The sequence below is a fragment of the Trichosurus vulpecula genome, chromosome 4, assembly GCF_011100635.1.
Source record: "Trichosurus vulpecula isolate mTriVul1 chromosome 4, mTriVul1.pri, whole genome shotgun sequence".
Taxonomy (NCBI): Eukaryota; Metazoa; Chordata; class Mammalia; order Diprotodontia; family Phalangeridae; genus Trichosurus; species Trichosurus vulpecula.
Genome location: NC_050576.1, coordinates 278,248,108 through 278,536,465, shown reverse-complemented (window position 1 = coordinate 278,536,465; position 288,358 = coordinate 278,248,108). Strand labels below are relative to the sequence as shown.

The following is a 288,358-nucleotide window of genomic DNA, read 5'->3' as shown; positions in this document are numbered from 1 at the left end:
GAAATGGAATTTGAACCCAGGTTCCTGACTTCAGACCCAGTGCTCTAGCCACTGTGACAACTACGTGCCTAGGTACCAGCAGCAACCAATTGAGACATAACAATGTTTTATATTCAGTCTTCTACCTTTGCAAAAGTAAGAGACATAAATGGGGACAAAGAGGGAGGGAAGGACAGTGGAAGTGAGGGAGAGAGACAAAGAGAGAGGAGAGAGAGAGAGAGAGAGAGAGAGAGAGAGAGAGAGAGAGAGAGAGAGAGAGAGAGAGAGAGGAGAGAGGGAGGGAAAGACAGAGACACAGAGACACAGAGACAGAGATGGAGACAGAGAAACAAAGACAGAGACAGACACAGAGATTCATAGGAGATTCATTCTCACATCTCTTCTCAAGGAAAAAGTGTGGTCATTATAATTCCCCAGTGCATGGTTTTGGTTAGTTTTGTTCTATCTATTTATACTGTTGCAGTCATTCTGAACATTGTTTTCCTGGTACTTCTTTGCGTCAGTCCCTATCAGTCTTCCTATGTTTCTATTTATCCTACATATTCATTTCTAATGATGTAGTAATATTCCATTCCATTCATATATCACAATCTGTCCAGCCACTATACAAACTGCTTTATTTTTTGTTTTTGCTACTACAAAAAAAAGTAGTAGCTATAAATATTTTTGGTGCTATGTACTTCTTACTCTTCTCATTTTACAGAAACTAGAATACAGAAAAGGGCAGTCATTGCCAGATGGATTGAGAATCCACGTGTGCTAAGTTTTAGTCTCAAGCTCCTTCTACCTTATGACGCATGCTTGGTTTTTGATAGATAGCTATTAAATTGAGCCTGTACAAAAGAAGGTTAAAAGAAAGACATGGGATTTGGGATTCATACTTAATCATAGCATTCTCAAACATCGGTCAGGGTGCTAACAGCCCAGCTCAGTGGAGTCTTCTTCCCTTTTCCCAACTAAACCCTCTTCTTGTTTCAACCCAGAAGGAGTTGTACCCACAATTAGGTCATGGTTTGGCTATCATTTGCTACAGAGACAGGTTGGTTATACGTATATCTTTTACCCAGATAGAGTCCAAGTATGTTTGCCTAATGGTGTTGCTTCAAAGAAAGGGTAAAAACTTCTCAACAATGACAGAACGAGTTCATCCTCCCCCACCCCCAAGGAAAATAGCCCTGCTGTCATTTCAAGAACAGAGAAACCTGTTTCCTATAATAGTCAGTGCTGTATTACCATTTCCTTTCCTCATCCTCAGGTCATTATCTGTCATTATCTGCTATTCAAGCCTTCCCTTTCTCTTTTCTTATAGGAGACAAAAATAAGGAATTTCTCTGTTCCTTGAAAGCCGGGCTATTGTTCAGTGTTATCCTTTGGTGCCCATTCAGTGTAGCCCTTGGATCTCCTAAGAAACCTTGTCATAGGGTCTTAAGCAAAACTTGGCAGCTGCTAATCTGTCTGCCACCATTGTCTTAACTTCTAGCCTCACTTTAGACAGATTATACTGATGCCACCTGGTACAGTACTGCCCTAAGGCATTTTCTTTGCCCCATTGTCCTTTCAGAAGTATTTGGTTCCCAAGCTCTTTGATGAGACTATTTCATCGGGCTTAAATGTTTATCTGGGTAAGGGCAGGGGTCCAGGGGTCAGGAGTGCACATTAGGGAAGGCATTGTTTGTGACATTCAATGAAGGCACCAGAAAATGATTGGTCAATTTCCCAGTGATTGGCCTTCTAGGCAGATTCAGTTGACTTGGCAGAGAGAAGGCAAACAAATTGAAATAAAGGAAGGGACAAAACTAAAAAAAAAAAAAGAAAAAGAAAAACAGCCCGAAACACAAGGTGTTTTCAAACTGAGCTCTCCCCTGTAAAAACAATTTCCTTTTCATGGTACAGTCAAGAAAAAAAAATAAATACACAAAACTCCTGCAGGAGATCACAGGTAAAGAAATGGATAAAGCTGATAAAGGTGCTTTATAATTAGGGTTACAGCTACCTGCCTATAGACAGAGAAGGCCTTTGAAGTAAACTGGGCATCATAAAAACAGAAAGAATCACAAAGCTTGAAAATTAGAAGTCATTTAGAACAGGCTCTTACCCTGATATCCATGGTCCTCTGAGAGATCCATGGATAGATTTCAGGAGGTCTGTGAACTTTGATAGGAAAAAAAGAATAACTTCTTCATGTAATGTAGTTGGTTTCTTCTGCAATTCTATGTATTTCATTGTAGGCATTTGAAAGTACTATTCTGAGAAAAGGTCTCAGATTGCAAAAGGGTCCATAGCACACATACTCAGAGAGACAGAGAGAGACAGAGAGAGAGAGAGAGAGAGAGAGAGAGAGAGAGAGAGAGAGAGAGAGAGAGAGAGAGAATGAGAGAAAAGAATAGTTTATTTAGAATATTGGAACTTCCCCCACCGTGGTAATTCTATACCAATCACCCCGACCCCATGCTTCACTCCCAAAAGCATCATGATATTGGGGCAAGTAGTCACATCTGGCTATTTCATTTACCACAGGTTTTTCATCAAGAAATGGATCCAGATGTTTCTAGAGAATTTGTATTGGACCTGAAAGAATCTGGATCCTTTAGGGAAAGTACTATTTTGCAGGATAGTAACCAAACTTCTTTCTCCAATCTATATAAAAGGGGTCAGACTTTCCCTGCCCTCCATGTGAGTTAAATCCATTGGAGGTACAAAATGTTGCTGCAATATATATGCTTCATTCCATGAGGCTTGAATTCTTTCCCTCTGCTTGCACCTGCAGACCACCCTTGAGACCAAAGGAACATTGGCATCCCCTTAGCATAAAGCAGTGGTTCCCAATACTTGCAGGTATCAAAAATGTTTTTAACATTAAAAAATTTCAAGGAACCCAGTATGATAATATTTTTACTATCAGGATTCATAGACTGAGAAAGTAGATAGTAAGAATCCATTATGAATCAATAACACTATTAAATGCACTTATATATTATTAATAATGGTGGAATCATCACATTAAAAACAGTAAAATAGAAATGAGAAATAGCATTTATTCAGTCTGTATAAGTCTGCTTATTTATTAATTTATATTTAGATTCATGAATAGTTCACAAAAACTCTATGGCCACTGTTGGGGTCCATGATTCACCAGCTGGGAAAGGTTCTATTAGATTACAATGCAGTGTGCTAGTTTATTAAAGATTGTACCCCACAGAAAATACTTATTCCCTTTGGAACCAAACTACATCACATTTCCCAAACCCTCAGGCAAAGAAGAAGCTTAGGAAGTCTATAACCTATTCCTCACTTGTAGAAAGAACCATCCTTCAGTACTAGCACTAACCCACACCGATGAAATTCAATCCTCCTTTGAAAGATGTTTCTAGAAAGGGATCCCATAACCACCCTGAGTAACCTATGCCAATGTTTAACAACTCCCACTGACAGGAGGTTATTTTTGTTTGGAGTTGAACCAGCCCAGTGGGTTTTTCCAGGGATGTTGGGTTTGCCAGGGTGACCAGAGAAGAAATGGAAATTGTCACATTGAACATTAGACATGTCTGGCTGCCTAAACCCACCACCCCCCAATACCCAGTCACCATGTTATAGCAAACCCTGACTGTAAATGGATAAACTGATTGGCAGCTATATGTCACATGTGCTTGCAAATACTGTGGCAAGCTCATTTGAAAAGTTTTACTGGAGCCTAACAACTCCTTGGTAGGCCTCTGTGTTTATATGTGTGTATGTGTGTGTGTGTGTGTCTGTCTGTCTGTCTGTCTTTGTCTCTGTCTCTCTCTGTATCTCTGTGTCTCTGTCTCCAACTCTCTGTCTCTGTCTGTCTCTCTTTGTCTCTCCCTCTCTGTCTCTCTCTCTGCCTTTCTTTCTCTCTGTGTCTCTGTCTGTCTCTCTGTCTCTGTGTCTCTGTCTCTCTGTCTCTCTCTGTCTCTCTGTCTCTGTCTCTCTCTGTCTCTGTCTCTCTCTCTCTCTCTCTCTCTCTCTCTCTCTCTCTCTCTCTCCCTCTCTCTTCTCTCATGTTATAGTTCAATCTCTTGGACCTAAATTACCACAAACCCCATTTTAGGGACCACAGCTGTTACCTAAAAAAATGGTGTGGGTCAAGGAAATTCCAAATTGCTTCTGTAGATACATCAGAAAATCCCAGACTAAGGAGTCTTAGAAGTAGCCTGAGGAATGAAAAATAAAGAAGATGGAGATAATTCTCTGATGATTAGGTAGCAGCTCTCAAATATCCCATCCATCCAGAATACTATTCAGCAATAACTTCTCTTATTGGATTTCACTAAACATGTACCTCAAGGTTGATTTTGAGCTAAGTTCATTTGGTTTTTACAATTTCAGTTTTCCAAACACTCATCCAAGTTCCATAAGTTACATTGCTTTCTATGTTCCTCCAATATATTATGCACTCACCTCAGAGATAGTATTTTCATTATTTACTACTGATCACATACAAGATGGTGAAAAGAATAGAGGGCCAGCCTTGGAGTCAGAAAGATCTAGTATCAAGTTCTCCTTCTTGACACTTGGGACAAGTGACAATGAGCAAGTCACATAATGCCTCAGTGCCCCTAAGCATCTTTCTAAGATCCTAAATTCCCAACATATACCAGTGGGGGGAATTTCTTACAACAGGAAAATCTCATGTCTTCATATGTGTATGTACATACACATATACATATATAATGTATAAATTTACATGCATATATATGATCACACTATATGAACCTAGCAAAAAGTAAAATATATATATATATATATATATATATTATGCAGGTAAATTTCATTCAATGCAACAAATCTAAATTCATTATAAAAGATCAGATTAAAGAATTTTGGCATTTAATAATTAGAAGAGTCTTTAACAGTTAGCTAGTTCAGCAGTTCCTAATTTGGGACTCATGGACTTTAAAAAACATATTTATTTACAAATGTATTTCAATGTAATTGGTTTCCTTTATAATTCTATGTATTTTATTGTATGTATTTAAAAACATCATTCTGAAAAGGGGCCCACAGGCTTCATCAATCTGACAAAGGGGTCTATGATACCAAAAAAGGGTTAAGAACCTCTGATCTAATCTAACACTTTAATTTAGCAAATGTGGACAAGTTTAGCAAATGGAAACAAAATTAATCAGCCAAGATCACAAAACTAGTTTAATGGCATAGATGAGATTAGAACCCAGTCATAATGATTCTCCAACTAAGGAACTTTTCACTGTACCCAATTAGCCTTATACAATTAATGCCACCTTTACTGGTTTCCCATTCAAGTAAAGCCAACAAGCATTGATTAAGCACCTCCTACTTAGAAGCATCGTACTCAGCACTGGTGATCCAAAGAAAGGCAAAGGACAAAAATAAAAAGAGTCCCTACCCTCAAAGAGTTCTCAGTCTATGGTGTTTGTAAACCAGAGGGAGAATGTTCAGGGAATATGGGGTAGGCTTTGAATCACCAACAATCATAATGAGAAGTATGATTTGATTGTCCTTAACATGCATGGCTCAAGTTGTAAGAACTAATGAAGTTATGTGACTTTGCAAGATCGTGGAAGAACGGAGGTAAGAATAACAATCCCCTTCTATCATCCCTCCGTGGTTCCACTATCTCTGGTTACATAGAGCTTTCAGCGCTATGCCAGTCTTTGCATAAATAACTTCCAGAAATCTTCTTGGTCAAGTTTCTCGAAGCAGTTTACAGCCTACCACTAGGCTAGAGACCCCAAGGGGCTGGACAAGTGGCTTAGGAGCTGGTCCAAAGTAGAGTCACACCAAAATGCAGAAGTGTGTTTTTAAGGTTATTTCTTCCTGTAGATTTAAACCTACCTATAAAAAGCATATGCAAAATGGGGATTAGGGGGTCTGGGTTCACAAAAAAAAGAAATGTATTAAGTCCCGTAAGTATGTGTATTTGCCTGTCCCTATATATGGACTGACTATAGCAGTGAGTGGAAGGCCTTGTACTTAGAATGACCTAGGTTCAAGTCTTGGCTTTGACATATGCTAGCTGTGTGACCATGAGCAAGTCACTTAAACTTGTAATGCCTCAGGCAAGTATCTAAGACCATATGTTTTAGAAGAGTTATTGATTTATATCAGTGGAGGAACCTTCACTGATGACTCAACATCTCTCTGTGTCTCTGTCTCTCTGTCTGTGTGTGTGTGTGTGTGTGTGTGTGTCTCTCTCTGGCTCTCTGTTTCTGTCTCTATCTATGCATATAGATAGATAGATAGATAGATAGATAGATAGATAGATAGATAGATAGATAGATTTAGATAGACAGAAAGACAGAGAGAGACAGAGAGACAGAGAGACAGAGAGAGACAGAGAGAGAGAGAGAGAGAGAGAGAGAGAGAGAGAGAGAGAGAGTTCATGTGTAACTAGAGCTAATTGGAGCAGCCTAATTAGAATGTACAAAGGTCTTAAGTCCCACTCCCATGATCTGAAAACAGAGAAAGTTTTTGTTTTTCTTTCCCTCTCAGGAAGAATTTGATGACCACTTCCAAATACTGGGACTTGGAAAGCCCTTTCTCTGTATCAAGGCTGACGAACCCCCTTCACTATAAATGTTGACTTGAAAGAATGGCTCTTTCGTCCAGCCACTGACTAGAATGTTACCATGTTACTTCATTTCTGGTCTGCATACTTACACAGCTAGGGAAAACCTTAGCAACCCTTATTTAGTCTCAAAGATCAGAATAGAGTAAGGTGGGGCTCTTTTTTTTTCTTTAATGTGTTCCATCAAAAAAAAAAGAAAAGAAAAAGAGTGGGGGAGAAGCTAATTATATCTGAACTGGAGAGTAACCGTGGCCCTATTAAATAGGTAGCAGTTATGGGCTATTGATCGCAGCTCCCAGGAAAAGCTTGTCATGTAGAGTCAGGGGGTTAATGTAATTACAAGAATGGGCAGCAGGATCAGCTGTAGTATAGAATAGGAGAATAACTAAAAACTGCTTTAGAGACACATAATGTTGTCAAAGCATAAATAATTCATCCCAACATTCGAGAAGAAATTACTCCTCCGTTCCAGCATATTATTCAGCCATTAAAATCTTGCCCTTCTAAAGACTTTTGATGTAGTCATATTATCAGTTCCCAGAGTCATTTTGAGGCATTCAGCTTTTATTAAGCTTTATATTGTGCTGTTTTCAAAGTATTAAAAGGATAAGAAATAGACTTTCAATTTATTGAATAACTGCATTGCCCCTCAGATAAGAGAGGAGGAACTGTATAGATTCCAGGAGTCAAGGACTGGACCAAGCTGGGGCTATAATATGCCATGGAATTCTTTTATTCCTCTAACCTGGAGAAAATTCTGTCTACTTCAGCTGCCTGGGTGTGTGTATGTGTGTGCCCTTTTACTGGAATCAAAGGAGAAAGAGATTTGCGAGAAATAGCAACACACCCAGGTGACTTCTCTGGTGGCCTCCTCCCTTGAGCTTTGTGTGAGCTCTGACTAGGGCCTCGGCTATCTGATTTGAAATTGAATACACTTTGCATTAAATTTATATGTTGTCTTCAAGCTGCATGTTTATGGCAATACTAGAACCTTACTCAATGCCTCATCCCATTATGGAAGTGGCACCTCATTATCAAAGACTGTGACAGGGAAGTATGAACTCTGGCAGGCCCTAGGAGGTTGAAGAAGCAGCTTCATGTATGAATCATAAGTCTCACACTGGCTGACCCCATTGTGTGGAATGCACTCTCTTCTTATGTCTACCTCTTAGAATCCCAGATTTCCTTCTAGATGTACTTTAAGAGCTACTATCTACCAGCTGCTAGTATACTCACTTTCCCAAACTACTCGGAATGCATTTTATTTCTGTTATGCATGTGTCTATATTATTTTATAACATTAGAATGTAAGCTCTTTGAATATTGTACACAGTAACAGCAGCATTGTGTGGTGACCAACTTTGACAGACTTAGCTCTTCTCACCAATTCAGTGACCTAAGACAATTCCAAAAGACACATGATGGGAAATGCTACCTACATCCAGAGAAAGAACTATGGCATCTGAATGCAGATCAAAGAATACTATTTTCCCTTTTTTTATTTTGTTTTGGTTTTTTTCTTTCTTGTGATTTTTCCCTTTTGTTCTGATTCTTATTTCATAACATGAGTAATGTGAAAATATGTTTAATATGATTGTACATGTAAAGCCTATATCAGATTGTTTGCCATCTTAGAGAGGGGGGAGGGAAGGGAGGGAAAAAAATTGGAACTCAAAATCTTATAAAAGTGAATGTTGAAAACTATCTTTACATGTAATTGGAAAAAAATAAAATACTATTGAGTGGGGGGCGGGGGAAAAGGAAGAAAAAAAATGTAAGCTCCTTTAAGGCAGGGACACTTTAATTTTTGTCTTTGTATATTCAGAGTTTAGTGCCTGGCACTTAGCAGGCCCTTCATAACCTAGCCCCCTCCTACCTTTCCAGTCTTCTTATACCTTTCTACTTGAAATGTTTTTTGGTCCAGTGACACAGGCTTCCAGGGTGTTCCACAAACAGAACTCTCCACCTCTAAGCTCTGGACATTCTCTCTGGCTGTTCCCCCACAGTTGGAACACTTTCCCTCCTCCACACTGACCTCCCTGGCTTCCTTTAAGACCCAACTAAAACCCCACCTTATACGGGAAGCCTTCTCTAACCCCTCTTAATTCCAGGGTTTTCCTTCTTTTAATTATTTCCTATTTATCCTGTATATAGCTTACTCCCTCTATATATTTGTTTGCACGATGTCTCCCCTGTTAGACTGTAAGCTCCTTGAGGGCAGGGGTTGTTTTTTGACTCTTTTTATATCCACAGCTTTTACCACAGTTTCTGGCACACAGTAGGACCTTAAAAATGTTGATTGATTGATAACAGATTTTGTGTTTGTATTCTGAAAACCAGATTAGTTTATCCCCAGCAGGCTGCCTACCAGGTGATGATTTTTTTTTTTTTTCCATTGAAACTCAGGAAGACCAAGTAGCAGAATAGCAGATCAAGATTTGGAGTTAGGAAGGCTTGAGTTTGAATCCTGCCTCAGGACTAGCTGTATGATACTGGACAAGTCACTTAAGCTTCTTTTTAATCAACTTAAGCTCTTTGCAAAGCTTAAAGCACTATATAAATGGAATCATCATTATTAGCCTCAGATTTGTTTTCTGTAAAATGGAGCTGTTAATATCTCCTAGCCTCCCAGGGTTATGGGGAAGATCAAATGTAAAAGCACCTGATAAGCCAGAATGTAGTTCACAATGCTAGCTATTAGCTTTTCTTATCTCCTAAGACCCAGAGGATCAAACCATGAATTTTGTTTATATTTTGGCTACAATGCCCTACCCACAATTGTTTCTCCATTACATGACTAATTCTGGATACCACATATACAAATTTGGGATTTGTATTTAAAGGACACAGATTCTGAGGCAATAAACCATATGACATAATAGAAAGAAGCCAAGCTCAAATCTCAACTGGGAAAATAGCTTAGCTGAATGACCATGGTCAAGTCATTAACCATCCCTGAGTCTTGAATCACTCCTCTGTGAAATAGAAATTAAAAAAAATAACAAAGTTTCATAATCTACTTCATGGGGTTGTTGTGATTTATAATCCTTGAAGTTCTTTATAAATGTGAATAATTACTATTATAACTGTACTTGTCTAGCAATGTGTGACATCCCAAATGCTGTGAATCATTTAAAAGTTTGCCTAATTAGATCTTACCATTTGATATAGCATTATTCATGACTCATTTCAGCTGAATTACCAGCAATGTTTTTTTTTTCCTTCTACAAATTTTCAAATCATTTAAATCAACATTTATGAAATATCAACTATATATTCCCCTGTCCTAGGCAGTGAGGACAAAGGTATAAAAATTAAAGTGCTCCTTCTGTCAAGGACTGTAGGGCAGATGTTACATATACACAGATCAATAAACACAAAGTATATGCCAAGTAAATGAAAACTGATTTCCAGAGGAAGAAAAATTATTAATTTATTAATATTTGTTAATTATAAATTCATATAAAGTAATTAATTTCAAGGAGTATCATGAAAGTTCTCACATAAGAAGTAGAACCTCCAAGGTATCTTTTGAAGGAAGCTAGGGAATCTGCCAGGCAGAGGTGAGGAGAAAAGCATTGTTTTTAATGTTTCCCTAAATTTTTTTCCTCTCTGTCACTATCTATTAAGCCACCATCACCCTTTCCAAATAGGAACCCTCTCTTGTAACAAATATACATAATTGAGTAAAACAAATCAACATATTAGCCATCTCTGAAAATGCATTTCTCATTCTATACCTCATTTTGTATAATGCCTTCTCTGCCAAGAGGTAGGAGGTATGTTTCATCATGAGTCTTGTGAGGTCATGATTGTTGGCTACCTTGGTCAGAGTTCTGACCTCTTTCAAAATTGCTTTCCTCTTCCTATCTAACAAAATCATGTTAATGCCTGATATTTTCAATGCGATTTTACCCCCAGGCCATGAAACTGACTTCCTCCTTCCAATTCCCATGAATTTACATTTTACCATTAACATCACATAATAAGAAGAAGTCCAAGGTACCAGGTAATACCTGGTGGAGGAACTATTAGCAGCTATCTCTTGTTCCCTGGCTGCTACCCCACTTGCACCAACTTGGGCTTAGCCTCCAGATATTAGAAGGAAAGGGGGTGAATGAAGATCAGAGAGACTGAGGGGTGGCACTCATCACCTATCCGACCTTTATATGTGTCCCAGGGAATACTCAGGCCAGGTGTACTCAGCTTCCCTTTGCATAGAAAAATAGGAAGCTAGTCTGGAGAACTTAGAGTAAAGCTAATTTGGGTCAATTCCTGAGGTGGGCAACCAAACTATTATAAGACGATTGTTGTCAACGGCCGCCATTGTTTTTCATTCCTTTCAAACTTAAAAAGAAATCCGTTTAGCTTTTCCTAAATTCAAGAGTTGGCTCCTAGATCGAAAGTATCTTAATAGAGCCCTAGGCATTTCTGTCGCCAAAAGTAGGAGCGATTTTTTTTTGTTACTGTTACAACTCCTTTGGATTGTCATCTAAAGCAGCAGAAAGAGAGCAACAACTGGCTTTCAAAGAACTTGTCAAAGGGGAAAAGGAGATTTGAGTTCTCAAACAGCTGTGTAAAAACAATAAAGGCCTTGGAATGAACAGGAGTTGGATTCTCTGACCCTGAGGTCAGAGACCAGGCTTACATCAACAGGTGAAAGGAAGCCCACCTCTGATTTCTTACATGGGAGAAAAGGGAGGGGTGGAAAAGAGCAAAAACACAGGAGCTAAGGGTGGTGTTGAAAGGGAGGGCAGGAAGGGAGAAAAATGATGGAGACACTTTAGCATGAGAACTGAAGAATTCCTCAGGACCTCAGAATGAACTGGTTCAAGGAATTCCACAATGAAGACTCTCCCTCCGCTTACTCTGTCCATGAACCTTTCCTACCACTTATAATCTCAGAGAGTTGTTTAGAGCCCTGATAGAGGTTAAGTGACATGCCCAAGGTCACGCAGCCAGTAGGTATCAGAGGCAGAACCAGTTCCTAAATTCCTGATTCCAAGGCCAGTACTCCATCCCTGTGGCCCTGCCACTTCTGAATGGAGAGAAGGTCACAATAGCAACAATCTATTTTTGAATAATAAAATTTACACAAGGTCGGCAAGGTACTTTCCTTACAATATCCCCAAAAGGGCAGTAGTTCAAATATCATTTCCCCCGCTTTCCAGATGATGAAACTGAGGCTGTGGCTGTGGCGGACTAAGTTGTTTACCAAAACAAAGCCAAGATTTTAATGCAAAGTTTCTGACTCAAAGACAGGATGCTTTCCAATATGCCTCCATCTATCCTTAAATCAGCCAGTCAACAAAAATATGTATTAGCATGTACACAGCGTTTTGCTGACTGAGCACTGAGGGATTATAAAGATAAATAACACAGAGGATTTGCCTCAGGACACAAACTATGCCCTAAATAGAGAGAGCAGATATGCACATAGAAAGGCATGGTATAATAGAAAGGTCATTGGGTCTGAAGTCAATGACCAGGCTTGGGCTCAAGCACTTAATACAGTAAAAACAGAAATGTCCTGGTAAATGTTTAACAACCATCTCTCTGGGGGGGAAACTATATGTTCAGATACATTTTTCAGTATAATTTGCATTATTAGCTTTTTTTCATCACTATCTCTGGTTGTCAAACTATAGGCAGCAGCCTATATTTGCCCATCAGCTAAGAATGTTGTTGCTGGGTTTTCTCTTCACAATTTTAAATACTAACATGTAACTGGAGATAAATATATATACATATATATATATGTTCCCTCCTTCAAAAAAAACTTAAAGTTTTATTGTATATAAGCATGTAAAATCCATTCTTAGCTTTGGCTTTGCCCTGATAAACACTTAACAAAACAATAAATGAGGCCCTGATTGTTTGCCAGTTTCTGAGGTACAAATGCTCACACTGAAATTTGACCAATCAGCTGGCTCTAGCACACTCATGCCACCATGTATATCACTTTCATCACCTAACCTCTCTGAATCTCAGGTCTATCATCTATAAAATGAAGAATTTGGACTAGATCATTCCTAAGGTCCTATTCAACTCTAACATGCTGTGATCAATGCTGGACTTGGACTTATCAAGCCCTAGGTCTGAATTCTGACTTAGGTCCTTACTGACCTAAGTGTGACTTTTGGCAAGGTCTTTATGCTCTTTCAATCTTTTTCTTCATCTGTAAAACAACCCCTATAGCACTCACCTTACTGGGTTCTTGTAAACTTTAATGTGCTATCAGATAAGCTACCCGTGTTAAGTGGTTTAAAGGGATAAAATCTAAGAGTGGAATTAAAAGACCCTCCATGGGTGATATCCACACACACTCAGCCAACAACATGTTAACAAAAAAAAATCAACCACAAGGCTGAGTCATGTAGAAATTTTGTGGAAATGGAGAATTTGATTTTGGCTCTTTGGGACCAAGTCCCTGCCAGGAGAAACTAGAGAAGGATTATCCTTAAGGATCTCAGACTTAGTAATTAATGTAGATTATGCAAGGAAATAATAGAAGCTTTATAATGTGCATCGCTATAAACTGGGAAAAAACAATTGTGTCTCCTACTGAATACCTAGCAAGACATGACCATGACCTAATGATTAGAATTACATATCCAAAATCCCTATCTCCCATGAACTGACAGAACAAATCCCCATGCTATACATACAGACCTCAAAATATCCTGAAGAACTCTCATAATTAACTGGATTGGAACCAGACCATTATCACAGCCTGAATTGTTATTCACACTGACTCAGCCATCACACTGGTCCATCAAAACTTAAGACAGTGATTTTTAATGTGGCCAATCCACATTTGTATGAAATCTTCTAAATGAGGGGGAACTCACCACATTCCAAGACAATACATTGATGGATAATTCTAATTGCTAGGGTTTTTTTTCTGACACCAAGCCTAAAATCTGACTCTTGGTTAAGCCCACTGGGACCAAACAGAATAAGTATAATTCCTCATCCATACAAAAGCCTTTCAAATATTTTGGCTCGTAAGATCCTAGATTTAAAACTGGAAGAGACCCAAGATGGCTATACCCTTCCTTTAGGACTTTTCTTCTCCAACCTAAACATCCCCAGTTTCTTCAACTTATCCTAATATACTTCTTTAAAATTTAAACTATAACACAAAAATAGACTATACTAAGAGAATTACCATGGAACTTGGGCTTCAACCCAGCTCGTCTCTTTGCTTATTTTACAAGGACTCAATTGAAAGATTTATATCGGTTTACTTACTTATCCAGAGCACTTCCCTAGGATAGATATAATTTCAAAGTGATTCTAATAGGAAAAAGAGGAAAAGAAGATACAACTAGCAGAAGCTGCTATGTGCTTATGACATGCTATTCCTCATCTGTGAAATGGGGGGTAAAGGGGTGGGGTAGTATTAATACAACAGCTAGGGAAGGTAGTGGTTAGAATGCTGGCCTTGGAGTAAGGAAAACTTGAGTTCAAATATGTCTCAGACATTTATTAGCTATGTGTGATCCTGGGCAAATCACTTGGCCTCTACCTCAGTCGCCTCATCTATAAAATGGGGGTAATTATAGAACTTACCTTACAAGATTGTCATGAGGGCCAAATGCAATAATATATGTAAAGTGCCTTGCCAACTTTAAAGCACTATGTAAATGCTAGCTATTATCATTATTATTATAATATGTATACTATCTGTCTCATGAGCAGCTAGGTGATACAGTGGGTAGAGTACAAATCTAGAGTCAGAAAGCCTCATCTACCTGAGCTGAAATGCAGCCCCAGACTCTTACTAGTTGTATGACCCTGAGCAAATAACTTAATCCTATTTGCCTCAGTTTCCTCATCTGTAAAATGAGCCTGGAGAAGGAAATGGCAAACCCACTCCAGTATCTTTGCCAAGAAGTCTCCAAGTGGGGTCATGGAGAGTCAGATACAACCAAAAAAAATGACACAACAACATCTCTTTCTTAGGATTATTTTATTTTAAAATTTAATTGGTGTTATGTAATTTTAAAATAATCTTCATTTATTAATATATCCCTCCTCCTACCCAACCAGTAAGGCATCCCTTGTAACAAAAAAAAAATGCTAAACTAACCAACACATCAACTGATTCAGATGGTACATGTGATGTTCCACATTCATGGTCCCCCACCTCTAAAAGAAAGGGAGATCCATTATGTCATCTTTCCTTCTGGGCAAAGCCTGGGGATTATTAGTACAAAGTGTTTAGTTCCACGGTTTGCTTTTCTTTTTGTCATTGCAGTTCTTTACATCATTCCCTTTATAGTCAGTTATTTGGGGGTGGGGTGGGGTGGAGGCTTTATAGACCAAAGATCTCTAAGTAGAGAGAATAAAGAATAAGAGACTAGACAATGACAGATATGGCTCTAAGACTAGACACTAGGGGATAAGAGACAAAGATCATAGCGTAGTCTCTCAAGATTCTCTAGCCAGCACAGTCATTACTATCTGAATGGAACAGAGGAGTTCCTGGAGGAAGGTTAAGCCTGTTTCCTTAACAAGTGACTCTCAATGCCTTTTCTGTGGAAGAAAGAGAACCCTGGGGGAGGTATACCTGAGCCATGGACATAGGATCAATCCTAAAACCTCAAATGAGTTTCTGATCATAATTTAGGTAGCCGTTAAACTGAAAGAACCACAGAGAGACAGTTTAAAAGTTCAGTTTAAATAAGAGTTCAGAAAAAGAGAGGATGTTAAATGAAGAGTTTTGGGAAGAGGTCAAAGAGCAAACCTAATCTCAGGCCAGATTTCTAGGTCATTTGGTAAAACCTGGAGGAGAAAGAAGACACAAAGGAAGCCTCAGATCATTGACACACATTGACTCCACAGCAGAGTGGAGAAAACCTGGATGAGGAGAAGTCTGGAGCTATTGGTTAAGAATAGCTGGGTACTCTTTTTCTGGGAGCAGATAGATTCTTAGCCATGAAACCACTTACAGAAGGAAGCCTGAGGTGCAGATGGCTTGGAAGACAGTACCTCCACAGAGGACTGGAGTGTGCAGAATGATAGAGGCTGTGAGAGCAGAATAAAAGAAGTCTAGCAGGTAAAGCTTCATGGTGTGTTTGGAAAGAAAAACAGATTTGAAATCAGAAGAAGACCTAGGTTCAAATCCTGATTCTGGCTTTCTAGTTATATGACCATGGTCAAGTCACTTACCTTTTGCTGAGCCTCAATTCTTTATCTATATAATAAGGGAGAAAATAGGACTCAATGAAAAAGACTGATGTTGGGAAAAGATTGAAGGCAAAAGGCAAAAGGAATGGAAGAGAATGTGATGGATAGTGTCATAGAAACAATGAACATGAAGTTGGACAGACTTCAAGAGATGGTGGAGGATAGAAGGGCCTGGCATACTATGGTCTACGGAGTCATGAAGAGTCAGATACAACTGCACAACTGCACAAAAGCATAGTAAGAGAGTCAAACTAAATGACCTCCAAGGGGCCTTCCAGCTCTAAACCTATAATCCTACAAAGGAGAGACTTACTATCCACAGTACACATTATACTCCCATCCCAATGAATGATGGAAGTGCCCCAAAGACCTATAACTTATCAATCCTAACAGGTACTGTTTCAAGATATTGTGTTAATATTGAAAATATCCAGAAGTGACAACCAGTTGGATAGGAGAACAATACCTCTTGGAGAGTAGATGTGTTAGCAACAAAATGACCTCAGTAGAAGACATAAAGCCATGGTTTGCAGAGGACCCTAAATGAGGAGACAGAAAGGAAGAAAAGAAGAAAGGAAGAGAGAAAAGAAGGAAGGAAGAAAAGGAAGGAAAGAAGGGAGAAAAGAATGAAGAGAGACCCCAAAATTGTGGTTTCATAGTAGGGATACACAATCTAAAACTAAATGTATGATCTGTTGTTGCTGTTTTCCAAACTAACTAATGTTGAAGCATATCTCCCATATCCTGGCAAAGAGATACTAGACTACTTCAATGGAATGAAAGTTGTTTTCAGATATGGCCAACAGATTGATTTTGCTGTGGTATAGGGCAGGGTTCTATTGGGATCAAGGAAATTATTGATAAATAATAGTGATATTTTTAAAAAGCATTGCTATAACATACACACACACACACACACACACACACACACACATATATATATATACACATTAAAGTATTTTTATCAGTGTAAGGGATGGAGTGCTGGGCTTGGAGCCAGGAAGACCCAGGTTCAGGTTCTCACTCTGTCTGGGTGTCTTCACCTCTCTGTGTTTCTGAAGACTCCCTGGGACTCATCTACTAATTTGTAGATGGGTTGAGAGCTGTTTGGTGAAACTCCTTCCACTAACACTCAAGTTTTCACCACTGGAAAAAAAATCCCAGCTATTTCCCATATCCCATATTCCACTGTCACCAAAATAATATGGGTGAGATGGTTGTTGGCTACTCGTCAACAGCAATCAATCAATGGTCTTGCCACAGCCCCGCTCCCAGCCCCTTTCAACATATGTCCATCCTTCAGATTGAATGTTCCCATGTGGCTGCCTTTGGCTGCTTCTTTTCTCCTAACACGCTTCAACATCTAGTCTTCCTAATGTTTATGAACATAATTCTATTGATCAAGGGTGTTCTTGATGTTCCCAAGATTTTTTTTAACTTTATAAAGAGGTTAGAGGGTAAAGAGGCTCACTGTGTAATAGACACTAAGTCTCACTCCTCCCATCCTACTCCTGAGCTCAGGAATGACCTTGCTTAGTGATTTTAGTTACAAATAAACGTTCTCCAGTGAGTCTTACAGAATCTTAAGATTTAGAACTGGGAGGAACCTTGGAGGCAGGGATATGCTAATAAATGTTTAATTATCAGTTCTCTTAAAAAAACACACACAATTATGCATAGGACACATTTTTAATAGCAAGCTATATGATTAACATTTTCTCCTTCAGTTTCTTAAGTTTAGACAACCAAAAAATAAATAAATCAAGCACTTATTTATAATATTTGCTGATTTCTAAGCAATTGGATTCCAGAAGCCTTTAAAAGTGTCTCTGAAACATTCCTGCAAGTTAGAAGTCCTCTAGTCCAATTTCCTTATTTTTCAAAGGAGAAAACTACAGTCTAGAGATAATGAATAAATTTGATCATCAAATCCTTGTGTGCACAGGGACTGACTGAGGTCACATAGGCTTGTCTTTGGAGTACATGGTCTGCCTTTGATTCACTGTGATCAGTGTTGCATTCATAAGTCAAGAATAGCTAAAGTACAAATTTTTTTCTTGTGATCAGAAACCAATATCATTTTATATCCCTAGCTTTGTGTCTAAAATACAAAGAGGGTGAATCCCAACATGAATAGCTTCTAGGGAGAAATAGCATGTGCTCATATTTCTGTGCCAAAATGGTTTTGTGTGCTCAAATTATCCTGAAATTAGGAAAGTCCAGTCTTCAGAAATCCCACAGCTATCATGAGACAGAGAGGAACGTTTCCTTGTTACATCTGGGTTGATGTGAAGCCCAGCAACAGCAGCAAACAAGAAGCTGGGTTGGTTAGCACACTCCAAGTTAGGCATTCCAAAAGAACTTTCTGGGCAGTTTTTCTGACCCCCTAGAAAACCTCTGGTATCCCTTGAACACTGGTTGAAAACCACCACTCCAAGCTACTATTCATGATAAGTTTCCTGCCTCTTATTAAATTTGTGGCAAGCTTTCTCCTCAAATAGGATAGTCATCTTGGGCACTGAAAAGCCTTCTTACTGTTAACAAAAAAAATATTTTGTTGGTGAAATCAGTAAGGAATATGATCATCTAGACTGCTAAGTAAAAGCAAAATGTCCCAATTTTTACCAGTCATGCCTGGTTCTCAGGAGAGATGCCTGTATGTTTTATGTTTAACTTTTTATATGAATTTACCTACTCTTCATCCTACAATCGCTCTAAATCCCTACTGAAGGGGCACAGTACTACAATATTCAATTGTATCCAAAGAATCCAATGAGTTCTATCATTTCAGAAGCCATGAAAAGACACAATAGAAAGCTCTCTGAAGGGCTCTCTCTTGGGGAAACTTTGTGTTGTCTTCTACTCAGTTCCCTTAGTGATTTTTCTAAAGCATAGGTGTGATCGTATCACTCCCTGCTCGATGAATTCCTTCTTACTTTCAGAAAAAAAAAAAAGCTATAAAGTATTCCGGCATTTAAAACTCGTCATAAGTTGGCCCCTTTCTACCTTCTCAGGTTTCTTACATGTTACTCGCCTCCACATATTCTACATTGGATATGACACGCCATGCTCCATCTCTGTCTTTGTACTGGCCATCACTCATGCCTATGATGTTCTGTTCCCTCACCCCTACCTCCAGTTTTCCTGGTTTCTTTTACCTTCTGAAGGATGCCTCTCTCAGCCCCACTGGCTGTTAGTACTTCCCCTCCCATATCACATTTCATCTACTCTTAGAATGCATATATCTTGTACGTGTGTACCTGATTGTTTACATGTTGTTTCTCCCATTAAAAAAAGTGCTATTAGAAGGAAGGAACATTTTTTTACCTTGTTTTGTATCCCCATCACTTAGCACCATGCCTGGCATGTAGTAAACACTTAATAAATGCTTGTTGATTAATTGACCATGACTTGAGGAAAAAGAAATTTATATTTGGTTTCAGTAGACTGATAGTTCCTTCATGGTATCAGTTGTGTGACTTAATATTTAGCCCTATCCTTTAAGGGATTTCCAACAATGCAGAGGGCCTTTACACCCTATATAACTCCTGTCTATGTGCCTTCTGTAAATTTTCCACAATGTTTGTACTCAGTGTGCCAGGGGGGCCTTCCACCATCACAGAGTATGTCCAGTACAGAATTCAAATGAGATGACTTCTTATAGAGGGTGAGATTCTTTAGATTCTCCTGTTTGCAAATGGCACTGTGAATTTAGGAGCAAACCCCAAAACACTCACAGTTGACTAAATAAAATCTACAATCATTCAAAAGAATTTAGCCTAACAATCCACATAGAAAAAACTAAGTGATTGAAGAATGTTGCCAAGAATACACTGTGCAGTTGTATGGATAATCTATCCATAAAACTGGTGCATAGACCTTGTAGAGACAGTATGGTTGGAGGATAAGTTAGAGATAAAACTCAATAGGAAGAAGAAGGCTACCTCTCTCTCTCTCTCTCTCTCTCTCTCTCTCTCTCTCTCTCTCTCTCTCTCTCTCTCTCCATATATAATATGCATGTATATATGCATACATGTATATGTATATGTGTATACATACATGTGTATAGACATATATATTTAACGGTCCAGGCTACTCAGTATCTTCAGTGAGAATTGTGTTAGGGACAAGGAACCAAGCTTTTACGTATTTCCTGAACCTAACGCAGAACATTGATCTTCCCACTTAGGTGGCAGAGTGGTTTAGTGCCCCCTTAACCAAAATTCTTCTCTCTAGACTTGCCAAGACCTAGGTGGAGATCAGTATCACTGCTTTGCCTGTGCTCCCAAGGGACTCCTGAGTGTTCTAGACTAGAGACTCTGAAATCAACAGTAGAGGTGAGATTCTGGCCAGGGAGTTAGAGAAAGAGAATAGAGCTATGATTTCCTTGGTATAGAGAACTCCCAGATGAGGAAATTCTCTCTTCTGATGCAGATTAGCATCTTTTCTGAAACTTATGAGTCTTAGAGAGTTGCTCAGTATACTGGGAATTTGATTTGTTCAGGGTCACACAGCCAATATGTGTCAACAAACAACAGCTTTCTATCAGCTTTGCTACACTGACTCTCAGGCTAGGGGTTGCTGTGTAAATTCAGTTTCACAGGTAGTCCAAACTCTTTAAGATGGCATTTAAAAAAAAAAAGAAGAGGAATGTTTTAATACCCCACCCCACCCCACCAAGAACCTTTCACCTTTTGAGCATGCTGGATTTACCGAAATTTATTTTAACATTTACTTGAATGGGTCATTTGTAAATTAGGAGTTTCTGTTCATTTGTTCAGTCAGTAGGCATTTTTTGTGTTTCCTATGTACCAGGCACTGTGCTTAGTGCAGGGAGCACAGAGACAAAAAAGAAACAGTCATTAAAATTGAGTAGTTTATTATTGCTTTCGCTGGTAGTATCTCCCAGGAGAAGTATCTAGGGAGAAAGAAAAATAGACTAATTCTCACTAGCAGTAGAAGGCCCCCTTATCCATATTATGCTCACTAGGTCCTTCTTCTGATTCCCCCAACATCATCTTAGCCTTTTGCTATTTCTTGTCTTAAGGAGTTCACCATCAGCTTCAAGCCAAGTCCTGGGAAAACTGAGAAACCACACTGTCCTGGTCTAATGAAATGGAGACATAGGGCTTACATATTTCTCTTCTATTAGCATTCAAGTATTTTAATGAACACCAGATTTCCCTATTTGTAACTTTTGGAGGATATTTGAGTTTGTCGTGGCCCATTTTCTTTTCAATTTTTTCCTCTAAAAACACATTTCCTTGATTAGTCACAACTGTAATTACATCTGTAAGGAGCCGGCTGTGTTTGGTTAATGGAACATGCTTTATAAACTCAGTGACAAAAATTAATTTCGTGTTCCTTTTGTGGGGGGCTTCTCACTTTTCTTTAGCAAGCTCAGAATGCCTTTAAACTGACCTTTAACCTGTGAGGTTGAACTCCTGAGGCCCTGAAACCCATAGAAATTTCTCTATCCATACATTGAAAAGAAAACTCTGGCACAGTCAGAGTAAGAGATATTCAAATTGCTCCCTCTAACCACAAAGACGAGCAAATCATCCCCAAACTGTAAAGTGGTTTAAAGACAGGGAATTGAAAACTAAATTTAAAACTGACATCTTGACAGTCTGGTGACCTAGTTTCAGGCCTAGAGCTGTAAAAGAAAGTGAAGGAAAAAGGAAGGGAAGCAGGAGGATGGGAGAGAAAAAAATAAGAGGGAAGAGGAGAAACGAGAAAAAGGGGGAGAGAGAGGAAGGAGGTGGGAAAAGGGAAGAGAAGAATGAGGGAAGAGAAAAGAAAGAATCATTGACTATAGAAGGAGCCTGAGTCAATTAGAAATTCATGATTTTTCAGTGCCACTACCAGCTTTCTGGACAGCCTTTCTTCTGTGATGTTTTCCCAAAAGGAAGCATCTGAATGAAACAAGGGAAAATTCAGGTATTTATCTGGCTATTTCCAAATATTCAGATGTGTGGCATCATTTGCAACAAATGTCTGCATGTTTGATGGAATTTTTATTCTGCCTTTATATCTCAAATACCTAGCATAGTAAGCAGATCCTTAACAAGTGTTTGTTAGATTGCAATGATTTTCTTTTAATTTTCTGTTTTCATCTGTTAGTTTGGTGCTATGTAAACATATCCTTGGCATCTCTATACTGAAATTGATATAATATGTAATGTAAGATTCCATGTATCTTTCAAAGGGAGCTAAGAATGTATGAACTAAAGTTTTAGGATTTCCTTTAGGCATTGAAAAAGCTTGGGGTAAAAATCATGGTATCCAAAGGAAGCTACATTAATGGGCCAGATTGTCACATAGCCTTTGCCTGATATTGTCATGGGTCCTTTCCATCTGGAACAAATAGAAAAAGACTCAGGAGAAGATGGAAGTGTGGTGACTATTACTCTGATATGCTTTACCCCATGCACATAACATCATATTTAAAAGCTGAAAGGGAAAGGGCATTGAATTAGGATAAAAAGCTTTGAGACTGCAATGGTTTTCCATTTAAAGGGACAATTCGGGAAACCTGAAAAGGTAAAATATGGCCCCATGTCAACTCTCATTATTGTGAATTAGAAAATAAAGTTCTGGTAAAGCAAACAAATCCATAGCCACCATGAATAATCAAATTCCCTTGAAAGATGATGCTTATGTAGAAAGGAAAAAAAGAAACCTTATTAGCTCATGATGAATGTGCATTTTAGAAACATTTCTCAGTATAAAGGGAGACCTCAGGGTGTTAGCACCAAAGGAGACTGGATATCTTGACTACTGATTAAGGCTGTAAGATGCTAGAGAAGGAGAAGAATGATCAATTTGAGGCAACAAAAAAATATATTTAACTTCCTTGGTTGTAGTCTCCATCTACGACCACAACATACATGGAGGAAATTGTCTAAGAAGTCACTAAACTTTTACTTTTTCATTAGCAGGCTCATTTCCAAAGACTATATATGCTAATTCCAATGTTTAGGTCTCTTGAAAATTTTACCTCCCAAGCAGTGGATATTCAGAAGACACATATGGAACTAACATGTTGAATGTAATATATACACTTTACAAACAAATAAAAATTGAGCTGTACATAATGAGATTTAGTTTTATATACAATACTCTTTTTCTGTTCTACTTTGTGAAGAGAAATATCCATCTTTGCTGGTGCTTCTCAAGTTCAGAATAATAATAACAATAAATACAGAGAAGGATCTTTCTAGTCCCCATCACCATATCCTTTTAACATAAACATAAGTCTCTTATAACCTGTTGCATTTTGAACATCATAAAACCAGCTTGCTTCATACCAAGGAAATGCAATCAGAAAATCCCTAGCAACTTACCTGATATGTACTTTAATAGTGTTAATGTACTGAGCGGAGAGATTAGAGAAACTCCTTTGGGACTGAACAGTAAAGTTCATTTGAAAGTATTGGAAAGCATATTCTGGGCCAGCAAGGTGGCACAATGGATAGAATGCCAGGCATAAAGAGGTGAAGGAACATCTTTGTGAATTCAAATCTGGCCTCAGATTCTCACTAGCTGTGTGACCCTGGGCAAGTCACTTAACCCTATTTATCTCAGTTTCCTCATCTGGAAAATGAGCTGGAGAAAGAAATGGCAAACCACTCCAGTATCTCTGCCAAGAAAATCCTAAATGGGGTCATGAAGAGTTATGCAAGACTGACCTTTGACCCAGAAATATTTAATTTGTTTTCCAAGGTGATTAGGGAAAAAAGAAAAGAACATATATGTTCCAAAATATTTATAGCAGCGCTCTTTGTGGTGGCAAAGAAACTGGGAATTGAGGGGATGCCCATCAATTGGGAAATGGTTAAACAAGTTATGGCATATGATTGTGATGGAATAACACTGTGGTATAAGACATGAAGAGCAGGTTGATTTTAGAAAAACATGGGAAGACTTGCATGAAGTAACAAAGAGTGAAATGAACAGAACCAAGAGGACACTGGATACAGTAACAGTGATAATGTTCAAAGAATAACTGGGAATAACTAAGCTATTTTGAGTATTATAAATATTCAAATCAAGTGCAAAGGACCTACCTTCCTCCAAAGAAAGAACTTTCTGGTTTTATACACACACACACACACACACACACACACACACGTGTGTGTGTGTGTGTGTGTGTGTGTGTGTGTGTGAAATGATGGCCTTCTCTAGTGCAGGATGGGGAGGGAGGAAAGGAAACAGCTTAGAATGTAAAACATAACAAAAACTAAATTTAATTTACTTTAAAAACAAAAAGAAAAAACCATTCCATATGGAGTCAGAGGGCCCAGGTTTGAATCCCAGTTCTGATATTTAGTACTTGTACGATTGGGAAATTCACTTGACCTCAGCTTCATCATCTGTAAAATGGATTAGTTACCTCCTGAAGTACCTTCTGGCTCTAAATATGTGATTGAGTCCCTATTTTTTTTTAATTGTACTGATTAGCCCATACTATCTCTTCTCCATTGTTACCATCTGATTCTCTTACTTTGATCCCCCCCATCAGTAATCTTCAATATCTTTCTAATCCTTTTGGTTTCAGCCTAATTGTTTCTGTGAGCCCTCATTGAAAGGCTCTATGTCCATTTGGTCTCAGCTCATTCAGCTATTCACTGTGTGGGAATTAAGTGCTTTTAAGGTCACACTCCATTTTGCCAAGAAATGGAATTTTCCCCCCAGGGTACAGGCAATGCTTCCTAAGGAGCAGAGCTGAGCCAAGCCTGCAAGATAATGCACCCCCAAATTATAGTATGTGAATAAGTTTGTTTACCTTAGGAAAATTTCCAGCTAATACAGGTCACTACCAATTATTTTGAGAATCCGAATTCCAAAATGAGATGAGGGAAGGAGTTTTTATTAGGAAGTAAACCCCACCATCGTCTCCTGGAAAACCTAGCCCAGTCAGTCTGGATTCACTCTATAGGCTGATACAGAAGAAGATGGGAAGAAAGCAGGACATGGGGATTTCAGCACAGACTTATCCTAAATAGGTCTGGGCTGCCTCTCATTATTGCTGTTAGTGACTTAATAAGCATTTATTAAGCACCTATTTTTTACAAGCATTTGCTAATTTCTGGAGATACAAAAAAATTCTTTGCTTTCAAGGAGCTTGAGGGTTAATGAGCTACACACCTGGCAAACAATCATGTTGCCCCTCCCTTGCACGGTTGTTATGAGGGTTAAATGAGATAACAATTCTAAAGTGCTTAGCGAAGTGCCTGGCATGTAGCAAACACTATGGAAAAGTTTGGTTTTATTGTAAATATTATTATTAAATATTAAATTAAGTATAGTAAATTATATATAAATAATGTATATAAAAGTAAATTATATAGAGATAAATTTAAAATATGATATATTAAATAATGAATAAAATAATGAATAATAATAAACAAGACATATGGGAAAAATTGGAAATAATCAATAGAGGAAAGATGCTGGCATTATGTGGAATCAGGAAGTCTTCTTGTAGAAGGAGGGATTTTAGCTGGGATTTGAAGGAAACCAGAGAGGCCAAGAGATAGAGATGAAGAGGGAGAGAATTCCAGGCATGGGGAACAGCCAGGGAAAATGCTAAGAGTCAGAAGATAAGAGCATCTTCTGTGAGGAAGAGCAAGGACAATGTCACTGGATCCCAGAGTACGTGGAGGAGAGTAAAGTGTGAGAAGATTCAAAAGATAGGAAGCTGCCAAGTTAGGAAGGGCTCAAAAGCCAAGGAGAGGATTTTATATTTAATCCTGGAAATAATAGGGAGCCCCTGGAGTTTATTGAATGGGGATCGGGGTGTAGAGTGACATGGACAGATTTATAATTTAGGAAGATGAATTGAACAGTGGAGAGGAGGGTGAATTAGAGAGAGGAGATACTTTAGGCAGAGAGATCAACTGGAGTATATAACAGGTCATTCATTCATTCTAAAAGAATTATGTCTAACCTTTTATATACTAAGGCAAGGATTCCTAGATTCTAAAGTGAGAGTCAGAGGGAAAAAGGAAAGCTGCCCAAATGCAGATTTGGGTTCAATATAAGAAAAATAAGGCAAAACAATTCCATGAATTCAGTGCTGTCCAAAAGAGGATACCACCATCAGCGGTGATTGCCCCATCATTAGAGGCCTTCATGTAAAGACTGGAGGACCACTTGCTGTGGGTGTAGTAGTGGGGATTTATATAACAGGTGAGACTAGATAATATCTGTTCTTGTTCTTGAGTCATTTTTTTCAATTGTTTCTGACAATTTGTAACTTCATTTGGGGTTTTCTTGGCAAAGATACTGGAGTGATTTGCTATTTCCTTCTCCAGCTCATTTCACAGATGAGGAAACTGAGGCAAGTAGGGTTCACTGACTTGCCCTGGGTCACACAACTTGTAAGTATCTGAGGCCAGATTTGGACTCAGGAAGATGAGTCTTCCTGACTCCAGGCCAGACACTATCCTCCAGATAATCTCTAAGGTTTCTTTCAATTCTGAGATTCTGTGATTTTCTGATCTTGTAAAATGAGGCTGAAAAACAGTCAGATAAAAATACAAGGCTGACACTTGGACCAATCATAGCACTCCCTAGGAATATAAATCTGGCACTATGCCTGAGAATGAAGCCAAGATGAAGAACAAATCTTGAGCAAGCAGAATTGAGATTGAGAAACAACCAGGCAGAGAGTCAGCAGGAAGTGAGGAGCATAGACCTGATTCATGGATGAGAGGTGTTTTGTTTTGTTTTGTTTTGTTTCATTTTGTTTTTTCCTGCTATACCATCTCTTACACATTTTGTTTAATTTCCAAGATGAGAATTATATTCAATTATATGGGTGAGAAAGGCAAAAATAGCACTAATTCATGTTTTCAGATTTTCTAATTCTTATATGCTTGACATTATTTGCTTATGTCTTTAATTGCTTATATCTTGGTCACTTTGCAGGAAAAAATTCTAGCACCTATATTTACAATATAAAACCAAGAATTTGAACTTTAGTTAATACCCACCAGTTATGCACCCAGCATGTGATTTTTTTTACCAGTGGTTAGCCAATAAACTCAGAAAAGTATCATTTTCTATATTCTATTTCATTTCTCTTTTTGCACATACTTTTAAAAATATAAAGAATGATCTATTTCACCTGCTGTCTTCTGCACGAGATGATGAAATTCATTCTAGATGAGGAAATATAGTTTATATGTTGTGATAATATTACACCACTTTCTGGAAAGGTAACATTTGTGACTCACAAGGAAATAACAGAAACCTGAACAAATGGCAATATTAATTATCCAGCCAGACAGTAAACACAAGAAACTGATCACCCTAGCTTCCCAGTGCCCAGCTCTGCCAACTTTGTAGATGCTGTTTCAGGTAAAGTGATTTGGCAGCACAGAAATTGTGTTCATAAGGATCTGGAATTTGAAGAGGAACGACTTAGGAGCATAGGGAAAATGAATGATGAGAAATGACAAAGTCTGTTCTCCATCCAGAAAGTAAAATGTCCAACTAACATAAAGTAGGAAAACTCACACTACAGTTGACAGAATCTAGATTCAGAAAGATTTTACAGGATAGTACATGGGACCAAATCTAGTGTGATGAAATGTAAAAGGAATAAATATAAAGTCTTGGCTTTACAAGGTAAACTTCAGAAGTAGAAGATAGGAGAAGTATGACTACACAGCGATTTGCCTGAAAAATATCTTTATTTTAAATAGTTTAATTTTAATTAATTAAACTTATTTTAATATGAGATGACAGTGTGATTCCAGTAGGGCCTAGAGTCAGGAAGACCTGAGTTCAAATCTAGCTTCAGACATTATTAACTGGGCAAATCACTTAACTTCTGTTTGCCTCAGTTTCCTTATCTGTAAATGGGAATATAATAGTGATTACCTCCCAGGGTTGTGAGGATCAGATGAGATAACAACTGTAAAGTGTTTAGCATGGAGCCTATCACATAGTAAGCACTATATGAATGGTAGATATTATTAACTATCCTTACTACTTGGTAAAGAAAAAAAAAGATGAATGAAATCTCAGGCTGCATCAGAGAGTCATAGTGCCCAGGACTAGGGAGGTGAGGTGATAAAACTGCTATATTCTCCTCTGGTTAGACCATACTAGCATTATTGTGTTCAGGTTTATATGCAATATTTCATAAGTGATGTTAATAAGCTAGACTTTGCAAAGGATTGTGACCAGGAGAATAAAAGGCTTGAGTTCATGCCATAAAAAGAATTAGTGTTGAAATGACTTATTCAAAGTTCCTTAAAGGGATTTTTACCCAGACCTTCTCACTCCCTTTAGGCTCAGTTAGTTTTGAGAAGTTTGAGATTATTTTCCCTCAGAATATAGTATTTATTCAATGTATCATATCTCTTTTTAATTTTTTTCATCATTTTCCTTCTATTCTTATCAGTGACACTTTAGGCTTATCTACAGGAGCACTAGAGTTTGTACCTCACTTTTTCCTTTTAGAATTTTTTTTACCTTTCATCTTTTTTTTCTCTTGTAGTCACAGTAGTTTACTTCTGGCTTACAGTCTCAATATTGGCTCTTCCCCACTGATTGATGTAGAATGATCTCCCCTGAAGAAATCTTGAGGCTGGGAGTCCTGTTCTCTTCACATTGGAAGATGGAAAGCTCTAGCATGTTCCTGTGCTGAGTAAAACCCTTGAGGAGATAACTGACCCCCCAATTAGGTGTCTGGTCATTGGTCATGGAAGTCACTTTCTCTCTTACCATCTCTGCCCTACAGTGTCTTCCTCCCAGCCATCCATTGTCTTTCCTTTTGTTTGTGTGTTTGCACAGAATCAATGTTTTCTGCTTCATGTGAGGTAGGATGGTGTCAGACTGAATCAACGTTAAGGGGAAATTGGGCACAATTTCCTGCAGCTGGACCCTGAAACACAAGCTTGTTAGGTTGGCTGCACTGATTGTACCCAGCACTGTGGGTGGAGTGGGTGAGCAGAAGCTCAAACTATTTAACTTCTCTGATCTTTTTTCATGAGGCTTTTACCTTGTGTTTCTATTTTATTATCACTAGAATTCGGCTTTAATTATGGATCTGCTACACCTCCTTTTTAGAGAGTTGGGAGAATTTTGAGAAAAAGAAATTGTTCTGTCATCTTTCTGATCCCATGACTGTAGAGTCTTTTAGCTAAACAGGAGCAGGCTAGTGGTTGTCAATGCCACCTAGTAGTTCAAATAATGATTGTTGTAGTATAGACATTTAACATATAATTGTTTGACTATTTATGCATGTATGTCTTGTACATTCCCGAAAGGCAATATATTTCCCTTTATCCTTCACAGAATTTAGTACAGTGTTTTATATACATAACACTTCATTATTTCAAAAATCTGTGATTTCTTCAAGGTGATATACCTCCCCCTCCTCAGATGCAGTTTATGACTTTATTTTCACAGAAAAATCTAAATATGAACTTCTCCACAGAACTGCCCTATATCCCGCAATCATCATCTAGAGACCAACTCTTGTGAAAAGTTTGTGAATTTAGTTAGGATTGTCTTTTGGCAATGGGCATATAGTTATCCCCTCCCCCCCAAAAAAATACTTGAAGCCTTTCTTGCTTATTAGGATCTGTCAGAGCTTGTATTATACCAGATAAGAACCCAAGCTCACATCAATACTACAATAATACATCAGTGACAGTCTCTTGTGGCAGCTACATATAATATTCCTTCAAAAATGAGTCAATGGATATTTTTTTTCTACAAGACCTATCATTGTATCAGTATAGAGAGCTCTCCCAGTGTTGAATTCCTTCTACCAATGAAGATTGGATTGTGCTCTGTAGTTTATAGCTTTTAGAGATGTCTGAGAGCATTGAGAGATTAAATAACTTGCCTATACAACCAGTATACAACCGAGGTTGGACCTTGTAATGTTAATGGAATATGAAAATCTTCCCCGTCCATTAATAGCCTATGTGACCACATGTGTCCCCTTTTTCTTGGAACAGGGCTGTGTTCCCAGGTCTAAAGGTATGTAGGTATTTCAATCATGGATGTCTTGTTGCTTTGAGCTCTGGCCCATCTCACAACTGTGATACATCCTGAGTCACATAGAGCCCACTGAGGGAGGAACTTGCCTAAGAGGAGCTCGCTTAGGGGAAGCTTGCTTGCAATAAGGCTTTCACACCTTTTGGTACTAAGCTAATTAGGTACTGAGTCAGAAGGGTTGTGATGCCTTCTGGCTCTGAGCCTATTAGCCAAAAGGGTATGTATGTGTGTGTGTGTGTGTGTACATATATACATATATATGTATGTGTGTGTATGTACATGTATATGTATATGTATATATGAGGTAAAATTTTGTTCTCTCATGAGAAGGACCTTTGGATTCCCTGGATGAGAATCTGAGTAGTCATTTGTTAAGAGCACCCCAACTACTCAGATGTTGGTGCTCCCTTGATCTGCTGGTGTACGTAGATGGTTGTATTACTTTGTTCAGACAATTGTAGCCCTGCCTGTTGATCTCTGTGCTAATTTCTCTGCTTGTATTTTCTCTGCCTGTATTTTCTCCATGTTCAGGGTACTGACCTTTCCTCTGAACTAGTGAATGTAATTAAAGTAGGAATGTTGACCCCTTTAAAGTTGCTTTCCTTTAAGAAAAGCAGATTAAAGAACCTGTGCTAGCAGGCCATCCTGGATGTGCCAGGGTGCTTGTTGTTACAGACCTCAACCTAGATCTTTCTGACTCTCAGGCCAGAAGTCTGTTAACCACATGATTCTGTCTCTTACTGATTACCAACTCTATGCATAAATGTTTCCTTAGCCATATCTTCATTATTGTTAATAATAATAATAGTAATTAAAATTATATTTATGTAGTGCTTTAAGGCTTAAAAAGTGTTTTATATACATTAATGTATTGATACTCTGGCTTAATATGGATTGTAATGAAACATGTTGAAAGAATAACTAAATGAACAAATTAAGTTGTATTAATTAATCATCTGTTTTGATTAAGGGAAAGCTAGGTACTTTAACATAAAAAGGAATAAAAGATAAAAAGTAGAAATTGCAGAATCTGGCTATCTTAGATTCTCAGAATTTAAAGAAAACTATGAGGCAGCATAGTCCAACATGTACCTAAAAGTTAATCCTGTCCAAAATATAATTAATAGGATTTTCTTGAAGATCCCCTATGAGAGAGAACCTACTACATCTTAAAGTAATCTCTTCCATTTTTAATCCCTCTATCAGGAAAATGTTCCTTACTTCAAGCCTAAATTCTCATCTTTACAACTTCCACTCATTACTCCGAGTCCTGCTTTCCTGGGTTAACCACAAGTCTACTCCCTTTCCCATGTGACATACTACTTACAGGAATCTATAATATTCCACTTAAATCATCTCATATTAAGTCTTATGTGCCTAGGAGCCCTGAAAATTTAGATGATATGTCTAGAGTGTATACACCCTTTCTCACTTGAATTACAGCTTTCTATTTACTATGCCATGTTATTTCTTATGTCATACCCATATATATCATATCAATGAATATAGAAATTATTAACAATATATAGCAGTCATTTATGTTAAAAATAAAAAAATAGGAATAGAAGATTATTTTAACACACATAACACTAAAATCTAGCATTAGCTGTAATGAAGAAACACTAAAAGATTTCCCAGTAAATACAGGAGTAAATTAAGGAAGTCACCTCTTCTGCTACTATTTAATATAGTTCTAGAAATGATAGTGATAGCAATAATGCAAGAGAAAAAAATTAAAGGCATAAACAACAGCAAAAAAGGGAGATGATATGATAGTTTACTTAGAAAACTCAAAAAAAATTAGAAAAAAACCCTCTTGAGGCAATTAACAGCTCCAGTCATATACACATATATCCACAAGAATGATCATAATTTCTATATAGCAATAACAAAATCCATAAAGAAATTATATAAAAGGAAATCCAATAAATATAGAATTTAAATGCTTATGATATCTGTAAATCAATATACCAAGACACAGTCAAGATGTAAATTATGCAATTAAACATTTTTGCAGAAAATACAGGCAACTTTAAATAATTGGAGGGATATTTAACCTTGTGATTTCATCATGCCTAAATTAATTTATGGATTGGGCCCTACAACAGCTTATAGTCTAAGCTATGGAACTGGACAGAGTAACAGGAAAATTCGGCTGGAAGAGGAAAAGACCTAAAATCTCAAGGGAAATATGAAGAAAAAATAAAGGTGTGAGAGTAGATCCAGATATAAAACAATACTTTAAAGCAGTCATCATCAACTTATTTTCTATTAGTTAAAAAATAGAAAAGTAAATCAATGCAACAGACAATAAAAAATGATCAGAATGAAAAGTTATGTAGTCTAATATATGTAGTCTAATTGATTTAAAAACCCCACAGAGTACTTGAAGAGGATTACCTTTTTGACAATTATTGAGAAAACTAGAGAACAGTTTGTTAGAATAGTATCTTATACTATATACAAGTTGTGAATGGACACACAACCTAAATATAAAAACTTGTATCATAAATGAAACCAGAGAAAACATAAGGGGGTACCTCTCACAATGATAGGTTTTGGGGTGAATTCGTAACTAAACAAGAAATAGATAGAAGAGATCATCATCATCATCATTCCAATTACATGAAATTGAGAAACTTTTTTTTTATTAATAATATCAATGCAGCTTGGATAAGAAAGGAAAACTGTTGATTGTTCAAAAAATCTTTATATAACATATCTATGATAAAAGTTTGATATTTATTCTAATATATAAGTTTATGTATACTTAAATGTATATATTATATAAAATCTATAGCTATTTATATATGTTATATATAGCTATTAAATAGCTCTCTATTTGTAGCTACACATATGTTTATGTATATATGCTATATAGCTAATATTTTGGGAACACCAATTACATGGAGAAATGAATAAATTTGTGAAAAAAATCATTAATTACTTAGTGTGTTTTAAATGAAATACTAAACACTGAAGATAAAAAAGATAAAAATAGAAAACTAATACAATCTCTGTTCTCAGTAAGTTGATATCCTAATTAAGGGAGTCAACACATATAGAAGGGTTTAGCTATTGGGCAGATAAAAAAGCTAAGTGGTCCTTAGGGTACAACATTAGGGCATGTAGAAGGTAAGTTCAAGAAGTTCTTAGAGAGAATTATCAGGCCATATGACAATCCCCAGGGTTCTGGAGAACATGGCAGCAGGGCAGAGTATATTGAGATAGGGGGCATAGCAGGGTAGGTGGTAATACAGCCTAGAGATCTATGATTTTATCAGAAGGATTGTTGTTGGTGACTCTGTGCTAATCTAAGTGGTTTAAACATCCATGCTTGACTCATACAGAAAAGAGATAGAAGGGCCCAGACCATAACCTTTGGAAAGGGAGAATATGGTCCCAAGTATCAGAGTGAAATAGAGGCTCTACATTATCTCTCAAGGGAATTCAGATAGGGTATCAACATCTAGCCAGAAGACAAAAAGTGAAAAGGGGTTTGACAGGAAATTTGTTCCTGCTTTTCTGGACCCTTTGGCATCAAATGAAATCTGATAGAAAGAAAGGGGTGAAAAAGGAAAGGGCACCCCACAGTACCTCCTCCTGCTGGGTACAAATATATAGACAAATATTTCAGACCAAGAGCAATTCCCCTAAGCATAAGTGGCCAAAATATGTGAACAAATACTTCTCAAAAGAATTGTAAACTAAGAATAGTAGCATGAAAGATTGTTCCAAACCACTAATAACAAGAGAAATACAAGCCAAAACAACTCTGTGGTTTCATTTCACACCCAATGGATTGGCAAAAATTATAAAAGACAGAAATAGTCAATGTTAGTGGAGCTACAGGAAGATATTTACACCAATACACTGTTGGTGGTTCCATAAATTGGTCCAAATCTTCTGGAATATAGTTTGAAAATACCCACAAAAACGTGGTTATAATGTACACACCCTTTCACCAAGTAGAGATACCACTGCTAGGTATATATACCAAGGACAGAAAGATAGGTGTTCTAACACCAAAATATTCATGGTAGCAATTTTGTGGTAGTAAAGACCTGGAAAAAAATGAACACCCATCAATAAAGAAATTGCTTAAAATATTACAAACATACCTATGTGTATATATCATATATATAAATATAAAATGGGATTTAATTTTACTACAAGGAATGATGAGATTGAGGAATTCAGAGAAAAATGGGAAGACATGATACTGAGAGAAGTAAACAAAAGAGAGAAGTGTAAACATAATGAAAACAATGTAAATAAAAAAGAACAATAAAATGAATGTTTTTTTTTAATTTTAATGATCAGATTTGTCCCAAAAATGGAGATGAGGAAATACATTTTTATTAGAGAGATTAGTGACTCTCCACACTGAATGACACATACAAATGTCAAACATATTTGATTCATGGGTTGGTTTTGTGTAACCATTTTTTCATCTTCTTTGTTACGATAAAAGACTCACAAGGTAGGGGGAGGGGTAGAAAATATTCCCAAATAGTTATGCCTTAAAAACAAAAGTATCAATAGAATTTTTAGATGAAAAAGTTCAATACTTTAAAACTTGGTTAAAAAAATAAGAAAAGGCTCTATATCCTGAGGAGTCCCATCTTTACCTTGGTGGTTTGGATGTACCCTGCCGGATGTGGAAATGGTAAGGATTATCCTGCTCTCTATAGTTTTGAAAGAGTCAGAGACATCCTTATACATCTCTCTGCCTTCCCTTATGCAATACCAAATTGCTGTTAGGAGTTAATGAGGATTTGTGCATTGACCCAATCAAAATGAGCTCTGAGTACCCACTTACTAGAGGCTAAACCTCGCCTTCTTTATGAACTTAGAGATATTTTAGTACACCCTAGTCATATGGCCTTAGCATAATGGAGATGATTCTCCACGACAGACAAAAATACTTGGATCCTGCAGACAGCTGGTTTTCATTCAGCCTAGGATCACTACACAAATAAACAGTACTTAGTAACAAGAAAGCAATGTGTACTAATATACCATCTACTAAGCAGTGATGAGTTCTCTACTCTCTTCCCTTCCTTGAAGTCCTTCAGACGGTTCAAAAGTGACCATGACCCAGGAGTTCTAGGAAATACTCACTGTGGTTTTTGTTTCCTTTCTCACAACTCCACCACTGCAGAGAACAAATAAATACTCATCCATTTTGGACTCACACGTCTACGAGGGCTAATTTTTTTAGATACTGTCATAGACACTTTGGAAAAACGCTAACCCTGGGACAAAGGGCCGACTCAGGATGTTTGTGGACTTGGGAGAAAACAGGAGCACTCATGGGCTAAGAGGCAGCCAGATGCCACAATGGATGGAGCTCTAAAAGCCTCAAATTCAAATCCAGCCTCAGATAATTACTGAAAGATCCATCCTCCACTCCCAAGGCAAAGTATTTAAACTCCCTGTGCCTCAGTTTCCCCATCTATAAAATTGGAATAATAGCATCTACCTCTCAGGGTGGTTGTGAGGATAAAATTGCATTTGTCAAGTGCTTTGTAAACCATAAAGTGCTGCATAAAAGCTAGATATTATTATTTATCTTCTCTACCCTCTCCTAGTTATCATTAGTATATTACAGAGCTGACTGAGCAGACTCTGACATGACTCATCAAGGAGAAGATTGCCACCCTCATTGTTCCCCAGCAACTCTCTCTCTGTAGCCTTGAATGTGGCAGCTTCCCTATATTCTCTCTCTCTCTCTCTCTCTCTCTCTCTCTCTCTCTCTCTCTCTCTCTCTCTCTCTCTCTTTCTCTTCCTTCCTTTCTTTCTCTGTGTCTCTCTCTCTCTCTCTTTCTTTCTTTCTCTCTCTCTCTCTCTGTGTCTTTCTCTCTGTTTCTGTCTCTCTCTCTGTATCTCTCTTTCTGTCTCTGTCTCTCTTTCTCTCTCTGTCTCTCTCCCACTCACTCTCTCATTACTCCACCTTTGTTTATGTCTCTACTGGGAGATTTCCCAAGACAAGCTTCTGTCTTGACTGGTTGTCATATTTAGTGAGTCATTTTAATGAGTGAATTTTATATCCAGCTTTATCTTCCAGATTTGGCATAGCTCATACTAGTTGGGGGGGGGGGGTAAAAGGTGGGAAATGTGTTGAACAAAATGTTTGGATTCTTTTACCTCTTCTATACCTAAGCTAATCTGAGCAGCAATTTCCTAATGACAGTCTAGAAGCAAGAAATAGTTAATACTACCTCAAAAGTATCATTTTTTGAGAGTGACATTCAATCTGTCAATAGATCAATCAGTCAAGATATGCTAAGCATCCATCTAACTGATTGGAATCTAAAAAGCAAAAATCCATAGTCTCATAACTATGTTTTGATCCTGAGCCTGTTCTATTCATCAGGGTCTGTTTTTAAAATTAGAATTTTAAGCTAATCTCATCATCTGTGGGGCAAGGTGGTAGGCTTCATTTCATAAATAAAATGATACAACATTACATATTACGGATGCAAAATCAGATGTGCCAAAGAGATAACACGGTCTGCCATCCATTATAGACATCCGCCGTTCATCTTTGTTCTAATCTGGAAGCTGTCTCTCATAAAGCACTCACATACAAGACAATTTAACTAGTAACAGATTGTACCTTATAATAGATTTTTTAAAATGACGTCTAGTTTTGCTAGGTATCAGGGAGTATGTTTTTAATTGGCCAAATTGAAAAAAGCTTCCGTAGAAATAATTAGGTACATCATCTTTTTATTATGACTACAGGGTGAAATAAAAATGCCTTTTAGGGAAAGCATGGGACATCTCTCACATTTGAACCTTGGCTCACTCATTGAAATTTGGATTGGAAATTTTAGTAGGATTGCACAGGATTGTATCAACACCACAATATTACACTTGTCATGGAGCCATATCTTAGTCCTAGTCTGTTTTTACCCTTTTTCTGGCCATATGCTCAAATGCAATCCATCACACAAGAACCATTGAAATATCCCACTTAGAGAAAAGGCAACCAAGTTTTCAGCATATATTTCTGGGTTATGGAGAAATAGGTACACCTTTGTACCTAAGTCCATATGTGCAGGTACGTATTTTAATATTAGCATTGTTTTGCTTTGCTTTGCTTTTCTCATGCAAGGCATAGGGTATTTGTAATATGACATAATGTACATAAAACTGGCCTGGAAATCAAGAGACCCAGATCCTAGTCCATAGATCTGACAATAATTAACAATAATAATAAACTGTGTGACCTTGGTCAAGTTGATTTTGTTTCCTTTAATTCAGTCCAATACATTTCAACATTTATTAAGCAGGTGCAAAGAGCTATGCCAGGTATTAGTTATACAAAAACAAAGCTTTCTCTATAAGCTTATACTCAAGGGAAAGCATGCTAGATTTGGAGTCAGGAAGAACTGAGTTTGATTCCTGCCTGGGGGGATTAGCTGTATTACCTTGGACAAGTCACTTAAATTCTATTGGTCTCAGTTTCCTCATTTGCAAAATTAAGAAGTTGGACTTAGTGACTTCTGTTCCCATATCTATGATCTTATCCTCTACTGGATCAAACAACATAATGATTTGAGTTAGAAGAGAGTTCTAATATCCAGGAGAGGAGGGTGGGAATCAGAGAGAGCTTCACAGAGGAGCTAGCATCTGGTTGACTCTTGAAGTATGAGAACACTGAGACACAAAGAGAGAAGAGCCAGGACAATCCAAGCAGAAGTTACGACTTGGATCGATAATAATATTATCAGACCTGCACCTTAGAAAGATTATTTTTGGTAGTTATGTGGAGGAAGGATTATAAACAAGACAGACCAATAGAAGGCCTTAACAGAAGTCTAGGAAAGAGGTGGCTATGTAAGTAAGGAAAGGGAGAATTTGTAAGAAATGTTATAGCCAAATTAACAAGAGGATATGTTATTGGCCTTGGGGAACGAGGAAGAGGAATGTCTGAAGAATGGCTCCAAGTTTACAAACCTGGGTGAATAGCAAGATGGTGGTGCTCTCATCAAGTAAGAAAGTTTGAAGGAAGAAAGAGGGGACATAATCAGTTGTGTTTTGAACACAATAAGCTTCTAATGCCAATGGGACATCAAGTGGGAATGTCTGTCATGCAAGTGATTATGTTGAGGGGATGATAAATATATAAGGGCTGGTTGGAGGTCATTTCAATAGAAAAGATAATTGAATTCATGGGAATCGATGAGGTTACTAAGAGAAAAGGTGTGGAGAGAAAGAACATAAGAGGACTGAGAGATACCCATGCTCAGAAAGAAAGAGATAGATAACCTAGCAAGGGAATGGAGAAGTAGATAGAACTAGAAGAGAACTCGGCATACCAGCTAACAGAGGAGACAGTTTTCAGGAGAAAAAATCAATAGTTTCAAAAGCCTCAGAAAAGTCAAGGAGAATGAAGACTGAGAAAAGGTCATTGGATTTAGCAGTAAAGAGATCATCAGTAATTTTGGAAAGAGCAATTTCAGTAGAGTAGAGTACAGTAGAGTGTTGGAAGCCAGATTGCAAGGAGTTGAGAAATTAGTGGGTGTGGAGGGAGAAGCAGTGAGTGTAGACAACTTTTTTTTTCTCAGTTTGGCTGTGAAGTGGAAGAAATCTATAGGAGGGTAGCTCTGTCTAGGAGATGATGTGGTCAAGTGAAAAACATATCCTCTCCCTTCTAACCATGCGTAGTGTCTGAATGGCTGTGGCTGTGGCATGACGAAAGCAATTAGTACACATATATATGTATGTATGTATTTATGTATACACATATATACACATACATGCATATGTTTGCATATTTGTTTATTTTCCCCCTCTTCTCCGGGGCCATGTAGCTGGACTCATTCCACATGTAAAAGGAAGAGAGATGCCAAAATGATACTAAAGAAATGTTAGGTAATATTCTGGATACCCCCTCCTGTAACTGAAAGGGATAATATCTTTAACTAGGAATAAAATCATAAAATCAAAAGTCAGTGATATCAGTACTCAACCTCCTTCTTGAGTTGTTAGTAGGTAAAAGGAGCATGGCTAGTTAACCTCAATGGAAGGAAGACTTTGCCTGACTTCAAGAACATGTAAGGGATGAAGCCAGAGAGTTGATATTCATTAGATGGAATGCCAGGGAATCACAATCCAACCAAACTTTGTGGCTGCACACTGGGATGATGTCACAGTAGATCTAAAATTAGAGGAAGGGATAGGAGAAAGCAGATAGGGAGTCATAGGGAATCATGAATCCTGGTATATTCCTGAACTCCCGCTGGTATACAGCTAAACTAGATCAGTCTAATGTTGTAGAAAGATCATGATCCAATCAGCAAAGAATGCTGGTGCTTCAACCTATACTCAGAACCTTTGTTTCTGGAGACTTCAGAGGATGGGGACTCAGAAATTTTATTCCATATGGAAGGAGCTGGCAGCCCACATTTGGAGCTGAAGCAAATGCAGCCCAGCTAGGCTGAAGTAGATCTCTATGCTGGCTACTGAAAGCCTTTGGAGAGAGGACAGGGAAATGTACTGACCAATAATTTTTCTACTTCTTTATAAATTTCTACCTCTGAAGAAGCAATTATACCTTTTTTGTATATGAGGAAGAGAATCTCTGTTAGTTGTTTCTATCTTGCTATTTGCATGGATTTACAACTTAATTAAATGCTTTGGATTTGTGGCTCTAACATGGTCTATACCAGGGGTCAGCAAACTATGACCCACAGGCCAAATTCCACTGGCCACCTATTTTTGTAAGTCCAGGAGAAAGTGGTTAATAATAGTTTCTTTGCTCACAGGTCTATGAAAACAGGCATTGGGCTGGATTTGGCCTGTCGGCCATAGTTTACTGAACCCTGGACTATTCTAAAGAATATCATCCTAGAATGTGGGCTCAGATTGTGATTTACATAATTAATTACCCTGGTAAGAAGAATCTTTAAAGCCATAGTTCTCAGGAAGCAATCAGGTCTCAGATTTTACATGAGGAAAGTTTTTAATTCAAAGAATCAGGTCTGGACCAGAAATCTATGATAAATATATTGTTGCTCCCAGACTACAATGCAGAATTTCAAAGAAAAGTAAAAATGACAGCGTAGCTTGTCTCAACTTTAATATACTCACTTTTATCTTGAAAACCAAGACTTTTATGCCAGATCTATACAGAAAACATGTCTGTTTTTTATACCATAGAAGAACTGAGGAAGGATAGTGTTTCAGAATGAAAGTAGCACTCTTTTCCTACTAGTAAGGGTTAATGAGAACAGAAGTTGTCCTCTCTGCAAGTAGTACTAGACTTTACAAGGGCTAGTCAAGCTCTCAGATGCAATTCTCCAGACCAGCTGGCTTTCATCCACAAATCATTTTCTTTGCTTCTCTTTCACTAGGCCCACAACCTCTTTCTTATTAGTTTCACTAGAAAAATCTCTGGAGATCAATACCTCCTTGAGACAGGCATATTGATACTGATTTCATGATCACACAAAACAGGTGCTATGACAGGATTTTTGATATAGTTTCCATGGGATACAAACTATTACTGGAGATGTACATTTAGATATGAAATTCTTCTTTCTCTAAACATACTTGGTGGAATTTCGGATGTTCCATTGGCCCCATGATCTCATCATTGTGGCCACTCCCTCTACTTGTGCAGACCCATGCTTTTCATCCTGCGCCATTCTTTTCTATCTTTAAACATTTTTATGTATCCATGAGCTCATCAATAGGAATATTTCTTCCAACCTACCCATACCTCCTCATCCTATACAACTCCATGGCCCTCTGTAAATAGTCCATAGGGATTCATGTAGTATACTGAAGATTCAATTAGAGCTACTGACTTTGCTTGCAAACCAATGGTACACACAGACTATCCATTGGTTATCTATCTTGTTGTCATTAAATAATAATTGTATTTATAACAGTGCCTCAAGATCTGCAAGGTGCTTTATAAATACTGTCTCATTTGACCCTCACAACAATCCTGTATGGTAGGTGCTGCTATTATTGAAATTTTATAGACAAGGAAACTAAGGCACCAAGCAATTATGTGACTTGCCCAGCGTCTCACAGCTAGTAAGTGTTGGAAGACGTATTTGAAGTCACGTCTTCCTGACTCCCAGACCAACAACTGCCTAGATAGCTAGCCCACCTCCTCCAGATGTAACCCTGCCTGTGCAGTTCTTCTTTGTTGATTTGGGCAGCTTATGTGTAATCACCATCTTTTTTCCCCCTTTGGGTGACCTGCAATTTGAAGTCTTCAGAAACTGTTATTCCATGCTACACAGCCAGATAACATCACTCTAAGAATACTGGTGTTAGAAGGACATGCCTTTGTTTCAGGAAAAAAGCTCGGGGTCATTAAAAGCCCTGCGTGATTTCCTCAAATTCATGTCCTTCCATAAATCCTCCATAGAGAATCTATCCAACATGCTAGAAGCCTTTCTTTAGTTCTTTAAATATTTCATGGATACGAGCACAGTGCTGGGGCTGTCCATCTGTTATCTCTCAGCCTTCTCTAACCCTACCTCACATACCCACTTTGCCTCGTAGTGAATTTCATAAGACTACCATTCACTTGAGCAAAAGGCACCATTCTTTCAAAGTATAAAATATTCATGTGCCTGTATTATTCCAACAGTGACTGAGGAGTCAGAATGTGGATTAGTGTGGTATAGTAGGGAAATGACTTAATTAGGAGAAGGAAATAGGAAATGGAATTTAATTCAGTCAATGATGTGTAAAAATTAAGAAGAAAAAAAGGCTACTATAACAAAATATGCATCAACCAGGAGAAGGGGAGAGAAAAGGGTGGGCGAGGAGAAAGTGTCTAGAAATGGAGTTGCCACTATGGAATATTAAGTATTTTTCTCTTTGACAAACATAGAGCATCTCTGTTTCTCATTTATTTTCCCATGGTATTCTGAGAAGTTGGGGGGGGGCCCTCGGGGGAAAGCTTAAAGGAGAATATAATAAAAGCTAGCATTTATGTAATACTTCATGCTTTATAAAGCGCCTTACATATTTGATCCATACAAGCATCTCGATTGGTAAATTCAGTTATTATCTCCAACTGACAGAAGAGGAAACAGGCTGAGAGATTAAATGACTTAAACGCCATAGTACTTGTGTCAGGATTTGAACTCAGGTCTGTCTGATTCAACCATAGCACACTATCTACTGTGCCACACAGCAGTGGGAAGAAATGTTGCTTTTCAGGGAAGATGGACTAGGTCAACTAACCAAACCAACCATTACTGTGCTGATTTCTATTGTCCTTTGACTACTTTAAAAATTCACTATTTTTTAATGAGACTCTTTTATATTTGATCTATTTTATTAGAGTGATAAAAAGCAAGTACTAGAGCAGTGGCCTTCAGATGACAGCAGGTTTTATGTGCTGTCTTATGAAATAAAGCTTTCCAGATGCCTCCACGGCTCTCAGCTGAACCTTTTTCTAGCTCTTCAATCTTTTTTTTTTTTTTTAAGGACGTTAGGTAGACAATGGATTATGCTCTAATCATTCGATTTTCTCTCAAAGATTGCAGGGCTAGATGTTGGTTTTTTTCTGTCTTGGCTGAAATTTGAAAACACTCGATGCAAGTTTTCTTTTACAGAGTCAGTCCCAAGGGATGCAATAAGAATCTTGCTGGGGATCAGAGAGGACTGGGGGGATTGTCCTGTATCAACCATTTTCATCCTTGTTCAATCTAAATGAAAGTCAGCTATCGACTAAAATGAGACTTCTTCTAAGTACTAATCCTTCTCTTTTATATATGGTTATATATCTACATATACACATATACATGTACGTGTGTGTGTGTGTGTGTGTGTGTGTGTGTGTGTGTGTGTGTAGAGAGAAAGAGAGAGAGAGAAAAAAAACATTAGCCCCCAATTAGTGTGAATAATGAATTCTGTGGAAATGGTTATGTTTTTTTTAAATTCATGGTTAACTAGCTAGAGCAATGCATGGAGTTCAGGTGTTGAAATCAGGAAGACTCATCTTCCTAAGTTCAAATCCGGCTTCAGACACTGACTAGCTATGTGACCCTGAGCAAGTCACTTTACCCTGTTTGCCTCAATTTCCTCATCTGTCAAATGAGCTGGAGAAGGAAATAGCAAACCGTTCTAGTGTCTTTGCCAAGAAAGCCCCAAATGGGGTCATGAAGAGTTGGACATGGCTGAAAAATACTGAATAACATATAAATTTGCGTGATTCAAAGTTATAATTCTATTAAACAAGGTCATTTGTTCCAGACCAATGGAAATATGGAATACAAATTCAAGTGAGACCACTTTATGAGATTCATTATTCACATTAACTGGGACTTAGCTGTGTATGCATATGTAAACATGTATATATGTATAAACATATAGATACATATACATATATACAGGGTGTCCAAAAATCTTTAAGCTATTAAAACTTAAAACTATACTAAGACTTTTAGAACACCATGAACCTATGTCTATCTATCTCTCTAGCTGTGAATGAATATATACATATGTGTGTATGTGTGTGTATGGATACATATATGCATTGTAAGTATATACAATTCTCTCTTCATTTTGCCACACTGCCTCTCTCCCATATAGCTTGCAGGATAGAATTAATTTACAGAAAAGAATGTCAGAGCTGAAAGGACCTTGTTATTCAGTCATTTCAGTAGTGTCCATCTCTTTGTGACCCCATTTGGAGTTTTCTTGGCAGAGATAATAGAGTGCTTTGCCATTTCTTTTCCCAGCTCATTTTACAGATGAGGAAACTGAGGCAAACAGGGTGAAGTGACTTGCCCAGGGTCACACAGTTAATGAGTATCTGAAGCTGGATTTGAACTCAGGTCTTCTTGACTCCAGTCCTGGCACTTTATCCACTGCACCTAGTTGCCTTGAAGGACAGTTGTCCAGTGACACTGGCCTCTTGGCTATTCCCAGAACCAGGGACTTCATCTCTCAGCTGCATTTCTCTGGCTGTCCTGGATGTTTGAAGCCCTCCCCATCCCCAGCTCTACCTCCTGACTCCCCTGTCTTCCTTCAGGTCCCACCTAAAACCCCATCTTCTACAGGAAGCTTCCCCAGCCCCTCTTAATTCCAGTGTCTTCCCATTGTTAATTATCTCCTATTTATCCTGCACATGGCTTGTTTGTATGTATTTATTGTCCCTCCCATTAGACTGTAAGCTCCTTGAGGCCTTGCTTTTTTTCCTATCCCTAGTGCTTGACAGAATGCCTGGCATATCGTAGACTCTTAATAAAAGTTTAGTAATTCATTGAGATAAAATCTGTAAAGCACTTTGCAATCCTCAAAATTAGTATTGATGGAAAAGGATGATGCTCTCCATAATCCACAGGTTAATTAGGGCAGACACAGGAGTTTAGAGACAGAGAACAATGGAGGGGTCACAAAAATCCAGTAGAGACTGCATGAGCCAGGAAGCATAGTAAGTTAAAAAAAAAAAAAAACAAAACAAAGCACCAAGGACAGATTGTTCCAAGGCTCTGAATCAAAGAGATAGTGCTAAACACGCACACACACACACACTCACTCTATGGAAATATTATTTATCATCTTTTAGGGAGATGATTGGGACATTGTCTTCACTAAAACTGTAGAAATAAAAAAAGAGAAGGATGATGATTTAAGACAAGTCAGACAAATCCTGTATGTGCTTTCTACCTTTTATTTTTGTCTTTCCAATAAAAAGAAAAATAAATCCCACCAACCCAGAAAAATGACTTTACTATATGAAATACATATTATGAACTAGAACACAGGTACTTTCATAGCCCTGAAAGATTTCTACAATGCAGAGTGTTTCTTATTAGAATTTCTCTTTTCCCTGTTTTTGTCAGTGATGTATATAATTAGCTCATTTGGCTTGATCTGGGTTGGGGGGGTGGGTTGGGGAAGGGGCCTGGCCTATCCTTTCATTGGTGTAAGGTACTCTCAATGCAGAAACTTCTTCCATCAATATGGGTCAGCAACCCTTTCTTTAGCTTCTATTTTTATAGGACAGCGAGTGGTAGACACTTACCCAGGATTAACCAGCTAATAGATTTCTCAGACTGGCAGTCTTGATTGAAGGCCTTCTCTACAAGAAACACTGTGATTTGATTATGGAAAAAAGAAATGGAGGCCTTCCTTCTTCAGAAAGAGAAAACCTGTAACTGAGTTCTCTTCTCTTGACCACAATTCAAAGACTAGGGAGAGTTTATAAATATTCCGCTGCCTGGTTCATCCAAGTGCTTCTAATCTGAGTCTGTGACAGGTGTTTGTTGTTTAAAATAAACAGTGAACCTGGGTCTTTTGCTTAGGATCCAAAATATGCCATCATTAAAGTACTAAATTGAATATCAAATAAATTAAGTCCAGAAACAACTTGGTCAGCTCCTGCCTGCCTCTGCTCCTGGGTCAGTAAACAGAGCCCAGAGTACATAGGGGCTAGGATCTGTTCTGCCGACATGGTGACTGGTGCCAAAGCCTTGCTTGGAAGTTTCAGTTCAAATCAGGAAGGCCATGAGGTAGGAGAGGTGACCAGGGATAGCCTCAGGAAAGGAGATCTGAGAAGCTTCAAGGAAGATGGTAATCCAAACCAATCTCCACCCCATCCCATCCCTACAAGTACCCAGTACATGAAATATAATGAGTCAGGAATAAATCATAGTTGGGCTTTTCTACAATGGGAAGCGGTCATGGTTCTAGAGCTGAAAGGGGCATGCAATAGAACAGCCTTTTTATTTTACAGATAATAAAACTGAGGCCCACTAACTCTGGATTCAGAGGTCTTGGCTTCATATCCATCCTCTGACACTTCTGCCTTTTAGGATCTTGACAAAGGTGACTTTTCCCCACTTCTGTACTTTAATGATCTCATTTGCAAAATGAGGAGTCTGGACTAGATAGTCTCTAATGGCTTATCTGGTTCTAGAACTATGATCCGATGAGATCTTAGGAACACTCCTTCAAAGGGAAGTGCATGGGGTATGCTGGAAAACATCTTAACAACAAAGTCTCTGAAAAGCAGAATACATTTTAAAATTTAATCTGCCTTAATGTTTTCTCCATCACTCTCTTAAGTCTGAACAATCAACAAAACAACAAATGGAGACCTGGTTTGTAGTACTTGCCAGTTTCTGAGGTGTAAATGTCCATCCTAAAAATTAAACAGTTAGCCCATCAGATCTGATTCCAGCGTATCCTTGGAAGACGGTGAAACTAATAGACAAGAAGATGTCAACAACAGATCACATCTACTTCCCTCTCCATAAGGTGAAGGGTGGTCATTTGGGAAAGAGAAGACGACATCTATTAGGAGAACATTGAACACCTGATGGGTGAGGAAGGAGAGGAATCAAAGGATTGTCAGTTTAGAGCTGGTTATCTCTTAAGGGATTATTGTTTGGGATAGAATGTTGGACTTTAAAGCTGGATTCAAATCCCACTTCAGATTTTTACTAGCTGTACGATCATGGGCCAGTCAATTAACCTCTCTGACTATCAGTGTCCTTATCTGTAAAATGGGAATGACATAGCACCCCAAGCATATGCTTGTTTTTGTTTGGTTGGTTGGTTTTTGTCTTTGAGGTTTAATTCCATCAGAGTTCAGCAGGTGGAAAACTCATTCTGTTAAAGCAGACTAGAACTTTCTCTACAAGTTAAAGAGTAACTGTCAGCATAGCCTGGAGGTACACAGAGATGAAGCAACTTACTTGACCAAAGTCCTACAACCAGTAGATGTTAGAGGTAACACCTAAACTCAATCTCCCTGACAGAGGCCAGTTCTCTTCCTCCTCCCGTTCGATGAGTCTTCCCCTCACCAAAAAAGAAAAAAAGTCCTCTTCCTTCTTGCCTCTTCAGCTTGCATCAAATGGGATAATGTATGTAATGTCCTTTGAAAACTTAAGGTGCTATATTTTAAGATGCGCCATCATGTGCCATTTCACAGAAGACAAAACTGAGACAATGGTGGGGTTGACTTGCCAAAATGATAAGAACCAGATAGGGTATTCCAATACAGATCCTTGAAATGCCCAATCTAGTACTATTACCATCACGCTGTCCTACTTTTCTTAAGGCTGACAAAGTCCAGAAACAGTGGTGAGCCTTCCATTGGTGAGAAGAAAGCCTCTGGAGACAAAGGGCCTACTTCATAGGTTTGCCTAAGGCAGGCCAGCCCTGAAGTAGGATGGACTTCAAGAGATTGCTCCATAAAGGGCCTACATTAAGCTAGAGGGAAATGGCCATTATCCTACTGCTGAATTATTTCCCTAGCACCTTGGGTTTCAGGCTTGCTGCACAACCATTCATTAATTATTCCCCAAGGCATTACGGGACGATCTAACTGATGAGGAGGCAGGTGCATCAAGATAGAGTAGGTTCCGAAGGCCTGCTCAGTACTTCAAAGAGAAGAACTAGGCCGGCTCAAAGCCTCTTTTCTCTCCTGTGTCCAAGTCCCCAAAGCCCTCCATGCCCCCAACATTGTTTCAGAGCAGAGCCAAAAGAGCCTGCCAGAGATGTGAAATTCACTCTTGTGCTTAAAGAAAATGGGTGAAGACTCTCAAAAAAAATGGCCTTCAGGAGCAGAATGGAGAGGAGAGCAAGACCAAGAAACACGTACCCCTCAGATAAACAGAGAAATCCTGAGCACAGTGCTCTCTAACTCCTGAAAGGCAAGAGGAATGAAATGAAAATTGCTTCAAGTGTGGACACGGGCCAAAGGATATTAAAAAAGTAATTTCCAAAGAAAAAATCCAGAATTCACTTTATGAAAAGATGCTCCAAATCACTAATAATTCAAGAAATGTAAATTAGAGCAAGTCTAAGATTCTACTTCATGCTCATCAGACTGGCAAGGATGACCCCTCCCACCCCCCCAAAAAGGAAAATGACAAGTGTTGGAGTGGCTGTGGGAAAACAGACATACTAATGCACCATTTGGGGAGTTCTGAATTGCCTCATCCATTCTGGAAAGCAATTTGGAACTCTGCCCCCAAGTTACTAAATTCTGTATATATCCTTGACCAAGTGATACCACTGGGCCTACACCCTGCAGAGATCAAAGAAAAAAAAAAGTAGGAAGGAAGGAAGGAGGGAAGGGAAGGGAAGGAGGCAGGGAAGGAAGGAAGGAAGGAGGGAGGGAGGAAGGAAGGAAAGAAAGAAAGAAAGAAAGGGAGACCTATGTGTGCAGGAATATTTATAGTAGTGCTTTTTGTAGTGACAAAGAACTAGAAACAAAGGAGGTGCCCATCAATTGGAAATTGGTTGAACAAATTATAGTATGTGAATCTACTCAAATAAGAGATTTGTTTTCTTTCTTTTTTAAGGGGGGAGGTAAGAGGTAGAGAAGGTAGATTTTTGTTGAAATTGAAAAATAAAATAAGTTCAAAAGAATCTGCACTGGGAAGCTTCTGTTCTCCATTTATACCTTGGAGACAGGGAAGGAGAGATGTTTTCTCCTCTCATGGGAAATTAGGTTCCTCAGCAACCTGACATCATACAAGGAGTGCCCTGGTAAAGAGTGTCTCTTAGAGAACATGGATCTCAGCAGACCAAGAATAATGATACCTTGGAAGTACATCTGGGAACACAAATTCCCTCACCTGGCCACCCTTCCCCATCTGCATTCTTCACATTAACATATCCATAGCAGAAGAAAAAGGTCCTCTTCCTCCTTTTTCCTTTGGGTTCTTCAAGGGTTGTTCCTCTCATCAAAATTTATGTAGTTCAGACTATAGGAGAAGACATACAATTAAGGGCTGAAATTCTAAACCTCCAATGGAGAGGGAACATGGTATAGTGGGAAAAGTGTACCCTGGGTTCAAATCACAGCTCTGTCATCTTCAGCCTGTTGTGTAATTGGACAAGTCAGTACTTTCTCCCAAGACTCATTTCTTCATCTATAAAGTGAGAAGCTTTAACTAAATCTCTAGAGTCCTTTCCTGCCCTAAGTCTAAAAATGTGTGCTACCATGTCTTATGTCCTATGACTCTGCTCCATGAATTCTAGTCTCCAGCCGGTGTACAATATGTTCTCCTCTCCCAAACAGGATATACATTTTTTTGCTACCCTGCTTTTCATCCGTCTTATTCCCTATACCAAAAATGAACTCTTTTCCTTTTTTTTTATTTTTTTAATCCCTACCTATTTTTATGAGTATAGGCTCCAGAGTCAAAAGTCCTGAGTTAAATCCCATTTTTAGCACTGCCTATGAGACTCCTTGGACTTCAGTTTCCTCATCTGTTAAGAACAAATGCAAGAAATGGTGTAAAATGTGAAACCTAGAGTGGAGATGACCCCTATTTGGCTCATTACTTCTATGGAAAAGTATCACTTGACGCTTTATAAAATGTTGTATGGTTACCAAAGCATAAACATTAAGAAATTATATTAGAGAAAAACATGTAGTTATTGTTAATACACTAAAGAATGCTTTTGTAAAAGGTGGAGTAGTTATAGAAACATTTGTTAGAATTATAAATAATGGAGATAGTGATTTGATAGAAGATAATTTTAATTTTGTTTGTATCAGTGTTTATTTTATTGAGGATTACCAAATGTATCATGTAATGTATATTCAATTCACTCTTACATTCTGTCGGGTTACTAGGTTTAGTGTACAAGAAGTAGCTATCTCAAGGCCCCATCAGGTAGCTGTTTTATTAACAATCCGGGCAAAAACCATAGATCAAATAACAAAATATGTATCTGGGGAGCATCGTAATGTAAAAGGGGGACAACTAAAATAATAGACTAATTTTCAGTATCCTTCACACACACACACACACACACACACAGACACACATTTCTCCTGTAGGGTTACCTGCCAGTGGAATATCCAGAAGTTCCATAAAAGCATGAAAAAGTCTGGTGGAGAAATAAAAGTTGGAAGCATCTGCCAGCATTCTTACCATTGTGACAAATCCCATATCTCCCTTACATTAAACAAACAAAACAATAATGATAAAAGAGGGGGGGACATAATTGTTAGCATGACTTAAAAAATGGATGGAAATATGAGGAAGCCAAGTAATTCCTTTTGTAGTTTAAAATCAATATACATAATTGGCAACAGAATCTTACTATGAACTATCTTTATACTGTAGATATAAAATACGTGGTATATGTATCATTTACATGATATAATTACATTCTGCATTTTACCTTTATTCGTTTGTAATTCTAATGTCCTTCTGTGGATATATACCTGATACTATGTATGCATGCATATACACACACATATGTATGTATGTATATATTATGTGTGTATGTATAGACACATTTACATATATATGTATATGCATACCCATTCAATTAAAGCTGAAATATGGAATGTAATTCGATGTGGATAAATTAAACAACAAAGCAGTAACTTCTGCAGTTAAATGATTTTTCAGTATTATTCAGTTCATCCAAAACTGGAAATAAAAGATCAAAACCACCAACACAAATACCCACCTTCCATAGAAATCCAGAATTGATCTACTAAGTAAACTAAATATATTCAGTCAACCAGGGTTGATTGAAATTGACTTGGCTTCAGCTATAGCTCCACCCACTTTCTAAACTAATTAAAAAAGCACACATACAATATACTCAGTCCAATACGCAAGATAAGTGAACTTCAGAACTAATCGACTGCAAAATTCAGCCAAGTATAGCAATAGCTCTTCCTCGGAGCTTCTCGAGGTAACATGCCAATCAGAAGAACAAAAGGTCAGGTAGCTGGGCCCCAAACAAGGGTAAGCAACGCCAGATGAGCATTCTGAGCAAGGTGGCTATTGATAGAGAAGGAAAATGAAAGCCAGGCTGAAGGCAGGATGATCACGAACTTGGTCATCCAAACATCTAAATCCACCTAAATTCCCAGTCCACAAGAGAGCAATGATGACCATAACATTGGAAGGGGGCAGCACAGAAGTCATTTCCGTTTTCTATAAATGTCCAGCCCAGAGAAGGCAGACTCATTTGAGAATACCATACCACTGGTCTTGTATCTCTTTCATCTGCTTTACTTTTTCAGGAATTACAAAAAAAGGTCTGTTTTCTCTTCCCATTTCCAACAGGATAAGATTGTTGTTGGTGGTAGTTGTTGTTGATTTCCCCCTTCTTCTACTTCATTTCCAATGTCCTGGAAGCCAAAAGCCTACTTTCTTAATAAAATACATTAAATTCTTAAAGTATCTGCTCTGTTAATAGCCATAGCTGAAAAATTCAAGGAAGTCCAAAGAAAAGGCATGTGAGTTTCCAAGGATCAGATACTCCCATCCTTTACCACTTAGCTAGAAAAACAATCAATGACTAATAGTGGAAATTGAGCAAGAATAGACTCTCAGCACATTTGCCCAAATACCTCTTTTTCTTACCTCACCCAGCTTCTATCCCTGAGTACTAATCGTCCTGATGTGGCAAAAAATTAAGTTAAATTAAATTAAAATAATACAATAAAAACCCACCTCTTTCAAAAGATGCAGGGAAAAAGTAACTTTATTGAAAGTACATATACATAAACATTTTTGTACTATACATGCGTGCTGCTATTATTCCAACAACAAATCTTCGACAACTATCTTATCAGTTTTAATTTGTAGTATTAAGCTGGTTTGTATGTGATAATACTGGTGTATTTGTTCTGTATTTGAGTTTTAGACTTGTGCCTTCAATAGGGGGTATTTGATCTCTGAGTTATCATAAGGATGACCACAATAATAATTTAATGCAATAATAGCTAACATTCATTAACTGTTTTAAAGCTTTCAGAGTATTTAGTGTTATTTCATGCTTACAACAACTCTGTGAGCTGGGTAATAGGAATATTGGAATGAACAGGACTAGGTTTGTTATTTCAGTGGATTTCCCAAATGGGTAAATTCCTTCTATCCAATGCAAATTGATGCCTTCTTTGTACCTTTGAGTCTTGGAGAGTTTCTAGGGCACTTTGAGGCCAAATGAGGGTCATACAGGTAGTGTATGTCAGAAATGGAACTTGGACGCAAGTTTCTTACTCCAAGGCCATCACTCTATCTACTATAACATGCTTATTACTCCATTTTACCGATGAGAAAACTAAGGCACAGAGGGACTAAGTGACTTCATATAGTCACAGGGTTTTAGAAGGAAAAGCACTTTGGAGACCTTCAAATGCTATGTAAATATATGTGATTATTAACCATGATGGTAAATATTTGAGTCATTTTATTGACTTTGAAATGTAGAATTGAACCCATTGAAGCATAAAAGATGGTGTTTTTATTCCCAATCTGAATTTTCTAAATGAAGTTTGGGTCTAGTTGATTTTGGTTTCTGAGTAACCTAGAGGATATCGATGTATAATTTGGAAGGTCACTATCAGGAAATGTTACCCTATCTTAATTAAGAAACTATATCTTAAGGGGCAGCTAGGAGGTACAACAAATAGAGCACAGCCCTGGAGTCAGGAGGACCTGAGTTCAAATCTGGCCTCAGAGGCTTGACATTTACTACCTATGTGACTCTTGGCAAGTCACTTAACCCCAATTGCCTTGGCAAAAAAAAATAGAGAGAAAAGAAACCATATGCTATCTAAAAAACAGGTACCCTGCTATCTTCAGCACCCTGGCCAATAGATGCTTTGGTATCAATTTGGGTGGGGGGGGAGGGGCAGGGCAAATGCTATTTATTATCCATGCTACTGTTCAAAGGAGTTTAGGTTTTCATAGGAGATCTTCCATCAGAACCAAACAACCCATAAAACAAGATGGTGGAAAGTATCTATATATTTCCTAATCACCTCTAAATATGACTGAAGTCCATTGCCATTGGGGGTGGGGGTTGGGGAGAATTACATTTTCCAGCTGCATTAAAACTTCAAAAAAAATCTTGACTATGTGGTAAATGGCAAGGTAATTCTATAATGGAATACACAGGCTAATGTCCAGGCAATAAGAAATTACCAGCCCAACAGTCCATGGGAAAATCCTAAGGTTTTGATAAATTACAGGTGAAAAATATTGGATGACTTTATAGGCTCTGAATCCTGAAATTGATGTGAATCCTGAAAGTTGATATGTGTTGTTCCAGGTCCATTTAAAACAAAAGAAAAGAAAACAAAGCAAAGTAAAATGGTGAGCATCTTCTGTTCTTGAAAAGTAAATCCTTGAGTTTCTTTGAAACTTTTTAGCCACTCATTGCTTCTTCTGGTAGATTTTGAAATTATGTTAATTGATAGAGGAAGGGGTGGGGGGGGAAACATTGGTAATGGAATAAAACAGAATGTTGCTTCTTAAAGCATCTGGTGCAATCTGAGCCATTTCAAAGTGCATCATATGAAATAAAGATCAGAATAAGCAATGCCAGACTGATTACAAACAACATGGGTCTCATTAGAATACGTCAGCCTGATTGCTAGGCGGTGATACACTGCAGATTCCCAGACTAGAATTGACTCCTATGTATTATGGGTAATGCACACAGTTTCTATGGAAGGATATCAAAGCAACCTTTCTCTCGTGGCTGACTTGTCCAGCCAAGCACAAAGCAGCAGACATGTTTTGCTATGCTGGTTTTAACCCAATACTTTTGGTCCTAACTGTGTTTTCTTTTAAGAGTTTGTCAAATTTTCTGTAGAACTGTTGTAAACCCCAAATTAAGTTCCGGGCTACTGCCAGAAATAAGATATGTCAGAGGCCTATTACCCGTTGGATTGAGAGGCAGTCGATGGCCCAAGGGCACTTCCTCAAAAGGGAAAGGGTAAAATAACGGAGGTCAGGGCCTGCAGTGTAGCTACAAGTCTTAATTAGGTTGTTGATTTAAGTGTACTATGCACTTTTTCATTGTCACAATCTATTTTGATTTTTCAACATGGTTAGAAAAATTCAAATCTCAGCCAGGGCTGCAACTTGTGCATATGTGGCCCAGCTTAGTGCTTAAAACATTGGCCAAGATATTAAGAACTAAAATTTTACACTGTGTCCAGAAGCACTATCTTCTGAATATATGGTCACTGGATCCAGGTGGCTCTGGAGGAGAAAGTGAAGCTGGTGACCTTGCACAGCCCTCCCTCACTCAAATCAAAGTCAACTGCAAGTCATGCCATCATTTCCCTGATGCTATGGTCCTCTTCAAAAACAAAGGACAAACACAACAATGCTCCAGGCACTGTGTTAAGTGCTGAGGATACAAAGAGAGAGAAAAAATAGACTCTGCTCTCAAGGAGCTCGCCATCTAATGGACCCTATTGTGTTAATCATCGTAGGTAAAATTCCACTCCCTTTCAAAATGGGAGCCTTGGATAAGTAGAGAAGAGCATTAATGAGGGGTCCCCCCACCCCATATCCTGAGATAAGTAGAAGTCAGCAGTCCTAAGTTTTAGTTCTGGCTTTGCCCCTGTCTGTGGGGTCTTAGAAGTCATATCAAATTTTCTCCATTTCCACCCTTGATAAATGAGGAGGTAAATGAAAGTCTTTTCAAAAACTAGATTATTTGAATTGGTTATACTATTACCAGGGCTGCTTCTCAGTGTGGTAGAAAGGGCTAAATTCAGAATCAGGAGACTTGGGTTTGGATCTGCGCTCTGACTCTTACTAGCTGTGTCATTTTGAACCAAAAAGTCCGTCTGTCTGAGCCTGAGTTTCTTCGTCTGTAAATATTTGTACTACCTACTTCACAAGGTGGTTGTGAGGAGTGCTTTGTAAACCTTAACATGTTGTAGAGATGTAAATTCATATAAGGATTTTTCTTCTGGTTCAACCCTATTATTTAATGGGTTTAAGGAATGCCTGCTGTGGAAACTCCCTCCAGTAGACAGATCAGATAACTCATTTTCCACTTCTCATCTTAGAAAATTGCTTGGGACACAAAGACATCCAATGACATGCTCAAAGTCACCCAGCCCATATATGTCAGAGGTGAAGACTTAACCCTAAGTCTTCCAGAGTTTCAGGTTGACCATCTAGTAACTATATCATGCTGTCTCTCTTATTATAACGTACATAAGAATATAACTTGCATTGATTTCAAACTTCAAAGTACATCTAAAAACAAACAAAACATTTAGAACTATTTTTCTTCCCAACTTTTTGTCCATTTGCTTGAAGAATAGAAAAAAAAAATTGTTCTCACAGCTACTAACACAGGGTAAGTCACTGTGTCACTTTCCTTTACATTGAGTAAGTCATTACCCCTTTGTGCTTCACTTTTTCCATCAATAAAATAGTACCAAGGCCATGTTTGCATTTACTAGGGTAGAACTGATTGTTACCAAAAAAAATCATCAAAGTTTAGAGATAAAAAGGACCATATCAGCCCAACCTTCACTTAAAACTCACAGAAAGTTAATTCCAGAGAGGAAAAGCAACTTGAGAATCCCAGAGCTAGTCTTAGATCTTGCAATTCAATTAGTTTGCGGCTCATTAAAATGGTTTCACCAATGTCAAGGGCAAGTTGGTTTCATTTCTAGTTTCACACGAATCATGAGCACCTGTGTAACTGAAGTGAGTCTGCACTTCCTTTTACTCCTGGCTGCTTTCTCTCATCACTTTCCTACTATACTCCTGCTTGTCGTGGTGCTAAGGCTTAGTCTTTCCTTTTTTTTTTTCTTTTCCAAGAGGTATAAGTCCACCTTTCTTGTGAAAAGAACACAATGAAGTAAAAAAGACTGACTAGTCCCAGCTCTAATATAAATTGTTTACGTTGTACAGTGAAAAGAACACTGTTTTGTAGTCAGAGGTCCAGAGTTTGAGTCATACCTCAGAGAACTCAGAGGACCTGGGTTCAAATGCTAGTTCTGCCACTTGTTGAAATGTATACTGAAAGAACAAAAGCAAGCAACTAAACTACTCGATTTTAATGACCAAGATTGTCCCTAAAGAAAAGATGAAAAAATTACCCCATTCCTCTCGTCTTCCTTCATCGGAGAGGACCATGGTGGACCATGGGGTTGGAACACTGTCAAACTCAGTTTGGATATTGTACTTCTTAGCTGGTTTTCATTAGTTTGCTGAGCTGCTTTTCCCCCCTTGTCTTTCTTTTTTGTACCTTTATTCGTTGCAAAACATGGTTCACTGAGTAGCCAAAGCAGATTAGGGAGAGGGTGATAGGCAGAAGTGAAGATATCAAAGTCAAAGGAATCAATAAAAATAATTTAAATGACAAGGTTGAACTACATGACCTCTAAGGTCTTTTGCATCTGGATGTCTATGATCCCATGACCTTCGTTCTTCCTTGTCTCTCACCGCTTGTCTCATATTGCTGCCTTTTTTTCTGTTTTAGTTGATTGACTCCTTGTCTCTGGGACTATCTCCTGGCTCTGCTTGGTTAATTATTAGCTTCTACCTATAGCACCTGAACATCCTCAGGGGAAAAATGGTCTGTGAGAAGACCTGTCTGAGGCCTTTATGCTTAAAGCATGGAAACAATAATTAGGAAAATCATCACCCCCTCATCTATGAGATATGGTATCTAGGTATCTGTGAAGCAACAAGCTATTTGGTGCTTTTAGTGAAAAGCAAAGAAGGAGAATTCAACCATAAATTAATTCTTACTAAACACAGTGAGGTAGGTACTTAATTTATGGTTGGGCCACCCATATTCTAGCAAGGATAATCAACACATAATCCCTGTAGTGTAAGTCTCACTAACTGGAAAATTATGTTGTGAAAATGAATGAACTGGTGCATGTTTCTGGGGCATATGTGACTTGACCAAGTGACCCACCAAAGCCCACTGATGAAACAGTTGAGCAAACTTGGCTGTGGGAGCTTGGGTGATTCTATTTAGCAAACATTGATTAAATGTCTCTTACATGTGAAAGCTAGATGGTTCAGTGGATAGAACATTGGGCTTGGAATCAGGAAGACTCATCTTTCTGAGTTCAAATGTGGCCTCAGACACTTATTGACTCTGTGACCCTGGGCAAGTCACTTAACCCTGTTTGCTTCAGTTTCCTCATCTGTAAAAATGACCTGGAGAAGGAAATGGCAAGCCACTTCAGTATCTGTGCCAAGAAAACCCCAAAATGGGGTCACAAGAGTTGTATATGACGGAACAACAAGAACAGATGAAGAGCTGTGCTAGGTCCTGTCGGGAAAGTAAAGATGAATAAAAGACACTGTCCTTGCCGTCAAGAAGTCCATAGTTTAATTATGGGAGATGGTATGTTGTACACACATAGCCATAACAACCATGAATGGAATTCTTTCTAGCCAACGTGATTAAGAAATACTTTATGGAAGGGGTGCATTTGAACTGCATCTGGAGTCAAAGATATTCTCAATGTTGAGAAGTTTCAAAACCAAAATTTCAAACCAATGTAATCAGCCTGTAAACCAGTTCTAACTTCAACTCTTATGCATCTTTGAGACCAGACACTTAGGTACTTTCTTCAACTAAACTGCCAAGCACTGAAACTCTACTGCAGAGAGAGCAACTCCAATGGGCTGGCCACATTGTTTGAATGCCAAATGTATGCTTGCCAAAAAAACTACTTTATGGAGAACTCACACTGGGCAAGCACTCACATGGCAGTCAGAAAAAACAATTCAAGGACACTGTCAAGGTCTCTCTGAAGAACTTTGGAATTGATTGAGTGACATGGGAGACACTGGCAGAAGACTGCCCAGCATGGCGTGCCCACATTAAAGAAGGTGCTGTGTTCTGTGAGCAAAGCAGAATTGAAGTAGGCCAAAAGAAATGCAAGATGTGCAAGTTTAGAGAATCCATTACCAGCATTTACATGGACTATTTGTGACTGACCTGTGGGTAGAGCATCCCAAGCTCCTACTGATCTGATCAGCCAGTCAGATGCACTATAACTTGACTCTGACATAGTGATGTCATTTTGTTCCTCTTCGAGAGCAAAGGACAACAACTAGACATCTTTGAGAAGTAACCAGTGTCTGAGGGAAATCTTAGGATCAAGAGTTAGAACTAGGAGGGAGCATGGAGGCCATCTGACCCAATTCCCCTATTTTCTGCATGAGGAAGTTCAGACATGACTTCTTGTGGTCACCCAGAGAGCAAGCATCAGAAGTAGGGTTTGACCTCCTAATTCCAGGACTTGCTCTCTCTTCACTATATACTACATTACCTCTCTAATTTGATGGATAGCTGCTGCGGAGCTATAGGTAACTGAGGACTGACTTACTATGATAAAATATGAGAGTCAGTGTCACTTGCTTTGGCACCAGGGTCTCTCTGGAGCCTCCTTTGGGAGGAGTGTGAGTGGGCACAAAGGCACTGTTTATAAGGAAACATTTATTTGTAAGTAAGGAGCTGATCTCAAGCTTAGAAAAATTCAGAGATCTGTAATACAAAAGTAAAGAATAAAATTTAAAACGTGTGAGAGAGCAAGGGACAATAAGAACACTATGTTTACAAGTATGAGGCAAGGGTCCATGTGGCTCAAAGTCTCTCACAGTGAGGAGGGATATGTTGTTTTCCCTATAATATCAGATTCAAGATTAGAGGTATCTGCCCATCGACCTCATCTCTACAAGATCTTCAGTGTTCTTCTTTGAATCTAATCTTCCATGAATTCCATGAATCTAATCAAATGAGATAATATATGCAAAGTCTCAGACCACACTCTAGCTATGTGACCCTGGCTAAGAGATTTAATGGCTTTTTTTCCTCAGTTTTCACATGCGTGAAATGGGGATAATAGAACTAATTATAATAACATGATAATAGTGCCTACCTCCCAGGGTTGTTGTGAATATCAAATGAGATAATATTTATAAAGCATTTTGCAAGCGTTAAAGAATTATATCAATGCTAGCTAGCATCTTCAAAGTACTTTGCAAAATTAATTAATGCTTACAAGTGCTTTGCAAACCTTAGTGGTTTTATCATTAACTCTTCTCAAATCTAGTGATGTTTTCCACCTAGATGTAAGTAACTCCATACTAATGGCTTTCCATGTAGAATAAAAGGATAGACTTGTCTAGTCCTGAGGAATTAGAGTGGACAGAGGGCTGGTTCTAGGCAAAATGCTGAAAGAAGTAAATCTTTTCTCTCTCTCTCTGTTCTGTTCCTTGGCTTCTGTCTTCATCCCTTCTCTCTTCTAAACTCCACCCTGGGCTCTTTGCTTCTTGTCAAATAATTTCTTTCTTAGGGCAAGACTGTCATACACACACACATACACACACACACACACACACACACACACACACACACACACCCCAAGGGCTCTCTGAATGTTGACAAGAAAACCAAAAGCCTCAGAGCTTAAAGAATTGGACCATTTTGTCAAATTGCAACCATTACTACTACTTGTGTGACCTCTAGAAAGTGGCTTGACATCTCTGGGCTTCAGGTTTCTCATCTCTAAAATAAAGGTGTTGGACTAGAAGGCCTTTCCATAATAATTTGGTGATCTCCAATAAAAAAGTGAGTTCCTTGAGGGCAGGGACTCTGATCTTTGGGTGACATTTCAGAGAGGTAGTAGAAGAGGTATTCTGGGAAAGGGTTGTTAACTTTGCCTACTCAAATAAAGATTCCTACTACTCACCATAAAGTGCCAATGCTAAGAGGAATCTGACCTCATTTAGAGCAATCACCTCATTTTACAGATAAGGACTGAGACCAGGAGAGGTAAGGTTCTTGTCCAAGGTCAAATAGTAGTAAATGGCAGGTTGAGGAACTAGAACTCAGGTCTTTTGACTCCTTAAAGCACTAGTTACTCTATCCATTTTTAAGAATGGCCTTGGATAGAACCCTTGGAGCAATCATCAGGAACAGGAATGAGACCTGCCATGAGATCCCTATTTCTAATCTCTTCCAGGTTAAGATTTGATGCTTTAAAAAGGCTCACTTCTCCCCTATGCCTTCTGACATTCTCCTTCTGATACTAACTTCTCTGATGATGCAGTTAGAATCATGATGACTGTCTTCAAATAAATGATAAATGATGTGGTATTGAAGTTTGAAAGACCTTGCTGCTCAAAACTACTGTGCCATCTGGGGATGCCTGGCTGTTCTATGTGGTATATGAGTCATATACACCAGAGGACAGCCCCTCTGCAAGGTGATGGCCTGGTGGAAGTCACCGGGTGGCAAGGATGCTGAGGCTTGGTGATCTAGCAAACTGAGGTCCATTCGCTATTTCCTTGTTTCTGAGGGTGGAGCTGAGGTGGATATGCATGCTCGTGTTATGTTAAGTTGGGGCTACTTCGAGCTTTTATACTTGAATCATGAGCCCATGACAAATGCAACACTATAGATTCAGAGGAAAAAATATTCACAGAAATATCTTAGTGCAAAAAAGCTGAAAAGAAGCAACTCTATTCCTTGTTGGTACAGCAACTACTTTATTATTTTCAAATGCAAACTTTTGCATTAAGTTTGCTATTCTACAATTTTACAAACTAGGTATAAAAGACCATAAATAAATGACATAAGTTATGTGTACCTAAAGTCCAAATAGGAAAACAAATGACAAATTAAAACAAAATAGAAAATCTATGTCTAACTCAGAGATCACTCAAACTTATGGACATTTATGAACCAAGCAATGGTCTGTTAAAAAAATTTTTAGCAGGAACTAAATTATAATATGCCTTATACATTCTAATTTTAACCACAGTCCTTGCATATTCCAATATACTTGCAGTGATACAAAAAAATAAATGCACTCTTTAGTTTTTAGTGTCGATGTTTGTTCTTGGTAGGAGAATGTTAAATGAAAATATTGCTTTCAACAGTCTCATTTCCTGGTGAGAATTTTTTTTTGTCTTCAAACATATACATGGATATAAGTGTGTATGCATTAATACACATCTCCATCACAAAATGAATACAGCAAGAGATCTCAAAGTATATTTACCAGCAGTGTCAAGAGCACAACCTTCCCCTAGCCCGCCTCTCCCTTGACCCCCAACATACTGGAGTTTGCTTAGTAGAATGTCCCACTGATAACCTCTTCAATAACAAGGGGTCAGCAGACAAACACTGGCATCATTTAATTTGGTCTGGGGTAAGGTGAGAGATTAATTAAAGCTGCCTTGTTCATGATTTGATGTTAATTTGCTATCTGAGCATGCTGCATTTGTGTGACAGCTCTCAGATCACAATTGATTCAACTCAATTAAAAAGAAGACATTTATTAAGTGCCTACTATGTGCAAAGCACTGTGCTGGGTTCTAGGGAGATACAAAGTAGAGCAAAAACAGGGTTGCTTATCCTGTTCTCTGCTTCTAGCACAGTAGATCTCTTTGGCCAATTATCTACCCCTCTCATTTTAGAGATCAGGAAATAAACTTATATTTGAGAGAGAGTCTGCTCAGAGCATCCTATGGTTTATAGTTTATACTATTATTTTCCAAGTATCTATTTATAGGCACTTCCCTTTAAAAAAATTTAAGGGACTAAGGAGGGGTATCACACCGGAAAATTAATTTTGACTCTCTAGTATAGTTTCTAGAGTACAGTCCCCCACACCCTGTCTGACTACAATCAAGGTTGGTTGATGGTGGGTATAGGTTCAGCATTTTGCCTCTTGTTAGTGGTGGTTTCTATCCTGATACATGATGCTATAGCAATCTTTGCAACCATCATGCATGGCAGTCGCTTAACTGAACCCACAGAATGGCAGTACATTGGCTGGAGTTTGGTATACATTTCCCGTCTAAGAACGAGTAATATTTGTCAACACTCAATCTTCACATTCTAGACCTCGGATTCTAGATGCTGGTGCCATTGTGAGGGCCATAGGAGTTTATGGTAGATTATTTCTCTTTACAAAAGTAACTTTCCATGAAAATTTGGAACTTGGAAGTGCTCGAAGCTACTCAGCGTGGACCCAAGAGTGTACCCTCAAGCATCACTGGCATGTAGTTTTCTGTGATGATGGGAGACAAGCTATTAATTACAGGACACAACCTTCTTAGCATCTGACGCTGATGTCAGAGTGCAGCTCTGACTATATATGAGAATTGCATATATTTGTTCACATTTAACAAGTCCATTTATGCAGGAAAATAGGCTTATGATCTTTTACATTTCAGGTAACCAGATACCGATCTCACCCCCTTCCCTCTTTCAATAAGTGTGATTCTGAGAATGACTTGAATCAGAATTAGCAACATTGATGGCTGCTCGAACACCTGAACAGACTTTTTTTTCATCAATTGTTCCGTAACTAAGGTGAAAGTGCCTCCTTCTTAGGCTGCAGGATTATTGATTAAGGTTAGCGTGGCAGCTACAAAATACACTTAGAGATACAGGAAACTTAACACTTCTGTGTCTTCTTGCTAGTATGAAAGACATAGTCTACAGACCTACCATCTCATGTAGTTTGTCAGCTTGGATGTGGTGGAAAGCAAGCACCCTAGGAGGGGCTTTCCAAAACATCCATGGGCAGTTCTAAGCATGAGATAATACATGTACATACATGCCTGTACTCACACTCATTCACGTGCGCACGCACACACACACACACACTCATCCCTATGTACACACATCAAAAGAGTCAGCTCATTATTTAGTCTAGAAAAAAAATATATTTATATCACTGCAATGGCACATCTCGTGTAAAATGTAACTTCAGCAATGCATATACTAGGCAGCTCCCATGAACTGGCTTTGTTCTGCGTGGTGGCACCTGATTTGGCGTCCATGTTAAGACCTGTAGTGTTGGGTCACTTGCCATCATCCAGATGCAGCAGTGACATACAGGGAAGAACTATGGAAATATGTATAAATAAAATCATAACAAGGAGAAAAACAGGGACTCTGCAGAGCTAGCGCTTCAGAACAGTACATTCCTCAAAGTGACAGCTGGAGAGAATAGATGCTGAGCCTAGGTTTGATGGTGGTGTTGGTTGTGGTGATGGTGTCTTCTTCCAACGTAAAGAAGGAAATCTGAAAGTCACATGCTTTAGCTTTTTAGGGACCAATGCTCTTTTTTGTCCAGTGTCTCTGCCCCATCCCAAACTGCTGCGGCTGAAGCAGGAGGCCCGTGGAATTTGGAACGATTCAAGTTTAAGTTTGGCTTCTTGAATTTTTTTTTCCCCATGGTCAATGTGATCAACGGGAAGGGCTGTGAGGCCAAAAAAAAAAAAAAAAATCCACTTTCCCTACAAACAGAAGAGAAGACAGGAACATATTAGACAAATGTTTTGGCAAAGTTTAGAGATAGACACAACTAACTTTGAGCCTTCTCTACAAAAAGATCTAGACAGAAAATATGATGTGGCGAGTCAGGCAGCAACCTCTAACATGAAATGGAAAAAAGGTCTTCAGGTTCTCATCTTAGCTTAGTCATGCAATCTTACCGAACCTTTCTTTCTATCTTGGTTTTTTCTTCTAAACAGTAGGAATAAAAATACTTAACTATCTCAGAATCCAACTAGATGATCTCTAGGGTCTTTCCCAATTTTAAAACCCTACATTCCATAACTCTTTGTGGAGAAGTGTTAAGCATCTAATTGCAGAACATGAAATAATCACATTAGATTTTCCCACTGTAAACTTCTTGATGTCAGGGGCTATATCTTATCTAAACATTATCTGCCTAAGCATGCAGCAAAGTGTTTATATATGGCAGGTACTCAGTAAATTTTTGTTGAACAATTGAATAAATGAATGCTTCTAATACGGTATAAAATCCCAAAGTATCACAGTATCGAATTTAGTTGACACCACCAATTCCAAGTGAGAAGAATTTATTATATTATATGTGTGTGTGTATTGATTCCCCAATAGATCGAAAATTCCTTGAGGGCAGTGACTAATTTTTTTTACTGTGTTTACTTGCATCTATAACCCATACCTAGAATGTACTAGATGCTGATGAAATCATTTTTTTGACTAATGACAAAGTACCAACAAATAAAAGATAACATATTAGACAATAAGATGGCTCTTCAAATGAATTGTGTGACACATAGTAGGGAGAGAGAGAGAGAGAGTGAGAGAGAGAGAGAGAGAGAGAGACAGAGAGAGAGAGAGACAGAGAGACAGAGAGAGTCGAGTCAAGGATGGTACCTGACTGGGAGGATAATCATATCTTTGACAATAGTTGAGAAGTTAGGAAGAAGGGAGGGCTTGGGGGGAAAAGATAATATGTTCAAGACTTTGTTTAATTGAATTTAAAATATGCTTGCTTATACAAAAAGAGCAAGTCCCTTTCTGTACTACACTACGTTAATGAACTTGATTTCACCCCTGTCTGGCACGTCTCAATAAAACACTCTGAATCACCAGTGAAAGATAGATGAATGATACTACAACCACCTTGGATTTACATAGCACCTTTCTTCTCAGGGGCTCAGGGTGTTTCACATAAGAATATTTCCTATATCTTTACAACATCCCTGTGAGCTAGCTAACATATCATTACTAGGCTATCATTATCCTTAATTTTCAGGTAGAGAGACAGAGCTACCAAAAATGCTAAGTGACTTTCCCAGGGTCGCACTCAGTGGATGAGGGGGACTGCTGGATTCTCAGGCTTAGGCTGTGTTTTGTCCCCTCCCTCCCATTGCCCACATTTCTATTGTTGCTATATATTTACTATGATGCCTGTAGAATGTCAGTGGGAAAGGTAGGCTAAAATACCTTTCTATATCCTTAGCCAGTAGCACATAGACAATTTGCAAAGGCTTTTTTTGTTGTTGTTCCTCACATTAAAGTTGTTAGAATAAGAAGGCAGCATTTCAAACAAATTCACTATAAAAATAGCTTCAACCTTGACCTTCATTTGCATCACCTACAAATCCCTTCTTTATAGAACTACTTACTGCTCATGAGAAAATTTTCTAATGCCAGGTTTCACAAGTGTAGAAATTTTGAAGAACATTTTGGAATCATCAGAAGTTTCTTTGTATCCCCAGGTCTTAGAATAGTGCTTGGCACATAGTGCTTAATGAGTACTTGTTTACTTGACTTAAATATCATGCAGCATAGTGGATAGATCTGGAATCAGGAAGACCTGAGTTCAAATCTGGCCTCAGATATTTACTAGCTGTGTGATCTTGAGCAAGTCACTTAACTTCTGTATGCCTCACCTTCCTCACCTGTAAAATGGGGATAATAATAGTACTGACCTCCCAGGGTTGTTGGGAGGATCAAATCAGATATCAAAACACTTTGTGAACCTTTGGGTGTTTTATAAATGTTATTATCATTATTATTATTATTTTATTGAAAATAGCACTGGATCTAGATTCAAATCTCACCTACTAGCTGGGAGACCCTGGGCAAACCACTTAATCTCTTAACCTCTCTGGACTTCAACCAGAAAATGAAGATAAAACTCATTTCACAGGCTGCTGTGGATATCAGCTGACATACTCTATGGTATAAATGTCAACTTAGCTAAAGTCAAAACAACTCCAAATTCTCCTGAATCTTCTAATATAAATCCTGGTGGTTGATTTTTTTGCTTGTTTTTTTTTTCTTTTTTTCCCCTTAAAAGATAACACCATGTCTTTGGAACTTGTTCACAGAAGGAGAAAATAAAATTCTCTATAGGTTTCCTGAAGGGAGTAGAAGGTCTGGTGACTCTGAACAAGTGAAAAACCAATGTACATTTGTCATATCTGCCCATGAATATCTAGGCCTCCTAGGCTTCAGTTGAAGAGGCACTAAAACATGAATCATTGGAACAGCTTTTTTTCAAAACAAATCTAAAATTCCTTCTGAACAGAAAAGATTTTACTACCAGTATTGCAAATGAGATTTGCACCCAACTGCCATCATTCAACAGCATCAAATTTAACATCACATACACTAAAGAAGTGGCTTTCAGGTTAAAGCCTAGAGGGAAATGTTGTTAAAATCAGACTGCCATTGTTTAGAGGTGATAGAAATGGCGTACATAAAGAAGTTGGATTTTCCCAGTTCAAAAAAAAAAAATCCAGGGTTTTGCTTTGGGGAATGAATGGAGCTCTTAGCAGCCAACAACTTGAAGAGGAATTTTCAAAACTATAGCTGAGGCGTGTGGAATGGAGCCCTTCGATGGAAGCCTTCAGGAATGAAAAGGGAAGAAGAAGGGGAGTATGTTGGTACAATCTCCGTAATGGGGCAAGTCAAGACCAGTTGTCCCAGATCCCCTAGTTGGGGCTTTCAGAATCGTTCCCTGTCTGGTCTTGTTTATTGCTCTTAGCATTAGTACATATGACAGGAAAGGAGTATTTTAAAAAAAGAGGTCCTTGAAATGTTTCTCTGGCAGTTATTCAGTCAATAAACATTTATGAAGTGCCTAGTATGTGTGAGAGTCAGAGTCAATAAACATTTATTAAGCACCTACTATGTGTCAGGCACTGTGCTAAGTGCTAGGGATTCAAAGAAAAGCAAAAGACAGTCCCAGTCTCTGCTCTCAAGGAGTTCATGTTCCAAGACCTCCAGGTTAGATGGAAGGAAAGGGGAGGCTCCTGAGATGTCACTCCATCAAACCAGAGAGGGGTGAACTGTTCCTCCTCTCCTTACTTTGGTGTAGTTTGTAGGATCAGAAATGTAGGCTACTCCTCTCCATTTCTCTTCCCAATATCTTACTTTCATGGACTGTCTGGGTTCCCCAAACCATAGGATCTACAAAATCCAAGACTAGCCCTAACCAGAGCTCTACCTTATTGACACAGAGTACATATTTGCCCACATCCTATGGTGTGTTCACCATTGTAGAGTCCTTCCTGGAGGAATATGTTGGACCAACTCCCCCAAGATCTGAAAAATGAATGCATGCAGAGGTGCTGCTGCCTATGGAAGGGTCTCAACTCCTCCATGAGTCTGAGTAGCCCATCCTTATAAAGCCTGTTTGCTTTCCTGTATAAGTTCTCCATGAACTTAATGCACATAACCATGTGCATCTACTCATTGTCAATACTTCTCTTTCATATGGCACATAGTAGGTTCTTAATAGTAGGCAGATAGATGGTTCAGTGGATAAAGTACCAAGTCTTGAAGTTGGGAAGACTCATTTTCATGAGTTCAAATCTGGCCTTGGACACTTATTAGCTGTGTGATCCTGGGCAAGTCACTTAACCCTGTTTGCCTCAGTTTTCTTATCTGTCAAATGAACTAGAGAGAGAAGTGGCAAAGCACACCAGTATTTTTGCCAAGAAAACTCCAAATGGGGTCACAAAGAGTCTGATGACTAAAACAACTCAACAACAACAACAATGGCTCTTAATGACTAATTATTGACGGATTATAGTCTTCTAAAATTCACGTTTTTAATTTTACCCAGAAGAAAAATCATCCCACTCACAAAAGTATTCTAGATTTTCTAAGCATCTGGGTCTGTTTATTCAGATAGACCTAGAACAGTATCATTTCTTATTTCACTAAAGGCTACTCTGACTCCCTGAACTATTTGTCAAGAAATATCTCTCAAATTTTGTAATGATGCAAGAAAAGCAACTAATTGACCTCTGACCCAACAATCACACTATACCAAAGAGATCAATGACAGAGGAGTAGATAGGTCCTTAATATAACAAAATACTAACAAAAAAAAAGCAGATTAATAATAGTGATCATTTGTGTAGCATTGTTGTATTGGAGCCTCACAACAACTCTGAGTCTGATGCTATTATCCTCATTTTACAGTAAGGAAACTGAGACAAGTTAAGTGACTCTCCCAGGGACACACAGTAAATGTCAGAGGGAGGATTTGAACTCAGGTTTTCCCTACTCTAAGTCCAAAGATCTATCCACTACATCGCCCAGTGACCACAAAAATGGATACCTATTGATCTTCTAAACAGCCTTGTTGCCTAGACCAGAGACCCTGGTTAGAATGTTTAAATCCCACCATCATGTCTAAAACTTCCACCTCTGGGCTCCTCTGCTTTCCGAATTGGAAACTGTCGCACCTGACCTACTATCTCAGCCAGGTTTCAGCCTTGCTCTGCTTCATTTCCCCAGTCCTCAACAGTCTTTTCAACAGACCCATCAGCCACGTTGCTGCCATTTGCATGCCCCTTCCCTGTCTCCTATCTCCAGTTCTTGAACCATTATCAAATCATTTTTTCCATTGTTCCCAGAAAGGGCCTATCTTTGTTCTCTATCATGGCCCTAAGTGTCCCTCCCAGGCCTGTATTCCCCTACCTCTATGCTGTATCTCCCTATTGGAATGCAAGCTTATCAAGTAATGTACTGTCTTGCTTTCTTGTATATGTAACCCTAGCCCTTAAAACAATATTTAGAAGACAGTAAAATCTTAATAAATGCTTTTTCATTCATTAATTCATTCTTAAGCAAAATAAATACCACGAATTCAAAGAGACATGCTAAGAAATGATTCAGAGTAAATGAAGCAATACTATAAAAATATGTCTACAATAAAGTAAATGAAAATATTAAAAGGCAGTTAAACATTTCAATTGCAAATTAAGTTAGTTCTAAAGTGAGTTTTATAGATCAGAGGTGGAGATGTAAAGAAGTAGGGAACTAGAGGTCTGGATTATTGTCTCATACTGTCAGACTTAAATGCTTTCTGGGGTGGGATTCTTTGTAACCAGGGCAGGTTCAATGACATGGGTATTTCCAATACTGGGAAATAACTGTGATTTTCTTTTAATGCAAATGGTAGCAATAGATAATAGAATATATATATATATATATATATATATATATATATATATATATATATATATATATATATATATATATATATGGAGAGAGACAGAGAGAGAGAGAGAAACAGAGAGAGAGAGAGAGAGAGAGAGAGAGAGAGAGAGAGAGTTGGATTGGCTTATTATAGAAGACTGGAAAATATTGGGGGGATGTTCTTTCTGGCTCAGCCAGAGTTATAGAAGGGCCATCAAAGGTAATCACTAGAATTTTGCATGAAGTGAGAGACTGAGAAAGGGCAAATTATTATCTTGCTTGAGCCCTGGGCAAGCTACTGGAGCTCAGAGTAGGGAGTACCTCTTCTTAGAAATATACGATTCCACTGTCTTACAAGGCACAGATTAAATAGCATGTTTATCAGGCAGTATTTCAAGTAAAGAGACACTCAACAGGGGTATACACTGGGGAGAAAAATGCATTGTTTGCTCTTTCACTGACCTTTTCGCTTTGTGGTTGCTTCTAAAAACAAGGGAAGTATGGAAGTTGCCAATCCAAGATTGTCAGAGGCAGCTGTCAGTAAGGTAGTTACAAAAATGTCCATAGCGTTCATAGGATAAGATATTATATGGCACAGAAACAACTAGAAAAGAAACAGACCTCATTTGTAGAGGTTTCGGTATGTTATGTTTTTCCCTGTTTTTTTTTTTCTTTCTTCCTTTCTTTTCCAGTAATCCACAAGGCAGCTTAAGCCTGGCCCCAGCCGAGCACCTATGGCGAGGCACTGAGCAGCCACATGGTATTTTTCACGGAGATTTTCCCTCAGTATCTATGATGCCCTGTAAGCCAAGATCAAGTCTGTAGAGGATATCCTGGGCAAATTCTTCATTCCAGTGAAAGATGCAGGAGTGTGATTTATCCCACAAATAAAATACTATGGATGTAATTCCAAGGGGAGAGGAGAAAGGCTGTGGGTAGAAGCCCAGCATCTGGCAACAAACACAACACCAAAAAACTTGGAGGTGATGTTATATTTATATAGGTACATGTATATTACACACTGTGGATCGACGGCAATATATTTTGAGAAACAATTTGTTCCAGGTCTGGTTTCAATGACACGTTGTCATTTCTATAGTGGAGGCCCACAGTTTCAGCAATTCCATCCACCAAGCAATGCTGCAGATTTTTATTTCAGAGGGCGAGAACGAAGTAAAAAAAGTGCAGGTCTTCAATTAAAGTGCATGGATGAGGTAAACTAATTGCAAGAGTTTTGAGTTTATTCAGTACTGGCTCAGACAGGAACCATCCTGCCGTGCATCTGTTGCATTTGGGTCCGCATTGCCTGGACGCTGTTCAAGATCTTGTTCTGGTGCGTGGCGGCCGTGATGCCGATTCTCGCCAGGTCACTGCATCGGGGGCAAAAGAGAGAAAAGAGGGCTCAGGTTCTCATTTCTGAGGCTGATGCAAACATATATTTGAATCAGGCACAATTAATATAGCACAACAAGGCAGGTGTAGAGAAATGTTTAATTAAGCAATTTAATGTAACAATGTAGATGCTTTGCAAAATTACGTTTGATCAAAATGAGAGGCATTCCATGTCATAATGAGCGAGATGAGTATGCAAGCTCCAAGCAAAATAAATAAATAAAATTAAATTAAATTTAAAAGACTGATTAAATCTAGATTTACCCTTTTTTGTTATATCGCTGAGTACTTACTCCTGGTTCATGTGCACCACAGCCTCGAGGGTGGTGTAACCGGCAGCTGTGAAGTTGTCCTTATACCGGTCCATTTTAATGGCTTGCAGCCAATCACCTACAGATACCACAGCAGAGAATTCAGGAGAGCTGGGATCCAACAAGGCAGTGTTGGGCCTGGAAATAGAATGAGAGGGGACAAATGGTTGGAATCAAAGGGATAACAAGACACAAAGTTCAAACTACCTAAAGATTACAAGTGTAAGAGGGAAGGGATAAAACCTCTGGATAACATGGTCTTTTTGTTCCTTTAAATGAGGGAGGAGAAAAGTCTGAACCTGTGATTTCAATTTCTGACGTGGAAACTGCCTACCCAAACTGAGCAGCCACTCGTGGTCTGTAACTTTAAGACTATAACTCACAGTCCAGATCTGTAACTTATACTCAGATGTTGCTCTAGATGAAATGTAATCATGAGATTTTTGCATGAAGTAAGAGACTGAGCAATGGGCAAATTGTTGCCTTGTTTGAGCTGTGGGCAAGCTACTGGGGCTCAAAGTGGGGGGTAACTCTACTTAGAAACCTATGATTTCACTGTCCTATAAGGCACAGATTAAATAGCATGTTTATTGGGCAGTATCAAAGTAAGGAAACATTTAATGAGTATAATATATGTTAAATCTGTAACTTGTAGTCTTAGAAAGATGCCCGGGGTACTAAGACTTTAAATGACTTTCCCTTGATCACCGGATCAAGTATTAATAAGAAGCAAGATTTGAACTTATATCTACTTGCCTTTGAGGCCACCCCACTATCCGTTGGATAATGCTACCTCTTCCAGATACCATAACTATGAAGTGTAATCTAAGGAATATGTGTGTGTGTGTGTGTAAATTTTTCCCTCTTACAAAGTCATAAGGTTATATGTTACCTGTCATATTTGTATTTTGTGTGTGTGTGGTTTTTTTTTAATTCAATTTTCAGGATTTACTGGATTTTCCAGTACATTGATGTTCATAGCTTTTATCATATTCTTTATCATAGCATTTACACCTTGGCTGTGCTTCTCTGGCCATATTCCACACAGAATGAGTTTGGCCCTCACCAGCATGACATATCATAGACTTGGGTTCAGCAACTATAGAAACCCCAGTGAAGTCTGAGTTGGGGTTGGGGAGGGGCCGAGGCAGAGGGCGGGAACCATGAGCCTGTAGCCTGCCAGACTTGAGAGAAGCACAGAAAACAGCAAGAGCTCAAGTCAAGCATGTTTCCAACCAGTTTTTCAGGCAAGCTCGGTTCATTGAAACAAACTTGGGACAGCAGGGAGTTAATCCCTCTTTTAATCAATCCATTCCTGAGCAGCACGTGTGCCAAGACTGGCGGGAATAATGGTCACTTTGATCATTGTTTGGGCTGTGGAATGTGCTTCTCATATTCCCTGGCTGGGGCTGCAAAATAATGATTTCAACAAATTCAATACACTTATTATTAGCTTATTTATTAGTTTATGTATATTTCATGCCAGGTGTTTTTTATAAGGTCACTGTCAAATGCTACCAAGGATCCAGACAGAATTCTTGGCATTCCTTATGGTATTAAGACATACTAGCATATTAATAGGACCTATTCGTCAGGGTGGTTGTGGTCTTCTTTTTGTTCATTGAATATTTACCTAATCCTACAGTCTCTATGTTGATAGTCATCTAGTATACTTTTACTTAGAACTAACTATAAAATCATATTGATGCTTGTGTATTTTTTCCTTGAAGACTCTTCAGTATTTCTGTGTGTGTATACATTTATCATATATAACTTATGATCTGTATGTTATGATCATAGTGGACTTAATTCAAAATGCTGAATATGGACAAAGGTTGATTTGCTTTGAATGATACCCCTAGTCTCAAATCCTTGTAGGGCAAAAATAAAACTGCATTTGGAGTCAAAGGCCTGGAGTTCGAATCCCAACTCTGCCACTCTGAGACTTTGAGCGAATCCCTCCAACTCTATGGCAAAGATGGGACCACTGAGGTCTAAATCTACATTTGTATGATCCCTCTCTCTTTTCTATGATAGAGTAAATCTGTCTATTGAAGAAGTCTTCAGTCTGGGGTCGCATAAACTTGTTTTTTTAAAATATATTGATGAATATATTTCAATATAATTTTCTCAGTAATCCTACATACTTTGTTTTGTGAATTTAAAAATATTACTTCTGAGATGGAACCACAGGCTTCCCTAAACTGCCAAAAGGATTCATGATGAAAAAAAAAGTTAAGAAGCCCTGGTCTATACCTTCCTCAATTCCACATCTTATAGGATCTATGAGTCAGTTTAGCATATGAAAAATATAATAGAGGGATGGGAAAGCTAATGGGGGGGATGGAAAAAACATACCCACTTTAGGGACCTTTTGGCTTTAGGGCAACAAAGAAAAAAACAACATGGCAAAATGAGAGAATGAACAATGCTCCCCTGGCAGAAGGGGCAGGAGTCCCTTGATATTATTATGCTCGTCTTCTGAAATAATTTAACCAAAAAAGTTGCATTTCACTTGTGAGCCAGCAAATGCTTTGTGAACCTCGTGGAGGAACTGAGATAATAATAGCCTCTTTGGTCAAATAGCCCATCTTTTCTTGAATGTACATGATAAATTATCATCCAGGAGTGCAACTGTTTAAAACTGAAAAATAGGTTTCCCCTGGTGCTATCCAGGAATGTCAGGAACAGAATTAGGAACAGCAACACCTTGTTTGTTACTTATCATTCCAAGAAAACATTCTGGGTAACCTGCCATATGTGCAGACATAACGGCTGTGATTGAAACATGGCCACTCTTCAGTGGCTATATCCCATCCACATTGTGGTCTCTCTTCTCCTGTCTTGGCCCCACTGACAGAGACCAAAAACAAGCTCAGGGATGACTGCTAATTGAATTTTGTCTTTTCCAAGGTGAGGTGACCACTGGCACGAAGACCGCTTGAACCGGGGATGTGAAAACTGGAGAGCACACTTCACAGAAATTCCTATCACCAGATCTTCTCTAATTTTGTCCCTAGCAAAAACCAGCTATCCAAAGTTTAAAATTAGTAAGCAAAGCGGGAAATAAGGATGAGCAAGGGAATTGTAAGCTTTCTTTCCTCCTCCTCCCTTCTAGTCCCCACTACTCATTTCCATAATAAAGCTACCTAGGGATGCAAAGGAGGCCTGACCATCCACTCTGTGCTTGCTATTCTGTATCTTATGCACTCAGGGCACTGTAGGGGGTTTATTCTAGAGAGATAGGGACATGACTGGTGATTCTACTGGTATCAGGAACTCCCAAGTGAGAAAACTCCCTTTACCAATGCAAGTCAGCATCTTCTGATCAACTCAGAGACTTCAAGAAAGTGTCAGACTCAAATTTAAAGAAATCCCTGTGGGCTGCAGATTGACTTAGAAAACTACAGATTAACATTACCTATGTGGTATTGTATTTTTACTTATAACATTCCCCATTGCCCAATTATATTTTAATCTAGTTTAGGCTGCACTTGGGAGTTCTGATGGAATGTGACATCTCCCTAAAGCTTTGAGAGGTCAAAGGACTTGTCCAGCGCAATGCCATCACTGTGTGTCAGAAGTGGGACTTGGGGGCATCTAGGTGACTCAGTGAGTAGAGCACCGGCCTTGGAGTAAGGAGGACCTGAGTTCAAATCTTGCCTCAGACACCTGACATACTTACTAGCTGAGTGACCTTGGGCAAGTCACGTAACCCCAATTGCCCTGCTTCCACCCTCCAAAAAAAGAAAAAAAAAGAAGTGAGACTTGAATCCAGGTTTCCCATGGCTTCAAGGACATCTTTCTAGACATTTTGGTGTGTGTGTGTGTGTGTGTGTGTGTGTGTGTGTGTGTGTGTGTGTATGTGTATATGTAAGGTTTAGGGTGTGAGAGGAAAGGGGTTGGGGCGAGAGATGCCAAACAACTGGGTAGGATTGGTTCCTCAGATGTATCGTGTGTGAATGTGTGTTTCTTTTTTGTATCTTTCTGATCTCATGAGTACAGGACAACAAGTTCCTTGGATTGAAAATATTAATCTTTGTATGCGCTGCTCTAAGACCATGCCAAATGTATGTGTGCATTGTTCATGGATGGGAAATGTAGCAGATACAGGTTCACAGGTTACATCACAGTCTTTATGTGGAAAGATTGTTTTTTTTTTGCTTGACAAAACACATTTCCTTTTTACCCTTTTTAAAAAATTAAATACTTTATTAACAACTTCATACAGAACATCAATTCAACTGACAAAATTGACTTAGGAACAATCCATACTTAATTAATTTCTACAGGTAAAGGAATCGTTACAAATTCTCATCACTCCCTCCCTGTAGGATTCTGATTGTCCATTCCTTCCCCTTCTTTTCTCTCATTTGGTTGTAAGTATTGTGTACTCTCTTCTTCTCCTCCTGCTTACCCCCTCCCCTTCTGCATTACATCTTTACAGATGAGTTTGTTTTTCTCACACTTGTCATTCTTAATTGCATTATAATAGCCCATTACAAGAATAGGCCACAATTGATTTAACTACTCTCCTATTGTTAGACATTTAAGAAGCTTTCAGCTTTATTTTATCTTTATTTACACACCACTATGAAGATCTTTAACCAGGTTGCCCTTTAATGGCACTGTTGGGTCTTTATGATGCTTTCAGGGCCTACTGTTTGCCCATTTTCTTTACCGATAATTTCTTTATCTTGCTCCCCTCATCCTTACCTTTCCTCTTCCCCCAAAATGTCTTATTCATGGGCAGTACAATTATTTTATATTTTTAACTACATTCTACAAGCTTCAGAGTATTGTCTTTTCCCCCTATATTATCTCAATGTCTATTCATTTTGGAAGCCAAATAGTAAGTACTAGAGGGCTAGAATTGCTTATCTGTCTTAGGATATGTAGTAACTTTTTTTCAGACTAACATTTCAATGTCTGTTATGTTGGAATCAGGAGAACAGTTTTTCCTTGCAAATCCAAGATCAGCCTCAGCTTTCTGTAAACAGTGACACATTTTTAGTTTCTAAATCATTTTTTTCCCTCCATCTCTTCTATACTGCCTCTAGGTAATTGTCCCTTTTCGGGAATTTGGCATCTTCACTTGGCATGGAACACCTTTCAAAACTGCACGCGATGTCCATTTTTCCTAAAATTTTCAAGACTAACTAGATTTACGTAACAGTTTCGTTGACTTTTTTTTTAAATCGTAATTATTCCTTTCAGCCCCCCAGGTGCTGAGCTCTTCAGCATTAACAAGGAATGCCAGCAAAAGCATTTCTCGAAAACAATCCCTCATTGAAGAAAAAGACTGCCCATACTGGGGATAGCCATGAAGCATCCACTAATAGGAAAACAGAATCCAAGTGAGGTGAGTTACTGCGTGCCTGTCACCTTCCATAGGTTCCCTCATCTATCACCATTACGTAAGCACCGCTGACCTGGAGCTCTCGGTACCCGTCCTCTTCAAGCTGTTGGGGTTGCGGATGAGTTTGTCCAACATGTTGACAATCTGTCCAAATTTAGGCCTATCACTTCTTTCCTTCTGCCAGCAGTCTAGCATCAGCTGGTGGAGAGCAATGGGGCAGTCCATCGGTGGAGGTAGCCGGTAGCCTTCCTCAATGGCTTTTATAACCTGTGCATGACAATACAAAGAAAGTCATAGGCTGCCAGACAAGCTGGCATATGGGCTCCCGATCCTGACCCTACTCTTATTCCTGGGCCTGGCTTGCCAACAAGCTGAAGGATTGGGAGCAGCTCCCAGTTCCATCTTGTTCACAGTGGCCAAATATGTCCCCTGTATCTCTGACCACAGAAAAGGAAGGTTGGGATTTGTCATGGGATGTTCCCAACTGGCAAGCATTCTCTATCTGAATACCTGAAGCAAGAGCACATAGAAATTTACCATTTTTAGAAAAACAAAGGTAGAAATAGGGAGAGGGCAGCTAGGTGGCACAGTGGATAGAGTGCTGGGCTTGGAACCAAGAAGACTTATCTTCCTGAAATCAAATCTGGCCTCAGACACTTACTAGTTGTTTGACCCTGGCCAAGTCACTTAACCCTTATACATATACATATATACATACATACATATATATATATATATATGTGTGTGTGTGTGTGTGTATGTATGTATGTATGTATGTATATCAGTTTCCTCATCTATAAAATGAGCTGGAGAAGGAAATGGAAAACCACTCCACTATCTTTGCCAAGAAAATCCCAAATGGGGTCAGCAACAGTCAGACACGACTGAAAGGACTGAATAACAACACTACCAAAGAAATAGGAACCTTGAGATATGATCTAGTCTGCCCTTTTACCCCTATAGACGTCTGACATAATCATACCCAAATATTACTAGGGAGGTGACATGAACTCTAACTTCTTTTTAAGGACCTCCCTCAGAAAGCAGTTCCAGTGTGTAATAACCCTCATTAAGACTTGAATCCCTCATGTTTCAGCTTAAGCCCATTTCCTCTTATTCTGCCAGAGCAGAGATTTTAAAAAGGATCTGGCTGATCACCAGCACCAGACAGGCCAGCAAAACAGTGATGGAGGTGAAATTTGTCTTTGGCATCTGTCTCCTTCCACCAGGGCCCCTGCTCTTTCATTCAGTATCCCCTCGAGTCTTCCAGGTACCTAGTTCATGACTCATTCCTACTCTCAGCTGGCTGTCCACAATCAGCCACTAAAGGTATTTACGGATAATCTTAGAAGGGGGTATTTATATTTTTTAAAGGATTCTCAAAGACCTTGGAGGGGGGAGGTGAGAGAAAGAGAGAGAGAGAGAGAGAGAGAGAGAGAGAGAGAGAGAGAGAGAGAGAGAGAGAGAGAGAGAGAGAAGGAAAGAATGCTGCATTAAGAGACAGAGGACACAGGTTCAAATCCCGGTTCTGACCTTAAGGAAATCACTTCTCTGGGTCTCAATTTTCTCATCTTTAAAATGAGAAGATTGTACCAGATGACTTGTAAGGGCCCTTTCAACTCTCAAGCAGTCATCCAGTGACTTTTAAAATGGAAAGAGAGATGGAATGACCAGTAGGACAGCGGCTTATTTTAAAGGAGAAAGCCCTTATCCCTGCCTCACCAAATCATACTCTATAAGGGGACCTTTTTCCATTTAATGAACCTGCCGATGTGCTATGTAAAAGCTCTTTTTTATACTATTATTGTCAGAATTCAGCCTTCACTTTTCCAAGTTCACAATCCTAATTCTTCTAACTTGTTCTCACAGGCACTGTTTTCCAAACACTTAACCACCTTCATGGTTCATTTCTGAATCCTTTCCACATTTCTAACATCTTACTTTGCAAGTATGGAACCCAGACACAGACAAAGCCCTCTGTTAGGTTGTGGCCAGTGCTGAGTGAAAAGAAAGGATAACTCAGAGTTTCTGCATCCTCTATCAGTAACCTACCAACCAACTCTTGTTTCATTTCTTTGGTCCTGGTAATGTCTTATAACCAAACATTCTAAGGGAGCTGCCATAGAGTTTACACACCAGCCATCATGGTGACCATAATGCTGATTCCTCAGCAATGTGACCCTTTGCTAAGAAAAGGTCATTTACACTTTCTGATACAAGCAGGCCTACGTCATGCCCACTAATGATAGTTTAACTCTGTTGTTGTATTTACCACTGCCCCCAAACCAATCCACTGTTCATTATGGCCAAGAGCTTTTTATTCTACAACCATGAAAAGCCAAGGCTGAATTTGTAGTGTTTGTTTTTCTTCCTCTTATATCTTTCCCTATAGTTGAACATGTTGAAACCTCATTGACCATTCCCATCAGCTTAAGAACTAAATTCCCATTAAAGACAAGGAAGTGAGAAGTGAGGAGTAAAGATTCTATCTGTTGGAAGACAGGCACAAAATTGGTAGGAATGTTAGCAGCTGTGGATCACAGTGAGCTGGGGGTGGGGAAGTGAGAGGATGAAAATGCATAATCTAGACTTCAGTAGGAGATCATATTGAAGGGTGAGGAAGGACAGTAATCTAGAACATAATCTTCTTCAGGGAAGGTACTGGTTTTATTTTGAATTTTTACCCATAATGCCTAGCATACGGGAGCATTTAAGAAACGATTGTTGAATTGGAATGGGCTCTTTTAGTACTTTTGAATTCTAGTTATATCCTTCTAGCTACTGGCCATGCCTCAGATCATGACTCAACTCCACATTTCAGGTGAAGGTTCTACACTCAACTAATGAAAAAGTACAGAACACTAGGGGGGTCTGGGACCAATGGTTGCCTACCACCATTTGTTATGTCAGACTTACACTAACCCTGGAGCCAGTTGGAAAACTACTTATGTCTCCTAGAGCACACTTTCTTAGTTTATTGATGACCGTGTCATGTAGCACAGAATCAGAAATCTTGCTAGCATTAAGACAGATTTACATCAATTTCTTTTTCTCAAAGTGCCAAAGTGCCAATAATTCTTGCTCATGAAGGCCATTCTTCAGTTGCATTTCCTGAGGTCAAGGTTTGTCCATATCTGTGCTGTCTGTTTCAAAATCACAAGAATTCACACTTGTTTTATACATTGTCTGGCCCAAAGCTACACACATGTAGATGTCCAGCTAATACTATAAGGATGACAATCTGTGTCTGTTGAAAACCTGCTGTTTCCTCTATATAATTTACAAAATTTAAAGGCTTAAAACAATGAAAAGCATATTCAAAATGATATAGAATAGGCAGGTCACAAAGTGAGACAAATCAGGCCTTCCCCAAAACTCCAAATTAGAAAGAATTAGCTAAATAGCTAAAGGCCTTTGTCAAAGCTACAAGTTTGAAAATAGACACAACAGGACAACGGACATCTGGAAATATTTTTAAAGGGTCTGCTCTTGTGGGAACGATACTCTGAGTCTCAGATGAAACTGAAGAAAGCTCAAAGAATCAAAATAAATATACAAATGCATGAGCTGCCCTTGGCTTGGATAGTTTACCTTTGGCTCTCTCTCTGAGCTTCCAACCTGAATCCTAATACTACAGGAAGCCACTTTCTGCTCTTTGCATAGAATAATTTTAGCAAACGATATATTATGCTACCCGTCACCACCACACAGTCTTTTCAAGGCTGTAATTATCTATCAGTTATGCTAGCTGCTGCCTTTCTTCCCATGTGCAGTGACTCTTCTTTTGCAATTTACAGATAATACCATGTCAACATTAACTACCCCATTTAATCGAGTTATTCAGATTCAGGGATCTTTTTTGACCCACAAAACAAGAAATGTATTAACTATTCTCTTAATCCAAAGCAATCTTTCACTGATAAAAAATCAAACACATCATCTTTCTTAAGCACATCTGGTTTTTAGATTAATTGTTAAGCCCCATGACCTCCTGTTGATTCAGGAGGGCAAGGGAGTCTTAGAGAGCCTTCACATGTGGAGGAAATTGAAAAGGATATCCTTATTTTTTTTATTGAAAGTACATTTTTGATGCCTTTTGTTATCATATCACAATCATGGGGGTAGAGGAGTCTTTTGGCTCCACTCCAGATTGAACTTCTCTTTTAACAAAGAAAAACAAATAAGCAAAAACACCCAATACAAAGACTACCTCTAATAATGCATAATATCCTTTTTTAAGAAAGGGTAGATTGAAATGGCAGCAAGATCTAACTTCTTGTCAACAGACTAACTTTTATAAAACAGGAGATTACACACATTCACACAATAACAACAACTTCCTAGAATGATTTTATTGGAATCCACTTTTCAGTAGCCTGATTGACATTTAGCATCTCTGGGCCTGTTTCTACATTTATATAATGGACTAATAAATAGTTATACTCCCTACTTCATAGAATTGGTGTGAGGAAAGCACTCTGTTAACTTCAAAGCACTGTATCAATGTGAATTGTTTTATTGTAATCCCTTTCCCCAAACAACTGAGCTCAAATTCCAGGTTTAATTTTTTTTTTAATATCTTCAAATCAATCTCCCAGGAAAGCAATTGGGACCCCGGTTGTTTCTGGCTTTTGGTCTTTTTCACCTGAGATGTTTGCACCAAGTTCTGTCCCCACAGAATCTTATTAGTATCATTATTGAGTGCTTTTCCTGCAATTGTAGGCACTGTGTGGATGCACTCCCTTATGAAATGGACTCAAAGTCCAGATGGCACAGTTAAAGGGATGTGCATAATTTACAAAGGGTCATTTAGTGAAGCTGTTTTTCAGTGTTCTCAAGGGGCAGCTTTCTGTTACTGAGATACTGGTGCAAGTTCTAATTACAACTTCACCAGAGTTAAAATATTAACCCCTTTTTCCCACTAACCCTAACTTTTTAGGAAATGTGTGTGAGGAATTGATGTTCACTTCACATTTGGGTATATTTAATTTTCCTATCCCCCAACCTTCCCCCCACAAAAGAATTTAATTTTGAAAGCTTATCAAGTGAAAGAGCTTGCTGATGCAGGTGATGCAATTTATTTCCTATATGCATAATATTGAATATAGAAGAATTTAGGTTCTCTGAAAGCAGGGAATGATTTTTGTTTGGTTGGGCTTTTTTGTTTCCTCTTAATCATCAGTAACTTACATATAGTAATAATTCTTGTTGGATTGGATGATCCTAACAATGCATTAGATTGATAGCCTTCATTGTTTCACAGGACACTATTCTACACCTTCCCCCACCCCCATTCCACACACCCCCCTCCCCCAACTTCTCCATCCCACAACACTTAAAATCTCATTCCAAACCCATTTGTTTCAGAACAGAGAACTTACATCCTGGTTGGACATATCCCAGTAGGGCCGCTCTCCATAAGACATCACTTCCCACATCACAATTCCATAGCTCCATACATCACTCGCAGATGTGAATTTACGATAAGCAATTGCTTCTGGTGCAGTCCACCGGATGGGAATCTTGCCACCCTATAAACATTGAACTATAAGTTATTTCCTAAGCACAACATTGACTCTGCAATTTCTGAATGACATCACTGTTTTTGAAGAGGACAGTAGAGTGTCTGGGACAGCTCCCAAAACAATTCCAGAAAGTAAGATAGCCTTGCTTGCTTCATCTAAGTTTTCAATGTTGAGAGAGGTAATTTCACCCATATGTTTCCTTTAGTCACAGGGACATGGATCAGTAAATTGTATCCAACCTCAGCTTAATAGTATGTCAGGGTGGTTTTGGTGGTGGTGGGTGTTACAAAAAGCAAGATGAATATGTCATCCACAACAGATAAAATGTAGAAGTGCATGTGCTCTTAGGAGATTGGGCCCTTCTCTTACTTTATTTTCTAGATGCATATTAATTTGGCAGCCTAAAGATCCCTGCTTTCAAGATTGCTTCGGCAATCATGAAATTGAGGCTAAACTGAAAATGGAGTATAAATACTGTCTCTTCTTCTTATACTATCATCATATGCCTTACTGAGCGCGAAAGGTATGTTCAAAGTAACCAGGAGAAGAAGTGGTAAGTAGGGTCTTAGAGACAGAAGAGAAGAAGCTAGCTAGAGTACTATATTAATTCATTTTTTCTACGAGCTGTCCAGCGTGGGAGAGGAGTAGGAAGGTGTGATTTCTTACTGAAGTTTTAAAAAAGGCAACTCTTCAAACCAAAGTAGAGAGCCATCTGTTAGAGTTTACGGGACGTTCTAACCGGTTATCTGATTCTCTTTTACCATAGTCATCTCATGCCAGAAATTTCTCTGTTTGTTTATGTTAATGTACAAGGTGTTTTTAATTGACTTTAAACTTTACTAGGGTACCATCTGGGGGAACTGATTCAAACTGAAGTAGTCCCATTTTAAGCTGTTCAGTGGAAAGAATCCAAAAGTTTCCTTTCCTTTATTATGGATACTAAAACAAGACTAGAGAGAGGGCAGCAAATGGCATTGTTTCTCTGCAGCTTCTTCTGAACAAGAACACCTAACACTAAAATTCTCTCTCTTCCTACAGGAACTACCACACTGATTTCTGCCTTTGCCTCCTAGAATGTTTGCTGTAACTGCTCGCCTTCAGATTATTAGAGAAAAAGGAGAGCTCTTCCCTGTTTTCTAAGTGAATGAACTCTAGATGCAAGACGGTACAGATTAGAATGGGCAATTACAGCCAGAGACACTGAATATTGAAATCAGGCTCCAGGCACAGATGGAAAATGGCAAATATTTAAAGGGGGTGGGGGTGGGGGGGAAGAAGGCTGGAAACTTTCTGCTTTGTGTTAATTTTAATGGTGCTGGTCTTAATGGTCAGTAAATTGTTTTATGAGCTGCTGTGTTTATTCCATTAGTATTTTATACTCAGATTGCTAAGGCAGGACAGCAGACTCATTAACTGCCAACTGATAACTCTTAACTGTGCTCAAATCCCTGCTTATCTTTCAACAGTAAAATGCAGACCATTAGCAAGTAGAAAAAAAAATCCCCATAATGAAAACATTTTATAAATGCATATTCTATACATTTCACATTTCTTAACTAACCAAGTGGAGAAAAAAATTTTAGAGGGGAAATATTTCTCAAAATATGAAGACTTTAAAAGATCAGAGAGGAACAAAATGGAGAAAATATTCCCAGAGTGTCGTAGATTTAGAGGTGGGTGACATCTGAGAGGCTGAGTAACCCAATTCCTTCATTTGACAAAAGAAGAAACCTCAACCCAGAAACGTTAAATGACTTGCCCAAAGCCACACAAAAAATAAGTAATAGAGCAAAGATCCAAATCCAGGTCCTATGACTCTAAATCTAACTGCACAATGCCATCTCCTTCCTCCTCTTCTTTATTCTCTAGTTGTTGCTATCTTTAGGTTAATTTGCTAATTAATTTAATTAAGATTACTCCTCATCCAAAAAAAATGGAGATAGAGTCCATTTTGCTTAGTTAGTAGTTCTAGTGAAAGTTAACACATCTGGGATCTCTTTTCTTTGAGGCAAAATCCTTCTGAGAAAGATACCTTTGAAAATAGAGTAATTCCGTTTAGAGAACAGTCCAGTGAATTGAGGACTGTTTCAGATCAATTATTAATTTTCCTGACACACAAAAGGGTGATAGGTTTTTGGAGGCCACAATTTTCATCATCGAATTTTCAGAACAAAAATCCACTGGTACAAGACTTACCCTGGTTGTGTAAGCTGCTTCAGGATCATCTTCAAGAACACGAGACATGCCAAAGTCAGATACTTTACAGACCAAGTTGCTATTGACCAAGATGTTCCGGGCAGCTAGATCTCTATGTACATAGCTCATATCAGAGAGGTATTTCATCCCAGAACCAATGCCACGAAGCATCCCAACCAACTGAATCACTGTAAATCTTCCATCATTCTTCTGCCCCGAAAGGGTGGGGGGAAGGAGGAAATGGGGAAAGCTTCATTAGCACTATACCAAAATAAATTATTGCCAAGTATTACCAAGCTACCACAAAACACAGCAAACACCAAATTCTTTCTTTGCATTTCTGACCAAAGACACTAATTCACTAGGTGAATATATCTTATAATCTAGGTACAAGCTTCTTGTGATAGATGGAATTTATCCAATTGTAATGAATCTATGGCACTGCCAAGCCCACTGAAAGGGGATAAATCAAGCAGAGAACTGACTAATCATGGATTATTTAATAGTCTCTTTAAAAAATCATTGATCTTGTATTTCCTTTCTTCTCCTATCCCCACCCACTCAAAGTCAATAAAGATAGTCAAACATAAGTCATACCTAGAATGGGGGGTGAGTTCATTTACCAAGTGCAAACAATCTTGAATATAATATCAAATAGTCACATACCCTAAGGAATGCATCCAAGGAGCCATTCTCCATGTACTCGGTTATGATCATTACAGGTTTACCTAGAGTTTTCAGAAAGAAAAACATAATTCCTTGATGAACACCATCGTTAATGAGATAAAAATGGGCTATGCATGATTTTACTGCCAAGACACCTGTCTTATGTGATCTAATTTAATTAAAACAAGCCAAGCTTATGCCTCAGCTGTGGGGAGCTGGGAATGAAATATTAAAAGGACGAGTAGGTTTAATCTCCATCTGGAAGGTTAACCCTTTGGGTGACTTGTTGACAAGGTCTTTAAAGTGGCCTCTGGTATCCAGGGATCATATGAATGGATAATTGCTCATTCAAGTAAGGGGGAAAGAGGGGAAAGATAAAGGGGTAGACCTTCTTCCCCCCTTCTTCCCCCACTTCCATAAACATCTTATGTGACCGCTAAAGAGTCAATGGATGAGAAGATTCTTTTCCTTATTACTTCAGAGATATCTTGAACTTTTAGCATGAATGAGTGGTTTAAACTTTTTCTTCACTTTTCTTAGAGCAGGCTCCCTACATTCCTCTTTTTTTCTCCTTTTCCTCCTTATATCTAGAGACTCTATCCATATGCTTAAAAAAATTAAAAAGTACCACCAGAGAAGAGATTCAATGAATTGTTTTATCCATAGGGGAGTTGAATGTAATAGCAACATGTTATTTCATTGTGATGAGTACAACAGAGAAAACCCATTGTTCCTAAGCACGGCAGAGGAAACAACATTGACTTTACTTGTTTGTTTTCCTTTCCTTTTTCAAAAAAGATTTTAGAGGAAAGTTATGCTTACTATGAACCTCCTCAGCTCTAGCAAAGGGCTCAAGATTTTAAATCTCTAGGAAAGCTCCGTTTGATTTTAAATGTGCATTGTCATAAGTAATTTTCATTTATATGCATATACATACATAGTGGGGGAGATTTCCCTCTCCCTATTTTTTTGGCTGGGGGAAAGGGGAAAAAAGCATGGGGTCACTAAAGATGCCCTAGAAGAGAGTAAAATGCTAGCTTGATAGAGCAAAAAATGTTCACAATTTGCTCGCTGCATTTACCATCAGTATCCATTTAGACAATCAGTCAGGGAAAATAGCTCTGGAATATTTCAACATTGAAAAGCTCCCATAATTATTCTGCACCAATAAATTTCTGTTCGTTCCAAAGTCTCACTTTGCTTGCAATTTCCAGAATGGGCTCTTAATTTCTGAAGTGAAACCTTTGGATGAGAGAATAAGACTATGGATGCCATAATGTGAGAAACTATAAAAGGCAGGAAAGAGGAAGAATCTTGGAGCCCAGCAAAGAGTTGAGTAAATACATCATCCTTCCCTTCTCCCTCACTTCACTGCATTAGAGTGGAAAGCCTACCTTTCTGTGGCTCCTCATATAAATGAGAACCTCTAACCCAAACTGCATATTTCCCAGGTTCCTTTACCCCTTGCTTCTTTGACCATGGTCTTTTGACAGGACAGATACATCTAAATGAGTTTTAATTAACCTGCCTCCATCAAAAGATACTTTATCAGCCAATAAGGATGGGGACCCTTCTTTCAGTGCATTAACCCATAATTCCATTACTCAGATACTACTTGAGTGGTAGGGAAGACAGAGAAATAGAAAGAGGCAGGATAGAGGAGGTGGCGAAGGGAATTTATGATCCTGCCATCAATAATAAAAGTTACTCAGCCGGCATCTGGTAATAGAGTCACACTCTTTCTTCCCACTTCTACACCTTCCCACTCTGCCAGACCAACTCCCATGGTAACTCCCTCATATATTTTTTGGGCTACATTTTATTTTTGTTTATTAAAGGCAAGCATTCTCCACAGCCTTTACAAGCTCTGTAAGAAAAATGAAGACAAATTTATTTCTATAAGAAGCACTGCTAACAAAGGAGTAAGAGCTCTAAGATAGCCCATTTGGGCTTACAGTAGACTCCTTCATCAGGAACTAGACAGACAGAAATCCAGTGGGGGGAGGAGGAGATGCCTATCCCATTTGCCTTGCTCACCCTCCCAACTACCACACACACCACCACCCCACCTCCAAACCACCACCTCATTTGGTGGAAATTTTAAATCATTTTAATTCAGTGACAAGTGCATTATGCAAATGCATCTAGTCATTTATAACAGTTACAGCTGTAATAGCTATGGGTTTTAGAGGCACAGTGGGATTTTAACACAAAGATCCCCTGTTACCTCTCTCCTTTACTGAGGTGCTATGAAATTCACTGTCTAAGGCTAAAAAATACCCCAAGCCAAACAGAGACTCCTTTTTACAGAATGAGACCTGCAGAAGTATTTAAACAGAATGTTATCTTTTAATTAAAGGACTGAGGGGCTCAGAATAGCCCTGTAGGCCACAGAAAAATATCTTCTCTGTTAAACTTATCTTAAAAAAGTAAAGTAAGATATTCAATGCTAATTGCATGCTCAACCATAAGAAGTATCATATTATGCTACATTTTATATATTTTCTATCATTTAAAAACATCCCTTGCATATGATAATGATAAAAATATATATCACATTTTCCTATGACAGAGAATGTGATTAACACAACGCATCTCACTTGATCTTTTAAGATTAGCTTTATGGAAAGACTCTAGCTCTGTCTAGATCCTTATAGATTGAGATCTTGATGGATATCAGTCATTTCAGTTACCTCTATTGCTCAAGAATTCCATTTGGGAGAAGGGAAAGAAGCAGGTAGCTCTTAAGATGCCTTTGGAGAGTATTAATAAAATGTCTTCTCATTTTTACATCTTGAAGCATATTTCGCCTCCCTCAGCCTCAAACAAAACACTCTGTGTATCTCATTAGTTTTATTTTCATAGTCTTTTTCATTTCTATCCAATATAGCAATTCCATTATCTTATACACTGGTCATTTTTTTTTAATCCTATATAAACCACATTTTAGGATTGTAGATTTAGCATGGGAACAGGTCATTTAGTCCAGCCCTTTCATTATACAGATGAGGGAACTGAGACCCACAGAAGTGAAGTGACCTTGGCAAAGCAAAGTCATACTAAGTGGCAGAGTGGGGGTTTGAACCAAGGTCCTATCATTCCAAATCCAGTCCCTTTTTCCCCGGCTAGACCGTGGTGCCTCCCTCATGAAGAAAAGTACTGGCTTCACTGAAAACATACTTCTGAGTTCACTCTGATCCTCGACTCATTGTAAGTGTAACGTGAGGGCACATTCACTACACACTGCCCTTGGAATAGGGCCATTACAAACAGTAACCGCTTCAGCTATACTGTCTTCATGCCACTTTATAAGCTGGGCTGAGCCAGCCTTACAGATGTATTTAGGCTTTGGCTTGGAAACTGCATCTGCTGAGCTCTGTCATATTTTAACTGAAGCATAGTTCACAGGCTCAGTGAATGCTAATGGACTAAGAAAGCAAGGTTCACCCAGGTGTTCCTGGGAATGGGAGCTGAGCTTCAGCAGCCATAAATCAGAAAGAGCAGACAAGTCTCTAAATATAATAAAGATTCCTTCAACTCAACCTGCTGCATCTGGCTTTGAAACTTCTAGCACAAGGTGCGGGTAAGATTTTGTTGTATTTATGTAAAAAGTGTGTAAATCTATTTGGCTCACCATCTGCTCTTGCCTGTCCTGTGACAATCACTTTGGCCTAGCAGATATTTGAACAATACCATGGAATACAAAAAAGAGTTGCAGTATTAATTTCCTGAAAATCACTCGCAAGCTGCCTTGGGGTAGGGTATCAGACGAAACCATAAACCCATTTAGAGCTGACTACAAGATTAATGACTTGTCCTGCACTGATTTCCTCCTATTAGCAATCAGTGGATCTCCTCCATCTGTCATTTTCCTAGAAAGAAAATGTGGATTTAATTTCCCAGTAATTCCCAGATTGGCTTGGAAAAGGAGTGACCTACTTACATTTGGTGACTACGCCTTCTAAGTGGATGATGTTTGGGTGGTCAAACTGTCCCATGATGCTGGCCTCACTCAGGAAATCCCTCCTTTGCTTGTCTGTATACCCAGCTTTAAGAGTTTTAATAGCAACACAGATCTCTCTCTTCCCAGGTACTTTGAGACGCCCACTGCACACTTCACCAAACTCACCTTTGGGAGAAAAAAAAAAGTATCCACTAGGATCCAGGGATTTATTTGTGATCACAACACCTCCCCCAGTCCCCAATCAAATTTTCTGCCACATCTCCCCACTGTATACCTAATTTTGTTTTTCAAATAAGAGTAACATTATTCATTATTCCTATCAAAATAGGAGTATTAAAAAGTTCCAATACTTACCCACACCTATGACTTTTTCAATCTTAATGCAGGATGCATCAATTTCTTTGGCAAACTCTCGAACAGCTTGGTTGGGATCTTCATATGTAAAAGGGTCAACATAGGTTCTTACACCTAAAAGGAAAAAAATGGCAGTTTGGTTTAAGGCTTTGACCATGCCCATCAGAAAAGTCTCGATATATTCTAAGCAAGAAAGAGAATACATGGCTAATATTGCTGTCTAGATTTCTATCCTGCGCTTGTATAGCTAGGGATAGAAATTTGTTATTTCCAAAAGGAGGACTTGTTTGTTGAAGACTGAAATTCTACTGCTAGGAGTATAGGAATGAAGAGAACAAAATTTAGAGAGAATCGATCAAATGGAAGAAGGAGCTTTCATGGAGAGATGTTTTATTTTTTTACTTGCCAATTGTTTAGGTGATTGAAAGATGGACCCCAACTGACGTAGAAATGGACAACTATAAATGGTTCACCCAACAGCATGGCCAATGACCCATAGAAATTACTTTTTCTTCCTGATTGTTTGAGATTTCCTTTCTTCCCCCACTCTCTTGTACCTGCAATCCTAGACTCTTCTCACCATGTTCTATGCTATTAGACACCACCCTATACAGTTAACTCCTTGGAAAAGGATTTTGGTGGAATAGTTGGTAGGGACAAGAGGAAAGAAGAAAGAAGGTAGGGTAGCCATTAGAGGAAAAATTTTCTAAGATGCTGCTGCCAGTCTACCAGCCCTCATTGACCTCTTGTTACCCCCTCCCTTTCCTTGATGCTTTGCCCACTCTCTGGAGACCCTAGGGCTACCATACCTGGCCCAGATCCTATGTTAAAATAAAAGGGATAGCTTAAGTATGTGTTTTCCTCATTTCTCCATGTTTAAGACAACCTTATATTACTGAGTTGACCATTCACTCAAGACTATGAAATTGCTTAGTTGTAGATGAAAGATTTCTGAAAATGATTAAATACATTTTGAAAAGTTCAGAATTCTATATCATTCTGACCCCATTGTTTGTCCAGGAATTCTTCCTTGGAAGATTTATTGTTTTTGTCTTACATCTTCAAACAGGAGTATACTTTGTTTTATACTTCAAGGATCTATCATGTTGTTGGCTGTGGGACATTTACCAACTGAACTCACAATCCCACTATAACTAAGTAGATCATTTTTAAGATTTGCTCTGGTAGAAGAAGGAGGAAGAGGAGGAGGAGGAGGAGGAGGAGGAGGAGGAGGAGGGAGAGAAGGAGGAGAAGGAAGAGAAGGAGAAGAAGGAGGAGGAGGAGAAGAAGGAGGAGGAGGAAGAGAAAGAGTAGGAGGAAGAGGACAAGAAGGAGGAAGAGGAGAAGGAGAAGGAGAAGGAGAAGGAGAAGGAGAAGGAGAAGGAGAAGGAGAAGGAGAAGGAGAAGGAGAAGGAGAAGAAGAAGAAGAAGAAGAAGAAGAAGAAGAAGAAGAAGAAGAAGAAGAAGAAGAAGAAGGTCATCACCCTGTAGTCAACTGAGTAGTTAGCCTCTCTGAAATGAGCTAGATTGGTCCTCTGAAAATAGAAATATATTGTGCTTCATACCATACTCAAAGCCTTTCCAGGTTGATAAGACCTATTCAAATGCTCCACTGAAATAACCCATGAGAACCCAGAATCCTATCCATGCCATGGTGAGGGATGGGATAAGGACTTTATTGAAGACCTTTGTGCTATATTCTATTGATATTTTTTATAACTGATACTCCACAAAAATGAATTGATGGCAAAATGTCTTCCTCTTTAAATTGCATATCAATTATCTCATCGTGACAGAGAGGTGACTTAAATTCTTGAAGGCTGCACCAGTGGACCCTAAGCTCTAGAAAGTCCTATTAAGACTGCACGCTATCATGCATGGGCTCAGACAGACTATGTGTCTGAGTAGCAGCTTTGTGAAGTTTGGAGAAGCTGTTCTCCAGAAAGTTCACCATTAGGTGATGATTTTTGCTGTTGCTGTTGTTCAGAGATAACCCCCCAACTAAAGCTTAAAAGAGTTGTGATCTGCTTCACTCACAACAGCACCTATACGAATGGAGTAGTAATGTCATGCCACCCAGCTGAAAAGAGGAGTCAACAAATATAATACCCTTTCAGGCTGGAAAGCAAAAAGAGGTAAAAAAAAATCAGGAGCGGTTTAAGGAATTTCCTGCTCTCCAAACGCTTTAGCCCTTAAAAAAAATAGAAATCTCATGCAGCTCTTATGATTTGATTTACTTGAAGTGAATTACTTTGAGTGGTAGGTCTCTCCAGATGAAGACCATTTACATTTCCTAGACATAAGGGATATGATATGAGCTTCCCAGGAGAGATCAAAAAAACTCAACCTCGAAGAGTTTTTCTTTTTCTTTTGTTTTTACCTTGATTCAAATGTTTCTCTTCATCTGCTTCCTGCTTTGCCTTACTGTATTTACTCCGTCTGTTAGGGAAAACAAACCAAACAAAATAAAATTTTAAAAAATTGGAATCTATTAGAATTTGAAATCAATGCCTTGCCTAAAAACGGGCTAATAGTGTGAATAAACCAAGCAAGTTCTTACCTAATGGAGCTTAATATTGGAGTCAGGTGATAATATCATTAACACCTAAAACAGGGAACTCTTGTTTTATCATTTTATAGTTAGGACCCAGCATTCCATTTCTCTGTGACAATAGCCATGCCGTGCCACTGAGTATCTTTCCCTTTACTTTGTAGAACAGTAATCAAATCAACCTTGCTATTTCTGGAAAGGACATGTCAACCAATTCCCCCATAGCTCTATTCACCATCTCTGTAATTTCCAAACCCAAAACACTGCTCCCTGGACACTCCCTTATATGAGTTGTCTTCCCATATCAAATGTAAGCAATCAAGGGCAAAGATTGTCTTTTTTTATCTGTAACCTCAGCACTGGGCACCATAACCAGAACATAGTAAATATTTAATTTTTTTATTATTTCATTCATGTATTATGAGTGATGTTACTATAGATCAAGGATGGAAACCAGGTTGGACAATAGAGATGAATAGCTTCTCAGAATTCTTTTCCCAGAAAAGCTACTGCTATTTTGCAAATAATAAAAAGACTACTGAGATGAAGTTAACTGTTCTTTACCACAGTGTCAGGTAAACATGTTTATTTCTATTTGAGAAAGTAAAGCTTTGCGGATATTTACCGTCATCCAAAGGATGTGATAAATTCTAAAATGTAAAATGGTTTTCTGGCCACAAGTTAGGTGATAGGTGAATTTGTTTTCTTGGGGATATAGCAGAGGTACGTTCAGTTTAAAAAGAATTTATTTTAACAAAAAAAAATCAGAAAAAAGAAAAATAGTTAATAGAATGGTTCTAAGAAAAATGTAAAAGACAGATCTGATTTCTACTTAGGTCTTGGTACTTCTGCTTCAGTCTGGCCAAGGGAAAGATAACTAAGGTAGGCATCTTTTCAAGGGAAAGGCTTATTAATCACAGCATTTCCAGCAGAGGAAAGATTGAATTGCACATGGCTCTGAGGAGAGTATATCAGCTAAAGTATATCAGTAGAAAACATCTATAGCTTAACTGTGTTGTAGGCATGGAGTGTTCCTCCATGCTTGTGTAATGGTCACATGTGCTCCCTATGTATCCACCCGTTCATGTAGGTATGTTGGCCACATATGTTCTCCATGTGGAGGATATACTCCTATCAATATTCACTGCTCACTGAATCAATAGGTATTTGGGAGAGATTAAGCTCAAGGTTTATTACATATATGTATATATATATACATATATATATATATATATATGTACATATATAAATTACTTTATTTACTTCATTATTTAGTTAAAATAAAATAGCTTCGTTATGAACTGTTTGCAATTTGGCTGACTGGTAAAAAGCAAAAACACATTGGTGAGTGCTCATTAGAGAATTCTACAAAGTACCCAAACAATAAATTAGCTGAGAGAGGTACTGAAAGGGGGGAGTCATCATGGTTATGAGGGAAAGGATTCTGTAGGCCACATTATCATTTATTACTAAAAAAATTATTGATGACTAAACCTAGGACTCTAGGACAATTTAAATAAAATTCCCTCTAATTTTCAATCCATAAGCCTACATATTTTATTGAGTTTGGGTCATAAACTCACAAAGTCCTGTTCTCCAGTGCGTCAATGTACATATCTGTGTTACTATATATTTTTTTTTAAAAAGTAACTCTTTGAATGTCCAGACCTACACTAAATCAGTCTTTACGGAAAACAAATCCCTTCATTTTTTTCAATGATGAAATTGATGACTAGAAGGGTGAAATAAATTACCCAGGGTCCATCAGTTAAATAATAATAAAGCTGGAACCAGAATCTAAGTCTCCTGATGTCAAGTCCAGTTGGTCTTTGATTGTCCTCAGCTTCCTAACTTATTGTGTGACTTTAAATAAGTGACTTCAACTCTCTGGGCTTTATTTGAAAAGAGATATATTTAAGCCAGATAATCTCTAAGGTTACTTCTGACACTAATGTTCTACAAATATCACATTGGTATACTTTCTAAGCATATGCCACTGCAATTGTATTCACAGGTTCTTAAAATCCATTGATTCATCAATGAAATTAAATAGCCTGGTGTACTCTGAAACACAGAACTTAGAGCAGGTACAAATCAAACCACTATGGATGGCAGCAGATATATGTATAGAGAGCTGCATATGGCCGTGAGTGCCTATGTGATTTTCATGTTACAGGAATGCCAAAAACTGTTACCTGAAACTACAAGGATATCTTTAAACCCATTCTAGATCTAAAACACTGATTCAAGCTGCTTTTCATCAAAAAAGACAAAAAAAAAGTTCAGGAGGGATTGCTTTTGTACCTAATTTTGATTTTCTGTAAATTAGCTTAGTCGAGTATCACACTTCTCTAGTTCCAGAAATCAAAGTCTAGTAAGTAATGTCAGTCCCTTAACTGCAGTAGTAGTTAAGGGGTGGTAACAGTGCCATCCCTGAATCAAACATGTTCCCCAAAGTAGAAAAGGCAAGAAGAGAAACGAAATTACAATACAATAATTGCAATATAATGATAAATACAACATAAAAAATAATAAATTACGATACTATTTAATTTGAAGTTCCACACCTGACCCCCTCATAAAATGAGTGGGATGGATATTTAAAAATGGACAGGGAAATTAATGTAAGTGAGTTGCAGTTAGTGGTAAACTTTTGTTATTAAAAACATCTTTAGGTCTGACTTTGGAGGGGAGAAAAACAGGATAAGGTCATGTTAAGTAAAAAGAAGAAATAAGAAACACAAGGATTATTGTTCAAACACTAATTGTAGCTTATTAACTTTTAATAATACCTTTAAAAACAAAAATGCCCTGCTTCCAATTCTAGTTTTGTCACCTGTTGACCTCTTCTCTTTGGTTCAGGGTAGAGAAACACCATGGTCAGTTATTGTCCAGGAAAGAAAGCCCCTAGGAAGCTCATTATTCAGTCAGTGGGCCATTGGGAAACACCCAGGCCTAAGAAGACCTGACATTAGAGGTTGCTTCACCTGAATGACAGAAGGAAGCCTTTGTGGGAATTTTGAATTTGGTAATTATAGGGATTTGGATGGTGCTGATTAAAAGGGGGGAGAGAGAATAAAGAGGGAACACAGAAGTTTTCAGAAACCGCAGGAGTCCAAGAAGAGAGAAAGCTACAGGTGAGCCTGAGAGAAAAAAAAATGATAAAGGCCTTCTCATAGGCTAAGGGATATTTGAAAAAAAAAAAAAGAGTATTTAACCAGCTTTGTTCAGAAAACAGCATGGGTTCCTAAGCACAGCCTTCTCAACCAGTGTCTTCTGGTTGGCATCTTGACTATTCCCCAAACCAGACAAAAAGAAAACAAATAGACAAATCCAGAGTTAGGCCTTATCTCATTAAGATACTAACTTCAATGCTCCAGGAGAAGGGTTTGATTGATGTAGTCCACTGTTCCAAAACTAATTAGTAAAAGGTAGGTAATTTATTCAATTCGAGTAGAGATTAAAAAGTAAAGCAATCTAATAACCAGAATGGCTCCTAGGGGACACTCTCAAGCTCCCTCTGTATTGTCGATGAGGATTCATAAAAGCCATCCTTTTCGTCTCCGCCTTTCGGTAGCCTCTGTTGCCCTTGTGCCAAATGTTTCTTACATTTTGAGATGGTTGGACTGCAAGAATATAATGGTAAGGAGCCGGGTGGAAATGTTCAGGCGGCACCATATGCCCTCTTTCATTGTATGAGTTTACACAACTTCATCAGTGCCAATTTAAGTTACCATTCATTCTTCTGTGAACATAATCTTCCAGAAGAGCCAAACAGAGCACCCGGGGAAGAAGCTGGCTGAATGGAAACAGGCCAGCATCCCATGAGCCATTTTATCCTCAATGGAGGAACTTAACCTTCAACAAAAGCAGGAGGCAGATTTTTGAAGTCTGACTTGGCTGTACATTTTACTGGTACATCAATTCATATGGAAAGTAGGCCCAGATTTGGAGACTTGGAGAGAGTGGCCTCAAAACACCCCAAAACTTTGCCTGCTATCACAACTGTTGAAACCTTATACTGTTAGATTTAAATTCTATTTAAGATTCAACTAGGAGTTGGGAAACCTGGCGTGGCACCTGTTCCTGCCATTAACTTTGAGAAATGAATTTTTAAACATTTATCGAGTGCTTACTATGAGCCTAGAAATGTGCTAAGATGTTAACTTAAGAAGGAGCATCCAAAGGAAAGCTAAATCTATGATCATAGACGATCAAAGATTTAGAACTAAAACGAACCCTAGAATGCTTCTAGTATTACAGTTGCTTCCATTTTAGAGATGAAGAAACTGAGGCTGAGAGAGATTAAGGGATGTGGTCCAGTAAGTAGCAGAACTGAGATTTGAACCTACATCCTCTGAGTCCAAATACAATACAGTAAGTAGTGCCAGTCCACCAATCAATCTGCAAGCATTCATTAAGCCCTAGTTTGGGTTTCTACTGTACCATGGGCCTAGAGATCATGAAAACTAAGTACCAGATGAAGGAATTGGGGATTTTTAGCCAGAGAAGAGAGAACACAATAGCTGTCAGAGAGAAAAAAGTCTGTCTCTGTATATGATAAAGCAATCAGAAGTGTTCTGCTTGGCCCCATGAGACACAGCTAGGAGTAAAGGGTGGTGGTTGCAAAGATGTGGATTTAGGCTAGCTGTAAGGAAAAAAAAATGACCATCAGAGAGGTCAAAAAATGGAATATGCTACACTACCTAGGGCAGTGTTGGTTTCCCCCTTATGTGAGAGTTCTTTGAAACAAAGGCCATGCTGTCCATCTGTCAAGTGGTAGATTGATGGACTGTATACTTAAAGCCAGGAAGACGAGGTTCCAAATCCTGTCTTATGACACTTCTTAACTATGTGAGCATATTTTGTTGTTATTGAGTCATTTCAGTTGTGTATGACTCTTCATGACCCCATTTAGGGTCTTCTTGGCAAAGATACTGAAGTGGTTTGACATTTTCTTCTCTAGTTCATTTTACAGATGAGTAAACTGAGGCAAACAGGGTTAAGTGACTTGCCCAGGGTCACAGAGATAGTAAGTGTCTGAGGTGGATTTGAACTCAGGAAGATGAGTCTTCATGACTTCAGGTTTGGCGCTTCATGCACTGCACCATCTAGCTGGTTTCATGGAGTTTTATTGAGGCTCAAACAAGATAAAGTACATTGTAAAGTAAATTGTAAGCTTTGAAAGGGTGATGGGTGGGCTGTGAGATGCTGCTGCTGTTGACAATGATGATGATGGTGGTGATTCTGTAGTAAAGAGGATTCTCATTCAGGTGTGGGTTAGATTAGATCTTTTCTTATATAAGGAGATATACCTGAAAGGCAGCCTGCTGGGGTAGATCAAGCACTGGATTTGGCGTTAGAAGGCCCGGATTCAACTTCTGACTGTGCCATTTACTGGTTTGTAACCTTGGGCACTTTCCCTCTTCAGCCTCGGTGTCCTCACTCATAAAGTGAGAGGGCTGGACTCCAGAGCGGCTTCCGGCTCTAAAAATCTGCTTCTAAGAAGCAGAGCACTTAGAGGAGTTGGGACGATCAGCAGAGGTGGCCATTCTAATTTCCCTGGCTTTGTTTCATCTGTTGCTTTCCAGGAGCCTCTGCCAAACTCTGGCTCATCATCCAAAGGCAGGATCCCAAAAGGTCTCCTCATCTCTTTCCCACCTTTCATTTTTACTCTCCCTAAAAGCCTAGGCTAGACTTTTGTCCCTGGTACCTGTCTCCTCTTTACCTGCTCTTGTCCAATTTAAGCATTACCAGCCTGAGATAAAGAAATAGACAGCCAGGGTGGGGAGAAGAATCGGCTGAGTGTGCAGTAGCCGCAGTGAGCCTGTCAACTACCTGGCTCCAGGCAGCCTTTCCTTTGACAGCTTTATGGCCAATACTAAAGAAGAATCAATATGAGGGCAAGGGGTTGACATTTCATTTTCTAAAAAGTGATCCATTGAGGGCCAATCACCAAGCAGTGTTTATCAGCCTTGGGAAGTGACATTTTTTTTTTCTTTTACGAGGGAGATGGGACAGGAATCATCTCTGGGAACTCAGCAGGCTCAATCCTCCAAGGTGGCGACTCATAATTAGAAATCCGATGCATCCAGCTATCAATCCTGCCTTAAATAATAAAGTAATCGATAAAACTGGAAAGGAAATTAAGTCATCGAGCTTGACGATGCTATTTTCTGTAGCCATGGCTTTTAATAAACCTGTCTCTCTACATTACATTTTCATATGTTCAGATTTCCTTTCTTTGGGCCAGCTCCTGAGCTAAAAGCCAAGCCTCAGAGAGAAATTATTACAACAAAGGACGAATTATTTATAATTACACAGATTTCGCTACTCTCTTTAAGACCACTTAAAAGTGAAGAAGAAGAAGAAGATGGAGGAGAAGAAGAAGATGAAGATGAGGAAGAAGAAGAAGAAGAAGAAGAAGAAGAAGAAGAAGAAGAAGAAGAAGAAGAAGAAGAAGAAGAAGAAGAAGAAGAAGAAGAAGAAGAAGAAGAAGAAGAAGAAATCAAGAGCAAAGTTGGAATTACCTTAAGACAGGGACTAGGTAATACCAGTGGCTATTTGCTTTTGAAATGGGACAGTCACTCAACCTTTGTAAAAGGTAAGAGGTTAGACTTACTTTTCATGAGATTATTTTCTTACTCAGCACCAAGACATCATAATGCTTTGTTTTCATTTGAAATCTGAGCTGCCAGGGTCACCTTGAGTCTTCTCAGACAGAAATGCCATGAGAAATAAACTAGGCTTCCAAATTCCCTGCCTCAGTAAACTAACATTTACGAGGCATGTTCAGAATGTCTCTTCTAAGGGAAATGTTTTAAGGGACTGATCAATGTCTGTACTGAAATAGCATTCCTTTTTTGGTAGGGATTTTAATCTTAGTTTAACAGAACTCTAGAGAGGACAGGGGGAACCTTCAAGGGTACATAGCATAAATCCATCCCTCATTTTACAGATGAAAAAACTGCGATTCAGACAGGAAAACTTGGGCAAAGCTACACAGGTAGCAAAGCAGAATCAAGATTTACATGGAATTGTTATCTTTCATATTTATATGGTACTTTGATCATGATAATCAATCAATTAATAAGCAATTATTAATCAAGTAGGTGGGCTTATCCCCATTTTACAGATGCAGAAACTTGGTGAAGTGTGGCCAAATGACTAGTCCAAAGTCACGAACTAGTATATAGCACATCCAGGACTTGAATGCGGGTCCTTTGACTCTAAACCTAATGCTTGGTCCACCACCACTACGGCAGGCTGCTTTTCAGGCACATCTTATTATGTACTCCTCACCAAAGAGAATTACCCTTAATGCAGAGATTTGCAGAGAGGAAGGAAAACTTTCTTAAATAACCCAAGTTACAGCCAATTTGTTCAATTGTTTTCAAGTCCAACTCTTTGTGACCTGGTACTCTAACCACTCGGCCACCTAGCTACTCTTCCAGCTAGTAAATCAATGCATGTAAAGTACTTTGTAAATATTAAAGCCTTATAGACATTTCGGTAATAGTCATTGCTATTATTATTATCACATGGCTGAATTAAGCTAATGTTACAGAATTCATTAAAAACAGAATGTGCCTAGATGCAGGCAGCATGGAATTCTGACCCAGCTCCTGGCAGACTGTCCTAATACCCTCATTCACTCGTTCAGTAACATATTCAATAAATACCACTGCTCTAGGCAATGGAACAAGATAATATTCACTAAGCCGAACTCTCTAAAATGATATTTCTTAAAATTCTGTGTAACTATAGGCAAGTCACTTTATCTTCTCTGAGCTTCAGATTCAACACCTGTAAAATGGGGTTAATATCACTTGTATCACCTGTACCTGTGAGAGTTGTCCTGAGTCTCAAATGAGATAACAATAGATTTTGCAAATTTTAAAGACCTGTATATGAACAAAAGCTGTCATTATTTATTTGTTTGTTCATTTATTCATGCATTCATTTATTCATCTCTTCATTTCTTCCTTCCTTCCTTTCTCCCTTTCTTCCTCTCTCTCTCTCTCTCTCTCAGGTTAGCATAGTACCTGGCACAGAGTAGGCTATTAATAAATGTTTCTCGATTAATTATTGATTGGCTTTTAATTTCCTTCTTTTGTCACATAGAATCATTGCAGGTGATATGCATCAACCATTAAATTCATTATCAACTATAGCATCAACCTTCAGCTGTAAGCAAGGTAACCATTTGTTACTGTTACTGTTATTATTTTTCCTTGAAGAGCTGCTAGGAGTCTGACCACAGCCTTAGGAGGGCAGAGGCCCCAACAACTGAAGATCAAAGGGACAAGGGAGGGAGTTTGTAATGCAAATGTACCTTTATGATGCTAATCCAAGAATGTAGCTTTGTGCAAAGGAGACAAAGGTTCTCTTAGAAAGTAGGAGGAGGGGCCCCAGGCTGGGAGCTTAAATCCTTACCTCCGGCTGATGACAAAGGCTGCTATCAGAATGACCACAAGCACAACACTGCCCGAAACAGACACCAAGAGGACCGTGGAGTTTGTCCCATCTCCAATGATTCGGGAAGGCACTGGAAAAAGAAAATAAGACAGTTTTCCCTAAGACCTGATGTGTTCAACTTCAGTAAGGGCGAGGGGGGCCCCTACTGGGACAAGAGGGCCTTTCTCCCCACCACAGCTTTCTGTTTAGAATCCTCTCCTAGCCCAGGGACTGGGAAGCTGTCCTAGCCTCTCTCAGTCCTTCATTAAACATTCCCTCAACACTTCCTTAATGAGATAGAAACCTATTCAGAAAGCTTAGAGAAGAACTCTATCTTGCTTCGAATTGTAGCCTGCTCCAACTCATGCCTCAGGAGAAAGACATAATTGGAGGCCCAGTGGTGAAGGAGGAATCTGGAATAGACCTGCCAGCGGGACTTTGAGGAAGTCACTTCACCTCCGGACCTTAATTTCCTCACATGACAATTTTCTTCAACTGGATTAAATGAGTCCTTCCACCTATGCATCTGGAATCAAAAAGGTTGTATCATCATCTAATGCATTGCTGCCCACCTTTTTTGCTGAAAGCAAGAGGCTGCATGCAACCAGTGAAAAGATGGCTGGTTCTAGAGAGAGAGAATCTGGGTTCAAATCTAGGCTCTGCCATTTACTACCTGTGTGAACTTGAGCCTTAACTTCCTTTGTCCCCAATTCCCTCCTCAGGGAAGCAAGAGGATTGGACTAGATGGCCTCTGCCATCTAGCTTTAGCTCTTTGATCATGTGACCAAATGCTCAATGTTGACTTCCATTCTTGCCAATATCCCAATGGACTCAATAAATACCCATTAAGTGCCTACAAGGAAAAAGTCAGGCTCTCAGGTTCAAAAGACAAAATACTCCCTGCCCATAAGAAATCTGACTACTACCTCCCATAAAAGGAACCTGCCCTAATCAGTAGACCTCCTCTTCCTCTGACTTCATAGTCTAGATTTTGCTGGGCATTTCTCTTGCAGTACTTTATTTTATAAGCTCTGGGTAAATGACACCAATCAACAAAAACAAGGTAAACCTCTCTAAAGGTGCCCTTGATCCTATCCTCTCCCAGCTTTCCCAGTAGATCCACCCCCAACCATTGTACCACTCTCTTACCTTCCCTCTCTCCCGGTCTACTGACTTATATACCAATAAACACTTTCATGGATGCCTATCCTTAAGAACTCTCATTCCATCTTACCAATCCTTGCTAGCTATCAAGAAAATCCCTGGTCAATCCATGGTGCCACCATAATGGAAGCTACAGTGTAGTATGAAGAGATGACAAATACATAAATACCTGTAATACAACATAATGCATCATAAATGCATAAAAAGGTACAAGAAGTGTTTTGTGAGGACCAAGATTGGGTTAGGTAATTATTGTCTGATCAAAGAAGGCTTCTTGGAAGAGGTGGCATTTGTGTTGTGCTTTAAAGGATAGATAAGAATTGAAAGTGGACTGGGTGGAGGTGGGGGAGAGGCAGGGCAGCTTTAGGAGAACATTCTATGAATGCTGGGAACAGAGTGAGGAATTTCTAGGAGACAATGAAGTACAGAAGACAGTGAGCAATCTAGATGGCCAAGTGAGGCATGGTATAGCAGAAGGGAATAGTAGAAGATAAACCTGGAAACAAATACCTTTAACAGAGAATTTGCGAATAACAAGATTTTCAAGTCACAGCCACTTATCTAAAACAATATTCAATAAAACAAATCCATGGATGAGTCTCTGGAGAGTGACTTGATTGATGTTCAGTTTAATGATTAAATGAAATAATACTTGTAAGGCCCTTTACTGACCTTAAAGTGTTTATAAATATGAGTTTATCAAGGTATAAAATGTTGTCATTACTAGGCCTTAATCTGTACTCCATAGGTAGAGAAAAGCACTTTGCAGACATGAATGCATCTCACAAACGTCAGCTATGATTCTTGTTATTGTCAGTAATATTTTTATCGCTCCAAGGAAAGTCTCAGAAGGATTCTGCTCCTGGTCAGGCCTTGGCTCCTCTTACCTGTGTTAGTTGTGACCTCAAAGGGTTCACTGAAGTCTCCATAACCTGCTGCTGTTCGGGCCCTCACATGGAATACATAGGAAGTCAAGGGGTTCAGACCTTTGATGTCAGTGTTCCTGGAGGCTGTCCTCACAATCCTGTAACTGCGTTCATTCTGATCCTACAAGAGAAGACATAGTTGATGAAAAGAAGAAGCTGATTAAAAACAAAAGCAAATTCGCTTGGAGATTGACAATATATGTAGATTGCATTTTTTTTAAGTTCCAAATGCACTTCATTTTTCTGAATGCTATTTTTTTTTCTTCTTGGCTCTCAACCAAACAGAAAAGACACAGGATAGTTAGGTATCAGTGATCACTTTTGACACAGAACGTTGGAAACTCCAGGTAAACATCCAGATCTTTGATTATAATCTCTTTTGACAATAACACTTAATGAAAACGGGTAGGCTCCCCCACCACCCCCAACAATACACGACAGAAATAAGTACATGAAGGACCCTGTCAAAGTCTTCTTTGTATTTTCTGACTAGGAAATGTCAAAAAAATGTTGTAATCTAGTTTGAATAAAAATCTTCTGTCCTTTTCTGCTTTTAATAGGCTGCAAATAAGCGATTATCTTTTTTTTTTAAAAAAAAAAAGAGAAAGAGAAGGTAATTATTCATTTTCTAGACAACCTTGCATGCAAATAGCTCTTTTCATAGTTCTTTTCTTGAAGAGAGACAAGTTATTTGTAAAAAAAAAAAAAATGTCTTTCTATAACTTAGAGAGGCTGAAGAATGTAATTTTCCCTCCCCTATTTTCTATTAAAAGCCATCAAACTCATACCATCATTCTGAACAGAAGCTATGCACTTAAACGGATGTTATTATTACTACTGTCTTATATATCTCACTCTTACATTACTGTCTTGGCTAGTGTCTTGAGCTTCTTAAGTGACACTTATTTACATGGTAAATACCCCTCACTCTATCTTAAGAACAAAATGTACAGTCATTCCGGGAGGTATTATATCATTCCTATTATTCAGAGTCATTATTTGAGCATATGAAGTTCATAACTGACCATGATTATTAAGAATCCAAATATATTCAGCCTTGGAAATATGCAAGTATCCGGGGCTAGTCTTACTATGAATTCAAAAGAAAATCTGACTTCCTCTTTTTAAATCATACCTTCTCATAATATTTGACTTCATACTCTAAGATGACTCCATTTGGTCGATCAGGTTCCAGCCAAGCCAATGCAACGCTATATCTCGTTATTTCTTTAGCCTGGATCAAAGCAATAGAAGACGGAGCTGCCAGAAACATTTAAAAGACAGAGGCAAAGAGTTTATTTTAACAATTTTCTTCATATCAATGATCATAATGGGTCAGTGTTATTCTTTATTTTCTTTTTACACATGTAGACCATCTTCATCCCTACTCCCTTACCCCATTCCATTTTACAAAAGAGGTCTTATTTTTAAAGAATTCATAAGTATTCTGGCTTCCTGGTCTTTACTCTAAAGAGGATCCCCAAAGTCAGAGCTTGGTAGTCCAAAGTGCTATGATGTTACACAGTGCCTATAGCCAATCCCTCATAAAAGGCCAAAGTTATAGAATACTGGCTTGTTTCTGACCTTTCGCAAAACACAAAAGCTTTTAGAAGAGCTTCTTTTAGCTCTATAAAACTGGATCATCGTCCTTCCCAAACACTAATGGGTGACATTTTATTGGTCTTAAACTTCATTAAAACAAAAGAAAAAAGAAAGAAAAGAAAATTCAGAGCTCTCTTAAGGGGATGGGAGTACGGGGGAGAGAATTCATATATCCAGTTCCCTGAAAAGGAAAACATGATTCCGTAGTGTAAACAGTTTGTATATTTTAACAATCCCAATTAATATGCCAAACACAGCACCCTTAACAGTTTGCACTGCGTAAAATCAGGAAAACATACAAACAATCCAATAATTAGTTTCTCTGGTTGTATATGGCATTTTCTAGCAGTTTCTCAGTGTTTGTTTGTTTGTTTTCCGGGGCTTGGAGAGTGGGGGTGGGATTAGGGAGGGAAGTTGGCAAGTGGACAATGCCTCCCTCCCTTGACCCATACAAGAACAGATTCAGTACTCTACTGAGGAAACGGATTGTTACAGATTTATGAGCCAGCCTGCCCAATTTCTGTTGTGTTGCTACTGTGTGGTCAAATCTCTAGCCAGCTGTTATCAAGCTCTGCCATGGCTGACAATAACTGGTACAAATGTAGGGTCTCCTGGGATAAAAGGGCACATTCATGAAATTTTTAATCTTATCTAACAAAGCTGTCCTGTAGAAGCAGAGATTAGAGGTCTTCCTAAATTGAATGTATTTTCTTTCTTTTACTTATTTTTTTTCTCTCAAACTGTAGAAATGTATGGGATTTTATAGACAAGATGAAAGCCAACTAAAAAAAAGAGCCAATACAATACAATTGCATCAGCCCCTCCTCCCCCACCATCACTGGTAACTTCCAAATACAAGATAAGACAGATAAATACAATTGTCACCCAAAATGGAAATGGAATAAAAAAAAAAAAGCTTCAAATCTGCTTGACCGTATCCGACAGCTCTCCTGATGAGAATGAAAACAACCAGCAGACACCACAGAGGAACAAAAGAAGGAGTCCCCAGCTGAAGCAAAGCCATGAGGGATCGTCTCCTTGATTTAATGTTTGACAGCTTGGCATCTCTGTTAGAGATGCCTCTGGAGCTGAGCTCCACACACACACACACACACACACACACACACACACACACACACACACACACACAGAGACACTAAATTGGTGTCTCTCTTTCTCCTCACCCACAATGCCACATACATGTAGATGAGATCTTTTAAGGAAACATATACAAGAGATCAGAGAGGACACAACATCCTCATTAAATGATGTGAGAGAAATACCCTTCAGATAAGCAATACCAAACTAGATGAGTAATCATTCCTGACATTTCCATAGCATTTTGAGGTTTACAAAAACATGGTATCCAAACTGGAGGGCACTAACCACTTTGAGCAGGGTCGTCTGGGTGTTCTATGCTAAAATTCTGCATGCGGATTGTTCTCTATGCCCTTTACCACTGAAGTGTAATTTGTCTAGTTGAATCATAACTGGCTAGTTCTAAGGCGAGGATCAGCTTTCTTTAAATTCCCTTCCCCCTTCCCTTTAAACCAAGTGTCCTCCAAATGATCACTGGCCTTGTAAGTTTTTGTTCTTTTCTAAGTATTTGGACAAAAGTAGGAAATACCCTTGGCTATTTTCCCTTTCTTCTTTCAACCTTAGTCAACAGGACTAGCCTATGTTTATGCAACATTTTAAGCTCAGTGAAGCCTTTCTTTGACCCTCACAACAACCCTCTGAGGTCAGCAATGGTATTGTCCCCATGCTATACATGAAAGTGAGACTCAGAAAAGGTGAACAACTTCTCCAGGATCACAGAGCTACTAAGTGTCAGAAGCAAGTTTCAAACCCAGGCCTTTCAGCTCCTTTCTAGTAGGGTCCATTTCTTTTACCATATCCCTGGTCTGGCACATAGTAGGAACTTATTAAATCTTGTTGATTGATTGGTTCATTAATACCAGGACTAGTATTCTATTGATTTCACTGGGCTGCCCTTAGCCAAAACCAAAGCTGGGCCTTGTTATTGTTCAGTTTAGTTGTATCCAACTGTTCGAGACCCTTGGACCATATTGTCCAGGGGGTTTTCCTGGAAAAGATACTGGAGTGGTTTCCCATTTCTTTCTCCATTTCTTTCTCATTGGGTCTTAGGATCATATATTTAGAGATTAAAGAGTCCTCTTAGGTCATGGAGGCCAACCTCCTAATTTTACAGATAAAGAACCACAGATGTAAATCTGGAAGGGACTGAATAGGTCATTTTGTCCAATTCCCTTCAATGTCACTCGAGAACCCATAAGTTAAGTGTCTTGGCCAAAGTCAGAAAACTAAGCGAATTTCACAGGTCCAGAATTTGAACTCGGGTCATCTGAATCCAAATCCAGCATTCTTTCCACTGTACCGCACTGCCCAAAGACTTGCCTAAGTAAGTAGCAAAAGTAGGATTCTAACAAAGGAATCACTAAAAATATAAGGAAACTAGAAACATGCTCATTGGAAATAGCAAGAACCCTCTCTACTGGATGGCACAGAGTATTCTTTGATAAATGGCACAGAGCAACTACCCCAATACGTGGTAGTCAGAAGAAGGCCCTCTCTGGCAATGAGAGATCTTTTCTGCCCAGGAATTAAATGGGTTCCTTTACAGGGCACACTGTATATATAAAACAAGGCTCTTTAAATTCTAATTCTTAGGCTTGGATAAAAGAGGAGGCTAGAAAAAGAGCATGAGGGAGGGAAAAATCATAAAATGAACTTCCTCCAGGAGATGGTCTGGGTGAGATAATGATAACCTGAAGAATGCAAGGGAAAATCTGCCTGCGGGTGCTGTGAGTGGCACTGATTAACTAGGAAGGTTTTTCTCTGACTAGGCTAGCCTGCGTCTGCTACATGCAGGAAATGAATATGATTTTTATTTTAGAACTTAGAGAAGCAGTATCATTGTGCTATTACTGCAAAAGGGAATATGTGATCACTGAGATGCCAGAATGGTGCCGGGCAGGAGTTAACAATATAATAATGTTAGAATAATGTAATATTTCTAGGCATTTCCCATATACTGGGGGAGAAAACTGGTTAGTAAAAACGCAGAGGTAAAGTCAACTCTCAGTACCCTATGTGAGCATTTATGAAGGTGATGAAGGGGGGAAATATGGGGAGAAATAAGTTTCAGGTAAAGAGGAGAGTGCTATGAGGTTTAAAAAAATGGAGGACCCAATGTCAGTGTTAGTATGGGGGGAAAAGGCCAAGGAAACTGAAACCCTGCAATTTTTCTCCAGAGATTGACTAGAGGGGATGAGAAGTACCTCAGAGGGCTCCTTACAAAACATAGTTAAATACATTTAAAATAGTTCTGTGGAACAGGCAACAGAAAATAAGGAATCAGGAAGGGTACATATGCAGCTACCCCTCACCAAAAAGGATGAATTCCAGCAGAATTTTGATTGCTATCTTAAAATGAAAGGGGCAATTCTTTTTCTTTTTCTTTAAAATTTTTCAGTACTTTTTGTTTTGACAGCCTCTACCCCTGGTTAGTAAAAATGTAAAGGTAAATCTAACTCTTGGTACCCTATGTGAGCATTTACGTAGGCGACAAAGGGGCAAATATAGGGGGAAATAAGTTTCAGGTAAAGAGGAGAGCGCTCTGAGGTTTGAAAAAATGGAGGACCCAATATCAATGTTAGAATGGGGGGACAGCCTCTACCCCTTCCGAAAAGAAAAGTACATCTCCCCAAATTAGTTTATCAAAGTTTGGCTCATGCATCAGCCTCTACAGGATACTTATTCTGGTTCCTCCAGGTGCTAGTGGCCTCTAGCTATGCTAGTACCATATGTTTTCAAGTAATCAAGCACTTATTGAGTACTTATCGAGTTCTAAGCACTGGGGATACAAAGTTAGGTCAACACACACACACACACACACACACACACACACACACACACACACACACACACACACGCACATGAGTCCCTGATCTTAAGCTCACAGTCTAACTGGAGAAACAATATGAAAATAATTATGTACAAGTTATCTATAGACAAGATAAATGGGAAATGACCAAAAGAGAGAAGATACTAGCTTGAAGAAATATTGGAAAAAGGTTCCCATAGAAGGTGAGAATTGGGGAAATCAGAGATGAATAGAAAAAGCATTCTAGGCATGATGGATAGCCAAGGGCAAATGCCTGGAGTAGAGACTGTGATACCTGTAAGAATCAGCAAAAAGGCCAGTAGCAATTGTATTTGCTCTGCGTATATATTTTTTTGTAGTACATGTTATACCTTCCCCTACCCACACCAACACCTTCTTTGTTCTTTGAGAATAAGGTTTATTTCATTTTTGTGTCCTTAGCACCTAATATAGTACCTGTCACATAAAAGCTTCCTAATGAATGTCTGTTAAATCAAACTGAACTGAATGTGTCCTTCTCTTTGGGGAGTATGGAATAACATCAACCCTTGCATTTGGCCAGAGTTTTATTGACCTCAAAAAGTTGACTTCATTTACACTGGCGCATTCATTATGTGCACTGCTCTTTGGGGCCCTGCTGCATCACTGTGGTTCACTTCATGGAAGTTCTCCCCCATTTCTTAGAATTCTTCATATCTGTCATTCCTTTATAGCACAGTAATATTCCATTATATTCATACACAGAAGCTTTTTTCTGCTAGTCTCCAATTATTGGATGTACTTTTCGTTTTTACCTTTAGATTGTCATGAATATGAACAACTGAATCTTTTAAATTAACAAGAACCTCCTTTGGATATAATCCAAGTAATGATACATTTGAAGGTATAAACAGTTTGGTAATTTTTCTTTTATAATTCCAAGTTGTTTTCCAAAATGGTTCAACCAGGTCAAAACTGCTCTAGTAATAAATGAATCTCACAGCCCCTCCACTGATGTTTTCTCATCTTTGCTAGCACGATGGGTATGTTGTAATTTTCTTGAAGTTATTTTGATTTACCTTTCTTTGATTATTAATAATTTTTCAAGTGTTTAAATATAATTTAGACTTGTTGAATTATTTTTTAAATAAACAATTGTTTATTTTTTTCTCCCTCTCACCTTCCCCTACATACACTTGGGGAAAAACAAAACAAAACAAAAACTCATTATATTATTTATTTTTTCAAAAAAAGGATTATATAGTTCATAAGTATCAGAGACAGGATTCAAAGATAAGTCTCTTGGCTCCAAATATAGTGCTATTTCCACTGTGCCATTAATAATAATGGGCTGTACACAGGTTATGTCCCAGAATAAAGTCCTCAAAGTTACCAAAAGCTCTAGCACTATAAGCATTTGAATCATATAACATTCTGATTTTAGAGTTTATAATTTGGATAATTTTTCCTCCAACCTCAAATCAACCTAACACTTTTAACATTGCACCTGAGAAAATGCTTTTACTTTCCCTCTGTAATCAATTTTTCTCATCATTTGAAGTATTGGCTTCTTCCCAGACCATTCATTCCTGCATAGTCTGCTACTAGACAGAAAAGTGATGTCACTGTTCATAAAACTAAACATCAAACTGTCCCATCTTGACTCAATGTCAACTGGATCGTAGCTGTCAATCAAGGATCGGCAAATTAATGGACTGTGGATGTGTTGATCATTTATTTCCAAACCAAAGTTTACTTAATTTATGGCTTCTAGGCTTGTGAGAGAATGAATGAATAATTCTTTTACCCTTCAGAAGGAGATAAGGAAAGCCATGCTGAGTAAGGTCCCGGGGTTCTTATAGGCTAAGACAGAATATACCCTTTTGACATCCTTGTCTGACTGGACTTCCCATGGGACAAAACTCTGTTTACCAAATGGGGGACAGGATGGGGAAGAGAATAGGACTATGCAACTAGGAAGCATTTACCAAAGATGAACTAAAGATGCAGTAGTGATATGGAAAAATGTATTTTGAAACGTTATTTAATTCAATTCAACAAACAGAGGTGTCAACAAGAATTATTCTAGACATAGGGGTTGTGGTAAGGCACAGTCCCTATCCTCATGGAATTTATGATCTAGTAGAAGGTTAAAGCAGATAAACCCATAAGAATAATACAAAATAATGCTTGAGAGGTATATTATTAGAGAGGTATGAAGAAAATGCCTTATAAACTCCGTATATAACATCCAGAAGTTGTTATATATACACACACATCATGTTTTTGTTGTTGTTGTTTTATTTTAACTTTTTAGTAAATTCTTTAAACCTTCAAATCTTGCATGGATCTGCCGAGAGGCATACAGACCTTCTTGCCACCTTCCATTTACTAGTTAAACAAAGAGAGGCTATCACCATAGTCCTAGGACTTTGGGGGTAGGAAGAGAGGTAAGTGGCAGGGAAACAACTACAAAAACCAGAGAAAAGCTTTAGTATTTAGGAAGAAAATGTATGTGGTATCATGGGAACCAAAATAGGCAAAGACTGACTTTGTGTAGTTCCTGACCAGTAATTTCCATTATAGTCCTCATTCGGAACTTTTAGTGCATTAAAAACAAAGAAACCAAAATTGTCCATCAAGTCTACCAGTGTACCAATCGTTACATGGACATTCAGTTGTTGCCAAAATTTCATTGTATCATTGAAGAGGAAAGATGCTTATTCTAATGTACAGCGGCGATAGGGCTAACATGGCAGATAGAAGGTGATAGAATAGGAATCTCGAATTTGCAACTGGCACATGGAGTTTTTACTGAGCCTTTGGGATTTATTTATGAATTCCCCAAGTTTGAGGTCGTGGTAATTATTTTAAGCAATGGCTAACGACACTTCTGTTCTCCAATATCTATTCCGGAGGGCAACTTTTCACATTGTTTCCAAATATCCATATTTTTTAAAGCCAAAACTTCATATTTCTTATTTAGTTGTCATTTAAAAAAACAAACAAACCTCAATCATTGTGCATTCAACAAATCTTTCCTGAGTGCCAGTAATGATACTTATGTGACTTTCGGTCCCCAACCAAAAGCCTCAGTTTCCTCATTTTACCAAACCATTTGCCATTTACCAAACTCTGACAATCTTCCCTCAACAATATATAATACTAAATATTATATTATTATATATTAAAACAAAGGAAATTTTAGGCAAAATAAGCTAACACAGAGATAGTCTGATAAAATTTGTACCTGTATCTTCCCACCTATAGGGATAGGGGGTGTGTGTTTTGGGAGAGTATATCTTATCAACCAAGTTTTACCATTGAAATGAAGAATTCAGCTGCCTATCATTAATACTATCCTGATTTATATCATAATAATTCTAATGTAATCATATAAGCATTAATATATAATTAATACCTTCAACCACATATTATTAGTGGTATTTTCATTTACATAATAATACTTTTAATGGCATTAGTATTTTAATTTATATAATAATAATTTTAATATTATTAGTATTTTCATTTACATTGTTATCTTTGTATATCTTTCTTTTTCTTGTTCTGCTTATTTCATTTGCCATCAGTATACACGGATTTTCTTCTACCATCCCTTAAAGTAGTTTTGTTTGCTTTCTTTCAAAAAACATGTTGTCTTACTTCCTATTTAGGCTACCTAAGGCAAGGTCAGTAATTTCAGAAGCATTTTGGTCCTGACTATTGTTTTCATCCACCAAGGGAACACTGATTTTACAAAGTAGCCTAGGGTGCTTACTAGTGTTCCCAGAGCTAATATGTGCCAGAGGCAGGATTTGAACCCCAGACTTCCTATCTCAAAGACAGAGTAGCCCTGTTTCTACTCAGTCATTCCATTTCTATATCAGCATATCCCTGGGTAATTTCTAGTAGTGGGACCATAAATTCTTCCCATGTTTTTGCCTTGCTCTGGCAAGAAGGATCCCCTGTAACCACAAACTCCAGAAATAAAAAGTACCCCCAGAATTATCTTTCTTTAAGAAGGAGAGCCAACCTGGACAATAACACTATAGTAGGAGGCAGGGCTCAAGATGATCTAGTCTAAATGACAAGGGGGACTCATTGGATTATTGATTATGCTGGGGTTTGGTTCTGGGTAAAAAGTCATTACTGGAAGGAGGGAAGGGCAGCAGGGACATAAAAAATGAAAACCTCCACATCTCCATGAATACTTGACCAAATTTAAATATTTGACCAAACGAAATACTCAACCAAAATGAGAGCCAGTTAAGTTTTGGCATTAGGATCAGGGTCATCTCTCCATTTGGAAGGGAGAACTAAGATTGTGTCCTCAATTTCTAAGGAAAAAGGGAAAGGGCAATCCAGCAGTAATTGTTGATCAAAAAACCACAAAGTTGAATGATTTGGTCTTTCCAGTGGAAATTCAGTTAAATAAACACTACCCAGTATAGCACTGGGTACTGAAAGATTCACATAATTCTAAAAAAGGACCCTTGAGTGAAGATTTTGTCTTTCATAATCAAAGAGGACCAAAATGACATCACTTAGAATCAATGTACAGTAAGTCTGACTGTGGCTGCTCAGACCAATATGAGCTTGGAAGGTTCTATCCCAGGTTGGGCACAAATAGTCCACATGAACATTTGGAATGGACCTTGGGTGAGGAATGGGGTGTTGGAAGGGGGAAGAATACCTTTAGAATGAGAATTCACATGACCAGTTGTTGCATTTGGTTTAAAGAGAATGGATTTCTTGTAATTCAGGATATGCAAACAGAGGTTTTCAGCATCTCATAGCATGTTCTGATAAATGGTAACAGCATAGATTATGTGGCAACATGGTAAGCCAGGGCCTGCCCTGACATACTTCATAAAGAAGGATTACAGACATCTGGATGTGAAATGAAGGTGGTTCTCTCTTTTATAAAAATGGTAAATTTAGCAATTAACACTACTAGGTCTATTTCTAAAGATGATTAGGGGAAAAGGAAAAGAACCTAAAAATGTTTGTAGCAGCTCTCTTTACAGTGGCAAAGCAATGGAAATTGCAGAGATGTCCATCAATTGGAGAATAGCTGAACAAGTTGTGGTATATGATTGTGAAGGAATACTAATGTGCTGTAAGAAACGATGAATTCAATAATCTTAGAAAAACATGGAAAGACTTGCATGAAATAACGAAAAATGAAACGAGCAGAACCAAGAGAACACTGCATACAGTAACAGTAATATTGTTTTAAGAATGAGCAAATAAGTCATTTTGACTATTATAAATGCTCAAATTAACTATAAAGGACGTATGAAGAAAGACACTATCTGTATCCAGAGAAAGAACTGATAAATAGAAGTATGTACAGAATAATTTTATATAGATGCATATATACATGTACATATATGTATACTCACACACCTATTTGTGTCTAATGGTAGCTATCTCTAGGATGGGGGGGAATAAATTTACATGGTAACTTTATTATATATTTAAAAAGAATAGCAAGTTGTACATAATAGATTTGTAGTTTTGTGTGCGATCATCTCTTTTTTTAATACTATGCTATGGAAATGCTTGTTTTATTCCACAAAAAAACAATTTTTTTTGAAATGGTAAATTTAGCTTTGTTTGGTTCAAAGATCAGAAGCCTACCTGCTTTAAAAAACAAAAACAAAACCAAACTCACTCTGCCTTAATATGACTGTAACATTATTCAAAGCTATCCATTCCCCCCAATAACTTGCTATTAAATACGTATTAGTGAATTTGCTGACAGTTTGATACTTAGGCATAAGAAATGGGTAGATAAAAGAAGGGAGGCATGTGGAGGTGGCATAGGGAGAAGAGGATTAACTACAAAACGTCATTCCCAGGCCAAGAAGCTTTCTCATGGACAACAAGCACAGCATTCAAAAGATACTTGAAAGAACAGCAACAGACTTGATGGCATTTCATTGCTGGCTCAAATTAGCAGGGTGAGGAGGGGTAGGGTCATGACTAGAAATAAACAGATGCCATGAGAGGTCTGTTACCCCTAGGCAACCAAGAATGAAAACAGTCCTTTATGAGACACCAAAAACTGAGCACCTGGTTGTCCATGGTTCACAATACCCAGTGTTTTGGGGAGGATGCCTTTATAACCACAGCACAGTTTATTTTCCTTTCCCTAGGATTTGAATTTAAATGGATCCTGTTTATTCAAAGAGTCTTTCACTAAGGGGTAAGAATATCCATAGTTTATACATTATCTCCTTTATTCTCAAATAGCATTTTTAAATTTAATTATATATTTATTATATAGCTATTATATATATATATATATATATATTTAATTATATATTTATATTTAATTGATAATGAGTTATTAGTTTGTTTTATTCCCTTTCTCCCAACTAAACACCATAGGTCTCTTTTGATCTTTGCACGTTTTTTAAATGATGTTCAGCATCGTCATCCAATGCTTCAGAGCATTAAAATATGTTTTTCAAAAGAAGGGATTTTACCTTGTAGGGGATATTAGGAGCCTTAATTCTGATAGTAATTGATTTTTCTTCCTCCAACCTTCCTACCCACCTATCCAACAAAGGAAGGATTCCTCTCAAGAGATCAGCAATGACAATGCCAAGAAGTCCAACCCTTCAATTTTTATGGTCTTTCATACCCTAAGCATTTTACCAAACTATGGTCTCAGCCATCTTACATACAGAGATAACTGAGAAATTTCAATCCTGGCTAATTCTCTGTCCTGCCTCACCTTACACCCTACCCCTCCCCTAAAACAACGGTCCGCATATGGACTTGCTGGGAAGGGGATGCAGCTTGGGGCAGGGCAGAGAATTAGCCAGCATTTAAATACCTCAGTTCAAACTCAGCACCTGTTCAGTTGAACCACCCTAGCTCCCTTTCCCCAAAGTCAGAAAGGAAATGTATTTTTACTTTAACGATAAGATAGAAAAATTGTTTCCTGAAAAATACAAGAAACATTCATTTTAAATCACTGGGCCTTGGTTTTATTACAGTTTTAGGGAAATCTCCTCTGGGGCAAGGTAAAGGGCCTGGTGAACGGAGTTTGTTGAAGGGGATTAGGAAAGAGTCTCACTTCTCCTGAAAATTTATATTGCACTGAATTTAACTGTCAATGATTTGGAGTGGTCTGAAATGTGAGTCAATTTGATTGAATAAGAAATGAAAATAGTTCTTCTGAATGAGTGATTTCATGCTTCTGGGTCCTAATGATAATAAATTTTATGAACAAAACTATGGGTGAACTGAGATGACCAATTTCTCTTAGAGGATGTCTGATTTGGTCTCAGTTGTATAAGTACAGTGTGAACTTTGGGCCAGGCAATTGATGGAGTCATGGAGACAGAAGGATCATTAATGGTCATCTCATCCAGGATTTGACAAATCTCAGGTACTGGGATGCAAATATTCTCAGACTATCCCTGGGCTCCTAAATTCGACAGTTGGATCCTAGCTCCAAAGCATATTTCCTGCACCCTGATCTGGTCTTCTTAACAGATGAGGAAACCGAAGTTAGAGATGTTAAAATGTCTCCCAAAAGTCACATAGCTGTCAAAGACCTGGATTAACATCCTCACTCTGCTACAGATCACCTGTACGACATTGGGCAAATCACTCACTGGGTCTACTTCTTTATTTTTCAAAATAGAGGAGTGGAGACTAGATATCTTCTTACTTCTCTTCTAACTGCAATTCTATTACCTTATAATGATGTGGGTTTATTGTTAGATTTAGAGCTAGAAGAGACCTTAAGAGATTAGACAGTCTAATCACCATTTTATAGATGAGGACACTATTAGGTCCATAGAAAGAAAGGGATTTTGTCAAATTCAACCAATAGGAGCAGAGAAAGAATTCATACACAGGTCTTCTGTCTCTAAATCTAGAGCTCTTTCATACTGCCTGCCTTTTGGGTTAGATTTCTGCCCATCTTTTAAAGCCCATCTCAAACACCCCTATAAAACCATCCCTGATTGCCTTCTATTTTCCAAATTTCTCACAAACTTCAACCCCTTCTCCCTGCTGGTCTTCACACAGAATCTTCTGTTTTTCTTATGTACTTATCCTTTATTAGTTTTATTACAATTATTTAATCCGTCATGTCCCCAGACTAGACCACAAACTTCAACAGAAGGGAGTACACTATATCAACATGTTCTCTCCATAGTACTAAATAGTTGTTGAATTAAAATAAAATTAATTAATTAATTAAATTATTAATAAAATTAAAATAGTTGCTGAATTAAATTGAATATAGCTGAATGGTGGGAAATTAGAAAAGAAAAACAAATCCTTTCTGATATCATTCATCTCAGCTCTACTCTAAGGAATACATATCAAATCCATTTGAAGATAAATCCAGACAAGCCAAATCTCTCCAAAAACTGAGCAAAGAATGTTCTGAAATGGATGTTCAAGTTGAAATAAATCACCATAATCTTTAAGAACTTTGGTAACTGAAAGGTATTCTGAAAGGATTTCAATGTGCATTTCAGATGCTTTTTTTGAAAGATACACCCATTATTGTCTCTATTTAACTATTGGGTAAAGATTGAAGTGTAAGTGACCATAAAGATCCAAGATTATTTTTTAACCAAATCTGGCATTAAAAGGTCCCTAACAATGATTCTTATATATGTCATTGGAAACAGCCACACAGCAACCAGCTTCCTCTGAAATAAAGAAAATGCCTCCCTTTCTCTCTCTCTTTCAAGTTTGAAAATGCTACATAGCACCCTCAGTCAATGAGGCTACACAGATATGTACAATTAGAAGCCAGTATTAAGATATGCCCCAGCATTACTACAAATCAACCTCCCCAAGCAGAGGCTCTATTTGGAATTAAATAACACCCATTATCGTGCACATAACTGGACTGTTCCTTCTGTTTGGTCTGAGTACTCCTTGTCTCATTTTCTGCTTACTTACTAAGAAATCTTACTTGCTAACAGAAACATGGCAGGATTCTATGCCTCTATTTCCTTTAAGAATGAATGCCAATCCAAGGCAAACAGGAAAACAAATCTTGCCATTGAGGGGAAGTACATAAAAATGGGACTGAGTAGTAGGACTATTTTAATAAAAGAAAATAATGATAAATGCTCTGAGTATAGAAATTAGGTCAGGAGAGGTGAAATCTGCTGATGGAGCCAAAACTTTTTCAGATATTATCTAGCTATAAATATGTAGCATTTTAGGATCACAGAATTAGGGCTGGAGGAAACCTAATAAGGTATCTAGTTCAACTCCCTTATTTTGCAAATTAAAAAACTGAGACCCAGAGATTGATTTGCCCAAGATCATTGTTGTTCAGTCGTGTCCAACACTGCACTGACCCCATTTGGGGTTTTCCTGGCAAAGGTGCTAGAGTGGTTTGACATTTCCTTCTCCAGCTCATTTTACAGATGAGGAAACTGAGGCAAACAGGGTTATGTGACTCTGCTTCAAACACATTGAAGTGGCAGTAATTACTGCCACTTCAATGTGTTTGAAGCAGATAGTGTTACTTCTACACCCTTCGAGTCAGCTTACCCTACTCCCTCAAACCTTCACAGGGTCCAGTTGGAAAAGCTCAACATAACCACATTTCTCAACTCTGAGATCCTCCAAAGTGCAGTTCAGTGGAAGGGGGAACCCTTCTCAAAATGAATATTTCAAATGGTGCCAGAGTTCTATTACGTTATCTTGTAGTATGGAGAATGAAGCCAGTGAGAAATGAACCCTTCTGCTGAGTAGATCAAAGCCTAAATATGTAGAAGGAGGGAAGCCTTCAGTAGCTCTGTTATAACTCCTCTCTTTCCAATAGATAGATCCATCATAGGCCTTGGGCATTCCAAATCTGAAAAAAAGGAAAACAATCCTACCAGGCCCTCCTTTTGTTACCCAACTGACTGCTAATTGACCTGCCTTGTCCGGAACCAATAAGACAATGCCTAAAGCATTTCACTTTCTGACACTCAGAGCATCGAGATCCATTCTCAATTAAAGATGTATTAATCACAGGGACTCTAAAAGCTTAGATAATATATACACAAGGAAATCTTTCTTCTTGCCTTTCACCTTCTATACTCAGAAATTTACATTTAAGGGCAAAAAATAAAAAATAAATCCTTAAGAGCCCACTTCAGAAACCAACCAATAAAAAGGTTCATTCATTAGTCTCTATCACGCTGTCGAAGATTTCTGACCCACAGTGGAACCTTTCAGACATTGGTAAGGCATTTGTCATCCTACTAAGGCAGCTTTAATTCTTCAACAAACACATCTGGGGAGGTTGTGTCATTTTGATTTTTAATGTGTGTTAAGGATGACCTGAGAATGGGATTGTTCCCACCACAGATGAACAACACACAGCAAAAAATTAAAAACTAAAAATTAAAGAGGATATCCTTGAGAAGCTCAAAAGGAAAAAGGACAATGAGAAATTTTATATTGGTGTTTTTGTCGGTTTGTTTTTCACTGAGACCAGATCATTTCTGGGTCTTGGTCTGCACAGCAAATAGAGTCTTTCTTTCAACACCACAAAGCAATATAGCTTAGGGTTGTTGTCATCTTTGCAATTTGCTGAGATTTTGTTTATTTTTAACAAAAACAGAATTTGAATTTTGAAACTCTAGATAGGCCATAACAAAAACAATCGAAGGTCTCTACTCTGTTTTGTTCTCCACTTTACACAGTAGTAATTATAGCAGAGTTTAAATTCCCCACCAAAGTAAGCCATCTGTAGGTCTTTATCTTAATAAGTGACCTCATCATCACATTTTTCAAAATGGGGAACAGGAATGACACTATCAAGTTGTCCATCTCTTTCTGTATGGTGTACAGAGAAAACATGGGGAGAGCTTTGAGTACCTAGCTCCAATGGAAAACAAAAACCTAAACTCCAACAGCTTTTCTGACCTCAGTAAAATGGAAAAACCCAGGTCCCCTAGGTTATTTAATAGGAACTCTTTTAAAATTGAATGCCTACTTTATATTTTACAGGTCGATGGCATATTTGTGAGAGCAGTTGGATATTTTGCAAGAAGTGCCATATTGTTCTTGGCTCAGGAAACCCACTTTCTCCTTTTATGAATGGCACCTGAATCCATCATTGTATCAATGAAGGTCTACCCTGTTCTAAGCTGAGATAATGGGGAGTCAATTAGTGTCACTTATAATGGGAACACCTGTCCACTAAGACCTGGCCTGAGACCAACTCCATTTACATAGCCACTAAGCAGCAGCCAGATGACAAGGGCTTGGGACACTTACTGATGCATTCTAGATTCAAGTAGGTGACCTAAAGAAAAACAAGGTCCAGAGTCCCATTATTTATTTTGTGAGCCATCCAATTCTCTTTCACTTATATGCACTTGGAAAGGAAGTCCTATTTTCCTAATGGTCACTTTAATAGGGCAATTTGGACATTCAAAACAACAAAATATCGTAACCAAAGAACTGAGAAATCCAGTTCCTTGTTGCTTTGTCAGCCCTAAGAAATCTTTGGATTTCTCTCTCTGAAATGTCTTTGAAGTTGAATTCACCTTTCTATTTCCTTATATTTGAAACACCCTGAACATGCTCATAGAACAGGAGAAAACAAAACCAGCAACTTCACTGACAAAGAATGCTTACAGTTCTGGATGGAAGGAAACAAGGGAGGACCAAGATAAGCCAAAGTAAACAATTACACAGCGCTGGCTTTGGAGCTGGTTTTTTTTCTTTTTTCTTTTACTACTCTGGGGGGAGTTTTTAGGCCAAAGTTCCTTAACCTTCTTTAGGACAACTACAAACTTGGCTTGAACGGCAACTATTCTGTGATCATGTGTAACAGATTCAATTCCAATTCTGGAAATACTTACTAAGTACCTAGAATGAGCAATAGTGAATTGTGCTAAGAACCGGGGAAACACAAGCCAATGAGACATGAAACTTATAAAGTAGAAGATGGCAAAATGTTGGGATAGATAGGATCAGAGAAGTTCCCTACAGTAAAGTTATCCCAATTTATCTGGAAAGCCATTCTAGGAATAAGGAACCAATTTTTTCAAGGGGCTGCTTCACTATTATCCTTCATTAAGGTACCTCTTTTCAAGGCTATCTCATGACCCATTTCAAAGGATAGGTTATTATTTCACTTTCTTTGCCCATATTTTCCTTATTTATCACATAGATAGAAGTCAGAAATAAGCTATAGGAAGAAGGGTATGGAGAACTTTTAGATTAAATTATAATATGGCATATTTGAAATAATCTTGCTTCCTGTACCAATGGCCACAGAGACAGGGAAAGCACAATACAGATTTGGTTGGGATTGGGGAAGGAGAAGAATAGAAAGTAGTCAGATTTGTACACATAGGAGATTAGTATGAAATTAAGTTGGACATTTACCAATAGAGAAATGGTCAAAGGATATGAAAAGGCAACTCTCAAAGAAAGAAATCTAAGTTGTAAATGCTCCAAATCACAAATAAGTAGGAGAAATGAATAAACAGCCATCAGCATGAAAATTCCTTTTTCAATGAGCTCAGAAAAAGTATCAGTAAAATGACAATAGTGGAACACAATTTGCCAAGTTTTCAAGAAGTTAAGCATGAAGGGGGAGAAGAGAGATGAGCTTGTTGCTGGACAGCCAGAAGGGTCAAGAGAAGAAGGTTTTTATAGAATCTGTGAGACCTCTACATGTTTATAGGTGGACAGGAAGGGGCCAAGAGCAAGGTTGGGATTTCAAGATGCACAGAAAAAAATGAGTGTTGGAGTGAGGTCTTGGAAGAGGTTCGAGGAAATGGAACCAAAGTTGCAGGGAGGTAAATGAACCTTAAGATTCTACTAAATTCTCCCCTGAGAGTGAAGGAAAAGAGAAGGTGATGCTGCTGAATAGGTTTAAAGAACAGACAAAGGAGCTGAGAGGATTCATGTGCCTGTAAAATGAGAGGGTCTAGAGTAGATGACCTCTAAGATACCATACAACTTGAAAAATTCTACCATTCTATTAATTTAAGGGGTGGGGGTGCCTTAAGTCTCATCTGGTTGAACTATCCAAAGTAGGAAATCTCTTACAATGTTCCATATTGTTTGTGGATTATACCAAACGCGTAATATGAAAATCTCTCCAAACTTTCCAGAAAAGTTTTTTTTTTCTTTTTCTTTAAGGTGGCATTTGGAACACTTTATGCATTATACTGGAAATTTGCATTAACACAACTTTTTATATTGGGAATTTCAGTGTGACAATGCTTCATCTTGTAAACCATCTGGATGTGCCAGAAAGATGTCAATATATCTTACCTATAAAGAGTCCCACAATTTGGGCTCCCTGAATGGCATTAGAGCATGGCTCCATTTCATTATCATCATTGTTCATGGAAGCTGTCTAGTTCGTGGCTTGATATGTGAAAAGCTCCCTCCAAATATAGTGATCTTGAAAGATAAACTCTTGAAGAAGGTTAAAGGGGAAATTTAAAGTCTTTCTCAGTCATCCTCCTCCTTGAACAATAAGCTTTTAAACATGTTTAAAGAGTCTTCTAGGTGAATGATCTGTTAAAATTCACAAACCCCTATTTTCAGATCTATATGAGTTCATTTATAGTTCATGTGTTTACAATAGATGCTATAAATACGATCATTGTTCCTTTTGTTTTCCATCACAAACCCCATGCGTTGAGATAAAATAGGGTAGTCTTATTTGGATACGATTTGATTCTGCATCAAGTTGTTTAACCGTATCATTTTTTCCCCTCAAACACAAATTTGAAAGAACACTTAAGCCTGTAACTGCACACTCCCTTATTCAACAGAAAAGAGCACCTGATGGTCCAGTCAACTACAGACTATTTGTGGTAGTCCATGCAAAACACTGTCTCCCATGCTTGGAGTATACTTCCTCCTCATGTTATCTCCCACAATTCCTACCCTGCTTCAAGGATCAGCCAAAGTGTCACTTCTGATGGCACACCTAGCTTGATTCCCCCAAATACTCGTGACTTCTCCCAAGGAAATTATTTTACGCTTGAACCACAACAACAATGATTATGACAACAGATAGCGTGTTTATAGCACTTTAATTTTTGCAAAGTGATTTATGTGTGATTTCATCTGACTGTCACAACAATACTGTGAGGTAGGTGTTATTATTATCTTGTTTTACAGATGAGGTAACTGAGGCTGAGAAAAGTTAAGAGACATGCTTATAGTCCCGCCAAAAGTAATTGCCTGAACAGGTTTTAAACCCAGGACTTCCTGACTCTTAACTCTAACACTACACCACCTAAATGCTCCAAAATATTGTCCACATTTTGCATTTACTTATCTCTGGGCATGTGGTTTTCCCTGATGGAATGTATGATTCCTAAGGGCAAAGACTATTTTTCATTTCTTCTGGCATCCTCAGCATCTTGTAGTACTTGTCACACTGAAGAAATAGATGTTTAATGAATGAATGAATTTAAGCTAAAACAATGATAAACTTTTAGAAATCTCCCTATCTCTCTGTCTCCTCTCAGTAAAGTTCTGTAAGATATGCACATATCCATGGAGGTTTGAGGAAAATCTATCTTCCAGTGAATTGTGAGCTAAGCAAGGGCCCTACCAACTAATCTTGCAAAGGCTTTCAATTTTCAAATGATAGAAAAGACATTATTTATCCTGGAAGCAGGAGGAACACTCGATTAAGCATGATTCTACTTGGATATTCAAAGTGTTTGGATTGTGGCTGTGAGTAGCCAAAGCTTTGGAAAAGAAAGTTAATAGATGATGGGCTTTGACCTGCCTTCACTGCTTACAAAAAAGAAAAAAAGAAAAAGAAAAGAAGAAAAAAAAGAAATCAGGATTGATTCATCAGGCAGACATAAAGCATGCAGCATGTTAACTAGAGAAATGCAATATTCCCAGGGATCCTCTATGAGCATGGCCTACTTCAATGTTCATTCCAATGAATGAATGTTAGCCAGTCTAATTGCTAATGCATGTATCTAACCTGTCTGGGGGCAGGTGTTTTCATTTAGTTCACACTCCTGAGTTTGGAGCTATGTATTCAAATCTAGGAATCATCTGCATATTTTTTTGCAATTTCATGCCACTAACTTTGAACTCATGGGGGAAAAAAAGGCTTCTAGACAATAAAATCATTCTCTGCCCTATCATTTGCCTTTGAAAAATACACATTTCTAAACATGAAGAATGTATCTGCATGTCTACAGGATTTCAAATAATCTCCCTATCCTGGGGTGTATACAAAAATAATAAAGGAATGATACAGATAAGATTTTTTATTTCTCTTTCACTTTTCCCACAAAATCCATTAAAGAGAGGTTTTTGAAAACTATCCGTCACATTTTATGCTACAGGCAAACAGCAAAATATGATGCGCAGGGGATCCTGAGCAAAGTTACTTTATGTGAGACCTAACTACTTTATCAGACTTCAATAAAATGACTATGGAATTTAACCAGGCTGTTTGGACGGACCAAAACAGCCTCCATAGTCTTCTTTCAGCATATGCTAATGTTAGCAAGGAACTTGTCCTACTCATTGGAAGCTAGAGGAAGCCACGGAAGGCCTGCCGTACTACTAGAACCTCCCTTATACGCTAATTCACAAGTAGGTCCAAATGGGAAGTGACATTTCCCAATGAAAGAGGCAGTGTTCACCAGGAAAATGACCACTCTAATGTCTGTTAGCATTTCTCATCTTTGATTATATTGGCCTACCAGTATCCTATAGAATCTTTTCTTTCTCTATGTCCTTCTTATATATTCGAAGGAGGACAATAAGTTGAGGAAAGAAGCACCAAAACAAGCAAGCATTTACATGGCAAAAATGCAACAACCAAACCAAAGCAAAATAATAATAATAATTATTATAATAACAATTTTGTACCTAGGAGAAAATAAACCCCTTTCTTCCACAGACAATTGGGGTAAATAACAGGCATGACACGCCAAATTGTGAAATAGTCCAGGAACTCTGAGATTCAGAAGCAGGCCATGTTTATTTGTGCTCCGTAGCCTGGCATTTTAATTAGTCACCATAGATTTAAAACGTCTCAGTGCACTCACAGGACCAGTGGTTCAGTGCTGTCTTTGTGTTTTTATATTGTAAAAAAAAAATCCTCTTTAAGGACATCAGCGGGGGGTTAATGGAAGCTTTGATAAAGTTTCCCTGAATCTTTTTATTGATGCTCAACTGCAGACTGGACCCTTGGTGTCTCTGGCCACTTTGGGGGATATAGTAATTAATTCAGTCAGTTGGAGTGACAAGGAGAAAATTTAGAAGCCCATCAAAAACCTGGGCTAGCCTTGTGTTCATTTCTCATCCCAGCCATGGTATGTATTTTTCAAAGCAATTGATGGCTTCTCCAGAGGGTGTACAAGCTGGTGGTGTTCAGGGTAACAAGCCAAGAAATGAAATATCAGACTCCAGACAGTCAGTGTTAAGAAAAATCTGGTGAGCGAATGTCCTCATGAGTGTGTGTTTTTTGTGTTTGTGGAGGAGTGAGGGGAGGGAAGGAAGGAGACAGGAATAATAGTGTGCTCAGCCTGGGGGATGCATAAGTAACCTTCATTTCTCACAGTGAAACATTCACATTTTCAGAAAAAAAAATGAGACCAAACTTTTATTTAAATGCCATAATTACCACTTGGCTCTCTCTGACATACTGCTTGTCTAAGCTGTTCATTCAAGCTTGAAGCTGGTTAATTTAGTAAGGCTCTTTGGAATGCTGGGATTTCTCCCTCCTTACCAAGGCGTAGAGTATCACCCACCTAGAATGCAAATTCATGGAACCTGGTAGGGCACCAGGCCGAAGCCACAAGAACATAGATACTGACTCGCCACTATCACAGTCTCCATTAATACTCACCACTAACAACAATGGTACTGGTACCGATATTCAATAGAAGTGAAATTCCTTTCATGATGAAACCAAATGCAAACTTCATCTCTTTTTGTTTTAATAGACATAAATGCATGGTTTAAAATACACATTTAACATTTGCTATCAACTCAGCCAGCAGTCTGTGTCTGAATACAGAGTTGTTAATGAGAAAATTACAGCTTGGCTACAATGCTCTCTATTCTGGGGTGCTTTCTCAGGCCTATAATCACATGTGCATTGAAAAGGAAACTTCAATTGGTCATCATTCCTTTCTGCTCCTTTGAGGTCTTGAAAGATCTCATCTCAACAGCTGAGACTAGGTGAACAGCAAAAAGACTTCTCAGCAAACATTCCACATCTACAAGGGCTATACAAGGATTTTTAGTCATTTCTCTTGAGTTTTACCTTCCTTATATTTCTGGCAATAGCTGCCCCCCCCGCCACCACCAAAAAAGATTCAGTGAATTAAAGGGCTATGTGTGAAAGGAAAATAGTTGATATTAATATACATATATACACATATAAACATACATACACACATGGGTAAGTGTGCATTCCTGTATATGTAATACAGGTATATACACAAATACACACATATACATGTGTACATGTATATGACATATGTGTATGTACACATGCATGTATAAGTGTGTATACATATATATCAGCCAGCATCAAGTATTTACAGCATCAAAAATGCATACTTGAATGAGCATTAGGCCATTGCCTATTAAGAGTCATACTCATGTCAAATTTTACTTCAATAACCAGCATAATTAGAAAAAAGAATCATGTCAATGTGATGACCAACCACAATTCCAAGGGATCAATGATGAAGCATAGAGAATAGGATGTATGTTTTTGTACATGGCAAATATGGGAATTTATTTAGCTTGACTATGTATATTTGTTACAAGAATTTTCTTTCTCTCACTTTTTTCTGAAATGGGAGGGGTAGTGGGAGAGAGAAAATAAATACTTTTTAATTGAAAAGGAGGATAAGGAGGAGGAGAGGAGGAGGAGAAGGAGGAAGAAAAGGAGGAGGAAGAGAAGAAGAAGAAGGAGAAGGAGAAGAAGAAGAAGGAGACGAAGAAGAAGGAGAAGAAGAAGAAGAAGAAGAAGGAGAAGAAGAAGAAGGAGAAGGAGAAGAAGCAGTAGCAGAAGAAGAAGAAGAAGAAGATGTAGAAGTAGAAGAAGGAGGAGAAGGAGAAGAAGAAGGAGGAAGAGAAGAAGAAGGAGGAGGAGGAGGAGGAGGAGGAGGAGGAGGAGAAGGAGGAGGAGGAGGAGGAGGAGAACAACAACAACAAACAGGGTCATCTTCAGAAAGCAAGCAGTATTTGCATTTTTAAAACTTCTGAACTTCAGAAGTCTCCCCTGAAAATCCATACTATACAGAATGTGCAATGAATCTGACAATTAATTCTTTATATCATTGTCCTGCCCTCTGTTTTTTGTTTGTTTTTCCCATTTCACAAAGTACCTCAAAACAAAAGCCCTCATGCCAAGTTTTATTTGTCATTTTCTCTTACTTAGTTGCATATTCAGGCTATTGACAAAACCAACCACTTTTACTTTTTTAACCTCCTGAATCCTTTCCTTCTTTGCTTCCTTTCCTTCCCTTAAGAACTGCCTTAGTCATAGTAAGAATGTTGAACTTGGAGTCAGGAGGACCTGAGTTCAAATGTGACTTCAGACACTTACTAGCCGTGTGATCCTGGGCAAATTACTTAACTCTGTTTGCCTCAGTTTCCTCATCGGTAAAATGAGCCAGAGAAGGAAATGGCAAACCACTCCAGTACCTTTGCCAAGAATACCCCAAGTGGGGTCACAAAAAAATCCGAAACGACTGAACAACATTAACCTAAGTTGAAACCATCAACAATCTTTATTTCTGTTAAATTCTTTGACCACAATAAATTGCTTAGAGTTACATTTTCATCTTTTGCCTCACCAGGTCACCCTGAATGATTCAACTCTTCTTCCATCTTCAGTCTTCTTAGTCTTGTCTTTATAACCCTGTCCCTGGTAATGTCACCACAGCCTTTGACATTTGTTGCAAGATGAGGAGAACCCTGGAATGTGTTTCCAGGCCAAGGAGGCCAAGGTTGCCAAGCTTTCTTTCTCATCTCACATGAAACCTTCCCTTACCATCTGGAAGACGTATCAATTTTCTTTAAGTGTAACTGCCAGGATCTCCTGTGCTCTACATCATCTCACTAAATGCACCCACACTTTTTCTTGCACTAATTTTTTAACACGGGAAAGCAAAGAGAAGGAGAAGGGAAAGGAGGGGAGAGAAAGGGAGAGAAAGGAGAAAATAATGACTTTGACTCAGAGTACTATGGCTTAAAAATTATCCAATTTAATAAGATAGTTTTTAGATAGGGAGTGAAATAATAGATGAGAAATTTTTTAAAAGATCATTTTAAAATTCTTGACAGAACAAAATCCCCTCTCTGCTCTTCACTCAATGAACTCACTTAAATCAGATTCTGTAAAATTCAATTACTTAAAGTCACTAATGCAAAAATGAGATCCAGAGGAGGAACTGAGTTGATTTGTGCCCACTCAACCAGCAACAGAACCTCTCCAGTGGGACCCACTCATACTGTCAGTCCAGGTTTTCCTTGCCCCAAAGTACAAAACATCTGTCTGTGGAATTCACTAGACTGAGAAGGTCCTAGAGGATGGTCAGCCACTGTTCTATATTATGAAGCCATACTTTAAGGCCAGCATATAGCTGAACTACCCAGTGAAGGGACATGGAGATATAGAACTAGGGGCAGTGACATTAAGACCCACCACTAGCTTCCATGGCAGCAGCTTTTAATGTTGCCAGTTCAGTTGGATGGTGAATAAAAATTGCCTTTATTTATATGACAACTCTTTCTTAGATAACACATCCTATATTCCTCTGACTCAGATGGCCCACTTAAGACTAAGTAAACTAAAGGTATTATGAAAAAGGATCAACACTCAGCCTCTGTTTGGTTTTAAATGTCAACCAGTTAATTCCTCCTTCCAAAGAAGGAAGAAAGGAAGGGAAGTTGTGGTCTTTTATGTTGAATATGAACTCAACATAACAAGATAAATAATAAAACATAAAGAAGTTTAGGTTGGCAATACTGGTTCCAAAGATGATGAAACACATCTCCATCTTTTTAGTATGGAGGTAGGAGACTGCAAGTGTCATTAAACACAAATACTATAACCACCGTTTTTGCTTATCTGTTTTTCTTTGTCATAAGGGAGCACTCCTGGTGTGAAAGACTGCAGACTAATATTTGAATATTCATGGTATTAAAAAAAAGTCATCAATAAAATTTTAAATAAAAGTTTGTATTGAGAGACATCTTCTAAGGTATCCACGATGGTCAGGACACACACACAGTTTTCACTAGGCTGGGGAGGTTGTAACTTTAGCAGAATGTGTGTGTGTATGTATGTATGTATGTGTGTATATATTTATATGTATATAAATGACATATATATATATGAAAGATGATATCTATACATATACATCATCAGTTACATGTAGAAAGAGCTCACTCATTTATTCATTCTGTTTTCTCACCTCACACTCACTTATCAATGCCATGAATCCTGGCTTTTGTCCTCATCGCTCAACTGAAACTATTTTCTCCAGAGTTACCAATGATGTATAAAATGTCAGATCTTATGGCCTTCACTCAGATATTATCCTTGACCTCTCTGTAGCATTTGACCATTATCACTGTCCCATCCTCTCTGTGGAGATATCCCTCGCAGCTCTAACCTGGATCCAATTGTCTTTTTTTCTCATACTCTCTCGGCGATTTCACCAGCTCCTGTGGGTTCAGTTATTAATTCTATACAAATGACTCCTCCATCAATCTAGCTAGACCTGGTCTTTCTCTCTCCTGAACTTTAATCCCACATAATCAACTTCTTAATGGAAATCTCTAATAGAAAGTCTTGGAAATGATACATCTCAAAACCTACATGTTGAAAACAGGATTCATTATCTTTCCCTTCAAATATTCCTTTCTTCCTAATTTCTGTATTTCTCTCGGGAGTACTACAATCATTCCTGACACCCCAGTTTGCAACCTCAGAGTCATTCGTTATTCCTCCTTCTGACTCACTCCTCACACCCAATCATTTTCCAAATCTTGTCATTTTACCTCCATGATACATCTCCCATCCAATAGCTGGTTTCCACTCATGCAACCACTAACTTAGTTCGGGCCTTCATCATGTCATGCCTTGCCTACAGCAGCAGCCTAATTGGCACCACTGCATTCCTAGACTTTCTCCTCTCCAATCGTTTCTTCATATAGTTGCCAAATGGAAATTCCTAAAGCACAGGTCTGATCATTTCATTCCTCTGATCAAGACGCTATGGTGAATCTTTCATGCTTTTAGGATAAAATACAAATCCCTCTGTTTGGTCGGCAAAGCACTTCACAAACTGGCACCAGCCTACATTCCATGGCAGCTTATTTCATATTACTCCCTGGAATGCACACCCTCCTTCCTGAGCCTCATAAAACCCCTAGTTTCTGTCAAAGCTTTGCTCAAATATCACCTCCTACAGGAAGGCTTTTCTGACTCCTGAGGTTTTGAGTGCCAAATCTTTGGAAATTACTGTATCAATTTTTAAAATTTAATTTTCCACATATGTGATTTTTTCCTCCAGAAAGAATATAAGCTCCTTGAGGTCAGGGACTGTTTGATCCCTCCACCTCCAGAACCTTGGATATAATAAGCTTGATGAGTTTTCTAATTGAATTCAGACCAGCTGTGAAAGGCAGTCTGAATTAGCACAAAAGTGTCCCTACAGAATGGTTTCAAAATGTCTCTTTACTGCTTTCAGGGACATATTTTAGACAGGCTAACTAAGCAGCCTAGTCAAGGTCCTAAGGGAATTTGCTTTAATGAAAAGATTGGAATGATTTGTAATTAGCATATAATTTTGTGTGTGTGTGTGTGTGTGTGTGTGTGTGTGTGTGTTTAAATGGGTGTTCTTAATGTGTTTGAGAAAGCTTAAAACATTCTGGAATTTAAACATTTACCCAGAATCTTCATCTGCTCTGTTAATTTGCACTAACTATGAAGGAAGAGTTTGTTAAGCAAAGGTAAACTACTCTGGTGATTTTGAATTGGTAAAATCTAAATTAAGGAGAGGTAATAAGGTTTTACTGGGATTTTCTGCAATTCTTTCTAAAACCAAAGGTTTTCTGGAAGGCCACATGGGAGGTCTCTTTATGGAAAGATTTACTTTTAATTTTGAACAGCCTCCCAATATTACCCTCTAAGAAAATTAAATAAGTATATACCATTTTATGCTATTCAGCAAACTTCCTGCCAGTACTGCTTTCTAGGGCAGGAGGGGGCATCTTGTTAGTGTCATGAGAAGTTCTTATCCACCTTCTCTTGCTTTTTAGAGAATGAAAAGCTACAGCATTATGGAAACTACCTTGCACAAATAATCACTTTGATTCAAGTTGGAAATTGTAGAGAGGTGGATTTTTGGCTCCATGTAAGGAAAAATTTCTTCTAACAATTAGCTATATGAAAGGGAAATGGCCTACCCCAAGAGATAATCCCCTCCTTTCATCCCCCCCAAAAAAAAAAACACAACAACATACATATCCCTTAGCAAAAGTCTTCAGGCAAAGGCCAGATGACCATTTCTCAAAGATGTTGTTCAGGTATGGGTTAGACCAGATGATCTCAATGATCCCATTGAACTCTGAGATTCTGTTAATTCTCTTATGCCAGCAAATCTAATTTATCCTTCGGGGTGTATGAAGAGAAGTCCATACCTAGCACATCCCAAAAGTCTTAGTTTATTGTTAAGTTATTAATGCTTAAAACTGCACTGTCTTTTGGGACAGCCAGTATCATTAGGCTTAAAAGATTATATAGAATTGGAAGCATCATGGAGATAATCTAGGCCAACCCCCTCTTTTCACAGATGAGGAAACTGAGGCCCAGGGAGATGAAATGGCTTCAAAGGTCACACACGTAACATGTGGCAGAGCCTGCTCTTCTGATCCCCCAAGTCCAGAGTTCTTTCCATTTCACTACTGAGTCCCTCCTAGTTATAAACATATGGAGAGTGAGACCAACACCTATCATTGCATCATTCAGCCAACCCATGAAACATTTATTGAGTGCTTACTATATACAAGAGTTCCAATGCAAGTACTAAAGGTGTCACATGTGACCATACTGTGCTGTTTTAGGGTCCTTTTTTGGTATACAGTTATTATGCTTTGGGGGATATGATTTATTCATTGATAGAGTTGCATCCACTTAATGAAGCATAATGTAATCCTAATTATTGGAATAGCCACTTCACTAGTGTCCCTGAAACTTCTTTCTTCCCTTCCACAACTCACCCACAGATTTACCAAAATAATCTTTTTAAGGCAAATATCTGACCATTCACACCCCTGATCAAAAATGAATAAAGGATTCTTATTATCCCCTGGGATAAAATGCAGATTCCTTCTCATAAAATATTTCCCCAATCTGGCTCCAACTTACATCTTTCCAATCTTTTTCATATCACTTCAATAGATGATGATGATGATTGATGGACAGTGATGATAACCAGCATTTATATAAGACCCCAAAATTGAAAAGTGCTTTGAATGCATGATTTTATTTGATCCTCCCAACAACCCTGTGAGATAGTTGCTAATATTATTGCTGTTTTACAGATGAGGAAACTGAGGCACAACAAGGATCAGTGGCTAGCACCACACAACTATTGTCTAAGGTGGAATTTGAACTTGAGTCTTCCTGACTTGAAGTCAAGCACACCATCCACCACACCAAGTTCTAGAGTTAGATGAGATCTCAGAAGTCATTTGATTCAGTCCCCTCTATTTACAGACGAAGAGAATGCAGCCCAGGAACGTCAATCATTCTACCTTCTATCCGACCTGCACTGCTAGCGATTGGTGAATGTCAGGCCACTGGACCCAGATGGCTCTGGAGGAGAAAGTGAGACAAGTGACCTTGAACAGCCCTCCTTGACTCAAATCCAAGTCAACTGCAAGCTATGTCATCATTTGCCTGGTGTCATGGTCCTCTTCAAGAAGGAAGGACAAACGCAACTGCTAGCGATTGCTCAAGCTAAGTCTTGTGCTTTCTGCCTCCCTTCCTTTGCACGGCAGGCACAGCTTCCTGATCTTTCTGTCAGAATCCCTATCTTCTCCAAGGCTCAGCTTGCATGCCACCTTTCCAATGATGTTTTCCCACATCCTTCCAGCGGCTAGCTCCCTGTATCACCTCAAATGCCTTTGCATTTATCTATGTAAATGCTGTTCACCTTCCTCTTTTGCATCTTTATAAAGGTTAAGCTAACCAGTTCTGAGTACAGGGGTTGCTGAAGAAGTCTACAGAAGGAAAGAAACCCCACAGGTCTATCTCTGGGTGGTTGAATGCCTTCATCCACATTTCCAGATGGGTCCTTGCTTCCCAAACCTGCCAATGAGAATTACTTCATCTGGCTTAAGTGGTGACTGAAATGATCCATCAAGAGACACATCTCAAACTCAGCTAACAAGTGGAACATAAAGCAGGATGTGCCTTTGAGAACAGTTTCAAAAAGTACAGAGTGTTGATTTGCCACAGGACAGATTCCCCACTGTGTATAATATTAGGCTCAGACCTCTCTGAATGACTTCGGTCTCCTATTATCATCAGATGCTTCTCCCAAACAAATATATCTACACTAATATTCTCTTAGATATAACACTTGGCTGCATTACTTGAAAGGTGAATCAAGCCCAAAAAATATAAACCCAACATTAGAGGTGCTTTTGTGATGACTCAGAATTCCTAAAATCCATTGCTCACATGAGCAAGTGGGTGTAAAATAATCAAAGACCCATCAACAAGCATTTATTAGAGCTTATCATGGCGGGGGGCAGGGGAGGACAACCTGGCATAGTGGCTACCAAGGTGGACTTGGAACCAGGAAGACCTGGGTTCAAGTCCTACTTATGATACATACTGGCTACAAGACTCTGGACAAACCTTTTAACCTCTCAGCACATTTCTAGGACTACAGGTTGTGACCTATATTGGTAGGAATTTCCTCACTAAGAAATTCTCTATACCAGTGAAATCACAAGTCTAGTCTTTATCAGTCTATCATTGTGGTATAACAGGTAGGCATCTGACCTTCAGAAATGGAAAGACCTGGGTTAAAGTCCTACCTTTGACATATACTACCTGCACAAATGTGAAACAGTCACCTGGGCTCTCAGTGCCTGCAGGCAGTTCTCTGAGACTCAGGTGGAAGAACAGGAATTACTATCCTCACTGCCAGACTTTAGCTAGAGTACTGGTATTATGTTCAATTCTAGGCGTCATAGTTTATTTAAGAAGAGCAGATATGTTACAGTAAGGATTCATTTCATGTATCAGTTGGACTAGAGAGCTGATGAAGTGCCTTCCAACTTTCAAATTCTGTGAGTTTTCTATGCCAATGATATCAAAGATCATATAGAGAGAGAGAGAGAGAGAGAGAGAGAGAAATACACACATATATTCAGAGACATGTGTGTGTGTGTGTATGTGTGTGTGTGTGTATCTCAGAAGCCCCTTTCCAATGTGCAGATTCAGAAAGGCTGTCTTTTGATAGGTAGCTAAAGCAGCAGTTTGTGATTCTACTTTGTAACTTGCTTCTCCAGAAGTCCACTGGGAGAATCACATCATTTAAATGTATATTTCACGCCAGAGTCCTTATAGCCTTTCTTTAGCCTCGTCTATCACTAGAGGATTCATTTTAGCTTTCCAGTTACTTCATTCTGATGTTATTTATGTCAGCCCCGCAGGACACTGTAGAAATAAACTATGTGGTGTGGAAATAGTTAGTTACTTTGTCCAAAAAAAGCTTATGTAAGAGTAAAAAGACCTGAATTCTGATCTCATCGTGTCACAAACTCACTATGTGACCCTAAGCAAGTCACTCTCTTAGGGTTACCACCAGTAGGACAGGAAGAAGATTCCTATTGGGCCTAAATGCCTTAGGAGAATCTAGAAACCACTCAGGGTCTAGAGGAAAGACTCTCAAGATTGAAGAAAGTCTTAGTACTATGCAGGTCCTAAAGTGAGTAGGTCTCATCTCTGTCCCAATAGTGACTCTTAGGTGTCATCAATGGCATTACTCTGGAGTCTTGGGGCAGGCACACCCAAAGTTCACCTAAAAAGGCCATACTACAAAGACACAGAAATTCTTGATCTAAGCTAAATGAATCCTGACACTCAAACATGCCAGATAAAAAAGACTTTAGAAAAATCACTTAAAGACAATTAGCAGGCAATATAAGGCTTCGCTGCTCTTAAGATGAGTGAAACACTTCAAAGTCTACCAGGAATATTTTATCAAATGTGAAAAATGCCAATATCTTAGCCCCCTAGTTATGAAAAATGAAACCCCTTCCCTTTTGTCATAGACATGCCTCCAATGTCATTTAATTTCCATTATAATAGTATCATCACTAGTCTGCTATTATGCTAAATCTTGATGTCAATTCTACCTTAGGGCTTATGTTTGAAATATTTTGCTATCAGAAGAAGAAATAAGTGCTTTTGAAATGTTTGGCCAAAAAAAAAAAGGTTGAAAAAAGATAACAAACTCCACATGAGATACATGTTGGACCGAGAAACAACAAATATAAAAGTTATTAAACTGACTGGAATAATTTTATCATACAACATTAATGCTAAGAAACCACTGAAACAGCAGATGGAAAATATAGTAATTGTAGATAATAGATTTATGGATTTGAGGGATTCAATCATAGGTATAAGTAAGTGGCAGCATCCTCACATTGTTGTGTTAAGCTCAAGAACTGACACCATCTAAGATAAGATAATGAGAAAAGGATGTGTGGGGGTGTGTGTGGAGGGGGGAGTCATGTTCTGAGCTAAGGATAGCAGATAGACTATCACAGTGCTGATACCTTTGAAATGTAAAAAGACCTACTAAGGATGGCTTTCATCTTATTGGGTGGAACCTCCATGGAGGACCTGTGGAAGATCATGGATGAGAATCATCTAGTAGATATGGATAAGTTTTGACATGTACTAGGGGAGAACATATCTACCCCAATGAAGGCAAGCACCTTTCCCTCTGAAGTTACCTTCTATGTACTTTGTATTATATGTAGTTATTGACATTTTGTCTCTTCCATTAGAATGTAACTCTTTTGCCTTTCTTTGTATCCCCAGAATGGAGTACAGAACCTGGCACATAGTAGGTGCTTAAAAAAATGTTTGTTGAATGAATGGATGAATGAATCAATGAGAAATGTTAAGTGTCTAATATGGGCAAAGAACTGTATTAAGTTCTTGGGGGTAGGGGAAGGTGGAGAATAGCCCCTGCCCTCAAGCATCTTCCATTTTACTGGAAGATACAACAAGAAATACAATATCATAATAACAAACAGTTTTACAGTATTTTAGAGTTTTCAAAGATGTTTCCCCATATAATTCCTATAATAATATTAATATGTGTCATATAAGATTCATATATATTTTTAATATATTGTGAAACTCATTAAGCTTCCCAACACCCTGGTAAGGTAAGTAGGATAGATGGTGTGTAGCCTGTCTTATAAAGACAAAACACAGAACAGTGTGTATAAAGGAATGTCAAATCTGAAAGAAGACTAAGAAGGAGGGGATTAGTAAAAGCTTCACATAGGAGGTGACCCCTGAGCCACAAAGAAGCCAGAGATTCTTAAGAGGTAGAAGTGAGAAGGCAGTGAATTCCAAGCACAGATCACAGCTTATATAAGCCACTGAGGCAGAAAACAGCAAGTTTTGTGGAGAGGACAATTATCATTTTATCATACAATACATGGCTGTGATTGAAAGAATAGGCATGGACCATGCAATATTAAATATTGAAGAAGTATAGATAAAAATTGCTTAACAAAAAAATGAAAATTTGTGATATGTTGAGGCACTTACATAATTCAAAAAAATATGAAATTTCCTGCACAACCTTTACTTCTCCTTTCCGTACTCTACTTTTATCAAGGGGAGTCCTTGAACTCCTTGAGGACAAGAATTGTTTTATTTTTATTTCTTTCTCTTAATGGTATCCTCCTAGTGGCAAGAGAAAGGAAGGAAGGAAGGCTCCAAGCACAGTGGGTAGACCCCGTGTAGCAAAATTGTGAGAGGGTATGAATAAGCATGGGCAGGCAAAAACAGATTCTGTTCTGCATCTTTAGAGGAAATATTCCTATCGATGAGATCATAGATCGATTGGAGAGATCATATTTAAATGGGTGGAGCAGTGAAGAAATATTTGTTGAATTGGATTGAATGAATGTGTAAGGTAAAGTTTCCATGATCTTCAGTCAACACACAACTAACATCACCAGGAAATGGCACTCATGGCGAACAAGGCATTATGACAACTAATGAGATCAGCTTTCCCATTCTAGCCTGCAAGGTGCAGCAATGCATCCCCCAGAGATGCACAGAAGAGAATGTGTTCTATTGGGCACTCCTGTTGGGATGTGAGGGGGAGCATCTCATTGCTTCTCAACCTGCAGATGGCATCTCCATGTGAAGCAATGTTACCCAGACTACTTATACTCTGTGGCTCAGAGAATCTGATGAAACAATATTTTAAGAACAAAAAAGAAGGGATTCTGCACTTGGAAAGGGCAAAAGAGGATAATTCAATTGAACTAAAATTCAGAAACTGCATTTTATAATAACAAATGTTAACTCTTGGGGCAGGGCTTGATCTGTTCATTCCCACTATCCATCGGCTCGTATATCTCCTTCCTTTTGCAGCCTTAAGGAGGCTGTCTTTACTTGGGGTTTCCATTTACTTTCCTCTCACTTTCTTAATTCTCTGCAACCTGGATCATTCAAATGAAACTGCTTTCTTCATAGATACCAGTGGTCTCTTAATCATGACATTTAATGGATTTTTTTGATTTTCATCCTTTTGACCTCTCTATAGCCTTTGACATTGTTGGTTACCCTTTTCCCATTGATGCTCTCTTCTCCTCAGATTTTTATGACACTACTCTCTCCTGGTTCCACTCATACTTGTTTGGTTGTTCTTTCTTGGTCTATTTTAATGTATCTTCATCTAAGTCACACCTGCTAATGGTGAGTGAACCCCAGCATTCTGTTCTGCTCAAGTAAGGTAATATTCATAAGAAGCACTTAGCACAATGCCTAGCACATAGTAGGTACTACATAAATGCCTATTTCCTTCCCCTTTCTGGGTCTTCTTCTCTCTATGTATTATGTCTCTCAGTTAAGTCATCAGCTTCCATATTGAATTCAGTCATCATTTCCATATTGATTATCAGGTCTACTTAGCAAGTCTCACTTCCAGTCTCTCATCTCCATCTACCTATCAGGCATTTTATACTGAATATCCCATAGACGTGTTAAGTGCAACATGTCCAAAACTGAACTCATTATCTTCCTCCCACCTAAGTATTTCCAACTTCCATATTACCATTTTCCCAATCACCCAGGTTCGGATATCATTCTCGACTCCTCTTTCTCACCACCAATCAGCTCAAATCCTTTAGATTTCACCTTCTCAACATTTCTTATATACACCTCTTTCTCTCCTCTGACACTGCCATCACTTTGGTTCAGGCCCTCATGATGTCATGCTTGGACTATTGCAATAGGTAGCCTCCTGATTGGCCTCTCTGCTCTAGATTTCTCCTCACGCCACTCCATCCTCCATTCAAGTATCAAATTAATCTTCCTAAAGACCAAATTTTACCATTCAATAAATTCCAGTAGATCCCTATTACATCCAAGATCATTTAAAGCCCTTCGTAACCTGGCCTTTTCTACTTTTCCAGTCTTCATATACTTTGCTCCTCTCTATGTACCTGGTGATCCAGTAACACTGGCCAACTTGCTACATGCCTCACACAAGACATCTCATTGGCCCACTGAAGGCCAGAGGATAAATGTCTTACCTAAATTTGCCCAGGTAGTAAATAACAGAGCTAGGATTTGAACTCTGTTCCCCCAATTGTTAATCCAACATTCTTTCCAAGGTTACAGGTTGCCTTCAATCACCAAGGGCTTCACAAAAGATGGAAATTACTTTATTTGGAGAAGATGGCAGGCCAGGGTCTGTGGCTATTGCAATTTTCTTTGTTACAACAAATATTACAATTAACCATATTTACTGTTAAGTTCATTTAGGGGATTCCCTCATACAGATATTGCTTTTGATGGGAACTAATTAGAAAGAAAATCATTTACATAACAGAGGAAAGAAGAGTTCTATGATGCTACCCATTGTGAGACAAAGAGATGTATAGATAAAACTGATGTAGGTTAACAAGAGTGAAAGTTTTCAGTTCTAAATAAAGGCAGGCTGACCAAAAGTCATCTGCTGGATTAATAACCATGGGTCCATATTAACTCATGTGGAGGGAAAAAAAATACAGTCAAAGAAGAAAATTATATGTTCATGAAAATTACATTTATAGCACTAGGTCTCAGTCTTATTGAGTTGAGAGGTCCTATAAAAGATTGTTCCTCCTCTCATTTCCATAAATAGGCTATACCTTATTGAATAAAAATTCACCATGGCCTCTGGTGAAATACCACTTGTAGATTTTTCATTAAACTCATAGGGTTCAACTTCATTTGTAAAACTTTAACATTGCCTATGGATAGAATGACACCACCTTCCATTCCCCATAATAAAAGTCAATTTGACACCAGAAGGCAGAGGATCCTACCTGCTTGGTTTGTCGTCACAGTAACTGAAACCGACTGGTCATGAGTCGGGCTATACCTGGACACTCCATTCACGGCCCAGATTTCGAAAGTATAGTTAGTATGTGCCAGGAGGTCTGTAATGGAGACTTTGGTGCTCTTGAGGCCATTCTGCTGGGGCGTATAATGGACCCCACTGCCGCAGGATCGACAACGGCTAGCATCGCCAGCACCGCATTTCTTACACACCACGTTGTAGGAAATGTCCTGGCGGCCTCCTGTGTTCTCAGGACTGCTCCATTCCAGGTTCACTGATGTTTCATTGACATTGGAAATCAAGTTGAGAGGAGCAGATGGTGGACCTGTGGAAACAATCAAATACAATGTCTGTTACACATGAAGACCTGAAGCTCCCCTTTAAGGATGTCTCAGAATCTGCTCATTTATGCGGAATGAGAGGGTCACACTTAACACATCAGTACATTAAGCATCCACAAAGTAAAGAGCTTCCTGAGGCTCAAAGACAGTGAATTAGCCATGATTGCATGGGAAGTGCTAGAATCTGGATTTGAATTCATATCTACACTGCAGTATGTTATCTAGGATGCCAAACTGTTTCTTTAGCAAAGCAAGCCAAGAGTAGGTACTTTAAAAGAATCATATGACAAAAGGTGCTTTGCTGAAGTTTCATTTTAATTCCTGGGATAAACTACCTTACGTCAGGCGTTCCTTTGGCATATGGGACAATCTTACATCAAACAGTCTCTTGTAACCATCCGTAACTTTACTTTGAAGTGGCAGAGAACCATAATACAGTTCCTTTATGTCTCAATTTTTATCATCTGGAAAATGGGTTTAATAATACAATCGTAGTTCCTGGGGCTGTTATGAGACCCAGTTAATTAGTGTTTGTAAACCACTCTTGCAGATAAAAATGTTACAAAAGTACAGGTTATCATCAATGTCATTATGAAAAAAAACAGCTGAATTTTGCAGATCTGCCATTGGCAGCAGAATGTGACAGGCTGGGAAGGGTTAAGCTGTTTAGGGGTAATTAAGAGAAACTGGTTTAACATAGGTGCAGGAGGCTCAGCTATTGGGAGATATCAGGCCAGAGCCTGACTGGGCTGGTTCCAGGCCCTCCTCTTTCCCTTCAAAATGGAAAGAACTCCATCATGTTCTTTATTAATTGACTCATTCCCAGTGACATCAAAGAGACTGCACAAATATGAGCTGAAGGGATGATATAGGTTCCATTCATTCTTGAGCATGTGGGATTAAATGATTGCCTTAATAGTGGTGGTTTTGAAGGAGAACTGTCAATTGCAAACACACTGTGATTAGGGAAGAACGAATGGGAATAAATATTCTTGCTTTCTGCAGAAGATAATAGGGGTTCTGTGCAGGGAAGCCCTGAAATCTCCCTGAACCTGAGTACAAAGGTAACTTTTAAGTCTGGGCTTATTTGAAGGGATCCATGAAATAAAGTTGTTGAGCTAGAGAAGGGACCTTGGAGATAATGTATTCTACCCCCTGGGTCTAACAATGTGGAAACTGAGACCCAGATCAATGAATGATTTGCTCAGGGCCATGTAGCCAATGAATAGCATAGCGAGAACTAAAGATTAGATTGTCTGATAACAGATCATAATTCTTCCTGCTACAACACAGTCACTTCCCAGGGTAAAGTAGTCACAATGATGCTGGGTGTTTATTCGATTTGGAAGGTTGAAAATCAGCTCTTCTCTTTCCCCACCAAGAGAATGGCCTTGAAGTATCAAGACTTATAGTTAAGCTCATCATTAGTAATTAAATCAACACTCATAGCAGGACGGGCAAGGCACCTTGAAACAATACTCAATTGGATATCAGAGGGCCTGAGTTCAAATCCTAGCTCTTCCACTTACCAACTACTTTCATGACCATGGGCAAATCATGTAACCTGTCTGGGACTCAATTTCCTTATCTGTAAAATGAGAGGGCTCTCCTTGACATTTATGCTTTTATGAACTGTGGGGACATAAGATTATTTCAAACCATTTGGAGGAAAGATGATGAAGATGATGAAATCCTGTGTGATTCTTCAGTCCCGCTCAAGCCCCCTCAAGTATACTGACTAATTGGTCATTCACTGTTCTGGAAAGGAGAACCCTGGCTTTCTCACCATAGCTTCTTGGAAATTCTTTGGAGATATTTTTTAAGCCCAGAGCTACCCTTTTTCATTAGTTCAAGAAGATTCTTGCTAGGAAGTTCCTCTGTTAATGAAGACCAGCACTTTCTCTTATAGCCTGAGAGAGTTGTCTAGGATATTGAGAAGTGATTTGCTCAGGACCATATAAGTCACTATATATTAAATGCCAAATTTGAATGTGGGTCTTTCTGAATTCCATATCTCTTCTCCGTTCACTAGGCCATGCTCCCTTTCCCACAAGTAAACCTTGTAGAATATTAAAAGGTCACCTACTTGTCAACTTATAGGGATAGGCTATGTATTATTTATTATTTGGTTCGTGGTGATGGATGGTAAAAGGATTTTAGTGGTAACATTTAATAATTCACTATTCTTGTCTCCTCATGCAGATTAATTGAGGACTTGAAAAAGATAATGTTCCCTACAAACTCTCCCTTGGGCCTATTTATTCTCTCCATCTCAACACCAGTATCTGTCTATTCTTTGGTAAATTTAATCAGGGGTGGGGGAAGACTTTGAATAGTCTATAGGGTGAGGTAGTGTGATAAAACAGAATGAACCTGAGGTTTAGAATCTAAAGACCAAAGTCTAAGGCTGGCTTCTGTCATTTAGCTCCTGGCTGATCTTGAACAAGTAAATTAGTCTCTCTGGTTTTCTCATCTGTAAAATGAAGGAGATGGATTAAATAACCTCTAAGACCCTTGCCAGTTCTAAATCTATAATCCTAGTAAGTCCATCCACATTTTCATCAGTAATAAATGCTAGTTAATGAAATTAGAATTCAGACCCCCCAAAAATCTTGATGGGAAAGAACGATGATGCTATGAAGTCGTCAGCAGGCAAATGGCAATCTCCCTCTCATTGGACCCCAAACCAAACATGCTTGTGTATTTTAATTATGTGAGTATGTATGTATGTGTGAGCACACATACATATATGTATGTGTATGCACACACGGAAGTCTTCAGCAAGCAAATGGCAATCTCTCATTTGGACCCCAAACCAAACACACGTGTGTGTTTATTGTGTATGCATGTACATATGTATGTTCACACATGTTTAGATATATATTTGTGAGTTGTCCTTTGTCATCTAAGATGATCAAAATCATATCACTATGTCAGGGTCAATGTACAGTGTGTCCAACTGTAGCTGATCAGACCAATTCCATCACACATCAGACACAAATAATCCATATCAATATTTGTAATACAGATGACTCTAAATGTGCACATCTCACATTTGTTTCGGTGTGTGTGGTACACACGCACATATACACATATACATATACATTTATTTAAACACATCTATCTATAAATATAGCTATCTGGAAGAGATAAAAATAATGGGGGAAGTTAAGTGACATGCCTAGGGTCACACAGGTAATAATCATCAAAAACAGAATTTGAATCCTGATCTTTTGATTCCAAAGCCAATACTCTATATCATATAAAGAACTCAAACTTCTTGTTGCTCACAAGGCTGTGCTTTCTCCTCCTCCATTTCTAAAAACAGGTCTACAGGGTTGTCTGTGGCTCTGTTTTCCTTCTGTTTATTTGTGTCAAACACTGGAATAATACTAAAGAGAGAGATAATAGTAAACCATGAAATTTCTGTGAAAGCTTGCGTGGCCCAACCTTTTGGCAGGTAAAGGGAGAAACAGAGAGCAAAGATGTTTTCCAAAGTACCAAATGCAGCCAATAGTGGCCATTACTGTGAGATGCACTGCTACCCTCTAGCATAAAAATATCATCATGCCTTCATCTCTAAAGGAGATTAGCTACTGGTTCCTATGCTGCAGTAACTTTCAGGTTAACTCAGAATGACTCTGAAATCCATTAAGCTTACTGCCAAGGTTCTGTGTCCATTTTCACGTGGGAAAATGTGCCACTGTGAATCAAAGGAGGCAGCAGCAAGAAGTCAGTCATTAGTATGTGGGACAGGGCAGTCATGGCAGTATGTCAACAGAAAAGAAATGGAGCAGAAACTAAGCAGGCAAATGGCAACGGGTCCCAGGGACAGAAGTAGCAGCCCTGGCCTGAAAGAGGGGATGCCAATGGATTACAAAATGGAGGGCTGGTGGGAAAACAAAACAAAACAAAAAAGCATGGGATGTTTCTTCCTGGCAATTGTTCCTAATGGAACCCCTAGGGCAGAGCTCAGAGAATTGGCAATAAGGAAATTTTCATGTTGGCAAAATCAATTTCTCCCCCAATAATAAGAAAATTCCATTTCAATTATTTTTTGCATGCTTCTTCTCTTCCTTCCCCCTCCCCCAAAATCCCCCTTTCTCAAGGAACAAAAGAAAATAGATATCACCTAAATGTAGAGAACCTGGACTTGACTCCTAACTGTGTGACCTTCAGCAAATCATATACCTCTCTGGAACCCAGTTTATCCATGTGTAAAATGAGGGAGTTGATTCAAATTAACTCTGCTGTCTAAGTCGTGTGTCTAAGTCATAACTTCTAGGTCTAGGTCATATGATTCTAACACCAAGAAATATAGAATTCCCCTCAATCTGGTCCCAACTGATTTACTTCATAGACCACCTTAAAATAATTATGGACAAAGGAAACATTTCCCTCAGGTGAAAGAAAATCATCTGGCAGCAAGGTGGCATTGGCTCCATATTTGCAAATGCCAAAGCATCAAAATGTCAGCATCAACACGAGGGGGCGGGGATGATCCCCTCAATGTTTGGACTTGATAAGCCAACTATCTGGAAACATTTGGATGTTTCACATCATGGAGATGCAGCCATTTCCTAGGAGTAGTCTTTGAAGTCTTACTGTCTGAAACTATCCCCATGTCTACAATGGGCAATGAGCTAGGGGTAAAGAGGGTGGGGCTTTGTAACATGCAATAAGGATCACCCACATCATAAGTATGTTTCCAATGTCAAAGAGTGAGTTTGTGGTAAAGAGTGATATTTCTTTGCTTTTTCATGAGTCTAGCAAACCATTCCAATAACATATTTATTATTCCTTTGTTAGAATTGTTCCAAACTCTGATTACTGGGAGGGGGGTAGCACCATATTTAGGATAGTTTATTTTGTGGTTAACCATGATTAGCCTGAAATATAAGATTTCCAGATATCCTTCCTAAATGGAATTATCCCATATTCTAGGGCCTTGTCCTTGGGATCATTCTACAGTAACTGGTGGCAGAGAATAAACTTCTTCAAAAACATGAAGGGTACTTGCCAAGCTAAACATCTGGCAATTCTGCCCAACAGTAAAGGAAGCCCAAATGTGGTTTCCCATTTTTTGAGGGTTAAAATGTAGGTGAACTCAAAGGCCCCTTCCAACTCTATGTCAGCATTGTTATCATCCTATAACTCAGTTGTATTTTCATCAGCAATTAATGTTATTAGTGTAGAGGAAGAATTTGGGTCTGAAAAGAATTTCACAGTCTGGAATGATGGGGCAAATCTAGAATGAAAAATCTAATGGATATAAATGTAAAGTCCTACATTAAGGTTCAAAAAATGGACTACTGCCCAAGTCCAGGATGTGGGGAAAAATCTTGCTTAATAAAGCAATTAACTTTGTCTTTAGGATATTTTGACAGATACACAATGTCCATAAAGTAATTTGTTTCGATCAATACTATTTTTAGTTTGGAACATCATATTTTAGGGTGGATATTGGCAAATAGGATGAAGAGTAGAATGGTTAGGAAACTCAGAACCACAGCTTATGAAAATAGTTGGAGTAACTGGGAATTCCTCATTGAGAGAAGATTTAAACAAGTCCTGAGAGCCATTTTTAAAATTTTGAAGGACTGTCATGAAGAAAGTAAGGATCAGATGTATTCTACTTGGCATCAGAAGGCAGAAAAATTATTAGGGAGGCATACTTCAGATAAAGAGAAAGAATTTTCTAACAAATACAGCTATCAAAGAAAGTGCTGCTTTAAAAGATTGTAAGTGGCCTCTCATTAGAAGTATTCAAGTGTAACTGGGGAAGTACCCCCTAGACTTATTGAAATGACTATTCCAGAAGCAGAATTGAACCTAGATGACTATTAAGGTCCCTTTCACCTCTGAGCCTCTAAGGTCCCAAATAGTATCAGACTTCCCTGTTACCAAGTTCTTGCACTATTCTGTCTTGAGTCCAAAATTCTGAAGATTCGGTAAAACCCCATGATTATGTTCACATTCTGAAAACCATGGGTAACTGTTACTGAAACTGAGGTTTTATTACCCATGTTTTTACATATTGTGTTTTTATGAGTAACATGCCTAATATTTTATGAGAAATTGCCTCGGTGTGGTGTGGAAATGATCCTGCGTTTTCAAATGCTTTACCAGCAAGAGTACAAGCTCTGGCAGGTCCTACTGAAGAAAAAAAAAGAAAGAAAGAAAGCCCTATGGTAGACCCTGTGCTAGTCAGTCTGAGGGCCCATCCAACTACATTTTAAGAAGGCTTTCTAAAAGGGGTTGGCATCAAGAAGTGATGATTTTTTTTTCATTCATGGCAGCTCATGAAATAGTCTACAAAGGTGTGGGAGGAGTCGTGATTAGCATAGATGGAAGGTGTATCCACATGGATGAAATCATGACTCTCAGAAGTAATAAACCCTGCCTTGTAAGGATGCTCCTTGGAAGCCTATGGGTGTGTGTTGGCTGAATATTAAATTAAAGTTTCTTTTGACTGTGGTAGGGACACTAGAAAGGAGGAGCAAATATTGTGACCACAAGACAAGTTCATTCTGGTCCATGGTCATTGGAGGACAGGAAATCCAGGGTACCAAACATAGTCTCTGTACAGTGAAAAGGACTTACGGAAAAGGACCACCAATTTCACTGTGCTAATATCATTTAAGCATCTTAATCTAATGGAATTACAGTGATATTAGTTATGTTACTAGCACTATAAGCCAAAAACATCTTGAATTTTTGTATTACAGTTATGGGATATGCTAGCTACCCCACCCAGCTTTCTCAATAAACCATGAACAATCAATCAACATTTCTTAAGTACCTACTATGTGCCAAGCACTGTGTTACATGCTAGGGATATAAAAAGAGGCAAAAGACAGTCCCTGCCCTCAGGGAGTTTACAATCTGATCATTTGCATAGAACTTTTATGTTGAGTTAGAGGAGCTAATATTCCATTAGAAGAAACATCATAGACACATTTAAGTATATACAATATAAATACAATATAATGGGGGGAGGAGAAAGAATTGGCAGCAAGGGTGATAAGAATAGGTCTCACGTAAGAGGCCACTTGAGCTGAATATTGAAAGAAGCTACAATTTCAGAGGCAGAGATGAAGATCGTGTTCATTCCAGGTATAGGAGATAACATAGACAAAGCACCACAAAGAAAGGAGGTGGTGTGTCATATGTGATAAACAGAAGGACCAAACTGGTTTTATCATAGCAGGTTGGAAGAGGACTAGGGGGTCTTCAGCCTGTCAAAGTAGGCTGGAAATAAGTTGTGAAGACCTTTAAATGCAAAATAATGAAGCCTGTATTTGATCCTAGAGGCAATATGGGGCCACTGGAGCAGACTGGATTGAGATGATCGATGAGGTTGATCATTGAGTGAGATGGAGGAGATGATCTGTAAAGTGCCCTCTAGTTCTCAATCCTATGATGTTATGGTTTGGATACAGGACTCAAGGTATCCCATGACTTCACAATTACTGATGGAAAATGGCTAAAACCACTTTAAGCAAAACCCCTATGTGCACCTTACTGCCAGCTGCTTTTTCTTGGTATCTCGAACAGAGATCCCCTCAACCCAACTGGGTTCTTCTCCAGTGACACCAGTGACAAACTGCATCTATGTGCTAATTATCACTAAAATGAAAAAAGAAAATTACAGAATGCCTAAGATACTAGGGGCCTGATTCATATTTTGTGTATTTCTCCATAAGAAAGGGGCACTACCTTTTTTCCATTATGAATAAATTTAATGAGCATCCATTCATTTCAGTGGTGTAAAATACTATTTCTGCATCACCCAGCAGGATCCTGGTGAAAGGTGCGACAATGGGTAATTATTATTTTCTGGTGGGATGTCACCTTGCATTCATTTGACATTAACTTGACAGTGTTAAATTCAAGGTAAGCTGTAGCCAATTTCTAATGCAGATGCAGGATTCCTATATGAGGAAAAGAAGTCTTTGTCATCTTTAACCAATCATGGGTTATCTTTGGTGGGGGAAGGAGGGAAAGGGGAGGAAGTGAGGGAAAGAGAACAAGTTCCTTGATTTGAGCAATGAGAATGAGAAAATGAATACAGGTGCTTTGTAAAATACAAAGTGAACTATGCCAAGCAATAAAGAAAATGCTAATAATTTCATAGTTCTCCCAGATCAGAGGTTAGGAAGCACATGTGCTGATGTATTTCTAACATCTGATGGCTGGGTGACCCAGCTTCACATTTGAAGGCCTCAAATTCCTCATTTCCTATGAAATAAGGATAGTGGCATCTCCCTGGGAAGGGTATTGGGTATTAGGCCGATCAAATGAGATAGCCTTGTACTATACACAGGGGTTTAAAGAACTTTAAGCTATTACTAATACTATCACTTGCTTACTTCTATCAAGGCAGCTAGATGGTCCAGTGGCTAGAGCTCAGGGCCAGGAGTGAGGAAGACTTGAGTTCAAATCTGGTTTCAGACACTTACTAGCTGTGTGACCCTAGGTCAGTTGCTTAACTCTGTTAGCCTCAGTTTCCTCATCTGTAAAATGAGCTGGAGAAGGTAATGACAAACCACTCCAGTATCTTTGCCAAGAAAACCCAAAATGGGGTCACAAAGAGTCAGATATTATTGAAATGACCAAACAACAAAGTACTGTTATCATTTTTGGCTTCCTCCCTATAGGACAAGTAAATGTCATAACCACATAAGCCCTACATGGATGGTAATATGGCCACTGAACAAAGATGCTTTACTATCAGGAAATTTAGATAGATTTTGTTATAAAAAACATCTAAAATTAATTTTTTGACACTGATCCATCTGTGAACCAGATCTGGAATGTCTGATAAATAGAACAGAACCTCTTGCTCAAAATAACTCCCCTTGTCCTCTAACCAGGTGGGATTCAACTAGGTCTTCCTGGGAGCAAAGCTAGAATTCTACACGTGGCATAAAATAGCAACATCTCAATAAAACAGCCATGGTAACGACAACCAGAGATGGGTTTTCTAAAAGGCCAAACATTCGTGTAGGCACAGAGTTCAATATATCATGCAGTACCAAAGATTCTCCCCTTCTGAGCTCTGGAATCAAGATTGAAGTGCAACCTTGTCAATCTGCAGAGGCCCAGGTACAGTAACAAGAGAGAGAGGGAGGAAGAGAAAGAGAGAGAGAGAGAGAGAGAGAGAGAGAGACAGAGAGACAGAGAGACAGAGAGAGACAGACACAGAGAGACAGAGACAGAGAGACAGAGAGACAGACACAGAGAGACAGACAGAGAGAGAGAGACAGAGAGAGAATTTAGAACTCATCTTGTTGGTGAGTAGGAATGTATAAATAAAATCCAAGTACTTCCACAAACAACTGATTTTCATTATTGCCAGATGTATCACCACCACTTCACTAGTATGTGTGGGAAGGCCTGGTAAAAAACATTTTTATAGAGTGGATTTTTTAAAAAAAGTTTGTAAACTGATGAGATAAAATTAAATCTATTCCAGGCTGCAATAAAAGGAATGTGACAAGTAGCAAAACATCCTGGATGGGATTCATGTGATGAGTGGCTTTCAGGGCTAGTAGACATCTTCAATGCTGAATGGATTTTTAATCATCATGCTAAAATTCAATGCCTGAGCCATAATATCAAAGCTGGTTGTAGACAGAAACAGCCCTCCTGCATAGATATGTAATTCTTAAAGAGAAAAGCATTGTTAAGCCCCTCAGTCACCCTGCCCAAATGCCAAGTCAATTGGTACAAGGTACATATCTTCTAAAGAAGTATCTTGGCCTGCTTCTCCCATTTCACAGGGCTTCATTAATCATGTACAATGGTCAATAATACTTCAGAGTCTTAGCTGTAAAACCCTTCAGATAAGCCTATGTTGTTAATCTCTCTCCAGCTGAAGAAAGGCAGGTTAAAACACAGAGTAAACACTTGGGATGTATAAGTTTTGACTATGAAATAAAGCCCTTGCTTTCCCCCCTGACAGTTGTATATGTTGCTGCTACTAATTGCTTTCCTCCAGTCCCTGTTTCTGTGGGTGAGTTTACATAAGGACTGCTGTTCTGGGAAGACCCCTTTTCTGCAAATGCATGGCCATTCCTAGACCTTTATCACTAAAGTTTCTGTGGTCTCTCAATGGTTCTGACCAAAGCTCAGCAGCCCATTATGAAAAATCAGTGCATCGCTCATTTGTTAGCCTCTTTTTGTAAAGTGCTATTTTCTTGAAGACCCAATTTGTTATAGAAATTTTACTATTTCTTTGTTATTCTTATATCTCTTCTATCCTAAAGACCTTTCTAAGAATGTTTTATCTTTTCTTTTCTAAATTAATTTCTTTATACTGAGAATACTAGTTTATTCATATATAGTTGGAATCATTTATACAATCAATTTATACAATACATTTATGCAATTTATACAACACAATCATCCAAGTCATTAGAGGGAAGCTTGTATATTGATACATATTTTTAAAAAAGCAAACATTTAAAATAGTTGTTCATACTTGTTTTTTTTTTAAATACACTTGAATATTGGTTTATCATTATAACAGCCAGCATCCATTTAACATTTTCAGGCAGTTTACCTAGCTCATTGGAGCTTTGCAACTACGCTAAGAAGCAGGTCCTACAGGTATTAATATTCCCATTTCATATATAGGGAAACTGAGATTCAAAGAAGTAAAATCACTTGTCCATAGCCACAGCAAATGTCAGAGGAAAGAGTTGAACCCAGGCTTGTCCTTACAGCAAGCAAGTACTTTTCTTACTAGTACTTTGAGTCTGAAGGAAGGAGAAATCATTACTGGACTGAAAAATCAGAGAAAGTTTCATAGTGATGGGAGGAACTTGAAGGAAAGGTAAAATTATCAAACTTTAAAGCTGGAAGGGGCCACAGGAGTTAGCTAGTCTAGTTCCTTCATTTTACAAAGGAGGAAAATGAGGCCCATAATAGTCAAATGACTTACCCAAAGTGACCCGGCTGTTAAGTAGCAAATCTGGGATTTCAACCCAGGTCTTCTGATGAGAATTCCAGCAATCCTTCTACAATACTAGAAGATTTCAAAAGACTTAAGGTGACCCCAAAAGCCAGATCACAAGGGACTGGGATATGAGTAGAAAGAAAGGAAATGGAGGCAATTAATGTAGCAACATGACTTTTCCTAAGACTTTGACTATGAAAAGAAAGAGAAATGTAGTACGATGATCTGAACGGATTGTAGTGTCATGGAAGGTTTTGGTTTTGTTCATATTGTTTTCTTTTTTCTATAAGGATGAGGGAATATTGGAAATGTTGGAGGAAATCAAAAAAGAAGCTCATAGATGGGAATAAATTAAATATTACAGGGGGTTGGGTGTGAATGAAGAGACTTCTGGAGAAAGGAAGGAGAGGATAAGAGGTGGCAGTGAGCATCATAAGGAGATGAGACTGTAGATGCTCAAAACAATGAGGTTTGATAATTGAACAAATACGAGAAATGGCAAAGAAGATTCTAAGTTTATGCATGTAGATGATTGGGGAAACTGTGGTGCTACCCCTGTGTGAAGCCAGGAAGAGAATAAGATTTCAAAGGAAAGATGTAAAATTCATCTGAGGATGTGTAGAGCTAGAGATGTCAGTGGGGTATCTAGACGGAGATATCTGGTAGGCAGCTAGAAATGTCAATTTGGAGATTGAGAGAGATAAAGGGCTAAAGATACAGATTTGTGAATCATGAGGCTGGGTGTCACAGCTCAGACAGTGAGAGTAGATGAGATCATCAAGGCAGGAGGTGTAGACAAAATAGAGAATACAAGGTAAAGCCCTAGAGGACAATCATATGGAGGAGGAAGTGGAATAGCCAGTTAAAAAGCTGTCAGATAAATATGGGGGCCAGCAGAATCTGATATGGGAGCCAAGGGAAGAGAATGGACAGGTTTAAGATCAGTGGACTGTCTGTCTCGTGAAAAAAGATGTTGAGAGTGAGGATTGAGAAAAGCACATTGGATATGGTTATTTGCTTGTCATTTGGGGACTATGAAGAGAGCAATTTCAGGAGAGTGAGAATGTAAGACAGATTGAAAGGGATATTGAAGAGTAAGCAGATGAAAAGATCAAGGAGACAGTGAGTCTAGAGTACTCTGTGAAGAATCATTAAGTTAAAAGGAGAAGAAAGAGTGAAGGCAAGTAGTAAGTTCCAAGAAAGATGGATGGTTTTTGTTTTGTTTTGGTTTGGTTCTATTGTTTTGGGGGTTTTTTTTGGTTTGTTTGTTTTTTAGGATAGGGAGACGTGAGCATTTATTAGTAGGCAAACAAGCCAACAATAATTCAATTAAGTCACACGAAAAGAATGAAATCATAGCACTTAGCCCCAACTGGACCCTGCTGTTCCTCATCCCATCCCTCTGTTCAACTACTCCAAGCTTTCTATCATTTACTCCATGCTGAATACATGTGACATTATTCCTCAGACCAGAGCCAGACTTCAGCCTCTGTATACAGCTCATGATTTCTAGGAAGGAAATCTAGCAAGTGTTTTTCTTTCAAAGGCTTTTTCTAATCTTGGAAGTCATGATCAAATGAGATAATATTTTTTAGAAGATCTTAGTTCAGTGCGTGGCACCAAGTAGGCACTATAGACATGCTTACTCTGTTCTCACCTTTACCCTATGTGAGAAAAGAGAAGATAGTATTGCTTCCTCCTTTCATTTCCATCTCAAGTTTCCATCCTTCACCATTGCTACTAGGTCCCAAGTGAAGCAATAGAGAAAAGTCAACAGGAGCTGAAAGCAAAGATGATGGTCAGCTTTTCCCCTGAGGATGATTCACAGGGAGGTGACTATGAAACTTTCAGGAACAGTGATGCAGAATCCAAAATATCATTGAGATAGGAAAGTGGTAACAATTTCAGTTGAAATTTAATTCTTCAGAGTTATAGAATTAAACCGACATTTGTCTTTTCCATGTTTGCCCCAAACCATGGCAGTACTTTTCACGCTTTCCTGTGAACCACCTCTGTGAGGACAAAGGCTCCCATGCGCACCCAGTGCAAAAGAAAACAATAATAACTGACGCATAGAGCTATTGAAGTTTTCAGTGAATTTTACAAACATCATCTCTTTTGACCTTCATGGCAATTCTGTAATGAAAGAAGGAACTTCAGGCATCATTATGCCCATTATACAGAGGAGAAAACCACAGCTCAGAGAGGTTATTTGATTTGCCAAAGGTCATACAGGGAACATTTGAAAGCAGGCTTTCTTGACTGCAAATCCAGCACACTATCCACTCCTTATTCCAGGAGAACTCCTCTGATAATTCACTTTGGAATTGAGATTGGCATTAGTTTTTCATGAGACATCAATGATTTTTTAAATTAAGTAGTAAATTGTTCATGGTAGAAACAATTTAACATCTCATAATCACTAAAAATGACAAGTAATCAGGCCAGTGGCCACACTTTGGGAACTACGGGGCTATTCTGTCAATCTCCTGTTATCCCGGGTTGTTAACAAGTGCAGCATGAATTTCACTTGTGCCACGGTCACTCTCTGCTGGTAAGTGGCCAATTGGAAGGAAGGCACTGGAGAGAAAAGGAGTGGAAATGGATAGGATTAATCTGATAACTGGACAGTCAACCCATTCATGATTGAAATCTAGTGAAAGAAACTTTGTAAAAATGCAATCACATTTGAGCATCCATCAGTATTACATGCATGGGAGAACTGGGGGTCATTTTTTATTATTTTAGCATTTGATGGGATTTGCAACATGATTAGTCCAAATAGGCCATTTGCCCAAAATGACTTAACCATGGAACAGTCTGTTCAGATGTCCATTTAAACAGAAATTATGACTTAGCATTAGTGGTTACTTCTGACTATGAAGGAAAATCTCTCACAATGGCATAGTTCTTAGTTGACTTTATGCTCAGCTACAACTTTTTGTTTTTTTCAGAGGATGTCTCACAAAGAATCATTCCACTATTTATTGATGATAATTAAGGTAATTAGAATTTTTAAAAATGGAAGAAGTGCATGCTGTAGAATAATAGAAAGAGCCTTGGACTTCATCCATAAGGCAATGGGTTCAACTCTAAGCTCTGCCATGCATGAACTCTGTGACCATGGACAAATCGCTGAGCCTCTCTTAAGTCTCAGGTTTCTCATCTGTAAAATGGGTATGATAATACTCATATCATCTAGCTCATGGAATCATTGTAAGAGAGGTGTTTTATAAGCTATGAGTATTAGTTCATATGGATGTGTGCTGTTGTTTGAAAAGAAAAACAGGAAGCATGGTGACATGGAAATAATATTATTATGTTGGGAATCCAAGGATGTGGATTTGATTCTTGGCTCTGCCCTTTACTATTGGTAGGATTTTGAGCAAATTCTATGTGCCTTTGTTTCCTTATCTATAGAGGGATGGGTTTGGACTAGATCAGTGGTGTCAAACTCAAACAGAAATGGGGGGCGGGGCACTAATCTGCGCATGAGGATCCTACAGGCTGCACACGGACAGTTTTTAAATGAAATGTTGTCTATGCTGCATTTTTACAAATGTCATTAGATATTTCTCAATTATATTTTAATTTGGTTCAGGCCACACTCAGGAGTGTTGCTGGGTACATATGGCCTGGGCCATGTGTTTGACACCTCTGGACTAAATGACCCTTCAGTGCCCCATTCCCCTCTAAAGCTATGCATTGATTTGGCCAAACAGCACAATGTACAGAGACTTGGGTTTGGAATTAAAAACCTAGATTTAGATAGTGGATTTGCTGCTCTGGATTCAAATCTGACCTCATTTGACTCCTCTGAGATTTAGTTTCTTCGGTTGTAAATATGAAGGGGTTAGACTAAATGGTTGCTAAGGTCCCTTCCAATTCTCTATTCATTCTCCTGGCTTATTGAAAGCTAAGTACTACCTTCTATTTGATAACTTGAATACCAAAGCCTCTTTACACATGCCTCTCCAAAACCAAGACTATTCCAAGAAAAATACTCTGCGGGGGGCGGGTTATTTAAATTATTATAGCAGATACACAGTTAAGGGCTGGTTTAAAAAGTAGATGCAAGTCAACTAAGATTAAAGCATTTTAAAAATTCCATTAAAAAAAAACTTCACTCTGACCTTGGAAACAAGTAAGGACGATGTTATTTTAATTTGCATTCAAATTTTAACAACACAGTCACACAGCACCAGTGGAATCCACATTGGGTTTCCACTGAAGATTGCTCATCATTTCATTATGGTTCATTATGTTGATAACTGTCAGAAAGCATTAGAAGCAAGGGCTTTGAGTAATAGGACTGAAATGGTAATTTAAAAACAATATACTTTCTGGAGGAAATACAGCAGTGCACTAAATTCAATTAGAAAAGGCGAATGTAAAGACAAACTAAGTGACATTTGTTGTCTGAAGTAGGGCCATTTCTATTTCTTGCTAACCTAAAACTGCAGAGACCTTTTTCCAAATTGGGCCCTTTCGTCATACACTGTGGTAAATTTGCCCTCGTTAGCCCCAAGCTCTTCCAGTACAAACTATCTTAAAAGCTGCAATTTTAGGAATATTTCGGGCTGTGTCTAAATATCAATCAATCACTCTTTGTTTGTTTGGCACAGCTGACTTGATTATTCAAGGCCATTGACTTGGAGACAGATTCATGAAGGCCCTTCAACTTGGCAATCTAAAATAATGATCTCTCATTTATAAAGTACCCCCAAGCACAATGCACTAATAAGTTCTAGCACAAGTTAAATAAAGAGCATCAAAGAATTGGAGAGGAAATTTCAAATGAAAAAAGTTTTTTAAATATCATTTTATAACTGAACGCCTCAGAAATAATCCTCAGGGAGGTCACCCAGCACAAGAGAAGGATAAGAGATGGACAACCCAATTATTTCGCTACTACACAAAATATAAAACAAAAACAAAAACCTAAAAGTTTCCAATACATTGGGTTGATCCTCAGTGTAAGATTTATAGAAAGACAGTGACAGGATTTACACAGTATGAGGAAGTGTGGGTGGGTTCCAATCTGTACTGGTGGAGGGAGCCCCCACAGAGAGGGATCACTGATCCATTAAAGTAAGAGTAACAAAGCTCAGAAGTAAGGTTAGCAAAATGATATAAAAAATGCCTATTTCCCAGTCACATAAAGAACTCCCTTTAAAGACTCACCTTTTGCCAATCCATCTTTAGAGCAAAAATTGAAATATAATGAGAGGTTGAACATTACATTGATATGACACTGTCTCTGCTTCCAGAGTTGGATAGAGGATGGGAGGAAGAAATTATTCTCTCACAGTCTGTGCTCAAGTAGATGTGTAATAAGTCAATCCTGTGGTTTCATGCACAAGCATGTAGGTGACATTTTCACCGCATGATAAGATTTCTAGTCTGCATTCCTGACTTAGATGAACAAGGTAAATATAAGGTGAAAAAAAAAAAGAGAAAGAGACCAAGAGTTGCAAGGACATCCATTTCATTGACATTCTCAAATATTTCTATGAAATGATTTATGAAACCAAGATTCCTGTACAGTCTTAGACTGTGCCCTGCTCCCCACATGGTGGTAGCTACCATGCTTATAAGGAAAATTCTCCCAAAATTCTTTTTCTGTGCCTTGACTGATCCTTGTGTTCAGACATGGGCATTTTACTCATTATTCATTGGATGAAGGGATCCAATTTGTTATTGTTGCTGTCATAGTTATTTTCCCAGACTATAGTGAATATTCTTCAATTCCACAGAAGGGAAACATACATTCTTTCCAGTATGGAGGAGTGAGAAGGGAATTTGAAAAGTCCTTCTAACATCACCAAAGAAATGCCATGTAAGCTATGTACATTAACTTCTTCCAGGCCAAGAGGCAGGAAAAATTACAATCATCGCATTACAGAAACTAGAAACAAATTCATTTCTTCCACTGCCATTCAATCAGAACAGCAGCTAAACTCTCCCAGAAAAAAATAATAATCTTTCATTTTCTTTAGAATATCCAGAAGGTCCTCTCATGAGAACACATTAAAGCATCTCCAAAACAGCCATAGATCAGTGTCATTAAGTCAATACAGCATTAATCGAATCAATAATCAAAAAAGCTGGAGCTTTTCACCCACAGTCCCGAGAAGATAACATTCCCTCATAATCCCCTAAAGAAAAGGGTGGAAGGAGTGAACTTTAGCCCATCCCAGGTGTTTCTTTCTAAATTAGCCAATGCTACTTTTATTCACCTGGTCTAATAGTTCTGCTAGTGAACAAAAACCTGATTTTACAAGCCAGTGGAGCAGAGTCTATCTTTCCCTAGAAGAATGGGCCTCTGCTAGTGTGTTTTATTTCTTCATTAGTGTGCCGTCACAATGAGTGCTCACTAAATGCAGGGCTGAATAAGAATGCCGGGGTTAAAGAGAGCATAATGAACAAAGAAGGGGCCTGATTACCATGGCTGTCAGCACAAGGGAATTGGGTTTGTCACCTGGCTTAACCAACTGGGAAGAACTGATTAGAGGCTGAAATCAGTTTGAAAAGATCCCTCCCTACATGTTGAAGTTTCCCTTCATCTCCATAGCCTGTCAAGAGAGACTGACAAAAGAGGCAGAATAGGGCAGTGGAAAGGACATTGGCCTAGGAGACAACCAACTTGGCTTCTGTCACTAACTAGCTGAATGGTCTTCGCTGGGCAAATTAGGCCATTTCTCTGGGCCTCAGTTTCCTTAGCTGTGAAAGATGGAGATTAATCGAAATTACCTAAAAAGTTCTAAAATTTATGTGTGTGTGTGTGTGTGTGTGTGTGTGTGTGTGTGTGTGTGTATGTGTGATTTCACTGACGTCAGAAATTCTCAGCAAGGGGATTCCTTCTACCAAAACAGATGAATCAGCAACTGCTTTGCATCCTATAGACTTAAAGAGATGTCCGGGACAAAAAGGTTTAGTTAAATTAATTAATTAATTTAATATTTAAATTTATTAATTTAAACTTAATGCTATAATTTCAATAATAATGAGTAGGAAACTTCATTCAGGAAGAATACTGGTGTAGGAGAGAGGTAGAGTGCATAGTGGATAGAGAACCAGCCTCAGAAGTAGAAAGACCTGGGTTAAAGGCTTGCCTTTGACATATACTAGCTGCATGACTCTGGACAAGTCACTTAACTATTAGTGTCCCAGGATACTCTCTAAGATTATAACTTATAGACATGTTTGCATGGATGAAAGGAGTTTTCACACTGGCAACTTCTCAGAGTTTGTTAAATTGCAGGCCTAGACAATAAGAACAAAAAAAAATGAAAAGGGGATACTTTGATAAACATCATATCCTTTGAAATGACTATTAAGTTTAAAATAAAGGCAGAGGCATAGTGGTGATTGCCTGTAATCCCTAGGGTTGGTGGATCACTTGTGTGCACTTGGGAGTTCTGAACTGTAGTGGGCTGAAGCCGATGGAGTGTTCTCATCAAGTCTGATGCCAATATGGTGAGCCCCTGGGAGATGGGAACAAGAAAAGGAATCAGGCTGCCTAAGGAAGAGCAAACTGGTCCAGATCAGAAACAGAACAAGTCAAAGTTCCTTTACCAATCAGTACTGAGATTAGGCCAGTGAGTGGCCCCTGCACTGTACTATCTGCCAAGGGGGAGATGGGAAGACCCAATCTTAAAGAGATGATACATTGAGATAGAGATTGAAATAGAGATCGATGATAGACTAAGAGATAGACAGATGATGGAGGGAGATAGATGGAGATTGATCATAGAGTGAAATTAGGTAGATAGATAGATAGATAGATACATACATACATACATAGATGGATAGATAAAGAGATAGAGACAGAGAGAAAAAAGTGAAATGAAGTGAAGTAAGGTCAGGTAAGATAGGGTTAAAATAAAGATGGTGCCTTAGAAGGAAAATCCAAAGCCTAAAGGTAAAGGATGGGGCTCTACATTCTATCACTGACTCTGCCATTAACTTGCAAGCTCGCTACTGATGAAATCAAGTACCTTCCCTATTACAGGAATTTCCTCATTTGTAAAATGAATCCAGATGATTCCACCCTCACAGGAGATTTTAAAAGCCTTATAGTCAATGTTTGCCAAGTGCTTAAAGACCCTTAGATGAAAAGGCCTATAAAATCAACCATAAAGAGGAAGTGAATGGGATTCCAAAGAAATAAGTGACATGGACGCTTCTGTAGGGAGTCAGACGGGACAGGTTTCTTGTATCTGCTCCAGTCTGTGACCAAAGACCTTAGCTTAACAACTGCAGCAGGCACATGCTTCACAGTCAGTAGATTCTGAGGCATCAATGGACGGACATATGAACTGTTTCAACTTCACTAAGTTTAGCATCAAGACCATTTCCCATGAAGAGGGACCAACAAGAAAAAGGAGTGAAACCTAGCTCATTTATCAATATGGCTCTTGCATGAATGAGGAAAGAAGCAAGCTCAGTCCTCTGCATAGTGAAACCCACTTTTTATTCTATTCAGTAGCCAGTCGTGCTTTTACTTTGATTTTTTTGGGGGCGGAGGGTCAAGCCATTTGCCAAATCTCAGAATGAACTTTGAAATCACAAAAATGATGATTATTTTTCTTTTCTTACTTGCGTCCACTTAGCAAATTGGATGATAATTTCTCCAAAAATAGTGTTGACATGCCTTGCTATCAACTCTTCAGTAAACATGGTCAGTGCCTTATATATCATATATAGAAGCCAGATGTATATCACTTGAAGTGATGTTTCCAATATTCTTATGACTTGACCAACTGACTGCTGAAGGGGCTCATCATTTCACAGACAATGAATCTAAGTTGCCATGATTAAATGACTTGAATAGGATCATTCTCTACATTGGTCAGTAGATCCTGGAATCACAGGGAGGAAGTGTGGACAAGGGAACTACAGTCCCATTCTCTCATCAAACAATAAATTCTATGGAGTTAATGGTGCGGTGGAGCTCAAGACAGGAGAGGAATTATGTTTGCGGGATTTAGAGGAAGGAGAGTTTTCTATATGATGAGAACTCTGAAAATCCTGCTTTTTAAATTTGTATTCCCATTTTTATTCCCATTTCTATTCCCATTCCCACTATTTTTATTCCCATTATTATATTATGGTCCTAAGTTATTTTGAATTGTAAATATCTGCTAGAAACATATCACAAAGGTAAGGGAGTGGTCTGGAAGGGAGAAAAGGAGAATTAGTTCATCCAAGCCAGGTACTTGTAAGAGCCTGGGGAAGGAGACACTGAAAAAGGAAAATTTTGATAGGGACTGAGCATGGGAAGAGATGTGGAGCCCTAGTCAATGAGGTAAGGCCAAGGTTGTATGACTAAGTGGGGATGGTATGAGAATCTGGGACAAGTGATAGTGGGGAAGGGGCACCCAGAAGTGGGGGAAGGAGGAACAACAACAGCCAAAAAGAGAAATGGGAGTGTCTGGAAGAAAACCAGCTATTTCTTAATTCTAAGCCTGGCACTGATTAGGTATTTGTCACCTCAGGTTGCTCTAGACCAAAGAGGGCCCCCAGGATTCTCCCTAGTCCATAGCAATTACAAGGAGTCTAATTTATTTCTAGCCAGGAAGAACTTCATGAAGTAAGGAAAATTTCAGAGCCAAGTTGAGCAATCAGAACTATCCCATTTGTGTCCTGAATGGCTGGCCTTTGAGGTTCCTGTATTCTGCTCCCCCATTCTCTGAGTGGGTACCTGATTAATCAAGAGAATGTCCTAAATGTTATAGCAGCTACCTGGGGGGACCCAGAAAAGACTTCCAATTACAAAAATGTCATCTGCATGGGTATAGTTTCCTCTGGTAGGGCAGGGTTGGGCAAGGTAACGGTATAGAGTAGCTGCAAAGCAGAACCTCCACATCACAGTGGTAATAAACTATTAAACTATACAGCTATAATAAACTATAGAGCTATATTCTATAATGTGCTCTGCCCAATCCTGGGCTGTATTCCCCTCTGAGTCTATGTAGGACATAGTATGCATAGATAGAGGAACTCTGCCCCTACCCACAGTAGAGATTTCTTCTCTTTTCCGTCACAATTGGCACAGCATAAATGTATAAACAAAGAGATAGGCTATACTTTAATAATGATGGTTCCAATAATACTTGCATTTATATTGTTCCTTTCCTCCAAAGGGCTAATAGGACTTTTATATATACAATCCCATTCACATAACTTTGCCTTATACGTGTTTCTCCCTCAGCTGTCAAGATTATTGAGCATCCTGGATGGAATGGCAAAGCAGTTAATAAATTCAGATCTTCAGCCCTAATTACACTATCAGATGCCCACAAAAAGCTCAACCGGAACTCCCTCCACAGAGTATTCTGCTGGCAGGATACCTGCATTTGAAATGAAACCAGAACAGAGAACCAGATCCTTTCATTTCCATGGGCCATCATCCTGCTATTATTGGAGGGAGGAGGGGACACAATGGGAGAGATCTCTCTGATCTAATTTGCCCACTGCAGGGTGGCCATGCTGAGAGAAGACCTGGTATTGCCCCGTGCTGCCCCTCAGCGTAACCAACCAGGGCAAGAAGATGAACACAAGCTACTGGCTCTGTTTGTCTAGCTTCTCAGAGGGAGTTTTTGTTGTCGCTTTTTCCCCTCCGGGCATGATTGAAAAAGGGCAGGAAAGGAGATGCAATGTTAGTTCAACTTACGAGTGCAGGGCATGGAAGCTGCATCATCCTCTGCTCGAAAATAGCCTCGATCACAGGTGCAAGAGGTGGCTCCTTCCCAGACGGAGTAGCTGTGGGGCGGGCATTTGGCACAGGCAGTATCGGTGGAAAGGGCCTTGTAGTATCCAATCTTGCAGGCTGTAGGGGTAGAGGGGGAGGAAAAACAGCAGACATTTAGATCATGATTAGAGCAGGGAGTAGTGACACATTACCCGGGTCATCTTCCTGATTGGGAAGAGAGCCTAGAGTTTGGCCCCAGCTATGAAATGAGCCAACTTAGAAAGGCTGATCACTATCACCATCTTTGGACTGCCAACATAGGATAACCACCTCAAAATGGGCAGTGGCAGCCCTAAGCAGATTCTTCAGTCAGAAAATCTCCTGCCCCTACACAAGGCCATTTCCATTCACTCTGTCTCTGTCTCTCTCTCTCTCCTCTATGTTTCTCTCTGCTCCACTCCCACCCTCCCTCTCCCCTTCTCTTCTTCCCTCTCCATGTCTAAGACCAAACTTGATATTTCAGACTGAAGCCATAGTTTTAGTAGTGGAAATGGACTTGAAGCAACCACCCACATCAACAATTTCTGAAACATGATATGCCACATTCTACCTCTTTGAAACAAAGAAAGAAAGGAAGGAAGGAAGGAAGGAAGGAAGGAAGGAAGGAAGAAAGAAAGAAAGAAAGAAAGAAAGAAAGAAAGAAAGAAAGAAAGAAAGAAAGAAGGGAGGTAGGAAGGTAGTGGGGAGAGGAGGGGAGGAGGGGAGGGGAGAAAGGGAAGAGGAGAGGAGAGGAGGAAAGAAAAAGAAAAAAGAAGGAAGGAAGGAAAAAGGAAAAGAAAAAGTTCTGTCCCCTCCTTGCCCCACCCAGTTCACTGCCCTTCTTGGCCATAAACAGAGCCAAAGTATATATACCATAGACCTCTTTGTACTATTGGCAAGCTTTCCATGACATCAGCTTTATAAACACCACGCTGATGCCAGTGGCTGCTTTTACAGTATGTGTGTGTGTGGGGGGGAACTCACTATTAATATTGAAATAATAATTTTTAAAATTAATATGGTTAATACAAGGCCCTGCCCTTTTCCTGCTCTCTGGCCCCTTTCCCTCTCCATTTGAATTGTGTCAGACTTAATTATCTCCCTAACCTGAAATAAAAACTTTTAGAGGGAAGGAAGGAAGAAGAAGGGGAAAGGGAAAGGGAAAGGAATCAGAAGAAAGAAGGGAGGAAGGAAGGAAGGAAGGAAGGAAGGAAGGAAGGAAGGAAAAGGAAGGAAAAGGAGAGGCAGACATAAGCAGTCATAACACAACAGACTCCCAAGAGCATCACTGATTTCTGAGATAAAATACAGGCCAATATGATCAACTATGATCTGACAATCCTATTAGCATCATTAGCTTCCAAAGATCCAAAGAAAAGGCAAAAATAAATGGATTTCCAAAAGCCCAGTTATTCCATGAGATCAGAGAACAAGAAGAATGGCAATCATACTTAAAATTTTCTGTATAATTCATTTTTATTTTTTTTCCCTTTTAAAGACTGTCTCTTAAGCTGTATCCCTATAACCAAAAATACCAACTGGAAAAAAGTGTCAACCAGCTGCTTTCCATCATCTTGGCAACAACTAAACCAGACCCAGCCACTGCTGTTGCTACCCATGCACCAGATTGCACTGAAGCCACCTGATAAAGAAATCCTGAACAAAAACGATTTGATTCAGTGGTTCCACATAGACCTAGCCACAGTCATCCCAACATTACTCATGCACCAGGCAGGCATCAGTGTGGGTTTCAATTCAAAACCCGTTCCTCTCTCATGCACATCCTGTTGGTATTTCGTTAATCATGCACTGGTCATGGTGAGCGGAAAGAGAATTTAGCAAAAGTGCAAGGAAGATATTGTAACTTCACTCTTATTAACCAAAGTTGTTTATGGAATTTCCTCTAAGGAGTTCAGACTTTATGATGTGTGCAGCCGTGACAATAGAAGTGCTAAGAGATCAATCTCTCTCTCATTTACTTTGTCTTCCACTGGACCAGAGAATCTTGGAAAACATGTTGCTCCAGTGACTAAGATTTATGCTTCTAGAGTTTATGCACATCACATAATTAGATAAGGTTCAACTTGCAAGGTGCCTTTTGGCTGGGCTTAAACTGGCCCGAGGGTTTCGATTTAAATAGGAAACCACAGCTCTGGCAGGAAGAAGCAGAGAGGGTCAAGCCTAGCCTTCCCACATCAAACACAATAAGTCCCTGGACGCCAATGTAAACCCACCGGGCACAGCCTGTCACTCAGTCAGGCCCAGTAAACAAAGGCAACTTGTTTAAGACTGGTTACTCTGCCCCTGTTGGAGGGGCTCAAGCAAACAGGCCCAAATTACTTTTACTTTATCTTCTTTCCCTTCTTTCACATCTGAACAAAAGTATGTGAGGAAATCCCTGTTTACCCCTAACTGGCCTTCATGTGTCCAAAGAGCAATAAAAATTAAAATCTAAAAATCGACACATGGAAGGAAAGGATATTGCTTTATTGTGATCTGACATCATTAGCCAAAACCATAAGGCTTTGAAGTCATAGCCAGGTCAACTGGATTTCTACTTCTAATAAATCCAGATCCCCAAGAATAAATGAATGAATGAATGAACAAATAAGTGAATGAATAAATTATTGAATAGATGAAGATAAAAAGATAGATACATAGACAGACAGATAGGTGGATAGGCAGCTGAATGGATGAAGCACAAAACTACGGGATGCACAGACATGTAAATTTCCATAAATTTTGAAGCACAGATAAAGCTCCAATGTGTAAGGAAATAAGCATATATGAAAGACCCACTATGTGTCAGGTACTGTGCAAAGTGCTTTATAAATATTATCTCATTTGATTATTACTACAACCCTTTTCCAGGCTTAAGAGGTGATGGTCATTGGTGGTTGTTCTTAATAATATTTAACAAAAATGAAAGATCTAAAAGAGAAAAGGGAGCTTTGAATATCTTTCTTCCATTCCTTCTCCTCCTTTTGCCCTTGGCACCTCCCAGTTCTCATTGTTAATACTATTGCATCATAGTAATACCAAGAACAAACTAAACCAATCTAATCCAATAAATATTTATCTTCTTTCTATGGTTTAGTGCCAAGAGTGCTAGATTAAGAGTCAGAGGACCTGGATTTGAATCATCCTAGTGTTTACTACCTGTGATGACCCTGGGCAAATCATTTAAACTCTCCAGGTCTCTTTTTCCACATCTATGAAATGAAGGGATTGGAATAAATGATCTCTAAGATTCAGTCCAGCTTTAAATCTATGATCCTATGTGTAAGAAAGAAAGGGGGAAAATAAACATTTGTCAAGTAGCTAACGTGTGTCTGGTACTGTACTAAGTTCTGTGTGTGTGTGTGTGTGTATGTGTATAACATATACACACACACATACAAACACATGTAATCACCATATATAATCACCCTTTATCCTCATCACAATCCTAGGAGGTAGGACCGTTACTATTCCCATTTTACAGATGAAGAAACAGAACAGAGGTTAAGTTACTTGCCCAGGGTCACACAGCAAGCAAGTGTCTAAAAATGGATTTGAATTCAGGTCTTCCTGAGTTCAAGCCCAATGGTTTAGCCATTGGGCACTCAGCTGCATTTGGGTTCTACCCAAACATAAAAGGAAAAATGATCTCTTTCCAATAGAAACTTATCATGTATTGGTCTGTACAAGTGCAGGACTATAGGTGAAATGTCTGTCTGCTGTGGTTAAATGCTCTGAACTACCCTTTTCCCCTCTTTACTTTGATTTTTGTTTTTAAACCAAAGGAGGTCCATTTCTGGTTCTTTTAGCAATCCCATCCAACGCTCGAGCTTTTGTCTTCTCCTACATCCAGACGTGTTGTTGATGTTTTGGGATCTTGAAGCACATCTCTCACTTCAGATGCTGGGGGTGGCATGCACAGCGTACAGCCTTTTTGTTTTGCACATTCAATAAAGACTAGAAATGGATGGTTTGGGGCATTTCTTCATGTTCTATGATTCATAGCACTCCAACTCTCACTACAGTGAATAAATACCTTAGTTAGATCTTAAAACATTTGCTGTATCTTTTTGCCTAAACAAAACTGATAAAAGATGTGCTTGGGGCATAGATAGCAATGACACTTTATGACCATCTATCCAAGTCTCATGGGTGAGAATGTCATCCTGTATTTTTAAATGCTAATGGCTTAGTGGGCAAGAAGTGTGTGGAGAGCCTGGAAAGAATTGCTTAAAAGAGTCCTGCATTTTGCTCCCTATTAGGGTGAGGATTTGCTTGACAGGACGGAGCATGAATGGTAACCTTACACAGTTTTCCTGAGATGCCATTGTACCAAGATTAGTTCACATGTGCAATACAAACTTTGAATTCAATTCCCTTGGCTTTGCTTTAATTAGTTCTTTCTGCTGGTTAACAACTCCTCATCCCCCTCCCCTATCCTTACTGAGCCACTCCTCTTCCATTGAGATCACCCACTAACATAACAAAGTTAGATTTTAAGATAGACTCTTCCTTAAAACTCCTTAGGAAAATTCTTCAGCTCAATTACTCTTAATGTACAAGTGAAAACACACACACACACACACACACACACATACACACACACACACACACACATATACGGCAACATATAGCTTTGCTGTTTGGGCTGGGGGGAATGACTAGCATGACTGCTGATTTTATGAGTTTTGTTTAAATTTTCTCATTATTTTAAACACTCAAGGTTTCATCTCTTTTCCTTTGTATGGAAATACCAGTGGAACGATTCAGATTTTTTACATGTACATCCCCACAAATTAGATGAAGAAAGGGTTAGTCCTGAGTAAAATGATAACGCAAAACCACCTTTTCTCTTAACTTCTAATTGTCCTCATTGTTACTAGACCATTGTCACTAGTCATACAACGTCCTCCTGCAGACTCCCTTCCAGCTCCGCTCCCAAGGGTTCCCTATTGTGGTATCCCTCATCCCCTTTAAAGCTAGCCTGCCTAGTCACTGCTCTATGTACAAAAGCTTTCAGGCTCCATTTCCTTATCAAAACTTTTATGTCTTGGATCCCAATTCTTCAGGACCTTCTCTACATGATCTGTTCTAAATAATCTCATTGATTTACTTGTTGCTGAAGTATTAATAAGGATGAAAGGGTTAATGGAACCACTCCTGGATTCCACATTTTAACAGAAGTTCAGAAGAAACCAATTATACCTTAATTTAAAAAAAAAGATGCAACTAGAAAAGATGCAAAAGAGACTGGAGGTAAGGAGATATCTTGGGGAAAGAAAGTCTTGTCCCTACAATCCCACCATGGAGAACAAAATAGTCTCATCCAATAAAGTGAAGGGGCACACTAGGTTCTGTATGTTCAATATATGTAGCATGTTTAGAAGACCAAGAAAACTGATTTAGAAATATTAAAGCCATTTAATAGCCAGCATAGCATTCCTCTCTCTAAAATTACTGACATGTTACTTCCCCTATATGAACAATGGAGAACACCTGATGTGAAGGGGAAAACAATTATGATAAAAAAGAATTTCATATTCTGAGTTCCAAACTCAAAGAGGATTATTTAATATATCATGAACATTTCCTTAATTTTATTTTTTTAATATTTTTTTAATTTCATGTAAAAAAAGTTTAGCTTTCTTTTTTTTACATTTGAGCTCCAAATCATTTCCTTAATTTTTTTTAAAAAGAGGAAAATAAAGTTAAAGTTGCACTAACAGCCAACCAAAGGTTACAATCTGGCAAGCATGCAACATTAAATATAATATCATCATCAGTAGAATCAGTGAAAGAGTCCTTTGTGAAATTATGGCATTCTTCTGGCCCAATGTAATTAATCCCTGTTATGCCCACGACAATTATGGAACTAACCCTGAAGAAGAAGCTTCTAAAGAAAACAATTCCATATGAACAGAAAAAAAGAGGAAAAAACCCACACACAGAAATCTGTTCTTCTAAAAGTCATATTGTAGAATCCAATAGCAATATTACTAATGCTGCCTCAAATAAGGCTTTTGATATTAACACTGTGAAATCTTCCTGGTCTTGTTTCTTCCCAAGGCTTAACCTTATAAGAGTTTCATGCATCTCTCCTGCTCCCTACCATCATTTGTTTGTTTTGTTTTGTTTTGTTTTTATAGAGGTTGTTGGATAAAGTTCTGGACAGCACATATTTGTTTTTAAAAATAAAAGCAAGTTAAAATAATTCTGAAAATGATCAGTTACACTTGAGGTTAACTGGAGGCACTCTGATTTCTCAGAGGAAGTCACCATTATTATTCCCTATTTGCTGAGTATTTGATGTTACCTGTCCTTCATTGCCATGGCCCGTTCTTTGCTAAATTGATGAGAAGCTTTATCCAAAGCCAACAAGTTAATTATTTCTTTGAGGGAATATAATGATCAATTCATTTCAATTTTGGCTTCTTGTCCAAATGAGGGCTATAAAGACTGTCTAGTTTTGGAGAGCAGCTTATGGCTAATTATCAGATACTGGACATCCATGATAATAGGGATGTATGTTTCTGTGTGTGTGTGTGTGTGTGTGTGTCCCTCCCTTAACTGGACAGAAAATTTCCAAATCCATCAGAATCACAGATTGCTAGTGGTAGGAAAGAGACCTTAGAAATGGCTTAATTTCAACTCCCTCATTTTACAGGACAGAAGCCTGAGGCCAAGAAAGGCTAACAACTTGTCCATAGTCATAAACTAGGAAGTAGCAGAGCCAACAATAGAATCTAAAATATAACTTTCGCTCTGGACAGACCCTTAGGAGTTAGCTAGTGCAAATATCTGCATTTCATGGATAAGAAAAACGAGGCAAGGCAATACAACTAAGAAGCAGCAGGGCCAAAATTAGAATCCAAAATATAAATTAAGAGCTGGACAGATCCTTAGGGTGCATCTAGTTTAATTATGGATATTATGGCTAAGAAAAAAATGGGACCCTAGAGAGGGTGAGTGACTTGCCCATGGCCACACAGGTGGCAAGTGGCCCAAGCCAAGATCTGAAGCTGGGCCGTCTGACTTCAAAGCCAGTACTCTATCCACTGCACAACACTGCCTCCCGAAAAACAAGTGCATTTCACTCTACATAATGATCTCTGCTCAATAGATTAGTGATATTGTAACTAAAGGTAGGAAGTAGCAGTTGTTTAAATAGACACTGTATCAAAGCTGTCATATTTGCTACTTTTCTTAAAGCTGTCACACCCTCACAGTGTCAGAAACTGTTTGAAAGGACCTTAGAAGCCATTCCCTGGAGCCATATTGTAGCATATTGATTTGGAAAACCACAGATTAACATTTTCTATGTTCTGGCTATAATGAAAATATTTTGCATGACTTCACAAGTATGGTTGGTACATTGCTTGCCTTCTCAATGGGTGGAGGAGGAGCTAGAGGAAAGGGTAGAATTTGGAAATCCAAATTTTAAAACTGAATGTTAAAATAAATACAGCTTTTTAGAATTATCTGTTTGGTTGTATTTTTATTGATTTTGTTAAATATTTCCCAATTACATTTTAATTTGATTGGAGGCACTGGGGAGTGTTGACCTCTCTGATCTCATTTTCTTCCTATTTCCCTGCGACTCCTTATCTCTGTCCATCCCTGAAACACACACACACACACACACACACACACACACACTTGTACAACCCTCTTCATTTGAACTAGATCCTCAGTGTTCTTAGAAAATCTGCCTACAAATTGTAGCCAGGGACATGAGATTACAACACTCTACCAGGCAAAGAATGTGGCGTTTTCCCACAGATGTGTGGACAAATCTATGGTGACTGCTATTACGGATGGCTTTCAAATAAGTAATGTCAAAATATCAAATGAGACATTATTTGCAAAGGATTTAGCATGCCTGGCACATAGTAGGTGCTTCATTAACACCTGTTCCCTTCTCTTCCTCTTCAAAAGGCACATATAGAGACCAATAAATCAAATCTATAAAAATTATTCAACAGGAAAATAAATAAGGTAGAAAAGGGAGGGCATTGGGAGGAAGGGGAGAGGATTTAAATGCATAATCAAACCATTTAAGAACTATTTCTGTCAGTATTCTAGGAAAGAGACACACCGGTTTCCCAAAAGAAGGACCCAATTACTCCCCTGTGTTTGCTGGGTACAGTACAGTACCTTTAGGAGAAAAGATTGCTAGCCAAAGTTTCCTTAAACCCTGGATAAAGCCAATTAATTATCAGAATCCTGGACATTTACAAGATTTAATCCCATTGCTGAGGAGCCTGTCAAAGGTTTTCAAAGCAGTCCTCTTCAAAGCATGTAAAAGTATTGATGGGAACTAAGATGTCTCTCAAATGCCTGCTGTGCTGCCCAAGATTTTCATCTGGAAAATCTTCACATTCAGTTAAAAAAAAAAACATATGCCCACTCACACCCACGTGCACATGTGCACATGTGCATGTACACACACACACACACACACTTAAGATTCCAAATTCAGACTAAAGTTATCATATGACATACGAAGGACTCAGCATATTTGAAAAGAAATCTCATTTTTAGATATGAGGGCTTAGATGAATTTGTCATTGATGACATCAAATGTTTGGCTACATCTTTTTCACTAATGTTTTCCCCCCCAATTGGAGTTATTGCTTATATTTACTAGATCGGCATCACAGCAGAACAGAAAGAGGCCAGATCACAATTCAAAGGACCCAAGTTCAAATCCCAGCTATACAACTTACAATCAGCCTGACCTTGGAGCAAGTCATTTAATCTCTCTGAATGAGATGACCTCTTAGGTTGCTTCCTGCTCTAAATCTATGATCCCATGTTATAATTTTATATGTGGCAAGAACTAATCCAAATAAGCGGAGTCTCTCAGGTAGGAGACTTAAAAAAAAGACTTCCTTACCCTACCGAATTACTTAACTACAATGGCCTCATGACAAAAATGGGCAAATGATTTCCGTTCACCAGAAATGGAGAGCCATTCCTTGAGCTGAAAGTCTAAATCAGGATGCCACACAGCAAATAGAATAGCAAGCATGTGAATGTCAAATTTCTTAAATAAAGATTCCATACCTCCCACTCTCACCCTGCCTCAAGTCCCCACACACAAAGTAACAGAAAATCTGCTATATTTAAAAAAGAAAAAAATAATAACAATCCTCCAAAATAGCCATGGATTTTATCATTCATTTTGGGAGAGGGAAAAAAATATTATCAGAAAAGGAACCTAATCCTAGGAAGTTATAAAAGGTTTGTGGGAGTTTCTTCCTTCCCTTGTGAAACTCAAATTCCAAATGACTGATTGTAACTACACAAGGAGAACGTTGTATTGCCCACCAGGGCCCCTTCCCCCAAAAGGAAGCCAAAGAGGTGTCTGGGGCCAACTTCAGGACCAAGAGCAGATCATTCAGTCCAGTAGACTGTGCAAAAATCGATTGAGTGAGACTTCTTGGTATATAGATCCTCTTTGAATGTGACCAAGATTTTAATGTCTTCCTATCACATTGTCATCCACGTTCAAAAAAGAAAACAGCTTCAGGGCAACTAATCTATTTTCTAATCAGCTCAAATTTGGAGTCATCAAAAAAAAAACCACCTCAATACCTTCTTTTAAATGTATAATAAAAAAGCATATGACACCATACGCAGAACCCACAGAATACACACAACCACAGAATCCAATAATAACATTATTGTAAATTAGAAAGTAGGATATTAGCTATGAAACAGACCTTATCATTGCCTTGTGGTTGAGTGGAAAATGACTGAAAATACCTAGCCAGGCAGGCAAAAGACTTGACTAAGAAGCACAGTGTAAACTATCAATCCTAATCGTCAATCAAGGATGGCATGCAAATTAGGATCTATTAACCCCTGCACTTGATTAGCCATGACATTTTAGGAAGGGCCAGACTTCTGATGAGTTGTTTTCTCCGCCTCATTCTTTGATATTTAGGATATGCAACAAGCAGGAACTTATTAAAAATGTGCAGATAAAAAAATCACAGGTCCCACTAAGGGGTAAGGAAGTAGCTGTTATTTTTGTCTATCTTTTCTAGAAACTTAACCCCCCTGACAGCTAAATTTGCCTCTTAATTCTATAAAGATTAATTATTAAGAAACCTGAAAACTTGAATGGTACCTGGGACATATTAAGCACTTAATAAATGCTTCTTAACTGATTGAGTGACTCTCATTCCATTTAGCCATGATTCAAGTCAAGGGTTCTTTTCATTCCCCCTAAACTCTCTCCTCTTCTTATCTTCCTTGTTTCAGTAAAAGGTAAGACCCACCCACCCTTCTTCACACTCACTCACCCTCTTATACACTTACCAAACTTGTTGATTCTACCTTCACAGCAACCTAATTCTCCACTCGTACCACAACCATCCTAGCTCAGGCCTTCACGCTCTCTTGCCTAGACCACAACAATAGTCTCCTAACTGGTCTCCCTGGTAGCCACCCCTCGCCTCTCTGATCCATTCTCCATGTAGCTACCAGCTCAAGAAGAGTCAATGGCTCCCTGTTGTTTTGGGGACAATCTACAACCTCATCTTTTAATCATTTTAAGCCCTTCATGATCTGGCTACAGTCTTCTAGGCTGTCCCTACATGCAATCTCTGTCCTAGCTTAATAGTTATCCTCTATATATATGGCCTTGAACAGGTTGTCCTACATACCTGGAATGTTTTCCATCCCCCACCCCTCACTCCCACCTCTTATAGTTCCTATAAGACCCAGCTCAAATGTACCTTTCTAGAAGAGGCCTTATTTGATTACTTCAGTTGTCAGTTTCTCCTCAATAACTTTAATTTTAAAAATATCTATTTATGTATATATATATATATGATATTTCTCTGCTCCCCCCCCTCCATTTTTCTTTGTATCTTCAGCTCTTGGCACATCGTACTTAATAAACACTTGTTAGATTGAATTGAATTTACAACTGCATTATTAGTTCTGCTTATACCTTTGGTCTCAGTTTCTCAACATGAAAATAATGAGCATGATTGTAATGAGTTCTGGGATTCAAGTATTAAGTAGAAAAAACATGTCCATTTTGATTTCTTTTTTCAATGCAATCCATCCTCAAATTTCAAGTTGTGAAGTCATCTCCACTGAGGCAAAATGAAAACCCTTTGCAAAGGCTTAGATGTGGCCCAAGAAATTTACCTTCTGCAGATAAGTCTCCAAACCTAGAGTGTTGTCAGATGACAGCCTTAGCAGGCCATCACCTGGACCAGTCCAAGCCTTTTCAACTTGATGGGATCAGCCAGAACTTAATTTCTGCTGGAATGTACTTCAAGAACCCAAAATCACCTCCACATTGTCATGAGACATAAAAAGAGGGCCTTCATGGAGAATATATATACATATATATACATATATATATGTATATATATTTCATTTTCTAAAAGATAGTGTTTTCTGGAATAGCTTTTCAGTACAGAAATCATGGATTTGTCTTAACCAGTATAGCCAGATTTAAAGATCTAACTATGACTTTGAAACAAGATGGAAGAACAGGGATGGTATCAAGTGAAAGAGGTATGCTTCAGGGGAACAACTGCCAGAATTGGGGTCCAATGAGGCCTGGTTTCTGATCCTACTCCTGTCATTTAGTGATTATGTGACTATGGGTAAGTCACTTACTTTCTCAGTTCCTTCATGAATAAAAGAAAGAAAATAATGGCCCTAGTATTTATTAGGCAACTAGATGACTCAGTGGATAGACTGCTGGGCCTGGCATCAGGAAGATGTGAATTCAAATCTGCCCTCAGACATTCACTAGCTGTATGACCCTGGGCAAGTCACTTAACCTCTGTTTGCTTTAATCCACTGGGAAAGGAAATGGCAAACCATTGTAGGATCTTTGCCAAGAAAACCCCATTGAGGGGTCATGAAGAGCCAGACGCAACTGAACAACAAATTTTTATTGCATAGGGGTTTTAAGAGGCTCCAAATTAGATGACAAATGCAAATCTTTTCCCAAACCTTAAATCCTATATAACTATCAATTATTATCACCAAGTGTTAGGTGTCTGAGTTGAGATCATGTCCAGGTGGGGAGTCTAGGAAGGCTGCAGGGAGGCATTGACCTGGATAGATTTTTTGGAGGGGAGGAGGGGAATTATGTGTAGAGCCTGACATAGTAATTAGAAGTAAGAGTAGAAAACAAGACCATTGCATTCTCTTGTTCATGATGATTTATTACAAATTAATTGGTTCTTTTCCTCTTTCATTTCTCTCCTGATTTGGAAAGGGAAGGATGGCTTGTGTTTATAAAACCCACAGCAAGATTCCTGAGTAACTTTAAATCAATAGAGTGTTGGTCTAAGAAGTTGGTTTAAATGCCAAGCAGAAAATGCAATGGTACTCAGTGCCAGAGGGCACCTCTGCCTTGCTGAAGATGACTGGAGTGTTTTGTCTGGGCCTCCCTATGATCTAGCTACCTTACAGCATATCAGAGGAATGAGCTCAAGGAGAGGAGGAGTGTGGTAAAGGAAATGACAGTACTTATACAGCCAACTAAAGCTCTTAAAATCAAATATACAAAGTCTTCTTGTCTTGCCCATGTTCGTTCTCCTATTCCCAGAAGTAAAAGGTCAGCAACCATATACCTTGCCTTCCACTACTCCCCCATGGAGAGGAAGCACCTAGAGAACAGGCATCCTATCTTTGTTTCTGTTTCATTCAGTGCCTTCTGCACAGTGCATGCTTAATAAAGTCTTTATTGGATCCAATTGAATTAAATTGAAATTAACTGAGGTCAGCCTCCCACCCTTGGGTGCTCTGGGTGGTTATACGTGCAATGTGCCTGGGGAACAGCTGCATTCTTTGTCATCTACTCCATTCCATGGGAAAGGGCCAGATGCCAAGCCTGCTCGCAGGTGAATTCCTTGTTCCTTTCAAGTTCATCTGATTTACACTGATGGCTTCTAAGTGTATTTATCTTTGTCTTTGGAGGATTATCAGCGAGGTCAGGAAATCTCTCCCATATACAAATTATAAATCATGAACAGGAATGTCAAGGGAATTAACAAGTCAGAATTTGTTCCTTTGTCTGTAACAGTGTTTTATAACAAATGCTTCGGTACTTTCAAGATCTATCATTTTTGTCTGCATGGGCCACTCCCTTCAGGGTAGATTACCTTCCATCTGTAACTGAGAAGGCACTCTTCAAGAATTGCAGCCACTAAGAAGTAACTCCGTCTGAAGTCACCAACATGGTAACTTAGCTAGGCTAGTCTTCTGACACCAGATCTGCATTCCAGGTAATCCAGTGAATTGAGTACTGGACTTGCTTCAGCCACTTCCTAGTAATTGTAACCCTGGACAAATCACTTAACCTCTCCCAGACTCAGTTTCCTCTTCTGTAAAATGGGGATAGTAACCACACCTACCAAGCAGGGTTGTTGTAAAGATCAAACAAGATAATAATATAGAGTGCTTTGTAAATCTGTAAATTTGTAAAGTACTCTTCTCATCTTTGCTGTTATTCCATCACTGAATACCATTTGCCAGAACTCTCCAAAATGAGTAGAACTTAGGGGCAGCTAGGTGGTGCAGTGAGTAGAGCACCGGCGCTGGAGTCAGGAGGACCTGAGTTCAAATCCAGCCTCAGACACTTGACACATTTACTAGCTGTGTGACCTTGGGCAAGTCACTTAACCCCAATTGCCCTGCCTTCCCCCTATAAAAAAGGAGACAAAATGGGTAGAACTTGCTAGAGCTTGTACCCCACCAGCATACAAGGTCACTTCTGCAACACAATGAGGCATTAAGTTGGGACCCAAGCAAGAAGACCCAAAAAACTTACTTGTATTTACTAAGCCTGGCTCTACACAACACTCTCCCCTCAAAACAGCACCTCCTAAAAATGCTGGAGCTATGAAGGACATTACCTCCAAGATTCCCCCAGATGGAAATGAGCCTTCCTCAAACCTCCAATTTTTCATCCCTTTCCTCCCCTCATCTTGTTTGATTTTGTACCAGAGTCATTTGTGTATATTTCATATACATACACAACTGTGAGACAGGGAAACTACCTCTAGCACTATTCTACAAATCTTATTTTATCACAAATATATTTCCAATAATATCATTTGAAAACGAATGGTGGGACTGAATTTTTGAAGGGAAATTATATTAGCATATTAATTTGCTATACATATATACACTATATACATATATATATAATATACACACACCTCTCTTGTATAACATATGAAGAATAAAAGAATGTGGCTCTGTAGGGTGCAGCAGGGTGACCCACAATAAATGACCCACTCCTGGGGTGATGAGGGGGAAGACCTGGGATTATAATTCAGAATGCTATAAAGAGTCTCTATCTAGAATAGTTTAGATTTCTTTTTTGGCATCTCAATGTTCTCCATTTCAAGACCTATAAGTAAATAATAATATTAATAGGTAGCACTTTACAATTTACAAAGCAGTTTCCTCACCACTATCATGTAAGATATTAAAGAAAATTATTACTACACCCATTTTGACAGAATCTTAAACCTAGAACTTAAGCTCAAGAAAATGATTTGCCCATTGTCAGCCAACTCTAGAATAATGGAACTGGAATTCAGATGCAAACTTCATAGATGTATAGGATTTAGAGTCGGAAGGGACCACAAAAATCATTGTAGTGCAACTCTCTCCCCATTTTATAGATTAGAAAATTGAGGCCCAGAGAAGTGAAGAAACTTTGCCTACCATCGTGCCCACATTACAGAGCAGAAACAGAATTCAAGCACAGCTTTCCTGCCCCCATGTTGAGTAACCACTCTGCAATCTTGCACTGCCTCCAAGTTTTTATTGCATCCAAATGAGAAAGGTTAATACCTCTGGTGCTTTTCTCCTGCAGGTAACCTGGCAGGTGTCATTATCCACATCGCTTCCTTCCTACGTAAATAGATGGGAGTCTTGTGAATCATTCCAGAATCCTCCTTGAGTTACTTGGCTTCCTGGACTTTGCAGGCTACCACAAATTTGGACTGAGCATATCGAGAGCTAATTGTTCCTCCCTTTTGGGTATCTCAAAGCAATTGAAAATCAGCAACTAATTAGATGTTCCAAGGGGGCTATAAAAGTAGATGATAGGTATCTCAATAGCCCAGGAAACTGAGACACTGAGAGCTTAAGCTTTATTTAATAACAAGACGACATGGATTCATTCAGCTTTTTTTCCCACATTCTCTAAAGAAGACGCTTCCTGAAAGCTTTTCTGGTTTGGAACAGAGAAGCCATGAAATATTGTTTCAAACAGAAAAAGCTTTTGTCAGGTAGACGAATCCTCCGTGCCACAAATAAAACTGTTTAGCTCAAGGCCCGTCAGGAGTACAGCACTTTTTGTTTCGGTGCAAAACTATACATTAGTAGCAGGTGCCACTAGCGGTGGGATTCATGTGAATTAACAGCTGGTTCTCCATGGAACCGAGCCAAGGCACCGCCCCTGCCGCTGACGTGGTGGGCACAGGCCCCGCCTCCTCTAACAACCGGGGCGGGGGTGGGTGGGGTGGGGTGGGGTACCTAAACCTAAAATTAGGTACCAGTTCTGGCAAACCGGTGCCAACCGGCTGAATCCCACCACTGGGCGCCATGTAGTATGATAGAGAACGTCCTGGGAAGGCACTCAAGGAGGAAGCAAACAAGGAAATATTTATTAAGCATCTACTGCCGTGCCAAGCACTTTACAGTTATTGTCTCATTTGATCATCACAACAACCCTTCAAGATGGGTGTTATGATTATCCCCATTTTACAGCTAAGGAAACTGTGGCAAACAGAGGTGAAATGACTTATCCAAGTCCAAACAGATGGTAGATATTTAATGTCACATTTGAACTCTGGTCTTTCTGACTCTGCACTCAAAGCTTTATCTGATATGCTACCCAGCTGCCTTTAGTTAGGGTTCCAGCCCTTTGTGACCTTGGCCTTTGATTTCCTCATCTGTCAAATAAAGAGAGCCAGACTGGATGCTTTCTAAGATTCCTTCCACCTCTAATACTTATGGCACCATGATTGCTCTTCTGGCAGAAACTCCTTCCTCTAACATAACTTTCATATTTTCCTAAAACACCTTAAGACTCATTCACCCTCAGCTTTACTTGATTTTACTGTGACCTAGAGCCGTCTCCCTCGCTTCCCTGTGTACTTGATGCCATTTCTTCATCCTTCTCAAAGATCTTGCTACATTATATTAGCCACCCCGTCTCTCCCTTGAGCTATCCAGGATCTGTACAAATCACCACCCCCCATTATCGTATTTCAACCTTTCACCACTAGTCAGAATGAAAGCACAAACCTTGTGAATACCAGAATTCATGATCTCATGTTCACTGTTTTCATCTTTGTTCAAATGCCTGCATGATGGACTTGTCCCATTAACATTTTGGCTTCATGACTCAACTAGAATTGATGGTAACAAAAATGGCCAAGGCATAATGGGGGTGGAATATCCATTCTCCATCATACATATTATATTGCTTACAGTTTTTTTTTTGGGGGGGGGAGGGATTACATAAAAAAATCAATGGGGAGAGTAGTCACCAGGAAGGGAGAGTAATCTCATGATTAATTCATCAATCAATCAGTTAACAAGTATTTATTATGTTCTTACTATATGTCAGGCACTGTACTAGGCCCTGGGGAGGAGAGAGAGAGAGAGAGAGAGAGAGAGAGAGAGAGAGAGAGAGAGAGAATCTCTCCTTGAAAGGCATTTACTAAAAAAAAGCATCAATAAAACATTTATTTTAAAATGTAATAATAATAGATAATCCCAATCAATTTGTCATTCATGATTATAAGAGAAGGGTCATGCTATTTATATGAGCAATCTCACAGATCATGAGGAAACTCTTATTAAATGCCAAAATGTCATGAATGTGAACCACTATTGCCAGTTCATAATGGAGAGCTCAAAGAACAGATTGTACTTCTGCGGTATGGTTTGACAGAGGGCTTTCCGTATATCAACCCCATGGGGTAAGTGATGCAAATGTTGTTACCCCTATTTCATAGATCAGGACACTGAGTCTCAACAAGTTTTCATAAACTGTGGTTTAGAGGTAAGGATATTTGGCCTTGGACTTGTCAAAAATGGATTTTATTCTCCACTTTATCGCCTCATTGTGACCTGTCCTTTCTGACCCCCTCAGTTTCCTCATCTGTAAAATGTGAAGGTTAGATCAAGTGAATCTGTAAATTAGGTTTAAAGGCAACAAGCTCAGTTCTACCATTATATAATCTTAAGTCGAACAGGCAGGATGGCCATTACATCTTTCTTACTAGCTTGCAAATTCCCCGAGAGCAGAGTCGATGGCTTATTCATCTTAATGTGTCTCTCAGCGCCTGCACAGTTCCAGGCACAAAGTGGAGTAGAGAAGTAATAGACAACAAAAAATTTGCTGAATGAAAGAATCATTTAATTAAATTCACTTTGGCCCCACTGAACCCTGACCTTTAGCACCTTTCACTTCAGTATCATTTTCACCTTTCTAATATTTACATGTCACACTAATAATCTACTCCTTTAATCTAACCTCTGAGCCCGGCACAAAAGATTACAGTTAATGAACCCAACATAGTTGATTTTTGTGAAATCTATACTTTTCTCCTAGGATTCTACATTCGTATTCTAACTTTTCACTTTTTGAAAGTAGTCATGACCTCATCTAATGGGATAGTTAGTCACGATTTTACAGTTTGGGGACATTGCTTTGCTGTTTTCCAGGGGGAAAAGATTACCATAATACATAAGTCCTCACCTATAGGCTGGCCACTGGACAGATTCCCAAGGCTAGAATGATTCTACTATTTCATATCAGTGTGTTTGTTCTATTTTTGAGTTATGGGTTTTATCACAGTCTCCATGCGTTGTCACTTATGAATCCACAGCCATCTATTACCAGCCATAACAGAGATTCTTATGTTCTTTCTCTTTTGTTTCTTACTGATATATTAAGCAACCATCATTGAATTACAGAATATTAGCCTTAGAACACCCCTTAGAGATCATCTACTGAAGGCCCATTGTGTTGAAGATAAGAAAACAAACCCAGAGATAAGAGGACCTTGTCCAAGGTTGAGAAAATCTAAGAAAGAAAAACCTTTTTTCCTTTAGGGGAGTCTAAGACCTGAAAGTAAAGTCATATAAGGAAATCAAACTTCTCCATATTTACTGTCCCTCTAAGAATGAGTCAGATCTAGATTTACCCAAGAGGACATCACTTCCACAACCAATTATGGTCCCGAATGCCTCTCTGATTTCCTAATGCACCTCCTGTTGTGTAGCCTTTAACTATCTCATGTGGCCTAAACCACTCTGGGGAGGGCCACACCTTGATAACCAAAGGAAGAACAAGATGATGGTGCCCACTGGTGCATTGCCCTCTGAAGCCGTCAGCTGAAGGGGCCAGATTCCTGAGCATGATTCAAACCTCCACCAGGTTGGTCGTTGGGGTAAGAAGCTTATGAATGTCAACAGTCAAGGAAGTGAATTAAGAGTTATTAGGTTTGAAGTTGACATTAACTGGTGCTGGTTGCTGGCGTGGGCAGCTGTGTTATTTTGGAAGCAAACGAGTCACCTTCCTGTTTTCTGAGAGAGAGACAGACAGACCAAGAGATAGAGACTGAGAGACAGAGAGGCAAACACAGAGACAGACTGACCAAGAGATAGAGGCTGAGAGAGACAGAGTGGCAGAGAGAGAGAGAGAGAGAGAGAGCGCACTGTGTTAGATCACCTCTGAGGTAGCAGTTAGCTTTCTGGAGAGGTGGGGAGAAGGGGCAACATTTCTACTGTATGACACTCAGGAGGCTGCCTGTTACAAAGGACACTTTTATTTTTCTTGGTTATTATACCTCTTCATTGCATCAAAATCTCAATAGACAGAAGAAATTTTCTAATCAGTACCTGAACAAGAAACTCGTCTATAATACTTCTGTCAAGTGACCATTCCATTTTTGCTCGAAGGCCCCTATTGAGGGAGAATCCATTTCACTTTAAGATGGTTCTAATTGTTAGGAAGCCTTTCTCTACTTCAAGCTGATAGATGGGCCTCACCCTAATTTTCACCCACTGTTCCTATTTCTTTCCTCTTAGGACAAAGAGAACAAGCTACAGACATACAGACACTGGGTCAGCCTTGCCCATGCAGCTCACAAGCCACAAACTGAAGAGATCTGCCAGCTTCATGAGTCTCTCTAGTAGCAGGTTATTTATTAGTCATACACCATAATCTAGGGTTTTCTTCTTGGTGTTTTTGCTTTATTTCTAAACAAATTGCAGTTCAGAAACCACCTTACTTTTGGCCAGGAAGAAAACCCAGAGCTGACGATCCTTTGGGCTTCGGGGTTAATCATACTGGACTTTGGTTTTACCTTGCTCATTTGTAAAAGTGAAGGGACTGGATTAGCTAGCTGCAGTCTAAATATTCAATAGAACCTTAATTTCAAAGCTAGAACGGGCGATACAAATCATCAAATTTCAAATCCTTTACAACATCCCTAGGACTCTGTGCATGCTGAAGACAGATTCAAATCAGCCACTGACTAGGAGATCGTGTTAGGATCACTTCCCTTATCTTAGGTTTATTTTGCCATTCTTGAATTCCTTTAAAATGGCCTCACTGAATGAACAGTTAGTTCAACAGGAGCCTGCTAGAAGAGGTACAGGAACTCAACTCATGCATCTGGGGGCTGGGTTAATGAAAAAATAATGACACTCCAAATTCTTATCCTACCATTCTTGTGTCAATGGGGGTGAAGGCAGAATGTCTTGGTCCCTATTCCCATGCAACCAGTGAACAAGTGTTTTACTTTGAAAGTTTAAAATATTTAGATATGAATCATAGTCTGAGCAAAGATAACAGAAAAAGGTTGGGGGTGGGGTGAGAATGAGGGGGAAGGAACAAGTCATACATCAAAGGCACACTGGGGAGTTCAGGGAGATAGGATAACAGATAAGTCCTTTGCTGAGTTAGTCACACCCTCCCACAGACAATTCTTTCAGCACAGGAAACTTTTCAAGCAAAGGAGACAAGCTCAAAAAAAAATCCCACCATAGTATAGTATTTGGGATTTCTACATTGATTGTAAAATAAGTGGGAGATGAGCAAAACATGTTTGGGGAAGGCAAATCTGATGATCCCCAAGTGGTGTGACCACAAATAAGAGTTGCTCCAATTTATCTCTATTTCTAGCAGTTGTAACATTTCCTGATTATGGTTTAATTTATATAAGAAGTTCTAAAAAAAGGAGGAGAGGCATTCTGAGTTAGTGGCAAGACTGAAATAAATGTCCACATGATGGACATAAGCTCCTTGAGGGCAGAGATTATTTCAATTTTTTCTTTGTATTCCCAGTACCTAGCACTAGGCCTTGAACATAACAGACTCTTAATAAATACTTATTGATTTATTGATTGTAGTCTAAGATAGAAAATTAATGACGACTGCAATTCTATGGTAAATAGTCCAAAAGTCAAATGTATAGTAGCTCTCAAAATGGAAGGATTATAGTGGAGAGAAAGTGAACCCATTCTCTTCCCTTCATTTCTTCAGCCTATTGGTATTTTTGTTTTTGTTTGTTTGTTTGTTTGTTTTGTAAGGCTTGGAGGCTCTTCTCCAGGTGAGCCTAAGGCAACGCCAAACCTCCGTCTCCCTCCAGTGAGGCTACGAAGATAGCTTTTACTGGATCTCATCTGCTGCCTGAATCTTCTATAGAAAGCATCTCAGGTAGAGGAATTTGACTTAAGTGGTGAGAGGTAGGAAAAATATTATATTGATTATTGTCAATTCCACTATTCTTACTATCAACAACAGTAGCAATAATGATTCTTCCCTGAAGGAACTGGATGGCTAGTCCATTCCAAAAGGAGACTCTTTCCAGATCGAAGGACAAAGAACATTTGAAGATCTGAAGATAGTAGTTAATTGGTATTTTGAATGTAATGAACATGGAACAACACCATGAGAACAATATCAGAAGTGTTCAGATGGGTGCTACAGGAACAGTTTACCCCTAACTTACTCCAATAATTCAAAGAACAGTCAATGATGGATCACAGATTCTCTCTTACTTAATACATCTTCAAGAATGTGATTGGCCTAAATATTCATCACCCAGCAGCCAATCTGGTGGTGAACCTCTCTGAAATTGGCAAGGACAATCTTCAGATGGCAGACGTACAATTAATCACCAAGCCCTTTCATTATGCCTGTCCAATTTGGGGGGACCTCCCAGAGTCTAAGCTTTGGTGGCCTAGACATCAAGAACCCAGTATCATTTTCACACCACAGTGAGTTGGCAAAGGAGGAATTTTAAAGGTTCAGGGCTTAGAGCCTACAAGACTTTGCTTCAAGGCCCATCTCTGATATTTACAAGTTGTGTAATCCTGGGCCAATCAATTAACTTATCTAAATTCCATGTATATGTATGCATGTATGTATGCACATGTGTGTATAAATCCCTAATAACCAAGTGTCTTGCAATTCAACATACGTACATACATATCATATAACACATGTGGAATTGAAACAGACAAACCCATTTTGAGACTACATGGTAAACACATGGCTGACCCATTTATTTTAGCTATATTAATGAATGAACTAGATTGCACCAATGTTGATCCAGTTGAAATTACATTGGGAAAGTGGCCAAAACACAGCCAACTGACTATGCTGTGACCAATTCATTTTCTGCATAAAGGCTCCATCTTAGGAAGACTGAATAAAAGAATATTCATTATTAAAGGGATTTGGAGATACCTGGGATCTAAATCATCTCCCCTTAAAACAACGGTAATTCTTCAATATTTCAAGAATGCCTAGTTTCATCTGCATGGGTACTCCCTTCACCGATGCTGACTGCAATTCTTTCCATACCCTAGTAGGTGACCTTCACCAGTTACAGTAGCCAAAGGAAATTCATCACTGAGTGATAAATATATAATTCTAGGACCTTTATAAACTTAGCTAGGATTGTCCTAGAAATACAACCCATCACCAAGCCTATATATGAAAGCTTTCCAGCTTGGTGGGCATACCAAAATTTGTTGTATTGGCACAGACTTGAAGGTCACTTGTTACGGGCCAAGTTAGAGCTGAGCCCTGTCCTCCTCGGACCTCCAGGCCCAGGGGCCTGCTGAGATAGACTCGGGGCTTTGGGATGTGGGTGGAGCCAGGAGGAGGGGTCTCACCTTTGATGCCTCCCTAGCAATTCCAGGTCTTTGCCCGGACCTGCCTGACCACATGGAACTTCCAGCTCTCTGTCTGGGCTTGCCAGAGCACGTGTAGTTTCTGGTTCTTTGCCTGGACTGCCTGACTGCAGGGAGCTTTGTGTTAGCCCAGGAAGAGAAGGGGAGGAGAGTAGGCGGAGTTGGGGCGGTCCTAGTATCCAGGTGTATTGATTTTTACCTGTCCTTCACCCATGTAACCAAAGAATGTACCTGCATCACTAAAGGTATAAAAGTGCTGCTTGCTGAAATAATAAACGGAGTAATTCACCATTTTTCGGCTCCCGCCCCATTCATTGTCCATGAGATCAGGTCCTTTGCTAGGCAAAGGCCTGGGGCTTGGGGGGAACCCCGAGTATAGTTGCGAGGCTTCAGGAGCCCGTAACAGTCACTCATATGAATCACATTGAAGATCACACTGAGATATCAGAGTAGAGTTTCTGTGGAGGATATAGTAACACCCTCACATAACAGATACCCTATAAGGTATACAGTAGCCCTCTCCTGTAATAACTAGAGAGACATTCCACCACATAGGAATTGAAACCACATGGTCACAGTCTCTTCGGGTTCAATTCAATGGTGGGTTTCTGAAGAAAATCTAATCTTAAAAAAGAGGTAGTCCTTTTATTCATAAAATTTAGATACAACATGTCTTCCCTTCTTTCTAATTCACATGGCTACCCCTCTAATCCAGGCCCTTATCACCTCTCACCTATTGTAATGCCTTCTAATTGGTTACCATGCACCAAATCTCTCTCCAATTGATCTTTCCCACAATTCCCAAAGTGATTTTCCTAAAGTGTGGTTCTAGCCATGTCACTTCCCTTCTCAGTAAACTTCAATGACACCTTATTATCTTTAGGATCAAACAGAAATTCCTCTGTTTGGCATTTAGATCTCTTTACAACCTGGCTCTAGCCTACCTTTCTAGGTTCGTCATTACATCAGTCTCCCTCCTACTGTTTAATTGATCTTGCTAGTCCTCATATATTAACACTCTATGCTTTTTGCTTCCGCTGTATTGCTTCCTGAAAAGGTACTGCTTCCTTACCCTTACCACTGTTGTTGGGTTGTTTTGTTGTTGTTGTCGTTTTGGGGGGCTCAGGTTATTTGTTTGGGTATTTTTTTTGGTTTTTCCCTGTATCCTCAATGCTAAGCACTGTGCCTAGCACATACTTAATAAATGGTTGTTGTCTGACTGATTGAAAGAATCCCTAGCAATGTTCTGCTCACACGCTACCTCCCACAAAATGTCTTTCCTGAGACTTTCAGCTACCACTGCCTAAGCTTTACATTATCTTATTTTGATTTATATACATTTATATGCATATATATCATCTTGGCCAATAGAATGTAAGCTCCCTGAGGGCTGGGGCTATTTCTTTTTTTTTTCTTTATATCGTGTCTGTCCTTCCTTCTGGAAGAGGCCCATGACATCAGGGAGATGATGATATGACCTACAGTTGACTTTGATTTGAGGAAGGAAAGGCTGTATCTTACATAGAATAGGCACTAAACAAATACTTTCTGGATTGACTGATTTTCAATTCAATATGACAACAGTTTTCCACTACAATACTCAGTAGGAGATTTTCAGTTGAGTTCTGATGGTCAGTCAGAACAGTTAAGTTTCAGTCCAGCAATAACAAGCTGAAGTTAGAGGTATGAAAGCAAATTTTATCTTTAGGTAAAAATATGCCATCTGGAAAACATACATTACAATTTCCTATGTAAGTCCAAGTCACATAGAAAGGAGGCCTAAGATAGACAAGCATGGTGGTAAATTACCTTTCATAATTCACATGATAGTTAGAATCCATGTAAGCATTAAAACGAACATGTTCTATCTCCTTGAGAAGCTTTAATTGTTAGGAAATGTTTCCTTATTTTATGTAGTCATGTTCAGCTCTTTGTGGGGTCTTCTAGAGACAGTGGAGTGGTTTGCCATTTCTTTCTCAAATGGATTAGGCAACTGGAGATTAAGTGATTTTCCCAGGGTCACACAGCTAGTCAGTATCTAAGGCTGGATTTGAACTCATGAAGATGAGCCTTCCTGACTTCAGGTTCAATATTCTATCCACTGAACCATCTAGCTGCCTCTTTCCTTTTATTGAGTCTATTTTTCTTTCTCTGAAGCTTCCACCCGTTATTCTCACTACATTCTACCTTTGCCAGATCATAAGTGAAGTATGGTGTTTTAGAAGCCACAATTTAGGAAGGACTTTGATATACTGGAGAGGGTCCAGAGCAGGGCAGCCAGGTTGGTGAAGGGCCCAATATGGTCAATGAGTTATCTATTTAAGAAACTGGGATTCACTAGAATAAGAGAACAGAAAGCTTAGGGGGCACAGAATTTAGTGGTCTTTCAGTATCAAAAGGGTTGACATATTCACAAAACAAAACAAAAAGCATTAGACTCATTCCATTTGGTGCCAGAGGACAAAATGAGAAGAAACTGGGAGCACTAACAGCAGGGCAGATTTAAACTTGATAGAAGGAAAAACTTCCAAATTATTAGAGTTTTCCAAAAGGAGAACAGATTGCCTCAGGATATAGTAGGTTTCCATTCCCTAGAAGACTATGAGAAAATGCTGAATAGGTTCTTTCTAGTACATCTTGTGGGGTAGCGTGTCAGTCAGGTACTAATTGGCCTGTGTGGCTGCAAAAGTCCCTCCTAATTGTGATTCTGTGAATAGATTTTAATTTTTAAATGCTCAGCAAACTGCTCTTACAGATGGAATTCTCCATTTCATAAGATAATGTGACAAAATAGATTGTATAAATGAGATGAACTTATCAAGCAGTTCAGCCTTCTAAATAACTCAAAGGCAAACTGTACTCACGTCAGGTCTCTGGTCTGTGTAATTTATATGTAACAGAACTTTAGAACCCAAGTGAAACTTCCCATTTAGGGTCATGGAAACATAGAATGAAAATCAATGTTCTTCAGCATATGTTAGATTATAGAAATGGACCTTCTGACCTGTGGAGCATTGGGGCTTAACCAGCTCTTATAAAAGGAGACAATCCTTTCATCTAGAGTTGTACTTCCCAGATTACTTTGGCCATGGGAATATTAGGGTACTTGAAATAGATTCATGGAACCCATATATCTGGGCTCAGGATCTGGAGGACATAGAAAACTCCAAGGATCAAAAATGAAGGACTGGGACATTTTGACATTGTCTATTTTTATAGCAAAAAATACCCAACAACAATGACAAAACAAACAAAGACATTGTAGGATGTCTTTTGGAGAAATACATAATCTTATATTTAATATTTTAGAGGGAGATAGGAAGGGGAAAGGGAATAAGTATTTGCGAAGTGCCTACTGTGTATCAGGCACTGTGCTAAGTCCTTTTTAAACATTATCTCATTTGATCAACCTCTGAGAACCACAGAAAGATTTAACTGGAATGTAAAAAAAAGAACATATGATCCTTGAAGGCAGGAGTCTATTACTTGCTTAATCTTTGTATACATTGTGCTTAGCACAGAGCCTTGCATATAGTAGGTGATTAAAAGATGCTTTTTGGTTTGGAATGAAGCAAAATATTTCTCAAAGGGCTCCCCTAAACAATATTCCTGGGCATCCTGGCCTTTATCGTAAGTTCTGTTCTGAGATGCCCCCTCATTTACATCACTGCCATCTGTATACTTGATTCAAGAAGGAAACCTGGGTTGTAACAGAGTCACATCAAATTTGAATTTATTCTGAGTGCGCCAAGGACACTGAAAATTCAAAGTACCTTTGGACTTCAACTCCAAAGTGCTAACCACAAGATCTTTGAGGGTGTCATAACCTCGGCCTCAATGTGTCCTACAAACTCTTTTTTTCAGTTCTGGAGTCAAAATCCCAATCTGGTGAAATAATAGAAATGAACGTTACCCTGAATCTAGAGACACTATATAACAGAGCTAGTAGAGACAGGTCCCAAATGCTCTAGGAATCCCTGCCAACCCAATTACTTTGGCTCAGGATTTGAGACAAAGAAAGTCATTCACACATCAAGTTTGTTTATAAGACACACACAAAAACCTTATCTGTTGTTTAAAACACACAGGCAGGTTGCTCTGCTCTGTCTCTTGTGTAAATGAAACGAGATTCCTCATATCGAAAGCTGTAATCCCCCAAAAATGTCTGATAAGGCTCTCTTAGGTGAGAGAGCAAACCTATCTGTCATACAGGAGAATTCATTCACTCAGGTAAACACACAGAGTAAAAGAAGGAAAAAAAGTTTCAAGGGCCTGGGTACACACAAAAGACTAGATGCCCTTACCTAGAGTGTTTAAAAAAGACCAGGACACTGTTTCCTCTATTCTAGAAAATTGTCCTGCACAAATATTCTTATTAAGAAGGTGGGCTAATTCTCAACTTGGAAATAAATAGCCATGTCAACACAAACAGTGCAATATATAATAAATGTCAGCCTTGTAGACAGGTTGGGGAAACACACACATATTGTTAAAGAATTTCCCAGACTGTCCCACCCTACCTCTCTTGACCTTTTATGGCAAAATTCTTTGAAAGGAGAATGGTATCCTTTGAGAGAAGTATAATGCAGCTACATAGAAGCAATGAGCAAAACCCTACACCTATGAGACAGTGCTGCGTGTGTAATACATGGTATTTCCAAGAATTTGCAGGACGAGAGTATTTCTTATAAAATGGAAATTTAAAGAACAATGTTAATGATGAAGATCATGAGGAAGAAGAAGAGGAGGAGAAAAGAGAAGAGGAAGAAACATGGCATGAGGAAAACCTGGGCTCAAATCCTGCACTGGATACCTGCTGGGTGACTATGGTCTCAGGAAACTCTCTAAGCCTTTGTCTCAATGTTGATCTTAATTGGTAGACAATTTCCACATTGGGAGTTCCCTAGAGAGATAAATCACAGGTTCAGACTTACATCATAGTTCACATTTATATAGAATTCTAAGGCTTATTTTTTTTCATAAAGCAACAGAAAATTAACCTCTTCTGCTCCCTTTTAAATCATCTCTGGCCAGCTTTGTCTATTTTATTCTTGCCCTTGACTTTCCTTATCCCAGACTCCCTAATCCCTTGACCCTCCCAACTCCTAGCTAATATACTGCCATGGCAGGCTTTTAAAAGGTGCCTTTTTTTTTTCTTTAATTCCCTCACAACTATAAAAGTGTTCTGTCTGTCTCTGTCACAGATATACCCAGAGACATGTAAATCTAGACAAAGGGGCAAGTCAGAATTTTCAGCCTCCTGTGTTTTAATTGCTTAACGTTTTGACCTCAAGCAAATAAGGGTTTTCTTGCCTCTTGAAAAGAAAAAAATTGAAATCTCCTGGGGAAGGAAGGAAAGAAGTTAAAAGAACAGGGCTACTGTGTCCAGCTGGTAGGGAGATCTATTTTGTTTTTTTTCCCCTGAACCTGAAGAGGACTGCGAAGAAGGAGAGTTGAAGGTACTGGTCAACACTCCATAAAGCACAGAGGGGAAACTGAGCAGACAGTTTCCTCTCATCACCATGGATTGTAGATTCTGGGAAATATCCCAGCTCCACCTCATCCCCGCCCCAGTCCCCAAGGATTGTCGACTCTCTATACACATAAACACCCTTGATGCTGACTTGTAGTCAACTAAGTCTACTTACACTCTGAAACATGTGAGAGGAGAAGGGGGAAAGAAAACAAACCTTGCAGCTGGAAAGGAAAGAAGGAGTTCATTATGATAGGCCAGCTCCTAACCTGAGCTTCCCCTGTGAAAGGCACCTACCCCACACACACCTCAATCTCTCCGAAAGGTAATCACATACTATTCTAGCCACAGACACTTCCACAAAATGAGAAAACCAAAAGGAAATGTTTCAGGAGATCCTCAGTATCTCTAGGGCAATATTGGCTTGGATTATTATTTAAATTTACTGTATTCAGGACTGACAATCCACTTAGCACTGTATAGAATATAGGAAATTGCTAGCACTGCAGAGCTTTGGGGCACATTGCTATGGAAGAGTTTGATTTCTAAGTAAAATCATCTCACTTGGCCATGAATAGTGGTTATGTCTACCTGAACCTGAAGAAAAATATCAAGACAAGAAGAGGTGATCCAGGATGGCCCAAGTGTCAATCCCTGAGTAGGTACTGGTTTACACAGTTGTTTATGTGACAAAGAAGTGATGTTTTTTAAGTGAAATTATGTCACATGTTATGTTAACTAAGTATGAAGATAATAAACACCAAAAGCAAACAGTCCAGTACAAACAGGTAATAAATCATAATTCTTGTGGGAATCAGATCTCATTAGACTTGGAACAAAGAACATTCTTGCCCAAGCTGATGATTAGTACCGTATCCCCTTCTTCTTTTTCCTCCTTTAAAAAAAACACCTTAGGGCAAAGAGCCAAACTTCTTGAGTGCAATGTCATTTCATCTCTTATGCGGCATGCTTCAGCAAGTCTCCATCAGCTGTTATTTTTCAGGACAGCAGTGCTGACTCATATGTTAGTTTAGGTAAGGGGAGAGAGTGGCCATACCATTCATTTATTCGTAATAACGTTGGGCATGAGCCACAGTGTGGATGGCGGCCTTTAAAGTCTAATAAGACAGTGAATGATTGAGCCCAAGGAAGGTCAATGTCACTGGATTGAGGACTGGCCATGGAGTTAGGAAGACCTAGATTCAGATCCCTGCCTCAGACATATACAATGTGAGTGACCTTGCATACAGGTCATTTTAACCTCTCCCAGGCAAGCAACTCTAAGAGCTTACATTGGAGGTGAGTTGTCAATCTGCCTAGGTGGAAAAATTTTTCACAGCTCTAAACCAACAAAAAAAAGGAGGAGGGGGGTAAGGAAGAGTAAAAACTAGCAGTGAATTGCGTGAAGCATTCCTAGGTATTATTCAGTGTGGGAAGTAGCTCTCCTCACATTAGAAAATGTGGGGGTGACTAGGGGTATGTGTATTCCTGGGCATTCTACCAGATGTGGAGCAATCACTAACAAAAACTGCCAGGTATGGGTCACCGGTTTCTCTTTGCTCAGCTCTGGGTGGGAAGAGAGGAAGAAAGCCCAGGAAGGGAGAAGAGGAGAGTAGTTGTACCTCTAGAAATCGATAAATTTTTGCTCACCAAATATAGAGTAAATCCTACCTGGTATTTGTAAATATGTTTCTTCTGGGAACTTACATATTGAGAGCCCTTTTTTACATTGCATCATAAGATTTAGCAACAGATGGATCCTTAGAGTTCATTTAGTCCAATGCCATGTTTAACAGATAAGGAAAAATGCTCCCCTACCCTCCAAGAGGGAAAGGTGGCTTCTCCAGGGCAATAAGTGTCTAGTAGACACATAGAAGAATCAGCCTTCAAACCCAGGGCTTCTGAATGCCAACCTGACATTTTTTGTATTATACCACATGGCTTCTTCTTATGAACAGATAGGGAACAAGACTGGTGCCCACCCTTAGGTTTTAATGCACCTAAACTCAATATAAATTTATGAAGTGCCTCCTATGGGAGAGGTATTTAGTAGCAGAGGGTACTATGAAGATGACTAATAAACATTGTGCTTTTAAAAAAAAGTTATGTTTCAGGAAGCAAAATTTAACCAGTGACATAAATAAAGAGCTGTACTCAAATGTCACTGAAACTAGAGTAATAAGAACTAAACTGTCTCCAGTGTTTTTCCATTATAATCCCATTGTCATACAACAGACACCCCTCTCCTTCTCAGAAACTTTGGATGACTCCCTATCACCTCTAAGACAAAATGAAAATTCTACAGTCCAGTAGGCAGAGCTTGCCAGGTGTGACTCCCATCTACCATTCTGGCTTTATTTCAGATTACTTCCCTTCACCCACACAGGATGCACTGTAGCCAAATTCCATCACTGGCTATATCCCAAATATTCCCTCTACCAGCTTTCTCACAGTCTTCTCCACCTCTTACTCACCCAGACCCCCAGTCAGAATTCTTCTCTTTCTCCTGGTGCAGCCCTGAGAAGACTTCTTTGATCCCCTCAGTAGCTAGTACTCTCCCCACCTCACCCCCCAGACCTGGTATAACATAAGCTTCTTGAGGACAGGGAATATTTTAATTTTGTTTTTATAATCCCAACCTATCCTAATGTCTTTGCACATAGAAGATGCAAATAAATGTTTGGTAGATCAAGTGTATTTTTCCATCTGCAATATGCGGTACAGAAGAAACATCTGCCGTTTTTTTTTTTTTTAATTTAGGTCCAGACATATAATCTCATCAGTGTAAGGAACTCCCAGTGAGGAAATTCCTTCTACCGACCCAGACCTGCACCTGCTCCTCAACTTGCCATGAGCTCTCAGAAGTTAAGTGACTCTCTCAGGCTAATAGGACCAGCAGGACTTGAAGTCAGGTCTTTGAGACCTTTAAAAGTCCAACTCTGTATTCACGAAGCCCTCCCTCACTGAAATCCAAGTCAACTGCAAGTCATGTCATCATTTCCCTGATGTCATGGTCCTCTTCAAAAACGAAGGACAAACACAAATTGTATTCACTGTGCCTAAGTGCATCTCACATTTTTAGAGAGGATCACCTGGAAGAGACTTTTAGAAATCATCTACTCCAAACCCTTTACTTTACAGGTGAGGAAACTGAGGCCCTGCCCAAGGTCATGAGGGTTAGTATCAAAGGCAGAATTAAATACCTGCAAGTGAAATGGTTCTGAATAAGCCAGGAGAGATCTTTATATCTATATAAATGAAAAATGCCAGACCCCCAGACTTTCCCAATGTTGCTTTGGACCACCTTCATGGTGACTTCGACGAACACAGGGCAACACAATTTATTATAAGACAAAATGCTAATACGTATTTCCTCCACTTACCCAAAGATTCAATAATGTTACAGCTGACTCCACTATTTCATCCTGCCACCTCTCTAAAGCCCCCCAAGAATGTAAGGTCAAGAAAAAATTGCTTATGGAGAAGCCCAAGCCTGAATGTTCAACACAGCAATTCATTACACCTAATTAGACTCATGACTTTGGCTAGGGATGATTAGTAAAAACAAAAGAAAACAACAAAAAAAATGTGGACTGGAAAAAAATGCAAAAATAAGGCTGACACTTTCCTTCTGTAGTTAGCCTAGACCTTGAAAGTCCAGTTGTAAAATGTTTATCCTAGTAGCTTTAATACTCTTTCCTAGATTAACTTAACTCCTTCGTGTGGCTCGAAAATACTGATCATTTCTTGCATTCTTTGAAGCATTAAACCTGTGTCTACTTGCACAATCCGTATGTATTTTGTAAGCTCTAGGAGTAAAACACTCATTGGACCCTAAATCCTCTTTCAAAGGCCTTCCCCATCTATAATTTTGTTACTGAAACACTAGCCAGCCTGTCTCTGGTAAGGTGGGAATTCTATGAAAATGACAAATAGAAATGAGAAACCAAACATTCCCCCTGGACATTTCTACCTGACTCCAGGAAAATAGCATCCTTAGTACTAATACCAACCCTGTCTTGAGGGCAAATCTTCTTCCTCCTCCGATGAAGATAATCCAAAAAATGCTGAACCCCATCCTGAGCAAGACTCCTACCTCCTTAAAAATGATAGCAAATCAGATTATTTTAATATGTAGAGACCAAACTGTCAGAAAAGCCTGCCAGGGTCATACTGGAAGGCTGAAGTTTATAAGATTTATGCACTGTTGTTCAGTCATTTCCGACTCTTCCTGACCCCTGTTGGGATTTTCTTGGCAAAGATGCTAGAACAGTTTGCTATTTCCTTCTCTAGGGTCCCCCATTTTATAGATGAGGAAACTGAGACAAATGAGGTTAAGTGATTTGCCCACAGTAACACAGCCAGCAAATGTCAGAGGCCAGATCTGAACTCAGGAAGATGAGTCTTCCTAATTCCAGGATTCGCACTCTGTCTACTACACCACGTAGCTGCCCAGATTTGCACATCTTCCTTCAAACCCAATAGCTGATTTGGAATGCCACAGGCTTATTTCAAGGCTAAGTTTTATGATCCACCATTTCAAGTACATGGAAAGTCTATGACCAGATTTTAAAATTAAATACATACAGAAAATTTAAAGATCTTCCAAGAATATAGTGGCTTCTTTTTGAATTTTACTAATTATACTTTCAAAAGCCAGCTTTAATTACCTATGGAAACTCCTGGAAATGTTCAGGCTTTATTTTTATTGAGGCAGAGGTGGTTAATTGGGAAATATCTTTGGCTGAATTTTGGAATGCAAAGTTGTCAGGAAGCTGGTTCCCTCTCTGTCAATAGACTGATTGATCCAAGGCTAACTACGAAGTGTTCTTACTAAGGAGAAGGGCCTGGGACAGAGCAAATAGGCCTAGGATATTTGTAGGGTGAATTTCAAATACCATTTAATTGTCACAGGGACAGCTGAACTACTTTACTGAAAAGATGAAAGAAAAAAAAGCTGACACACTGAAGCTTAACAATCTAGCTACACTCAACAGTAGAAATGGTTCTAGAATTAACCAGATTCCTTGTCAGCACCAATAACCATGATTAATATCTATTTCCTGCTGCTCAAGGAGGAGCTGTGAATTGTTCCTGCCTCATATTCCTCAGAAAGTAATGCCAGGGCTGGCCCTGAAATTGGAGGACACACTTGTGACAGCAAAACCGTATGTGGCTTTTTAGTTTGAGCCACATGGGTGGCTTATGGATGAGAAGGAGGCTGGGATGGGGGAGGGGCTGTGGGGGGAAGATTGGTATTTAATGTTATTTCAAAAGCTTTCCGATACTGATTCCATTGTACAGATCACAAAGGGTTCAGCCCCCTCACATCTCTAATCATTGGCATTTTTGCAAGTTAGGACACGGAAACATCTTGGAAGAAATGTTAAATAGATCTCTGTCACCTATTGACTTGTGTCTGAACCATTTCTGCAGCCTGTACAGGTCTTATGTTTTGGTGCACAGTGAAGATCGCCTAATTATATCTTCATAGTCCTTTGATTTTAATAGGAGGGTGGGATGTTGGCAGTACCATGGACTAGGGAATGACTACAGGGCAAGGAGGAAGGCTGGTATGTCCTAGAAAGTTCCCAGGTATGTTCCTGACTGGAAGAGGTTGAGAAACCCTGGTGTACACCCATCTGTTAATCCTAAAGCCAACAGAGCTTCTGGATTCACAGATTACAGAATGAAGTAGTAATATAGATGTTACAAAGCTATTTAAAAAAACCATAATAAAAACACTCTGGATGTATATAGTCCTTTCTTCCAAGCAGTTCAAAGTGATTCTAAATGCTATCTGACCTTGAATTCCAAAGCCAGTTTACTATGAACCTAGAGGGGATAGTACTCTGTAAATTTGCATATGAGAAAAGGTAATTGTAGTATTTATCTCTCCTGAGAAGTAGAGAACTTCCTTCTTCCTTGGTGCTTCCAAACCATACCATATTCCCAACTTCCTCCCAGAGTATGCTTACTTCACTCTGTGCTTGGAAATTTTCCTGGCACCAAGCTATCAGAAGTTGCAGGAGACAGTGCCAGGGGATAATGACTTTACATAAAAAAGCCAGTGACTTTCTCTTCAAATCCAGCTTATCCCAGATTCAGGCAGAGAATCAGAACCCCCCGGAATTTCAATGGCAATAAGCCAATATCTTGACATCAAAAGGATGTTTGAAAAGAAGACAAACCAAGTGCAGAAAATGAATATCATTGATTAATATTATATAGGGCACCAATAATGGGTGATAGCCTACTTGGTTACATACACTCAAAATGACTAACTTCTATTTGTGTATGCCAATTTTGTGCATGCCAATGTTTTTTTTTTTTCCTCTGTAGGACAGTAGTCCTATGTAGAAAAAAAAATGCCCAAATCACTGTCCTTGACCAACATGTTCCTCATAAGAAGCTGACATTTAACTCTTGACTATTTTGCTCTGATTACATCATTCAGAATAAACACTGATATACTTGATTTGGCTAAAGGCCACCAATGGCCCTCACTCAAGCACCAGTTATCAAGGGTTGACCTAGACAGGTTAGAGATTACAGAATCTACTATGTCTTCAAATACCTGGAGCGTGGCAGTAACGGTCCTTTCAAAAACACTTTGGCTACCTGCCCATGACTTCTCTGGACAAACAAGGCCATCACCAGAGAATGACCCAACACAGGCACCTCTACTGAACCTTACACTTAACAGTAGGGTCATCACAGACACAGATGCATACAAAGGACAGCAGAGCTAGAAGGTGCCTCAAAATTTGTTGAGTCTCACATTTCACAGAATTTAGAGCCAGAATAGAATTTGGAGAACCTTGACCTCCCACCTCAAAACCCCCAGTGCTAGTCCCTTCTCTCTAAAATTACCTCCTTCCTACTCTATATAGATCTTGCTTGTACATAGTTATTAGTATATTCTCTCCACCATTGAAATGGGAGCTCAGTAAGAGAAAAGACCACGGTTTTGCCTTCTCAGTTTATCTAGTACTTAGTAGTTCCTGGCATATAACAAGGGCTTAATAAATGCTTGTTGACTGACAAATCACATTAAACAAACATGAGATATCCAGGTACTCATGCTTTGAGTTTGATGCTTCTGCTTCAATTTCTGGTGCCCAAGAGCAAACTAATACTATGACTTTTGCCTTTTTCTTGTGTTTATTTCCTAGGAATTACATGCCCTCAAACTCTGGCTTTTCTATCAGAATGGGGAAGCCTTTTACTGCTTCTCCTGAGCTCACAGTTCCTGTGTTTTCGTGGATGTCCCATGCAAGGCCAGCTAGGAAAGATTTCATCTTCACAAAAGTCCCAAGCTCAAGGTTATAGCCTCAAGTATATACTGCTACACTATGGGAATTAATTTCAGTTAAAAAAAAAAAAGCTGTGTCAATACTTTTCCATCTAGACAGGAGGGAGAGAGGTTGAGTCATTCAGGTTTTTTGGGGGGGCGGGGGGGGGGGGGGGAGTGATCCCAGCTACTGCTAAAGAAATCTTAGCTATCATCAGTGAGGTTTACTATGTCCCAGTCATCAGGAATCTGGGGTCTAGGATGATAGTGGTTTAGGCTTCTGTTCAGTGCCTACAACAGAATGTACACTGTTGCTGGACACCTGTCCCTTCTATGGCTTCATCCCATGATCACCATCAGTCTCTTACTCATTTCCTGCACCATTTAATTTAAACAGAGCAAGAGACCTGTAACTAAGGGATGGTCAATCAGGACTTTGTGCTAGGGTCTTAAACTTAGCCTTTAGGCTATCATCAGTCCTTCAGTAACACAGAAACAAGTGAGGTTGATACCTAGTTAGCAAAAATTAATTAAAATAGAAAGCTACCACAAGGCTTTCTTAACCTACCTCTCATCACCTAACTATTGTACTTCAGGTAAGATACTCCCCAACCCAATATCCCACCCCTATGTGGCCTCTCCAGTAGCCTGAGGTCTCTACTACCTCCTCCCACATACTATCAACTTAATTGAAGGCATATTTTATGCTATTTGGCCTAGGCACAAAATCTCTTCACTATAGCTCTGCAAGTACTAGCTAGTCCAACAGGTCCACAACACCTATCTACTGATCAATAGATATCTGTATCTATAGAATAGATCTCTCTCTCTCTCTGTCTCTCTGTCTCTCTCTCTCTCCGATATGCACGTCTTATTTTCTTCTACTAGACCCTAAATCCTAATTTCCTTAATTGAATTTTTCTCAACATGAACAGCCCACAATACCTACAACACAGCAAATGCCTAAGAAATGTTTGTTGAATCACTGGATGTTTATTTTAAAAAAGACTATAAAAATGCAAAACATTTTTTTTTGTCAATCTGTGAGCAGCCCATTGATTTCCGAATTATGGGCATATGAATGCAGAGCATTTTTTAGTATGAAACCAGCATTTATCACCACCCTGTTATAGCACTGGATATGTCATAAATTTAAATACTGTAATTGAAGTTGAATTTTCTACGGGTTTATTTACCAGATCAAAGAGTGACTTCAACTTTCAGCACTCATTCTATTTGCCAGCATAAACTCATGGCTTTAGCCGAGTGCCAAGAAAAAAAAAAATTAATCATCTGAGTTCTGTGAATTCTGGCAAGTTACTCTTTTTTTTTTCCTTCTTAAGAAAGAATAAGCTTCAAGTTTGTTTCCTTTTTTTCCTGAAAAACCCAGCTGATTGTAACATTAGCAAGTGTAAGGTTTCTAGTAACTAATGAAAGGGCTTTAGGCCATCCCTTAATCATTCTAGAGAAGGGACATAAGGTCCAATGTATCAGTAAGCCCTCTTAACACATCACTGACATAGAATGCAATTCATTTCTACACAAGGGACATTTTCAGTCATGCACCTCCCTAGCCCAGAATATATTGACAATGATTAACGTGTCCAAAAAAAACCTTTCACACAAAAATAATGCATGAATAAGTTATTGGTATTGTTGAATCCCTAGGGATTTTTTGATTTTTGTGCCTTTGAAATATAAAACTGCATTGCATCATCCCTCAGCTTCCTTCAGCCTACTCATCTCCGTCTATGATAGTGTTTTCAATCTTACAGGGATGTAGTGAGTACCTACCCGGGGACTAGCACTCCAGAAGGGGGTGCAGAAAGGACTCTGAGGGGGTGCATGTAAAAGGTAAGAGGTGTGAACATAAAAAAGATGAGTTATTTTAAAATGAACTATCATAGTTTATATACCCTAAGGAATACATCCTCTTTAAAGCAGCTACGTTGGGAGGTGATATCATGCTTATTACTCAAAATATTGTTGCTGAATTTTGGTGGATCTCCTCTTTTGGGATTGCCTTCGGAACTTGAGACACTGTTCTTCTGAATAGATCCAATGGTGGAAAATCTTCCCCGCCTAGGTAGGAGTAGACCTGAGTTTTGGAAATATTTTTAAAAAATCATTTAAATCCAAGCCTGGTGATTAAGTTAGACAAGCAAACTAAACAACGCCATTAGGGAGAGGAAAAAAAAATAAACAAATATGTTGTGACTTTAAATCAATCAGCCAACAAGCTTCTATCATCCTAAGGCACTGAGGATTCTAATACAAACAGTACTATGAACTATTCTCAAGGAGCTTACATTATCAATCACCAAGCATGTATTAAGCACCTACTGTATGGCAGGAGACACACACACAAAAAAAGAATTTATATTTTATTGTGGGAGACAGGATTTATATGAATAACCATACACAATATACAGACAAGGTTAAGTTTAGGGGGAGGGTGGAAGGGGCCAATAACTAAAGGCTTCATATAGAAGGTGGCATTGATTCACTCTGAAATAGATTTTAAAATGTGTGTATGTCTTGTAAGCTTGCTCTGAAGGCCATTCCTTTGAAGGACAACACTCGGTGTTTCCTCCTCTTTGAAATTTTCCCAATGTGAATAGTTAGGTCCATCTCTTTCCCAATGTGGTAGATTTCACCAAGGAACCTTTCTAGTGTTCTAGGATTGAGTGCAACAATGTGTGAGCATTCAGAGAGCACTGCCATGAAGATCATTTGGTTCGGACTTTGCACAGGGGAAATCCAGAGATACTGATTGTCAGATACCTTCAGTGAGAATATGTCTCCTTGGTTTATCCCTAATTGACGTCAGTACTCAACAGATCATTCAACAAAGTGATCTCCACAATCCAATCTGAAAAACTTTTGTATAATTTTAATATAAACCTAAGAAATACCTTCTTGTGAAGATCCTTCAAAGCTAGATTCTATTTTGAGTCATTTTTTTTTTAATTAGTAAACCCATAGATAACTCCCCCCAGTAAACCTTATTCTCTCTTTCTGTCAGTTGTACGATCACAAAGATATGGGTCTACTGTAAATCCAATATCTGAATATCACCTATGAGAGCCTGCCTGTTCTTGTGTTTTCACAAAAGATACTTATTATATATGCATCGGCCATTCTCATAAACATTTTAAAGAGCTGAGAATTCATGGATCAGTAGTTATTTATAAAGCCATTTTGATCAATTTTTTCCATTTTCTTTTCCTAGATAACAGCATGGCCTATAATCTTTTCCATTCCTTAGGAAACTCCATGAATATCCTTACAAGTATGTCAAGTACAGCACAGGGCAGGCCCACCTGCTCAGCCAGACTTCATTTTCCGAAATGACCTCACTACCTCCTCATGTTACATTATCAAGTAACCAGGTAATGGAGTTCAAATGTGGTTGTTACAGGACTATTGTAGATGAAAATAGAGCATCGTAGACAACCCATTCTGTTTCCTGGGTATTTTTTGGTTCTTCCATCTTGTTTCAACTACAAATGCTTTGGGGTTGACCAAGCTTAGCTGCATCTCAGCCCAAACTTTCCTCAGACTTGATTTTCTTCTCTCCTGGCTCTTCACGGCTTTGTTATATGGCCATACTTAAAGTCTTTTCTGTGATCCTTTGCACATTTTTCACAGTCAATAGCTTGTTCCAAATATGCAGGCGATAATAGCCTATGGTGTGTTCCCATGTATGTTTTTCTTCTAATTTATCATTTATTTTGACTTTAGCTCTAACCAATCAATGGATCTGAATGCCCACAAATGGCTTATTCTGAAATCACTGCTATGTAAGCAACCAATCATTTCCTTTTCATTAAGACATAGTCCATTTCATTTTCTCCTTCCTTCAGAGTTGGCCACATCCAGCACCTACTCTCTTCTTGAAGAAAATATATTAATATGTTAGTATAAGGCTTATGATTAATTTGCATCATTCTGCCCACTTTCATTTCTGGACCTCTACCATATTTTCCAACATCAATTTTACTGTCATATATTCTAACCAATTCCCCACGGAAGTCATCAAATATTAGGGGATATGTTACCTAGGGTTGCAGGACACTTAAGGAGGATTGGTAGATTCAGCCATTATATAGGGCATCCCAAAAGTCTTAGTGCAGTTTTAAGCTTTAAGAGTTTAAAATTGCTCTGCAACTTTTGGGACACTCTGCATGTGCCACGGTATTCAGAATAATGTTATCCACAGAGTAACAAATAGCTCCAAATACAATTATGGGAAGAATTTATCACTGAATTTCAGAGTTGGAAGGGATCTTGAGTGTTATGTTGTCTAGTGTCCCATTGACTGAACAAAGTTCCTCTCCAGCACTGAAAGTTCCCCTCCTCCGTTTCAACATCTCCAATGAAAGGCAGAGTTTGAAAGGTTAAGTCCATACGTTTCTTTAGAATAGGGACCTAATTCATTAATGAGCTTCTGTTGTCACTGTTGTTAGCTCAGCTGCATTTCTCAAGAAATGGCCACAGACACCTTTGCTCAACATGGGGCTGTCTCTATATGGGACCAGAAGCACAGCAGGTGTTACTAATTGTTATTCAGGACTAAAGCAAGAGTATGACTTAGTCATGCAAACAGGTGATAAGTCCACACTAATTAGAGCAAAGGATTGAGCAAGAGGCTGATCAGAAAGACAAGAGAGGGGGGGAAAGAAAAAGAAGAAGAAAGGCAAGAGAGAAATCCAAACTGAGGTATAACCACCAGGATTGGGGTAAGAAAAGTCATAGACAGAAACCTATGGGAAGAGTTTGTGAGCTGTGGTTAAAAACTAGAGAAAATGAGAAGGTGAGAGATCAAGGGAAGACAAAGGTCATGTGCAACATCCCAAATTTCTGCCACTCAGTTGGAGGCTTTCTGGAAGCCTTGCTGTAGTGAAGTCCACAATGCTGATGAAGATGAGAAGATGCCTGGATTCACTGGAGATATGTCTTCCACTGGCGCATCTCTGTCCACGGGTAGATGGGGAGGGATAGGTGGAGATCCCAGGAACGAGGTCTTATAGTCCAACTTCCCCTCTCCACCCACCCCACCCCCTGCCCTAGGGCTGGAAACCAGTTTCCCTGTAATGGAGTATTCCCCTGGGAAGATTTTTTTTTTTTTTGCTTTGTCCCACCTTAATCAGTCAAACTTCTGTTCACAGATCCCTAATCCTGTTCTTTTTGATGACATAAATAAATCTAATCATGACAGCCCTTCAAGTATTCAAAACAAGCTATCATGTCACTCCCCTAAGCCTTTTCCACTCAAGGGCAAACACTACCAGGTCCCTGAACCATTTCTGGGGCCATGAATTCCAGATCCCTGGCCATCTTGGTTGTCGCCCTTTAGGAACAGATTGGTTTGTCAATGTCTTCTTAAATGTGTCATCCAGAATTGACAGAATGATAATATATTTTCCAAATATGGTCACAGGACAGGAAGTTGGAAAAGACCTAAGAGGTCATCTAGTCCAACTGTTTCGTTTTAGACATGAGGAAACTGAGACTGAGGCATAAAATGACTTTCCTAAGGAAACACAGACAGCAAATAGAAAGTCAAGATAAGAGCCCAGGTCCTGAACCTTTAATCCAGGGCTCATTTCTCTAGGCCATGCCTATGTCATGGAATAATTTAGTAATACTGTTTTCCTTTTATCTAGAACATTATACTTCTATTAATGCAGCCTAAGATTCCACTTGCTTGGGTTTTTACTTTTGGTTTTTTGTTTTGTTTTTTTTTTATAGCTTGTGTACTTCAAAGTTGTATGCAACTTTAATTGTATAGTTTAATACAACATATTATGTTTGTGGTCAACTAAAACCCCAGGGCCACAAAGTCATATTCATCAGAGGCAGAACTTGAATCCAGTTGTTTCTGACTCTAAAACCGGTTGTCTATTCATGGTGCTATACTGCCTGTCAAGTCCAACCACAGGACTTAACTTTAATTCCTATTAAATTTTATCTTCTTAAATAATCTATGGATAGCCCAAGTACTACACTGACAACTACTAAATGTTAAACAAATAAACAAGCAAATAGATATATAGGTACTGTAGATAGATAAATGAACAAATAAGTAAAGAAATGAACAAATAGATGAGTAAATGAACAAATACATAGATGAATAAATAAATTAAATAAAGATATAGATAAATAGATAAATGAAAGAAAGGAAGGAAAGAAGAGAAGGAGGGGAAGGAAAGAGGGAGGGAGGGAGGGAGGGAAGGAAGGAAGGAAGGAAGGAAGGAAGGAAGGAAGGAAGGAAGGAAGGAAGAAAAAAGAGGTAAGGCCTCCAAAACATCCGATGCATCCAATTTTCCACTTTGGAGTCACAAAGGGTTGGACACAACTGAAACAACAAGAAAACAACAACAAGCACAACAGAGCATACCAAGTTTGCCACAGTTACCTGAGCATTGAGGCTGCTCACACAAAAGACAATATCTTTAAATGTGAAATACTGCATTGAGGAGAAAGGTGACACCTATCACTACGTGGTTTCAAAGCCCAGTTCTTCCATATGCCACCTGTGTGATGTTGAGCAAGCCTCTAACCTCTGTGCCTTCATTGCCTCATCTATAGAATAAGGGGGCTGAGGTAGACGACCTTTGAGGTCTCTTAGAGCATGACATCTACGATCCTATGATCCCTTATAAGCTATAAACTATCCATATTCATAGACACATATTAACATTCTTTACACATTAACTTTGCTCAAAAATCTTGAACTGCTTAAGTAGGGAGAAGAACATATTGGCTAAAAAACATTTGGGAGAAGAATGAATACCTTTGAAGTTCTCAATATAAGCATAGACTTTTTTGTTTGTTTTGGTTTGGTTTTCATGTTCCTGAGGGGTGAGGCACAGGAAGAAGGATGTCCTCTGACTGAGGAAATCTAGCCTTTTGCATTTTGCAACTTTCCCCAAATTCTCTAAGGACAACATCCCTCAAATAGCTTTTTCCTTCACTCCCAATCCCCCAGCCAATGAGGATTTTCTAGCTTGTGCCAACATGAATCAGAAATCCCAGCTGAGAGGGAGCTTGCTACCTTAGAAGAGTGTTACAGTTGGAATTGGGATGGCCTAAGTCCTAAAGCCACCTTGGGCACTCTCTTAGCTGTGTGACCCTGAACGAGTATTTCCATCCTTCTGTAAAAAGGGATAATAACAGGCCCTACCTCCTAGGGTTGTCAGGAAGAGCAAAAGAGAGAATATAGGCAAAGTCTTTTATAAACCTTAAAGTTCTACATAAATTTCACTTATTATTATTAACTCAAATTGAAAGAGGTAAGGAAAGAGTAGCCAAAGGTATTCCCTGTTTTAGCCCTCATCCTTGGAAAGAAGAAAATGTTCAACTCATAACAATATGGAAGATACAATTATAAAGAGAAAAAGGGAAAGATTTTTAAAATTCATATCCTAGAACTAGCTAACTACAATTCAACTCTTCAAATTAAAATCCAGTGGTGGAGGAGTGAACCATGAGGTCCCCATGTGGAATTTCAGCACAAGCACCAAGATGACCCAATGTAAAAGTGTTAGGCCTCTCCAACCATGATCCAGTGATTTTTAAGGTCACTCGACACCTGATTACATGATCATCCACATCCCAGTAGGAAGGAAAGCTAGCAAACACTACTGGGATCTGAACCTGTGGTTCCAGTATGTGTAGGTATTAAAACCTGATGTTTAGTCAATGAAGTCATTTCCTCTCCCAGTCTGTGAACCTATGAAGGCATTATTAAAATTTTTTTGAAATGGAAAACAAGAGGAACTACTTATATGAAAGATTATTGCAACAAACAGCATCTTTCAAAAGACAGCTTTTCATTAAGTTTTTAAAAATAATATCTCACTTAGATAGTGGAGGCAGGGGGGAAACCTTAGTGGCAGAAGGAGAAACAATAGCTCCTATCGAGCTTTAAAAAGATCACCCTTTTACCAGGGATTGCGGGCAGCTGGAGCAGGTAATATAGCCCACCAAGAGGAACCTTGTTTAAACAAGCTTGAACAATTGATTAATTTTTAGAATGGAAAAGAAGGCTTTGTTGGCATAACCTTGAATGGTATAAATCAAGACGGAGAAGCTTTCTCACACACAGGTGCTAATGACTGCTGCATCCACTGTGGAGGTTCATTTCATTAATTGGCTTTGTATGAAAGCTAGCAAATATTGCCCACTTAGGGGTATGATTTTTGCTCTTGACAATCCCCATCTATCTTTTTTTGTGGGCTTTACTGCCTAGGATGTGTGTAATAATATCATAACTCAAAATCGATGCACTTTTGATACCCTCTATTCCTTTTAAGTGGTTTCAAACCACATCTCTACAATACAAAAGGTAGAGGTTTTCATAGAGTAGCCACTATATTTATAAGATTATTAGATGGACTCATCTGTACATCCAAAAAGCAGCATGCAAATACTAAAAAGATAATAATGTTGGGGTTCCCTGGGACAATTCTTTTTTTTTTAATTTTGGAGACTCAGATGTAGAGAAACATTTTTGTTTAAAGATCTGTTGTTCTCTCTTCAGATCCATAAAAAAAAGATGTAATTGAGAAAAGTGTAATTTTGTACACCAGCTTTACAAAGAGGTATGGAATAAAGTGAATATTCAGAGGACTAAGAATCTAAGTCTACACAAGATCACATCTACACAGAGAAGTATATTGTGTTTTGGAGTCCTTGACATATTACAAACTTGTGAGGAAAACATTTTGACCCCCCCAAATACAGTCCCATTCTGAGATTCCCCAGAACCAATTTATAGGAAACTAATCTCAAATATGAATACAAATACCCTTGAATATCTTCAGAGAATACTGAGGTTCAAAGAAAATCCTGAGCTCATAAAAACATTTCTACAGACAAGAGGTTTAGCTGAGACTCTGCAGTAAATGAGCTTTAACTCATTCTAACACCCTTGGAGAGGGATAGAAATGGAGTGGAGGGTGGCGGGAAGAGTGTGAAAGAGCTGGATCTCAGAACATCTCTCCAAGGGTCTTCCAAGGTTGTTGGAGATAGATGGAGGAACTTTTAGTGCCTGTAGTCCTTTTTGGAATGGCCCCATCTTTCTTCATTTAAGTCAAAAGGTACAGGGAAGGAAATGTTCGATAAATTCACGCTATGGGGCAGTTAGAGAGACTCCCATCATCCTATGAATTAAGAGTGGTCTTTTCCTCTGTTGTCTCAATAGAAAACAGTAACATAATTCTTCCCTATCCAGCTATCAGATTGAGGGAGAAGGCCAAAACCACAAAGGACCACAAACCTTACCACCAGAAGATACTTCTTAGGTCATTTGATCCAACTTACACTTGATTAAGAACACCGTTAACAACTGGTCAAGTAGCCTTTGGTTGGATAACAGTACAAGATGTTTCCCTGGCCTCTATCAGCAGTCTCTAAGTTTTAGCATCCAGTCCCAGGATGTATTGCAAAGAGTCCCCAAATGCAAAAGTGAATTTGTAAACAAAGATGCTAGCTGTAACCCGAATAAATGTCTCATACATACATGTTTCTTTTTTTTCAAACATACGTGAATTTTGTTGTAACCAATAAAATACAGCCTTTTCAAAGAATGACAATTCAGACTAGCTTCTCTTCCTTACATATTTTCTCATTTAGTTGCACTAATAATAAACCATTTTGGAGTACAAAAAACATTTAAACATTAACAAAAGAGTCTTAATAACTGGAAAGCTTGGGAACCACTATTCATTGGATCACGAATGTCGAGCTGGAAGGGAACTTAGAGGTCAAATAATCCAACTCCTCTAACAGAGTGAGGTGAGACCCAGAAAGTTTAGGTGACCCTCACAGTCGAACAGATTTGGGCAGTTGCAATTTGGATGCAGGTCATCCAATTCCGAGGCAAGTAACCTTTCTACTGTGCCTCTGTGTTCCTTTCATGAGATAATCTAAATGAGTACGGAAAAACACTTTTGCAGGGAATCCCTCCTTGGGATATAATGTACCACGTTACAGGAATTGTTTCATTGTAGGAACCAGTCGATGTAGTAAGATTACCATCTGAGGAAACTATATGCAATTAATTATCTTCTGACTTTTTTAATCCTTTATGATACAGAAAAATTCTAAACTGTTAAAAAAAAAAAGGTAAAATGCTTCAGGGCTATTGATAGCCATATCTTCTTTTGGAAAATTATTTCAGAATACATTCCGGGTGAATAGTCATAAGATGATAGATGTAAAATTAGCAGGCATCTTTGAGGCCAAGGAAGACAAACCCTGCCCCTCTCATTTTACAAATGAGGAAACTGAGGCAAACAAAGGTTAAGTGACTTTCTCAGAATCCCACAACTAGAGTCTGAGGTGGAGTTTGAACCCCAGGTCTAGGTTTTGGGATTCTTAGAAATGTATCTTCTTATTTGGATAATAGGTTCTAGAACTGGAAGAGTCTTTGGAGATCAACTAATCCAGCTCCTTTATTTTATAGGTGAGGAAAGTAAAGCGCAGAGAGGGGAGGGGGCTTTCTTTAGGTCATACAAGTAGAAAAGGGTGGAATTCTCTGAGTCTGAATCCAGCAAAAGAAATCGAGCTCTCTCCTAAACCTCTATGGATTTCGTGGTCAGCGTTTGAGGACTCAGAAAAGGTAGTTAGCTAGTCTGCCCTGCCCATAGGAATGTGAGATGATTCTCTATCGCTGACTGGAGACAGCCTTCAAAGCCCACAACCCTGTTATTTAGCAAAGTCCAAGAACAATCTGTCATCCCTCCCTGCTAAGATAGAGTCAAATAAATAGTAATTGCTTAGGAACCCTCTCTAACAGAAGTCCCCTCCCCCAAAGAGTTACATAGCCATAATTCTCTTTGCAAAGACCTCTGTGAAAAATACAAGATGCTGTTTACATAAGGGTAAAATTCAGGCATTTGAAATTCTTGGCTGAATAATCAGAACAAAGGAAAATAAAAGCCAAGTTCACAAAGAGTGGCTGAAAGCACCTATCTCCAAGCTTATCAGTCGCTAAGTTTTTATACCTCATATAAGCTCCCAGGGTGCAATCCTTCTCTATCTCCCCCTACACACACACACACACACACACACACACACACACACACACACACACACTCACACACACACAGTCAAATCAGGCACCTTTTATAAAAGTAACATATTTCCTCCTATCAGTATTGATCCAGAGCCTTACTGGATTATTTTTTTTTCCATAAAAGTTGTGAATGTCCACAATTCCTTCCTTCCCAATCTAAGGCAACTTTTTCCATCCTCTTCTGTTCATGCGTACCAAGAGAAAGAAAAGGACTGGATTTAAGAAACTCCGAGGTATCTTGTGAATCAATCCTTCCTTGTCAGACCCAGAAGAGAAAAGGGTATAGATGGTATAAACTGCTTCCCTCACACGGTCGGTGCTTAGTTTACTTTGCACGCAGACTATGGCACCCTCAAGGACGTGACTCAATTGGGGGAGGGCTAAACCATTAGTATTACCTCCCCTTACATATTACCTTCCCACTATGTACCATTAATAGTGATATTTTTAAAATCGTATTCATATAGTGCTCTAAAGTTTTTAATGTGGTTTCTTCTTGTAGGGTAAGGATAAGAAGAAAGCAATTTTAAAAAGAAGGAAACTGAGGCAGAGAGAGGAAGTGATTTGCCCATGGTCACATAGCTAGTGAGCATCAGAGGCAGAATTTGGACCAATGCTTCTTGCTCTTTCTGTTAGCTGTCTACCCTCTGAGTCAATGGCCAAGTGGCAGGTACTGGAATAATGGGAGAAGGGGGTTACATAGTTGAGCTTGAGTCCATTTCCAATTTCTACCCTTACCACCTTCTATATCTGTCACTCACTCAGCTACATCATTTGTACATGTGTCAGCAGTGACCTTTGTTTTATGATGTACCATAATAAATGGAGTAAATATGCCATATGAGGACTTACCATGTGCATGATCATGGGCAAATCTCTTAACATTTCTGGACCTAATTTTCAACTGGGGTAGGGGCTGTACACAGGAGAGGGGGGATATACAGTGGGGAGACTAGACAACCTCCAAGGTCCCTATAAGTTCTCATTCTATGATCCTCTAAGTAATAATAGGAAATTCTATTTCTTTCCCTCTTTAAGTCATACAGTCATACAGGGGAAGAGAACAAATACTTGAAAATAGTCATTGCAGAGTTGCTATAGCAGTATTTCATTCAGGTGCCCTTTCCCACCTGACCAATTATCTGTTCTACCTGTCATTGTAAGGATAAGAAAAATAAGTCCCAGAGAGGGCAGGTGGTATGGAGGCAGGATTATGATCCTGTGAACTTTTCTAAGTCTCAGTGTTCTAATTTGCCATATGAAGAGGGTGGCTTTCATGATCACTAGAGTCTCTTCTAAATCCTATGATCCTATGAAGGGATGACTAATCCAAGGTCACAGAGCTGGTCAGTGGAAAAACCAGGAAATGAAACAGGTCCATCCACAATTAAGTACCCTGGAATCCCACACTGGGTCATCAGAATGCCCAAGAACAAAACAAAACAATACGCTTCAGTGAGGCTCTGCCTAAGCTTCCTCTTCCAATGAAATGTAGCTTTTTATAAGAGGATCTTAAATATTTTCTCAGCTAGAGTCTCATTAACAGATGACCTTCTGATTAATGAGTAACCCAACTGTGCCCAAAGATTAACTCTGATTTAAGTTAACTTTGCTTGAGCCTGAATGCTCATGAGCTACATGAGTAAAGGGAAAATCCAGTAACGTGAGTATAGAGGGGAAGTAAATCGAATCCTTGTTTTGACTCAATGAAGGCAGCAAGCTTGGGAATCATCCAGATCAAGTGAAATGTATCTACTGTTGGATTTAAGGGATTGATGGGCTAAGTCATTTGAATTATTTTAAAAGCTCAATGGGATTGAATTTTTCAATAATTATCCATATGAGAAGTGAACAAACTAGATTTCTTTGGAATGTTTCTTTTTAGGATACCTGCCTCCTAAAGCTTTAATTCTACTTGTACTTTTTCATAGCACTGCACTTTGCTCTCAGAAGAATAAAAATCTCAGGCAGCCCAAAGGGTAATTAAAAAGTATGTACAGTAGGTGTAGCTACATCAAATGACCAGCTATGACTTAGGGGGGAAAATAGTATGAGATATCATCAGAGGAGTTTATGATCATAAATGGAAGTGGGCCAGGCATGCGGTGAGATTGAGGGACAAAGACAGGCATCCTGAGTGCTGAGCTGGTAGACATGAAATATCAAAAGGCCCAGAAGGCCTCTAGTGCCTTGGGTATTTGAGGAGGATTTATGGAAAAATATGAGCAAGAATTGTAGAAGATGAAAAGGCATGGATGGGTGGTGAGCAGTACCTAGAGAGAGAAAATCTACTCTACCAATGAGATCACAGACCCACAGACAGATCAAAAAAAAAAAAACCATGTCTTTCTCAAAAGAGACTTTTTCTTCTAGGAAAAGAGGAAAATGGGAATTTTAAAACTGAACAACAACTTTTCCCTCAGTGATACATAAACTTTTATCAGAATAAGTGAGTATATTTTTCTAACGGATGTATTTGCCTCACCTCGCCCTCCCCTCACATAACTATATGACCTTGGACAAATCCCTTTATTTCTCCAGGCCTCAATTTCCTCATCTATAAAATGAGAGAGGTGAACTAGAAAACCTGTCAAATCACTTCTACCTCTAAATCAATGATCTTAAGACCTGTGGCATTCAATCTTGGAGATGTACAACACCCATAAATGCTTAAGCAAAAGTAGAACCAGTTGAGTAAAATTGACCTTGAATACACTTTTATTCCACTTCAGTATGTTTTTGTTGTTTGTCCTTTGAAGGACCTAAGTTCCTAAGAAGACCAATGATATCACTGAGTATATACCTGTTATCTTAATGTAGCTCCCATGGCAGCCCCTGTCCCTAATGGACTCTGAGTCTCAGAGGATATATGCACCACAATGAGATCACCAAGGTCCAGGAACTGGTTTTCAGCTTTGCACATTCAGAAACTCCATTTTCTCATTCATACATGGGCAATCCGAGTTCTGAGGGTCTGAGTCACACTAGATAAACTCATGAGACTGAGTGATAAACTAGAATGTCAATTTCTTAATGTACACAGAGATTGACAACTTCCAAACAGGCATGAATGCTCCTACCAACTAGTAAGTATACCTCTTTCTATGATAAAATGATATTTTAAGATCAGGGGATGATGTGGTGAGTATAAAGTCCAAAGGAACTGGGAGGTCTGAAGAGACACTGTCATCAAGATATAATAGGGTAATGTATTTATTTCTACTGTTGTGATATATATGCACATATATGTACTGATATTCTTAGAGATGATATAGTCTATAAATCAGAACAACCTCTCCCTCTGAACAGTACCAGATGCATTGTCAAATTCTTATCCCCTATTTTTCCTTTTCAGTATCCCCTATTCAAAGTAAATGTCTTTATAACATTTTTAATGGCAAGTGCCATATGTTTACCAATATTACAAATTTATTTTATGTGATTACATTTTAATTTGGTACATTTCTTTTAGGGTAGCACTACAAGCCCCCTAATTGAGATTAAAAAAAAACACCTATATGGCATGAACAAGATGCTTTCAACATCAACTTTTAGTCACAGTGGATGGAGGGCTGGTTTCAGGACCAAGATAAATTGGTTCAAGACCAACCTTTGACATATATTGGCTGTGTGACCCTGGGCAAGTCAAACTTCTTGGTGCTTTAGGCAATTCTATAAGACTATGAGTTGGTGAAGGGGAGTTTCCTCATCAGAAACTACCCTATATCAAAGAAATTCCAAGTCTAGTTGTCCCCTAGCTTATCAGAGGATAACATTTTTCTAACCATTTTTCCTATAGCATACAAATACACTTTATCAGGTTCTGAAGCCCTCTACGCATTGATAACACATATTTCTCAAACACTAATGTTTTTCTTTAAAAATTATAAGAGTAACAACTAACAACCTTTCTGGTCATAGCTGAGGTGAAACCTGGTTTCGAAGATTTTCAAATGGGGGGTGGGGTTGAGGTGGATCTTAAGTGCAGTTTTTTTAAAGATATTTTACAAAGGAACACTGAATGAATAAATATTTCCAGCTGCACTACAGTAACAGCACCTTGTTAAGGAACATGGAGTAATGAAATCACAACTTCTACCATTAGTTAATTAGCACCTTTGCATCTTGTCTTAAGTGGGGGAAGCATTTTACTGTTAATTACATATAACTGCACTCAGTACATTCTAAGAAATCAGTAGCTGCTTATTTCTTCTTTTTTTTTCTCCTATAGCTAGGTTTATACACCCTTCCAAAAAAAAAAAACACCCACCTATAAAATATTCTTCTCTATGCACAGGGTAAGTGGTACAAAATTGAGTACTTGAACAATTAAAGAGAAGTTCAGGCTCTGAGTACCCTTGTATTGATCTCCTATTTCTCCCAACACTTTTCTTCTAATGCTCTCTATAATTACATGAAATGCTTGAGTTTTCCTGGAGCTGTCAATTTTCTTTGCATCTGTTTTCAAATGGCCATCCTAGACACAGTCTGGGCTCTAGATCAAGCTGTCAATGTTACCCACCCAGCAATCGACAATGCTCTTGAAACATACTGGCACATCAGTCAAAGGCCTCCTAGCTGGCTTCCAAGGGAGGAAGAAGGGTGGGGCCAGGGGAAGGTATTTATCCAATTCTTTTAACATGCTAATTTGCTTAGGGTTGTTTCTATCACAGCCAGGCTGGACACTCCAAAAGGAAACTGCTCTCAAAGTGCGGATATCTTTTTCAATCACAGAAAACACTTAAAACTGAAACAAATGAATTCAAGGACCAAGTTCATAGGCCAATATGGTTGATGCTTTTTTCCCCCAATGGGCCAAGCAGATACAGTATATTACAGTGTATTTAATATTCAAAAAGGCAAGGCTTATTAACACACCAAAAATAAAAAATCTGCAAAGGCAAGAACTCCAGAGGATTAAAAGACACTGTTAAGCAACCTCTAAACTACATTAAAACTAATAAAGATTAAGAAAAAAAACAAAAACAAACCCTATAACCTGGTGAAAGCTTGCATTGATCTTGTTTCAAGCCACCTGTTCTTCTTAGGATAAAAATTTAAGCTAGCTGTAATTAAACTGCTGTAATTCATTAACAGCATCGATACTGATGAATGCTTGAACCTTTCCTTAAAGTGTTGATAATGAGAAATAAAGCTGATTGTTCATTTAATTACACCTCTGATTGGAAACACACCATGAAAGCCAGACACACAAAAAAGTGACAGCAACATTATTAAAGTATCTTTGTCTCCTCCCTTTGTTATCTGCTTATTATTCCATCAATGAAACAGAAGGAACAGATATGACTACAAGACATAATTAAGTGTCTTAAGACTGGAGAGTGTATTACCATATTAAGTTTGCAAAATTAATTCATCAAAAGCAATGATTTGCTCACAGCTTTTGGGTCATACATTTCTGGTGGTAGTTCATGGGAGAAGTGACTAGAAATCAGAATCCTATGAAGGAATGTTGGGGAACTCCTGATCTTAAAGGAGAGAAGTTCTTATGGACAAAAGCCCAGCAGAAAGGCATTCCAAAGTGAACTGTCTTAACTAATCATGAGGTTTACACATATTTACCTGCCATGGTATTATGGGAGGAAATCAGTATTCTGTTAACCTCTGACCCCATGGAACTAAAGCAGACAAAGAGCCAATCTGGAGCCATGGGAGACTGTAGCCAAATGTCAAGCAGCAGGGAACCAATTGTTAAAGAAACATTTGGCTTTGGAGCAGGCATTTTCACTGGTGCAAACTGCTATTCACAGAAACAAGCCATGAAGAGATAACACCATAAAATATGAACAAAATGGAGCTTTTTTTGCCTGGCTCCTAAATTGTTGGCTTTATGGGACTTCATGCTGAACAGTATGAAAAAAAAATCCAATTTGCTTTGAAGCGTATTAGTCTGTCTAACATCCTAATTATTGTTTACACTGCCATTTGCCTTCTAATAAGAATTGAATAATTACCCAGCACTTCATAGTTTAAAAATACAAGCAAACAGGATTATCTGGGCAATTAAGAAACTGTACCACAGCTTTGTACTGGTGCTCTGAAAATATCTGCACACAGAGAAGGGAAATGATAATTATCAATCAACTTTACTTCAAATGGTATTTTAAGGATTTGGAACAATTTGAGATCTGTAACTTATTAAGAGAAGGTTAGCGGGATCACCTTTGTGAAGTGTGGGTCGGTTTAAATCCATCTATAGAAAAGAGAAGCCAGATAAATCAGCTGAATTTTCTAATTCACTAATGACACCAGAGCAAATACCAAATACAGAGAAGCCTTCTGCTATTCTTTAATCCTAATAATCCATCCCAAATGGACTTTGAACAACACCAGCAAAGTTTTTCAAAGGATGGTGGAGTTCAACCAAAGCTTTTCCATCCTTCCATGATATACTAGCTGACCTTGCATCCCTCACTTAATCATGCTACAGTCTGAGCCCATCTTCGGCACCCTGTGAAATTAGTTTCAACCTCCATTCACTAGACTTCAAAAACCAATGGACACAATCCTCTCCCTGTGTTTATTAGATGCCGATGATCATAGCCTTTCCAGAGCAGCATCATAGCAGAGATAAGTCAACTGAAGCATACACACGTCGCCACATATATAGGGTACCAAGTATTTCAATAAACTTGGAAAATATCATAAAGAAATAAAGTGAATGCATTTTGACTGTAGGGATTCCAGAAAGGGGAATCCTTAAATAACAGGATTCATTTCAATTATATGAATATAGTCAGTCAAGAAGCATTTATTAAGCCCTTACTAGGTTCCAGTGCTGAGGTTACAAAGAAATGCTAAATCAAGACCTGCCCTCAAGGAGCTCATATTCTACTCAGGGATACAAAGTGAAAATAACTAGACACATAAAAGATACATGGAAGAATCCAGGGACATACATAAACATTTCTCAATGTCACTTATGACCACCATTCGACTCCCAGATCCTTTGGGTGACTTCTGAAATGCAGCAATATTTCCCACCAAAGAATCAGTTATACCTTTCATTTTACAATTTGCTTTCAAGTTTTACTGGCAGATACCTGTCACCATCCCAGGCCAAAAGATAGGTGTTTGAGCTCTGTCATCTCCTCCCACCAATCTCCACCAGAAAGGCAAGACCAAAGCCTACAGCTGAAGCAGTTTTGGCATAGACAGGCTGGAAGGATTCTCCAATGTGCAGCTCCTTCCCAAAGGTCAAAATGAAATGAGCAGCAAAGGGGTTCAGTTGTTTGGTATAGGGCGGGAGAGAGTGAAACCCAGCCATGGGGCAAAGCTAAGACCCCAGGGACAAAAGGAGTCCTGTGCAAATAGGGACAACTCCCTGCCCCCAACCTCCACCCCCAGTCTCTTCGACAAAGCATTAAAATCAAAACCGAATTAATTTGCATGGAATCCAAATCATGAGGTTCTGCATAAACAGAAGGGGATTTTGGCTAGGGTTTCCAAAGGAAGCTCTTATCTCTTTTGTGAAAGGGGGAAATGGGTGTGCTGTTTTGCATGAGGGTGTATACAAAATATGCAAATGAGGAATCTGCTGCTTGAAAAGGGAAGACTGGCCAGACAGCTGACAATCCCCATTCACACACACACAAAAAAAACTTTCGGAGGCCCCAGTGGGAAGGACGAGAAGGGGTACCAACATTTTTGTTTCCCAGGGAGCTGAACAAGGTCTGAATATTCATAAAATGTCCATTCAGTCATGGGAGTGTTAATTGTCTCCTGGATCATGAAATTCTGTGACCTCACCTGCTCTCCCTAAAGACATATCAAAAGGACCAGCCATAATGGGATGCAATGAGGAAGGTTTGCACCATGAGTGAAAAAAGATAGTCTCAAAAGAGACAAGGGTAGAGCCAAGGGTTGTTTTCATCGTTCCTTCTTACAAAAGCAATAAAAATCAGAGATCATTGAACCATGTTATTGAACAGAGATAAACAGTACTTAAACAGCCATGATCTATATGTGGAATATCTAATTGTATGGACACATCATAAATGTTGAACAAATAGAGTTGTGTCCTAAGCTCTCTCTGAAGTTTCCCCATTTCTAATTTTCAGTTTAGAGATGACCAAATTTTGAATTGCATTTTGATGAAAGTGTTGTTAATCACCCACAAAGTGAATGGAAATTCAAGTCTAATTCAAGACTGGAAGATCGAAAATAGCAGCATATCCTATTGCAAAGAATTAGAAATTTAAACTATGCACGTTGAGGGTTTAATGGGAATGGACAGTGATCCCTCCAATCTGATCAATGGAGACAACAAAACCAGATACTTTACATCCAAAAATCCATTCTGAAGCCCAAATGACTTCTTTGAACCACCTACATGTTGTTCAAAGGCGGAGTTGCCAAATATCTACGACTCCATTCTTTGTAGATAGTTTTAGGCGTTGAAGAGGAGATGCAATTGGTCCGTTGCCTTTCATCATGAAAGCATTATAGAGTCTACAACACTCCTATGGAATTCTTTATTATTACACAGATTCAGATTTACCACTTTCCCATGAACCCCAAAGCATATCTCCATGGAGAGATACTTGATGTAACAGTTAAGTCAATAGCATATTAAGTTGTTCTGTATGTTCCCTACCTTCAACACCCCCACACACACATATACATTGCAGTAATATGTGTTATATAGGTGCGTGTATATACTACTACTTTTTCTGAGTATACGTATTCTGTACAGAAGAGACTTCTACATCCTTCTATGAATCTTTCTCATTCTCTCTCTCTCTCTCTCTCTCTCTCTCTCTCTCTCTCACTCTTTTTCTCTCTCCCTCCTCTCTCCCCTCTTTACTCTCTCCTCTCTCTCCCCTATGTTCATATACACAAACACGGTATACATATATGCATAGGTATATATGTATGTATGTATAGGCTATATATGTATCTATATGAGCATGTATATATTTTATATGTGTGTATATACAGATCCATATATAAAGTTCAATTATGCAAAAAGTATTTATTAAGCTTGTACTCTAGGTAGTGCATTATCTTAGGCAGAGGAACCTCTGGTTTGCTATACTGAGGCACCTCTCACAGATCTAGACATGAGCTCTGGCTTTTTGTAGGAGGCATGAGTCTTGTGAAGATGATACAGGGAACTCCTGATTGACCTCCAGATGTGTGTAATACATACAAACACACATATAAATACACACATATGATTATACACATATATAAATTATAAATATAATAAATTGTGTGTAAATATATAAATTATATCAATATATTATAAATAATATATAGATATATATGTATATGTACACAGAGAGACAGAGAGATGTGTGGAAGCGTGATAGCCTCTTCTGTTAAAAGTATAGTCAGAAAAAAAAATTACTAATAATTATAATAGCATTTAAATAGTGCTTTAAGCTTTTCAAAGTGTTTTGCTAATATTATCTCATTTGAGCTTCACTATAATCTTGGGGAGGTAGGTGCTATTATTGTCCCCATTTTATAGATGAGGAAACTGAGGCAGACAGCTGTTAAGTGACTTTCCCAGGGTCACACAGATAGTGTCTGAATACAGATTTCAACTCGTCTTCCTGACTTCGGGTCCAGTGCTCTACCCACTGCTCCCCCATCTGTACCAATAATATAATAGCACTAGTTTTGTTTTATTTTGTTTATAAAGAAGACATTTTTGATAAAATTTTCATGACTCATTCATTCACTCATCTAAAGTTCTATTATCTTCCTTCTCCATGTAGCGCATTGTATTAGGTAGAGGAACCTCTGCTTTGCTAGATTGAGGCACTTCTCATAGAGTTAGAAATAAGCTACACTTTATTAGGGAGAGGGTGGGCAAACATATATCCTGTGAAGATAATGTGGGGGACTCCTAATTGGCCACCAGTAAATGGTGGAAAGATCCTCAAAGATGATGGTGACAAAGTAAAGGACCCACTATGGAGACTGTTCTACCCTTTTCCCTTCTGTACCTGTCTTCCTTTGCACAGTACTTTATTTAATTACCTTGGACATCCAGGAAGAGGTGGGATGCCCCACTCCCATATGGCAATGAAGATTGCAGCATAAGCACAAGATCTTATAGACCACAGATGGGGAGGATTCCTCAGTGAGACTCCATCCCCTCTGACTTTCAGTCTCCAATCATGTTCAACACAACTCCCTGTCACTGGGGACCAATCAGAAGTTTCCTATGTCACCTCACCAAAGTGCACATCCCTCTGCAGAGACAAAGTTCATGTCCAGATTCATGTCATGTGCCCCAATCCAACAAATGACGATTCCCCTGATTGTTCCTGCTATAAATACAAAGTAATTTGGAGGTCAGGGAGAGAACTAACTACATGAGGTATCAGGATAGGTCTGGTGTAGGAGGTGGCACTTTAGCTAGAAGGGAACCAAGGATTCCAATAGGAAGAGAAGTGAGGAGGGATGGCATTCTAGGTGTGGAGAACAGCCTGGACAAAGGTCCTAGAGGCTAGAGGGGGCATGCTAATGGAAGGGATAATGGCAAATAGGTCAGTTTAACTGAAAGACATTATTCCAATCCAATCCAGCCCAACCTAAGGAATATTTTATCCAATGCTTGCTAGTTGTGAAATACCACATTAGTCACCAGCAACACAAAGACAAAACAAGAACAGGTCCTACCCTCAAAGTTTGCATTCTACTGGGAGGGGGAAAGTGTGACACTTTTAGCATGATTCTATCTAAATCATATGGCTGTAATTGAATTAATTTAATCCTGCCCCATGTTTTAACATAAATCCTCTTAGGCCTATCATATTTTAACTCATTGTGGGCTTTTTTGGTTTTAGTTTGTTTGGGGTTCCTTTGTAAGGTATTGAAAAGCTGGGGGTGTGGGGAGAATCTGAAAATTAGTGGCATACTGAAAACTCCCTAACTGAAAGACTGGCTGCATCACCTTTGATGTGACCAGAATAGGTCACTACCCAAGTCCTACAAAAATCTGGTCACAAGCAGAAGAAAAAAGGCATAGCAGAGGGGGAAAAAAGGATCATAATTAAACCCCGCTCTTCTGATATAAAATGAAATTCTCCTTTCAACAATCATAGGTATGCTTCAAAGCCTCTGAGATAAAAGCAACCATGCTATTCAAGTGATTGCTTCCTAAGGACACTTATCAAAAGTAAAAGAAAAATTTCAAAAAAATAGCAAGGGTATGAAAATATAGCTCTCTGAATGAACTACATTTTAAATACTTTCTCACCATTCCTTCTCCTGAGGCCCACTATAGTGTATTAGAAAGACAAAAGTATTCACTTTCTTGATATCGATTTCTCTTGAGCAAAAGAGTATAAAATTGAAATGTTCAGTTTTACAAACATAAAGAAATCTTGACCTGCTGGGATGTATCTATTGGTCCTTTCTTTATTTGTCCTCTATTTTTCAAAAGATTTTAAATAAAATATCTTCCCTACCTCCCCAAGAAAAGATGTATATATAGCTAAATACAAAATAGGTCCCATAATTTACATCATCAAAAGGATGCATTTAAACTAAGGTTAAATTTCTATCTCATTCTAGTCTTCAGATGGTTACTATGTAAGGGAATTTCCTATTTGCTGCCAGAATTCTTCATGAAGTTTCTCTTAAAATATTGTTTATTAATGTTTTAGAAACTAAAAAGAGTAAATATTTATACATCTTGGGATTAACTTCTCAGTTTATAAACTTTGCCAAAAAATAAATAAATAAAAGAGTCTCCATTCTTTCAATTCCCACACCCCCTAATAGAACTGCTTAATATTTCTGAAGTAATGAAAAATCACTGTAAACATCTGGAACATTTTCTCAGGGGGAAAAAAGTGGGGCAGAGTTAAGGTGGATTTCTTTCTCCTTTCTTGACAGCATGACAAGGTCTCAGCAGAACAATTTTCCTCAGTACCAAGCCCTCCTTCCACAAGTTCAAATTGCTAACTCCAGCCATACACTCTCCTTGAGAAGGCAGAAGAGTTACTTAACGGCCTTTGTTGTCTCAGTGCAAGTGAACAAAATCATTTCAGAAAATGTTATTTGAGAGCAGGAGCTAGAATGAACTTGCAGCTGCTTTGGGGGGCAAACCAACAGTCACCTTCTAAACTTTTGACATGCCTCTTCATTCTTGGCCTCCATTAGCATGTACTACTTGTAGGTAAGAGCAGCAAGAGGAAATGTAGTTCTGTCCCCAAGGTCCCTTGAAGACTCCACCAGATGACCAGGGTTAGATCTCAAACAACAGGACACCACAGGCTCTCAGCCACATGGCCATTTTTGCCCACAAATCCTTTGTCAAACATTTAAGATCTTAATCAATCTTAGCTCTGACCTCCAAGCACCCACGGAAGATGGATGAGGAAGCAGGTGACCTTTCCCCTTCTCTTGTATTTATCCTGCCACAGTCGACCCATTGAAAAAACAATTGGGGCGGAACCTGTCCCCAGAGTTCTGAAGCCTCTACCAGGACTCTGTTCTATAGGCTTTCTTAGGCTTAAGATTTTTTCACCCAGATTCTCTCTTGCCCAGCCCCCACTCCAACTCATCTCACCCAATAGAAAATTGTATTTCTTTCTAAGGCATCAAGAAATGAGCAGAAATTGACCCAATGTAATTTTCAAGAGGAATAAAAGATTCACATGTTTAACTTCTTTTGGTAGGACTATAGCCCTAATATCAAAGAGAAAACAATATTACTGTAAAATGCTCTGACCCTCAACCAGCGTCCAGGCAAATAGCTATGAACTTGGGATAAGGATTATGATAAAAATGAAACCATGATAACCATGGAAGGGAATAGTTTTTATTTCCATTTATGTTTTTAACTGTCTTAAGTCATGTGAAATGAGTCACACACTAATTTAGCATTGGAAGAATTTTTTGCCATTTAGGGTTCTCTGATACCCATGACTTGATCAGAGATTGTTACTGCATAGGGGGCTGGGGATAGAGAAACCCTGTGGCAGAAGATAAGAGGTGGAAGATATTGGAGAAAGACCAAGCAAGACCAGTCTTTCCAAGTAAAGTTCTTCAAAGGTATAGTTAGAATCTCTGGAAAACTCTCCATGTATTCACTCATTCTAAAATGACTCAACAGATGTCAACTATCAACCAATAAATAGGAGGTTCTTAAGCTAAAACCAGTATGCTCAGGAAATGGACTACACCTGACTCACTCAACAATTCTTCATGGACCTTCTACTAGCTGGTATTTTATTCTGCTTCCTCCCTTCTAAATTTCAATGATTATATATGTCCATTAAAATAACCACTAAATAAGTCAATTGTCTTTCCATTCACTTTCCTTTCCATCTTTTTCTCTTTCTCCTCCAATTTGAGTTGTAAAAATGTCAGGAACCCTCACACATAGCAATGTATGAGTTATTGGACTCTGCAACAATTGGAAATCAGTGACTTTGGATAACTACTAATGGCCAAAGAGTGAACATTTAGCCGGAACTGGAAACCAACAGTGTTTTCAATGGTTCTTGGTGTGTAGAGATATATAAGTTTCTGTCTTGCAGAAATCCAAAAGATAGAATAATTTACTCTAAATATGATGCCCCGTCACTTTGCTGTGTTTTTCAATTTTTGCCATCATTGTGATTTAGTTGCCTATAAGATATGCTTATGTATTTTCTTATCAGAATGCCAGAGAGGATCAAAGATTGCAATGTGGTACAGGCTAAATAGCGGTTATTAACTCAAGGACAAACCAATGAAATGTCAAGGAATTAAGGTTTTAAAGGTATTTCAGATATGGTGTTTAAATGCAAATTAGTTTCTTACACTGGGTCTGCAGAAACAGTTGACAGACAACCTTTTTCATTATTTTATAACGAAATTAAACAAGATCTGAAAATAGTTACCTCCCCTAAAAGAAAAACTAGCAACACCTCAGGAGAGTTGCATTTTTTAAACACCTCATCAACTACTATGAGCTATAAAAGTCAATTTCAATACATTTCTATGATCTGAGTCCTTTTTTTTTGAAAGCCAGGAATATTGTCTGACTCTCAATCAATTGGAGTGCCACACAGTTGATCAATTCTCTTCTTTTTAAGTTAGTTAAAAGATTTGAACATCTATTTGGTAATCAGCTCTCTTAGTCACCCTAATGACCAAATCAGATGAACGTGTGGCAATTCCATCTATTGCTCAGCAATGCAAAATCTGATAAGCCACCTATGGGCCAATTCTGAGTTATGCTAGACTGGAACTGTTTAGTCCTAACATCAATAATAGACAACAAAAATGAAAATCATTGCTACATATTTTTAAAATCAGTTTAGGAAAGCATTGGATAATTTTATCTTTTTGGTAACCTTTTATTCCTTTCAATGCACAGACCCAGAGGGCATTTATAAATGGATTTTTTAGTCCCTATCACAGAAGCACAATAATTATAAATAGAGTTGAATGTATATGTGTATATATATGCATATACGTATATACACATATGTATATATACACACATACACAAAATCACAGTCTTGTGTTTGAAATAGAAAGTTACAAAAACAGAGGGAGCAATAAGTTACACATACAAATTACTCAACAAAATCACCTTTAGTCATTAATGACATAAACTGCTTAGATGTCTTAGAAGGCTAAAGCAATCAAAATAAATCACAGTTTGCTGCCTATGACCACAAATTACATCAAAGAGCTCTTACCAACTTTGTACCACCTCCTCAGGGAAATAAAGAGGGTTTATGTCAAAATTAATTTTACTTAGAGGTGGTATCTATCTGTACAGAGTGGAAGTGAGTGAGCCTGGAAGAAACAGCCTTACTGGTTTGTGGTACATTTGTCCAAAGATGGATGGGGGCACAGTCATAACAGACAAGCTCCTCAGAGTGGGTCCATCTTAATCAACTGAGCTAGTTGAATTGGAATGACCCAATCATCTCATCATATCTGACTCTAGTCATACATTAACACATGTCTACACACGTGTTGGTGCTTTGCTACTTCACCAAACATTCCTACTAGGAAAACTGTGCCTCAAGAAATGAGTGCCCTCTCTCTTTAAGTGAGGATCAGTCAAGTGTATCTATTGCTTCAGTGGGTTCATTTAAATTGCATAGGATACATCAAGCCAGTTCAGATCTAAGAGGCTGTTAGCAAATGTGTTTGACCTTCTGCTGATTATAGCAAGATCATTTGTTTTGTCAGAATTATAAACGTCTTAGCCTTGCCACCTGGAGCTTTTGGACTTGCTCATTAGACCCCTCTGTCCCACTGCATCCCACAGGGGCTGCTAATTACTGGCTTTACTCCATTTAGTCTCATCTCTGATTTAATTATGTGCACTAAGCTTTAATGAAAAGTACAATATGGCTGTTCCTACCTTGGCATTCTCCATTTCTCTCTTCATGCCCAGCATTGCATAGACAGTTGCCAATGGGTACCAGCCATTCACCATCTGCCCCACAATACATTTTTGGCACATCCTTCTCTTCAGAGTTGTTGACACAAGAGCCTCGAACTTCCACTAGGGAGGATGTATCAGCCCCAGTGATGGTGTCTGGAAATTGAGCCAGATTTCGAACTGTCAATGGGCACTTCTTATAGAAAACCCGAACAGACACTAGGGCAATGCAAGCTCCGACATCCTGAAAAGCCAAGTAGAACCCTTTCTTGCTCAGTGGCCCCACATCTCTTATCTCAGTGTTCAACTTCATGATTCTGTCACCAATGTCCACTTGAGTGAAGCTCTCATCAGCAGCAATGGTGTCAATCTTGGCAAACTGGCTTTCTCTGATAAAGCGCTCTTTGTCATTGTTGGATTCATAGTAGTACAAGTTAAAAGTCTCTTTGCAAGTTCCCATAACTCCTGGTAGGCTATTGCAGTCCCTCAGTGTGAATTTAATTTCAATATACACCCTCTGAGCCCCTTCCCGGGGAATCCAATCAGTTCGTAACCAGTTGTTTTGGCTAGACTCCATCACGTTGCAGACTTGGTAAGTACGGATTGGAGTGTTTTTCTCATCCATAATGCTCACTTCTTCCCACTGTGAATATCCAAAGAGAAACAAACCCAATGAAAATTTACATCAAAGCATTACTTGATAATTCTTCCTTCCTCTAATAAGATCCTAATTTTATTTGTTTCCAAAATCAGAACTACTAAAAGATGAGTATACAAAACCTGAGAAATACAAAAACCAATTACAGAAGTCTCTCATGAGAAACACAATCAGAATCAGTTATAAGATATCTTGGTGGCAAAGCATTTTTTTCATTGGTTCTATTTCTTGAATAAGAGCCAAAAACTCAGGTACTCCCATTTATGGTGAGTTTATTGTCTGTGAGTTCTCCACAGTTATTTCTGGTGGTCTAGCAGCCTCCAGTTCACCTATTACAACAGTCTCAATTGGAAGTGGCAACAGTTCAAATTTGCTTATAAATGAAAACCCAGTAATGTGTATTGTTTCAACAATTGAGCAGAGACCTGCAAATTAAGGACAGGAAGAGTGTAGCTTGCCAAAGGAAGACAATTATCAGTTAATTAGTAGAACTCCTGTCAGAACTTTGCTCCCTAATACCTAAAAAATGTCAGTCTTTCTTTTTGGCACAATCACTGTTCTTTAAAAAAAAAAACACATTCACACCATTCTGTGATCCCAAGTAATCCCAAGAAAATGGGCAGTCAACAGTAAAGCCAAGAATACCAGATATGGGGCCATTTGCAATGGCAGTTCTAACTTTAAAACCATTTGTTCCTATAATCATCATGTATGTTTGTTTATTCCTTTTGAAATTTCAGAAATCCAGAAGTTTTAAGAAAGGAATATGGCATTGAACCCATTTTATTTCACTCTAAATCTGCCTTGAAGAGTGGAAAATAAACTAGCAGATGGAAATTATGTCACCAAGAATAAGAAAATTTAACAAGAGTGGGAGCCGTGACATGCAGCCTGAATTTGATGTGCCTGGAAAATCTGCTTGGTCCTATTTGTTATTCAAAGGATTAAAGATCTAGAGACTATATCGTTCAGCCCCTTCAGTTCATGGAAGAGGAAACCGAAGCTTAGGAAAGGATTGCCCATGGTCACACAGGTCATGCCAGAGGTAGGATCTGCACCCAGGTCCTTAGACTTCTGAGAGAGAATTCTTCCCATTGTACCACAGATATCCTTTACCACTTGTTAAAGATGCTCCTCCCTCTAGAGGGATAGGTTTGGAAGTGTAATAGGCTGGCAAAGCCACAAGATAGATTGTCCATCCTGATCATCCATTAACATCAAATCTACTGAATTTCTACAGACCTGACATAAATCTGCCAGAGTAGCAACAGAGGAATATCACTAGAAGGAAAATCGGTGACTTTAAAATGAGTATTACATAATAGTTCCACTTCAACCTTCATTTTGCTCAAGGAATTATATAAAATTATTACATATCTTCCAGAGGCATCCCCAGAGATACTATTGAATATTACTAGTGGAGAAAATGTATTAGCTATACATGAGAGAGTTCATAATAAATAAATTCTTTATTTTGTCTGCTACCATTGACAAAGTTGGACTGGGGGAGCTAGGGCCAGGGATGAAGTAAGTATGCAGTATGAATCAAAATCGATTTTCTTCCTTCTAATTAGAAAGCAATTGCCAGTAATTTCCTTTATTTGGGATAATAGTTGATGAATCCAACATATGACCCCCCCCCCAGAAATATTCATAATTTCCTTTATTTGGGAAAATAGTTGACAAATCCACATATAATCTCCCCTCAAAAAATATTCACCAAGTTATTCCATCTCAGAGCGAATATCCTAAGCTAAACTGAGACACACGGGTTTTGTCTACACAGTATGAAACAGGATATCTAAAGCCCCAAAGTGGGCTTTTTCCACTGATGCTTCCTGCTTGACTAACTACATAGCTCAAATTAACTGAGCCACTGACAAACTCCCCATTCACTGCATCCTAGGGTATACAGAGCAAGACCATGAGTGGTCAGCTCTTTTAAATGAGAATTGCTCCTGAATGAAGTCCTGTGTTAAAAGGATGCCATGGAGATTAGGTTCTGTAGGATTGGTCTCATATGAAGGTGGGAGAGAATAAGGAGTCTCCCATGACCTATGATGATTTGCTTGGTGTTTTTTCCAAAATGTTCCCTTGTTAACAAAAATCAATCAGTGCGGCTTTATGGTAGTCACTATTATCCCAAGGTAACTATATTTCAGATTCCCAACCAAACAAAAAGATATTAAATGTTATAAATAGTAACAATAGTAATAATACCTGACTTTATATTACTTTATGTAGCACTTTAAGGTTTGTATATCATTACATATGATGATCAGTTAAAAAAAAGTTAGCTTTAACTATTCAATTCAACCTATTTGAACTTGGGAGCATTAAACTTTTTCAACTATGAAATTTAGAGAAAATAGTAAATTAAGTTTATAAGTCAGAATATTAAATGTACTAGGGTTACTCTGCTTGGGAATAGGTAATGGTATATAATTCATAAGTTTTATCACCACCATTTCATAATAACATAATAATGTCAGACATGTGAAGAATTGTCTATGATAAACCCATAAGGCAGTTCTGCAGTATACACGTTTATCCAGGAATAGTTTTCAATATATAAATAAATAAACTATCATACTTTGAAAAAAAGAGAGAGAAAATTTTCTGTCTACAAAAACTGGCCAGGATGCTCTTTCAACAATTCTGGAAAAGAAAAATTGAGAATATATTAATTTGCAATATAAACTTGTAAAGAACCAGACAGGCTGTAGAGTAGGCTCTAAAATTTGCCACTAACTGGATTAAAGTAGGCCACATGTACAGGGATTTAGTGAAATGTCAGGTCCAACGTAAAACTGTAGGCATTCCCTCCTCAAACTGGAGAATAGCTTTCCATAAGGAAAATCTGGCAAGTGAACATGATTAATAATTCACTGACACCTTCCATCTTCAATTTTACTGGTAGTTCTCATATATTTTAATCTACAGAGAAGTACCCCTGGTGCAGCCACGAAAGTCTATATGAATCAGTGACCTTTCCAGGGTATAGGATTAACAAGAAGCCTGACTCTCACTGAGACAAAGCTGTACCTTTCTCCACTGTCAAAGGATGAGGGCAATTGTCTACAATCAACAGTGAATACAGCCTGTCTACACTTCCAGAGACCTGCCAATCACAGGGTCCCTTTAAAAAAATAGTTTCGAGGATATCTAGTATTTTTCAGCATAAAAACTACTGAAAACTGCAATCAAGTTCAGACTTGAAACAAAACAAACAAAAAGATGAGGCAAACTAATATTATGTTATTATTTGCCTCAGATGGTCAAGTCAAATTTCTGCTAGTATAAGGGCCTTTACAAGGCAGCCTAAAATTTCTTCACCTCTACTAAGCATTTCTTTGCCTTATTTTTGGAAGGAGAACATATTCACCTGCAATAGCTCCTATAAATCTTTTTCCTTATAAATCACTCAAGTGTTTGTTCAGCTCATGGGTGTGTGGCACCATACTGGGGACTAGTTCTTGTATTTTGCTCAGTAAAGCCTCTTAATCTTGCAACCCCATTATTTTCAATCAGCGAATCTTAATCAGAATACTAAGAGCGTTAGGCAGGGTCATTTGTTTAATTTCTAAAGGATTTGAGAGTTATTTTAATTTGGCAGGAGCAAGATGCACAATGCTGACATATTTCAAAGACTGTTTCCTAGGATTAATAATTAAGGGGGGATGGGGAAGGAGGAGGAATGTTGCCATTTGCCTATTTTCATTTCTTACATCTTCAGATGCAGGCAGTGATCGGCAAGTGCTACATATACTGAGACAAATTAACAGTGAATATTTGCACCGAAGATGAGGTCTCTCCTACTTAACCAGCAATCCCAATAACCCCTATGACCTTAGACTACAAATTCTCTAACTTTTCACATTCGCCACAAACAATGCACAAACCCAAGCTGTTAGGTTGTTTCTGTTGAAGACAAGCAATGCAACTGGCCTGCCATCAGATGGCTGGCTTTCCCACAAAGTACAGAGGGAAACACCAATGATTGGAGGTTGTGATATGGAGGTATGACCCTTTCACAATGTATATCAGAAATAGACTGGTTTGCATGGAGTAAGAACTGCCTTCTCCTTCATCTATCTTTATTCATTTTCTTTATCTGGAAATAACACAATTGCTCCAAAGTTAACCCCTGTTAAGGTCTTCCACGCTGTAACAGAAATAGGCATAGATTCCAATTGGGTCCCCAGATCATGTTTCTTGTCGGTATTTTAGTTTTAAATAGGCATCTAAGTCCATGCCTCAACCAGTCTCCTAATTTTGAAACCCCTTTCTGCCCTTTTGGTTTCTAGTTCTTCCATGACAGAGTTATCCAAGGGGAGTATAGGATTTCTCCAACAAAGCCTAATTCACTTCATAGGCCATGGAGGAAATCTGACCTCCTCACCACAATCAACAATAATCGGGCCATTAGGACTCTCCAGAAACTTACTAATCACTCTTTAAAAAAAAAAAACCCTCTTTTGATCAACTCCCCATTCAAAACTTACCCCTCCTTCCAAAGGGCTGGCTATCCACCCAAGCTCTCCCTGAACCGATCTGGAATCCAATAAGGTAACTGCAGAAAAACAAAGCAAAATAGATTAATTTCCAATCACTAAAAGCCAATACTACAGAAACTATTTGCTTGAGCGTTTCCATATGTGAGGAGGGTAAGCACATCCAACTCTGATCTAAACCCAAACTTTGTTTCACTTATGTAAATAATCATTATTCACTTGATCTTCTCCCCCCTTTAAATCTGCAGGTTTTTATTTATTTAACTTGCCTAGCAGTTAAAATTCCTTCCAAGGACTCTGTTAATCCACTTGGTTTTAAAGATAAATGTAGAATTCAAAATAAAATGAGAAGACAATATGAGGCAATTAAGCTCCAGAGTAAAATATGAAGATACCTGTGAGTGGCATTGGATGGAATTATATTTATTTTCACAAGTTTCAGGTGACTATATAACCTAACTGCCTGGCAAAGTCATAATTGAATTCTTTATGAGATTCCCCCAAGGATCATAAAAGACTAAAGGATCTTTTTTTGTTGTTGTTGGTTTTTTTTTTCCTTTCTGTCCTCCTTTTCTGCTTATCACAAATAAAACTACATGGCACGAATGTGGGATAAACTGATTTTTGAAAATAGCAAAGTTTCAAAGGAAAGATGCCTGATGTGTTCCAGAATCATAGCCAAGTATGGAGAATAACATAGTCTATGGTCTCTTGGTGGAGATGGTTTGGTGTTACTGCCTTTGTTTTTCCTTTCACACCTCCGAAGGGAATTAGAGTTTTGAATTTTAGGTATATACAGTAGTATCTAACGGATTTGATGTGCTTCTGTCACCTTAACTCAGAACTGTAAAGCAGGGCGCTATGAGACCACAGAAGTATGAAAGACGTTCTTTTTGGGGGGCAACAGCTAAGGTCATTTACCTTTATGACATTGAGAGAATCCCAATGAATTCCTAATCCTCTATCTTCATTCCCTTTCCCACAGTCCCTGCTGATCTGGAGGCCCAAAGAACCACTAAAAATGGACCAATGGCATATTAACTTGATCAGCAAGGCCATTTAGAATGGGGTGAGGGATAACAATTCCCCGGAATGGGTACGATGAATCCTTCCTCACTCCAACACCGCCCCCTTCCCATTATTCCGAATCCTTCCCTCCCCAGTGGTCCCCCCTTCCCAAATCCATCTAGTTATAATCAGTATTTCTCCTCCTTTTCTTCCTATGGAAGGATTGGAATATCTTTGATCTGTGGATTATTTTAAAATGTAACCGCCATCTCCCCAGCGGTCCCCCACCCCCCGCCCCAGCACCTAGATTTCCCTCCACCCTTCCCCCACCTCCGTATCTTTCTTCTCTCCCAAGAGAAAAGCATGCTACATCCATTTGGATTAATGTAAGGTGGATTAAGGAAACAAAGGGAACAATGAGACCCAATTTACAAAAAAAAGGGGGGGGGAAGAGAGGGTAAAAAAGGGAGAAAAGGAAACGTGATGAGAATCAAAAGAAGCAACAAAATGAATTTATTGAAAAAAAATAAGGGAGTTCGCGGGGGAGGAGACATCCTGGCTTCTCCCTACTGCAGCTACGTCGGTGGGTTTTGGCTACAGCTATTTCACCCCAGCTCCAAGTTTAGATTCTCTAGGCACCCTAGCCCCATGGCTCCCCTTCCTTTCCCCGACAAAATAAGATAAAATAAAATAAAATAAACGGAAAAGAAAGCAGAAAGGAAACGGGCTCTGCATTTGGTGACAAACAGGAATACAGGAGTCTCCCGGGACGCACTATCAAGTTCACGAAGTAGCAGAGGGAGCGCACAGGGCCTGATGATTATCTGCTGCCTCCCACACCTGACAAGATAACTGAGAAGAGTAGGCCCTGGGTGATCCCGGTGATCCGGGGGACAGAGATGAGCTAGTAGAAACATCTTTTCCCCCTCATAGACAGTCTTTCTCTGTAGTCAGGTGTGTGTGTCTCTGATCTCCAGCCTCTCTAGTTCTGGGCATCCATCTACTTCGACAATTTCGTCGCTGAGACTACGTTGTTTTCCCTTCATGCTGAGTTAGGATCGGAATGCATAGATTAGAGATAGATCGATCTATCGACAGATCGATAGATATATATGATAGCACACGCACACAAGAGCGCGCGCACACACACACACACACACACACACACACACACACACACCCCTTTATTGCCTCCCTGGTTAGGAAACCATCCTAATAAATTAACCCAGTTTCTTGGACAGCACAGATGCGCTCGCTGCAGACGCGCTTAAAATGAGCGGAGAAACAGCTCAGTCCCTAGCTGTCTTAAAGCCTTTCTTTCGGAACTAAGACGCCACCTCCAGGGACGCTCGCAGGGAGGGCCGCAGAGGGAAACCCTACAATCTGTTGGATTCCAACTTGCGTTTTCCTTCCCCGAGAGCAGAAAGAATTATTTTAGCGGAGGAATAAGAGAGCTTCCGGACCGCCAGTGCCAGGAGCGCATCCAGGAGTGTAGGGGGAACCCAGAGTCTGAGGCACGTCCCTGAAAAATCAGGTCACTAACAACCTATGGTTGGCGCAGCCGCCGCCGTGCTGCTGCAACCCCGCAGCCTTATTTCTCCGGTTTAAAAAAAAAAAGGAAGGAAGAAAAGAAAATAGCTCAGAGATAGGGAAAAAAAAAAAAAAAAACAAAACTTTAAGACAGCAGGAGCAAGGGATGAAGTCTCAGAAGAAACAGAATTCCCGCACCCCACCCCTCTCCAGCCGCTGGACTTGCATCTCTCTCCCACCACTAACTCGCGATCCTTTGCACAACTCTCTTCTAGGATCTGCATGGTGTTGTATTGCACCGCTCTCCGGTGCCCGGTGCCCTGTCCGATTCTCTAGAGACACTGGCGCGAGGATGCTAATGAACTTTGGCCCATCTCACCAAACTTGGACAGACTTGCTGCTTGCACCCACCGAGGCCCTGGCGGCGCCCGCCTGGGCTGCCCGAATCCCTCAGTTTTTCCTCTTCTCCGGCTTGCACCATCCCAGCCCATCCCATACAGCCAGGAGGATGGCTCACACTCGGACCCCAGATCCAGGATCTCCGCAATAGCCGAGCAAATCATCCTCTCTCCTCCCGTCAGTTCTCAGCGCGCGCACCCAGCGAGTTCTTACCTTCGTTGGCGGGATATATCCTAGAACCGGTGACACCATTGCAAATCCCAAACAGAAACGAAAAGAGGATGAAATAGAAAATCCCAGCCATGATTTTGTCGATGCCAGCGCCGCTCCTGCCTCTTCTATCCCAGTGGAATAAATGCTTAAGTTAGGAGTGCAGCGAGCTGTAGACATTGCCAAGGGGGAGGAGAGCAGTGACATCAAGCCGCCAGTCTGAAGAAGTCGGCCAATCGTGAGGAAGATCGCGCCGCTTAGTCTCCACCCCCGCCTCCTGCTTAAAGCCCGCACTTCTCGGGTTTCCTCCCGCTTTTGCATTTTGCCGGGTGGTTGTCTCTGCAGAGGGAGAGGCCGGCGTGTTGGGGGCTCTCAGCCTGCGGGGTTGCTACTTTAATCTGGAGTAACAATCCTGTACTCTGGCTGGCTCACTCCAGCCTAAGGGTGAGGGTGATGGAGAATAAAGGGCCGGGGTGGGGGGACATCATTAAGACTCTTTATCTCTTGTCCCTAAGTACCTGTAATAGGATTCAAAACCCCGCGAGTATGGAAAAAGGGAGCTGTTGATCTTGACAATGGATTCTTAATTGAAGAGGAAGAAGAGTGGGGACTCCCTTGCACCAATGCGATGAGGTCCCTGAAAAAAATGTTTTATATTCCCATACCCAGTTACCACCACCACTACCCCCCTTTAAAATACGCATAGCTGTTTCTTGGTGTTTGTTTCCAATCTTGATCCATTCAGTTTGCCGTGTTTAAGAGAGCTCTAGTCTAGTGGGGAGTTAAGGGGTACCCAGACAATTCTCCTTTACAATTCAATAAACGACTCCCTTCTCCTTCCCGCCCTCCACTCTCCTCCCTCCGCCCCCCCCCCCATACACATCCTTTTCTCTTCTAGGTGGAGATGTTGGTCTCCACCTCATCCAATCAGTTAAGGTAAGCGTCAGAAACAGGGATGACAATTCCCCTGTAGGTATCGACAATAGGGTGCAGGAGCCGGGAGGTGTGCATCAGGGTGAATATAGATAAATAGAGGGGGTAAAAACCAAGCACGCATAGTCAGGAAGCAGACTAGCACCAGCCGCAGCGCTCGGCCCCTGTCGCCTCCTTTTCTCAGGTGAAGTTCCAGGGAAATGAAATAAGAACATAGAGAGGGGCAAATCAGCACGTTCGCCTAATTTGCACAGTTTGGGAATAAAGAAATACGAAAGCCTGGATCCTCCGAACGAAGATGCAGTGTACACGAAAGGGTCAGGTTTCAAAGACTAGATAGATTCTCCTACTACCCTACCCCACCCTCTCATCACCCAATCACTTTTTAAAAGAAAAAAAAAAAATAGAAAGTATCTCCGTCTGGGGAGAAAGTCCTCTGATAGACTTATTCTGTTCCCTTAAATAAAACACACTTAGGCACCTGGCACATCTCAAAGCAGTGACAAGGTCGAGATCACCTAAGTGCTGTCCATTGATTCCATTGTCCAACGCCAGTTCTGCTTGGCCTTTTTTTGGTGGGTGACGGGGGTAGGGTGATAGGGCTCCCACGAAGGGCAAGATCTAGGGGCGCATTAACCTTCCAGGATTTCTTGCAGTCGTCTTTTCTTTTTTTCAGATCATCCTCCATCTCCTCCTCTAGCTGCCTCTCCTCCTATTTTTTTTTTCTTTTCCCTGGGATTTTCTCCCGAGCCTAAAAAACAGTCAACGCTAACCCCCTGAGGGCAGCAGCCCAGGGTTTTGCTGCTCGCTCTGTCTCCGGCCCGAGCTACTGCGGCTCATTTTAAACCAATAGCGCCACCTTCTGGGGAAATTCAGGCCCAGGAGGCGAGGGCGGGCGGAGCGAGCGAAGGGAAAAGAGGAAAAGAGGCAAAGCGAGAGGAGAGGCGGGGGTGCAGACAAAGACGTCAATGTGACAAATCAATGGAGAAGGAAGGGTCTTTCTCTCCAGGAGGGCATCTTTCCGCCCCACAACCTTCCACCGCAGCCCGTGCACCTCCGCGCCCCCAGGAAAAGCTTATAGCTCCTAGAGAAAAGAATGGGCAAGCATTTGAAGGACAAACTCGTGAAAGCAAAAAGGAGGTTTCTTTCCGAGAGGCAGCTGCCTGGTCTCTTTAAAGTGTGATCTATGCATGTGAATGATGAGAGAGGCAGCAGATAGAGAGAGCAGGAAAGAGGGGGGAGCCAGCCTGCTAGAACCCTTCCTTGCTTCAGTCACTGACTAAGCTTTCCCAAGTCTTTAGGAGCTGACGAATACCTGACAGCCCCTGTCCAGTGAAGCAGCCCTGGTTTCCCGTGGAGGTTCATATCCGAACCCATTTGCTCTAAAGATCTGTTCCCCCAACCCCTTCTTCTGCCTCCTTTGCACTGTGTACTTAGCTAGGCACGATTGGTTGAAGAAAGGAGTTTATATTTCAGTGACCTTCAACTTAAGTTACTATGATTACTAATTGCAGCATGTTAAAGGGGAAATAAATACTAAATTTCAATATTTTTAAACAAAGAAAAAACCTTTTAGTAAAGCTTACTTAAAATTAAAAACCATTTCTGGGTTGCCTTCAGCTCCCTGCAGGGTCTGGGGGAGAAAGACAATGGCTTTTCCTGGGCCTGTCCGTTTGACTCACTCAACAATAACCAACGCCAGACTTTTTCAAACGGTTATGTGCTTTCTCTCCTGATGAGCATTTCTATTTTTGCCTGTGTGTATTTGTTTGAAGTGGGCCATAGGCGACTGCCTGAATCCTTAAAAAATCAGGGAAATTTCTCAAACGGGTACTGACTTTTAGGAATATGCACCCAGAATATTAAAGGAAGTGTTTCCAGCCACTGCTGCCTGAAACCAATGCATCATTTAACTGTGATACACTGACTGCCTTTTTTCGTTTTCTGCTGCTTTTTCATTTTGAGGCCCCATAGCAATCTAATAATTTGGAAGGCCAAGAACCCTGCCTGGAAGAATACCTGGAACATAACTACTCCCCTTTGAAACAGCTTTGTGCTGGAGGTCAGAAATCAGCTGTTTAAAATTCCCCTGTACATCACTGCAATTGTTCCAACACAGAGAAAAGTGCTTTAACAGCCAGATTCCTAAAAATAGGCCAAGGGGGAAGATGGGAGATTTGGATTGGCCAGAGTCTAGTCCACTAGCAATTCAGAATTCCTGATTTATCAGAAAGGAAGTGTCCACCAGTGTTGAAAAAGGTCTAAAAGTATTTACCCACTAGTGCTTGTGATACAATAAATTACTGTACCTCTTTTTAAAAGAAATGCTTGAACTCTTCTATTCTTTAAATCTATTCTTTCCTCTCTATAAAGAAACACTGACCAGATATATACTCTGCCAGAAAATTGTTTGACACTTTGGATTCATCTTTGCAACAAGGTCAAATGTCCTCTAAATTTCACTTACAGGCAAAACAAAGGGAAAGGACAAGATGTAAAATATCCCCTTTAGTTTAAGTGTTGTCCAGGTTCTAACTTAAAGCCCTGTCTTAGAGTCATTTAATACACACTAACCTAAGTTTACTTTAAATTTTAAATGCATTGTTATAATTTAAAGCCTAACTCAATAAACATATTTAGAACAGTAGTGTATATCCTGTTGATCTACAATCGTAAGCCTAAAAAGGAAAGTGAATTTAACCCATGGATTATTAATAATAGAACAATGAACAAGAGATTGGTTCAGTCTTGGTCAATGAATGAAAACCATGACTCCTTTAGGTAACTTCCTTATGGCACTGTCTCTTGATCAGAAAAATGTTGCACAGGAAAAGGAAAATCTTTAATTAATCTTGATTCTCTCCCTCCACAGAAAGAGGTCGTTTTCTGAAGTCTAAGAGTGTCAAATGCATTCTTCTCACCCTACTGTGGTAGAGGAAGATGATTTCTCCCCCCCTGCAAGTAAACCCTCAAATTACTTCCTTCCATTGATCTGTGGGAACCCAATCACCCTATGAGTATTATATAAAATAGACCTGCCAAAAGGTTCCAAGACTAGAACTTTCACAATTCTTCACTTCTGTCTCTTCTTTTCTATATATGGATATATACAATTGGAAAGCAATGTCTCACTTTTGATTAGAACTGGCCTTATATATACAGAATGTTCCAAAAATCTTAGTGCCTTTTTTAAACTATTAAAGTTTAATATGCCTTTTTACCTTTTAAAATTATTTCACTTTCTTTTTTCATTAAGTTTACGAATAGACACATAACATTCTGCCATCTAAAGCTTGTTTTTCAACTGGGCAGAATCAGGAGATCTGAGCTCTGCCACCATCTGGCTAAAAACAGCTTTCTGTAATCTTAGGTAAGACTCGGGATCTCTTTTTCGATTCCCTTTTTCCTCAAGGGCAACTAAGTGACATAGTGGATAAAGCACATCCCTTGCAGTCAGGAGGACCTGAGTTCAAATCCAGCCTCAGATACTTACTATGTGACCCTAGGTAAGTCTCTCAACCTGTTTGCCTCACTTTCCTCAGCTATAAAATGAGTTGGAAAAGGAAATGGCAAATAATTGTAGTACCTCTGCCAAGAAAACCTCATATGGGGTCACGAAGAGACAAACATGACTAATAAACCAAAAAAAAAAATTTCCCTCATAATAACTGATTTTTCAAAGAATTTCCATTGGAACAGACCTGAGGTCATCCAATCCAAATTGTACCTGACCTAGTATCCTTTCTACAATATGCAACCTTCTGGCTTTTATTAAAAGACTTCTAGGAGAGGGAGCCCACTGCCTTCCAAGGCAGTCCAGTGAACTTTTCAGTAGGTCGAATTGGAATAAATTTTTTCATTCACATCAAATACAGATCTTCTTTGTTCTTTCCATTTGTTACCTCAGCTCTGGTTCTGTGATTTGGATTCAAGTAGAACTAGTCTAACACCTTTCTTACACAATAACCCTTCAGATACTAAAGATAATGAATCTGAATTGTTCCCCTTCTAAGGGTATAGTACTTAAAGAGTTACAAACCACTTCCCTCAACACAACTTTTTGAGATACCTAGTGATTTCAAATATTAGTGTCCTAGTTATAGAGATAAGGAAAAAAAGGCTCAAAATATTTAAGTGACTTCCCTGGGCTTGTTTTGTTTAGTCTTTTTTTTTCCAATCATGTCAGACATCTTTGTGACCCTATTTGCGGTTTTCTTGGCAAAGATATTGGAGTGGTTTGCCATTTCCTTCTCCAGATGAGGAAACTGAGGCAAACAGGGTTAATTGACTTGCCTAGGATCACACAACTAGTAAGTATCTGAGGCTAGAGTAGAACTCCTGGTACTCTATTCACTGCACCACCTAACTTCCAGGGATTATACAATCGATAAATGGTCAAAATCCAGGATTTAACCACAAAGTTGTATGATTCCAAATCCAGTATTCTTCCCATTATACTCCCATTGCCTCTCACCTGTTAAAAAACGTGGAGGTGGGAAGAGTGGTGGGGCACAAGGAGATCTCTAACATTTTTTTTTTTGCTATTTGGCAGGGCAATTGGGGTTAAGTGACTTGCCCAAGCTCACACAGCTAGTACATGTGTCAAGTGTCTTAGGCTGGATTTGAACTCAGGTCCTCCTGACTCCAGGGCTGGTGCTCTACTCCCTACACCACCTAGCTGCCCCAGATCTCTAACATTTCTTACAGCTCTGGAATTTAAGGAATCATTTTTCCAAATGAAAGGGTCTTGTTTTAAAGTGGTGAAGCTGTTTTTAACTCAAGGGACCCAAACAGCTGTACTGGTAATCCCACAGTCATCTGAGGTTGGTGTAATTCACCTCATCAGATAAGATATTCAGAGACTAGGGAGTAATGACTGGCCAACTCCTAGACATCATAGGATTGCCATAAGATCTAGAAATGGAAGGGACTGCAGAGGTCATGCAGTCCAATGCCTTCAATTCACAGATGAAGAAACTCAGTCCTTTGTCCCCAGTATGCTACCATAAATGTATGTTGAGGATAATAAGGCCTGTTGGAATGTTTGTCCTTTTATGTTAAGTCTTTCAGCCTTATTGAGATGAAAATATCCCTAAGAGCATGACACGTTAAACCGAGTTCAGTTCCTACGCAAAATGAAAGATCTGAAAGCAGGTTTTGATAGTCCATGGGGAGAAAGCAAGAGAGCAATGGGGAGTGGAGGATGTGGCACGGGGGCGGGGGGCAAGGGGGCAGGGGGTGTCTCAGGGAGGGAGAAGGGGAAACGCAGAAAGGAAGCTGGAAGCAAATGAACAAATGCTTCTTCGTCCACAACTTTGCTTAAGATTGATTCTAAGCACAACCAAACACGCAACATGAATTCATTTTAGAGAGAGCCAAGAACTCAGAATTCTTAGAATCATTGAAAAGCTTTCCTTAGCTCTCTTTGACCCCTTTGGATTTTGTAGAGACTCCACTCCTTTCTTCAGGAAGACATAGGAGCCAATCTATGCTGACATCCTACTGCATAACAGTATGTTTTAAGACTTAGAATGGTATTTTATGAATGAAAGCCATGCCCTCAATGGAGGGTGGTAAAGTTTTAATTGGGGCCTTGCATGCATAATACCTGGCAGAATCAAACCCAGGGATAGCCATGTGGGGGTACAATGCAGATCAGACTCTGGTCTTAAATTTAAAGATATGGCTAGAGTGATTATTAGATTTACTGGGAGAATCTTTGAAACTGTGTTATTTTACCATGAAAACAAATATCAAAGTGGATTTTTTGTATGAATTTACAATGATACCTACAGTACTGTTTTTCTTTTTCTTTTGAATTATTCTGAAATAAAGAAAATTATTAGGCCTGAGAACTAATTCATGGGTATTTGGGGAGTGGCTTTTCAAGCCTTTTCAGAGAGAAGAATAATTACAACTGAACCTTAGAAGGGAGATGGGGAGAGAAAGAAAGATTATAACAGTGAAAATAATCTCTGACTTATTCCATAATGAACCAGCGATGTCGGATACCCAACTTCTTCTCTCTTCTTTCCATTACTCCATACAGTCTTTATGGAACACTTATTTTAAAAACATTTATTTTGAAACTGCAAAAACCAACATTCTAAAGATGCCTGAAAAGATACCTAATGTATTTCTTTAGGAACAAAAGCAATCCTTTAAGGAACTTCATAAATTTTAAGATGTAACTTTTGAAATGATATATTTTCTTAATTATATAGCAAGGAGGGCATAGGGAGGGGCTTCCCCACACACACAGAGAAAGGGAATTATCCTTCCTTGGTAATTTATCCGGAATAGAGAAAAGGTGTGCTCAATTAAAATCTCCCAGAACATAATAGCTATTTTGCATTAGATACTTCCCATTTTCATCAGCTACTTCCTGGGGTTCACTGTAAATCCATGAAAACTTGTTGAGAGCAGATAAACTCACATCTACCCTCATCCAATGAAATGCGAAAGTGACATTTCTCTCATGGTAGTTACCTGAGATTGGTTTATATAACAAATTGTTAATGTGGAATTCAAAGTATCCAGACACCATCTGGGGCACTAGATCAGGAAGCTAGATGGCTCAGTGGATAGAAAGCTGAGCCTGGAGTCAAGAAGACTGCAATTCCAATCTGGTTTCAAGTACTTACTAGTTTGTTACCCTGGGCAAGTCACTCAACCTCCGTTTGCCTAGGAGGCAGCTAGGTGGCTCAGTGGATAGTGTTGGGCCTCAGGTCAGGAAGATCTGAGTTCCAATCTGGCCTCAGACACTTACTAGCTTTGTGACCCTGGGCAAGTTACCCATTTACCTTAATCCACTGAAGAATGGAATAGTAAACCACTCCAGTATCTTTGCCAAGAAAACGACATGGACAGTATGGTCCACGAGTTACGAAGAGTACAACACAACTAAATGACAACAAAAGACAGTGTCTAACTTGATAGGATTTATTTCAACTACAAAATGATGAGGCATATGTACAAAATGGCACCGATCATTTCAGTGGTCTTCAGAAAAATATGTTTGGTCATTAAAGAACTTTAAAGGTCTTTGACCCCTTTAAATCTACCTTCATCACAAGCAGGAATGCAATTGAATGGAATTGAGGAACCTCAATTTTGGAAACTAGAATCTGTCCACAGGAAAATAATGACTACCCTTTATGTTGCCCATTAATACTTAGAAAGTGTTTTCCTCATAATATCCCTGGGAGGTAAGTAATAGTTGCAAGCATTATTCCCTCACTTTTACAGATAAAGAAGTAACTTGTCCATAGTCACACAGGTAATGAGTATAGTCAGGGCTGGGATATGAACTTGTCTCCTCATGCCAATTCCAGGATTCTCTACCATCTTGTAGCCACAAAGCATATAAACAAGATAACTGAGTTCAGTTGAACAACGAATTATTTGAAGGGGCGGAGGGTGGGGAATGTAATTCAGCTTATAACCAATTGTTTAACTGAATTGATTTCTTCTCACACCCATTCTCATCACATGCACACACAAAGTTCCTCCCGTAAGTTCAAATGATTTTGGTTTTTTTTTTCTTGTGTGTATTTGTGTGTGTGTATCTGTGGGTATGTGTGCGTGTCTGTGTGTGTGTGTATGTTTGTATATACAGCTTTATTTCTTTATGCTGTTGGCTACAGGAAGAATGGGTGGTCACTTTTAGCTGGCATGGGGAAAAGAGGGCTGCTGCTGTTTTATTGTTGCTAATATTAAAATATGGCCATAGGAAGAGCTAGCCCTTTAAGAGCACCTCCCATAGACTAGCCCTGACTGATTTTGAGGCCTGTTTAAGTCAGCTTTGGGCAAGTCTTCTATGCAGATCATTTATATACTGTAAAATTTCCAGTCCACATTCTGAATTCATTCCTCATGGTGATACTCAAATGCAGTGGGAACAAGGGACAGGCTGGATAGACAGCTTCCCAGGCTGTAGTAGGCAAAGGGATAACACGGGACATTTTTATGTCACTTTAAAAAAATTCCTTCTTTTTTTTTTTAAACAACAGAAGAGTACACTCCCCATGGCACACAGATATTTATTTTGTAATATGTCTAGCTGCATGTGTTATACCAAATCTCCAAGTATCTGGTGGACAGTAACACAGAAGGGGTGTTATTTTCAAACCCTGCCTCGGCCAAATAAATGTCTTATCCTGCCTCCACACTGCTGATATTTCTATTTTCCTGGTTTTATATTACAGAAAAACCTCCATCAACCTTGCCTTACAGAGAGCATTGACTTTAAAAAAAATAAGATTCTGTAAGGCCTAGAGAGAGTTTTTTCAACCTTCAAGCCTGCAAGCTCAGCCCTGCGGTAGTAACCGGCCTATTTACATTATGGTGGCCACGTAGCCATAGTCATTTAACTTGGGCAGAAACTAATCCAGTAGATACTATTAGATGGTAAGCTTAATGTTACTCAGTAATGCATGACCAAGTTTCCTCTGCTTGTCTCATTATGTCCTCATTGAAAAGTTTTACAGTGTTCACTTAAATTATCACAATTTAAAATACTTTGCTAAATGTCCATATTGCCTAACAGCTCAGCATGGCTGAGTTGCTGAGTGAATAGATTAAAAATGTAGAAAGCAAATGGACTGAACAAGAAAATGTGGGATGCTTGGTATCTGCTGGGTTCTACTAGTTTCTATAAACCTATTACATTATTTTGTGAAAAATAATTTTGGGCTGTATAAGCTCAAACATGCCATCTATTAACATACTTGGAAGAGACCAAAAAAATAGATTGGAAGTGAGATTAACATGAAAATGATTACATTTGTTTTCCACACATCTAATGACCCAGGCCATTGAGTTTAGAAGCTTTCCAGAGAATGATGGTTTTAGGACCTTCACTTGGCTGGATTCTGATTTAATCTGTTTAGCCTTCTATTTTTTTTTTCTGGTCCACCTACTCATGTCTGTCCATCTCCTGAAAAACTTTTTTGCTGTCAGTCAAGTGACAGCCTTAGATGGAAGCTTTGTGTTGCGTAGGCCTCCAGAGGCCCAGCGGTACATTTAGGTTGAGGGGGTAGGGGGGAGGGAGGGCGTCTGTTGCATCCAGCAGCTTCCTTTCGTATGCAATCCTCTGGCAGAGTTGGGGGTGGATGAAGAGTAGTGGGAGGTTTGGGATATCCAGCTCCTTCCAAGCTGTTTTCACACACACACACACACACACACACACACACACACACGCACACACATTCAAAACTCCCACAGCTGCAGCTCTACACCAAAATTCAGAATTGAGGATAAAATTACCCTGGGAAGTTGAGCACTCTGTAGTCTAGTTGTCTGTCATAAGGAATAAAGTACCCAAGATGTACTTTAATGGAGATAATCAGCAGAGAATAGCCCTAAGTTTCTTTCCTAGTATGGATGTTCTTATGTAGCTAGTTTTTCTTATCATGGACTGACAGATTCTTAGCTGACCCGTAAGTATGCACATTTACTAATAAAATTGCTTGAGAAGTTTTATTGTTAAACATTTAAGATTAGATAGAAGCATTTGGGACTTTGGAAAGATCTCACCCTACTCAAGTAAATGCATTTCTATGGGGAAATGATTGTTTTCCAGGCTGTAAAACCATACCATGAAGATAATGACAGATACTGGTTACAATTGGTTGCTTCTTTGAAATGATTATTAGTAAAATCAGAAGTTTGGTCTTGAGAAGATGAGGCTGCTAAATTAAGATGTATTCTGAATTTTCATCCTGTGCCTTCATTCAGATTAAATGTTCTTTGGCAACTTGGCATTATGCTTCTTAATAATTGGAGCAAAATTTTAATTTGGCAAAGATTTGATTTAACCAATTACATAGGAATCTGGAAAGGCATCATGGTAGAAGAATAGGTCGTTATATCTGGAGTTAGGAAGATCTGAGTTCAAACAGTGCCACATGTTTACTACAGCAAAACACTTAGCATTTTTGTGGCTCAAGAAGCAACCATGGATTTATCTGCCAAACCATAGATATTGAGATTCTCTGGGCATTTTGCATATAAGAATCATTAAGGGATAAATTCCAAATGTCTGCTAAGATCAGTAGGAGTACTTAACCAGTCTAGAAATAAACAATGATCTCCAAATCTCAGATTCTAGAAAGGCATATGTCACCACCAAAATATTTTTTTAATATTATCTGAGTTTGTAGCTTATTTTTTGCTTTATTCGGATGAGAAAAACAACGGATGTTAGCTAGACTATTTAGGTAAAGTAAAATATGGAAGCAGATCCTAGATCAAACGTAGAAAAAAAATCACAGATAATGGTGTCATTTTAGTTACTGTCACTTGTTGTCTTATGAACAAATCAAAAGTAATAAATAGTAATGTCAATCTCTGCAATATGACAAGAAAGCACAATTCCTTGTGACAGTTGGGTCTCTTCATATGGCCAGGCAAAAGGCAAATTGTGTTTCTCTCTGGCAGACATTCAGCCAATAAACCTGTGCAAATAACTTTATAGCCCTGGAGTTTATTTGGGATGTTAGCACAGATGCTTGACGAGCCAATGAGGAATGTTTGGCAAATGTTCGATTCCCCCAATTACTTAAAGCCGCTGAAGCTAAAACATTTCTTTTATGATTTTTCCCCCTTTTTGGTGACTACACTTAATCCCCAGAAGTTTTGTTCTTCCTTGAGACATAGATTATATTAAGTAACCAAACTCAATAGCAAAGAAGTTGTAGGCAATAAGAAATTCCCAGTTTTTTTAAAAAGTCACGCAAATATGCAATAAAATATTGCAAAATGTGATATTTGCATGCTTTGAATTTTTCATACAGTGTATAATAAGTATAATGATTACAAAACCTTAATTAGTATATGCAAATGCCAGAAAGTTTTTAAGTGGTAACAACAAAACCATGCTGCTGATTATAGACAGTGTGAAAAGACAGATTATTTTCTGAACTATATATTTTCCAGAAACTATCCTGGAATTTTTTTTATTTTCATTTCATCTGGTAAAACACATGCATAATTTAAGCTTAATATCACTTAGATTCCAACTTTTTTTGAAAGTTGATTAATTTTTGATTCACTTTTAAAATGATGACACTGCTGAGAATAAATATAGTGCTCAAAATTTATATATTCAAGTCCTGGAAATTCCCAATAAATTATACTCAGTTGTATATTGAAGTTGCCTTTTAGTGAGTTATCTTCTTAGTAAGACAATGCCAAGAATAATATCAGAATCACGAGGATCCAATTTGTGTTGATTTGGTATATTTCAATGCAAAAGTGTGCCTAGAGATTATTTGCGTAAATATGACACAAGTCAAAACACATCCAGAAAGACTCCCTGTCAGGCTATGAAGAGGTTTGTCATTTCCATGGAATATAAATTCTAAGTAACGACATGTTCTTGCTTTGTGGCTCACAATGAAGAAAAAAATCTACATAAGAGAGAAAAGAAAACCAAACTAGGACTGTTTGAATTAGCAAGGCTAAAAACAAGCTATTCAAAAACCTTCATCTGTACAGACTGACCCCCTTTTTTATGGTGGAAAAGCAAGTTGTATGTACTCCTCTCTTCAGCCACATAAGTGAATGTCTTTTTAGTTTGTTTTCTTTCACTAGAAAAGATGACTGTACATAAAGCGGTTTTTTTTTTGTAGTGGTTGTCTTCTTAGAAAATGAAACAATAGGAAAGATTGCTTGAATGGGTGGTAATTTATTCCTCCAGATAAACTGAAGTGTCTGTATATTATGTAGTTGTAAATGAATCAAAGGTGGTGCACTGAATTTCAATGCAGTTCAATCTCTCAGACATTTATTAAGGGCCTACTAGATTCAAAATGTTGTGCTAGTCACTGGACAAAGGTAAATTACTCCTCGCCCTCAAGGAGCTTACATTCTATCTAGAGATACAACATTTAAACAAATGCAAAATACATGTAAAGTAAATACATAAAAATTTCAGGGGAGTACCAACAGCTGCATGGAAAAGGGGATGTGATGTAAAGGCTTCATATATGATCATAGTATCATGTATTCAGAGATGGAAGGAGTCTTAGATGTCATCAAGAACAATCTCCTTATTTGATGATGAAGAAACTCTGCTTAAGTGAGAAGTTAAGTGATTTGTCCAGGGTCTCATAGCTAGTAAGTATGTCTGAAATTATTGTAACTGAAGCATTTCTCATGAGTTTCATGGCCCTTTACTCTCATATTTTCTCAATTTATCCTTCTCTGGTGTGAGATTGAGCCTTAATTTCTTCCTCAGCTAAACTGGCATAATATAGCTTTGTCATGGAATAGGATTGATCTTGGGGTCTCAAAGACCATGGCAATGGAATGACAATTCTACCAGGTCCCACTATACTAGAAAGGTTTTGAAGATAGGTTCAGGGACAGACTACACCTGTTGTCTAAGCCTTGGCAAATATGGAGAGGTCTATAACCAGAAACACATCTGGTTGTTAGATTTCTCAGGCATAACCCCTCCATAAGACGGTCTGCCAAGGTGTAGCAGGATTGTTATCTGTGTTGTTGAAGAGACTACCTGCAAAGACAGAGTCACAGATTTCTGAAGAATGCTTTCAGGTTTTCCTTTTGCTGGGGCCCTATGCCATTTGTTAGAATGCTTGCTGCCTGATTCCTTCATCCCAGCAGTGTTGACAGTTAGTGTAGATAACCACGCAATTGTTTGGTCACTGCTGTGGCAAAAGAAACGGGATGGTTGTACCACGTCCAGTTTTCCCACAATGTAGAGACACAAGGATGCTTTTACTCTTACCCCTATCTCTGTAGTATTTAGAAATAGAAGGAAAACTCATCCAACCCCCCTCATTTTTTAACAGGAAGAAACTGGGAGTCCGGAGATTATATGCATTACCGAATTTGAGCCTCACAACAACCTTGGAAAGCATGTACTTGCTTGTATCATTCTACCAATTTTGCTGAGGAACAAATTGAAACCTAGTAAGGTTAAATGACTTGTCCAAGGTCACATTGTTAGCAGTAGAGCTATGATTCAGACCCAAGTTTCTAACACATATTATTTGTGCGACCTTTGGAAAGTCACTTAAGCTCACTGAGCCTCTGTTTCCTCATCTGTTAAAAAAAAAGTAGATGACATTTCCTGTAATGTCTATATCTCAGACTTTTGTGTAGCTCAAATGAGATACATTAAGCAAATGGGATATATTATTTATTTAAAATAAATAATCACTTATTATTTGCAGTCTTTAAAGGACTATATAGATATCAGTTGTTATTAATTGTGCAATACCACACCACTTTTGATTATTCACTCATTCATCTATTTATTCATTTATTTGTGTTGTTGTTTTGGGTCATTCACTCATTTGTTTGCTTATTTTTTTTTTCTTTGTTTATTGCAGTACTCTGGATTTGTGATTTCATGACTGTAGGGCATTCCCCAGAGTGGAAACTTCCCTCACAGATGGGAAATTTTTTTGTAATATATAGTTTTAGAGACTTGCCTGGAAACTGAGCACCTAAATGACTAACCCATGGTCACATAGGTAGGCAGAACTTGGGTCTTGGAATCTTTCTGACTCCAAAGGCCTATGCTCTCTCCATTAGGCCACATTGTCTCTCTGCCTTTCGATATGAGGAACTACCTAGTTGTGGATCATCCAGAAATACTTTAAATTATCTTCTGTTTTTCCTTATTCTAACTTTTATTATTGAACCATTTGTCAACCTCCAATTGATCCTGAAGGCAGAAAGCAAAGGGAATGAAACTCAGATTGGTTAACTAAGCTATTCACTCATAAGTCTGGTTTGAAAAATAAAATAAAAAACTCGACCAGAAAAGATATTGAAATTATGGGATAAAATGAAATTTGGGGATTGATATTTATTCCTTTATCTGTTTTCAACAATCACAAACAATTCAAAATGGATAGAACTTTAATAAATACCCTTAGGGCAAAAAGAAAATCTATTTCTTCATTTTCAGATTTTTATGGGCTCTTCTTACCATGATTATACTATGTCCATTTGGTGGAATTACAAGGTTTTCTTTTCTAGTGACCACCAGAGAATAGGACTAAGGTCTTAGTCTACCCAGGACCTCGAGAACCCAAACACCATGGTCTCCCCATTCTGGTCAGAACCAGTGATGATCTGAGGCTGGATTAGGCCTCCCCAGGCCAAAGAAGACAGAAATACAATCATTGGGTTGCTCTAACTCTAAAGAGTTTAGTCTTGAACCTATACAATTTGAATGGATTGTGATTGACCCTCAGGTTTTTGTTTATACGTACATACATGTTGTTGAGTTGTTTCAGTTGCGTCCAACTCTCTGTGACCCCATTTGGGGTTTTCTTCGCAAAGATACTGGAGTGGTTTGCCATTTGTTTCCCCACCTCATTTTACAGATGAGGAAACTGAGGCAAGGAGGTTTCAGTGACTTGTCTAGGGTTACACAGCTAGTGTCTGAAGCCAGATTTGAAATCAGGTCTTTCTGACTCCAGGATGGGCACTCTATCCATGGTGCCACCTAGCTGCCTCCAACATGCATATATACATACATATGTTTCCATAGTAGCTATCTTTTATATAAAGCTTTAAGGTTTGCAACTTGCTTTACAAATACTTGATCTTCAAAACAACCTTGAGAGGTAGGTGCTATTACAATCTCCATTTTACAGTTAAAGGAACTGAGCAGACAGAGTGTAAGTGACTTGCCCAGGGTCACATAGCTAGCAAGGCTGAATTTGAACTCAGGTCTTTCCGACTCCATGGCTAACCCTTTAATCTACTACACCATTTTCAATATTGCCTTTCAATAATTCATGCTGCTGTCCTCAAATGCTAATTCCTTGTGTTTTAGAGCGTTAGGCTTTGATAGACACCTTCATTTTAATATATGAACCCTGGAAATCATCCATATTCTCCATTTTGTTGCTGTCTGGCTCCTAAGACAGTGAGAATCTGGAAGCCTATGTTTGCTGGGAATTAGGGGCATCCCTCCAACTTGATAATAATGTGTACAGTTGCCATACGTATAGACTGCCTTAAAATTTGTGCGTAAATCAGTTTCAAAACCCTAAATCTCTTTTTCCCTCATTGCCTTTCATGGTAATTTCAGCAATGCTTTCAAAGGGTCTCACAACCACTAGTCTGCCAATCAGCTGTCTATGTTCCCACCTATCATCTGTCACAGGCACAAACATGGTTACTGTGAATATAGGCATCTGATCATCACCCTCTCATATTGCAAAGAATCCTCTTGAAAACAACAAAAAAATATACATCTCATCAGTGGTCTTCCTGCTGCGTAAACTAGGATTTTGTGAACTGTGTTATTATCATAGATACACCCCGCCTCCCCTTACCTGTAATGATCTGCTTTCTTTCAATCCAAACTCTTTGTTTCAATCCAAAGTGACTTTTTTCTAAGTACATAAAATGGGTTCTACAATTTCTACTCTGTTTCTGTAATTTTCTTCTAAGCATATATGAATCCAGATCACACCCTCCCCTCCCCCATTTATTTAGCTTTAAAAAGTTGGGGGAGGGGACCAAACAGTTTAATTTGATAGTCATATGGAAACACCTTATATTGAGTAAACAATGCTGAGCTTGGAGTCCAGGTATAGAATCAGTTCTACCATTCACTAGCATTATAATTTTGAACAATTACATTCACCTCAGTTTCCCTATCTCTAAAATGAATAGGTAGGAATAGTTGATCTCTAAGCTCCTGGCTATCTCTAAAATTTGATCATTCTAATGCAAGCAGTTTCTCGATAGTGTGAAGTGCCTTTTTTTAAATGAGAGAGTTTGGTGATAAAAATATGTGATATTCTTTTGATTTTGGTTTCAAATTCTTAAAAACAAAGCAAACATTGGAAATGTATGTGCAAGATATAAATCAATGGAAATATATAGCATTATTTTGTATTTTTGTTCCCCCAACAAATGAAATAGTGCAACCTCTGTTTTAAAAACATATGTGCTCCCAAACCCAAGTTAGGACATTTCTATAAAGCTCTACATATTTAATTTTTGCAACAGTGTATACTTTTATTGCTGCATGTTTATGAATGCATAGTTCTCAGTGTTATAAGGTCTTCATAAATAAATCAACCTCCTTAGATCAGCATGTGTCGAATAACAAGGCAGCAGCCACCCCAGCAGATGGATGCATTTTTAATTAGTCAATCAGTTGCTGTCCTTTGGTTCGGGAATTCTCTTGCCAGTTTTAACAAAATTTTCAAAAGGCTGGAATAAAATAAAGGCAATCTCAAAATCGCAGGTTCCCTAAAAGAATGCTGTCTCTCAACACTTTGATAGGTCATTCATTCGGGTTTTGTATAGCTCTAAACTAAACTTAACTCTATTGGATGAGGGGAAAAAATAAAAGTAAATTGGGGGGAGGGAATTGTAATAAATGAAATTATTGTCAGTGACCTGTTTGTTTGATTTTTTTTTCTGATCTAAAATCAGTTGAGCAGGCCTGTATAATCCAAATTAATTCAAGCTTCTTCTGTAATGTTATAAAGAAAGAATACAGAATGACATTATGGTGCTGTTTTGAGTTTGTGTTATTCTGTCCCATAAATTTAGAAGAAGAAGCTATTACAAAAAATGATTCTACAAAAATGGGAAGGAAAATAATATTTCTACAAGAAAGTCAGATGCAAAATTGGGGTTGGTGGGGGGAAGGAGGTAAAGTGTTTATTGAATATGTCTTGATGTTTTAGTGACTGGTTATTTTTCAAGGAAAATTGTAAGGTTTATTAAACTATTCCTATATATACATACATACACACAAACATGCATACATAAAGAAAAAAATGGAGAATTGAGGATAATTATCTGGATAATTAAGGCACTAAGCGCTTTCATCTGAAATATACAGATAATTGAGATGATAATTTTGTTTTTCTCATTATACCATTTCTCATTTTGTGTATAGATTAATTCTAACATACCATAGGCCTTCCCCAAACACAAATACGACATGTAAAAGATATGGCTACACAACCATTGGTTTGTAAAAGATCGGAGGCTTTCAGCGGACTGGAAGCTCAACACAAGTCAACAGTGTGATTTGAGAGCCAAAAACCTAATGTAGGGTTCAACTACATTAAGAGAAGGATAGTGTCAAAGACAAGGAAGACAGTAACCCAAACTTATTCTCCTCTGGTCAGACCATATGTGGAATATTGTGTCCAGTTCTGGGTGTGGCATTTCAGGAAGGGCTTGCATAAACTGGTGCTTAACCAGAGGATGGTCAGTCAGTTAGCCAGTCAATAAACATTTGTTGAGCACTTACTATGTGTCATGGCCTATTCCAGATGATGGAGGTAGAAAAAAGGTGAAAGATAGTCCTTGTTCTCTCCCAAGGAGCTCACAGTCTAATGGGAAAGACAACATGTAAACAATTACGTACGAACAGGCTATCAGAAGGATAAATTGGAAATAACAGTAAAAAGCCTTGGGTTAAGGCTATATGAAAATTTGTTGAAGGGACTCAGTATAAAGAAAATAGGATTAGGAAGAACATGATAGATGCCATCAAGCATCAGAAGGACTTTCATGTGGAAGATACATAAGCTTGGTCCTCTTTGTACCAGAAGAGCTACAAGTAAGGAAAGAGGATTTAGACTTGAGAAAAAAGCTTCCTAACCATCCCAAAATGGAATTGGCAGCATTAGGAGCTAGGGGATTTTTCACTCTGTAGAGGTTTTTAAGCAAAGGTTATAAGATCATTTGTTGATTTGATTGTAAAAAGGATTCTTTGTTCAGGTATAGGTTGAAATTGGTGGCCTCTGAAACCCCTTCCAAATCTGAGATTCTGTGATTCTAAGGAGTGATAATATTCCAGGAAGGGGGAAAGTATATACAGGTATTTTATGTGGAGTATTCAAAATAAAATAATGTCATTTTGTGTGGCATTTTCAAAATACTATTACCAAACCCATTTGCCTGGATAGACAGCTTGTGTAAAGAGATAGTTAGAGATAAGGTTGGAGATTGTGCTATGAGTCAGATGATTAAAGATCTCAAATTTCAGATGAAAAAGTAGGGAGTGGTGAATCATCAAAGATTTTTTTTTGTTTGAATAGATAATATGTATAAAGCAGTATCATGGAGAGATTAATCTGTCAGTGATATATAAGAAATATTGAAGAAGGGAAGATTATTAAAAGAATCATGGTATAGGACAACAGAGATCAGTTTGATACAATTTGAAATGACAAAAAGAAAGCCAGGGAGTAACATTTAGTCAATTGAAGAAAGGTTAGGGCTAAACTTCATATCTCTTTCTCAAGAGGTCATGGATTGAAGCCATGGGAGTGGACACGATCTCTAAGAAAAAGAAAGTAAGAGTGGCAGAGACGAAGGACCGAATCTTAGGGTACAAACACATTGAGAGCTTGAGAGGAGAAAGTAAAATTATTCAAGGAGAAAACTCAGGTACATGAAGATAATGTCAAATCATAGAAACCAAGGGAGAAGAAAACTTCAAGGAAGGGAAGCATTGAAGGCAGAGAAAGAAAAGAAATAAAGAAAAATGAAGGCAGAGAAAAGTCCATACAATGTGGCATATAGGAGGTCATTGATCACTTAGGAGAGAACAGTTTCTGTGGAATAATTAAGGTCAAAGACAATTTGTAGTGGGCTAAAGAGTGAGTGACACAAGACAGCATGGCAAAGTAGATGGAGAACTGACCTAAGAGCCAGGAAAGCCTGGGTTCAAGTCCCACTTCTGACATATACTTTAGAGTAGTCATTTATCTTCTCAGTGTACCTATTCAACTCGCTAAGACTATAAGTTGCCTCATAGGCACAAGTCTTTATTAATAATGGAAGTTCTTTACCTGAAACTCCAAACATCAATGAAGTAATGTCTGTTTTAAAAAAAATGTGGCGTGGATAATAGGAAACTGAGACAGTGTATATAGACTACGCTTTCAAGAAATTTGACCATAAAAGTAAAACAATTGATAAACTGGCAGCTTAAAAGGGTATCGGGGTCAAGGGAACTGATTTCTAAAGATCCGAAGCAATATTTTTTTTGTTATATAAAACTTGTCATCCCTTCTCTTTGCCAACTTTCCTTAATTTTCAAAAATAATTTTTTTAGCTTATATGTCATCTAAATAAAATGTAGAATGTATTGAAATTTTATGGGAACACACAAACAAATATGAAACTTACAACAATATAATCCACACACATATTTATTAATTGATAAAATTTTTTATACTTTTAATATTTGTAAGTTTTCATTATTATTGTTATTAAAATTTATTCTTAGCTTGTTTGATGGAGTTCAGATAGCAGCAATTTGGGGACAAGTCCCTAATCTTTTTTATTTTTATTACATTTAATGTTGTGTGAACTAGTGCACAGGTGGATAAATTAATGGCTTTTGGGAAGTTAAATAAAAATGTTGGAATGTAAACTCTTTTCCTGAAGATTTTCTGGAAGCATACTTAGTATAGCTCCAGTAGCAGATAGGCTAACATGGTATGCATGTATGTACCTCTGAATATATACTTCATCCTTATCCCCATGTGACTGTGATTTTAACTTCTGTGAAGTCTCTATATTTTGAATGCATTGCACAGAATTTGGAAATTAGGAATACCAGGTGTGGCATCATGTAATAATATTTTTTGTTATTAGATTTTAATGGATTATTATTTTTATAAGTATGATAGCCTTGTTTCTCAAAACAAGGTCCTGCTTATCATATTGCTGTTGAATTTTTTTCCAGCCAAAATATTCATCAAGATTTTTTTCCTTTATAACAACTACAACAGAAAACCACATTTCACACAAATAAGATAAAACAAGTAACAGCAAAATTTGGATTGCCTTGTTTCATGATTGAGAAGTGTTTTTCCAGAGACAAGACACAAGATTTTCAATTTGAAAAGCTTATTTCAATGTACTATAAGAAGACAAGTCTACAAGACAAGACCAAATAGTTACCTTATTGGTTCATATTTAGAAACACCTAGATCTTAAGCGTATTAGAGTTGCTTCTATAAATCAATCAAGTGATTAATACGAAGATCTTTATTTTCTTCTTTCATGAACAGGGAGGATGTTACTTAAAATGAGAAACATCAAAATATTATTTAGTAAATTTATAATCCATAGCCCTAACTTTTTCATTAGTACAGTCACTTCATCCTTCTACACCAAAGTATGAGTTTGAGTACCTGACAATGGTTCATCTATAAAAGATTCCGGCAAATGCACACATTTCGGGATGAAATTTTTTGTTGTAAATGAATCTGCTTCATCTTTATTATCATCACTAAGAAGAATTTAGTTTCTTTAATTAGCTCACATACACTTGAAAGCAATAGCTTTTTTTCAAACCACTTGAAAGCAATATCTTTTTCTAAGGTTATACATGTGGCCTGTGTCTCACAATCATATTGTTGCACAGTTTTGTAGTCTTCCTTTTAATGGATAGCTGGTTTTTAAAAATGTATTTATGATTCTCAAAACACCTTGAAAAATGGAATGTATCTTTTCATTCATATTTTCCAAAACAAGTGATTATGGATAAAATGTCTATGTGTCCAACTTGTATCAGGGAGTCACATTTTTAACTGAGATGATATGTATAATTTACACTACAACTACCGTTTTATCAGAAATAGACTTTTCGTCATTATCATTAATGATTATATATTTTTATTTTATTGACACTTTTGCTTTTACATCACTATCATTTCCAAACATATTTCACTACTTTCCCTTGCCTAGCAAGTGATCACTTTTAACAAAAAATATAAGAAAAAGAAATGGAAAAATCCCACTAGTCTAGCAAAACTAATCAACATAGCAACTGAGTCTCAGAATAATTGTCATGTTCCACACCTATATTTTCCACCTCTTTAAAGCGTGAAGGGTGAAAGAGTGAAGTGGAAAGGGTGAAGGTGAATTTTCTCATCTCTTCTTGGTGAAGCATTGTCATAATAGTTACAATGCTGAGTTTTATTTAATTTAGACTTTCCATTTACATTGTTGTAGTCATTTCTTCACTCTGCATCAGTTTATATAAGTCTTCTCATGTATCTTTGAATTATTTATATTATTCATTACTTCCTCTAGCACATTAATAGTACATTATATTCATGGGTCACAATTTGTTTTGCCATTCTTCAGACAAAAGAAATCTACTTTGTTTCCAGTTTTTACTATTATAGAAAGTGCTACTATGAAAATTTTGCTGTATATGGAGTATTTCTTTATGTCTCTGATCTTCTTGTGGCATACACCTAACAGTGGGATCTCTATGTCAAAGGCATAGATATTTTTACCCACTTTTAGAAAAACATCATTCTAAATTGCTTCCTAGTTTGGTTGGATCAATTACAACTCCACCAATTGGGTATTGGTGCAAGGAGTCACATGTTTAACTAGGGCTTATAGACCCACATTTTATACTGACTTTGGCTCCCATTAGCCCAAAGCCCAATACAAATCTCCAAACATTATGTCATTTCCATCAAAAAATATAAATTATTTTGAAAACTTCTTTTGAAGTGTCACAGTCATTGATAGCTTTGCAAAGTAACAAACATTCCCAATATTAGTTTCACAGCTCAGTGAGAGTATGTAAGGAAATGAGGGTCTTTCATTACATCACTCTTTCCTCTACAGTGGAACCAGTTGAAAGTACTTTGTATATGATTTACTAGTGTTGCATCAATAGCTACAAGTAGGATCAGTGTTTTTGCTGTCTTATAAGGCTTTTTATGCTTAAGCAACTTTAACCAATGCAAGCAATACTTTTGATATTGTAGACATGGTTTCCAAAAAAGTTGGTTTTGCTTATTGAAAACTAGAATTTTTTCTAAAAAAATCTTGCTTTGAAACATATTCTGGACATAAACTTAAAATGCCATTTTAATTTATTAATTTTAATACTAGTGGTATCCATACCAAAAGACTCAGCAGTCTTTCTTTTCAATCAATAATATTCTTTTTGAATCCAAATGATAACTATAATGGATTGTATTTTGGGTTTGGTCTTTTTTACTTTAAGACTTTATATTTCAAATGTTTAAATGTCTGTTATCTTTGTGTGTATTATTTCAGTTTTGCCAGTGGATATTTCCTTAAAATGAGTAATCTATTTTTCCATGATGAAGAAACAAGTGTATATGTGTAATATATATTTCAAAATTAGAGGTAATAGAAATTAAGATAAGTAAGTTTAAATTTATTTTTTAAATGTAAAAGGATTCTCTCTGACCACTAGAGTGATTTCAGTTTTTTTAGTTGCATTTAAAAAAATCAGTTCCTTATATTGTACATACTAAAGTAAATGCCACTAAAAATATAACACAGAAATATTGCTGCACTTTACACAAAGATTGGTTAACTTCAAATTTATGTACTTCAAGTTCAGCCATAAGAGCTCACAATTCATCTGTCTCATAAACCCAATGTAGACTGATGTTCATGGTGGCAGATTACACTCACACTGAGGTTTGATTCATGATATATTGTTTAACCTTTTTCGAGCATACCAAATCAAATAATTATTGCAGTATACTCACTATAATTTGGGGTTTACCTTGTTCATTTTAGAAGGGAGAAGATGGAGAAGAAGAGAAGAAGATGGAGAAGAAGGAAAAGGAAAAAGAGAAGAAGGCGGAGGACAAGGAGGAGGAGAAATAAGAGAAGAAGAAGAAGAAGAAGAAGAAGAAGAAGAAGAAGAAGGAGGAGGAGGAGGAGGAGGAGGAGGAGGAGGAGGAGGAGGAGGAGGAGGAGATGAAGAAGAAGAGGAAAGAAGAAGAGGAAAGAAGAGAAGAAGAGAAGAAAGAAGAAAAAGAAGAAAGAATAAGAAAAAGAAGCAAGAAAAGAAGAAAGAAGTAAAAGAAAGAAGAGAAGGAGGAGGAAGAAGAAAAAGAAGGAAGAAGAAGATGGAGAAGAAGATGGAGAAGGGAAAGGAAAAAGAGAAGAAGGAGAAGAAGGAGGAAGAGGAGAAGAAGAAGAATGAAGGAGAAGAAAGAAGAGAAAAAAGAAGAAAAAGAAGAAAGAAGCAAAAGAAAGAAGAGAAGGAGGAGGAGGAAGAAGAAGAGAGAAGAAGAAGAGGAACAAGAAGAGGAAGAAGGAGAAGGAAGAAGAAGAAGAAAGAAGGAGAAAAGGAAAAAGAAGAAGGAAGAAGAAGGAAGAGGAAGAAGAAGGAAGATGATGAAGAAGAAGATGAAGAAGAAGGAAGGAAGAAGAAAAAGGAGGAAGAGGAAGAAGAAGGAAGAAGAAGAAGAAGAAGAAGGAGGAAAAGGAAGAAGGAGAAGAAGAAGAAGAAGAAGAAGAAGAAGAAGAAGAAGAAGAAGAAGAAGAAGAAGAAGATGACGACGACGACAACAGCAGGCCAAAGACTGGAAAAAATAGAGTCCTGCAAAACACTGTTTTTGCGGGGATGATATAATTTTGGTCCTCTTTCTTTCAAGATGAATCAGAATATATTGAGATGCCAATGTTACCTGTGTCCTTAGTGCTCTTAAATTTGTTCCACTTCTTAGGGGGGTAAGCATTTGGGATCTCTACAAACAAAAGGAAGGAGATCTTCATAGGTGCCTCTAGCCACTGGCAGCTGGAAGGGAAGGTCTTAGGTATTTGGTCAGGGAAGAAGAATTCTTTGTTTCTTGGATAAGCCAGTCTGCCCATAGTATAATCTTGAGTTCCGTAGAGGAATGGCTTTCAGCAGTTATGGACCTCCATTATGGAATGTTTCATGTTTTATTAGTCCCTCCATGTGTCTACACATTGAAAATTAAACAGAATCTTAGATGCTTTCTACTTTCGAAAACTTTACAAAAAATAATTTTCATTATAAAGTAATTTGTTCTAAGGTTTTTATCTGTACATACACATATCTGAAAGGATGAACCCATATTCTGAAAGTAGCACTACCTTGCTACTCTTCAGCCATATAGATTCTTTGATTAAGAATTCATTATTGTGGTTATATACTAGGGGGAGAAAAGCTGCTTTCCATCAGTAGAATTGAATGACAACATAAATTCTGTATCATTTTTGGCTAAAAAGAAGCTTTGCCAGATGCAGAAAATATGAGTCTTAAATGTAACTTGCCATACTCCTTTAATGGACTTTTAGTGCCTGACTTTATAGCCTAAGTATTGATACAATATCCCAAGGATTTCAGAAATTTTAATGAAACCTGTACTGTAACTTATCTAAAAGATTCTTCTATTTCTCCTTTTAGTTAGCTCTGTGAAAAAGCATGTGCATTGCTTACTGAAAATTAATTTTTCCACATTATTTCCCACTTTAAAAAACCATTTAATTCCAATAAAATTCTTTATGTTGGGTGGTATTATAAAACAACATAATTATACATTATTAAAATAATATTTCTTTAGTTCCATGGGCCCACTAAAGAGAACATTACAATCTGATATTTAAACATATTAATCTGAGTATTTAATAAGCATAATTAAACTTAGGCAGATATTTCTATCTGCTGATGAGATTATAAAATAAAGACAGGGGCTTGTGGACATTTGAACAATTTCTTAGGGGTCTACTGTAATACATTTCATTGTTTTCATTTGTGTGACCCTCATCTTATTTTCCCTCAGGTTCCCAATTCATCTAATTTGGAATAAATAGTGTGCAGAGCCTAATAGTGATGTGTGCCAGGTAGAGTCAGAATCCAATATGTCTGAAAGGTTCAATGGATTTATTTTGCATAGACCATTGACGTTGTTCTAGCTAGAATAAGAAGAAAGAGGCACCTTGAGGTAGTGCTTCTGGATTGAGGAAAAGCCTACTTTTCAATCCTACTTCTGACACTTAATAGCTGATTGACTATGGGAAAGTTAATTAATCCCTTTGGGCTTTAGTTTTCATATCAGTAGAATGTAAAGTCAGAGGTTTCTTTTTTTTATATCTCCAATTATTTATATCTCCAATACACAGCACAATGTCTACACACAGTAAACACTTACAAATGCTTGTTGATTAATTGACTAATTGATCTGTGAGATGGAGATAATAGTACTTGCAGTATATAATTCTTGAAGTAATAATACAGAGCATCTGTAAATCTTAAAATATACATAAATGCCAAGTAGTAGTAGTGGTAGTAGTAGTAATAGCAGTAGTGAGAGGAGTAGTAGTAGTAATAGTAGTAGTAGTAGTAGTAGTAGTAGTAGTAGTAGTAGTAGCAGCAGCAGTATAGTGATGTCATTTTGCTCTTCTTCGAGAATGAAGGACAACAGCCAATCAACCAACCAGTAGTAGTAGTAGTAGTAGTAGTGTTGGTGGTGGTGGTGGTGGTGATAGTTGTAGTAGAAGTAGTAGTAGTGGTAGCAGTAGTAGTATGGCAGTGGTAGTAATAGTAGTAGAAGAGTAGTAGTAGTACTAATGGTACTATTGGTTGTGGTAGTAGTAAAGTAGTAATGGTGATTAGTGGTGGTGGCAGTGGTGTTGGTGGTGGTATTTCTAGCTACTCAATTGATGAAATCTTACAAGTGTGTCTGATTTCTCCTTCTTACTCTTAAATAAGATCTGGATAATAACGTGATTGCTGAAATTTACATAGCACTTTATCGTTACATATTATCCTTTCACATACATTATCTTTTCATATACATTATCTCATTTGAGCCTCAGAACATCACTAAGCAGTAGTTGGTTAAAGGCATATATTACCCTTATTTTAGAGCTAAGAAAAGGCAATTCTCAGAGACTTTAAGTAAATCTGCTCAAAGTCACCCAGTTAGTGTGTATTAGAGACAGAATTTCAGCTAAAGTCTTCCAATCCCAAGCCTAGTACCCACTATATCATGTAGCTTGTAATGTCATAATTACTGAACTTATGTGCCCATTTCCATACTGAATAGTTCCTAAGCTAATTATCTACAAAGTCTTTCTACTACACTCAGCAAAGGATTACTTTTGTGCTGATTATAACAGACCTACCTGAGGCTTTGTAGTATTTTGTACAGCTCTTTAGACTTGTCCATTCAGTGATGTATTCTGGCTTCCCTAGAGGAAGAAAGCTCCTTGAGCGTAGGTAGGCATCATGCATCGCTCACAGTACAAGCATAGTGCCTTTTACTTCATAGATCTAGATAAGTGTTTGACCAATGAATGGATAGATGTCAATCAGCCTTTCATTCTTAGCATAATACCAGATATACAACCTAGAAGGACTCTTAACAAAAATAATTTAAAATTAACAAAAATTTGCAATACAGAATATGATATTCCACTTTATAACAATTTATAGCTATACGTCCACCAGTGGGTTAATGTATATCTTAGTTCTAACAACAGCAGTTCCAGATAAATCATGCACATCTAATAAATTCTAACATACCAATATGCCCAAATTGGTTAGTTTTTTCTGTCTTTTCTATTTGATTTTTCTCCAAGTATAAAGTGTACAGGCAAGTACATTAGAAAATCACCAAATCTCAGTTGGAAAGCATCTCAAAAGTCATCCAGTTCACTTTATGCTTGAGCCAAAGAACGTCTCTAATAAGTGATCATCCTACCTCTCCTTGATGCGTTCCAGTGGTACATCTTGAGACAGTGCATTCTCTTTTTGGAGAGGAGAGCTCTAATTGTCAGGGATTTCTTTCTTATTTGAGTCGCACTAAAACCTCCAGTTCCTCCCAGTTCTGTCCCCTGGGGCCATATGACAACCTTTTACACACTGGAAAAATGCTCTCATGTCCCCCATATGTCTTTTCTTCCTCAGGCTAAACAGCCACATTTCCTTGAAAAGGGCTGCTTCCCATCATGGCTATCTTTGTATGGACCACAAATCCAACATCCGGCACTGAACATTCCCCAGATTGTGTAGCTTTTCTCCTCTTTTAGACTGTCAGTTCCTATGTGGCCTAAGATGCCATATAATTCTTTGTAGAGTGTCTAGCACCATCCCTTTTCTGGAAAAAAATCCAAACCCCCAAATCTTAGCTACATCTGGCCCTCTTGCTCCCCTAGGTTTCTGAGTAAGTACCTCCCATTTTAGAAGAGAAGGAAGAGGAGGGTAAAGGAAAGGGAGGGGAAGGGAAAGCGAGCAGATGGGGAGGGAAGGGAAAGTTCTAAAGAGCATCAAATTTTCTCAGTACAAAAGAAGAATAGGTCTTGCTCCATGCCATATAGAATAGATTTGAAAAAAAAAAACAATTCCCATACAGTATGCTCACTTTTTTTCAATTCAATTATGAACAAACAAACACTTGCATACTGTGGGTAAAGTAATATAGAGTATGTATGGGAATAGAGTTTAGTCTATACAAGACAATTATAAAGTATTGTAAGGTTGTATTGTTATATTTGTCCATGATGTAAATATGTAGAATGAAATCCATTTCAATTTGCAATGAGTTATTGATATCATGGTTACTAAGACACATTTCAGGAACCCTGAAGAAGATATATCTGAATTTCCATATGGGAGCACAGTCTCACTACTGGCTATCTTTCCAGTCAATAGAGAAAATTCTCTATTAATTTGCAGAAACAAAAATAGCAGTCTAGGTAAAATAAAAACAGAACCAAACCATTGACATAAAATATCATAGTTATTCAAATAAAAACAGAACCCCATTCCTTTATTTCCATATTATATGGCTACTTCTTGGTCAACTTGCACTGCTAGCTTAGGAAATGAGAGCGCATCTTTGCAGGTCAGGCTGTACCCACTGGAATTCTTTCATTCTTAAAGACAGATGACGTTCCCATTGTTTCATATGCAGTCATGTATTGGCCAGGAATAGGATTCCCTTAGATGTACATTATGTGGCTCCCAGAAGACACTGCCAGATATAATTAGAAATGTATGATTTGTGAAAGGAAGCTCTTTACACTCTGGCTCTTAGTGAGAGTAGAAACCGCATCGGGGGTGCATATTTTAGGTTGTTAGCCTAGATAGTTCTCTTGAGCTTACAACTCCTGAACTAGACAACTTAGCCATCAGAGCAAGTGATTAAATGGAACTGTGCCTAACAATCATCCCAACCCTGGTTTTGCCACGTATGCCACAATGTCTCAGATCACCTTCCAGGTTGTCGGAAAACTTCCTGATTTTTTTTTAAGATCAATCTATGCTTACATCAAGTCTTTATGGACCAACAGCTATAAGTTCAGCATTAATACATCTTCCATGTCCCATACCAGGTCACTGTCTTGTTGGAGAAACAGGGCCAATGTGTAAAAAGAGAAAGAAGATGAAACAGCATTAAAGAATTAATTTTGATTCTCTTGAAACAGAAAAACATATGAATATCTTACAGGCACTTTGAGGAGAAGAGGGGACTGTTGTGAAATCAAATGAACAAGAACAAGGTGTCCTAACGGCAAAAAAGGCTGAAATTGTTCACTTATCTAAGACATTTGTACAATTTGGTAAATCTGGCTTAATTGTCATTTCATTCATTAAGATGATTGCTTAAAATGAATGTCTGGGATGCAAATGGAGATGAGGAGATGGAGACATTAGACTTTATTCTGAGTCTTTGGCCAGCTGTCCATGTGAGAGATTCTGGGCACCCATGTACCCCTGATTGGCCTGTATTGTTCCCATCTTCAAGAAACAGTGCAATTGCGCTAACACAATTTACGAGGTCCAGCAACATCTGGCGGCGTTTGGCACCCTCACTTAACATTTGATTGTCACTCTGTGTCAAAGGATGAATGTGCCTTGACTGCCTGTTAGAGTGTGCGATAATGAAGCCTGTAGTCATGACTGTTGGGGGTTGGGGGGGAAGGGAGGAAAGCCCAGCATTCTTTGGGCCTTCCCATCCAATGAAGGGGAGGGGGCCTCAAAGCAGAACTCGTAGGATGCACAAAAGTGCTGATGCCAGACGGACTGACACGCTGCGGGCGGTTCTTGACATCTCCTGGCTTTTGGCTGTTGTTGGTTGTGATTTATGTCACCCTCATGATGGATGACTTTCAGATCTTTCCCATTATATCATATCTGTAAGAAATCCCCTCCTGGTCAAATGCCTTTTTGTTTTCCCTACTCTGAACCACAGATGGCATCTGCCCACGCAACCCCATTGTTTGGAGACCACAGAGAACTTCACCATTCTTCTGGAAGCAGTCTCGTGATTGAGTTGCTGGTATTCAATTAAGACTTGAAATTATGGCTTTGGGCAGTTTGACTATTTTTTTAACTTTTTTTGCAAAGAGTAACATGCTGCCCATTGAGGAATATTATGAGGTGTCACAACTACATTTCAGTAAGAGGTAAAATGAATGAGGCTGCAGACAAAATAGTAGCAAATGGTAGCTTTTGGCTTCTTCTACTGTTTATTTCTTTTACAGAAAGGACATCCCTTTCATTGCTAAAGCTTTCCCAATAAAAACAATGGCAACAAATGCACCTCTCATTCAGAGTCAGAAAAGCTGGTTTTTGGATAGTGCTCCAATGTCCTTTACATATGTCATTTCAGTCAAACCTCTGGAAATTCATGGTCATTTTTACAACATGCTTACAGCTTCATGTATGTCAGGATACTCATTCATACTATCCACAAGTTAGACATATATGAGCTGGTAACCTATCCATAAAAATTTAATTAATCTATCATTTATTTCTATTTTCTTTTTTCTGCTTTCTTGCCTCCTTCCTTACTCCTCCCTTCCTTTCTCTATCCTTCCTTCTTTACTTTTTTCTTTTTCTTTTCCTTTCTTTCTTTGTTCCTTTCTTTCTTTCTTTTTCTTCCTTTCTTTCTTTCTCTTCTCTTCTCTTCTCTCTCTCTCTCTCTCTCTCTCTCTCTCTCTCTCTCTCTCTCTTCCTTCCTCCCTCCATCCCTCTCTCTTTCTTTCTTTCTTTCTTTCATTCTTTCCTTCCTTCCTTTTTATTTGATTTTCTAGCTTTTTTCCCTTTCAGTTTCCATTTCTTCCTTTTCACTCAGTAACATAGATTTTGCCTACCTTATTTAGGAAGCATTTTTTTCCCCTCTAACAAAACACTGCATATTTATGTGAGTGGGGAAAGAGGAAGAGTGTGAAACCATTACAGCATCTCATCTGACCTCTCTTTCTTGTGACTGATCGAAACCTTACACAAGCAGATGTGTGCATGTGCATGCACACACGTGCGCGCACACACACACACACACACACACACACACACACACACACACAAAATGATCGCAACCTAAGTGACAGTCTTCAGTGTTAGGGAAGACCTCCATGAAAAGATACCTGTATTAGTGTTCTGAAGTTTGGAAAACTCAAATGTCTCCAGGATCCTTAGAAAGTCTACATCTCCCTAGGCCATTTCTCACCTCCATTGTGCTTTGTAGCATGTATAAGAACTCATGCCTAATTGTGTTGATGGTTCAGACCATTTAAATAGAAGACTCTAAATGACAATCACATAAGTACCCCTGCCATAAGATCTAGGACTGACACAGAAGAAGAGGGAAATTAGTCAATTCATGACATTCTCTTCTATAACTCTTCCATTTTCAAGTAAGATGGTGATTTGGCTAATATATTCTGTCCTAATCAGAGTAGTTTAGCATATGGGCTAATACTATTCTAAGGTAGTAGGTTCATTTCTATTCAATTCAATTTTTATCAAGTGGCTGTTATTGAGCGAGGCACCAAGAGATACAAAAAATGGATAAATTGTGTGTTGGGAGGAGGTTGTGGAAGAAAGAATAAAAAACAAATATAATGAAGGCTAGAATGTACAAGTACATGAAAAACACAAAGAGTAGAGAAAGCATCGTTAAAAAGAGAATTCACTTCAAAGGCAACTAGGTGACACAGTGACTGGAACATGAGATCTGTAGTCAGAACGGCTTGAGTTCAACTTAGTCCGTAAGTCCTCATGGGCTGCATGACTCTGGACCTTTGTCTGTCTCATTTTCTTCATCAGTAAAATGGGACTAATAAAGCCTTGTTGGGAGGATGAAGAGAGATAATATTTATGGTAGCCGTTGTTGCTCTTTCTTCTGGCTACATAGATAAGGGAAGGCTCAAGGGCATTTGAGCTGGACCTCAAAAGATGGATAGGATTTCAAATGGAGCAGATTTCTTGGACATAGAGAAGGACATAAGCAAAGGGACTGAGGTTAGAAGGATGACAACCAGTACATTCAGTTGGCTTGAGTGTAGGGCATGCGGGGATAGAGAGTAATGTAAAAACAAACATCTAGGAAGATAGTTTTGAATGCCAGGTGAAGGAATTTGAACAATACTTGATATGTAAACATATATACATATACATATACATGTGTATATGTGTGTACATGCACACATACATACATACATGCACACATGTATGCATGTGTGTGTGTCTATATGCATGTATTAGAATGCATTTTGTAAAAACTCATTAAATCTGTAGAGATTCACTTATCAGTGACCACTAGCCATAATCACCACTAATTAAACAGTCACATTTATATATAGCTTTATGGCTATAAAGTCCTTCACTACATTATCTCATTCACAATCAAAGCACAACGATCAGTTAAACAAAGGAATACCTTTAAGCGTCTGTTTGAAGCAGGAATAGGATAATTCCTAAATTTGCATTAGTTCTCTGCATATATTGACCAATTATTCATTTATTTATTTCTTTTCTTTTTAGTGAGAATATCTAGGTCTTAAGAATTTGTCATGTCCTTCTGGAGAGACCCCGCTACAAGAAATACTTATAAAGCCTCTGCTAGAGAAATGAATTCAATCTGTGTGTGTGTGTGTGTGTGTGTGCGCGCGCGCGTGTGTTTTAAGATAATCAGTTGTTCTTATCCTTAGATACAAGCAGACCTATATTACTCAATATATCACAACATTCAGCTATTTGGGATATTATTATTGACAGACTTCATTAATTTGGACCCTATTGATTTAAAATTCATAATATTTAGGTGCAGGCAAGCCCAAAGTTTACCTTAACAGAAACTATGAGAAAAAAATGGTTTCTTAGGCAGTTTAAGAATGAACTAGTTTTATCATTAATCTCTTAATTACCAAATCTAGTGGCACTCCTCTGTCTACTTCATTGTCCATCCATACCACTCCCACTGACTTTGGCCGGGGTCCTCCTCTTTTACCTCTATACCCAAGGTCCTCCTCTTTTCCCTTTATATCCAAGGTCCTTCTGTTTTCCCTCTACACCCAAGGTCCTCCTCTTTCCATTCTATACCGCTATCACACTTGGCAATCTCATCTTTTCCATTGGATAGATCATTCAAAGGCTTCCTAGGTCTAGCTATGCATCTAAATGGAGCAGTGGATTGAGCAGTTGGCCTGGGCTCAAGAAGATCTGAGTTCAAATCCAGCCTCAGACACTTACTAGTTGTGTGACTTCGGGCAAGTCACTTCATCGCTATCTGCCTTAGTTTCCTCATCTGTAAAATGAAGGTAATTTTATTATCTACTTACCAAGATTGATGTTGTTGTTATTCGGTCGTTTCAGGCATGTCTGACTCTTTGTGACCCCATCTGGGGTTTTCTTGGCAAAGATACCAGAGTGATTTGCCATTCCCTCCTCCAGCTCATTTTACAAATGAGGGAACTGAGGGAAATAGGGTTAAGTGACTCACCCAGGGTCATGTAGCTAGTAAGTATCTGAGGCTGAATTTGAACTCGTCTTCTTGACTCCAGGCCTAGTACTCTATCCACTCTGCCCTAAAGTTGATGTGAGGGTCAAAAAAATAATATTGGTAAAGCGCTTAACACAGTGCCTGGCACATAGTAAATGCTAAATAAATTATAGTTATTATCATCATTATTTTTTAAATTACTGTCTTTTTATCTAGACCAATTGACTGTCTAATAGATACTTCAAATCCAACATATCTAAAACCATAATTTAGTATGTTTCCTCCCAAATCCTCACTTCTTCAAACCTTTTTTTAATTATTGTTGAGAGCACAAACGTCCTAGTCATTCTCCCAGTCAATGAGGGTCACTGCATGCCAGGCTCTGCACTAAGTCCAGTGGATACAAATATAAAAAGCAAGACCCCACTTGCCTTCAAGGAGTTTACCTTCTAATAGGAAAATATAGCTCAGGTAGGACGATAGGGAAGTGATGTCCGGGGATGTTTGGTTTTTTTTTTTTTTTTTCCGTCTAGGAGGTCACAGGCATGGTGAGTAGTCATACTAGGAATGGTTACCACAGTAAGAGGTGGAAAGTCAGGGCACTGGGGAGGGAGGTAAAGGATAGGGTGTGGCTCAATGCGAATGCAGCTTCTTGGGTCTAGGATAATTCTCCCTAGTCAGAAAAGCACAGCCCCAAAAGGAGAACTGGGAGCAACATTGAATCTACTTAAGACATCAGATCATTGACCATTCCTTAAGGCTGCTTTAGTGTTCACTGACATGTACACTAACCTTGCTTATCACAAAGAATTCATTTCTATTAATTAAAGTGTATCAGATAAGCCCCTTTACTTGACAGTTTCTTTGTACCCAGTAAATCATGTTTCCTATGCACTTGGACACTCTTTCCTTGAGAAAATAAAAAGAAAGAAAAGAAGTTATACAATTCAGATTTTTCTAGAACTCAGATTGATTTGGCTTCCAAATAGTCCATATTGATGATGTTTCATTTTGTTTACAGTGCCTTGCACTTACTAGGGGTCTCTGCAATTGAATTTATCCCTGAAACATAGAGGGAAGAGCAGCTTGGGAAAGAGATTGCCTTTCTTTCTTTCCTTCCTTCCTTCTTTCCTTCCTTTGTTCCTTCCTTTCTTTCTTTTTCCTGTCTTCTTTCTTTCTTTCTTTCTTTCTTTCTTTCTTTCTTTCTTTCTTTCTTTCTTTCTTTCTTTCTTTCCTTCCTTTTTTCCTTTTTCCTGTCTTTCTTTCTTCCTTCCTTTCTTTCTTTCTTCCTTTCTTTCTGTCTGTCTGTCTTCCTGTCTGTCTTTCTTTTTTAATCGATCAATTAATTAATTTTTAGTTTTCAACATTCACTTCCATAAGATTTTGAGTTCCAAATATTCTCCCCCTCCCTGCTCTCTCCCCACCCCAAGACAGTGTCCAATCTGATATAGGCTGTACTTATACATTCATATTAAACATATTTTCACCTTAGTCATGTTGTAGAGAAGCATACTGCTTTCCTTGCTTGATGCACAGATAACAGTATGGTCTAGCTATTTGGTGGTTTTAGTACTTGTTTCTGCTTATTATCAGGCAAGAGAAAGGTTTTTCCTTTCACCAGATCATCCACTAAAATTCACTCACTATTTTCAGGTGATAGCACCCTGAGACCCATATTTATCCCAATGAAATCCTCTCATCTCCTCCACCTTTTGAGAAAGTTTTCTAGCCATAGATTTAGCTTCTTTTCCACTATCCACTCTGCTTTGGTTGCATTCTTATCTTTTCTGTAGACTCTGGCCTTGCAAAGAACCTTTTAATTCCTTATTTGTACACACAAGGTGCCCTGCTTGTGAATTACAACATTTTCTTGATAACCATCTAAGCATATGCCTTGTTCTTATCCCCTAAGTACAATTTCTTTGTTATCCTGGCTTTAAATCCTGATCTTTAAAAGTTAATCTGAGATTTCCTGGGATTTGTCTGGCCTTCATTTTCTGTAGTTTACCTTCACCTTTGGATTTATTCATTCTCAATTTAAAACTCCACATATACCTGGTATTTTCTGATGATGGGATCTTGAATACAGTTTAGCTATTTAAAAAGCAGGCAACTAAGTGTTAAAACAAAGCACTGGACATTAGTATTCATTTTTTATCTTCTTCATGTAGGTTTTTGTTTGATTTTTTTTAATTTCCATGTGCCTAGGAAGATGAGAAATCTGTATCCAGGGCTCTGGGACTCAGTGTATCCTCTGAGTGAATATTAAAAGGATTGATCAGTGGTTTAACATAACCAAGCAATTCTCTAGCAGTATTTTATGTAAGTGGGTCAAAGAAATGAAAGTAATCCTTGGGTAGCCTTCAAATATGCAGATTGATTATAAAAAATTATTAAATAATATGAACACCATCAGTTTCTCCCTTTCACTTTCCCTCTCCTGACCCCCTCCCCCCACCCTGCCAAATGTTACTTTGCTGTACAACACGAAGACTTAAAATCAATGAGATTTACTGGACTATGGAGTATAAAGATACATTTATTATTTTTTAGGCAGGAAGGCACAGAGTGAGGCATGGGTACAAGAAAGAGAGTGGAGCACCTTTTGCCCAGGTGGAGAAGACAGTTTACATATTTCTATTCTATTTTCTATTCATTTCTTGCCACTAAAACAGTGTTCGTTTTCACCCCTTTGGACTTTGTAATTTCAAAACCTCTTTAGTTAGGGCAAACTATTATATTTATATAAGAACAACAAAAAGCCCACCCTTATTCTGAAGTACCTCACCAAGCCATGAATTCTCTTATGGTGTAGGACAAATCATGTCCCTGAGTATGTGATTTTAGATGGTTACATAGATACATAAAGATATATAAATATATATGTGTATGTATATATGTACATATACATGCACACAATAGCTATATTTATATTTTACCTTAATATATTATATTTTATATGAACAGATATATAAAAAACCCTCCACCATGTACTGAGTGAGATTATATATGTGTGTGTATATATATATATGTTTATATATATACACACATGCACACGTATATACACATACACACATATACACTTATATGCACATACGTGTATATACGTATATGTATACATATACATACACATGTACACGTACACATACACATATACACATACGCATACGCATGCACATACACAAACACATACACACATACACATGTACACGTACACCTACACATACACACATATACACATGCACATACACAAACACACACATACACACATATACACGTACATGTACATGTACATATACCTCTGTGTGTGTGTGTATTCTCCCTCATGGTGGAGAGTTTTACCTGCCTTCTGCCACTAGCATTCTGAGCTCTATTGTATTGCAAATAAAGGACCAACAATGTATGGATGGGCTTCCCCCTCCTCCACCAGGACTAAATAACTATATTATCCAGTCCTACCTATATGTCTGAGGGGATTGGAAAGAGGCTACAATTTATAAGTGCCTCCCATTGCAGCCCTCCCACTCAACAAACAAAATTTTGTACATTTTAAAGGGAACACCAGGATCTCACCTGCAGGAGAAAATTGGGAGAGCCGGGCAAGTGCCTTCAGAATCTACCATTAGACAACCATTTAGTGAAACATTCAACCATTCCAACAGGCCATACAAACGATATTGTAAAGCTTAGCTGCCTCTTATGCAAGGTTTCCAAAGGTCTTCCATTCAAAGAAAAGTGTAGGTGTGTGGTATAAGGGACTGTCAATCCACCTCTGGGCACCAGATTCCTATTCACAGCATGAGGATACAGAAGCAGAGCTACCACAGATTGAATTACTACATTCTCAAAGAAAGGCTTAGGCATAGACTCAGACTCCAACCGACTGGCCCAATAATCAGACTGAATGCACGTAAAAACACTTTCAGATCCTGGAGAGTGCTCTACACACCCACTGCATTATCATCCCCATCATTTTAAAGGTGATTCTTTTAAAAATATTGTGCACTTAACTTTAAATGACAAAACCAAATAAACATACATTTATAACTATTTATACATAAAATGGATTTCTATGTATAATAGGTCCATAACAACTTAATAGTTACTCTCTCTCTGTATTCCCATCTATTCTCTGTCTTCATTCATCTCTGTATTTGTGTATCTTTTTTTTTTTCCTTTTTATATTGTAGTCATTGTGCTATTCTTCTCAATCTGCTTTTTGTACAGCCTCCTCTCCCTTGACAAATGGGTAAATACGTTTCTTTCTAAAACTTTCTTCAGGTTTTGGGGTTTGTTCTCAAATGACACTTCATAGGTCTTTGTGTAACATTGAAATATGGATAGATTGATAGATAGATAGGTAGGCAGATATATAGGAAGAGATGTATACTTTTTTTTGAGCCCCAATACATGATTTTAGGATTAAAAAGAGAGTCCGCTCTTTATTTTTGATATCAAAAACTTAGTAAGTGTTAACCAAATAAGACATCAAGGTGGAAGCTTCTTTTAAAAAAATCAACAACAAGTTTTGGAAATACTCTGGTAAATAGGAATACAATTTATTACCTTAGTAATTATTCATCCTTCATTTTGGGATATTATAGTGCACACATTTTCTCTCTCTCTCCCTGATCTGCAAAATGAGGATAATAGTAGTCCCATCCTCCTGAGGTTGATGTGAGGATTGATTGAAATAATATAGGTAAAGTGATTTGCAAAAGCCTTAAAAAGCACTATATAAATATTAGTTATTATGGTATCCCAGGTATTTGCTAGATCTCCTGTCCAGGAGTCTTAAGAACTTATTTGCAAGGGATTAACAATTTTTTTTTGTTTTGAGAAAACTACCACTTAATATTCACCTCATTGTCTCATCCTTGATGATATGCTTCTACGACTGGCATGAACCCGGGCATGCAGTGATAAATATTTAATATAGGGAACTCCCCCTTTTTGTCTTTTCCCCCCATATGCATCAAATTAATTACTTTGTTTTAATAAGCAGAACTGCTCTCTCAGCTGTTGTCTTGACCTGAAGGCTTCATCTACCCTTGAAAACTCTCTCTGTACTAAGTGAGTTTAAAACATCTTGAAAGATTAAAGTTTCCTTTTGAAGATAAAAATTTCAAAAGACAGTTAACCTATAATGTTTAAAGGTTCTAATGCATATCCCCTTATGCTTCATCCACAGTGACCTCATTTTGATAATTTTCACAGAACTCAACATTTTTGTTCAACACACCCACATGCGCACATACACACACAAGCATACACAACACGTATGCACTCACACATGTGCACATACACACAAATGTATTTCTGTTGCTACATGGAAGGCTTGATCTCCCATAGAACAGTATTCATTTCTGCAGTATTCTCTGCCGGTAAAAGGCATTCGATTTTGGGTGTGCTTCGCTCTTCCCATCCGTGGTAATTATGTTTAACATCTTTGATCTTGGATGAAATCTCATGTGCATATATTGCTCTATTTTTGTCTTTGATCTGCTTTATTTGAAGTTGTTTGTTTGTTTTTTAATTTGAAATGCATTCAGACTACACTTTAAAAAAGGAAATTGGTCAAATGTTGACATTGTCTTGTTGCCCATATGACCTGTTAAGGCCCAGTCAATACACCTTAGCCTACATTCCCAAAATACTAACAATATGCATTTTTTGGCAGTCATACCAACATATCACTCGACAATGGACTGCCACATGGTCAAACCAATTTGTTCCAACTGTTTTGCAGTCTGCTTAGTTCTGTTATCTTTAAAGAATCAGATTGACTTTGCTATGATATGCCCAGTTGTCAAATAATAGCCTGGCAAAGGCCTGAATTCACTTGGCTTCTAGGTGGTTCAAATACTATTGCTTTTAGAAGCATTACTAGCAACATAATTTTATTTAGAAGAGATGTTTCTTTCATTAGCGTTCTTTGCTTAAGCAAAATACAAATCATTGAAGGAGTGTGAAGAATTCACCCGGGGAGACTAAAGGTGATATGTATCAATAAAGGACAAATAAAATAATAAGGTAGCAGCTAGCAGTCTCTAGCTGTAGTGACAGCAGAGAACGATGAAAAAGGGGCCCCGACAGGACCGAGGAATGTACATGACAAAAATTGGTCTCCATGGCAACCCTTGAGCAGCGGGAGACAGAGAGCTGAGCAGCGTAGAACTTCAGGAGCCTGATTGAAAAGAACTGCCTTGTTATGTAATATATTTTCAGAACTATGCAAATGACTATGGAAAACCTGAGGATCTAAAACACTTTATAAATCCAGACTGCAATAAAAACAGACTCCTTTCTGCTTGGGGGTTGGCACAGGAGTGGAGATGGGGAGATCTGGGACTGAAATTTGTGGGGACTTGAAAGCTTCTTTGTTTTTTAATGATGTTAAATGAGGGACATTGTCACAGACCCCTCCTCATTAGGACATAGAAATAATAGTTTATTAATAAACCAAGTAATAATAATATAATAATATAATTAACCAAATAATTAGTACCACTTTTTGTGTATTTTTGTATATGTAATTTCGTATTTGCAACTATGAGTACAATTTTAAATCTTGACGAAATTATACAGCATCTTTTAAAATGGAGGGTTGGGCAATTTTCTGGTGGGTTTGATTAACAGAAATGAACTCCGACAAAGTCCCCCTCTTATTCTTTGTTGGACCAAGCCTGTGTTTGCATTGGGGTAGGGAATGCCTGTTGAGGAAGTTCCCTTTGCTAAGGTATGTTGGCACTATTCTGAAATCAAATCTTTTTTTTTGGAGAGGGGAAGGCAATTGGGGTTAAGTGACTTGCCCAAGGTCACACATCTAGGAAGTGTCAAGTGTTTGAGACTAGATTTGAATTGAGATCCTCCTAACTCCAGGGCTGGTGCTCTATTCACTTTGCCACCTAGCTGCCCCTGAAATCAAGTCTTAAGAGAGTTTCCAGGGAGTACTAAAAGATCAAAAAGTCTCTCCCACAACCACAGAGTTAATATGTGTCAGCATAAGGCCTTGAATCAGGTCTTCATGTTTTGAGGCTACCTCTCTATCTGGTATGTTCTAGCTTCTGTATTATTAAGACAGTTTTTCACCCTATCTTATGAACAATTGCCTCAATTCCCCACTTTACTTTGCTTGTGTTTCATGGAATCATAAAGCTAGAAGTCACCTGTGCTGATAAATGTTTAACAATCAGCTCTCCATTAAAAACTGTATGCATGACATATTTTAAAGTTTAATCTGCACTATTAACATTTTCTCCGTCACTTTATAAAGTCCAGAGTCCAGCGTTTCTTAAACTGTGGGTCACCACCCCATATGGCGTCGCAAAAATTTTGGCAACAGTAAAAGGTTTCTGAATGATCAATGACCAAAAATTAATTAAAAATCAAACGCATAATGAATCTGAGGTGTTTCTGGCAGCTCCTATCCCTGTTGCATCGGGCGACTTCACTGCAGCCTTGGTTCTGAACCCAAAGCATTCACACTTTGTATTGAGCATGCTCTCAGGCCATACAACACCATAAACCTGAAAAGGGGTCAGAGTAGAAAAACGTTTAAGAAGCCCTAGTCTAGACAACCAACAAAATAATAATTTGAGACCTGATTTGCAGTGTTTCCTGCTTTCTGAGGTATCAAAGCGCACACAGAAAATTTAACAACAAGCTCTTGAAGGCCTGTTGGAAATGGCTCCAGCACACTCCTGCCTATAGACATCATGTGATTTGATAGACTGAGTTATGTATTTTTTCAGGGGTTTTCATGTATAGTGCATTTGTGTCTGTATGTGGAGGAAAGAGGTGCAGAGAACAGACAGAAAAGGAGATAGAGGCAGAAAGAAAGAATGAGAGACTGAGGAGACAAAGAGACAGAGACAGAGAGGCTAGTGGACACAGTCTATGGGTCAAGATAATCTGGATTCACATCCTGCTTCTGACACATACAGCTTATGTGACTTAACTGCTAAGTTGTGACAGCTCTCTAAAACTACAACTTCCAGAGTAGGTGATAATCAGTATTAGTGATAGGATTTTCCTCACTAGAAATTCCCTACATCGATGAAATAGCAATTCCCTGATACTACCACCAAAAAAACCAAAACCAAAACCAAACAAAAAAAAAACTGGAGTTGGAACATAGTTTAATATAAAATGTTACACTGTGAATGTAATGAGAACTTGATTTGTTGTTCAAACAAATGACTCCTATTTGGGGTTTTATTGGCAGAGATATTGGAGTGGTTTGCCATTTCATTCTCCAGCTCATTTTACAGATGAGGAAACTGAGGCAAACAGGGTTAAGTGACCCTACCAGGATCAAATAGCTAGTATCTCAGGCTGGATTTGAACTCAGGTCTTCCCAACTCCAGGCTGGGCACTCTATTCACCGCACCACCTAGCTGCCCAGAAAGCTTGATTATTCCATTGTAATGGAAAGAGATAAGGGATCCAGCAGCCCAATTATGCTGCTTACTTCCTGCGTGATGTTAGACAACTGAGGTGACATTTTTAGATCTGTTTCCTTATCACCAAGTGATCTTATTACATATTTATTTAATTAACGATTGTATTTGGTTAGATTGGAGACAAAGATGGATTCTACTTTGGTTCAAAAGAAGGATCAGACTCAATAAGCTCCTACGATGTCTATGGTAAACAGGAAGGAAGTCCAGTATTCCTGGAGGACAGAGGGACCCGCTTGACTAGAACCAGCACCAAGACATTTTCCCACCCTCACTGCTGTTTGTTAGACAGGGGGATTCTGGCAGGTACCGTTATTCAGGCTGGGCACAGGGAAACTCCAAAACATACAAAAATTGGAAGGATTAGGTAAATTTCTCTAGACCTAGACAAGCAAAACTTTGAGCCAGAGAAGTCAACTAATGTGGGCACAAAAGAAGGAGCAGCATATAGTTTAGACAGTCAGAGTCTAGATCCCTGAAAGAAGAAGGAGGCAAACAGGCACAAGATATGGACATAAATTTTGATCCTCGGACAGAGCTACTGGCTTCTGATCCTCTTTCGTCCTCTCTTCTGGGTAGAGGACATCCTGGGTACAACTAGCCTTGGCTGTAGCCAAGAGGATGTTAAAAGATGAGCAGAGAGGGGCTGGGGCCTTTTTAAATCAGTTTGGGAGAGCCAATTGTGGTGTGATTTTTAGCATGAGCATTTATACTCCAAAATCAGCAAGATACAAATCAGTACTTGTTTTATTGTTTTGTTGCTCATGGGAAAGTGATGGAGAAAATGCTAATAATGAGGATTAAACTTAGAAGTGTCTTGTGATACATTCTTTTCTTCTTTTTCTTTTTTTTCTCTTTCTCTTTCTTTCTTTCCTCCTCCTCCTCCTCTTCTTCCTCTTCCTCCTCTGCCTCCTCCTCCTCCTCCTCCTCCTCCTCCTTCTTCTTCTTCTTCTTCTTCTTCTTCTTCTTCTTCTTCTTCTTCTTCTTCTTCTTCTCCTTCTCCTTCTCCTTCTTCTCCTTCTCCTCCTTCTCCTTCTCCTCCTTCTTCTTCTCCTTCTCCTTCTTCTCCTCCTCCTCCTCTTTCTTCTTCTTCTTCTTCTTCTTCTTCTTCTTCTTCTTCTTCTTCTTCTTCTTCTTCTTCTTCTTCCTCCTCCTCCTCCTCCTCCTCCTTCCTCCTCCTCCTCCTCCTCCTCCTCCTCCTCCTCCTCCTCCTCCTTCTTCTTCTTCTTCTTCTTCTTCTTCTTCTTCTTCTTCTTCTTCTTCTTCTTCTTCTTCTTCTTCTTCTTCTTCTTCTTCTTCTTCTTCTTCTTCTTCTTCTTCTTCTTTCTTCTCCTCCTCCTCCTTCTACTCTTCATCCCAGCATACTACTGGATGGGTAAGCTCTGATTGATAGAGGGGCAATGCTAGGATTAGCTCACACTTAACAGTCCAAAGTCATAGTAATCACAATTTGTTAGCTTTTATTTTTCTTTTTAAAAAGTTACATTAAAATGGTGAATTGTGTACTTGGAGATATTAGATAGATGATTCTGACTAAAGTAAGTGCTGTATAGTGGGAAGCAGAGGGCTCAAACAGGATAGTTCAGAATACCTCTACGTACATAAACATTTTACATATTCATATGTCCGCATAGATGTCTATACTCACATGTACATGCATACATATTGAAATCCATATACCCTTTTTACGATCTCCTTAGTATAGCAATTCCCTTAGCCAATACAGGTCACATCCCATCTATCTCTTAGTAAAGAACTTTACAGAAGTGACTGGAGGCAGAGGTCAGATCTGAATCCCCAAGACTTTCTGATTTCTAGTTTAACACTCTAGTCACTGCACCAAATGTAGCTCAAACATACACACACAAGTAAGTGCACACATATACATACATATAACTATGTGTATATTTGTGTGTGTATGCATGTGCATGTATGAGTGTAATGGGAGGATATGGATAAAAGTCTTGTTGGATAGTCAGGTATAAACAGCTTTTAATCTGTAACCACATTGATGATATCAAAGACTAACTTGGCTAGATGGACACATAGCCTACATAGATTATAGAGAGAAAGCTATAGATAGGTGGATAGATAGACAGACAGACAGAGAGACAGATAAGACAGATAGATAATAGATAGAATCTTACAGAGAAATACAGAGATAGATGATAGATAGATAGATAGATAGATAGATAGATAGATAGATAGATAGATAGATAGATAGATAGATAGAAGTAGTAGGCTTAGTATTATCTGTTCCACATAAGAATTAAGTGGATGAAAGGTAAAATTGTAGGGGAAAAGTGTTAAGGATATAGTGACTTGTCTTACATTTATGGATATCTAGTTGAACCTTACTTTCAGAGGGGTGAATCATACTCTAAGAGTTGAAAAGACCTTAGAGTATGATAATTATAATGGTATTTTATCCCTCTGTTTTGATGTAGAGATTCGGCAATGGAAAAAATTCAAATAAATAAATACTGACTTGGTTTATTTAGAATTAAATTGACTTAGAACTTATGGGAATCAGAATCTATTTTGGAAGCCAAATACCTTAATATTTAGTTCAGAAAGTAAGTGGTTAAAAAATCATATAGAAAGGCAAGGAGGCAGCCATGTGGTGCAATGGATAGAGTACCCAGCCTGGATTTGGGAATTCATCTTCTTGAGTTCAAATCTGGCCTCAGACATTTACTCACAGTGTGACTCTGGGCAAGTCACTTAACCCTGTTTGCCTCAGTTTCTTCATCTGTAAAATGAGTTGGAGAAGGAAATGGCAGACTACTCCAGTATCTTTGCCAAGAAAACCCCAAATGGAGTCATGAAGACTTGGACATAATTGAAATGACTCAACAACAAATCTGGGAAGGTAAGATTTTTTTGTTTTCTGGAGAAAAGGCAGTGCTGTAACTAGGAATTTTTTACATCTGGGTCAAGCATCAAAAACCAGACCTGAGGCAAATAGCCAGAATGATTCCTTCAGTTGGAAGATATGGATGAAAACCACCATGTGGAGGGAAAAGAGAGCCCAATACACCATAAGAATATCAATGGTGATGCTATCTTCCCTCCCTAATGTCTACATACACACACACACACACACACACACACACACACAACACTTATAGAAGAATTAAACTATATGGTAGCTAACTAGTTAAATTAATTTAATGATTTGGTACTATTAGGGTCAATTGTTACTTTAAATATTTCATCCAAGAAGCCTGATTACTGCGGGGTAGAGTTGGAGCGATAATTCCTATAGCAAACTGATAGGTACTTCTGGGGAGGGTATTGAAAAGTCTTGAAGCCAGAGTCAATACTCTCTATCCACCATGAGTCTTGAATACTTCCAAGCTCCTTCTCTGGTTACCTGCCCCCCAAGACAGGCAAGCTACTTCCCAAATGGGAGACTATTCCCTCTTCTGTTTTCAGCATCCACTCACAGACTAACATCACCCCCCTAGCACTGGGTTCTACCTCCTCTCATCAGGTTGCTTCTACTACCAAGTTCCACCCCTGCTCTCTTCCTTAGAGCATGTCATACCTTGCCCTGTTGACTAGGCCCATTTTTGTATAAGTAAACCTCCTTCTTTATATCAGTATCAAACCTAAACTTCCAAGAGACCAGACTGAGTTACAGCCAGCCCGGGACAATAGTCTCTTCATTATCTGAAAGGCAGCTTGGTGTATTGGAGAGTATTCTGAATTTAGAATTATGACCAGTTAGGTTCAAATCCCACACCTGACACCTAACTAGATAAGTGATATCAAGCAATTTACCTAACCTCTCTGACCCTTAGTTACTTCCTCTTTAAATTGGAAATAATAGTAGCATCTACCCTACAGAATGGTCATGAGGTTCAAATGAGATGCTTTAAAAACCTAAAAGTACTATCTGTGAAATTTTTGGTCATGGATTATACCGACAGACTCACTCACCAAGCTGTGTTCACAATACAGCAATTAACCTTTTGTGGGATTGTGCATTTCATTTCAGAACAGCAACAAAAATATCTGCCATTTGAATTTCTTCTTGTTTGTTGATATCTATCCTTCACCAGCATTATTTTGGGATTTCAAGAGTCTAGTTGTGGGCATTTGGACAGGAACCCTTATCTTAGACTCATTTATAGCACCATAGGATGGAATCCTGGTACAATAAGATCTTTTTTACAAAGTTCAGGAACATATTGAGTAAACAAAAATGTCACAATATATTTTATTTAATGGAGAAATATTTCTGTCTTTCCTTGAAGTCTCCTATAAAGGCCGATGTTTCTTACAGATAAACACATATAGCCAAAACTCATGCCTGACTTAATAGTTACTAATTTAGGCTATAATTTCTTTGCCCCCCCCCCAACCCATCACATATCTCAATAGGTTAAGTACTCACTGTGATTATGTCAGAGTACTAAATAATGGGCATGGAAAATTGATATTTCCTGCAGACCATTTACAGTCTAAGGAAAGATAAACATAATCAATCCAATTACTCACCTATATTGTCACAGATAAAGGTTATCCTATGGGATTATAATCCAAACACTTCAGGGAATGGTCAATTTTTCCTAGTTACAGGTCATGGAAACCACATTGCACCTTGTATATTCATTGACTTTGCTATGGGGAAAAGAGATATGGCCAAGTACGTCCTGGAGGCTGGCCAAGGGGAAACACCCACAGTATGGTTCCAACAGTTTTTTGATTCCTATGGCATACTGTTGCATAGGTAAGGAAGTAATCTCTTGTTTTGATGATGTGATTGAAAGAGTAACGTGATTATTTTGGCATTCAGAAAGTTCATGGAATGTGGAAGATACTGGAGCTAATTTAAGTGTGTGTCATATTGGAAAGGAATAGCAACATTAATCTTGGACTATGAATTAAATCCAAAGCTAAAAGAGAGAAAAATAATAGAATTTTAGGATTTGAGATGATATCAGATCATCTGGCCAAGGCTCTCTCCCAAAGTAAGGATTCTTTGAGCAAAATAACCTCTGCTAAACATTTCCAGTAACAGGAAATTCACCACTTGATACAGCAGCCCATTCCGTCATTGGACAGCTCCGTCATAGAAACACAGAATTATAGGAAAATAGGACACTGTAGAGTAGTGAACTTGTCTAAATCAAAGGCGGCATTCATAGAAACAGTGAATCATATGCTTCAGCAAGTCATCCAGTGGAGGAAAGCTGGTAGAATTTCTTGAAGAAAAGCAGTGAGTTTGTTCATGATCTTCAGTGTGGGAAGTTATTAATTGGTGAGGAAGGAATGCACAATAGTCAAAACTGATTTATTACAGGGAACATAGTTTTAGGAATACTTTGTATGAACTATGCCCTTAAAGAGATCAAAAGAAGTAGAAAAGGTCCTATATATGCAAATGTATTTATGGCAATTCTCTTTGTGGTGGCAAAAAAAGGCAACCTAGAAACTAAAGGGATACCTATCCATTGGATAATGGGTGAATAAATTATGATGTATGAATGTAATTGAATACTATTGGGCTTTAAGAAAGGAAGCAGTAGAGGAGTTCAAAGAGATATGGAAAGGCTTGTGTGAACTGATAGAATGAAATGAAAACCAGAAGAACAATTTTTATTATAACATCAATATTATAAAAAAGTAAACAATTATAAGGGTGTGCAAACTAATGGAGAATAAAATGAATAGAACCAGGAAAATAAGTTGTGCAGTAAAATGTCATTGTGAAAAAGAACAATTTTTAAAGTTGTAAAAATTCTGATCAACACAATGACCATCCAAGATTCCAGAAGACCAATATTGAAGCAAAGTACCTCTTGATAGAGAAAGGTTGTATTCAGGGAGCAGAATAATATATACTTATACTACACACATACATATATATACACATAAAATACATATATGTTTGTATGTATATGTGTATATGTGACACAGTCAATGAGGAAATTCGCTTCGCTTGACTATGGATATTTGTTACAGGAATTTTTCTTCCTCCCTCCTCCCACTCTGCTCCTAGGAAAGAAAATGGATTTTTGTTAATTAAAAAAAATTAAATTCAAGATTTTGTAAAGGACTGTCAGTATTAACTGAAAGGCACCAGGAAAGATGTTTCCCTAGACATACGCATACATATACATACACACAACACGCACACACACACAGCCTGTTGATGCCTGCTGAGGATCAAGATTTTGTTCCCCCTCAAAATGAAAATATCCCATGAAAGGAGTAACACATCAGTAATTTATGCTTTAGTGTAGATTTACTTATAAATGTACTTATAATATATATATATATATGTATTCATGGTTTAAATACTTCACAGAGTTTTTCTGGATGACAAACCATTCGCCATGGGCTTGGGATGCATACGTATGGGGCACATATATATATGTAATATTTATAATATACATATAATATATAATATATAAATATACTTGTAAAATACTTATAAAATCTCTTTCCCCCTAAGAGGTTATATCATAATGAGGAGCTGGAAAGAGAGGAATTCCAGGATTCCTGATATAGGGGTTGTTAAGGAGATGGGGAGTGTTATAGAGGAGGATAAAGGAGATAAAAGAGAATAAAGGTGCTGAAGACGTACTTTGTCTATTTCAAAGTATTCTTCCAAGTCACAGATTTTACAGTGTTATTCTTTTACTCAAAAACCTTCAATGACTTTCTATTACCTCTAGAAAAAACTATCAGATTCTTAGGTGGATAGCCTCAATTGTAACTGCCTCCAAAATCTCTCTAACAAACCTTTCTGTCCTAATTTCACATTACCATCCTTCACTCACTCTATAAGCAAGCCAAAATGGTCTATTCCTCAAATTCAGCGTGCACTCTCCCGTTTCAAGCATTTACATGAGTTATCCCCTACAGCTAGAATGCACTCATGCTCCCTCTCCACTTTATGAACCTATCTTCCTTCAAGGCCAATCTTAGGTATCACTTTCTTAGAACAGAGATAAAGCAAGAAGTCCCTATCTCTACAAAATCAATGGTAGCAATGATTGAGGGGGAGGGGAAGATATTAAAAATAGTTCTATGGAAGCAAAAGCAAAACAAATTACTATTGGATTTAAGAAGTGAGAAATAGAGAAGAGAAGAATGTCATGGTAGCCGGCAGTGCTTTCTGGATATCTAAACATGAGTTCTAAGGCAGCTTTCCATTTCCTTCATCCTGACCCCCAAGTCAGTCAATCAGGATTTATGAACAGCATATGCTGTGGCAAATACTGTATCAGACCAATACTGTAAAGACCAAAACTAAACAGTCTCTACCAGGGGCAATGCTGAGGGGATGCATTCTAAGCAATGCAGACAATAAGAGGGAAGACATAGAAGAAAGAAATGGAATCCTGAGTTTGAAGAATATCAAGTAGGCTCTTTTTCCTGGAATGTAGAGTAAGTGAAGAAGAAGAATGGAAAATCCGGAAAAGTAGGCTCTAGCCTTGCTCTTCCTGGCTTTGCCTTGTCTTCCCCTTTTTTTACCCTTCTCTTTTCCTTATCCTACCTTTGCCTTGCCTTGTTTTACCTTCCCTTCCCTTGAAGAAATCCTTTAAAACCTGTAAATAGTATTTTATTTCATTTTAAATATATGTTGATTAAATTTATTTTGACACAACAAAGAACCAAACACTCCCTCCCATTCCTCACCAATATATTCATTATCCTCAAAGCATTTAGTTTATTGATCATTCACAGAAAGGAAGGACACATCCTTTAACCTTGTCATAATTGTGCCAATGGTGGATTATGGAATTTGACCAGAGTTTTTTTTTTGTTTTTCCCTGTTTACTTACACTGTTGTAGTCATTGTGTCTATGGTTCTTGATTTTGCATTCCCTAATTCAAGTCTTTATGTGGATTCTGCCATCATTTGTTTATCCATTCCACAGTATTTTGTTTCTATCAGTCATTTTTGGGGGGATGATCATCCTGGGTATCCTAAATATACATCTCTTATCCATCTGCACATTTGAAAACATTTATCTGGGGTGGGGGAGGAGATGAGAGAATGTTTTAGTATTATACTATACTTTTTTTTTTAATTTAGAAAGACAGAAAGACAATGTGTAGCCTGCTTCCTGTTTCTTCCTCAAATATCTAACCTTGGTGTTTAGATTTCTTGAATGATACTTGGCCTCTCTACCTTTTAGGGTAATTGTGAGAAGAGGGCTTTGGCAAACCTAAAATACTGCTTAGATGTGAATGATCACTGTTCTTATTTACTCCTAGGGGCTAATGTGTTTTCCCCACTCTTTCATAATTTGTCATATCAATACTTAAACAAAATGTTCAGTTTCATCAGTAAAATGTCAGGAAGTTGAATTTTTTCTTGTTTTTATTTCTCAGGCTTCAGTTTTCTTTTGAGTTTTAGGATGGAGACAGCAGTGTTCAAGTTTTAATTGTCCCCTTCCTTTTCCCTGAAGGAAATAAAATTCATAATTCCTTTTGCCATTTTTATGTGACCACAGCTCTGCCATCAATAGTTTTAGGAGGTTTTCTCCATTGCAAATGTAATAAAACAGTGAAAATTAATTTCCTATCGTTGGAATCCAAGTGTCCCAATGTCTCGATACAGTGCTAAAGTAAAATTGTAAAGTTAATGGAATAGTAAAATCGGCAAGATGCTCTTTTGTTGGAGAAGGGAAATTGGTTCATCATTGGGGTTTGAAAGGTTTATGACAACAGGACCATCTAAATCAGCAATTAACATTCAAAAACCCCAATAAAATGGCCTTGTTCTCTTTTGCCAGCAGAACCAAGAGCCCTATTGAAAGGCTGAGATGCTTTTTCCATCTGAGTTTTAATCCAAAAGCAAATAATAGTTTTGCTTTCTCTCTAAATGTTGCATAAAGGAAGGAGCTATATTTTAAAAGACCCAACATTTACTTTTTGCTTCTCCTGGCATGATTAAAATGTTGATGGCATCATAGGATCCCCAAGCACCTTGACAGCTGTCATTGTTATTGGACACAAATAGAGCACCAAATAGAGGTTTATTGGTAAACTGTGCTGCTGGGCCATGGATGCACTTCTTCCATTTCAAGCAAACATCTGTTGCCATATTTTTCAGCTTTTTCCCCATAAACTTTGACAAAGTCAAAGGATCCCATCCCACATGCAATAGTCTCTAAATTTAGTAGCTTTTGCTATTTTTTTTTCCCAGTCATATGTCCATTAGATTTGTATTCCAGGGTAAGAAATCTTCAACAATGACTTTTCATTATGGTCTGGGTTGTTTGATAAGCAATAGGATTTTCGAAGATGCAGTGATATTAAGTTAGCATATCTCTAGTAGAAGGGGAAAGGATGTTGGGAAGCTGTATCAAAACAAGTCTAGGGAAATGGGTCCAGCAAAAGCTTTTAGGATTGTCAAATTCTGCCCCTGTTTTGGAGATTCAGGCCATTCCATGGTGACAAGTTCCTCAAAGGTGTGTATAACCATACTATAGCAATATCCATCTAAACAGAGAAACATGGGAAAATCCAGATTTGAAATTTAATGAGTTCAGAGAAATATTTAGCTTTTAGGCCATCTCCTAGTTAAATGAATGAATAGGTTCACTAGGACAAAAAAAGGCAAGCTAGAAACCAATGTAAAAGAAGCATTGCTCACCAAGATCTGAAAATAGCCCAGACTGAAAGGTATGCTTTTAGACCAAGAAGGCAGAAAAAACTAATTAGACGAGAAGCAACCGTGAACAAACATGTTAGCAGAATCAATATCTGGGACTGATCAGCTATTTCTTTAATTGTGCCAGCTGGGCTGCGGTGATGTGCTTAGCGGAGCATAATTACTACCTTCAGTCTTAGGACCAAGATCTTTGCAGATTTTTTTCCCCTCTCTCTCTTTTTACATCAATAGCTGGGCATATGCCATTTAATAATAATGCTAATAAAAAGGTTTGAAAAAATCATGGAAAATGGGCCACTCATATGTAAGATGATATTATGTGAATAATTAGAAGTAGGCTGAATAAGTAAGCCAATTGTGACCTAATAAGAAGGTAGGCTATCAAGGAAATGTAACTAATTTCTTAATTTAAAGGCCATTATGTGCTCTGTGTGCAAAGCCGCATTATGAAAAGTAGGGACAATTTGCTTTGCTATTTTAGCATGGATTGTTCTAATTTGTACAGCTATGATTGATTCAAGTTTCAGGCATTGTGACTACTTGGGACTCGAAAGTCCATGCAGTCCATCTGCCTGCTACCATTAGTGAGGAATTAAGGCAGACTGCAAGTTACACAAATAAAGGGAGTGGAGTGGAGAAAGGTTTCACTGATTAATTCCAAAAAAAAAAAATCCTAGCCCAATTGCTTTGTACACTTTTCCCCCCAAATGACAGCAAAACAAAGGTTTGTAAGCATGTAATAGACTGGAAAGACCAGTGTTTAAAGCCTATGGGTCTGGCTGTGTGTGACCAAAGAAAGCTTATCGTTTTTGACATACAGCTGTGGGAAAATGACCCTCTTTAAGGCAGTTGTCACCTGGAAAAGTGACATGTTAAAGGAAAACCTATACTTGGAAAGGGCAAAAACACAAAAGACTGGCAGATCCTGACAAAGATAAATAATTTCAGATGCTCATCCAAACAGCCCAGTTTTGCTTGTCTAGAAACGGGGCCATAGGATGACAATGCTTCTTTAATTCATTTTGAACCAAACAAGACCCCATAAAAATGATCCAATTAATAAATCTGCTTCTAGCCACAATCAAAATGCTAATGGAAACAAACAAAAAGTTTTCAGATGTAAATGGTTCTGAGTTTTTTTTTTTTATTCGTTTCTCTTATCTAATGGGTTTGGTTTTATTTTCCTTCATATTGGTTGGTTCCTTGGTAAAAGAAAATTCAAAAAAGATAAATTTTCTCAGTTTTCTCAGAAGAGAAAGAGGTGGATTCTCAGTAGTCCCTAGCAAAATTTTAGTCATGTTCATGAGATGAATAGTTTGTGAGCAATTAGGGGCACTATTAATTACTAGAAACAGACACAGGTTTAACAAGAGCAAGTCTTTACAAATTTGGGTCATTTCTCCTTTTGATAAAGTTACTCAACTAGTAGATTAGGGTAATGTTATAAGTACATGGTATCTGAATTTCAGGAAGACATTGGACAAAAGCTCTCAACGTAGCCAAAGAATAAGATGAATAAGTGCGGTCTGAATGATATCATTAAATGGATTTCAAGTGGGTTGCATGATCAAACCCAAAGAATATTGATTAATGGATTGATGTCAATCATTGTAGTACATAGCGTCATGCCCCAGAGCTGTCTTCAGTCCTATCTGGTTCAATGTTTTTTTTTTAATCAATGATTTGCATAAGGACATTAGGGATATGCTTATTAAATATTTGGTTGAAGCAAAACTGAGAGAAATTACTACTGTGCAGACATTTGTGATCTAGAAACACTGGAATGATGGACTTCAGGTAGTAATATAGAATTTAATAGGAACAAATGTGGTTTAGATTCAAAGAATTTAAACATGAAAGATTGAGGAAATGCAATTTAGGGATGCTCCTGTGATGAAGACAGTGGTTTTAATTGCTTGCAAGCAAGATGATGTGACTGAGCAAAAAGTTACTTGTAGTTAACGTGATCTAGATACATACCAACAATCATAATTCACATTTATATGTTGTTTTAAGGTTTGCAAAAAGATCTGCATAGATATGTATCTTCCAGATTAATGAATATAATGGTTTCAGGGTACTGTTTCAGAAGCTTTCTAGAGTTCTGGGCTCTGTTCTTTAAAAGAGACACTGGCAAGCTGGAACTCATCCAGTGAAAAGTACCCAAGATGGCTCTTGGGAAACTTGGTGAAGCCTATGGGCATCTTCTCAGAATATTTTCAAATAATTGAAAGAAATGCTAAATGTCAGTTTGAGGTTAATGAAAATAAAGGTGTATATTTTCCTCATCCCACCCACACACCTCCTGAAATCTGTTCATTAATAGCAGGCTAAAACCCCTGATCTAGAGGAAAAAAGGCAAGTCATTTCTCATCTCATCTCAGGTTCTTTAGTGTCGAAATGAGGAAGTTTTACTAGGAGAGATGATCTCTTCTAGCTCAAAAACTTCTGATTCTATGATGTCTTCAAATCCTTTTCTTGCTCATCATGTCAACTTAGAGGAATGAAAAACCTTCAAAATTCTTTAGCTAGACCAGGACTAAATGTAGTCTGAGAAAAGACAAAAACAAAAAGTGGTTCATACTCAGCTCTCAGTTCGTCAAACTTGTTCTTCAGTCCCATAGTCAACCCTGGCTACCAGACTTCCTGAATACGGGGGTGCATCGACTCATGCCATCTGGGTTAGACAAGAGAGCTTACCATAGTGACTGGCACAAAGTAAGTACTTAATAAATGCTTATTGACTTGACTTGTTCAATACTTGTCCTCAAAGGGAAATGTTTCTTGTTGTTGAAATTGTGAAACGCCCAGGTGGATGTTTATCAATTCAAAAAACCTTTAGTAAGGTCCTGCTATACACATAGTAATTTACATAATAGATAGTAAACATGATGAGTACAATGTATTTTTAAATTTTTTTTTTATTCTGAACTTAACAGCAACAAACCTTAAACACTTCTGTAAACAAACAATACAGAAGAGTATTCTCTTCCATTCACTTTAAATAAGTAATTCATATGTAGATATATATGTACATATGTGATAAATTCAACACATTCCTAGCAAAACTGAGCTGCTTAGATACACTTACTCACAAAATTCTTTTTGTACCATGTGCCCCCCCCATGTGCTTTTTAAAATGTTTCAATGACCCTCTTTTTTTTCTCTATTTTTTATGGTATACCCATCAATATTCTTTTTCCCATTGTGAGAAATGCACATGGTTTTGGGGATCACTGGACTTCCCCAAACACGGTTTAGGGGATCACTGGACTTCCTAGGCAAGGTCAAAGTCCTGAGGAAGAACCCTGTGATAATCCCTAAGGAAGGCTGTGCAGACCACAGGACTCCCAGAGGAAGGCCAAGTGGTAGCCCCCTTAATCTGTGGGGATCACAGGGCTCCTAGGGGTCAGACCCTAAAGAGGACCCAAGTGATGGCCCCTCAGAATGGTTGTGGGGAAATCACAGGACCTCCTAGGGTTGGACCCTGGGAAAGAACCATGTGATGACCCTTAAGGAAGGCTGTGCAGACCACAGAACTCCCAGAGGAAGAACAAGTGGTAGCCTCCTTAATCTGTGGGGATCACAGGGCTCCTAGGGGTCAGACCCTAAAGAGGACCCAAGTGATGGTCCCTTAGAATGGTGGTAAGATCACAAGGCTCCCAAAACAGAGCCAGAAGACCCAAGTGATGTCCCCTTAAGAAGGCTGTGCAGAGCACAGGGTTCCCCCGGGGGAATCCTGAGTGGTAGCCCTCTGAACACTGCAGTGGGGATCACAGAACTCACCTGAGACAAGCTTCCACTGCTTGTTGCTTTCCTGGTTGCATGACCTTGGGAAGATCCATGTGATTTGCCGTTCTCACCCAAAAAACTCAGGACCAGAGGAAGGCATTTATTACGAGCCGGTGTAGTGCTGGCTGGAACACTCACACTGATACAACTGCAGGAGCAGGGGTAACCATTCCCTCCTCTCCTGCTAGAGTTATGGTTAGTTTACAATCTTTATTTTTTTACATAGTTTTCCTAGGTCATACAGTTTATATAGGTAGGATAATAAGGATACAGAAGCAAAAGTGAAGTTAATTAGATTTTCCTTGGCTTAGTTTAGGATTAATCTACATTTCCCCCTACCTTCCCTCTTTAACCTTTGCAAACTATGCAAATCAGTAGGCCTGGACTCTTGACCAAGACCAGACCTTAGATAAGCTTGAACTGGTTTGGCCTCTCTAATTCCTCTGACTGCCTTCTCAAAAAGCATGTGCATGTCATGCGTAGAAGTATCTGACCTCTCACCTGACTGACCTTGAGGCCTGGTTTCTACTAAAGCTGGGGTGGGGGAGGGGGAAGTACACCTTTAGTTCTGTGGAAACAAAACTCCGCCTCCCATTTCTTACACCATCAAATATCAATCCCCATCCATAGTTAAAAACAAAAAAATTAAAAGAAAAACAACCTTTTAACAAGTAAACAGCGTTCAGAGAAACAAGCCTACATAGAGACCACATTAATACACACACACACACACACATGTACACACACAAACACACACACACACAAATACACAAATGTTTCCTTCAATAATTCGAGTCCATCAGCTCTTTGTCAGGAGATGGCTACATTATAGACTTCTGGAGATTGATTGTTTCTTTGATCAGAGTTCTTAAGCCTTTTAAAACTGTTTTTATGTCTTAGTTATTGTATAAAATATTCTCCTTGTTCTGTTCCTTTCACACTGTGTCAGTATGTACTATCCGGGATTCTCTAAAATCATTTCTTTCATCATTTTTAATGGAGCCATAATAGTATTCCATTTCATTATTATACCACAATTTGTCTAGCAATTCTACAGTTGATATATGTGTGCTAATTAATTTCTACTTCTTTTCTTTTGTTTTAATTTTTTTCTCTTTCTTTTCCCTTCAGAGTCAGGGAATTTTGTTTTGCTTGCAATGATTACTTCCCTGGTATTATTTGTCCCCTCCCCCACTGCCCATTTCTCTGTTGAGTTTGATTTATTTCCACACCAAACTGTGTGTATCTATGTGTATGTGTGAGTGTGTGTGTGTATGTGTGCATGTGTGTGTGTGTGTGTGTGTGTATTATGTTCAAACCCCCTTTGTTTGGTTTACATAAGAGTGAGGTTCAGCTGAAGTCCTCTTATCCAGCCCCTTACTCTATGTTTTTATACTCTTCTCACTCACTTAAAATAGTAAAAGATAGTAAGCCCCACCTACTTTTTCCTCCTACATTATTATATTCTTCTTTTGCTTTTCTTTTTTTCCAATCTTAAAGCCAGTTCCCTGTTTTTCTTAATTAACTCCTTTAAAACCTTTTGAAAACATTAAGCTTCTAAAGGGACACTTGTTTCCTCTCCCCCATTAGAATGTTAGCCCTTCATTATCATAAAACACTTTCTAATATATATATATATATGTATGTATGTATATATCTAAAACACATATGACACTTCCTAATACACACACACACACACACACACCTATCTTTTTTGATTTCTCTTGAGTCATATGTTTGCATTTCAGAGTTCCAATAAACTCTGGCCTTTTCATTAGGAAGATTTGGAAGTCTTCTATCCCATTAAAGAACCATCTTTTTCCCTCATAGGATTGTACTTAGCTTTGAAAGGTGAGTTATTCTTGGGTATAAGTCTATATCTTTTGCCTTTTGTGCTCCAAGACCTCTTGCTGTGATTCTTACTGTGGCTCATTACTGCTTGAACTTTTTTTTCCTTCTAGCTAATTGTATTTACTTTTCATTTTATTTTATTTTTACCTGAAGAGCTTTTTTGGGGGGGTTGGTCAGCTTAGCTTGGAATTATCCTGCGTCTTCTGAATTTCTGGCTCTGAATTCCAGCTTCTGGGACTAGGACCTCCACCCCAATGCTACCTCTTAGATCATTGACAGACAGAATACTAGATCTTCAGGACTCTCTATGATATCTCAGAAAAGGATGTTAGTGACCTCAGAACCCTCTGGAGTGTCCAGATCTGAACATTATGACAACTGTACTTCTCATTGCTGGCATTTTCCAAGGCCCCTGCTTTCTGTCCATCCTAGGCATTTCTTATAGGAACCTACTTCTAGATACAGAGTCCTGAAGGCTACATGTGTCTCTGGCCATTTTCTAGTCATGGGTGTCTTCAGACTTTTTGGCTTATACTAGTGCTAAGTTTTCTGGTGCCTATGAACTTCTGTCTGACTCTGTGTAGTTTTGAAGTGGATAAAATAATTTACTAGACACATTCTAAAGATGAAACTCCTATTGGCCTTGTTAAATATACAGATAATTAGAGGACAATAAAGGCCTTGGTTTGAATCCCAGCTCTGCCATTTGAACCAGAGCTTTCACTTCTCTGGGACTTAATTTCCTCATCTATAAAAATGAGGAATTCAATTAGATGAAGTCTTTTCCAGGTCTAAATCTATGATCTTAGCTGCCATCACCTCTCAGAACCATCCTGTAGTTCAGACTGGGTTACATTTTTCCTGGTCTCATCAAGTCTATCCTTTGCCTCCTATTTGCAAATTGAAGGAGTTGGACAAGATGACCTCTGAGGTCCCTTCCAGTTCTGGATCTATGATCCTTTGACTGGAACAGATACCAGAGAAACTGGATGGCCAGCAGAGAAAACTGGTACATTTATTCCTTTGAACATCTGTTCTGTGTATACCACCCATGGTTTGTATATTATCAATAAACCCTGATTAAGTTGAGTAAGTTTAAGGAATGTCTGCCCACATTTCTATTCTTTGAAATCTAGAACTGGATTAAATCAACATCTCTGACCTTAGAAGGAAAGGTGCCAGGTTCACTTACCAACTTCCTTGCCCACCTCCAGTCAAAAGAAAGAAGAGAGAGAACTTCTCAGCTTCTTATCAGACTGAGTCATTATCATGGAAAGCATACTCAGCTCAGAATCAAAAGACATGATTTCAAGCCTTGTCTCTGCCATTCCCCAGCTAAGAGACAGATGTGTGTTACAGGCCTTGATGACATTACAATTCTCAGTTACTGTCACAGTTACTGCTTAGCCCAAGGTCCATTGCAATCTGGGCTTCTTCTTCAGATTTAGGAAGCTTATAGGGTATTATTATCTAAGGTGAGATGACAGAAGAAGCTGGCTGTAGGTGTGGGCTTTTATATTGTTTCTAATAGCATGAGACAACAAGTCTATTGCCTAGAACACGCTATGGTCTAATATGTGTGTGTATATATATATATATATGCATACATATATACATGTGTATATATGTGTGTGTATGTATAGTGTGCATAGAGATACAAATACATACATTATATGTATGCATGTGTGCATTATAAACATACTGTGATGAATGCATGCTACATATGATAGATGTGATATGTGTATGTGTGATAAATGCATTTATAAATTTGATCAAAAGAAATCCCATGAAGAAATTCTCTCTACCAATGCAGATTAGTAGCAACTGTTCAATTTACAGTCTTACAGGATTGCCTGGTGACATTGAGAGTTTAAATGATGTGCCTAGAATCACATAAATAACATGTATGTTTCGGGTGGGACTTAAACCCAGGTGTTTCTGATTCAGAGACCAATGCCCTATGCAGTACTCTAAGATAAAATATTTTACATAGTCACACACATACATATAAACACATATGTTTACACATATACACATGCATATACATGCTT

The 288,358-nt window shown here is 38.6% G+C and overlaps 1 protein-coding gene across 1 annotated transcript; it reads right to left on the bottom strand.

Moving 5' to 3' along the window:
• Positions 1-60,027: 60,027 nt before the first annotated feature.
• EPHA4 (EPH receptor A4) lies at positions 60,028-229,239 on the bottom strand. The gene is made up of 18 exons (XM_036754831.1): positions 229,102-229,239; positions 225,943-226,010; positions 220,759-221,422; positions 159,273-159,428; positions 137,277-137,615; positions 102,297-102,421; positions 101,123-101,282; positions 99,051-99,162; positions 90,444-90,502; positions 88,064-88,177; positions 87,689-87,874; positions 83,746-83,807; positions 83,080-83,289; positions 80,740-80,889; positions 75,432-75,625; positions 69,982-70,137; positions 68,759-69,666; positions 60,028-62,817 (listed from the first exon to the last, which is right to left on the bottom strand). The coding sequence occupies exons 1-17, from the start codon at positions 229,190-229,192 to the stop codon at positions 69,552-69,554; spliced, it is 2,961 nt and encodes a 986-aa protein (XP_036610726.1). The 5' UTR covers positions 229,193-229,239; the 3' UTR covers positions 60,028-62,817; positions 68,759-69,551.
• Positions 229,240-288,358: the final 59,119 nt, after the last annotated feature.

What these genes read in the sequence shown, in the direction of transcription:
- EPHA4 (XM_036754831.1), bottom strand. Translation starts at nt 229,192, where the DNA reads ATGGCTGGGATTTTCTATTTCATCCTCTTTTCGTTTCTGTTTGGGATT. An exon ending in AGCTTCCATGCCCTGCACTC is followed by an intron (nt 137,616 to 159,272) that starts GTAAGTTGAACT and finishes TTGTTTCCACAG; the next exon opens with GTCCACCATCTGCTCCTCTC. An exon ending in GCCTTTGTCATCAGCCGGAG is followed by an intron (nt 90,503 to 99,050) that starts GTAAGGATTTAA and finishes TTTCCCTAACAG; the next exon opens with ACGGAGTAAATACAGTAAGG.